We start from the raw sequence: 273849 nt of genomic DNA, 5'->3' as shown, positions 1-273849 counted from the left end.
AAATGCCTGCAGGTCCCCTACCCTCTTGATGGAGGCCAATGCAACCAGGAGCAAAGCAGTGGAGCATCAGTTCTGGGAACCAGGTCCGGTTGGGCCAATAGGGTGCAACTAGCAAGACCTGCTCCTTGTCCTCCCTGACTTTTTACAGTGTCTGTTCAAGTAGGCTCACTAGGGGATATGCATATTTGCGCAGGCCCCGAGGCCAGCTGTGTGCCAGTGCATCCGTGCCTAGTGTTCCCTTGGTCAGGGAGTAAAACAGCTGACAGTGAGAGGTTTCTGAAGAGGCAAACAGGTTTACCTGTATGGCTCCGAAGCGTCTCCAAATCAACAGGACTGCCTGGGGATGGAGTCTCCATTTTCCCGGAAGTGCAGCTCATGAGAGTTTGTCAGCTGCATGATTGAGCATACCCAAGATGTGAATGGCACGAAGTGACCTCAGATGCTTCTGACTCCAGAGGAGGAGATGGCGGGCGAGTTGAGACATGCAACGGGAGCATAGGGTTGCAGTGTTGTCCATATGTGTTTGCCCTGTAATGGCTTTTTAGGCGGCTCAGTGCAAAACATACTGCTAGCAACTCAAGGCAGTTGATGTGCCAGTGCAGTTGGGGACCCGTCCAAACCCCTGATACTGCATGCCTGTTCTACATAGCCCCCAGCCAGTGGCAGAGGCATCCGTGGATACAACAGTATGCCTGGACACCTGTTCTAGGGGCACTCCTGCCAGTAGAAACAAAGGGTTCTTCCCACCGTCTAAAGGTTGCCACATCCATTTTAGGACTCAGCCATGAAGCCAGTGCTGAAGCGGCCTCATATGAAGCAAACCGAGCAGTGTTACTGCCGCTCCAGCAGCCATATGCCCCAGAAGCCTCTGAAATAATTTCAGTGGGGCCGCTGTCCTGCCTTTGAACAAATTCAAGCAGTTCAACACTGACTAAGCTCATTCCTCTGTGAGGCATGCTGTCTGTTTGACCGAATCCAGCTCCATCCCGAGAAAAGTGATCCTCTGCAAAGGGGAGAGTTTGCTCTTTTCCCAGTTGACCCGAAGAGCCAACTGGCTGAGGTGACTGAGCACCAAATCCCTGTGTTTGCACAACTGATCTTGTGACTGTGCTAGTATCAGCCAGTCGTCAAGATAGTTGAGAATACGAACGCTGTGTTCTTTTATGGGAACAAGGGCCACCTCCATGACTTTCGTGAAGATGCGGGAAGATAAACCATAGAGACCAACAGGGGGAGAACGGAGGACTAATTAGCAAAACAAGAAAGCTTAGAACTCAAACAATGAACAGAAACACATATTCAGAACAAACTCAAAACAAGAACCACAAAACAGAACCAAACACAACTCAAATGTTACAACATGCTGTTGTGAATAATAATTCAAATAAGCATCTTTTCATAGGATAAGGACATGCACTCTCATAAGTAATTAAAAGACACCAGTGAGTCATCAATGTAGGTGCAAGAAAACATCACATCCTCTAACACTGACATGATGAAGATTTTAAACCCGAGGATGAAAATAGTTTCTCCAATGATTAAAATGAACAAATGCTAACATTATCTTCTAATGCCTCCTTAACATAACTCTGTTTAGTGTTTCCTTAAATTCACTGTATTCCAGCAAAAGGAGGAAACCAACTCTATATTGCACTGAACACATTTTAGCCACGAAGTTGATGTGGATATAGTAGTATTAGTGGTATTGTGGTTGCATGTTCTGGAAGAAGTACTGTAACTTGTGAGCTCAAGTTCTTTTGGACAAAACACTGAACACTATAGCCTTAGGGGAACAGTACTGTTAAGGCCAGTTCACACCATGGATAATGACTGTACTTTTGTTAATCTTAAGTTTTAAAATTCATTCTAATTCTATGAGAATATGGAAGCTCTTACCACACCATCAACAACAATGACGAACCCACCTAACTTTAAAGACCATGAGCATTTAAAGTGGCAGATGACAGTGCGTGCTTATAATACACAAAACGCCGTTATAGTCATTATAGTTATCTTTATTGTACTTGGTGTGAACGGGCCATAAGTCATGCAGGCATACATTTTTAGTAGTCTGGCTGAGGAAACAACAATAGGCAGGATAAAATGTTGACGAACATAGGAAAACAATGATACTTCCTGTCTGAGAGCTTGTGCGTAACAGCACAAGCTTCTCAGTTCTTTTCAAATCCACTTTTGAAAAGGAGGTGGACCTTACCAATAAATATGCAACAACACCATTGCTCTATAGTAAAAGATGCTACCAAGGAAATAGAGACCATGAAAAATAAAGCTGAATATCTTCTCACAAAGGAGAAAGGAGTTCTCAGTTATGTCGCATTAAGTATCCTTGTCTCAAATGTTTCTCATACAATTTCTTGGGAGAAATAAAAATAGACACAATACATCAATTGTTGACACACAGTGAGAGAATGGAGCTATAAAAGAAATGTGGATAACATCTCAGATCATTTGGCCTTGATGAATTTTGTTTGAGGTCATATTGAGCTCAGTGAACATCAGCCCTCCCTTACAAAAAAGAAGTTTATTCAAATGTGCTATTAGTATACTTCTTTTAAACTAAAAATAAGTATATAGTCTACTTTTTATGTACTTCTCAGATATATGTGTTATGTACTTTTAGAAATATACTTAAAATTGCACTTAAGTATACTCAACTTTTACTGACAGAAAGGTCTAAGTATATTTGGACTATGAATGTACTCAATCTTTTGATTGAGATATACTTATATATACTTAGTATAATTAAGTATTCTAAGTATACTTGGCTTGTATTTGTGTTTACTCTTTTGATTGAAGCCTATTAAATGCTTTTTTCACAGTTTGACATACAGTCTTATAAACTTACAATGTTTGAAAATATTGATTTATAAAGAAAACAGATATGAAAAAAGAATTCTGAGTATCTGAATTTTTGTGTAGGCTAATCCACTGGTAGTGTACACAGAAATTGACTTCAAATCTATTTTACTCTTCCCCCAAATTGACTGCATTTTCTGGCAATCCATGTTTTCAATGTTATACAGTAGAGTACACATCTTCTGAAAGAATATAGAATCTCAGAATCAAAACACAGTTGAAGAAGAAGCAGAAAGAAGTTATAGAAGATTGCTTGTGCGAATGTAAAACTTCGAAATCATCAAACATTAAACAGCATATAAATCAAAACTGCATAATGTTACCGAATAAAATATCATACCCATGAAGAGGAAATGACTGTGAAGCTTTGAAGGTGTTGATGGACTTGATCTACTCCGTCTGTGTTTTGATCATCATTCTGAATCCGATCCGGACTCTGCTTTTTGTTTAAAATGTTTTTTTTTTTTTGTTTTTTTTTTTTTAAATGAAACTTACCCACATTCAAGTGTTGATAAAAAGGATGCAAGAAGCTAGAATAAAATGTTTTTAAGATGGAAATAGTTAAAGTAAGTTAAAGGTATATTTCAAGTAGGCCTGTAATACCTATATAAGAACATAGTAATATACTTAAAGTGCCAAAATAATATATAAATAGTAAACTATAAGTATGATGTTATGTTCACTTAAAGAAATCTTACTAGTATACTTGCAGTATAAAACTACTAAACTAGTAGTTTACCGAGAGTATACTTCAAAGTGTATGTTCATAAACTAGAAAAAAGTACAACATTTATTAAAATAGTAAACTACTAGTATACTTATATGTTCACTTGTAGTACAGATGCAGTACAAATGAGAAACATAGTTGTGAACTAGTTGAACTCAAAGTTTACTACTCTTACACTTATAGTACACTTAAACATATACTTTTCAGATACTAAATTGGGCCAATTTAGTCCCAAGCAGTATTGAAATAGTACACTTACAAGTTAGGAGATTGATATTAGTATACTTACTACATAAAGTATACTTAAAAATATACTTGAACTTTACTTAAGTATACTACATAAAATGAACTTCTTTTTCATAAGGGCTATAAAACATCAATATGAGAATATAAAAAAACCTTTCTGTTCCTATAGAAAACGTTACGTAACCGGAAAATTCATGCAATTGCAGCACTAGTGGACGACAAACTGTCTGTTTAAACAGAGTAGAATTGACCCATCTCCCACACTGTTTAATGTCTGATAAGTCACTGATGCAGCCTTGAAACTAGAAGTATGATTTGCCTTTTTAACAACCCATCATCATTACAGCATGAATACATTCTTCAACAACAGCAGGTCAAGGAGTAATTCCAAGTCCACAAAGGGAGCCACAAACCCTTGTCGTAGAAAGCCTGCTAGTGTGCGGTCTTGTAAGCATAATCTGTGCTAATTGCACTGCAATTACAATTGAACATGAATTATGCATATTTTCATCATTTTGAAAGCCAGTGGTGATACATTATGCACCTGCCATTGCAATTAAGTCACCATTAACTGTTTTTCTGTATCAAACATTTTAATAACATCATTGCCTTGACTTGGCACAATCTTCTAAACTGTAAAATGGGTCTTACTGAGCCTGTGAGTTTCTGAAACTTCTTAAGTAAAGACAAATAAAGACAAAATGATGTGAAACAATTAAACAACAAAACAGATCAACACGGAAGGTACACAACTCTTTTTTACATTAATGTTGTCAAATAGCGACAAATTTAGGATCTAGTGAACATTCTATAAATGTGTTACTAATTAATCAAATTAGAGTCTAATTTGTAAAAAATGTTAATAAACAAGCTTTCATGTATCAAAATAAGAGTACTCCACAAATTCTATTATTTCATTTTTTCCCCCCACAAATTACAGTATGAGAGCAAGTGAAGAACCAAATATTGTGTGAGAGGTTTAAAAAAAGGAGTATAGAATATGAATGTGAAATGGAAACTGGGCTTCTACCAGACTGATGAGGAAAGAGGCCACTCGACACCACAGTTAATCTCTGATTCCCAGCATGCTTTGCTTGACTTGATGACTCAATTCTTTAAATAAAACCATTACATAATGCAAGTGAGGGAACAGTTTTAATCATAACCCCAAATTAGCTGTGAGGCTGAGATTTCACTCCCTAATTTTCATCCTTTGTGAGCATGAGCTTAAGCTGACCTGAGCGCTACCATCTGAGCTCTTCACTAAACTAAAACTCAAAGTAGCTTCATCAGCAGTTTAATTAGAAGTTGAGTGCCTAACTCATTTACACATCGACTACTAAAAATGAGAGTAAGCCAGCACTAGACATTAATCCACTATTCAGGAAGAGAGCTTTACTCATTTACTCTGTATAATCCCATTTACCATTCCGATGCTTTCAGACTTACATTCAAATACATGAAGAGTAGATATGTATGTCCTGATTTTGCCATGTTAGACGTGTTCCTGGGTCAACATACAGTGGGTACAGAAAGTATTCAGACCCCCTTAAATTTTTCACTATTTGTTATATTGCAGCCATTTGCTAAAATCATTTAAGTTCATTTTTTTTCCTCATTAATGTACACACAGCACCCCATATTGACAGAAAAACACAGAATTGTTGACATTTTTGCAGATTTATTAAATAAGAAAAAACAGTCTGAGGTCCTGAGCACTCTGGAGAAGGTTTTCGTCCAGGATATCCCTGTACTTGGCCGCATTCATCTTTCCCTCGATTGCAACCAGTCGTCCTGTCCCTGCAGCTGAAAAACACCCCCACAGCATGATGCTGCCACCACCATGCTTCACTGTTGGGACTGTATTGGACAGGTGATGAGCAGTGCCTGGTTTTCTCCACACATACCGCTTAGAATTAAGGCCAAAAAGTTCTATCTTGGTCTCATCAGACCAGAGAATCTTATTTCTCACCATCTTGGAGTCCTCCATGTGGGCTTTCATGTGTCTTGCACTGAGGAGAGGCTTCCATCGGGCCACTCTGCCATAAAGCCCCGACTGGTGGAGGGCTGCAGTGATGGTTGACTTTCTACAACTTTCTCCCATCTCCCGACTGCATCTCTGGAGCTCAGCCACAGTGATCTTTGGGTTCTTCTTTACCTCTCTCACCAAGGCTCTTCTCCCCGATAGCTCAGTTTGGCCGGACGACCAGCTCTAGGAAGGGTTCTGGTCGTCCCAAACGTCTTCCATTTAAGGATTATGGAGGCCACTGTGCTCTTAGGAACCTTAAGTGCAGCAGAAATTTTTTTGTAACCTTGGCCAGATCTGTGCCTTGCCACAATTCTGTCTCTGAGCTCTTCAGGCAGTTCCTTTGACCTCATGATTCTCATTTGCTCTGACATGCACTGTGAGCTGTAAGGTCTTATATAGACAGGTGTGTGGCTTTCCTAATCAAGTCCAATCAGTATAATCAAACACAGCTGGACTCAAATGAAGGTGTAGAACCATCTCGAGGATGATCAGAAGACATGGACAGCACCTGAGTTAAATATATGAGTGTCACAGCAAAGGGTCTGAATACTTAGGACCATGTGATATTTCAGTTTTTCTTTTTTAATAAATCTGCAAAAATGTCAACAATTCTGTGTTTTTCTGTCAATATGGGGTTCTGTGTGTACATTAATGAGGAAAAAAAATGAACTTAAATTTTTTTAGCAAATGGCTGCAATATAACAAAGAGTGAAAAATTTAAGGGGGTCTGAATACTTTCCGTACCCACTGTATTTTATTGATCCTGGAACAACATTCCTGTGCAAAAATTTAATCCCTAGCCCTAAACCTAACCCTACCCATAAATTATCCCTAAAATTAGAGGGAAAGCAAGGTTGTAAGCCTAAATTTGACATAAATTGTAAACCGTCCATCAAATCTGATTGGTTGATTGGAATGTTGTTGCAGGATGTTGTACATGTTGTACTTGGTGAAATCAGGTGAAAAATGTGCAATGGGATATCATCACAACAAAACCACTGACAACCACAAAAACCTCTATATTACATCCTTGATATGACATATTGACAGATGATTGACATATGACATTTATATCCTAGATTTTACAGATACAAGATATATTTTTTTATTTTATGAATAATAATCACAATTACAGGAGCAGTGTTTTCGGACTGCTACATTATGCAACTGACCTACCTGTAACTCTAAAGACCTTGATTAGCTTTTGCAGGTGTCTTTGAGTGGGGTTGAAGCTAGACTCTGCAGTGCATTGTCCCTCCAGGACCAGATTTGAGAAACTCTGACCTATAGTATCACAGCGTTGTCTGCTCTTGCGTTCCCAAGGTTATGTACATACCTGATGTCATTGCACCACAAAGGAAAAAAACCCATAACCATGCCAACTGGCCTGGATTGGCAGGAAACAGCAGGATTTCACAACAAGAACCGGTAGCGCTTTAGGATAATAGTCCATAATTAAAGAGGTAATTTACTGCTGGCAAGATTTGCTTTTAATATAATTGCACTGTCTTTCTGAAAGGATATTTAAAAAAAAAAAAAAAGAAAAATGAATGACTAGAGAAAACAAATAAAAAGGGCTGTGGCATTCCCTTTTGCCAAAAATATAGGACATAATAAACTGAGCTCAATCCATGTGTAAGAATACAAAAATGCAGTGGTGGACGAAGTACACAAATCAAGTACTTGAGTAAAAGTACAGATACGTATCATAAAATATTACTCAAGTGAAAGTATTTAGTGCTCCTTTTCAATTTTACTTGAGTGAAAGTACAAAATTATTTGATTTTTAATGTATTTAAGTAAAAAAGTGTTGATTGATGAATGTTTGTCAGTCAGTATGGATGGAAGATTAGTGGATGCAGATACATAATATGTAATGTGTGTTGACAAACAATATAAAAACAGACGAAACAGGGCTAAATACATAACATTTTAAAAAAAATTGCTGCAGCAGCAGGGAAGGTGAACGTGCATGTGTTATTTTAATTTGTGTTAGAGTTGCACAATTCTGGATAAAATGAGAATTAAGATTTTTATTTGTTTCTTTCAAAAAGAAATCATGATTCTCCCATGATTCTGAATAGACAACTAAACAAAATTGCGTATAATTATTTACTAGAGAACACAATATTAATTGCTGCAGTCTATTTAAAAATATTTAATTAATTAATTTAAAAAAAAAATGGGTTTGAATGAATAATTTAATGACTCACTCATAACTATTTCACTTGTTTCATTACTGGATGAATCAATGTTTTTGAACAAATCTTTTCAATGTATCATTTAATGTCAAATACATTTTAACAGTCACTTGTCGCCTCCTAGTGGCGTAACGATGTAATGATACAACCGTTATTTGAAGCGGCAAGTTAGTTTTAAAATGTGATTTGATCTGTTTGAATCGAGATCGCGATCTGTAGACACACTGATGTGGACTTGTCCGCATTAAAGCATTTCAGTGGGCTTAAACAGATCGCCCTTTACAGCAGATTTAGCTCAAAAACAACTGACCTAAATATGATTTTCAGTTACAATAATTTATCCTAAAATTCAACATTAGTAGGCTAACTTACTTTTCACCATCAGTCGCGCGCGCACTCAGAGGATCCACCAGTTGGCTAATTTTCAGTCAGACTTGTAAATTCATTCACTGGAGACTCGCTCTGAACGGATCATTGAATCAGTGATCTGTTGACTCGAGAACAACTGCAATACGATCGGTCCAATTCGCGAATGAATTGTTGATGTGATTTGTGAACCGATTTAACAGGATGATTGAAAAGAATCAGTTCGTGCACGAATCGGACACCGCTTTTGTGATTCTGAGCATGTGACGATTTCTTCATTTTAAAATAAGGAGTAACGATATGATTTATGTAGTGGAGTAAAAAGTACGATCTTATGCTTTGGAATGTAGTGAAGTAAAAGTAAAAGTTGCTCAAAATAAAAATACTCGAGTAAAGTACAGATACTTGAAAAATGTACTTAGGTACAGTAACGAAGTAAAAATACTTCGTTACTGTCCACCACTGCAAAAATGCAGAAGTCGAATCTGTAGTTTTAACAAAAGCCCTGGAGCTGCCAAAAGTAAAAACAAAACACATAATGCGGGCAGACTTTTGATGACAAATAAATGGGGAGATCTTGGTGCAGGTACACATTGTTCATTTACATATACTACTGACATTGCAACAAGCCAGTTAAAAATCACAGAAGTTTCCCTTTAAAATGCAACTAGGAAGTAATGCAGGACAACTGAGTAGTGCTACAGTTTTACTACATTTACAACTATTAACTAATATGGAAACAAGATTAACTAATCATTAAGAGGATATCAAATTTAGGACTGCTATAGTTCCTTAATAGGTAATCAGTAATTATTGAATGAAATTTGCCTCATTAAGAACTATTAACTAACTACAGTGTAAAGTAATGCGACTGACACAGAGCTTCAGTAAGAAGCCATGCTCAGTTTTATTAGGTACTGCAGTGCATATACAAAGTAGGAGGAGTCATAGCAGTGACTACAGAGGCCGGAGCACCACTTAAAGAAACATTGTCAAAATGACAATACATTACATCTCCCCTCCTAAGCATGAAACAAAAAACCATGCTAACATAATCACTTTGTATACATATCCAGATACTACAAATATTAAACATTGTTGTTTTTTCTTTAGCTCTGGAATTTGCATACAACTTGCATATCCAAATAATAATAAAGACATGTTAGCACATCTTTTATGCAACTTAGTCAATGACACAATCTATCACAACAATGAACTGTTGAACATCAACATGTCTAACTAGGAAGGAGAGGTTACTAGCACATCACTTTCACAAGGCGTCTTTACCATCCCTTTCCCTGACTACATGCAGAGCCTTTCAAGAGGCTTCACAACTCTGCCTCATCTGTTAGTGTACTGCCCAGTTGACAACGTCTGCTTAGCAGTCCCGAGTTCTGTAGGTGATGCTTGGGATGAACTAGGATGATCCACAGACATTTTGATTGCTTGGCACTCATTGGCTCTGATATCTCTGTCCATTGATCATCGTTAAGCCTGTGACGGGACTCGTTGGCAGCTGCTGTGCTCTTGCGAAGATGCTGAACGTTGTGACGGTACTGTCTACTTCCACAGTCAACAACAACAATGTGATCTCAAAACAACTCCGGGAGACCATTTGTGGCTGCCAGGATGAGTTTGCATCCTTATTTCATCTTGCAAGGTGTTTGTCTGGCGCCTTGCACCAATGTTTCTTAACAGTCTGGACTGCGTGCTCTGCCTCACCGTTGGAGTGTGGCGTGTGTGGGGATGATGTTTTATGAATGATTCCATAACTTTGACAGAAATCCTTAAACTCATCCGCTGCACATTGTGGACCACTGTCTGTTCGAAGGATGGTGGGGATGTGATGTCTGCTGAATTGAGCCTTGAGCTTTTCTATGACAGCACGACAATGTAAGTCTTTCAGCTTATCCACTTCAATTAATTTTGAGTAGTAATCCACTAGCAGAACATAGTGGTTTCCTACAAACTCAGACAGGTCAGAAGCCACTTCTTTGAATGGAAGATTGGGTGTTTCTGTTGGTTTGAATGGTTGTCTAGGCAACCGGTTCATGCATGTCTGCACACTTGCCGCAGTTCTTCACCATTTGCTCGATTTCAGAACTCATACCTGGCCAGTACAGGACCTCACGAGCTCTCTGCTTGCTCTTTACTATTCCTAAGTGAGACTGATGTATAAGCTTCAGCATGTTCTCGCATGGAAGGGGGTACAACTATATACAGGCCTTTATAGACAACACCATCGGCAACGACAAGTTGGCTTTGTGAGTCCCAAAGTGGCTGTACTGCATTAGGCACATCATGCCTGTGGTCTGGCCAGCCTTGTTGAAGACAGCTGAGCTCTTGCGGTCCTGGAGCTCTGAATATTTCTGCTCACTGACTGAAACAAAGTTGAGCATAGAGACACACTCAAAGCCTTCCATCTCTGGCTTGTTTTCGGGTAACTGAGCTCCGGACAGTGTGTCAGGCAGTTCCATGTCCTTTCCTCATCTGTACTTAACAGTCAGATCATACTACTGCAGGCGGAGGCGCATTCTTTGTATGCGCATGGGGGTAGAGAGCAATGACTCTCTGAAAATATCTTCCAGAGGTTTATGGTCATTGTACACTGTGACGTGATTTCTAAATATGTAATTGTGGAACTTGATACATGCATGAACTATTGAGAGCGTCTCTTTCTCAATTTGCGCATAGCGCGTTTCTGTATCTGTCAGTGACCTGGATGAGAAAGCAGCTGGATGACTGTCCTGTAGTAAGACAGCACAGAGGCCGTTGCTGCTGGCATCGCAGAAGATCTCGACAGGCTTGGACAGATAAAAAAATTGTAGCTCAGGGGACTTCGTGCATAGGTCCTTGAGTTTGTCAAAGGCTGTTGAGCTGGTTGTTTTCAGGTTCAGTTTTCAGGAGCTGTCTTAGAGGTGCATTAGCTTCACTGAGGTTTGGCAGGAATTTTGACAGGTAGGTGACGAAACCTAGGAAACGACGAACACCATCCTTATCTGTTGGTGTTGGCATGGACTTGACAGCCTCTATTTTCACTGGGTCTGCCTTCAGACCATCTGATGTTATCAGGTGTTCTACGTAGGGCACAGAAGATTGCTTGATGTGGCATTTGTCGAAGTTGATGCATCAAGCCGTATAACTAAGCCTAAAGCATCCGCTGTTGTACTACTGAGCACATTTTCTCAAGAAATGTCCACAATCTCAAATTTTGCTGATATCTCAGGATCCTTGTATTTAGTCAGAAGGTCAACTGCAGCTATAGGCTTCAGCTTGTGATTAGAGTAAGACTTCAGCACTCAATTAGAGCATTTAAGCTCACCATTGTGCAGAAGTGCTTGATAATTGCTTAAAGTCAATGTGTTATATTTTGCACCAGTATCAATTCTGAAAGGCACCTTCTGAGACAGAATTTCAATGTCTGGTGTCCACTTATCATCACTGTGCTAATCTGTTTGTGTGAGATTTATGCTCAGCATCTCCCCATCTTCTGTTTCTGATTGCAGCAGCACACTGACTGTGTTTACTGATCTTTTGTGGCATACTGCCACCCAGTGGTTTGGTTTGTGACAGTATGAGAAGACAGAGCCCTTTTCTGGACATTTTCCTTGATTCCACTTATGTTGTGGGTCTTTGCCACAACTTGAACAGTTTTTTTGGTCGGTTTGCATGCATTTCTTTCTGCACACATTTTGTCTGATTTTTCTGATAGGTTTTCTTGTTTGCAGTTTTGTATTTTGCATTCATCTTTACTGCTTGAACTTGAGATTCTTCTTCTCTGACTATTTTAATTTGCTTCTGTGACAGTTCAAACTGCTGGGCGATTTCAATTGCTTTTGGTAGCATTAAATCTTCCCCTTTGTCTAACAGTCTCTCTTTGACGTGCTGTTCTCTGACACCTGATCCACGTGCCCAGCCAGCCTGCATGGGAATGCAATGGAAATGTATTTGCATGCCGAGCCACTCCCCCGTACATACAGGTATATAAGATGGTGGCACGCATCCATTCATTCAGATTTTTGCTTCAGAGCCGAGTGGTTGTACACAGCAATCACTTTTTCCAATCACCTGCAGATAAAGAGCTTAAAAGAGTTGCAGAAAGGATCTCCCTTGGCTGGAAGATTCAAGACGCATTCAGTGGTGTTACTGAATGATACTCCGAGTGAGTATCAGATGTCAATAGCTGCATCGGAGAGCAGCTGTTGTCCTCTGGAGAGGAAGATGAGGATGAGCTTCCCCCTTCGGGTGTGGTCGCTCATGCCAAGTTGGATGCAGAGTTGACGGCCATGCTTGCCTGGGCCGTCGCGGGCATCAGACTCGAGTGTCCACCTTGTCCTGACCGCTCGCGGTTGGATGATTGGTCCATTGGGTGACCGCCCCAGTGCCTTTCTTCCCAGAAGTACATGAGGAGATTCAGAATTCATGGAAGGCACCTTTTACTGTCCGAAGCCGCTCCACAGCCTCCTCCACTCTCACTACGCTTGATGGATTGTCTGCCAGGGGGTACGTGGAGATTCCCCAATTGGAGCTTGCAATTGCAGTGCACTTGTGCCCACAAAGTGCCACCACCTGTTGGAACCTTCCGCGTCTCCCATCCGAGGCCTGTACGATGTCGGCAGCTCTGGTTGCTAAGGCTTACGGTGCCGCTGGACAGGCCACCTCCTGCAAGTACACCAGGCCAAAACACTGAAAGAACTGCACAAGGGTAGTTCTGAGCCAGGGTTGATGCAGGAACTGCACACAGCAACTGACCTCACCCTCCAAGCAACAAAAGTCACGACACGACCCATCAGCCAGACGATGTCCACATTGGTGGTCCAGGAGTGCCATCTCTGGCTAAACCTTGCTGAAATGCGGGATGCCGACAAAGTACGCTTTCTCAATGCCCCCATCTCGCAAAGTGGCTTCTTCGGTGACACTGAAGAGGCCCTGATACAGGTGACCCAGACATGAAGGGACCTGCTCTGCATCAGGAGGTGGTGAAGAGATTGATGCATACGAGACCGCTACAGTACTAGCTACACAGCCGAGGCCCGAGATGGGACCAGGTGACCAGGTGGTGAACTTACAAGTGCTGCTCCCGGAGGAGACAGACCCAGCCCTTGCATCGCTGTGGATAGAGGATGCCATCGCCATGGCGTACCAATTCCAAGGTGTGCCATGCCCCCTTGGAGTGAGGGCTCACTCAACTCAGAGTGTTGTCTCCTCCTTGGCGTTGGTGGACGGTACCTCTTTGGCAGATATCTGCAGAGCTGCGGACTGGACGACACCTAATACTAGCACCTTCTTTGCTCTCCAGGTGAGTTCCAAACTTTGTGTAACCTGGATTGAGTTATCTCTGAGTATCCTTCAGCAGTAAGACCTGGCAGAGGCGTCCGACACCAGGCCCAGTACTCAAGATGCATGCCTAGTTGGTCAGCCCTTGTACTGGTCTAGCTGCCTCATATGTTGTGATTCCCCCTTGGTAATCTCATGTGCATATTTTCCCATGGTACAGTTTCCCTATCTGTAATCCTGTGTCTTTCCTGGGCAGATTCTGCTCTGCCCCGTCTCTGCAACTGTAGTAGTTCCATCCCTGTCTAGGCAGGACCTACTGCAAGGATCTTTCCATATGTAGAACTGCCCCATGGGTCAGTCCATATGTGTATTTCCACATGCTCCTCCCTGTGGGTAGGATGTGGCCTCCGTAGTGTCCCTCTCCATTGGACTAGGTACACTTCCCCAGTGTTAACAACACTGGTCATGGCTGAAAAAAAACAACAAAACAAAACAATGGGAATAGAGAACCGAAGCACTCTTCCCATGAAGTAAACATACAAAAAGAACACCAGCTACAACCATCTCAGTGGTAAGCCCTGCCCCTTCCACCCCGTTGGCATGGAGGACTATCATTTTAGGCTTACATGGGGCATGCCTTATATTGCCAGAATCTGCGTCTCCAACACTCTTAACACAGTTCAGTGGTAGTGGCTCTTTCCATAGGGAGCCAATTTGTCAGTCAACTAAACGTCGTAGTGACTGACAGATAGGGAACATCTTGGTTACTGATGTAACCCTCGTTCCCTGATGGAGGAAACAGAGATGTTATGTCCCTCCTGCCACGGGGAGTGGCTTGGCAGGCAAATTCCACTCGCCAATTCCATTGGCCGTTTTTGTATAACTCAAAGGTGATGGGGCTCCCAAGTGAGACCCCATTTGTCAGTTGACATAATGACTCTGTTCCCTTCATCAGGGAATGAGGGTTACAGCAGTAACCAAGGCATTACTCTGCAGTGACTACTAGTGATCTTGACCATTATTTTAAAGTGAAAAACATGTTCAAGGGTTTTCACTTTTAAAATTGACATGGTAAAACATGAGAAATTAGGTGAAGCTTTTTATGGGTTTCACAAAGAATTATAGAATGGTTTGTATGTGTTTATATGCGAACAAAAGCTTATATTTAATCTGTCCATTGTATAAATTGACTGTGTTTCTTTCAGAACACGTGGATTAAACTGCTTGATTCATATTGATTACATTTACAATGTCTTCGTGAACTTTTTGAAGCACCCAAGTTTTGGTTGCATGGAATTTCAACGGAGGGACAGAAATCTCTCAGGTGTGATTAAAAATATTGTCATTTTTGTTTTGAATATGAGCAAAAGTCTTATGGGTTTGGAATGACATGAGGTTCAGTAAATGATTCAGTGATTTCATTTTTGGGTGAACCATCCCTTTAACAGTATAATAACTGAAGTGTTAATGTATTACCACTAATTTGTCCTGCATTATTTCCTCAAACAGAAACATTATTCCAAAAAAACATAAAGCAAACACTAGATGATGCCATAGAGGGAGGAACATTCCCACCTTACTTACCATGTTGACATGCAGTGGTCCAGATCCGGGTCTAAACAGCCTCCGTCTGTTGGATCCTGTGCTGCTGTTCCTCACACGGAGAATGGCTGACTTAGCCATTGTCTTAACTGCAGAACAGATTACTAGAATGAGTGCAAGTGCTCCTTAAAAAATGATATTAAAATTCATGCCACACATGAAACTGCTGTGAAAAATGTCATCACACAGACCTAAGAGAAAGGTGGTAGTCCTATGCAATTTTATGCTTTCATATTATTGATATTGCTATATATATATATATATATATATATATATATATATAGTCTCAAACATTTTGAAATGAATTCACTTGTAGAACACAAGCTATTAATCTATTTCTGCTTATGTCTGTATATGAGTTTTGACATGCACTGTACCTGGAGGAGTGAGCACATGTGTCAGGGCAATGGGCTCTAGTGCAGAGAGAGTGGTTGGCAGCGGCAGTGAGCAACACCGCTGAAGCAGAGCTTTAAGTGGAGGATCTGCAGGTGACTGGCCAGGAGGGCGTGAGAGGGTCTGAAAATCACTGAATTAAGTCAGGTAACCCTTAAACAGCAACATATTACATTCTTATGCATTAAAAGTGTCTCAGTTACCAACTGGCAAATACAATGTTTCATGTCAAGTAGTGGAGTGGGGTTAATCAAGAAAAGAACAGTATGTGAAAACATCTAACTGAGAATACAGTCAACATTAAATCAATAATAGAACTACTTTTAGCTATTGTTCACACGGGCAGAACAATAGCTAAAAGTTTTGGCCTATTCAACTCAAATCTGTTGAGTGTTTTGGTCTTTTTGAGTTTAGTCTGAACAGGAAAACATGAGATCCTTTTGTACTAGCCCTCTGGAGGTGGTTTGAAATCTGATTAAAATAAGATTGTTTTCCTAGTGCATCTTAGTTTGAACAGTAAGACTGGATTTGATGTGTTTTTCTCATTATTCATCATGCAAAGTGTTGTTAATACAGGTATTAAATGGATGTCTACATGGGAAAGGTTAGTGTGTAAAAGGCTACACAGTATGTAATATGTTTCCTTTAGCAAACAATTTGAGGTTTGCAAACCAACTATCCTCTCCAAAAATTCAGAGGGCGACATGTTCCCACCACTTAACGTTCTGTTGCTGTTCTATATCTCCTCTTAACTGTGGCGGCAGGATTAATGCCACCTTTTCCCTACCATCATAAACGGATTCTACCTTATTGCCTTATTGCCTTATTTAACTTACTTGTCCCACCCCTACACCTACTCCTACTCTTAAACATACTGAACCTGCTGATCAGTTTAGGTGTTTTTGAAGGTGCAGCCCATCCGATTAACGTGAGGACACTGCTTCTAGTTTAAATGATATGCCTATTAAATTCACATTGGGCAGTTTATTTCCACTTTTCAAATGTTTTCTTCATTTAAAACATACGCCTCTAAGTGCTGATATAAGAAGAATGAGAAAGGCTGATTTGAACTCGGGTTGGTTGGGTCAAAATCTAAACCAAATGTCCTTCCTCTCCACACCACTGTCCCAGTTACTGGCTTGATTTCTTTTGTAATTTTGTCTTATTCAACCAGACAATGGTGGGTGGAGTTAATGTAAATAGACAATCTGCTATGAATATAATAATATAATAATATGAATTAATAATTAAAATTTATAATAATAATTTTAATAAATACAGTCACAATTTTACTTTTCATTTGGGCAGCGTTTCCCAACCCTGTTCCTGGAGGCACACCAACCTCCCTTGTCTGACCCATGTATTTCTGGGCTGCGTTACACTCATTCATGCCCTTCCCTTGCTAACTTTCTCCGTCTCTTTGGCTCGGATGTACATCATTGCTTACGTTGCATAAGTGCTCACTATACTGGCGGAACCCACTATGAAACTGATTTATTATTTACATTTTTTTCTTTATGAATTTGTTTGATACACAATTCCATATGCTTATAGGTATATCAATTACAAAATATATAAATTACACAAATTTATATGCAACACTAATCCTTCTCCTTTTGCTTTCCTGTTTCTATCTCGGGAGGCCCATCCCAAGGTAACTGGAGATTGCGCCAGCTCCAGTTTGGATCCAGACACACTTCAGATGATGCCATTTTTTGATGGACATACATAACAGCCAAATATTATCCATAAATTGTAACCATTACAATCACAAGCTGTAATCATTGTCTTAGCATAATGTTAAGGATAGAATCATTTTGTCTGTTTAACTGAATACATCTTTAACTAATGACATCTTAGACTTTGAAACAGTCACCTCTGACTGATAACAGGATACTATCCGTTTGTAATATTGTTATATTTTCTATTATTCTATTGCACCAAGTTGAAGAACTGATGATGGCACTGGTAGATTTTTTTGTTGACAAATCAGCAGAAATAGGACATTTCAGGTCCAACCACATGTGAAAAACCACCATCATTTTCTCATTTCAGACTGAAAAACAATCTATCAAAATATACATGAACCATACTGCCCTTATGAGAAAATAAACATCCATTGTTAAAGTTGCATGCATGATGAACCTACTCAAGCTTGTTACTGTGACAACCAATGTTCATATGCTAGTAAGTGACTGCAGTCAATTTGCAGTTGAAATGCAGTTGGTCAATTTTAAGAAAAAAAGGATTTCCCCTACAGTGTGACCAAAGACAATGCAACACTCACTAGAACAAAGTAGACCTGTGATGACTTATTACAAGGCTGGCACTGCTGTATTTACACAGGACTAGATGAAAATTAAAGGTCTTTTACATTAGTCAGTTAGTAATGTAAAGTTACAGCTTGCAAAATAATAATAATAATAATAATCACTTTTTTTTTTTTTAAATACCTTTCTCTCTTTTGGACTACAAAGAGAAAGTAGGTGATTCTCCATGAGATTTTTTTACTTAGATTAGGATTACATTTTAACGCACATACTCTGTATCAAGGATGGGCAACTCTGGTCCTGGAGGGCCACTGTCCTGCAGAGTTTAGCTCCATCATTAATAAGACAGGCCTGAAAAATCTAATCAAAAGCTGTGTCTCATTTCGGCTGTGTCGGCTGTGTCGTCCAGAGGTTGCATTTGTCAGCCACATACGTCATTAAAGATGTCTTATTTCATTTCAGAAAAGTAACCATTATAAAATTGACCATTATTCCTAGTTAAGCATAAATTGTTGTAATTTGTTTATGACTTTGGAATGTAGTGGTCAGTTTACTGAAATGAAGCAGCTTTGATGTATGCGGCTGACAAATGCAACCTCTGGAGGACACAGCCTTCGAAATGCAATACAGCTTTAGTCTTCAGGATTTCTTGGTATACAGGCAGGTGTTTGATTAGGGATGGAACTAAATTCTGCAGGACAGAAGGCCCACCAGGACCAAAGTTGCCTATTTCTGCTCTAAATGAAACTGCTTCAATAGCCAGATCCATGCCATTGTTATGACAGCATTTGAAAATACATTTTTCATTGACAGCAAAATTAATTAGTTGTGCAAACAAGTTAGTAGAGCGTTGATAGCAATGTCAGCATGCTAGAACACAAAGTAATAAATGAATGCATGACAACATGATTGAGCAGATTAGGATATTCTTCTTATGAAATCAAAAAGAAACCTTCTATTTACTTCCTTAATAAACATTCATGGAAGTTTGTTTTCATAATATCTCATTAAAAAGTAATGATTTCTAAAACTTTTTAGCTGACAACACACATTCCTTCTTGTTTTGTCAACCCCTCCCTTCTATCTACCTGTCATAGAGACCTTTCACAATCCAATCAGTTATCAATGGACAAATTCCTGCAGTATATTTTCATGTTGAATATCCCTTTCACCTGAAAATATGTTACATTACAAAAATAATATTGGTTGTGAATGTCATTTATTTTATTCAAAAAAGTCACAGTTTAAGCCAGCTTACATTACCTTGAATATGTCCTCCGGGCAGTTTCTTATTTCTTTCCTATCTGTGCAAATAGCTTGGTTTTCATCAAGAGTTTTGCTAGATAAGTTATGTGGGATCACAGAGTTTTCTTTTGGTGTTTCTGGTTCTTCATATTTTGGGTGGCTCTCAATGGTGGCAAGAGAGATGTGAGTCGAGCTGAGCTGAGACTGGGATTCATCGGAGTTATTACACAGGGAATTGCTATCTCTTGGAGAGTCTGGGCATGTTCTCCAGGCCTTCAGAACCACAGGAGGAGAGCAATCCACTTTGTCACTGGCAGTTGAGACCACCTTGCACATGTCAGTAGATAACATAGATTTACCATGAACTGAGGTATCGGCTTTGTGCTCATTCCTGATTGGCATATTGTGGATGAGTTCTCCTGACTCATCTGTCTTTCTCAAATTAAGAGGCGACTGCTGTCCTTCAGGGGGGGAGAATGAGCGAGATGAGTTTCTCCATTTCATTGCTGTCTCAGCCACCGTGTTGAAAAATCGGAGAAGGCCTCGAAAATGGCTGCTTTTGCCATCAAGGCCTGTTTGTTCAGGTGCAGAGTTCAAATCTTTGACCAGCTCAAAGCTGACTGAGCCATAGTCAGAATCAATGGTTTTGTCCAGGGTATTCATTGACTCAAAACTACACTCTGCCAATGTCTGACTTCCTTTTCCTTTGAGGGAAATTCTTTTTAAGTAATTCAAAACATCACCCCCCTTTGACCATCGCCTTCTTTGAGGTATCTTGAGGCTTTGCTTTGCAAAGCAGGCTTCTTGTTCCATCACAGATGAATTGTTGCAGTTTGAGAAGTTGGGATGAGATTTCTTTGTATACATGACTCTTTCTGACAACTTACACCCATTTTGGTTGCTAGCGGTGTTCTTGGTCTCCTGGTGGACATTCTCTGGGGTTGCAGCTGGGTCTATGTCCTCAAATGAACAGTAGAAATCTGCAGTGTGTCCTGCAAATGAATGTCTCTTGACTTTATTCTTAAACACATGCTTGAACTCTGAAGAAGGAGAGTCCTTGCACATATAAACATTATCTACCTCATCTTTCAGGTCAATGTCGAAATTGGCATCAGAAATCTTACCAGCTTTCCCTCTAAAAACAGATGGGGACTTTAATTTCTTGAAGGACCTTACTTTGTTTGTGATTGACAGTTTGAGAAAGGATGCTTCACCTGGGAGGATCACTGAGTGAGGTCGCCTGTCAAGGTCAGAGGTGGCCTTGCGGCGGTTCAGGATCCTCCAGATGGCCGCGGTCCTGGAGCGCCGGTTAGGTTCCTGTTTTTCTCTTCTGAGGGTCTGACAGGGAATAATGGAGTCTGAGGAACTGGACTCTGGAATCCATGAGATGTCCGTTTTGGTGTCTTCATCAACTGAGACATTGAATACACTATTGACAAATCCGTTGGTAAGACTAGATTCTGACATGGGGCTAGTTGTGCTATCCATCCTCTCTCATTTTAAGACAAAATGTCAAGTGTCCAGTTTTGGAAGCATCATTTTTGTCATCCTTGAGAAAATCTGTGATAAAGCAAAAAATCACACAATATGGGAGATTTGTTTCTAATGTAAAGAAAACCAAGATTAATAATACAATGAAATGCAAATGACCAATTTAACATTCTACATACAAATAACATTCTATAATGTCCCCAGTAATGTAAAAACCCCAATTGCCTAATAAATAACCATTAAAGACAAACAAGAATACTTTTCCACTTGTTCCAAATCCATGTCCACAATGAACTTAAATGTAGCAGCCTGTCTACCATAAATCACCTTTACTTTCTCTCTCTCTTTATATACTCACTCTTTATACAAATATGTATAAATCAAATTCGAAATATATTTAAATATAAAAAAAGTTTTCACAGTATTACTGTTTTTTTCCTGTATTGAGCCTTAGTGAGCATAAAAATCTTCTTTCTAAAAAAATCCTACTGACTTCAAATTTTTAAATCGTATACCAATATACAAGAAATTACGTACAACATGAAGATTCCAAATTGTAATCCTGTAAGAATTTTCATAGTGCACAAATAAGACAATGTTATGAACCAACACATCAGGAAATTCATATTCTTTGATAAGAAAACGTATTTGGAAAAAACTTACCAAATTAGACTTCTCCGTTTGAATAAGAGTGTTTGTCTCATAGAGGAACAAAAAACATTCTGTGTAAATCCTTTAACATCAAAAATGGTTTTCCAAAATAATAATTTGAGCGACTGCTAATCCACAGCATTCTTCAGAAATGGTCTAGGGTTTTTCTCAGCCTGATGCCCCACAGAGACCGAACAGACGCCACATACACACACGCCCAGTTCCTCTCATTAAGTTTGAAGTCATGATCCAGTTATTTTTGCCACTCTTGCACTGCAACTACAAAGACCGCTCTAAATGGAACACACTATTTGGCTGGGTCAGTCCTTTTTACATTTGCAGTGAAATGTTAATTTGAATTAACTTTTAACGGAATTCATTGCCACAGTAGTATTGAATATGTTCGTCAATGCAGTGCCGAGCGTTGTAATGGTCATAGTAAATTCGACACAATACATAAAAACGTAGGGTCAAACTTTAAGGGCCTATTTTAAACACTTCCTTTTTGTCCTGTTTTGGTACTACTGTAATCACATGGTATTTTCCTGCTCTACACAGGAAAGAGTGGATCTGAGTGAAAAAAATTCTTTAAGTTTGACAAAGACAGGAAGCCTGGCTGACAGCATGTAAATATCTGCTCCGTACACTCTTTCCCTTCTGTCTGTGCTGCACCATTGTGAGGGAAAGACAATTGGGTTTTTCTTTCCCCTTGTGAGTCAGTACACTCCAGTTTGTCAACATGATACTGCCGCAATAGCCATTTCATCAGCTAAAACATGTTACTGCCTAAACTGTATACACATCGAACATACATGTCACACATTTAAAGGCTTTTTATTCGCATCATCTTTTCTTCAACTGTTTCTACTTAAAGAAGATAAAGGACATAACACATTCTCCAAACGCCTCACATTCAGCCTGCTTCCTGTGCATGAGCAGGCAGCTTTCCTGCTATCCATTTCTGTCACAAAGCACATCCTGGATTTGTCAACCCTCCTTTATTTTTTATTTATTTATTTTTTACTGTTATTATGATTATAATTATTATTATTTGGTTTTTAAATCCAAATGCAAGACTAAATTCTTTTGTGAATGAAAAATAAATAAAATAAAGGTAAATTCCCTTTTATACAAACAGAGGACAACAAAGCTGGACTAGAGCCAACAGTTTTTGACTCAAAACTAAAGAAAATTTTATCAGCTAACTGATGTTTGTTCCATATTATCTCCATTTCAAAATGTTCAGAAATCACCTCGTGTGATGTCATCACTTTTTATCTTGTAGAACAATTGGCCTTTTCCTTAGTTTCCTGTGACACAGTTCCAGATCAACATCATGATAGTGTAGGCTCAACAGCAACAAAAACAACACACACACACACACACACACACACACACACACACACACACACACACACAGGTTTGTTTTGCTATCAAAGTGAGGACATTCCATAGGCGTAATGGTTTTTATACTGTACAAACTGTACATTCTATCCCCCTACACTACCCCTACCCCTAAACCTACCCATCACAGAAAACATTCTGCATTTTTACATTTTAATAAAACATTGTTTAGTATGTTTTTAAAGCTATTTTAAATATGAGGACTCATGAAATGTCCTCATATTTCATGTTTACTAATACTAGTAATGCATTACATTACTTTTGCCTTACTTTTTTCTCACCTGGGCTGGGCTTGCTTGTTAATAACAACAAAAAAAGTTCTATTTTTGGCAAATGTTAAGGCTCTTTCACACCAAAAGTGAAATGAATAAGCCTCAGGCATCTACTTAGACCCGACCTCAAAAACTGTAGTTGTAGCTGAGGCCTGGAAGACTTTGGAGTGTGCTGTTGACATTTTGTGAAGAATCCACTGCACACTTTAAAATGATGAGGACTCGCACTGGAATTGATATAAAAAACTGAGTCCATAGTTTGTATCACTGTGCACTTCAAACACTGAAGAAGCCTCTGGAGATGAAATTCAGATATGGTAATAGATGTTTAATTTACAACATGCTCTGCAAGTTTTAGACCAATCACAACAGACTGGGCCATCTGACCAATCAGAGCGGAGCAGACCAATTACAACAGACTGGGCCATCTGACCAATCAGAGCAGAGTAGACCAATCACAACAGACTGGGCCATCTGACCAATCAGAGTGGAGTAGGCTCTTGGAAAGGAGGGGTTTAGAGAGACTGAATCTTCAAACAAACCATTTTCAGACTCTTTGAGAAAGGAGGTGTTTTTTTTTTTTTGTTGTTGTTGTTTTTTTTTTTTTTTTTTTTTTTTCATTGGATGCATGTAAACCTACTGGAGGTGACCTCCAAAACAACATTAGGAACCTTTACATTAGAATAATAGGGGCACTTTAAATCCGAAATAGAGTATCGCCCATATATCTAAATTGATAATACTACACATACTTCTCCAAATAGAGAAGAAATAAACCAACATAAATATATCATATTATCATCCACAAACTGATACACTATATAGCCAAATGTATGTGGACACCCTTTTCTGTAGAAATTCTACTATTTTAATTAAAGGCAAAATCATTGAAAACACACCATTCTATGTAAGCCCATTTCCGCCACATAAGAAAAAAAAAAAGAACATATTCTGATGTGTTCTTATGGAAATATGATCTCCAGAACACCAACACCCTCCAAATATGTTGTAACGTACGTGAGGCACCTATCTGTAGTGAAGCGGCGCGATAAGGTGTAAACACAAGCATTGACTAGAGTGGCCACGGATCAACTCCGGTAGCCGTGTCACAGCCGTAACACGCCGCAGACGTGTGCAGTGGAAACAAGGCTTTACACTGCACATGTCTGCGGCACGTCACAAGGTTTTGTTCCGCCCTCTAGGCGGTGACAACTCACACCAGAAGCATTTTAGGAGCGAAGCGACAGGATTCGCAAGACCACGTAATTTGCCTGTCCTACGTTGTTTTTCTCTTTTGTGTTCTAACATGGGTAAGTTAAATGTTTGTTTTGTCCAGTTTAATTAGGGGCCGAGCACTGAAGGTGCTAAGGCACCTATTGTGTCCTTTAGTTTTCTTCTTCTTATTATTATTATTCTGCTTCTTCCCAAATGGGAGTCAATGGCAGCCCTATCAACGGAACATGAGAAAATGATCAAATTTCGAGCTCTATGACCAAAAATTCACTTTTCTAAAGGTTATAACTTTTGAACCATTTGCTCTAGAAAAATCTAATTTAGTACATCTGATTTCTCTTTTCATGCTAATGACAATCAACATCTTACATTAAGACTCCGCCCATTACAGTAGTGGCCATTTTGAAAAATAAAGTATACAGTTTTTTTCTCTACTCCTCCTTAAAATTTTGTCCAATTTTGTCCAAACTTTGATCACATGATCTTTGGACCAAACCGCACAGAAAAGACTCAATAGATTCTTTTTATTCATCTTTGTTCAAAAGTTATGATGTCACGAAGTTAACGAGGTCGACCCAAAATTGGTTCAGAGGCTGTATCTCAGCCAAACTTTGAGTAATCGAAACAAAAATTGCTAAGCTTCACCAGGACCATGATCTGAGGGTCCATACCAAATTTGGAAATAGCGCCACCTACAGGTCATGAGATCTGAAAAATGGCTATTTTGGCCAATAACTTTTGAACAGTTTGTCAGAAAATCAAGATAGATTTCAATTCCTGTAATATCCCAATAAGTTTTGTACTAGTCTTTCTTCTTCTGATTAGAAATAAATCTATTTTTGTTCATTCTGTATTCATTTTCATCTAAGCTTCAGGTCTTTTTTTTTTTTTTTTTTGCCGTTCCTGCTCCACATTGCGCTACAACCCAGACATTTTTCTTATTATTTCTTATTTCTTATTCTGTTCATTTTGAGTTCATTCTCACCTCTACTTCTGAACCAGCTTTTTTCATGTAAATTCAATTTCTGCTGTTTTTGCGCTTCCTGCTCCGCACTGCGCTACAATCCAAACCTTTTTCTCATTATTTCTTATTTCATTTTTTTCTCATTATTTCTTATTTTCGATGCCTTCGGTGCTTGGCCCCCAATTGCTGCTTGTTGTGTTTTTGCTATCCCACATGAGTCTGCACGGAGTGTTTATTTTGAAATTGACCTGTGCGGCTTCGACGTGGCGTCCGTCAAAAATAGGTGAGGCGCCTATCTTTAGCAAAGCGGTGCGGCGAGCCGCTTCTGAGATGCTTCTGAAACGTGCTGCGGCGCTCCTAGATATTCTATAAAGACAAGGTAAGACAAGGTTGCCCCATCTCCCCATACCTTTTTCTAATAGCTACACAATTTTTAAATCTACATATTAAAGAGAGCCCGAAGGTAATTACCATAGATGGTACGGAATTACTTATTAGCCAAATGGCAGATGATACAGCATGGTTTCTAAGAGATGCCTCTCAGATCCCAATTGCTTTAACCTCCCTTCTTTTTCTTTTTCAAATGCTTCTGGCCTTGTGCTTAATATTAATAAATGTGAGCTACTCCTGATTAAAAAATGTGCTATATCCTCTTTCTGTAATGTTCCTGTTAAAGAGGGCGTCACATATTTAGGAATTAGAATAACAAAATATTCTAAATTAAGATGTCAGCTGAATTTTAACCCAATTGTTGAGAAGACACAGAAAAAAAATTAATCTTTGGTTATTAAGAGGTTTATCCTTTTTAAAGCAGAACTTGGCTTACTAAATCAGAAGGGATCTCCAGGTTGTCCTATGCTGCTCAGTCCTTATTTGTGGATAAGTCTACTTGCAAGTTGATTGATGTAATGTTACTTACATTTTTATGGAAGAACAAAACTCACTATATTAGAAAATCTGTTATAATAAATTCCTATAATAAACACTTCCTCCACAATCAATCTTCTATTTGGTTGTGTAATCCCACTATATGTCTTTTCTCAATTAGGAGTTATACCATTTCCACCGATGGTGTGAGGACCCTATTGTAATTGCTTGGTCTATTATTCTTCTCCAAAATGAATCTCATTTTTGAGGGCCTAAACATGTTCGAAAACTCATGAAACTTTGCAAACATGTCAGAAGTGGTGAAAATTTACGTCTGATATGAGTTTCAGAATTAGGTGTGGCAAAATAGCTCTATAGTACCACCTACAAAATGCTACATTTCACATACATGTATGAAATTCGGTAGACATGTAACTGCCCAATACCTACAAGAAAGTCCTTGGGAGAAAAATCTGAAAACCCAAAAGGAAGTGAGATATTTTGAATTTTCTCTTCAAAATTTTTGCAGTTTTTGCCATTTCCAAACATTGTAATTTAACATTGTACTCCTCCTAGAGATTTTATCAGATAAACATCATATTTGGTCAGTCTAATTTAAAGACCTTTGTGATGTTAAATTGCAAAGATCTTGAGTTTTTGTTAAACGGCGTGTCCGTTGTGGCCTGACAGCTGTTGTAAATCAGGCATACAATGTCCAACCTGCCCCAAACTTTATATGTTTGATAAGCGTCCTGGCCTGAAGACATCTACAAGCAAATATTAAGTTAGTCATAGCACCACCTGTTGGCAACATGAAATGGCATGCTTTATACTGTAATTCACTCCCCAAAACACATTTAAATATGCTATGAAGTACCATACATGCTAGAAACATGTTAAATCATGCAACACTTGGCTAAGTGCTAATGTAGGCGATTTATACCACGAAACAGGAAGTTGTAACTCAGGCATGTCCAATCTGCCCCAAACTTCACATGTTTGAGAGGAGTCCTGCCCAGAACATTGCTTCATGACAATATTCAGTTACAGTAATAGCGCCACTCACTGGCAACAGGAAGTGACGTGTTTAACACGGTAATGCACTACTAGCAACATACTAAAATATGCATTTGAGTACTAAACATGACACAAACATTCTAAACCTTTCTAAATAGAGTGCTAAAGCATGCTATTATCATCATTAAAAAAGGAAGTTGTTGTAACTCAAGCATGCAATGTCCAATCTGCCTCAAACTTCACATGTTTGATAAGTGCCCTGGCCTGAAGACATCTACACACCAAAATTTAGTTATAGTCATAGCATCACGAGCTGGTAGCAGGAAGTGTGGCAAATACAAATATGTATTCTATACTTATATAATATTATATACTTAAATGCATATTGCCCACCATGCTCTATGTTCCTAAAGCCACCGGGTGGCGGTGGCACGGGTACAAGGGCCCTTTCATCGCTGCTTGCAGCTTTAATCCTATTAGTATTTTTACTATAAAATTCTCCAATTATCATAGCAAAATATATATATATATATATATATATTTTTTTTTTGGAATAACTGTAAATAACTGTAACTGGAATAACTGAAATCCTTGTTTCTTGAAAACTGGTTCAGTAATGGAGTAATGGTTCAGTAATGTTAGTGAACCAGTTGTTTGACAACGATGGTAATTTATTTAACTACTCAGATTTTATTTCGAGATACCAATTTCCAGTATAGGAAAGTATTTAATCTAGTTTTCAAGACTGTCTTTTTAGAAATTTGTATACTCTTCAGAAACAACAATAGTGACTCAAGTGGATTAGGAACCAAACCCTGAAAGGGCAAAGGCCCTATTGTTTTCCTTAGGTTAAAAAAAAAAAAAAAAAAAAAAATTTGGGTCCCTTAACATGCTCAAAAACTTTTGAAACTTTGCACACACGTAGGAATCGTTGGCCATCAGGACCAGACACAAGTTGTCATTACTCTGTGGCACACCCTTTTATATGTTTGTATTTGAGGGGCTCTGTAGCACACCTCTTTTCACCTACAGTAACCAAACTTCATACAGTTATAGATCTCATCGGGCCGAACAACTTTCGCACTCTAAGTCATACTCCAGCCCAACAGGAAGTCGGCTATTTAGGGTTGTTTGAAAAACGCATGCTCTGAAATTCGATATACTCCTCCTGGGGAATTCATCCGATCACCACCAAACTCAGTCAGCATGAAGACAAGACATTGAGGATGCTAAATTGCGAACTGATTTTTGATATCTTGAACGGTTTGGCCGTGGTGTTGAAACAAATTTATGGCGAGAAAAGGGAAACAGGAAGTGTGTTATAACTTCTGCATACATTAACAATCGTGCAGGCACGAATCGCTGACCGAAAATGCCTGCAGGTCCCCAACCCTCTTGAAGGAGGCGAGCGCGGTCAGGAGCACTGTCTTCAAAGACAGATGTTTCAGCTCAGCTGACTCAAGGGGCTCGAAGGGAGCTCTCCGCAGGCCCGTGAGGGCGACAGAGAGATCCCAAGAGGGAATGAGGCGAGGCCTAAGGGGATTTAACCTCCTGGCACCTCTAAGGAACCTGATGACCAGGTTGTGCTTTCCTAGTGTTTTGCCACCGAGCACATCGTGATGTGCTGCGATGGCGGCCACATAGACCTTCAGGGTGGAGGGGGACAGCCTCCGCTCCAAACCCTCTTGAAGGAAGGAAAGCATGGCACTGACCGGGCATTTCCGGGGGTCTTCCCGGTGGGAAGAACACCACTCAACGAACAGACTCCACTTCATGGCGTAAGCGCGCCTCGTAGAGGGGGCTCTAGCCGAAGTGATGGTGTCAACTACCGCGGATGGTAGGCCACATAAGTCTGCCGCGTCCCGTCCAGCAACCACACGTGGAGGTTCCACAGGTCGGGACGTGGGTGCCATATGGTGCCCTGCCCCTGAGAAAGGAGGTCCTTCCTCAAGGGGATGCGCCAGGGATGGGCTGTTGCGAGGAGCATGAGTTCTGGGAACCAGGTCCGGTTGGGCCAGTACGGCGCAACTAGCAAGACCTGCTCCTCGTCCTCCCTGACCTTGCACAGTGTCTGTGCGAGAAGGCTCACTGGAGGAAACGCATATTTGCGTAGACCCCGGGGCCAGCTGTGTGCCAGTGCATCTGTGCCGAGGGTCCCCTCGGTCAGGGAATAAAACAACTGGCAGTGGGCGGATTCCTGAGAGGCAAACAGGTCCACCTGTGCCTCCCTGAATCGGCTCCAGATCAGCTGGACCGCCTGGGGGTGGAGTCTCCATTCCCCCGGGAGCATCCGCTGTCGTGAGAGCGCGTCGGCTGCACGATTGAGCTCGCCCGGGATGTAGGAGGCGCGCAGCGACCTGAGTCGGCGTTGACTCCACAGGAGGAGATGGTGGGCGAGTTGCGACATGCGACAGGAGCGTAGACCACCCTGATGGTTGATGTACGCTACCGTCGATGTATTGTCCGTCCAGACCAGCACATGCTTGCCCTGCAGCAGCGGTCAAAACCGGCGCAGAGCAAGGAATACTGCTAGCAACTCGAGGCAGTTGATGTGCCAGTGGCGTTGGGGTCCTGTCCAGGAGCCCGACGCCGACTGACCACTGCATATGGCACCCCAGCCGGTGGTGAAGGCATCTGATGTAACAACAAGATGCCTGGACACTTGTACTAGGGGCACCCCGGCCCGTAGAAAAGCAAGGTCCGACCACGGGCTGAACGTGCAGCGACAACTCTGTATGATGACCACAAAGAGTGAGCCATGGTGCCATGCCCACCTCGGGACTCGGTCGTGAAGCCAGTGCTGAAGCGGTCTCATATGAAGCAATCCGAGCGGCGTGACCGCAGCTGCGGATGCCATATGCCCCAGGAGCCTCTGAAATTGTTTCAGTGGGACCGCTGTTTTCCGCGAGAACGAATTCAGGCAGTTCAGCACCGACTGTGCACGCTTGTTGGTGAGACGTGCTGTCATGTTGACCGAGTCCAGCTCCACACCGAGAAAAGAGATGCTCTGCATGGGGCAAAGCTTGCTCTTTTCCCAGTTGACTTGAAGCCCCAACTGGCTGAGGTGACTTCCCTGAGCGGGGCAAGGGCCCCCTCTGCGACTTTGGTAAAGACGCGAGGAGACAGGGACAGCCCGAAGGGTAGGACCTTGTACTGATATGCCCAGCCCTCGAACGCAAACCGCAGGAATGGTCTGTGTCGAGGAAGGATCGAGACATGAAAGTACGCATCCTTCAGGTCGATTGCTGCAAACCAATCCTGGGCGCGAACGCACGTGAGGATGCGTTTCAGCATGAGCATCTTGAACGGGAGCTTGTGAAGGGCCCGGTTCAAGACACGCAGATCCAGGATTGGCCGTAACCCCCCGCCTTTCTTGGGTACTATGAAGTATGGGCTGTAAAACCCAGACTTCATCTCAGCTAGAGGGACAGGCTCTATTGTGTCCTTCGCCAAAAGAACCGCAATCTCCGCCCGCAGGACAGGGGCGTTTGGACCTGTCACCGAAGTGAACAGGACACCGCTGAACCTGGGGGACGCCTGGCGAACTGAATCGCGTAGCTGAGTCTGACTGTCCGAATGAGCCAACAGGACGGGTTGGGAAGGCGTAGCCATGCCCCCAAGCACCGTACGAGTGGAACCATCCGGGCAGCAGAAGTACCCATGGGGGGGCAGCATGGAGCACTGTGGCCCAACTCGGGAGGCAGTGCGTCCCGAAGTCGAGGCCGTGAGTGGGGTCCACTTACGTGGCTCCGAGTGGGCAGGGTGGCGTGGGGAGGCCGTGCGTCCCCGGGGCGCCAAGACCCTGCCCGTGGCGAAGGAAGGAGTGGCTGAGACTGAGGAAACGGAGCTTTGCTCACCCTCAGCACAGACCTTCTTATATGACCCAGAGGTGTTGGAAATCACTATTTTATTGAAACTGTGGGTACCGCTGACCCTGGGGCCAGCGGCGGAACAGAAAGAAAACAAAACACAAAGAAGCGGCGCGGTCACCATCTCCTGCAGAGCAGTCTCCATCACTTCTGGGTCTCCCGTCTCAGGGCCGCTTCTTAGCCCTCTTCTTTTTAGAAGACTTGGCGGCCTGGGCGGGTGGCGTGGCCTTCCTGCGGGAGGCTCGGGGAGGATGGGATGGCTCCGATCCCCCGGAAGCCTGAGCCGCAGGAGGACGCCCTCGGCGAGGAGCAGGCGGAGGCACGGCCCGTGGCGGATTGGTGGCAACATCACGCCGGGGCAGGATGCGTTTTATGGCCTCCGTCTGCTTTTGCACTGCCGAGAACTGCTGCGCAAAGTCCTCGACAGTGTCGCCGAAGAGGCCGGCCTGGGAGATGGGGGCGTCGAGAAAGCGGACTTTGTCGGCGTCCTTTATCTCGGCCAGGTCCAGCCAAAGATGCCATTCCTGGACCACCAGGGTGGACATCGTCTGACCCAGGGCCCGCGCCGTGACCTTCGTCGCCCGGAGGGCGAGGTTGGTCACCGTACGCAGTTCTTGCAAGAGCCCTGGCTCAGAACTACCCTTGTGCAGCTCCTTGAGAGCTTTCGCCTGATGGACCTGCAAGATGGCCATGGCGTGCAGGGCAGAGGCCGCCTGTCCAGTGGCAGACTAAGCCTTGGCAGCGAGAGTGGCCGTGGTCTTACTCGCCTTGGACGGGAGACGCGGACGGTTCCGCCAGGTGGCCGCGGACTGCGGGCACAAGTGCACCGCAATCGCACGTTCCACCTGCGGAATATCCACGTACCCCTTGGCGGCCCCACCGTCAAGGGTAGTGAGAGTGGAGGAGGCAGAAATACGGTTTCTGGCAGTGTGAGGTGCCATCCACGTCTTCTGGAGCTCTTCATGCACCTCCGGGAAGAATGGCACTGGGGCGGGACGTGGCTGGGAGCCACGGCCCGAACCCAGAAACCAATCATCCAACAGCGATCGCTCGGGACACGGTGGAGGATTCCACACGAGGCCGATGCCCGCGGCGGCCCAGGCAAGCATGGCAGTCAACTCAGAGTCCGCCTCCGACTGAGCAACCGTCCCTGAGAGTGGAAGCTCTGAGTCGTCGTCGTCCTCTGAGTCATCCAGCCCACTCCCCGATGCAGCAATCGACATCTGGTCCTCCTCCGGAGCACCGAAAGTGACGCGGGGGACCCCCGTGGAGGGCCCCGCGGCAGCAGCCGGCAACTCGACGGCACATGGCGTCGCAGAGGAGGGCGAGGTTCGTGGGGGCGGACCCCACGAAGAGGCTCCCACTGTAACCCTCAGATCTCCCAAAGTACTAACCAGACCGGCGGCCTTACCAGCCGCGGGTGCTTGGGTAGTAACAGAGGGGACTCGTGCCTCCGTGTTAAAGGAGAGTCGCGATCTCAAAACCAACATGGACATGCCCTCGCAATAAGGGCATGTACCATCCACGAGCGCTGACTCAGCGTGCTGTTTACCCAGACACGTGAGACAGTGATCGTGGCCGTCAGAGGAGGTCAGGAAACGACCGCATCCAGAAACACACGGACGAAAAGACATCTTGAAAAAGACGCTGATCGCCTGTGCTTGCTCTTTTAGTATACTCACCAGCCGAAGCACACAGGGATGAGTGCAGCACCATCCTGTGGGCAGCGCGCCGTCACACCCACCACTGAGCGTGCCTTCCCACCAGCTGGAGAGACTCGAGCAGCCACCGGAACAAAAACAACAAAAGCAATTAAAACTAAAATGAAGGAACTAGTCCTAAGCAATTAAAATTGCTGTTTTTGCACTCTTCAAGAAATTCACTCTCAGAGGAGAAAGGAAGATCCGAACCGATCGGCTCCGAAGCAAAAGTATGAATGCAGGTGAGTATGCCGGGTCTATTTATACCCGGATGCCGGGGGCGTGGTCCGGCATGTAAATCTCACTGGCCAATTCCCATTGGCTTGTTTTGTATCCCTTGGAGGTGATTGGGCTCCCAAGCAAGACCCCATTACGTCAGTATCGACGTAACGTCGAACGTGACTGACTGAATGGGAACTACTTCTAATTCACATAATAATATTATTTCATGGTTGTGTGAAAATATTTCAATTGTAGATTCTTGGCGTTTCTTTAACAGTGGTTGTAGAGGCTTTACTTGGTCCAACAAATCTGGATCAATTAAAGCTAGAATTGATCTTTTTCTTGTTTCTCATGCTGTTTTGAAAGATGTACATGCTGTTAATCATCGGTTTGCCCCGTTTACTGACCACATGTTAATTTCTTTGGATCTTGCACAATATAAAAAGTTAAATAAAACAACGGGTTATTGGAAATTTAACAGTTGTCTTTTGGATGACGCCAATTTTAATGATAGTGTAATTCAGCTGGCTAATTCTATGTTCAGTAATACTGAAGATGACCTTGGCCCTAGTTGGGAGTTCTTTAAATTTAAAGTTAGAGACCTCACTATTAATAGAAGTAAACAAATTAAAAGAGAAAAAAAAACATTAAAGAATTAGAACTCATTCATAGATTAGGTTTGTTAATGCAGAAAGAAAATCCCAGTAAAGAAGATGAGGTTGAATTGAGTGTATGTCAATTGCAAATTGAAAATATGTACACAGAGATTGTTAAAGGTGCTTTTATACGCTCTAGAGCGAAATAGAGCAAGAAGGGTGAAAAAAAAAATTGTATACTTCTCAGTTTTCTCAAGAAAATTGTGATGATTTTCTTTTGTGTATTCATGATAAGCTTTCATGTATTAATGATGATTTTAAGCAATTTTGTGATTCTGATATCTCTATAGTTGAAATTGAGGATGCACTGAATTCTATGAAGAGGGGAAAATCTCCAGGTACTGACGGCTTGTCTGTTGAATTTTATTTACATTTTTGGGACGTCTTAAAACAACCTTTACATAATTTGTTTAAAGACTGTATTAAAAAAGGTGAGATGACTCCCACAATGAAGCAGGGTCTTATTTCTCTAATCCCTAAAACTGATAAAGACCCACTTTTAATTGAGAACTGGAGACCAATATCACTGTTAAATGTTGATTATAAATTACTTGCTTTAATTTTGGCAGCTCGTTTAAAATCTGGCCTTAATTGTATAATTGGCGAAAATGGATTTATGAAAAATAGACATATTAGCTCTAACATAAGATTAGTTCTTGATCTCATTAATTATTAAGAGTATATTGATTCAGATGCTATTATAATGTTTTTGGTTTTTTATAAAGCGTTTGACACTTCAGAACACCAATTTTTTGTTTAAATCTCTTAGCGTTTTTGGTTTTGGATGTACTTTCATTAACATGGTGAAAATTCTTTATAATGACATTAACTCCTCAGTTTTGGTTGGCTTTCAAATACTAAAGGCTTTAATTGTGATAGCGGAGTGCGTAAAGTTGCCCTATTTCCCATTTCTTTTTTTTCTAGCTGTTGAATTGTTATCAACTGATATTTTACAAAATCCTTGTTTAAAAGGTATCTCTATATTTGGTAAAGAATTTAAAATATCTCAACTAGCTGATGATACTACTGTATTTCTTAAAGACCAAAGTCAAATTCCATTAAGTATCAATATTATTAAATCCTTCTCTGTAGCCTCAGGCTTATATTTAAATTTATCAAAGTGTGAACTATTTTGTCTTTATGACACTCAACAACCATTGATACACCATATACCTGTAAAAGACTGTATCATGTACCTGGGGATTTTCCTTACTAAAGATAGATTGCTCCGCCAACAACTTAATTTTTCACCTAAAATAACGAAAACTAGAACAATCTTTAATTGTTGGTTACAACGAGACTGTTACCGTTGCTGTAGTACCAAGTACGACGGAGACGGAGATGACGATAATAACAATACTTTACTGAAAACACAGGAGATTCCAAACAGGGCAAAGACAGCATTCACAAGTGTAGACATAAACGAGAACGGACAAGGAGTGAAGGAGAACACAGGGTATATATACATGTGACTAACAAAGGGAGCTAAACAAGGTGATGGGATAATTAACGATACACAGGTGGATAAAATGAACTAATCAGACAGACTGGGGAAAAACTAGGTCACAGGACACAGTACATGTAACATTATCGCCCCCCTCCGGGTAGGCGCGGCCTCGCGCCGTATAGAGTCCAACTGAGAAGGGGAGGGCGGGGGCTCTGGAGGAGGGCGAAGGGCAGATGAAAAAAGAAAAATTAAACTAGTCCATAAAAACAACTAATAGTCCAAGGGGGAGTGGAGGGTGGGAGGAGCCAAGGGGAAGCCTGAAGCAGGAGGAGCCAGGTGTTGGTCCAGAGACCAACCATGATGAGGCCCCAGGGTGGAGTCGAGGACGGGAAACGCCATAGTGGGGAGTTGAGAGGCGCCACCCTGGGGACGGCCGATGGAGATGCCACCAATGATGGAGATCCAGGTGGAGCTGGAATGCCGGAGAGCCCAACCGACACTGCTGGATCTGGAGACCGAGCTTGAGCCGGGACGACGAGCATCCGAGGTGGAATCCGGGAACCTGAAGACTGAGACGGAGACGGTGCGACTGAGGACGAAGGAGGAGACGAGGGGAAGGGGGAGCCAGGTGAAACCGCAGGTGCAGGCTGGACGACGTCTGACCAAGTCGGAGCCTGTGGGACAAGGGAGCCCGGTGGAGTCTTGAGGCTGAGGGTTTCCGGTGGAGCCGAGGGAGGGAGGAGCCACGGCGAAGGCGACGCGTCGACAGGCCGCGGTGAAGTGTTGGACTCGAAGGCTGGAGGCGGAGCCAGGAGATCCTCTGTCCACGGTGACGCTGGTGGCCTGAAGCTTCGAGTCGGGTCCATCCGCTTACGTGATGGAGCTGATGAGAGGCTGAAGGATACCAGAGGCAGAGATGAGTAGATGGTTTGAGGAGGCGGGAGAGGGAGGTTGGGAGGGAACACAGGGCTGGACGGAACCAGCGGGGAGACAGACAGTTCTGGGCTGGACGGGACCAGCGGGGACATGACGATAATAACAATACTTTACTGAAAACACAGGAGATTCCAAACAGGGCAAAGACAGCATTCACAAGTGTAGACATAAACGAGAACGGACAAGGAGTGAAGGAGAACACAGGGTATATATACATGTGACTAACAAAGGGAGCTAAACAAGGTGATGGGATAATTAACGATACACAGGTGGATAAAATGAACTAATCAGACAGACTGGGGAAAAACTAGGTCACAGGACACAGTACATGTAACAGAGACTTGTCAATCTATGCTTGGAAATTGTGTTATGTACACAAATTTTCTCCCCACAAAGAAATTCTGTGGAATGACTCGAATATTTTAATCCGAAACAAATCCTTTTTTATGGACAAGTGGTATGACAGAGGTATTGTTTTTGTTTTGGATTTATTTAAAAATGATGGCAGTATATTGGAATATGAAGAATTTATGTCTTTGTATAATTTCCCTTGCCTGATAGAACTTTCAATTCTGTCATCAAAGCTTTGTCTTCAAGTTATGTGTATTTATTTAAAACACACCTTTTCTTTAATGAGAGAAAAAACAATTATGCCTAAATTTTTATTAGATAGAGTGTCCCGTCTTGATAAAAAAAAAAATGTAACAGTAAACATATAAAGCTATTGTTACATTACTCAGTTTATACATCCCCTAGATGTAAATTTTTCTGGAACAATTTTTTTGACAGTATTCACTGGAAGAGAGCATGGTTACTCCCTGAAAAATATTGTATGTCCAATAAAATAAGAGAGGTACACTTTAAAATTTTAAATAATGTTTAATGTTTTTTTTTTTTCTTCTTCTTCTTCTTCTTTATGTTAATGTATTTAATGCAATGCTGTTACCTTTCTTGCAATAAGAAAAAAAAAAAAAAAAAAAAGATTTTATATTATAGCGAGATGGTCTGTATCTCTTACCATTGGAGAAAGTGTAACGGCTAACTTAATCACGTGCGGCACCTCTCAGCCTATTGTGTAATGGCAGTGACATCAGTGCCCGCCATTCAAAACTCCTTCCCTGCATACCGGCTATGCATACCGCCAGAGCTGGAGCGTTAGCATTAGCCGTTACGCTTTTTTGGCTAAAGGTTGCAGGCTTGCCTTCCAGTGGCTTTGGCCTATTTGCGGGCTCAGCTGAAGTGCGCATTGAGGGCGCATAGCAGCCGCAAAGGGGGTGCTCGTGAGCACCCTTCTGAAACCTAAAATGATGAATGGGACACCCTATGGCAGTGGTCTCAAACTCATTTCCTGGAGGGCTACAGCTCTGCACAGTTTAGCTCCAACCAGCTGCTTGGAAGTTTCTAGTAATCCTGAAGACCTTGATTAGCTGGATCAGGTGTGTTTGATTAGGTTTGGAGCAAAACTGTACAGAGCAGTGGCCCTCCAGGAATTGAGTTTGAGACTACTGCTGTACGGTCTCGTGGATTTAACGGACACGCGCACACAGCAGCCATTGTAAGTCCACAAGACCGAAAGTGCATAGAAGTGTGCCATTTGGGATTCAGCTCTTCTCACTGACATGTCACTGGCTGAATCCCAAATGGCACACTTCATAGCACTTTCGGTCTTGTGGACTTACAATGGCTGCCGCGTGTGCGTGTCCGTTAAGTCCACAAGACCATAGGGTGTCCCATTCATCATCGTAGCTTTCAGAAGAGTGCTCATGAGTGCCCCCTTTGCAGCCACTATGCGCCCTTGATGCGCACTTCAGTTGAGCCCGCAAGTTCCTTACAGTCATGTTTAATTGTCCTCCATAATGCTAAAATATGTAAATCCAACTACTCGCAAAGTGTGCTCAAAGTAATATATAGGCTGTTAGCAAGTCTCAACAGCTTCATTGTTCATATCCTCACCATATGTAAATTTCTTATTTCCCAGCTCCAAACTGTTCACTGTGAAGGTATTATAAATATTAACATCATGAATTTCTATAAATCTGCTTTGAAACAACGTGTATTGTGAAAAACGCTATACTAATAAAATGGACTTATAGCATGACAAGAGTTTATATGTCCAGTTGTAACAACCTGAATGCAAAACAAATGTAGTAAATGATTTTTATAGAACAAAATTAATGACAAAAAGTATCTGAAGTGATGTTTTGAGGCATGACATAATTTATTATGCCTATATTTTATGCCTTTATGCCTATATTTTTGAGGCAGAATCAACCTTCACATATTGAAGTATTAAACTACTCAGATGAACTACAATAAAGGACCATTCAACAGAATCGGTGCAAACTGCTGCATGTCCCACAACCAAAAAACACATTTAAAAAGCATTTAAGTATTCAAATTTTATAGTTTTACTAAGACCCTAAGATACTATTATCTATTGAATATATCTATTATCTATTGATCTATTTTGATCAGGAAATATTCCTGTGTCCCTCCATCTAGCCTCTCTTTCATAGTAGATGGGTACCATCATTTTGAGTTAAATATGTTCAACAGTCTGAATATCTGTGTGCAACTTTAAGGAACTTCACTACAAAACACCTATTTTATGCAATTCAGTAAACTTTTTTGGGTGTTATTCCATAAAATTTAGTTTTTATGTGTGTACAACTGTTCAGAACTGTGCTAACCATGTGCTGATTAGCATCTTTGAGCTAGGCTCTAAAGTATCTAAAATTGTCACTACCGAAACAGTCATGACCAAAACATTGTTTTGGTAGTGACAAAAGGGAACACATAATCATTTATTTGGGGGAAATAAAAAATTTAATACAGTTATGAAAATCATTAGTATTTTAATATGTTTTAGTAGTGTTTAGTATGTGAGTTAAAATTCTGTAATGTGATGTGGTGGCTATGAACACATTACTGTCACTACCGAAAATGTGCAGTCACGACCGAAACATGGGACGTTTTGTCAAAAATAAAGTGTACTGAATTATCAACTAATTTGTTATTATAGTGTTTGTTCAATGTATATTCAAACTAAAGAATCCTTAACTTTGAAATCAGTATGATAAACTTTATGCCTTTTACAAAGATCATACAAACTGACCAACAAATCTCATAAATTACAATTGAAATACTGTTAAAATTGTAATTGTTGATTTACCTGTGAAAACTTTTTAAAAAAAATAGCAAAAAATGTATTTACAAGGTAGATATAAACAAAATCTTAATATGTCAATGTAACCCTTCTTCTTAAATTATTTATTGTGTCTCGATAGTGAAAAAAATGGAGAAAGCAAAAATATTCCAAAACTTTCTGAAAATACAATATGAGAATTAACTGCACAATTACTAGAAATGTGTATTTTGGATATTATGCAATTTGCATATATACATACAAAATTTGTGGAAAAAGACACATTTTTTTTCAATATGTTTCCAACTCTGACTTTGAATCAGTTGATTGGCCCATATAGCAATATATCTGATTTAATAAATAGATTTCAGACCCACTTATTGGTTTTTTTTTTTTGGTTTTTTTTTGAGATCTTCTAAAGTTCAGTGTAGATCCGGGGTGTCAAACTCAGCTCCTGGAGGGCCACAGTCTTGCAGAGTTCAGAAGCGACTCTGCATCAACAAACCTGCCACCAGCCAAAATTAAGGAGTTTACTTGACTAGCTGGTTCAACCATGGAATAGTAACCATCTTGTCGAGGGTCACCACAAGACAGTAATCATTTCAACCAGTTTATCTTTCATATTAATTGACTCTACATTACATCAACAAAACAAGAACCTAACCTACTATAGGAACAAACAAATCTGAAAGTCTTTTCATTTGTTGCATTAACCACATATTCATAAATTATTTGTTAAAAATAATAAAGCCATTCCTGTATAAACCATTATCTGTAATATTTAGAATTCTTCATAAAGAAAATATTACAAATATTACATATCACAACAACATTTTACAAAAAAGGAAAATAATATTAGTCAAATTTTTATGTTGTGTATTCCACATAAGAAGGGAAAATGCAGGAAAATCAGGATACATGATTCAAATAGTCCTTCAGTATTTTGGGAATGTCCAGACAATCTATGGAGCACATTTTGTTTTCCGTGGGAAGAAACTTCCATAAAGCAAGTCGCGTCTGAGACATCAGTGTTTTTGGACAAACTGTGTATAGAGAGGATTTGATGTTACAGTCACATAGGAATGAATGACAGAATTAAAGCAGAGCACACACAAACAATCCTTGAGGCTGTATTGAACACCTCTCATAGATTCAGTGGTTTTCATACTAAGCTACTACAAGCTAAGGTCTACATCACTGGTTCTCAACTCCAGTCCTGGGGACCCACTGCTCTGCACATTTTGTACTGTATGTCTCTCTTACATGACACACTAGCTGCATCTGAAAATGTAGGCATGCTGACTTGTTGCCTCGCTGCCCTATCAGGCATTGACTTTGTAAGCAGTGTTTGCGTGCTGAGTTACTTCACGAAACTGATTTAGGACAGACGTCTGAGGCAGCGTAATAGCTTAATGATCTACAGAAAAATAGAGAGAGCTTTGCTGATAACTAAGTGAATATTTAATTACTAGAAATTACATTAGAAATAACATAAAAAGTGGAAAACATCGGACAAAATGTACATTTACATACAAAATGACCAACAACCGCAACTTTCAGATGCCATCTTTATTTATTTATTATTATTATTATTATTTTATTTATTTAATTATTTTTGCTTAACTGTCACAGAATGGAACACAGGGATGGGAGAGATGGGTGGATTACTGAAAAGCACAAATGCTGTATAAAGCATGTGGATATTTAATGAGGCAAGCACCGTTCAGTTTATTAATGGTTGTTTGTTTGTTGCTAAACAATTGGCCATCATATAATGCTATCATTATGTACTGTAACGCTTTGGCACCAAAAAATACCACAGCATTTTTTTTTTTTTTTTTGAGGTTAAAAATGTCCTATCTAATTAACAGTTATAAGCCTTATCTTTCAATTGAAAGTCTACTTATGCACCACAACTGTCAGTCAACAATACTGTTGTCCTGATAGACTACAAACCACCAAAGCAGATTCAGCTACACTATGCAACAATAAATTATCATTTATTTTTTGACATATTATTAAATTAATTCAATTACTTTGTTTAATTTGGAGTTGCAAAATATGTTTTTTTTTTTTTTCTTTTAGTAATATCTTACAATTTCACCCCAATTTCACACCCAGGCCATCAAAGATGTAGGTGTCTTTTTTCATCAGTAGAACAGTAAAGAAGATTTTTAGCTGAAACCATGGTCTTTGGTCAATCATAAAATACACTTCAACGGCTACCTTCAGTTTGACAGTAAAAAAAAAAAAAAAAAAAAAAGGAAAAAAAAAAAAGGGAAAAAAAAGGAAAAAAAAAAAAAACATATACAAGCAAAACAAAATTAATATCCGTGGCTCCTGATGATACTTTGAGGTCTTATGAAGTTAAATGATCAGTCTGTTCAAGAAACTGAACATTATTTACAACATTATTACCTGTAATCCACAGCCTTGGCAAACAGTCTTTAGCGCTTTCACGACAGTCTGGAGGATGAGCTTCCCATCACATTATGACGTATGCGCGGGAGCAAACTCAAACGTGAGCTGACGCGTTTACCCTATTAGTGTTTTACTTCTGCGAACGAAATTTGTGAAAAGGGTACATTTTTTATACGTGCATACTAGGGGTATAACAGTGCATGTATTCGTCCCAAATCGTCACGGTAAGGACGTCACTCAGTCACAGGCGATCCACGCTCCAATCCAGAAGGGGGCTTGCGCGGTTATGCAACACTGTTCGGTAAGCGCCACAAAAGAAAAAAAAATGCTGCCGAGGAAGAAGAGACAACTTCTTCAGCATCTTCTATGCAGCATCTTTTCCTCAGTGCAAAAGTTAATGTGTAATCTCTCAACCAGTGTTTCAACCACGGAAAGACATCAATAAAACAGCTTGAGAAGAATATCTCATGTAGCATTACATTTACCTCAGGCAAGACATTTACTTTCCATAGCATGTTAGTTCACTGGAGAAATGTAGAGGGGAGCAATTCACTAAATATATACACTATATTAGCTTATATATTCATTATATTTACTTTACCTGTTAGTAAAATATATTATTTGATGTTTTAATAAATGTGTTATTAAAACAAGCTATGACAGTAACTGTGTAAATGAATATATTTTAAAAAATAATTGAAGAAGAAAAATAATTTAAAAATAATTTAAAAATTAGATTTAGAAGTTAATGCAAAATCTTCCTTATGTGTTTACGTTTATTATTTTTTTATTATTTTTATTATTATTATTTTTTGTTAATTATACCAAAAAATAAATAGCAACTGAATATAATAGTTTGGGCTCTGTTGTTAAATGTAACCTGTAATATTATAGTAATGTGCCAGAAAGGTACACTGTATAGCAAGGCCATAACCATGTCTTGAACACTGGGGGGGACCTTTTTTTTTTTTTTTAATAAAGCATAAAGAAACAAAACAGTGAACGAAATTGCTGCTAATACAATGCTATATCAGATATGTACAATAATAATTGTAGAAAAAAAATAACATTACGATGTCCAGAAATCAATTTTAATAGTAGCCTACAATGAGAAGTCATGTTTAGTATGATAGTTTCATAATACAATATATTGTTAGATTCTTTAATTTAGTGAATAAATCTGCAACATATTTGATTTCCCTAGTGGTCTAGTGGTAGAATTGTTGTTAACAGTATCAAAGGTTGCTTGTTCTAATCCGCCTTCGCATAGTTTTTTTTTTCCTCATTAAAATCAAAGATGTCCATCAATGGTTGTATATCAAGAGCAGGGACACGTTTGTATGCATTTGTTTTGTGATTTTACCGGAAAAATAAAACCTTCAGAACGGCATTTTAAGCGATTGATTGACGCGCTCGTCTGTGCTGTGAAGACTGTGCACGAGCTAAAAGAGAACGTAAACCCCGCCTACTTTTTAATTTGATTGGCCATCTCAGTCATTTTGACACTGACGAGCGTTCTTAGACCGCTGAGGCAGACCAGACTAAAAATTTAACTTTTAAACCTTTTTGTGATCCTAACAACATGCAGAGTGCTGTAATGAAGGGCAGCAGAGCAGAGCAGAGCAGAGCAGAGGGGGGGGGGCTTGTCCCCCTCAATGTCTATGGTGGTTACGGCCCTGCTGTATAGACCTTATGTGCCAGAGAAACAAGCGCGCTGCTATCTTTATAATATTGTCTTTGAACTTACGTTTTTGCGGTAGCTCTGTATATTTCTATGGCATCGCTGTTGAAGAATAATTAGCAGGGGTGCATGTGTATGCGAAGACTACAAAATCGTATCAATTGACAAACTAAAATATAACAAGTTGAGAGAGCCCTCTGCTATGAACACTAAAATGGTGATCAAAATGATTCTATAGATGCTGGTAGTGTGCAAAGCTACATCTGATGACAATACAATCTTTCTGTATGCCTGTGCCTTCTCCTTTGTGTCAGTATCAAATATAAGAGTGATGCTGCCATTAAAGGAGAGAATATAAATACAAAATAAAGAGTTCGACATTAAGCCTTGTTTTGTACTTGTCCTTTGGACAACTAAATTGGTCATTTATTTTCAGAGTAAAAAAGTAGCTTGCCTGGGGGAAAAAAAATAGGATTTTTTTGTGTGTTGTAAATATAATTTATTCTGAAACAAGCAACATTCTCATCAGTGTTTTATCAGCAGTGATATAATTAAATCTGCATATTTATGTTATTTACCCTGGGGGTATTTTATTTATATTCATTACATAATAATAATAATAATAATAATAATAATAATTCCTTAATTTATAATAATAATAATTAACCTTTATAAAGGGCATTTCCCCCCTCCCCCAATCTAATTAAATTTATGTTTAATCTTTTATTTCAAATTCTTACATTTGATAAATTAAAATAGTAAGACACTATAGGGCTGTTACCAAATTAAATAATTTACACTGTAAAAGTACAACTGCATTCAATAATGTTATGAGATTCTTTAAATATTTTTTAATATACAAAGAAATGTTGGTGGGAAATGTATAGGCTACTTTTAAACATGAAATTAAACCGCCAAGTAACCGTCTTAATAAGTGAGCCACTGACTCATTTATTCAAACGATTAATTCAAAAGGCTGAATCAAGAATGAAGCAGTTGTTTATGATTGGGCCATTGAATCTTCACTCAACCAATTCGTTCAAAACGCTGAATCATTCAAAATGGATGAGCGTAGCTGCGCAGCGCATCGCTGGTTCTGCTTTGTTTGGAACTATTTTCGCTGCTACAATAGAACAAAAAACAGGCAATATTGCACCTTAAATGTAAGTGATTAATATTAACTACTTGTTTATTGAACTGCTGTAAGAAATTAGTGTCAATTTCAATCAAGGTGATATTCAGGAATTCAGCACTTTCGGTCGTGTGATGCTTAACTTTGTCATATGTCGTAAATAGCTAGGTATGAAAACCCCACATATTGAATTTTTATTGCAACATGATAACTGAGTTTCTTTGTGTGAGCAGAGCTCATTTGTTTTGAATTCTCCTCAAGAGGTTACGTGCACCTCAACAGCAAAATAGGCTATCACCGCCAATATACATTAGGCTACATATATTACTATCCACTATCATTCTCGCAAATCATTCTCGCGTTTTGGTTGTTATTGACATTTTAATCAAGCTACTTATCTGGTCAGGCAAGTAAAATTCTCTTTCACATCAAAAAATCTACTTGTCCCGCAGTCCCGGACAAGTGTATGTCAAGCCCTGGTAAGCCTAGGTGCCGGGGCTCAGCACCGGACGGCCCCGGCCCAATTTAACCCCTGGTTATAACCATTGTCAAGATGCATGTTATTATCTGCCACACTGCACGATGTCCCAGTCTGAAACAGTTATTGAATAAATATTAAATCATTATTAAAAATATTTCCACATGACTCTGCAAATATTTAGTAGATACCACACATATATTTGCATTTTGTAAAGAAATATTCACATTATGGTAGATTACCGTCATGTTTATTTTATATAATGATGAGCAAGGGGTCCCCCTAGTGGTTCGGAGGGGCCTACGCAGCTACATATCTTCTTTACTGTTCTACAGAAGAAAAAAAAAATCTCACCTACATTTTGGATGGCCTGAGGGTGAGTTAATTAACAGCAAATTTTCATTTTTGGGTGAACTATCCCTTTAAGAAGTTGAGATAAGTGATATCACAGATGAATGTACAGACTTACCTCTCTCTTTCAGCAGAAGCATTACTGCTTCATTTTGTCTGGCTGTTTTGTCAATGATTAAAGTGGGTAGATACACGTTTGCTCCAAAGTCTATGAGCAGCTTAATGTATTCTAGCCCACAGCCATATCTCAGACACATCTCCAGAACAGTTTTAGGCTGTTTGATCCTGGTCAGCATCTTTTCCTCAGTGCAGTTGTAGTCTGGGTTCGCTCCATGCTGCAGTAACAATTTGAAGCAATCCAGATGGCCATAAACAGCTGAAATGTAGAGTGGTCCTCGGCAGGTCGTGGCGTTTGAGGCCCAGTCCGGCATTTTGGGCTTGACATCTACGTCGGCTCCATGTCGCAGGAGCTCCCTCAGGATGTCTACGTCACCCTCTCGGGCTGCAGTGAGCACAGGGGAGCAGTTGTTATACAGGCTACCATTAGGGTTTGCACCAGCTTCTAATAAAGCAACAACACAGTCTAAGTGTTTGGCAGCGACGGCCGTGAAAAGTGGAGTCTGAGCTTTAACATCCAGGCTGTCCACCTCTGCCCCATGAGCCAGGAGGACCTCTAGACAGCGCAAGTGACCCTGAGCCGCAGCAGTGCGCAGTGGAGTAACTGGGATGCCCCAGCCACTGCGATGGTTGATGCATTTCCTGTACTTATCCTGAGACAGGAGATCAATAAGGAGTTTGTCGTCATCCTTAAAGACAGCTTGATTCAGTTCCTGGCAACAGTTGGTGTCTTCCTCCTCATCCTCTTTGGGTTGAAGAAGAGAAAAGATCTTAGAGATGTCCATCAGACTCATGCTGGTGGACTTATCCAAAAGCATTCTTCAGCAAACTGCTCAAGTCTCCATTCGATCAAACAGACAGCAAGAAAGAAAGAATTAAAATTACTCTCAAGCTCTACAACATAAAAAAAGCAAAGAACACTCACAATCTTCCTTTTGTTTCCAATTTCACAGCCACACTTAACAGCCTTGCTGATATTTAGAGCTAGAGATATTGCTTTCATAAACAAAGTTAATATTGAGTAACTTACTTTTTAGACACAGCATCACCAGTTACTTTGTCTATTTTTGATTACTCTGTCTATTTTTATTTAGTTCCAAACAAAACAGGATCAACCGTTGCATGTCTCTGAGCAGCAAAGTATCGGTGCTTCGTTACTGAGTCAGTGTTTTTGTGCAAATCGGGTGAGTGACAATCTCTCATTGCCACCGAATGCTTTTTGGTAAAACTGTCCTTGTGCTCGGTACAGAACTCAGTTTTAATGTGCTTAATTAGATACTGGGTAAACATTTACATTAGATATACTAACATATTTCATATATTTATGTATTATTTATATATTATATATGTTTAATTTACTCTGATAATTTTTAAATATTTGTAATGTATGCTTAATGTATGTTCAGTATTTTTATTTTTTTTTAAATGTATTATCTTAGCTACCTGACATATTAGCATGTCCCAAAGAAAAAAAAAAAAAAAAAGTTAATTTGACAATGAAAAAAAAAAATAAAAACAATAATATTTAGAAAACAGACACAGTTCATGATCAGAAAGGAATAACAATCTATTCACAATGAAAGAGGAGGAAGTAAATTTAAAACAAAGTCTCATTTAAAACAACTTTTTGCAGGAATGTGGACTATACACTAATGTTAATGTCTGCACAGATTTTGAAAATTACTGTAAATTACAGTGTTACATCTGTCCACTGTGATTCCACTGTTAACTAACTCTGGTGTCCACTATATATAGCCTCTGTTTGAGTGTAGTCACAGTACCAAATGCCACCCATGAGCAGAAATCTAAAAACGTAAACGTATACATTTATTCCAATATAAGTCCCTGCCGCTGTAAAACAAACTATTCAAATGCCATCATTAACAACAGATAATAATGCAGCAACAAAACAATCCACCAAGAGAAGTTTAGAGGTCCTTAAATGATACTTAATGCAGGTTATTTAGTGCTTCTGCTAATAAAATACAATTTCTTGTGTAATTGTAGCTTACCTGTACAGTGTGTAGTATCCACAGAGAGAAACACATGTAAGCTTTGTAGCACTGAGGGTCAGTGTGACATACAGATCTGAGCAGCCACAGGGGCTAAGTTTAGGCCACAAATGGATCAGACCAAACTTCCATTCTTGGAGGGCCAGAGGATGGAGTTATAATTAGAAAGGCGATAGACCTGTGACAGTCACAGACAACACAAGCTGTTAATGTAAGTTCGGAATGTCATTGGAATGTGATCTATAAATGTACAATAACCATTGAGAACATTTGCAAAACAACAGTATTGTGCTGAAACTATTAAGGCTGTAGAAGTTTGTGTTATAAAAGTCATCTGGTACTTTTGTCATGATAACTGTCACAGTGAGTTGCAGCTGTTGAGCTGTCAGGGGCTATAGATGATGTCAGCTGCTGATGTACCTAAGGCCCTGACAGACAAATGTTCTGAAGTTATTTTTGTTTTCTTACTGTTTTGTAGTTCCAATTTCTATTCTAACAGACTATAAAGAGATTTGATGGTGAGGGGTCGGGTGTCACTTGGATGCATCTTAAGTCCTAATTTGAAACCATTTTTCAAAATCCACCCTACTCACATGTTTTTTTTCAATAAATTACATTACATTTGTCCCAAATCAGTGTTAATTTAAAATGTTTATAATATAATAATGTTAATGTTAACATTGTTTAATAACAATTTTTATAATTTAATAGAACAAGCCCTGGATACTGTAGTCACTGTCGCGCTGTATCATGATGAGGCTATGTAAATACTGGATCAACAGTGGAACATTAATCTACTGTGGGTCTATACGTATATGAATATAGACAGGCAGTCAGTACAAAAAGTGTTGCACAAAGTGTTGAGAATGGACACATTAAAGAGTCAAGTTTTCATGAGACAAGTTATTTATATATTGATCTATTGATTTATCATAGATTTATTTATATTAAAGGATTTATTCATTTTATTTAAAGGTTAAATTGTTACATGTGTGTTTTTTTTTTTAATCATGTCCTGTCATATACATTCTACATTTGATTTTTTCCAAGATCTTTCGGCCTTTGAGTTCCAGTGTTTAACTATATCGATTATACATACTTGCATGTAAAATGCTACAAATAGCTAACTATCTTCAACTAACAACATGTCTGTGTGCTTGTGTTGAACCTCAACAAAAAAATACCTAATAAAAAATTGCATAAATAATTACTGTAATTTGGTTTCTATTAATTTCTTTTTGATTTCTTCCTGCAGTTAAATTTCCTACACAAGGGTTTAATCTGAAGAGAGATTCCAGGGCTGCCATTGGATTAGAGGTACAATGGACCATATTAACTAGGGGTAATCCTGGCAAATATTGCAAGTCCTTTCATATGACTCTGACGAGAACAGACCACTTCAAGAAGACAGCAGTCAGGAGCTCTAAAAATATTGTCAAATGTCTGTGAGTACTGATTATATATTTATTATTACAATAATACAGATCATTTTCCTATTTAAAAACCTTGACCTCATATAGTACACAACTATGAATTTGTTAAATTAGTAATTAGTAATTTATTGTACTATACTTTCATTTTCTTCAAATACTGTTTTGTTTAACACATATTAACACACACACACACACACACACATATATATATATATATATATATATATATATATATATATATACACACATATATATATATATATGCTGAATAGCATTGCTGAATGATATACGTATATTTGGCTGCATAAATGTTTTAGTTGAATTGAATGGAATGTGGTGGTTCAAAGCTTTTCTTTCCCCCACAACCTAGTATTTCTGCCCAGTGTCCACCATTTTGTTAAATTTGATGCTATTGTGAATTGTGTCAAATTATAATAAACCAAATAAGGCTACAATCCTAATCATAATATACTCCAGGTGTGGCTGTAACAAATTCTCCAAGATCTTAATGCACCTTCTCTGAATACTATAGTATCTTCAGTACACTTTCATCTCCATTTGTTTTAAAGTTATTATTTTTTTGGGTTATTGATACTAGAATACATGTATGGTATCAGATTTTTCACTACATGGTTATCATGGGCAAAAGAATTCACAATAACGATATATCGCGATATCTATAGAAATCTTGAAAAAAAAAAAAATGCTGTCAGTCAAATAGAAAAAAAAAAAAAAAAAAATATATATATATATATATATATATATATATAGTTTTATACTATTCCATACTGTGATAAAGGCTATGTCGATTGCATTATAAGTATACATTATCCTTATGAAAATACCCAAGATGGGTTGAAGAAAAAAGATAAACCATAATACTATTGCAATGGTGTGTTAATTATCTTCATATTTAATCATTCAATATGTCTCTATCTGCATTCAGCTTCAGTGATCGCTGAATATCTTTGTCCATATTAGGGATTTCCTGGAACTTATTAGTCTCACTTGTGGACTTTCTGCGTGAGGGCACCCTCCAGCATAGAGTACGAATGAAAAATTAATTACATGTGAGAGTTTAGTGCTCAATAATGCTCCATGCTTAATGCATTGTCCTATTTTAAAAAATGCTCTCTAAAGATATTTGAAGTAAACATATGATGTAGGTTTTTATCCAAAACAGCACATTTTGGGACTAAGAGCCCCGAGGCATGTAAATATAATAAAACACAGAAAGGCTTCAGCAGTTAACAGGTTAATGTAACATTTCCAGTTTCAGGAATAGCAAAATAATGGCAATTTACTCTCTGTACAGTGGCCAAATCTGCAAGATAACGGAGGCGGAGGTGGGTGAAGAGGTTGGTAGTTTTGCCCCCTTTTGCGCTCACTGTTGATCGGCAAGTCCTGCAGACTGGGGTGATTAACGAGTCATTTTCGCGTAATCCAAAAAACTTCTACACCGGCAAGCTAAACTTTTTTTGGAGTGTGGGTAGAGTGTCGTCTGTCATATCTGACGACATCCTTTATGCGGCAGTAGCAGCTGTGTGCTGTATCTGCTTGTGTTTTATGACAGGTGGCAACCAGCGTTAAGGTGCAATTACGACACGTACTGTACATTGTACATTGGGATGTTAACCAGATACTGTACTGGCGCTGGATAATTTACATGCCATATTATCATATGTGTACTATTCATTTAAAAAAAATACGGTTATCGCCAATTTAGGTATATTGCGACACCCCTAATTAACACTACAACATTTCATTTTTTAAAATATCACATTATACCGGTGTAGCGAATCAGTACAGGTATTTAATTAATTTATGGGTGAAATATATGAATATAATAAATCATAAAGCTTTATGATTAATTATAATACATATACCGACCCGAGAGGGAATTATACATATATTGTGAATTAATTACAACGAATTATAATCAATCACATATATGATTAGTTCTGGTTTGATAATAATTTAGAGAAACTATTAGTTTGTCCAGCAAACCGTTAGCTCCTCATAGCCGATTATAAAAGGAAGGTTTTTCTCTGGCCACGAGAAAGACTTCCTATTCTAGCATCAATGCGTAAAGCAAGGATACTGGATCGAAACGTTAAAGTGACCTGGGTTTGTTGCATGAGCAAAAAAACAATCGAGCATGAATATAATGTATTTAATATATGAAACTACGGATACAGAGACTATACTACTAGACATACACAAACAATACACATATATGGAAAACGAAAGTAAAGTCAAGAAAACAGAGGTGATCAAAGGAATGGCAACTTACTAACAGTTAAAACCTTTGAGAGCCAGCAAGGAAACTCAGCTTACACATCGAGCTTAAAACGCTTTGGAAAGAATGGTTCTATACTTGCATAGGTTCAGGTGCTGTGGTCGTTTCGTGTTTCTGCAGGAGTTTCGGTGCGTGCGGCTGAAGCGATTGGTCCTTTTCCGAGAAGGTGTTCTTCGGCGGGATTTTCAAACAAGGGTTTAACTTAAGAGTAAGATAACCGGAAAGGAAAGAAAAAGAGTCCGTCTCCTAGGCGATGAAGAGTGAAGACTTAGGGCGACGGATGAAGAGGGTTTGACAAAGAAACTTGTTGCCAAAAGATGGTCGTCCCGAAGAGAGGGGGCGCGTGATGGAAGCGCGGTCGCCGAGACGTCCGGGAGAGACGTGTGTTAAATGGCGAGAGACAATCGAGAGACAATGAGAGATGCGTGTCGTTGTGTTTTAAGGACAACAGGCCAGAACGCCTCCTGGGATACATCAGCCAATGATGAGGGTGCGATTCTGGCGGGCAAACTCTTTCTTTGTCTCCATTTATGACCTAATTTGCATGGTTTGCGAAGTGTCCGATCTGAGTACATTTTCTTCAAAGTACCATTAAAAATAGAAGAATGCATTTTACAGTCATGTGACATACATTTTCAATTAGAGCATAACGAAAGCTTTACAATGAGACCAAACTTGTCAGATGGCAAAGACATAAAAGGTGAGATACAGTTTATACTTGAGTTTTATCGTTTAGAAGAAAACTAATACAACTACAGTCATAGCTAAGCTTATATACTAGGGATAAATACATGCACCTTTAAATACAGCGACGGGTACATATTGGCACAGTCATATTTGGAGGATAAATGTACATTCACAATCTCCATGCGTGTTTGTGAGTGTCTGTATGTGTGTGTGTATTGGGGTTGTGGCCAGTGTCTGTGACCATATCACCTTTAGTCCCACCAGGGTGACTCTTTGAAGTCTCTGGAGCTGGTGAGACTATGTTCTGTTTTTCTTTACTGGGGTAACAAAGGTGCCAATGGGGCAATTGGTCCCGGACTTGCCGGAGCCGATTCGTGATTTACATGCACAGTTCAGGAAGCTAAAAGCATTCTGAAATGTCCAAAGTTGATTGACTAGCCAGATCTATCCAGACGCTACAATCCCCCTTTCGGCCAACGCAGTTCCTGTGCGGACTTCGTTGGACGGTAACAAGGTTCGATGGCACATGGATCCGGATGGTCAAGCAGCAGGTGGTTCCTACTGGTTCTCTGTCCATCTCGATGAGGCTGGGCATTTTCTTTGCCTTGAAACTTCCTCTCCTCTGTCTCCTTTTGAAGCCTTGAGGAAGGGCAGATAGGCACTTGTCCATGGACTCTTGCATCCCTTTGGTCCCTTCGGATAGGATGGAGGCCAGGCCCAGGGTGAGTGCGTACTTGATTGCTATGGAGAGGCAGAGGGCTGTGTCAGCAGCTGTCCAAGCCTGGGCTATAGGTGAGCTGGTCAGGACGGGCAGTCGGGAGAGTACTTGGAGGGCTGTATCAACGGGAGTAATGTCAATTAGCTGGGACCCCCTTTTCTCAATCATCAGTTCCAGTTCTGGATCTAAGGTGTGGTTGTGATTTCCGGAGGAGGATGAGATTTCCAGTTCTGACGGGTCCTCTTCGCTTGAGAGACGGTACACTGCCAGATTGTTGAGGTGAAGGATGGAACCCAGGGGTACCTGGATCCACATACTTTGATTGGGCAGGCTGACACGAGTGGCCGTGTCGTGCTGATTGTAGGTTAGGGTGTCGATGCGAGTGGGGGTGTGGACGAGCAGTCGAGCGCCCACAATCTTGGCTTGTGTTCCGATGACTGGGGTGTGAGGCTTGGCCTCGGCGGGGCAGCGTGTGTCGCTGATCACGGGCTGCAACCGGCAGATTCCTTCAGTGTGTTCTCTGAGGGAAGGCTTGTTAGAGCCGAAGCAGTGAATGTCTTTGGTCAAAATGCACCTGCTCAAATGGGGAGCCAGATACAGCTGTGGGTCGCTGTAGTGGTAGACTACCACATCTGAGGTATGTATCTTGGGATGGATGTTACCTTGCCACCACCTGACATTGACCTTGTCTTTGGGTCTGTAGATGTTATCTGGTTCACCGATGGGTGGATTGAGAAGGACGCCCACCTCATTCTGCTCTGGCTTGGCGCGCAGTAGGATGGCAGCACCCAGAGAGTCAGCGAGGTGGGCTGGAACAGTCTTGGTGGGTCTGCCAGTAGCAAAGTCCAGCATAGTTTGTACAGGGTACTGAGGAATCCTATTTACAGCCACGCTCTCCATAGAGAAGCTAACTTCTCGCAGCAGGTATGTTATCAGAGCTATACCCAGCGGACTTTGGGCAAAGTCATTTTGGGAGACTGTAAACAGTTGCTTCATTGAGTTCACCGTTTGGGTCAGCAGGAAACTGTGAGTACAGAGAACCACCACAATACCTTCCCAGGATTTGCTGATGGTTTGCAGGGTTTGACGCTGCTTTGCAAGTTGTTTTCTCAGCTGTGGGCAGAGCTCGTCGAGGTGCTGGTGAGTGGAGTAGGCTGTGATGATGCTGGGGTCTCCTGGTTGGTACAGGTGCACCGGCAGCATCACCTGCCGCGCCGTCATTAGTTCAGTGGGGGACACCCGAGTTGACTCCAGTGTGGTGTCCATGGTGGCTATGAACCCCAGAGGAAGTTTTACATTCCAGTCTTTCTGGTTGACTGACCATGAGAATGTGACTCCTCTGCGTTGCAGTGGGGTTCTGGGATTTGTGTTTGCAGTTTGGACTTGACAGCAAACCTGACATCCTCTGACATCCTCTGCCACATCTTGCTGCATGCTGGGCCAGTACGCCACTTGTTTTAATGTCTCATCAGTGGTTCTGGTGCCATGGTGTCTGGCATATGGTGTGTCGTGGGCGTATATCAGTTCACCCCCCTTTTGGCCTTGTGGCATTACAAGCTTTGGCGCCGTGAGGTCGTCAAGGACGTGTTTTAGGATGTTTAGTCCCACACGCAGCATGTGGTTGATCCCATGCAGCCGTTTGTGGCTAGGGGTCGCCGTGGGACCAGATGCCGTGATCGGGAGGTTGGAGGGGTTTGAGTGGTGGTTTAAAATAGTTCGTAAGGAAGTGTTGGTAATTTTGGTTGTCAGTGGCAGTGGCCGTAAGGTGGGAAATGTTGCAGGAACAGAACGCTGGCTGCAGGTTGCTGCTGCCACACTAAGGGTGGGTGACTGGGGTGGGGGTGACCGTAGATTGTTATGCAGCGTGCCAGTCTTGGCACGGGCAGTAGTTTGGTCGTTTTCACCTTTGCCACGCCCTGGTTGTTTTGAATGTCTGTTCACCTTTTCCCAGTAAACGATCATGTCATGTGTTTGGGTGATGTCATCACGTGTTTGGAACAGGTGTTGATGTTTCACCGACATGTTGTATTCAGTCCTGAAATTAGTTTGTTTCCAGCCTGGAAGATGGCATGTGAAACTAGGTCTGGCATTGCATGAGTCTGTGCAAATGAGGAGTTCTTTGATGTTATGGGCTGAGGCAACTTGAAGGGTTATGAGAGTAGCTGCTACTTCAACATATTGACGTGACTGGGGACCCCACCTGAAGTTCTGTGGTTGGCAGGGTTGGTTGTTTAACCATCGCACCCCTGCACCTGCCTGTAGGATGCCCTCATGGCTGTAGGAATGTCCATCGACGTAGGCCGTGGGCATACCTTGGCACGCATTCTCTTCGAAGTACTTGTGACAGGTTGGTTGTTGTTGTTGGGGTACTTCTACCTCAAATGTCAAAGCTGGTGTGTTGTTTAGGGTTTGACCACGTCTCATGTTGAGCCGAACAGCACCCCCTTTGGTGTAAGCTGGTACTACAGCTTCCTGTATGTTGAGCAGGATGCAGACCTCTGGGATGGTCTGGTCTGACAGGAAATTGGCAGTGTTGACGGGAACAACAGGGGACTGTAAAGTCATTGGAGCCCACACCAACTCATTAGCACTGTCCATATGAGCCTTAGGGTGCATCAGGGAGTCCGGAAAGACCAGGAAGTGATGGGTTAGACGCAGGTCATTCCATTTCAAGTTCAAAACGCAGATGTTTTTGGCAGTCGTCATGGTTGGCAGACGAAAGTCCAATGGGAAGTGTGTGTGCTTGTTGACACATGGGAGGTTCGGTGTTCCCTCAATAAGAGCACTTAACAGCGTGTGGCTGAAGGCTGAGTTGTCTGCCCACAGTGTGCGAATAATGTCTGTTGTAGTCACATCATTCAGCTGTGAGTCTGTGGTGACCTTGGAACAGAAGGAGTTAAAGTCTATGGTGAGTTTGCGTGTGCAGGGTAGCGAACTTGAACTTTGCCCTGAGACGGGGTTCCCGCGGCTAGCTGCAAGATTTCCCGTGACCTCTGTGACCTGACAGTCTGGCTCAGGTGACCTGGGTGACCGGAAGGGCAACGGTTCTCGTACTTGAGCCCAAATTTTCAGCTGTCTGAAGTCCAATAAGGGCTCAAAGCGATCTAGCAAGTCTTTGCCAATGAGCAAGGGAAACGTGTCCATTGGTGAAATGTATACGGGGTGTACCAAGCTCATTGGCCCAATGGTTAGATGAATGGGAGCTATTTGTTCAAGTTGGACCTCATTTTGGCTGTACGACTGCACATTTAGCTCACATCTTTGTGGTTTGAGAGTTCGATTTTGTCTCTTGGCTTTATCTCTGAGTATTTCAAAGAGGTTAGTTGACATCAAAGTGAGATCTGCTCCGGTGTCTACGAGCGCTTCAATTCTCACATCATTTTCCACAGTGATGGCTATGTACAGCTTTCGGGCCACCCCCTTTTCGATAAGGTTCCCCAGGAGTCTTGGTACCGGGGCTTGGGTGCTGACCGGTAAGCAAGTGGGGCTGGTGTCATGTGGTTCGTTAGGGAGGCAGACAACCAGAACAGCACTTTCTGGTAACTTGGAGTCTTGGTCATCGGTGTGATGATGTGAGTTGGTTGGCTCTGGATGTGCAGTTGTCAGCTGAGGTGGCTGGGTGGCGCGGTCACTTAGTGATGCGTTAACTGATTCTGTGGTTAGTGGCTGGTCAGCAGTGATTTGGGTGTGAGGTTCTGTCGGGGGTTTGTCAGGGCAGACGTTGGGGGTAGGTTTCCGTCCTAGTCATAAGGAGTCTGGCTTGTCTTTCTGGTCTTCCTTGCGGTGCTTTTCCTGAATCAGCTCTTTTAGGGCCTTCAGGATCTCTGCAGACTCAGACATAGCTGCACTGTTCTGCTCCTGTGAACGCTCGGACTTGGGCTTGTTCGGTGCATGTCGAGAGGCATTCTGTCTTTGGCGGTCGGGGCTTGAGGTTCTGGCCGATGAAGATCTGCCATTTCTGGGTCGCCGGCTGGCCTCCCATGTGGCACCGCCCTTTGGGTTGCTGGGTAACCGGGACTTGTCCCAGACTCTTTCAGAACGCCCAGTCTGGTGCTTGGGACGGACACCCTCGTAGTGAGGCTGCCCTCTGTTGGCCGGGAACTGTCTTGACTCTCTGTTAAACGGTCTGTCACTGTGGTGCGTGTGTGCGCCCTCTAGGGCCAGTTCTGGACAGTGATCAGAGACCGGGTAAATGGTTGGATTTTTAACAGTCTTTTCAGATGCAGCCTTTTGCTTAGAGTAAGCCTTGTGGGCTAAATCTCGCAGCTGTTGAGTAGACATACTCCGTGGGCAGGCCAAGACTCCCAGATGATGACTCACCGCAGGATGCAGATTTCGGAGAAACAAAGTCTTAAAGTTAAAATCTTCCTCCATTCCTGGCTCGTTACGTGCGCCGAAGTAGGCCCTTCGTAGTCTGTTGTAGTACGCTTGTGGGGTTTCCAGTCGGCCCTGTTTAAGGTCCATGGCTGCGAGGAGCCCTTGGTCCGATTCAGGGTCAGAAAACTCTTTGATCAGAGCCTGTCGCAGCTGCTGGTAGTCTGATTTGACAGCTTCTGGCTGCCGATCTAGAAAGCTGCGCACATCACGGCTAGACGTGATTCGGAGTAGGTACAACCTGTCCCAGGCATTCACGTTGGCCACATTTTGCAGCAGAAAGTCAATGTCCTGTAAATACGCGTGCACGTCAACGCCCCCTGCTGGGTTTGGGGTGAAAGTGGGGATATTCTTTGCTAGCTTGTCCAGATCTTTGGGAGCCATGCCGTGGCTAGTGGCACGGGTTTTCTGGAGAGGCTCCCACCCTTTTACTGTTGAAAAAGGTTCTTGGCCGCTCGCGGGTGGCATCTTGGGCAGTGGACTTTCAACCCCCTTTTGAACTAGGGATTGTTGACTGGGCCTACTGGCCAGGAGAAACTCTGTGAAGTGTGCTTCCCCTCCCAAGTCACCTTGCAGTTTATAAGAATGTTTCAGTTCTCTGTGAACAGTGTCCAATTCATCTCTTAAATAGTCTCTTTGCTGTTTCAAAGCAAGGATCTCACTTCGGGCCTGTTTAAGATGATTTTCGCAGGCCCGGGCCTTAGCGTCCCTTTCTTTCAGTTCGATCTCTGCTCTTGCTAGGAGAGTTTCACCTTGTTGGAGTTTTCCAGTTAGTTCCTCCCTGGATTCCTTTTCCAACTGCTCTTTACGCTCCGCCTCCAAGTGGAGCTCTGCAAGGGCTTTTTGGAGTCTCTCTACCTCCTCTTGCAGCTCGGGGTCGGATTCATCCGCTGTCCCACGCTGGTCCTGGGTCTCGAGGAGTAGCTGATCGAGGTGATGTTGAGTCTGGGCCTGATTTCTTCTGGCCTCCCCGGCCTGAAGCTTGAGCGCCGCTGCTTCCTGCTCCAGGAGAGTGTTGCTCCTTTCGCTAAGCCTCACTTGGGCAATGAGGTTGTGGGCAAGTCCGCCAATGAGCTTGGCCCATTCTTTGTGGTTGTAGCTCTGCGTCGGATCGTGGGCCATTAGTCGATTTAGGTCCCCGTCCAACTGCTCACGGCTCAGGTGCTGGAGGTCACCGGCGGCGTTGGGCAGGAATGCGTTGGTCATGACGCCCAACCAGGTCTCGAGATGATCCCAGTGGGTGTCAGGGCTGGATGCTCGCGACATAGTGGCTTTACTGTTGACGAGAGAAAGACAGCACAAAAGAACCAATGCAAGCTCGCGCAGGACTAGCGCGTTACGTAATACGTAATTAGCTAAACTTTGTGTGTGCTTCCAGTTAACTGGTGCAGACAGTTAGTGGAATATAGGCCAGACACTTATTGTCGATGGCCAGGAACGACCACGTGGGTTAATTTGTGTCGGCGAGTGCTGGATTTAAATAAAGATCTTGACAGGCGGAGGCTCTACGAGTCTACTAATGACTTTGGCTGCTCGGCCGTCTATCTATTATTCAGCTTCCGTGATGGCTCTCACAGGCTCTGCCTTTATGTGAAATAAAAGAGACAAACAGTAGAAAAACAGAACAGAACAGGATGGCTGCAATTTATGAGAAATAGAACAGTAAACAAATAGGAAAGAATGAAAATAGAATAGCAATAAAATACCACAAGAAGGGCTAGAGGGGAGAAGTGAAACTTCAGCTTATTACCACAGTAAGGGTTTATGACCGGGCCTGACGAGGGCGCTGTCGCGTCATAAAACCTAGAAGGATGGTATGGCTTAAGAGCAAAAGGGGTTTTGCCAACACTTCTGATTGGAGAATATCAAATATTCTGTGGCTTTCACTGAGCGAAGGGACTGTATGTCCTTAATCTCGGCCTGGGGTGATTTGTGATTGCTCAGACAAGAACTCAGTGGCGGGGGCAACCTCTCCTAGACGTTCCAACACTTGGCTGCCGTGTTCCTCGGCACCCTGTACCTTGCACTGCGATGCAACCTCTCAAACAGGGACTTTCAGCACAATTGCGTGTTTGGGCAAGGTGTTTGCGCCAACGGCCAGATTGGCGGCCAAAATTGTATTTTCCCCAACCCCAGAGTCTGACCCCGCAGGCAGTTACTCAAAGGGCGGTTCTGTCGTGCAGAACAGGGAAATTAAACAAAATTGCCTTTGTTGCCAACCTGGACTCGTTGCCTCCTTGCACCTGACACACCCAACCTGCTGATGTCCCTGCGTGTTGCCCGCGGTACGAGGTCAGAAGTGACCGAGGTTCACCCACAGCCAGTGAGAGATCCGCCAGGCTAGTTTACTCCGCTCACTGGAACTCACTGGAACAACCGTCAACTCACCACCGGTCGCTAGAGGGCCCTATTTGCAAATACACAAGTGGTCACGCAAACACAGCTTACTTGTAAATTTAAATCTTAATTTAAATCTTGTTTAAACTGAATTTAAATAATCAAGTGTGTAGGACGAAAGAATAGGGGTCTAGAATGACAGTCAGAAGGAATTAGCTGAAAGCAGAAAAGAAAAAAAATAAGGCAAAGTAAAAAGCAATTCAGAGGCACTTGATTCAAATTTGAATTAAACTCTGTTCAATTGAATTTAAATAAGTGCGTAGAATAACAGAATGGGAAAAAGAAAGGAGAAGGTCTTCCCTATTGGAGAATTCCCTAAAGGGAATTGCTTCTTGAGCAAAATGCCAACTGATTGACACTACTTAATTTTAAATCTCAATTAAATGTTGTTTAATTAAATTTAAAAATAAGTGTATAAAATAAGGGAAACTTGGATGTGAGAATGCTGTTACCAGCAAATCACAAACAGGACACAGACCTAAGAGTGGATAAAAATAAAAAGGTAAGTAATAACAAGAAAGGAATTTCCAAAGTAAAAACTCAAGAGAGAAAGAGAGTATAATGAAAGAAAATCAAGTAGAATAATAAAATAACATAGAGCAGAGAAAATCTGTGAACACAGGAAAAGCAGGAAAGGGGACAAATACTCAGAGACGGGAACTAACTTATGTGGGAGTGTCCACCAGGGGGAGCACTTTCAGAAAGTGAATTCTCTGGTTGGAAGGGAAACTTAATTTAAATTAAAAATTTAAACGTATTTAAATCAAATTTAAATCGGTAAACCACATTCCAAACACGATTGAAAAGCATAACCATCAACAAACATTTATAGCGGCAAGCTAGATTAAAGTAGCCAAAAGGAATTTGGAAACACTTCAGCTCAACGTATGGGGAGCAGAGTTAACCCAGAACGTCCACACGATGGCGTTAGTGAGTCCACACAACAATGAAGTAGGGAGGGGTGCCGCACACCTGAACAGATTGCCTTCTGGCGTCTGGTCAGAGGTACTGCATCCACCTACTTTAATTCGTGATATTTTAAATTAGCGCGTCTGTGGGGTTCTGATTCCCTTACGGCTGATTTAACTGCACTATCACGGTTACAAACTTTAGAATCTCGGCGGATTCTTTGGTGCCAGGTTACTGGACACTAATATACAACTTTTAACCACGGGTACACAACTTTGGAATCTCGGCGGATTCTTTGGTGCCAGGTTACTGGACACTAATATGCCCCTTTAATACGGGTACACAATTTTGGGGATTAGTGGACCCCTGTTTGTGCAAACTTAGTGCACACGAATATGTAACTTTTGCAGGATTTCTTCGCTGCTGTTACGAGTCACGCTGGATCAGGTCGTGGCTGGCTCCCAATTTTTTACACATCAATCGGATTTCAGATAAACTGTTTTCAGATTAGATTTGCAAGAGGTAACGTGATTGGTTAGCTATGCCAATGACGTTACCCAGGGAGCGAGACGCTATTTTGAATTATTGGACGACACAGTAATTCAAATTTAATAGCGCTACAATTATGAGGCCTTCAGAAAGAGTCTGTGAGAAACTCGTCACAGCTCCTTTTCAAAAAAACTACGCTGAATACGATTCAATTCGTTTATTCAAGCGGAAATTAATATTAACTGTATATTGCAAAAAGATTGTCGCCTTTTGCAGATACGAGTTTGAAATATTAATTGGACTGCAGTTTACTTTACGGTCAACAATTGACTACAGTGTTTTTAGGCACAAATAGCTTGTTAACGTTTTTTCAGAATGAGGGACGCGTTGTCGGCTCACTCAGTAAGGCGCGCATATACACATTAAATCACACAAAATTATTCTAGGTTGCTCATACACAAAACCAAGTTTAAAACGTTGCCCGCATTCTCCACCAAATAATCTGTAGCGAATCAGTACAGGTATTTAATTAATTTATGGGTGAAATATATGAATATAATAAATCATAAAGCTTTATGATTAATTATAATACATATACCGACCCGAGAGGGAATTATACATATATTGTGAATTAATTACAACGAATTATAATCAATCACATATATGATTAGTTCTGGTTTGATAATAATTTAGAGAAACTATTAGTTTGTCCAGCAAACCGTTAGCTCCTCATAGCCGATTATAAAAGGAAGGTTTTTCTCTGGCCACGAGAAAGACTTCCTATTCTAGCATCAATGCGTAAAGCAAGGATACTGGATCGAAACGTTAAAGTGACCTGGGTTTGTTGCATGAGCAAAAAAACAATCGAGCATGAATATAATGTATTTAATATATGAAACTACGGATACAGAGACTATACTACTAGACATACACAAACAATACACATATATGGAAAACGAAAGTAAAGTCAAGAAAACAGAGGTGATCAAAGGAATGGCAACTTACTAACAGTTAAAACCTTTGAGAGCCAGCAAGGAAACTCAGCTTACACATCGAGCTTAAAACGCTTTGGAAAGAATGGTTCTATACTTGCATAGGTTCAGGTGCTGTGGTCGTTTCGTGTTTCTGCAGGAGTTTCGGTGCGTGCGGCTGAAGCGATTGGTCCTTTTCCGAGAAGGTGTTCTTCGGCGGGATTTTCAAACAAGGGTTTAACTTAAGAGTAAGATAACCGGAAAGGAAAGAAAAAGAGTCCGTCTCCTAGGCGATGAAGAGTGAAGACTTAGGGCGACGGATGAAGAGGGTTTGACAAAGAAACTTGTTGCCAAAAGATGGTCGTCCCGAAGAGAGGGGGCGCGTGATGGAAGCGCGGTCGCCGAGACGTCCGGGAGAGACGTGTGTTAAATGGCGAGAGACAATCGAGAGACAATGAGAGATGCGTGTCGTTGTGTTTTAAGGACAACAGGCCAGAACGCCTCCTGGGATACATCAGCCAATGATGAGGGTGCGATTCTGGCGGGCAAACTCTTTCTTTGTCTCCATTTATGACCTAATTTGCATGGTTTGCGAAGTGTCCGATCTGAGTACATTTTCTTCAAAGTACCATTAAAAATAGAAGAATGCATTTTACAGTCATGTGACATACATTTTCAATTAGAGCATAACGAAAGCTTTACAATGAGACCAAACTTGTCAGATGGCAAAGACATAAAAGGTGAGATACAGTTTATACTTGAGTTTTATCGTTTAGAAGAAAACTAATACAACTACAGTCATAGCTAAGCTTATATACTAGGGATAAATACATGCACCTTTAAATACAGCGACGGGTACATATTGGCACAGTCATATTTGGAGGATAAATGTACATTCACAATCTCCATGCGTGTTTGTGAGTGTCTGTATGTGTGTGTGTATTGGGGTTGTGGCCAGTGTCTGTGACCATATCACCTTTAGTCCCACCAGGGTGACTCTTTGAAGTCTCTGGAGCTGGTGAGACTATGTTCTGTTTTTCTTTACTGGGGTAACAAAGGTGCCAATGGGGCAATTGGTCCCGGACTTGCCGGAGCCGATTCGTGATTTACATGCACAGTTCAGGAAGCTAAAAGCATTCTGAAATGTCCAAAGTTGATTGACTAGCCAGATCTATCCAGACGCTACACCGGTATATCGCAACACCCAGAGTTCAAATGAAGTTAACCTTATGACGGGTCCTTTTACAATGCTTTTAACAATGGCATATATTATTGTACATGTATTTGCTCTTTTCAGATAAACGTACGAGTCACTACAATGGATGCTGAGCTGGAGTTTGCCATTCAGCCCAGTACAACTGGTAAACAACTTTTTGACCAAGTATGTATTTCACATGGAATTTATACAAAATTCAATAAATGCAACATCAACATATAGACCATAAAGAGTGAACAATTAGTGACATCATTACATTTGTCCTTTTGAAGGTTGTGAAAACTATTGGACTCCGAGAGATCTGGTACTTTGGACTGCAGTATCAGGACAGCAAGGGCTTCTCTACATGGCTGAAACTCAATAAGCGGGTTAATCTTGATCATACTTGCATATTTGACCATTTTTTTGCCATAAGCTATCTGTCTTGTAAACAGGGCTCTGAACCGTTTCAAGAAACAAACTAAATTTTATCAAGAATATAAACAAAAAATATTATTTTCTATCTATCTATATTATTATCTTTTAACCAGTTAACAGTATTATTTTTTCCACTTTGTTCGACATCTATACCTGCATATGACGTTAGTGCATTCAATGTGAAATGCCCACTTTCATTTGAGGTGTATTTGCCGACCACCACGTGCTGACTAGGACAATCACATTGTGACATCAATCAAATGGGTTAACCCTAACCCTAACCCATAATTATGTACATCGTAGAATATATGTGACCCACTCTATCATTAGGCTCATTTAAATGTGAACAGAAGCTGCATTTTTTTGACCAAGGTACCGCAGGTGCTTTACACTAACTGTGCAAACTGCAAAAACATTTTTTTTTTTTTTATTGCTTGAGTGAAATACAAAAAATGCCTCATTAGACAAAAGTCTCCATCTTCAGATGAAAATGCTTATTAGTCTTAGTCACATTTTTGTCATTTTTGTCTTTCATAATTTTAGTCTAGTTTTAGCCGACGAAAAGTCATGCATTTTTGTCAGCTTTTCGTCATTACCTTTAGTCAAACTGCAGTTACCAACATTAATTTTGGTAGCTATTTTATATGTAGTCTTTAGACAAAAATAGTGCTGTGCTGTCCGCTAATTTATAAGGTAAGATCACACATTAAGGATAGATAAAAGTGGTATTATAATTCAAGAATCAAGTATCAAGTAAAAAACAACAAAATAAATTCTGGTTGTTAAGAAAAAACAGCTTTTATTTGAAAGTTCAAAATTCAAATAAAAGTGTAATGAACACAGAATACAGATGTTCAAAAGCAGTCAGTGCAATAGCTGCTGAACATATATTCCTGAGTCTGACATACCTTTGTCTGCCAGTGAATTCAAGAGGACAGTAATTACAACTGCATTGTTCTGTTAATTCCAGTACAAACATAATGTGATAAATCCATTAAAGGGGTGGTTCAATGCGATTTCACTTTTTTTTTTTTTTTTTTTACTTTAGTTAGTGTGTAATGTTGCTGCTTGAGCATAAACAGTGTCTGCAAAGTTACAGCGCTGAAAGTTTAATGCAAACGGAGATATTGTCTTTTAAAGTTATGGCAGTTTAATGCCTACAAAAACGACCGGTTTGGACTACAACGAGCTTCTTCCCGGGTTTGGTGACATCATAAACCCTGCAAAACACGCCCCCGGGAACACGCAACAAAGTGGGCGAGGCCATGTCGCGCAGCATAATGGAAGCGGAAGAGTTGTGTACACCGGACGCGAGCGATGCGTCGCGTCAAGAGATAATAGAACCCGTTATAATCTGTGATATTTTCTACACTGGATGCGGCGCTGAAGACAGCTTCCAGAATATACACGAGTTCAATGATGGATTTGCACAAAGGCTTTTACTGAAAGATGGAGCAGTTCCCACTTTAAAAGCAGAAGCTGCTGTTTATTGGCTTCAAACTGTAAGTACGTTTTATTGTTTGTACATGTCTTTTAAACATATAGTTCTGTTGCTATTTTTGGTTGCCTCAAGGACGTAAACAAAGACCAACGCGTTTTTGCTTCGCTAGCCAGTTCAAACTAAATTCAAATCCATACTTCTCCAACAAACGCCAACAAACTTCTATGTTCATAGACAAACAGTTGTTCATGCTATAAATTAAACGCTACCTTTACAAAAATGCTACTACTCAATCATGTATTCAGCTACAGTAAAGCTTTAATCAGGATAAAACTGTATATTGAAAGCTAACAAACAGCAGTGACAGCATATCTAAACACTTACAAATACAAAATGAAATACCATTCATAAACGTCCTTTAAAAGCCGCGATTGCAGAGGTTCTACCTGACCCTCTTCATCTGGGTCTGATTCGGGCTCAATTTGATACAGCAATATAGACGCCATTATTTACATTTCCACCTAAAGCGCGTAACAACGAATGGTAAGGGGCGTGGCGTTTCCGGACGGTTCAGCGAATCACGATACACTGGGCCAGCTAACCAATCTAAGTCCATTGCATATTTCGGAGGGAGTGGTATCATAGAAGCAGGAAGTCACACGAGCCGTTCATATGACAGTGGAAACAGGTGTAGAATACAGGTAAAATATATGAAAAATACAGCGTTTTCAAAAAAAACAAAGCATTAAGACATGTTAAACTGTGCCCCCAAAACACAATCAAGCCTAGATAAAAACCACTGAACCACCCCTTTAAGGGTGTATACATTTGGAAGCAAAATAACATTTGAAATCTTAAAAAAAAAAAAAAAAAAAAAAATACAGGCTTACTTTGTGTTTGGACTTATACAAAAGAAGGATTCGTTCCAGTAACTACATTTATGGACAATTTTAGTTTGTTAATCCTTCCTTTAAAAACATCACCCTGTTGTTTATGCAGCCTCCACCACGGTAAGTAAGCTAACTGTTTAGTCTTTTATCCAACTACTTTTCTTAACGTTAGATCAGTGTTACTGGATGTGTCAACATAGGTAAATTCGCTAGCAAGCCATGTTGGCTTAGCCAAGAAGCAATTGTTTTCTTACAAAATACGTTTTAGCCTTCTGTTAACTAAGTTAGCTAACTTGTGTTAGCTAACGTTAATTCAGTTAAATTTAATTCACATGTATTTGTATAGTGCTTTTCACAATAAATGGTTTCAAAGCAGCTTTACAGAACATGCATGACACTGATCTAACGTTAAGAAAAGTACAGTAGTTGGATAAAAGACTTCATTTTATGTTTATGCAGATAAAAGGCTGCATAAACAGCAGAGTGATGTGCCTTCAGATGTCTTTAAAATTTGTTGTATTCTTTCCGCATAATTTATAGCCACAGGGCTTCTCTCCATGTTCTGTGACATTGCTCAATGTTTTCCCTTCAGATAACATATATCAGTTCTTCGTTTCTTTCCAACAGGTGCTGAAGCCATTGTTGCATTGAGCTTGCTAGTTCAAGTTTTGGTAGCCTGGACTACCCGTACCTGTGAAGTCAAATGCGGCGAGATTAGATTATGCAGATGCCCTCAATGACAGGGATGCACATTTTTGAAAGACAGCGTAGGAAGAGATCATGTATTTTGAATGTCCGTTATTCCTCAAATAACATTCTAGAGCTGTTTGTTTCTTTGAATGCTCTGCAATCTACAGAATTTTCTTTGAGCCAGTTCTACAGGAGGAAAAGTCTTTCTGTGTGTTGGCAAGACAGCACTTCAGCGGTGGCCATTCTCCGGCTGTTTTTAACAAACAGCTGTTTTCACAGCTACAGGGAGTGAGTGCCTTCAATGAGCTGCTGATCATTCAGCTGTGAGTGAGCACACTGAACAGGCTGCACTTTTTCCCTGTCAGTGGCGCATCGGCCGGTTCCTCTATGTGCTTCAGCACTAAAAGAAAGCATTTTTCCCTAGAAGAGCTTGCACAGGTCTGAGCTTGCGTCTTTTGAAAGATGACATTCAACCCGTGGGTTTCTGGATGCAGTCGCTTCCTGTCCTCATTGACGGCCATGATCGCTATCTCATAAGCATTTTAAGACAGTATTCGTGAGTGGTTTATGTTTTCACATGAGAACATAACCATGTCGGTACACCGGTCGACTCTTCTTTTTCTGGAAAGCTTGAGTCCCCTCTGCTTTTGGCCAGCCGCCGCTTGTGTGTAAAAGCACAGCCGCAGATCTGCTCGACACTCTATGAGACAGAGGAGATCAGCGAGAGCTTATCCGCCGGGCAAAACTCGGACGGACCTCTCGCTTCTCTGCGTGTCGTGTGCCGTCAAGCTGCCGTACTGCAGCGTGGGTTGTCACATGCTTAACGCTCTTCGCAATGGTCTAGACTCTAGTGCCTCAAATGAGCTGGAGTCCCCCTGCCTATTTTCTGCTGCAGCGCCCTCTCTGGTGGCCACCAGGAGAGGTCTACTTCGGTGAAATAGCTTGGATGACCTGAGGAGTATGGAGGGCTTCTCCTTCGGGGAACCAACCCCCTAGGGCCCCTCCCCCTCTAGCGCATTGCAAGCTGTGCAACTCTAGGATGGATTGCTGGTCCTTCTCATGGGGAACCTAGCGTTTCATTCGGGGCTCCAGCTGAGGACCAGATGTCGATCGCTGCATCGGAGAGAAGGCTGTTATGCTCTGGAAATGAGGATGATGCTGAGGTTCCCATTGTTTTGGTGTGGGCTTTTGCTGACTCAGATTCAGAGTTGACAGCCATGCTTCCCCGGGTCATTCTCGGATGTGCATGGAAAACTTGGCAGTATGGAGCTATATTGGTGCCAAAATATGGAACGTCAGTGGGGCCAAAATCTGCATAAAAGTTTTCCCCCCTCTCACTACCCTCGCCGGTGGGGTGGCTGTGAAAAACATTTCACCTCCACCTGCATCTGAGGCCAAGACACTCTTAAAATCCATGAGGGTAGCTCTGAGCTGGGGTTGAGCTGCGCATGTTGACTAACCATGATCCAAGTCACGGCTCAGGGTCTCGGCCAGACGATGTCCACCTTGGTGGTCCAGAAGTGCCAGAAGTGTGAGAGCTCGTCAAAGTACGCTTTCTCGATGCTCCCATCTCACAAGGTAGCCTTTTCGCTGACACTGTCGAACACTGGGCCCATCACCGCCACCCATCTCAGCCGCTGTTAAGCGGTCAGTGAATCATTACTCTTGAGACGGGTGGCCTGGAGATGGGCGGGGCTGCTCTCCCCCGGAGGAGGGCTGGGTAGAGAATCTTGAAACTGTTCTGCCACTGGCCCCACAGCCAGCAGCACCCAAATTCTCAACTAAAGAGCAGTTCCTCTATCTCTGTGTCCCAAGAGGGCACGGAGAGCAGTGGGAGGTGAAAACCTCACCACTCTCATCCTCCTCTTCCGTCGCCAGCGGGCAGCAGTGGGCGGTTCGAGAGCATGAAAAAGTCTACTCACGCACCCTCTGCCCAACCGTGGAAACAGGTAGTTTTGCACCGCACACTCAGACCCCGCTATGGGCTGCCTCAGTAAGAGAGCCCCCTCGAGCCGGGTCCCTGTGTTTCACCTCGCTGCTCCACTGTCTGTTGGTCCCTTGGTCCCGCTTGCACGGTCTCTGAGAGCCTGGTTAGTGCTCCCCAGTCCATCTCTCTGGCTTTTTCGGACCATCAGACTCAGCTATGCGATTCAGTTCACCCGGCTTTCCCCCAAGTTCAGAGGCATCCTGTTCACTTCAGTGAAAGCTGCCGATGCCCATGTCTTGCAAATGGACATCGCAGTCCTACTGGCGAAGGACGTGATAGAGCTGGTCCCTCCAGCCGATATGAGGTCAGGGTTTTACAGCCCCTACTTCATTGTACCCAAGAAAGGCGGTGGGTTATGACCAATTTTGGACCTGCGAGTTTTGAACCGAGCCTTATACAAGCTACCATTCAAAATGTTGACGCAGAAACACATTTTCAAATCCTTCTCCAAGATTGGTTTGCAGTGACTGACCTAAAGGACGTGCACTTTCATGTCCCACTGAAATTATTTCAGAGGCTCCTGGGGCATATGGCAGCCGCAAAGGTAGTAACACCGCTTGGTTTGCTTCATATGAGACCGCTTCAGCACTGGCTTCATGGCTGAGTCCCGAGATGGGCGTGACAACGCGGCACTCACTGGGTGGAAATCACACCAACCTGTCGCCAAACCTGTCGGACCCCTTGTTTTTGCGGGCAGGAGTAACCCTGGAACAGGTGTCCAGGCATGCTGTGGTATTCACAGATGCCTCTGCCACAGGCTGGGGTGCCACGTACAACAGGCATGCAGTCTCAGGGGTTTGGACAGAACCCCACCTGCAGTGGCACATCAATTGCCTTGAGTTGCAGGCAGTACGTCTTGCACTGTGCCGCCTAAAAAAGCACCTACAGGGCAAAGACATGCTGGTCCGTATGGACAACACTGCCGTCGTTGCGTACATCAACCATCAGGGTGGTCTTTGCTCTTGTCGCATTTTGCAACTCACCCGCCATCTCCTCCTCTGGAGTCGGAAGCATCTGAGGTCGCTTCGTGCCATTCACATTCCTGGCACGCTCAACCGTGTGACCGACGAGCTATCATGAGCTGAGCTCTCAAAAGAATGGAGACTCCATCCCCAGGCAGTCCAGCTAATTTGGCATCGTTTTGGAGATGCACAGGTAGATCTGTATGCCACTCCAGAAACAACCCACTGCCAGTTGTTTTATTCTCTGACCGGTGGAACACTCGGGATGGATACACTGGCACACAGCTGGCCCCGGGGCCTACGCAAATATGCGTTTTCCTCAGTGAGCCTTCTCGCTCAGACACTGTGCAAGGTCAGGGAGGATGAGGAGCAGGTCTTGCTAGTTGTGCCCTATTGGCCCAAACGGACCTGGTTCCCAGAACTGATGCTCTTCGCGACAGCCCCTCCTTGCTCGATTCCTCTGAGGAAGGATCTGCTTTCTCAGAGACGGGGCGCCCTGTGGCACCCGCGCCTAGTCCTCTGGATACTCCATGTCTGGCCCCTGGATGGGACGTGGAGGGTCTAGGTGACTTACCCCAAGAGGTACTTAACACCATCACTTCAGCATGAGCACCGTCTACGAGACAAGCTTATGCTCTGAAGTGGAGCCTATTCGTCGAGTGGTGTTCTTCTGGAGGCTGTCTTCCTCCACCCTTCAAGTCTACGCTGCTGCAATTTCTGCTTATCACAACTCATAGGAGGCAAGTTGGTTGGGAAGCACGACCTGGTTGTCAGGTTCCTTAGGGGGCGAGATGGTTAAATCCTCCTCGACCTACCTCCATACCCTCTTGGGACCTCACTCCAGTGCTCAGAGCACTTCAGATTGTACCATTAAAGATTCTAACCATGATGACTTTGCTTCTGGTTACATTGGCCTCTATCAAGAGTGTAGGGGACCTGTAGGCTTTTTCGGTCGACAAATCGTGCCTAGAGTTCGGGCCTGGCACTGCCCATGTGGTACCATGTGGTACACCTGCCCACTCAAGCTGCGAGCTCACTCTACTAGAAATGTGGCATCCTCCTGGGCGCTGGCATGTGGCGCCTTGCTGACAGATATTTGTAGAGCTGTGGGCTGGGCGACACCTAACACGTTCGCTAGATTCTATAGCCTTCGTGTCGAGCCGGTCTCCTCCTGTGTTCTCACCTCAACCGGTCAGAGACACAGAGAGGCCCCGGCTTAGTGTAAGCTTGCTGCGCTAATACATGCACTTTATTCTCCAGAGAGTCCCTACAAGGCAGACCCTGTTGAGTCCTCCAATCACCCTTCGGTAGCCGGACGTGGCAGAGCGTCTGGCGCCAGGCCTATGTCTGATGTATTCTTGAGAAGTTCTAGGCTGGGTGCTCATATGTGTGACCCTGAGGGGATCCCATATGTGTAATGTCCACGGTAAGCTCCTGGACGGAAGCTCTGTGTCTTCCCCTTGGCAGAGCCCCTCTGCTTTCTCTGCCATGTTACATCGTCCCAATTCGGGTGAGAGCCACTCAGATGAAGTACGTTGTGTTACTCCACTGGACTTCTTGCAGGATGTGGCCTAAGCAGCGTTCCTTTCCTTCAAAAGGGTACGCTTTCCCAGTGTTATCAAAGTTCACTGAGTGGGCAGTGTTCTTTTCTTTGTGTAAGCTCTGTCCCATCTACGAGTGGGCCCAGCTGTCTTACGCAAGGCATTGGAAGGCAGCAGAACCTGTGGCGCTTGGGTAGGGATCCCAATTCGTCAGTCATCCGACGTGACGTTGAGTGACCGACTGAAAGGGAATGTCTCGGTTACGTATGTAACCCTCGTTCCCTGAAGGAGGGAACGGAGATGGGTCGTCAACTTTGGCTTGGCTCCTCAGCGAAAACCTGATATGCGCTTGCACCTGCTGCTCATTTATACCCGTGCTGCGAGGCAGAGCAGCTGAATACAATAATCGCATGCCAATGTGCATTGGCTTGTTTTAGTTACACTCAAAGTATATTGGTCTCTCTAGCGAGATCCCAATTCATCGGTCATCTGACGTGAAGTATCTTTTCATTCCTTCTGTCTCGTCTTGTTAACAAAGAAATGGCATAATTTCATCATAAATGATGATAAAAACTATTATCATTTAGTTTTGCTTGTCAATGTCTCGTCTTGGTCAGAGAAAAAAAAAATGGTTGTTAATGCTGTACATGTGTGGAGGGAGAGCCTGGTGTGACCATGACATTTACAGTGTTATCAAGTACATTCTCCAATTACTCTGAATCCACTTCACAAAAGGTGCACTCATTACAGTCCAAGTTAAATTTGTGTCTGAGAAACTCATTACAAGGCTAAATGTCATTAATAATTTTAAACTTAACCGCTTTAGCCTTCGGGACAAGAGGAAAAGAGAGATCTTGATCTGATTAGAGCCACGTTCTCTTTAGAGAAATAAAAAATGTATGTCTTTCTAAGTTGCAAAGGAAAAGCCTGTGCATTCAAAGAAAAAAAAAATATTATTAATATAACTGTCTTCCAAAATGTTAAGATTACAAATGATTAAATTAATTAGTCTTGGTATCACAGTTAAATAAGACAATGCATCTTTAACCAATTGAACAATACCCAGAGGAAAGGCTTGTAACAAAGAAAAAAATAATCTTTGAGTACAAGTGATGTTGTACTTTCCAGAAAAATCATCATGACAAATTCCCTTTTCCATCCATCATGTGGACAATAGACCAAACATTTTTATCCAACCAATCATGAAAAAAAAAAAAAAACAGATTTTCTATTAATGAGGATACACCTATTATTCCACAAAGAACAACTATGTGTCACATTATGTGTTAATGGAAGCTCACGAAGATGAGGATAAACAGGAAACAGGATCTTTAATGACGAAACTCTTTACAAACACTATAACAGACACATACATCGACAAAATCGGACAAAGACTGAGGGAGAACACAAGGTATAAATACACAGGGCAAACTAGATAACTAATGAGACGACAGGTGAACTAAATGACTAATCAGACAGATGGGAGAAAACTAGGTCATGGGAATGAACCAAAAACACAATGAATGAGGGAGACATAGACTAGAAATGTAACATTTCGCCCCCTTCCAGGAAATCGCGTCCTCGTGCTGTAGGAGAGTCCAGCTGGGTGGGGGTTCAGGAGGAGGGCATGGAGTAAAATAAAATAAAACAGAGTCTGGGGAACAAGAAACTGTCCGTGGTGGTGTGGAAGGTGGAAGGAGCCAGAGAGGAGCCAGGAGCAGGAGAAGCCAGGTGCTGTTCCAGAGACCAGCCAGGACGAGGCCCCAGGGTGAACTCGAAGGTGGGAGGAGCCTTGGTTGAGTTGACTTGGTGGAAGACGACACCCTGGGGATGACCAACAGAGATGCAGCCAAAGATGGAGCCGATGAGCCCACGCGTAGCCGATGCATCCGAAGTGGAAGCGCAGAGGGCAGAGGCTAAGCCAGTGGGACCAAGGATGGAGGCGGAGCTGGGGGGAAGGCGGAGCCAGACGGAGCCGAAGGCGCAGACAGGTCGATGGCTGACCAAGGTGGAGCCACAAGGATAAAGGAGCCCGAAGAAGCCGTATGACCGATGGATTCCAGTGGAGCCGAGGGAGGGAGGAGCCAAGGCAGATCCGAATTGTCTACAGGCTGTGGTGGAGCAGGGGGCACAGAGGCTGGAGACGGAGACGGGATCTTCTGTGCTGGACGGAGATGATAGCCTGAAGACATTAGGCAGCTCTACATGGCATGTAGGAGATGTAGAGGGGCTGAAGGACATCAGCGGAGATGGGGCTGAGGAACTGGCTGACTGAGGAGGTGGGAGAGGGAGGCTGGAAGGGAATTCTGGAGATTCTAGGGATGTTGGAGAATTAGAAGGCGCTGGAGATACCGGGGGACTAGGAAAAACCTCTCCACAAAAATCAATAAGGTCCTCTTCAAAAATGTCCTTTAGCTCCTCGTAATAGTTGCCAGAGAACAAACGAATCTCATCCATCACGATGATTGGAGTTGTGGGCGGGGCTTTCCTCCCAGCCCTCGAGCTCCACGAGCACTCCCCTCATCGACAAATAATGTTACTGGCTCGCACACCTGGTCAGACTTTTGCGAAGAAGCGGGCTCCGGGGTGATGTTACCATCCGACCATGTCCTCGGTCCTGGCTCATCCATCACTGCGGGCATGCCTCCTCGGTCTGCGGTGGGCTCATGAAACATCTCCGCTTGTTCACTCGCCGGTGGTGGTTGACTGGTCTCTGGCGGCACTGGAGTCCGAGCGGGGCTGGTGAGTTCTTTCTCGGGGGAGCAGATGGTGAACGCTTACACGTTGCTCACCAGCACCCACTCAACGAACTCGACGAAAGATCCCCGAGGACCCACACCAGGCAGGCGAGCTTTTGTGCGTTTGTTCAAACTGGCCAGGTAAAATGCGCACAGGGAACGATCGGGAAAGTCTGTAAGGCACACAGGTGTGGGCCTCAAGGCTTTTCTACATACATTGACGAGATCAGACAAAGACTGAGGGAGAATAGGGGCAAATTAGATAACTAATGAGATGACAGTTGAACTAAATGACTAATCAGACAGATGGGAGAAAACTAGGTCATGGGAATGAACCAAAAACACAATGAAGGAGGGAGACACCGACTAGACATGTAACACTATGTGGGGAATATTGTGCTTGTATAACATTTTCCAGTATACTAATATCTAACTATGAAAGGACGATAATTTGCATTTTTATTTTAATGGCTCAAAATCACACCTCAACAGGAAATTGATGCCTTTAATATATTAAAATATTTTAGAAGAAAAACTAAACCAAACAGAATGCTCATTCCTGAGGAAAGTCTGGAGCCACTTCAGTTTAAGAGTGTTCATTGAATTAATTTGTTCTTGGTTTAATATTAAAAGCAGAGAAATAGTTATTTCAGAATTCATTTATTTTAAATTAATAAATTTAATGTACCTTGCATTTGCACCTACATTACGCCTTAGCCTACTTCTTAGGCTCACCATCGGTTTTATTTAGTTGTCCAGCTATCAAAATTTGTGTGGCACAGTTGTCTGACACACTGCAGTACGGAGTGGATGCATTTACATTGTGGTTCAGAGTGTGGTGTTTCATTCTTAAATGAATCATTTGAGTGAAAGATTCAGTAACCTGTTATCATCGTTTTGAACAAAACAGTCGAATGGACGATTTAATGACTCATTCATTAGCACAATGACTTGCCATCTCCTACTGGTGGTCATAATCAAAGTATTGTTTTATTTTGTCATTTATTCATATTTCTATATTCAACATGTGAAGATTAATCTCAAAACATGCATTTGTAATTGCTGAGCAGCATTAAACTGTGTACAGTAAATACATCCAAAAGCCACTTTAGATGCAACTTCTGTGCCACCTCTGCAGTGCAAAGATGCATTTTGTTGATATTGATTTCATTTGAAGAATTGAATGTACCCTTCCCTGGATACATTATTATATTCTTATTATTATTCTTCTTCTTATTATTATTATTATTATTGTTTATTTTTTCAATATATGGTATTTCAAATTAAAATAAATAAATAAATAAATCTATACAAATATAAAAAAAATAAATAAAAATAAATATATAAATAAATAAATTGAGAATCTCTGAAAGTGAGAATCTAATCTCAGTGAGTCAGTGTTCCTATGTTTTTGGGCAATTGCTGCCTTTTATTTAATCAATACATCAACCACGTCATGAGACATTTAATTCAGTAATGACAACAGCAATCATACATAATAAAACATTGCTCGATAAGTGCTCTCTGTTATTCATTGCTTCATTGCTTCTGTTTTCCCAAGTTTTATTCCTGTGTTTGAATTTGTTTCCATGGTTCCTGATTATGTTCACCTGTTTCTTGTTTACTTCCTTGTTATCCTACATATATATATATATATATATATATATTGTATACCTGTGTTTGAGTTGTTCTTTGTTTGTAATTGTCTATGCATAGTGAAATGCTATCTGTTACATTTGATTATTCTCATTGTCATTGTCTTCATTTTCACAGATCCTCTTCTTTTTTTGGTTTAAACTAATTAATAGGACTGCTGCCTTCTGATCATCTGCTTCCTTGCTAAGACATTACAGCTTCACTACAACATAAAAGCTCCTGTCCAGTGTTTCATGCAGTTTTGCCACACAGGTTTTGATAGCTGAACAGCTAAATAAAACAGGCAGTGAGCCTAAGAAGTAGGCTAAAGGGGTAATGTGGACGCAAATGTGAAGGACATTAACGTTTCTGAAATATTTCTTTGGTACGTGTAGGTTGCTATCTTCTATGCCTGCAGTGAAGAAAACCCTGTCTGGGCCTTGCCCCAGTAGTTTTTGGCTGCATTTACACTGCAGGTCTTGATAGCCAATTCCAATTTTTTGACTATATCCGATTTTATTGACAACCCGCTTACATATTTTTTTAAAAGTGACCCATATCCGATATCTGCATTTACGCAACACTTGGTGAAACTAACAAAAAATAGCATTATGAAATCAAGAAATCAATTTCAATAGTACATTGAGTTAACTTATTGACATGGAATTCATAGAAACATTTTAATGCATCAGAGTAATTATATAGTACAAATTCTTCACGACAGTGATTATGTACACAGATCCGCTGGATGCGTGTCAGGTGGTAGAACTTTTGTTAAGCACGTCAGAGGATCTGGGTTCGAATCCACCCTCGTATAGGTTTTTTGCTCATTAAAACCAAATGCGTTCATCGGTGATTGTAAATAAAGGGCAGGGACATGTTTGTGTGCATTTTATTTTGTGGTTTCACTGGAACGAATTGAATTGGGAGACTCCACAACGGGGCTGAAGCGTGCGTCTGTGCATGAGTGACAGCGGCAACAAGCAATTTCGATAACACTTTATTTTAGAGTCTTTTAACTAGTTGTTTATTAGCATGCATATTACTAGAATATTGGCTGTTTATTAGTAATTATTAAGCACATATTAATACCTTATTCTGCATGACCATATTCTACATTCTTAATCCTACCCAATACCTAAACTTAACAACTAACTTAGTACCTATTAATAAGCAGTAAATTAGGAGTTTATTCAGGGGAAAAGTTGTAGTTAACAGTGAATACATGTTCCCTATACTAAAGTGTTACCGCAATTTGAAAAGCAACACATTTCAGCGCCAGATCACCTTTTATTTAACACAAATAAATGAAACGAGTGTCTGCTAGTCAACTAGATGTTTCATTTGTTATAGATTAGTTTTATATATATATATATATATATATATATATATATATATATATATATATATATATATTGTTATAGATATATCTGTACCACGAAATGTTTCAAAAAAGTCACTTTTTCAATGACGTATGATTTGCATTAACAGGAGAATATCCGATCTGTCCGCTTACACGGCAGGCGCAAATGCACGTATCCGATTCATATCAGATTTATTTTCACCTGAAACCGATTGGAGAATATTGGAATCCATGCGCTTTTTTCCTGCTTACACATTCATGGGTCATATTTGATCTGTGCCACATGGGAGGAATAAATCGGAATTGGGTCACTTGAACCATGCAGTGTAAATGCGGCCTTTGTGTCAATGCATTCCTTAATTCTGATTGGTTGGTGACAGAAAAATGATATATAGTTGTAATAAATCAGTTCAACTATAGCAGCGGATGACTGTTATTTTGTTGCATGGAACTGAGAAAGAACTAATGATGGCACAATGACATAAGCTGAGCTGAGGGAAATATAGGCCACTGCAGTTCAGCATGTGGGTTTCCTCCAGGTTCAATATAGGTGAATTATAGTAACAAATTTGCCCATAGGTGTGAGTGAGGGTGTGAATGTGTATATGTCTATGTGTATTAGACTTGTGATGGACGCTTCTCGCTCCCTCATTTTGGCCATGGGGGCCACTCTTCTCTCACTTGTATCAACCACAGAGGCCGCTCCATTCTCCCTCATATCGGCCACAGAGACTGCTCCTTGCTCCCTCTTCTCAGCCTGGAAGGCCATCACAGTCACAGAGGCCGAGACCCTCTCTTTTGTCAAGACCAATAGTAGCCCTATTCCCCCCTTCTCTGGTTGCATCTGCTCTACCATGGTCCCCTTCCGCTCCTCCTTGGTAGTCCCCAGCTCCCTCTGTTGCTGTGTTCCCCTACTCCACCTTGGCCTTTCAACACACTGGTCACACCCCATGTCCCTCATGCCCTGTGGCCTTCCCCTGGGGACTTTGGCATGTCAGGTGCCACCTTTAGGGTGGGGTTCTGATTGCACACACCTGTCATCAATTACCTACATATCCTGGACTGAATTTATGACTGAATGCTCCATCTTCTTTAAATAACTCCTACCTCTGACCTGTTAACACTTAGATCATGTGTTTTTATTTATTTATTTATTTATAATTTATTGATCGTAAACTTTGTTTCTGCTATAAATTTGTGGACAAACAAGTTATATTGTACCATTTATATACTACATCTTTTTGCAGCACAAATTAGAAAAGAAATCTGACTGGCTGAGTATGGAAAATTTGGACTTGGTCAGATTCCTTGTGTGTGTGCAGATTTGGCCAATACAACTCCTGATACTGATTTGCATGATAGCATACTGTTTTAATGATAGCATTAAAAGAACATGCATCTAACAAATACATTTGTGTTTATTTGTTAGGTGACTGCTCAAGATGTCAGAAAAGAAAATCCATTGCTGATTAAATTTCGAGCAAAGTTCTACCCTGAGGACGTGGCAGAAGAGCTGATTCAGGAAGCTACACAACGCCTGTTCTTTCTCCAGGTGAAAGAGGGCATCTTGAATGATGATATCTACTGTCCACCTGAGACGGCTGTTCTACTGGCCTCATATGCTGTGCAGATGAAATACAGTGACTACAATAAAGAATATCACATGCCTGGATATTTGTGCAGAGACAAATTGCTGCCACAAAGGTGTTTCTCTATTCTTTTAAGAGCTTAAATGGATAGTTCACCCAAAAATGAAAATTATCTCATGATTTACTCACCCTCAAGCCATCTAGGTGTATATGACTATCTTCTTTCAGAGAAACACAATCAGAGTTATATTATAAAATATCCTGGCTTTTCCAAGCTTTATAATGGTAGTGAATGTCACTCCAGATTTTGAAGTTCAAAAAAGTGCTTCCACCTTCACAGATATCCACATGGCTCTAGGGGGTTAATAAAGGCCTTCTGAAGTGAAGCAAACTAAAATAACTAGCTTCCGGCAGATGGCCTACACAAATCGACTTACACCAAAGAGTAATCTCTGACCTGACGAGTGACACATTGATGAACGTGGAAGCACAGAGGATAGAGCAAAACAAAACACCGGTCAGGAATCACAAGATTTTTTAAAGACAAATATTGGAGGATTTTGATATAAGAGGAGTTTGAGTTTGTTGCTCAGCTCTATTTGTTTGAACCGTGAGAGGCCTATACTACATCCTATGTCATAAATCGCTTCAGAAGTTACTGTTTCGGTGCAAGTCAACTTGCGAAGGCTGTCTGCTGAAAGTTAGTTATTTTAGTTTAGAAAGTTTTAAATATGGGTATTTTTTTTTTTTTTTTTTTTTTTACTACCATTATAAATCTTGAAAGAGCAAGGATATTTATGTTGGCTTCAGGAAGCCAACATACTGATCTACTGCTTAAGCTTATTATTATTATTATTATTATTATAAGAATACCATTTCTAAATGCATCTCCTTCTAGAGCTTTCAAGCTAGAACCTCTTTGCTAACTGATCGGACTTACAGTTTTCCTAAAAATGACGTTCAACACTTGGAAAAATCCCATAGACTTACGGTGACGGAATGTTCGAATGAGCCAAGACTATTAAAACTCCACCTGTCAAAATTCAATTAAGCTGCCATTCTATGCACTATTTCTAATCCTTCTAATCCACTGAGACTCATTTAAACTCATAAACTCACCTATGTATCTATCTATGTATCTATCTGTCTATGTATCTATCTATCTATCTAATATTTCTTTATCTAATATTTCTTTTTCTATCTATCTAATACTCTACCACATGGCAACACCCTAGCAACCTCCCAGAGTACTCTAGCAACTGCATAGCAACACCCTAGCAACCACCCAGAGTACCCTAGCAACTACATAGCAACACCCTAGCAACCACCCAGAATACCCTAGCAACCGCATAGCAACAACCTAGCAACCTCCTCAGAACACCCTAGCAACCATGTAGCAACGTCCTTGAATCCACACGGAACACCATAGCAAACAGCATGACCTTAAATGTAAAACTACTTCAAACTGAAAACCTTCAAATTTCAAGCTTTTAAAACTACTTCAAACTTTCTGGCTAGGCTTTCTCAAGCCAACATAAAGTTGTCTACAAACTTTTTATTCTAGTTTTTAATATAACTCTGATTGTGTTTGTCTGAAAGAAGATCATATACACCTAGGATGGCTTGAGGGTGACTTATGGGATATCATTTTTATTTTTGGGCGAACTATCCCTTTAAGACCAACTCTGTTCTATTTTTTTTAACACTAAGATCACTTTATAGTACATTATTATGTTTTGAAAGTTGCTCCTTTATGTACTAATACCTGCCTCTAGAGTTCTAGAACAACATAAACTGACTAAAGAGCAGTGGGAAGAACGAATTCAGGTGTGGCATCAGCAACACAAGGGCATGATCAGGTAGAATCCATATGCCCTATTTATAAAATTAAAAACAACTTCACAACTATGTCCTGAACCTAAAACTAGTTGTTTGAGTATGGTTAATGCGGTTTTATCTCTACAGAGAGGATGCAATGATAGTATACTTGAAGATTGCCCAGGATCTGGAGATGTATGGAGTGAACTATTTCAGCATCAAAAACAAAAAAGGATCAGAGTTGTGGTTGGGTGTTGATGCTTTGGGGCTCAACATATATGAACGTTCAGACAAGTATACTATCTATATTTTATGTTTAACCCTTGTTACAACTCTGTGTGATTTGTTGTAAATTCTTTGCAATGGACTGTGTCATGTTAATATTCCTGTTTTTCAACAGGCTGACACCTAAGATTGGATTTCCTTGGAGTGAGATACGGAATATTTCTTTCAATGACAAGAAATTTGTCATTAAGCCCATAGACAAAAAGTCACCGGTAACTTAAAATAATAAGCTTAACCCCAAATTTATTTCTCAATAATTTATTCACTCCTTTTTTGGGATGGATTTTAGTTGTCTTACACCTGTTGTATTACAGTTGTATTACTCCTGTCTGAAATGTTATGACATTTCCTTTGCTCCAACCACAGGACTTTGTGTTCTATGCACCTCGTCTGCGCATTAATAAGCGTATCCTGGCTCTGTGCATGGGAAACCATGATCTTTACATGAGACGGCGCAAACCAGACACCATTGAGGTGCAGCAGATGAAAGCACAGGCCAGAGAGGAGAAGAACAAGAGACAACAAGAGAGGTGAGAACATTTATAACAAACATATCTGACAGCACAGGCAGAACATATACAATGCTATTTTTATACCAAAGGCACAGTCACTTTATTTAGTGATGAAAGGAGATAATGTCTTTCATGCAAATTTACTAATTGTATATTTTTTATGAAAGGAAATCACTAACAGAGTAGCTCTGTTCCAAATCCCAGTGAGCTGTGTAGCTACAGTGGATATACAAATTCTAAACACCCCTTTTAAAGCTGTTTTTTTTTTTTTTTTTTTTTTTGTCATGTAAAAAAAAAAGAAAAAGTGAATCAAAGATAAATAATATCAGAAGTTTTGCATGTTTAATGTAAAAATTACAACATGTGTAATGCCAGTGAAAGCCAAAGTGACATATTTGAAAGTGAAAGAAAGTGAAAGTGGCATGTGAAGGCCAAGTATGGTAACCCATACTTGGAATTTGTTCTCTGCATTTTACCCATCCATGTTAGTGCACACACATTAGGAGTAGTGAACACACACACACTGCAAAGTGTGGGCAGCCATTTTGCTGTGGCGCCCAGGGAGCGATTGGGGGTTAGGTGCCTTGCTCAAGGGCACCTCAGTCATTGAGAATCAAACCTGCAACCTTCGGGTTACAAGTCCAACTTTCAAAACATTATGCCACGACTGCCCCTATTTTATTTCAGAGAAAAATCAATCAATCAATCAATAAATAACTGTAATAACTGTAATAACAATAGATAACAGTATTCCAAGTTACAGTGCACGTTAGTATTTTCACCAATACCCACATTTCCAAACATTACTTTTGCCATTAATTGTAATAATCCAGTGAGATTTTTGTATGCACAAGGAGTCTGACAACAGCCAGTACGCTCCACACAGGGATCTGATCTCACCATCATCAAGTGATTATATGAAGAAACAGAAAAAAAAAACTGAGCCAGAATAAATCCATAAGAACTGTGACAATGTCTCCAAGATGCTGGAAGAAACCTACCTGCAAAGCTTCCTGAAAAAACTATGTGCAAGTGTACCTAGGAAAAAAGTTGTTTTAAATACAAAGCGTGATCACACCAAATATTGATTTTGATTTAGTTAATAGAAGTTAATTGATAAATAAAATCTATTTATGACATTACTTTTTAAAGCATACTCACTTTACAGCATTTTTAGACAAGTGCCTAAAACTTTTCACAGTACTCTTTGCAGGTAGGTTTCTTCATGTGTCTTGGAGATGTCACAATTCTTCGGGATTTAGTCTGTCTCAGTTTTTTTTGTTCCTGTTTTTTTTATGTAATCACAGACAGACTCAATGATGGTGAGATCAGACCTTGTGTGTAGCATACTGGCTGTTGTCAGGCTCCTTGTGCATGCAAAAATATCACTGGATTATTACAATCAATGGCAAAGGAATGTTTGGAAAAGTAAACTGATATTTCCTACTGACACTACAGCAAAAGATATAAATAACTGGCTTAAAGAGTTATTTCACCCAAAAATAAAAAATACCCCCGTGATTTACTCACCCTCAAGCCATCCTAGGTGTATATGACTTTCTTCTTTCAGAGGAATACAATCGGAATTATATTAAATAATGTCCTGGCTCTTCCAAGCTTTATAATGACAGTAAATAGAGGATAATATTTTGAAGCCCAAAAAAGTGCAACCATCCATCATAAAAGATATCCACATGGTTAACCCATTATGTTCCACATGGTTAACCCTTTCAAGCGTGAGTTTAAAATATTCTAACTGACCCCCCAGAGTGAGTTTTTTTCAAGGCGACTGTTCATTTAGAACGTTTGCCCTTATTGTTTCCATGGCGACGCGTCATGCGTGTCACGTATGTTGAACGCAGCCACAATAACACTGAATGACAGATGGATCGCTATTATTTTGTTTTTCCTTTTTTATTTAAAATATTCATAAACTTGCTTACCATGTCATCAACTATCTGATATTACGATTCTCAAATATGTGTGAGTGTGTTTTGTCGTTTAAAAACCTTTATAAATGATCTTTATCTTGATCTATAACGCGAGATGGGCGCCGCCATCTTAGTTTGCCCCGCAGTCCTGTCAGTCAGATTTACAGAACGTGAATTCATCAGTTTCTCCCAAAATATATGCAAGTAAGTGGCTGGTGAACTGGAAGAATAATAGAGTAAACTTTATAGTTACTTAGGCCCTTTATGTGTGTCTGATATGAATAAATGTCGGCAAATTATATTTGAATGGATTGTTACTGGTTACTGGTACTTATGCATATTTAAATGTCTGAAACCTTAAAAGAAACATTATGTGGCTGAAAACACTGCATAGCTGTGATATATGACAAGAGCTGAGCGCGTCCGTCTCGCAGCCAAAGCGTGAAAGCACAGTTTGAATCTGGCAGTTATGTGATGTCGCTGAACGTTTTAAATCCCATATGTGGGACCGTACGCCCAGGGGCACAGAAATAAAAATCCCATATGTGGGACTGTACCGCTCAAAGGGTTAATAAAGACCTTTTAAATAAAGATGCGACTGTGTAAGAACAATATCCATATTTAAAACTTTAAAAACTAAAATGACTAGCTTCTGACAGACAGCCATACACATTGATTTATGGCAAAAGTGTGAACTCTGACCCAACGCATGACATAATGACAAACGCGAAAGCGCGGAGGAGAGAGCAAAACAAAACACTGGTCATGGATTAGAAGTCTAAAACGAGAATTTTTAAAGAGAAATGTAGGAGGATTTCGATATAAGAGAATAGGAGCTTGAGTTTGTTGCCCTGCCCTATTTGTTTGAACAGCGAGAGGCGTCAAAGCTTACGCTGCTCCTACATCGCGTCAGGGGTTTCTCTTTTGCCACAAGTCGACGTGCGTACGGCCGTCTGCCGGAAGCTAATTATTTTAGTTTTTAAGTTTTAAAAATGGATATTTTTCTTGCGCAAACGCATCGCTTCGCTTTAGAAGGCCTTTATTAACCCCCTGGAGCAGTGTGGATATCTTTTATGATGGATGGATATATTTTATGATTAGATATATGTTTTGTGTTTTGAATCAGTTTCATGATGAAAGGTGAAAGTTCTGTTCATTTTTAGCTTTCTAGCAGACACCAGAATGTTTTGTGCTAAAACTGACTGGTACTTGGAGCTATTCATGATTCCCTCCATCCTCACTAAATCTCCAGTTCGAGCTGAAGAAAAGCAGCCCCAAAGCATGATGCTGCCACGACCATGCTTCACAATGGGTATGGTATTCTTTTGCTGATGTGCTATGTTTTTGCGTCAAACATATCTATTACAATTTTGGCTAAAGTTCAATCTTGGAGTCATCAAACCATTTCCACATGGTTTTGGGAGACTGGATAAATGCTTTTGCAAAGTTTAGCCAGGATTGGATGCTTTTTAAAGTTAGAATAGGCTTGTGTCTCATAGCCGTATTCTTTGCTCTCAAACGCTGGGGGCGTGTCGGATGTCGGCGCTGAAACCACACCCACTCGCGAGATCTGCCATCTCGACTGACTTGTCTAATGAGTCAAACATACTGATGCATATAAACAAAATAATCACGTTAAAGGGTTGCAAAATTTAGTAGAGTTACTGATCATTGAATGGCCCCCACGCTCGCCTGACCTAAATCCAATAGAACATCTCTGTGACATTATGTTTCGATCCATCCGACGCCACCAGGTTGCACTTCAGACTGTCCAGGAGCTCAGTGATGCCCTGGTCCAGATCTGGGAGGAAATACCCCAGGACACCATCCGTCGTCTCATTAGGAGCATGCCCCGACGTTGTCAGGCATGCATACAAGCACGTGGGGGCCATACAAACCATTTTAAGTTGCTGCAATGAAATTTCAGCAAAATGGACTAACCTGCTGCATCATTTTTTCACTTTGATTTTCGGGGTGAGGTTGCGAGGTTAATTTTTTTGAGCAGTGTATTTTTATAACCATAAAGTATGAACAATGCAGTGCTAATGCACGTGTTTCAACTACTCCAATGGCGAGAGTGAACATCATTGGCAGGTGATGTCACAACCAGGAAAGCATAAAAGCACATTCGGAATGACCAGCGTTAGCTTCAATTAGCCAGAGCAAGTTGATCACAGGGATGAAGGAAGCATGGCAGGGCGACGCAGCATCTCTTTACCTTCTCAGGGAACTGTGGTTACAGTCGTAACCTGAGATGTTCCCTTTCGAGGGATTGTTGAGATTGTTGAGATGTTTCCTTTCGCATTGTGTCAGTGATGCTTTGGGAATGATAATGCCCAAACGCCATGCTTACAAATGCCTGTCTGTGTGAAAACTGGAGAACACTAAGACATCAGCACCTGAGAACCCGGATTTACGAATGTGAGCGGAGAGGATCAGCCCACCACATCACAAACATCTTGTAGGGATACAGCTGAAATCAAGGCCTTGGAGGACGCCATTCTCCTAGTAGAATGAGCTCTGACCGCCAAAGGTGATGGCTGGCCAGAGGCTTCATATGCAAGAGAAATAGCCTTGACTATCCACTTGCTTACTGTCTGCTTGGACGCAGGGAGACCTCACTTAGGTAACACGAAGCTGATCAGTTTTCCTCTACAGGTCAGCTTGGTGGACATATGTATCCAGCGCTCTCACTGGACATACAAGGTTTAGCTTTTTCTGGTCCTGATCTTCAAAAGGAGGAGGACAGAACGCCTGCAAAATGATAGGCCTTGGTATGTTGGTCGGCACCTTAGGGACATAGCACGGCTTTGGGTAAAGGAATGCTTTGACCATTCCTGGTGCAAACTCAAGGCATGTCAGGGATACCAAAAGGGCCTGAAGATCTCCTACTCTCTTTAGAGTAGATATGGCTAGAAAAAAATGCAGTCTTTAAGGTCTGAAACTTTTCTGGAACTGTTTCAAGGGGCTCAAAGGGAGCCACAGATAAACCTTCTAGCACAACAGCCAAATCGCAAGCTGGAACTCTGGTGCGAATTGCAGGCATCAGCCTCAAAGTACCATGAAGGAAACGAGTCACCAGTGGGTTCCTCCCCACTGAAACACCACCCAAAGGGACATTGTAAGCAGCTATGGCTGCCAGGTACACCTTTAGTGTGGACGGGGATAGCCCTGCAGAAAAATGATCTTGCAGAAATTCTAATATTGAGCTAACCGGACAGTTAACTGGATCCCACTGATGCATTCTGCACCAAGAAGCGAAGACTTTCCACTTCAGGGCGTAAAGTTTCCTTGTGAATGGCACTCTGGAGTGAAGTATGGTCTCTACAACCTCAGTTGAGAGACCTGTGTCTATGAGTTGGACCCTTTCAGAGGCCAAACCCACAGGTTCCAAATCTCTGGGTGAGGATGAAGAATCATGCCTCCTGCCTGAGACAGAAGGTCCCTACTGATCGGAGTCTCCAGGGGAGAGCTGTCGAGGAGGGATACTAGCTCCAAGAACCATATTCGGTGTTACTAGTAGCAGACTTACTCTGCATTGGTGGACCTTCTCCAAAACTCCTGGGAGCAGAGCAATTGAGGGAAAAGTGTACAGACGTAGCCATGGCCATGTCTGTACCATAGCATCCAGCCCCAGGGGGGCTGGGTGTGTAAGGGAGAACCAAAGTGGACAGTGTGTTGTGTCCTGAGACACAAACAGATCCACTTCTGCTTGGCTGTAAACCTCCCATATATGCTTCACCACCTGGGTGTGAAGCCTCCATTCCCCGGGCCTCAGCCCCTGTCTCAACATGAGGTCTGCTCCTATACGGGATGGGATATCCCTTGGGACCACAGGAGGATCTGGTGTGCCAGTTTGTATAGTGAACACGACCGCAGACCCCCCTGATGATTTATGTAAGAGACTAACGATGTGTTGTCTATACGAACAAGTACATGATGGCCTCTTAGGTCTGAAAGGAAGTGGTTCAGTGCCATGAAGACAGCCAACATCTCCAGGCAATTTATGTGCCCTGAAAGATGATGACTCATCCACAGACCTTGAGCTGAGAGGCCTTCCATTACCGCTGCCCATCCCGTGAGAGAAGCATCTGTCATGAGCGTGCCATGATGATATTAAACTCCTAACACAGGACCTTGGGACAGGAACCAAGGCTTTCTCTATATAACCAAGGCGCGGAGACACCTGTGCATAACCTTGATCATACGAAGTGGGTTTCCCCTCAGGGAAAACCCCTTGGTCCTGAGCCACCACTGCAAAGGTCTCATGTACAGCAGGCCAAAAGGTATCACATTGGACACAGCTACCATCAGACCCAACAGTCTCTGAAACTCTGAAACATTTTGTGAATGTGTGTGGTGATGAAGCTAGACTGAAGGGAAGAACCTGGTATTGGTATGCTTCGCCCCCGAAAGCAAACCTCAGGAACTTCCTGTGTTGTGGAAGGATGGAGACATGAAAGTATGCGTCCTTTAAGCTCGGAACACACCAAGGTGACGCCAACAAACTAGTGGCGACGAAAGCAGACTATGGGGTTGGCTCACGGCGGCAGTGTCTGGATCCAAAGTTGCCCTGACACACCAAACCGACGCTCGACACCAGACGGCCAAATAGCACATCCGTTCTGCTCCTGCATAAGAAGAAATGCCATTCCATACCAGCAGGTGGCAGTAGCTGAAGAGCCAATCAGAATGATCAGATGGCCGGACTGACCGACGAGCTCCAACGCCGATTCAACATGTCGAATCGGCCGAAAAAAAGCAGACGAGGACCAACGGTGCGGAACACACTGAGAAAACTTAGCCGGTCGACCAAACCATTGGCTTGGTGTGTTCTGGACTTTAGATCTATTGTGACATACCAGTCTTCGGGTCTGATTTGAGTCACGTTTTGCTTCAAAGTTAAAATTTGAACTTAAGCTTTTTGACTGAACGATTCAGTAGACGGAGACCTAGTATGGGACACAACCCCCCATTCTTTTTTGGAACAATGAAGTATCGGCTGTAGAAACTGGACTCCCTGTCGGGTGAAGGAACATATTCTATGGCCTCCTTTCCTAGGAGAGTTTTCACTTCCTGCTCCATTACCAGAGCCTGATCGGGATGAACCATTGTATGTAGAATGCCATTGTAAGGGGAACACAGGTCAAAGAGAATTATTAATTAATTTATAAGGAATTTTAAAAGAGTCACTTATTTTACGCCCGAGCAAATGAATCATCCAGCATTCATTTGGACGGGCCGTAACTATAAGCTCTGTAGCGGATATGAGTATCCAAACAATAGTGAAAAACTATTTATTAGCAAGATAACATAGATCGGCAGTTTAAGACATTAAATTCATAAGCACATAACACAAGACACTTCTCTTTAAAAATATAAATGAGACTTTATTGATTATTCTAACACATAAACTAAAATCTAACACAAACACATGCACACACACATTCACACGAGTTGCTGAAAGAAAGAAAGTAAGGAAAGAATGAGTTTTAAGGGAGTGAAATGATAAAAACTCAGCAATATATGCACTTCATAAGACCTGATATGAACGAACCATCAATCATTAATTTAACCATTCTATCGCTTCTTAGGCAGGGTTATTAGACTTTATATCAATGCACCAGTTCAGTGAGAATCTGGAGGTATACTTGCATTCGAAGTTTGTGTCTTTAAATGGGGATTCCCTTGTTAGCATCTTTGGCTTGGAGAAAGGTGTTTCCCAGGTTCTTTTGATTTGCTGCAGGTCTTTTCAAGTCCGGATTGATGTGGTGGGAAGCCAATCACATTCTGGTGTGCTGGCCAAGGAGTGGAGTCTCCCTCGTGGCTGAAGTTTGAAGTTTTGAGGCAGACAAAAACTATAGAGTCGTTGATTAAACTTTTTTTGGCAAAACTTAACTTAGAACACAAGACTCTCTCTTGTCTCATCTGATTCTTTGTTCATGTACTGAATTTTTAAACTGAGTTGTTTGTCCAACCTCTTTGAGGAGTTCTGACCAATTAGGTATCGTCTTTGTTTCAGAGATGACTTTTCTCCTCCATCATAAATTATGTTATCTGTGGACTCTTAAATTTTCTGCTCTCAGCAGAGAGTACAGAGAGCACAGTTTAGACATGATTTCTCTAAAAATAATATGATACATTTTACACAGATTTCATTCATGCCATCCTTTGAATTATGAACAGATTGATTTACACTAATATCAAACAAGGCACACTTTCAATCAACCATTCAATAGTTATAACAATTACATAAATTGTGAGTGTTTTAAGCATAACTGGTTACATGTATAATGTGTAGACATGATATAGAATTATGCAGTTGAACAATGTTTGATTACAAGCCCGTTTAGAATTGTTTTGGAACAATTTGATGAAGATTATATATGAAAACAGTCTCTGTGGGTTTTGCCTGTGGATTTTAACTCAGAGGCCACTCAGAAGAAGAAGGCCTGTTTTGTATCTACATGTCAGGGATCAAACAACCTCTGCCATTATCTTGGTGGGGCTCGAGCTGTGCCCTCTTCAAACCAATCTGTCTTTTACCAACTGCTTAAGGTTGACATCTTCTTCCTCAGCTAGGCTCAACTTTTACAAGCTTGCAAGGCCATAAAGTACTTAGCTGGGGGTTATGTAGACTGAATGGAGCCACAAATGACAGATTCTCTGATTTTGGGTCCTGCGTGTTGATTTGGGATCTGTAGTGTTGAGAAGTTTTGTATGGAATAATGTTTGAATGAATCATCTGGAAGATTCATTTGTGTTTGTTCATCCTCAATTCCTACATAATTGAATCGCGGTGGATGAAAGCCAAATTGGAGGATTCTGTAACCCTTTTTCTACAATCTGCAGGACCCATTGAGATATGTTTGGCAGAAGCTTCCACTCTGCCAGACAATCTACTAAGGGAACCAGCCTCTTGAGGCTGGCCTCTGGTGTAGTTAGAGCAGCCACCTCGGTGGAACTGGCTGACTCACGCCCAGCAGTCCCAGAGGGCTGGGAATGGTGAGGGAGGTAGCATATAAATGCTGCCTCCTGCTTTTTAGCCTCCTGAAACCTTTTGACGACCATTTTCATATCGTTGCCGAAGAGGCCAGGAGGTGAGAGCACCGCATCAAGGATGAAAGAACTGTCTTTGTCTTTAATGTTTGACAGATTGAGCCAGAGATGCCTCTCAGCGGCCACCAGTGCTGCCATAGACCGCCCAATGGCTCTAGCGGTCTCCTTGGTGGCCCTGAGAGACAAATCTGTAGCCCTCTGTGGTTCTCGAACAGCTTCGGGCCCTACCCCCTTGCCATTATCCAGGTTCCTCAGCAGGTCAGCCTGGTATGCCTGCATGATAGACATTGCTGACATGCGCCATCCTGACCTGCCGCCATGTACGCTTTACCCACTAGCGTAGAAGATGTTCTTAGTAGCTTAGTGGGCAGCATCAGGTCCTTCAGGGACGATGCTGAGCCAGGGGACAGATAGCTTGTGAGCGTCTGTTCCACCTCTGGCATTGCCCCATAACCATATTCTTTCAGCACTTTTATATTAGAATACACATGAACGTTAGGGCTGAATAATTGTGCAGAAAATGGCTTATTCCATGACCTTGATATTTCATTGTGGAGGTAAGGAAAAAATGGAAGGCCCCGTGGTGAAGGTGTAGATTTTGGAGAGAGAAAGCGCTCATCCAGCTTGCTTTTTGGACAAGCGCTCTGTTTCTCGGCTGGCCAGTCAATATTTAATTGAAACACAGCATGAGACATCACCTCCACCAGCTCCTCATACACTGGAGATACAAGTTGCGAATCTTCTATCTCACCAGCTTTGATGCTTAACACATCCACCTCCTCAGAGCTGGATAGTTGAAGCACCGGGTTCTCTTCCCGGGCGGAAGTAGCTGGCTTCCGATCCCAGGGAGAGAGTGCCAGATCCAGTGGGTGAAGGCAGAGAAAAGGCTGGGCCCATCTCTAACCCCTCCGTGAGATCCATTTGCGAACCCCACCATCTCAGCTTCCATGCTGCCTCGGCAGCAGCAGGGCCGGAACCACAGGGAATTCGAGCCTGATCACTCTCCTCAAAGAGTGACAGGTGGGAGCGGAGCATGAGAAGTGGCAGCCTCTCACAATGCTCGCAGTCAGCCCCCTCGAAGGCTGACAGAGCATGCTCCGCTCCCAAACACATAACTAGCTATACATGTGCCGATATTCGGTAATACGATATATCACGATAATGAATATGCACAATATTGTTATCATGGACACTTCCAAATACTGTGAATAATTATTTATTACAAATTATTTACAATTTTATTATACATTTTAAGAATACTTTCTCCATCAGCTGTATAAAATGCACAACACCGCTGTATGCTGCGTCAAAGGGACATGCGCACTCAGATGTCGGTGCAAATGGAGGAGACGTGCTGAATGAAAGCGCACGTTCACTCTCTGACAGCAGAGGGCGCTGATGGAACAGCAGAAATTCTGCGGTTACCCCAGAAACCCCATAAACAAAGCAGCTGCACTACTGAACAGTATCTAAAATGCTTCAAATAGCCATTTAGTTTTTTTGTATTCACAATGTTGTTCATTACAGCACCAAACTACAACATGGACTACAACATGCCCTATAATGATTGAAAATGTTCTGATTATTTGTTATTGTTCAATAACACTTAGTGACATAAGGCTTCATTAGTTAACATGTTAATTCATTATTACCAAACTGACAATGAAAAATACTTATAAAGCATTTCCTAGTTAATGTTCATTTCTTAGTTAATGTTTAATAACCTTACTAAAAAGTTGTAACTATTATTTAATGGACCTGAGCTAAAACTAACAATGATCAGTTGTATTTTTTAAACTAACATTAACAAAAAACAATACCTTCTGTAACAAAACATTCTTAATCTTAGTTAATGCATTAACTAATGTTAAATAATGAGACCTTATTATAAAGTGTTACCTGTTGTTCTTTATAATTCTTTTGCACTTTAATCTTTAATCTGTTTGATCACACAATCTCTTTGTGTGTGTGTGTGTGTGTGTGTGTGTGTGTGTGTATTGCATTATTGTATTGAAATGTTCAGAGTTCTTTTTGTCATAAGAAAAAGAGTTCTTAAACCTGTTATACTATGACAACACTTTTTTTGCATCTTTCAATATCGTGATAATACCGTTGTCACGAATGTGGCTCCCTCGGCCCTTACTCCGGACCGCCGGAGGGAGCCATCACCGGAATACTGATCAGTTCTCTTTCGGACTATGTTTCCCATGGGCCCTCATTCCTGGGACTGATTGCACACACACCTGCACCGCATCACACTCACACTATTTAAGACACACACACACACACACACTCATCGCGAAGTCTTGATTTGCCTTGGTGATCATTTCTGAGCGTTTTCCTGTGGACTGTTACCTGTTATCGATTGGACTGTTTATTCCCTGTGACCCTTTGCTGCCTGCCCTGATCTTTGCCTGTTTCCTGGACTGTGATTGTTTGCTGCCTGCCCTGATCCTTGCATGTACCCTGATTCTGTTTGTCTGCCGCCTGCCTTGACCATTGCCTGTCCCTGTTTACACCTCTGCCTTTGCCCTGTCTGCTCTGTAAGTCCTTTTAATAAAATAGCTGCAAATGGATCCACATTCTGTCGACCCATCATTACAGAAGACTTCGCCGAACAGCGATCCAGCAGCCCTCATGCAGATTTCATCTGAACTAACTGCCCAGGCCAACCAGCTAGCGGTGCATCAACATCAACTTAACCGCTTGACTTCCCTTACCGAAGAGCTGGTGAAAACGCTCCAAGGCCTCCGATTCAGCCCTGCCGAAGCCGCCACGCCGCCGCCCGTTGTTCCCGCCAATCCAAGCTTCGCGGCCTCCCCTGCAGTCAATCCTCGCCTAGTGCTCCCAGAAAAGTTCGACGGCACTCCCACCGGATGTAAGGGGTTCCTTCTCCAATGTTCCCTGTTCATTAACCAGCAACCGTCTCTGTATCCCACCAAATCCAGTCGGATATCGTTTGTGTGTTCCTTGCTCACTGGCAAAGCACTGGATTGGGCCACCGCGGTGTGGAGAGATGACAGCCCCGTGTTCCCCACCCTCCAGGATTTCTTGTGAAACTTTAAAGAAGTCTTTGAACATCCCGAAGGAGGCAAGAGCGCCGGCTATCAGTTACTGTCTCTCAGCCAAGGTAAACAAACAGCAGCTGAGTATGCGCTGAACTTTTGCACTCTCGCCGCTCAAACGAACTGGGTTAAGGACACGTTAAAACTGCTTTTCCGAAGGGGTCTAACGCTGGAACTACAAACTCGCATGCCGGGATGAGGGAAGCTCGCTCAACGCTTTCATTGAACTGGCCATTCACATTGACAATCTGCTACATACCCGACGACCCGTTCGGCTATCCGCCTCAGCCAGTCCCGCTCTGGAACCCATGCAACTCGGCTACACCCCACTACTTCCCGAAGAGAGAGAAAGGAGACAACAACTACACCTGTGTCTCTATTGCGGCCAGGCTGGCCATGTCAAGATTAACTGCCCCATATGACCTCAGTTTTCCAATCCCAAAGTGGTGAGTTCTCCACATCACTCTAACTATTTCTCTAACTGCTTCAAAATTCCCATTCAGATTACCGTTAATGGCCAACGTCTATCCACTCATGCCCTGCTGGATTCTGGAGCCGCTGGGAATTTCATGTCAGATACATTCATCAAAGATCATAACATCTCTCTAACAGACTGTAATTCCCTATTGACAGTGGAGGCGCTAGATGGGAAGCCCATCGGCGGAGGCAGAGTGGTCCATATCACCGATGAACTCGCCTTGCAAGTATGGGCCCTTCACCATGAACTGATCCGCTTCTATGTTATCCACTCACCCAACAACCCTGTGATCCTTGGTCTACCGTGGCTCAGAACCCATAACCCTCACGTTTCCTGGAAAGAAGGCCAGATTGTGCAATGGGACTCTAACTGTCATGAAAGTTGCTTGAAACAAATCACTCTCCTGCCAGTTCAAGCTGCTGCACTCCACGATTCTGACACTGAAAAACTTAATATACCCAATGAATATGCCGATCTGGCTGTGGCCTTCAGTAAGAACAAATCCACCGAGCTACCTCCTCATCGTCCCGGGGACCTGCTGCCTGGAACCACACCTCCCAAGGGCAGGATCTTTCCCCTGTCACAACCTGAGTCAGCAGCAATGAAAGCCTACATCGAGGAGGAACTAGCTAAAGGATTTATCCGCCCGTCCACATCACCAGCAGCCTCAGGATTCTTCTTTGTCAAGAAAAAGGATGGTGGATTAAGACCCTGTATCGATTACCTTGCCTCTAGTTCCCCCAGCCCTCGAACAACTCAGGCAGGCCGCATACTTTACCAAGTTGGACCTTCGCTGTGCGTACAATCTAATCCGCATTAGAGAAGGGGACGAATGGAAGACAGCCTTTTCCACAACCACTGGTCACTACGAGACCCTCGTCATGCCGTTCGGACTGGCCAACAGTCCCTCTGTCTTCCAGTCTTTCATTAACGACATATTCCGCGACATGCATGACATGTAGATACAAAACAGGCCTTCTTCTTCTGAGTGGCCTCTGAGTGACAGAGTTGAACGCTGGGTTATAGTCTACATAGATGACATCCTCATCGACTCCAACTCTTTCAAGGAACATGTTCAGCACGTACGGGCGGTGCTGCAGAGACTGATTCAACATAAACTATATGCAAAAGCCGAGAAATGTGAGTTCCACCAAACCTCCACCTCCTTTCTGGGTTACGTTATCAGCCGTGAGGGCGTGGCCATGGATGACAGTAAGGTGAGGGTGGTACTGGAATGGCCACAACCCCACACATTGAAAGAATTACAACGGTCCTTGGGGTTTGCCAACTTCTACAGGCGGTTCATCCGGAACTTCAGCGGCGTTGCAGCCCCATTAACGTATATGACCAAGCGGCAGTCCTCACGTCTCATCTGGTCCTCTGAGGCAGTACAGGCTTTCCAAGAGCTAAAAGAGCGCTTCACCACGGCACCCATCCTCCGTCATCCAGACCCCGAACTCCCTTTCATTGTAGAGGTGAACGCCTCCAGCACGGGCATAGGGGCCGTTCTTTCCCAGCGCCAAGGTAACCCAGAGAAAATGTACCCCTGTGCCTTCTATTCAAGGAAAATGTCGGCGGCAGAACGTAATTACGATGTGGGCAGTCGGGAATTACTAGCAATGAAGGCAGCTCTGGAGGAGTGGCGGCACTGGCTGGAGGGAGCTAAACATTCGTTCACCATTCTCACTGACCATAAGAACCTGGAATACCCGTCGGGGGTCCGAGAGGGGAGCCAGAGGGAGCCATTCTCTGTCACGAATGTGGCTCCCTCGGTCCTTCCTCCGGACTGCCGGAGGGAGCCATCACCGGAATACTGATCAGTTCTCTTTCGGACTACGTTTCCTATGGGCCCTCATTCCTGGGACTGATTGCACACACACCTGCACTGCATCACACTCACACTATTTAAGACACACACACACACTCATCGCAAAGTCTTGATTTGCCTTGGTGATCATTTCTGAGCGTTTTCCTTTGGACTGTTACCTGCTTTGCTGCCTGCCCTGATCTTTGCCTGTTTCCTGGACTGTGATTGTTTGCTGCCTGCCCTGATCCTTGCCTGTACCCTGATTCTGTTTGTCTGCCGCCTGCCTCGACCATTGCCTGTCCCTGTTTACGCCTCTGCCTTTGCCCTGTCTGCTCTGTAAGTCCTTTTAATAAAATAGCTGCAAATGGATCCACATTCTGTCGACCCATCATTACAACCGTACACCGTGATAAAAGCTTCAGCATGTCACGGTGCTCTGAGACTTGGGGTAAGATACAATAGCAGCTTTATTTAGGAATATCCAGAATCAAAATCATATGCCAGGCAAAGGGTCAAAATCCAAGAAACAGTCCACCAAAAACAAGAAAACAAATCCAGCAGAGTGCTCAGAAATATATTTTTTCTTTACATATTGTTCCCCTATACTTACACGTACTTACTTTATAGGTACACTATAATTATCGAAAGTTATGCTGTAAATTCGTTGTAATTACGCAGTACTTTCCGGGCTGTAATCTAAAGTGCTACCCTAAAATTTTGATCAATTCTTCTTTTGAGTGTTCTCCTTTTACCTATGAGTCTGTCTGTATGAGGTCTTGGACTTCTTTTTTTTTTTTTTCAGAGTGCTGTCATTTCAAATGGGATTTAAAATTTGATGTTGCTGCAAGAAAGCCACATATTGTTTCCATTTAGTGTCTTATTTTAAAGTATCTGCCATCCAACATTGCACATTTGAGTTCTGGTGCAGATTCCTCTTTAGATGTGGCAGCCTGGCAAGATTCTAATGCTTCATTCTTATCCATGGCTTGGACTTGAAACTAAAGGAGAAAAAAAAAAAAAAAAGATTACTAGCTGCAATGTAATACCCAAGTCAAATTCAAAAGAGCACTAACATAAGTAAACACACAAAATATGGATATGTAAGCATTAGCCAGCCATTCAATTCACTTTGATGTTATTAATTATTATTAGTCATATTGTAAAAGTTTTTTTTTTTTTTGGGTTACATTTTAAATTAATAGCCAACTTTAGACACTCTACTAACTGTAAGTAACTTTGCAACTACATATCAACTAACTCTCATTAATTAGCAACTGAACTATGCAAAAAATAAAAATAAACGTCCTCTCACTTTCAACTGCTTTTGTTTCCAACAAATTATTTATTGTGTAAATATTTGTATGAAAAAAAAAAAAAAAAAAAAAATTCAACAACTGCGACTTAAACTGAACAAACTTCACAGACATTTGATGAACAGAAATTGAATAATGCCTCCCTGAACAGAAGGATGCATTATTCCAAATATCAAAAGTAGCAGTCGGTTTCTGGTGTGGCCCGCAATTGCTTTACATTTGTTACATCTGTCAGCTGTGGGTGCCATTATGCACCAGCAGATGGCAGCCTTGTCCCTTACTTTCACCATCAACTCTGTTATTTCTGGACTCCATTTCCCAGAACTCTGTGCTCATCATTAGTTAATCAGTTACAGCTGTGTAATGTTTAATCATGTCCTTACCTCTGTCTGTTTATACACGGATTGGGCTTAGTATTAATATTAGGAAGTCTTGTCTCGTGTTATTCACAGCATTTCTGAGCAGGTTTTCTCGTTGTTTCTGTTTATCTCTACCCGTGTCTTGGATTTCTCGCTCCAGTCTTGCCCCTTGGGTTTTGATGTTTCTTTGGACTGATAACTTGTACTCTGACCCTTTGGCCTGGTTTTGGACTGTGGCTTTGGATTGTGTTTTCATTTAAGTGCACTTGGATCCTCACTTTCTGTGCTCAGTGCTGTGTTTTTGTAACAACGTACCACAGTTAATCTCATCCTCATGGACTGCAGCAGATTTGCCAGTTCTTGTTGTGAAATGTTACCCCACTTCCACCAACACACTTGCAAGCTCTCAAACATGTCTAGGGGGACATATGATTACACATGGTTTGGCACTGCAAGAACGATCAGCTGTCCTTTTTGTCTCCCTGTAGCATTGTCTTGGATGCCTAACATTATGGACTGTGCAGTTTATGGCTTTGGCCTGCAGTCCTCATGCCTCCTGCAGCAGGACTATGGTATGTTAACAGGGGGGAGACCGCCTTCTGCCAGACCGCCTTCCATATTCAACTTACGGAAAAATGGAACTGGAGTCGCGTCAGTTAAGCTTTTTCCGTAAGTTGAATAGGCATAGGCGTGGGAAGTGTTTTCACAGGACAGTAAATGCAATGCGAATTTTTGTTCAGTTACATTTATTTATTTTTATCATTTAATAATTTGTTTGTAAAAAACAGTTTTGGGCTATAAAAATTTTGTTGTTTTTTTTTTTTTTTTTTAAAGAACAACTAAGATATAATAAAAATGTTTCACGGGCTCAAGCATAGGCAGAGTTTCCAATAACGTGTTTTGCAGCGTTGAGAAGTGTAGCCAATCACAGACAAATCTGTTGATTTCTGAGAGTTTTTGTTCAGCGCTGAATGCTTTGCATGCTGGCAAATCCTGATTAAAAAAGTGTAGACATTATTATTAAAGAATCATTGTGCAGTCATTGAAGCGTTGTGAGATCGCAACAAACTTTCATCTTTTTAGTGATTATAAAGGAACGCTCGTTGCACGCATTCTGCCATGCCAAATCATGCACTGCCTATGCTTGCTTTTATGTTTCTGAATGTTGTTGATACTTTAATAACAAATATTATAATGTATCACTGTTTGTGCTGGGATGTGTAGGTTGTGGCTAGGGCTAGGCGACATGTAACTTAAAGGGTTAGTTCACCCAAAAATGAAAATTCTGTCATTTATTACTCACGCTCATGCCGTGTTCATGTGAGTACAGTGGTTCAATATTAATATTATAAAGCGACGAGAATATTTTTGGTGCGCCAAAAAAAACAAAATAACGAATTATTTAGTGATGGCCGATTTCAAAACACTGCTTCAGGAAGCTTCGGAGCATAATGAATCAGCATGTCGAATCCGCAGTTCGGAGCGCCAAAGTCACGTGATTTCAGCAGTTTGGCGGTTTGACATGCGATCCGAATCATGATTCGACACGCTGATTCATAACGCTCCGAATCTTCCTGAAGCAGTGTTTTGAAATCGGCCATCACTAAATAATTCGTTATTTTGTTTTTTTTGGCGCACCAAAAATATTCTCGTCACTTTATAATATTAATATTGAACCACTGTACTCACATGAACTGATTTAAATACTGATTTTTTAGTACATTAATGGATCTTGACAGAGGAAATGTCATTGCTGGCTATGCAGGCCTCACTGAGCCATCGGATTTAAACAAAAATATCTTAATTTGTGTTCCGAAGATCAACGAAGGTCTTAGGGGTGTAAAACGGCACGAGGGTGAGTAATTAATGACAGAATTTTCATTTTTGGGTGAACTAACCCTTTAAGTGGAACATGGAAATCTTGGATGTACTGAAAAAAAAAAAAAGTTTTATACTTTTTATTTGTTAAACGCTGAGGCTAATGTATTTCCCATGTGCAGTCAAATGTCCTGGTGTATGCAGTGATCTCAGCTATTTTTTTTTTCTTTTTTCTCAGTGATAGAGCGTTTTATATACTTAATAAATGCTTCTTTTTATTAATTATATAATAATTAATAAAATTAATAATTTTGCCGTATTCGGCTACAGAGATCAGTGCTGGAGAACAGGAGGGTGTCCAGGGTTCGCCAGAGACAAGGAACTCACATGAAAAAAAGTGCAAATTATCTCATCACAAAGGGGAAAGGTGCTGATTGCAAGCGATACACCCAGTCGGTTGCCCAAAAATTACCTGTTCCTACCCAATAGCACTTGGGACAAAATTGGGTCTACTCAGAGATCATAAAACCTCACTAAAGTATTAGAAATAGCCCAGCCCACTGCTCTACAGATGTCTCTCAAGGAAGCAATGTTCACTAGTGCTCAGGAGGATGCGAAACCCCTGGTGGAGTGTGCTCATACTTCAAGAGGGTAGGGCACGCCCTGGGCTTGGTATTCCAAATAATTGGCTTCCACAATACAGTGGGCGATCCTCTTTTTGGAGAAAGCCTTCCCCTTCTGCTGTCCCCCAAAACAGAAAAAGAGCTGCACAGAACATCTAAAGCTCTTAGTGCAGTCCAAATAGATGCATAGGGCATGCACTGGACATGGTAGGGATAAGGCTCGGTCTGCCTCGATACGAAGGAGCACTTGCAAGTTCACCACCTGATCCCTAAGGTGAGCGTGGTCAGGAGGGCTGTCTTCAGAGAGAGGAAAGAGAGCAAACTAGCAAAATGACACCACTTCAAAGCATACAGCCACCTTGTGCAAGGGGCTCTGGGTTGAGTGATAGTGTCTGTCACCGCTTGTGATAGTCCACTTATTCTGTCTAGGGGCCAGACATGGAGGTCCCAGAGGTCTGGGTGTGGGTGCCAAATTGTGCCCTGTCTCTGAGAAAGAAGGTCCTTGCTCAGAGGAATTCGCCAGGGAGGGCCTGTCACAAGAAGCATGAGCTCCAAGAACCAAGTACAATATGGGTGGGTCAGTAAGGCATGACCAGCAAGACTTGCTCTTTGTCCTCCCTGACCTTGCACAGTGTCTGTGCAATCAGGCTTACTGGGGGGAATGCATACTTGTGCAAACAAGTGTGTAAAGGAATGGGAGGCCCATGGGGATTCACCCTCGGAAACGCTTCCATTGAAATCTTCAGTGCTTGCCACCTCGGCCTTGTGCACATTAGCTGCAGAAAGACTGGTATGGGCAGCAACCAAAGAGATTTTCTGCCTTTAATAAAAGTATCATGTGCAATCCACAAACACTGCCTCAGCATGAGCACGGCCCAAACAATAGACACAGAGATTGTGGCTGTTCAAGGGAGATAGGTGTCAACCACATCCAGAAATACATTGGTGGAAAGGCATCTTTAAAAACACGCTGTCTGCCAGTGTCTGCCCTTTTAGAGAATTTTGCTTTTAACTGTGCGTTGCTGGAGAGAGACTGCTGAAATGCCATACAGATTTCCAGCAGCTTTTTTATCTCTTTAGAAGTGAATGAGTTGTCAGTGCTCATTTGACAGCTCTGAAGAACAAATCTGAATGAGTGGAGTAAGCCATCTTCTTTTATACCCATATGTCCAGGGGAGTGGCATGCAAGTTCTACTCACTAATTCTCATTGGCCTTTTCTGAAGTATCAGAGGTCTTTGGGGCTCCCAAGTGCGATCCCTCGTGTTACTACATCGATGTTGAGTGAGTGACAGATAGGGAACTGACATTCCAAGGATATATAGTAGAAAAATATCCAACGCAGAACAAAATGATATCACATGATGCTGGGCAAATGGATTTGGGATGAACCATTTTTTAGTTTTCAAGGGGGTGTTCGGTTATCAACACAATCCACTCACTTCAAAAAGCGGACACTGCAAAATGGAAATTTCAAGCAAACTATAAAACAGGGTGCACAAAATATTTGTGTGAGATTATATTATTTATTCTCTTAATTGATGAAATATGATATTTCTAAAGAAATGAAATGAAATGTACCTTAAATTATAGGGTACCCATCCAGCAAGGGATGTCCGGACAGAGATTGCACGAAGACTGTCTTAATTTCTGTGAATAACCAGGGGCACCGTAACACAGGAAAGTTTTCAAGGGCCCGGATTAGAGAGGGGGCCTAAATTTCTTGGGTGGCACCACCAAGCATGATTGTTCCCTTGGCCCCTGCAGCATTGGTCTAGTTTCATGCTGAACTTGACTCAACACACTCAAGCGCTGTTCGCTAATGCTCAGGAGGATGCAAAACCCCTGGTGGAGTGTGCTCGTGCTCCCAGGGGGTAGGGCTTGGTATGCCAAATAATTGGCTTCCACAATTCAGTGGGCGATCCTCTTTTTGGAAACAGCTTCCCCTTCTGTTGTCCCCCGAAACAAGAGCTGCTCAGAGATTCTAAAGCTCTCAGTGCAGTCCAAATAGATGCACAGGGCACACAGTGAACACAGTAGGGATAGACAACAAGGCAGTAGACAACAAGACAGCTCACTAGATTTTGGTACCGAGTGTAACATTCTTTTAGAGGTGACAATGTTTTTTATGCATTTTAATTTTAGAGCACTTCTGGAAAATGAGAAAAAAAGAAGAGAAAATGCAGAGAAAGAAACTGAGAAGATTGCAAGAGAGACGATGGAGCTTGTGGAAAGACTTCGACAAATTGAAGAGCAGACCAAAAAAGCTCAAGAGGGTTGGAACTACAAATGTCTACCTAGAACTACAAATGTCACATTATTAGTCTATGGGTTTAAACTTGAAGCTTGTAATATCCTTGGCATTAGTGCCATCAGATAGATTTGGAAAAAAAACTTTTTAAATACGCCACCTGTCTGCCATTAGTCACACAGTCCCACCACACACTAAAGGCACCCACACACTACAAGATGGAAATCGTCAGGTTTGTGGTCTCTCAGATTTTGAAAATCTGATAATATTTTAAAAAGCTTTTAGTGTGGGCAAGCCTTAAGGCTAACAGTTGCACTGCTGTAGGCAGGATGCTCAAACAAACAGAGACACCTTAAATATGTCTGTCATACTTTACATTTCAGGAAAGTTTATTTGTATGACATTTTAGTTCTGTTGTTCAGAGCTGGAAGAGCAGACCAAGCGAGCATTGGAGCTGGAACGGGAAAGGAAATTTGCTCAGGAAGAGGCTGAACGACTGGAGAAAGACCGCAGGATTGCAGAAGAGGTGAAATCTGCGTTACTGCAGCAATCTGAGAACCAGATGAAGAACCAAGAAAATCTGGTATGAAGGAAAAATTACTCAAAAAAATCTTCTAAAGATACATTAAGATCTTAAAGGGTTAGTTCACCCAAAAAATAAAAATCCTGACAATATTTGTCATTACAAATACATATGGATTATTTTATTCTTCAGAAACACAAACAAAGATATTTTGAAGAACAATGGTTTGGAATAGGGATATGACAGAAGCCAAATACCTTATTCCAGAGGTCTTTAACCCTGCTCCTGGGGACCCACTGTCCTGCAGAGTTTAGCGCCAACCCTAATCAAACACACCTGAACCAGCTAACCAAGCTCTTCTGGATTGCTTGAAAATCACATGCAGGTGTGCTGAAGCAGGTTGGCAATACATTTTGCAGGACAGTGGGTCCCCAGGAGCAGGGTTGAAGATCTCTGCCTCATTTGAAAAGGCACAGATAATGGCTTCAAAATGAATAACAAATTCTGCCGAATAACAGACAAAAAACACTCCTTGTGTTTGCTGGATAACAGGTGAGCCAGGGGTTTGCACAATATTATACATAAACATCTAAAACCACTATGCAATGATTATGTGTGAAGTGAATGAGTGTAAACTCTGAATGAAATGAGCACAAATCAAATAGCCACGTTGCCGTCTCCATGTGTCTCTGAGAAATCAAAGCTTGGCAAGAGTCAACCAAATTATTACATTATACACATTTTCTACCATTTGACATTGTCATTATTCCCGTGTTCCTTTTTCTAGGACTTTTATTTTAATATTATTTTGTCTTACCTTGTCTGTTTTTCTTTTCCTGTGTTTAGTTCCTGTTGTACTTTGTTTCCATAGCTACCATTGCTTATTACCGTGACAGATAATTACCTCCACCTGTTGATTGTTAGCCTGTGTGTTAGCCTGTATATGTATTCCCCCATGTTTCAGTCTGTGTTTGTCCTTCGTTGTCTTTACATGTCTTGTGTAAAATCTGTTGCGTTTCACTCTTTTGGATTATTGTCCCTTGTTCACCATTTGGAATATTGTCCTATTCCCTGCCTGTATTTTTATTTCATGCTTTGAGTATCGGCCCCTGCTTTCTTATTTGAATTATCTTTTTTGAGTTTATTTAATAAACAGCTTCACATAGATCTGTGACAGGTATGTCTATTTAAATTATTTAAACATTGTACGATATGATATACGAATGAATGCACAGAACAAAGCACAGCACGATCGCAAATGGAATACGTTATATTTCTCTGTCTCACTCTCAGAAATACAAGCATTTATGTGTTCTTTATAATTTGTTAAGATTTGCATTTGTATGCATAGTAATTGTAGTTGTTTCAGCAGTTTTCAACAACTAAATATTTTCTTTTAACTTTCATGTTCTCTAATTAGCTATATAGAATCTGACTCCTCTTATTTGAGGTTGTTTGCTCTGACAATTAGAAGATATTTAAATAAATTCTATAATTATAATAAAAAAAAAATATTTTATAGTTATTATTTATATAGCCTCACTTTCGGCTACTCATGGGTCATCCTTCTCCAAAAGAAGAATATCGAACAGTGAGTGTCCTCCTTCAATGCGAAGAGGTCCACTTCCACTCGCCTGAAGACACTTCAGATTATCTGAACTGTCTGGGGGTGAAGTCTGAGGTTGTGCTATGCCCACAGGAGGAGGAGTTTTGCCAGTCTGTTCAAAGGGCACAATCTCGGGCCTCCTTGGTGGTTTATGTATGTAACCACCATCATGTTGTCCAACCAGACCAAGACTTGGTGGTCTCTTAGGTCAAACAGAAAGGTCTTGAGTACCAGGTGCACCGTCATCATCTCCAGACAGTTTATGTGCTAGCAGAGCTTTGGATCTGACCAGGTGCCAAACACTGGCCTGTCATCACAGAGCATGCCCCATCCCGTGTTGGAGGCATCTGTTGTGACAACTTTCCTTTTGAAAGCCAGCCCAAAATCCACTCCCAATCGGTACAACTGCAGTGCCTTCCAGGGTGAAAGGAATTTAATACAGCTGTGGGTCAACCTGAGGTTCAAGCATCCCGATCGGCAAGCATGTTGCAGGACGTGGGCTTTCAACCAGTAATGAAGCAGCCGCATATGAAGCAGGCCTAGTGGAATGACTGTGGAGGCTGCTGCCATCAGGCGCAGCATCCTTTAAAATGCCTTGAAGGGACAAAGGCCCCAGGCTTTGAATGATTTCCTAAGTCGCTGAATTTTCAGCGAGCGCTCCAGTGACAGCCAGGCCCGAATCTGGGCAGAGTCAAAAACCGCATCCAGGTTGATTGTGAACCCCAGACACTCTGATTGGCTGAGGAGAAGAGACCTATACACACATAGCTCATCCCTCGACTGGGCCATAAGTCAATCATCGAGGTAGTACAGGACGTGCACCCCCTTCTATCTCAGGTGCCGCATCTACATGAATGTGCAGGGTGCTCATGACAGTCCAAATGGCAAGACGGTAAACTGGTAAGCAGCGATGAGAATGAGAAGCGATGTGATGATGGGCTGACTGGATATGAAAATATGCATCTTTCAGATCCACTCATAAAAACCAATACCCTGGGTGAATCTGCATCAGGGTTTCCACACCCCCAAATCGGGGGGTTCTGCAAGCAAACTTGAGAGAAACCTTGTTTGATCATGTTCAGGACCCAGTCTGACACCTCCTCCATGGCCTCCTCTAGGAGGCTGCCTCAGCTTTACTCCTGACTTGTCAGGAAGACTGCTTGGGGTGCTGCCCAGGGTCCAAAATTACCTGGGGGTGAGAGCCCTGACGCTTTGGGAAGGGGTAACGCTTAACTCTCCAGGAGCGACGCTGGACTTCTGGCTTTGCTTTGGGCTGGGCCTGAGCAAGTGCTGACGTGAGCTCACTCTGGTGAGGCAAGACTCAATCTGTCTTAACGAGCACTGCCACAGCATGAGCACGGCCCAGGCAAGCAATGCACTCAGAGTACTGAGGGGTGCCCAGGAAGTGCCACATTTTATAACAAACACCGCTGAAATTTGCTATTTTTTTAAATGCGAGATCACTTACCACCTAGCCAAAGGGGAGTGGTGTCATCTCAGCCGAGTACACTTCTTGTGATCTTGTGATTTTCACCAAGTCCATAGTGAAAATCAAAGCATCAAAGCAGCCAGTAGGCGGGTATTATGCAAATGTGTAACATGGTGACAGCTAAATCATGGAAATAATGACTACAAATGAGGCGTTTCAGGTGTGTTTTCTTTTTTTCTTTTTCTTTTTTTTTTTTTTTTTGTTTGTTTTGGAGAGATTAACTATGGCATAGACTTAAGCATAATAGGAACCCTTTAATATCTTATACAGTGTCACTGCGCAAATAATTTATTTTCTGGATTTTTGATCATAATCAATATTACTTGTTTCCAGGTAAAAATTTTGTAGTGCTTTTATGGTTCTTTATGCCCTTTTTTAAGGGCTCTGGTTACTGTTGATTTTCATTGTATGGAAGAGAATTTTTGACAAAAGAAATTCTTTTCTTCATTATATCTTTAAAGGCAACAGAACTGGCCGAACTGACATCCAAAATCTCTCTTCTGGAAGATGCCAAAAAGAAGAAAGAGGACGAAGCCAGGAAATGGCAGAGAAGGGTGAGAGTGTAAATGTACTGTTGTATCTGTTCCACACAGTTAGCCTCAGGCAAACACATTAACAGTCTCATAAGAGTTCACTGAGATTTCTCTGTATGAGTATCTTGGCAGGCGATTATGGTTGAGGTAGACCTGGAGAGGACAAAAGAGGAGTTGAAGAGTAAGCTAATTGGGGTCCACATCCAGGCTATGTCCCAGACGGAGAATGACCATGATGAGAATGATGAGAGCAGTGCTGAGGCCAGCGCTGAGCTCACATCCACTGGAACATATCAAGACCGTAGTGAAGAGCAGCGTATAACAGAAACTGAGAAGAATGAACGTCTGCAGAAGCGCCTACAGGTGAATATGAGAGACAGCCATTATGTTTATAAAAAAGAGATGTCATAACCATGGCCTAGTGCAGAGGTTCTAAACTGTTCCATGAGCTCCCCCCAGCCTCTAAGACCTAAAATGGGTGCGTCAGACCAAAGAGACATTCAAAATGTGCACTGTTGGGGGGGCTCCAGGAAGAGGGTTGAGAACCACTGTCCTAGTTGCTAGAGCAGGGGTTTTCAAAGTCAAAGACATTGGGCATCCCTTCTAACACAACATACACAAAGGCATACATTAAATTCATCACTAATGTGCCTTGGAAGTGCAACACAGAAAGCCGTCTGTGAGTACTGAATTCAGTTCTCTTTTGCGGTTTATTGTGCTTTTAGTAACTCATCATCAAGAACACCCCGCTCTTTCCTCTCATTCATCCATGTTTCTTTACTGCTCATGTTTGCACTGCACAGGTATATTTACATAAAGATATTATTATAAGTATATAAAAAACTCTCTATCAATTGACATCGTCATATCGCCCAGCCCTATTCTGCGCCCCCCCGACATGCTCTCTGCTCCACACTTTGAAAACCCCTGGGCTAGAATATGTTATACGGCACACTGACGCCCAGTGTTTATGCGGGTAACACAAATTCAAATCCTGCTTGTGCCATTTCACAGTACCATTCATCAAAAAACTGGCACTACTATGGAGTCTTTTCAAAGACGAGGGAATTTAGAAAGCTGTGATGATTTATTAAAAATGAACTAATAAAAAAGATACTCTGCACAGTTCCTCAGCAGTCTACCACCAATATGATCAAGGCCTGGACTCTTTCTAACCTTAATGTGACCAAAACAGTTACAAACATCAGCTATATTAATTTGAAATTTGACAAGTGTCTAAACTCACTGAATTCCCACAATAATCAGTTAATTCAGATGTAAAATCATGAGTGTCAAATTGTCTATAAAATGAATTAAAATCATCTGCTAATTCATAAGTTTCCCTCCTAAATTAATACTTTTGGTCTTCTGTTGAGTTTCAGTTATAGACCTAACTTCGTCCCAAGCTAGATGAAAATTTTCCATTTGTAAACATAGTTTCTACCTTTTCCTTGTACCACAATTTCAGTAATTTTACTTAAATTCTCACTAGTTTATGAACATCTCTATACTGAATACTATTTCCTTGTTTAAAGTAAATATTCCTTAAATTAATTGTATTTTTAACATGTGAATGTGTGGTTCAGAATAAACTGATGATATCAATAAACTTTGAGGCAAACAACAAAGTACTGCATTCATAAAAAAAAGTCCATTGCTTCAGCATAAATAGTATAGTAATGTGGATTAGATGTTTAAGGTTTACAAAAAATAAATAAATAGATAACCGTGAAAAAATAAACACTTCATACTTACCTGCACAAAATGCAAATCCCCAGTTACATGTTACATGAGAGGTTGTGTTACCATTTCTGTCATTTAACTAAATTAAAAAAACCTTTGATGTATCATTCAAAATGCTTTCTATCTGGGATTACTAGTGAAGAAAACAAGAGAACAAGTTTTAAATGTCTCTCTCTGGAAAGAGAAATGAGAAGTGAGAATCCAAGTGTAATCTAGTGAAATAATTTGATAAATCATTGAATATTGTTGATTTAATCTGCTGTGATAATTAGTAGAATAGGAGTTCAGTGTCTAATGTTTTCTTCACATTGCGAAAGCAGAATAATAAGAAAAATCCAAAAAATAACTTCTAGCTGAATCCGGATAATGAAAGTTCATTAAACAAGATACAAATAGAAATTCTGAAGAACAAATAATGATGATAGTCCAGCAACAATTATACTCTGCAGCTTTAATGCTTATGCTAACTGATTTGTTCCTAATGTCTTTGTAGGCTCTGAGCTCGGAGCTGGCAGATGCCCGTGATGAAAGCAAGAAGACTCCAAATGATCTGATCCATGCTGAGAATGTGAGGTTGGGGAGGGACAAATACAAAACCTTACGGCAAATACGACAAGGAAACACCAAGCAGCGCATTGATGAATTTGAGTCCATGTGAATTCCCAGTTGCACAGATTTTCTTTCTGTATCTGTGTATGGTAATCTGTTACATACCATTTTCAACTGCAGTGTTTGTGTCAGTGCCAGGTACACTGACGTGATCTTAGTCTTTTGAGGTGAATAAAAAAGTTTAACATGAAATTAAAACAATGATAAATGTTGTAAACCTCTTGATTGTTTGAATTTATAGTACACAATATGATATTAATGAGGAAAAAAATTATTTGTGTTTTTCCTGCTTAAAATTGGACATTTTAACAAAATCAATAAATATTTTCATAAATTTTTAATTTATTTATTTTTTACAAGTTTGTTGCCTCGAGGCAACATTGTACCACAATGGAAAAATTGAAACATTTGGCATAAAAAAAATGTATGTATTGAAAACATCAATTTCTTTAACTAGACACTTGAACAAACAAATTTATCCAGTTTTTAATGTATTAAAAGTTTCATATTTAATAAAAAGTAACATTTTATATCCAGCTGTTGCCCTTAGGCAATATTGTACCATAGTGGAACACAAGTATTACCAAACCATCATATTATTATGTCATTATATCAAGTTATCATATCCATCTTCATCCTCATCTCCATCTTCTCTCTCACCCTCACTCTCTCCCTGACAGACTGTCACTATGATTTCATCTTCCTCATCACAGTATGACCCCTCATCCTCACCCTCATCACCTCCAGTGCTACGTGTGTTTTATACCTTTTTGAAGTGCTATAGAAAATGTGCAGATCATAATATATGCAGATATAGTATGTGAATTACTATTCTTATAAGTGCATTGCAAAATCATGTGAAAATGGCAACATATTTAGATAATTCTAACTCTTTTCCTTACAAATATAATACATTTGTATTCAAACCTATTATGCCTGTATGGCCTTATGCGATTCCATTATGGTACAATGTTGCCTTGAGGCAACACACAGTTTTTTGTTATTTTCTCTAAAACATTTGATGATATATAATGTAAAGTTCTTGAAAATACTTCTTTACTTGCCAGTGAAGGTGACTCGTATTTTTGTGGGTGATTAAATGGATACAAATAAGTGAAAAAAGCACTTTTCATTGGAGAAAATATGGAGCCATGTGACGTGCACATGTGTTGAAACAGGACACAAAATGGACCCCTGTTGGTCATGTTTTGGTTGTTTTTGCACTTTTATTGATTAGTATTTGAGTTATTCTGTCCTGAGATACGTTTGATCAATCAATTGGTGCCTTATTTTATTAAAAACAAACTAAAATAGACCATGTTGCCTGGAGGCAACACCATACCATAGAGGGTTAACATGAAGTTAAAACAATGATAAATGTTGTAAACCTCCTGATAGTTTGAATTTATCAAATTAGACTGTATTGAGTTTCACATGATAATAAAATAAAATTCAACAAACAAAACCATTATGTACCCATACCCCTGATATACAGTCTCCAGTGTGCTCATACAGCAGCTTATAAGATAAATTGACAAGTTTCAACCACATCAGCCTGGTGTTCTGGTCAGGAAATTTCCTTAAAGGTTGATATATTCTCCTGTCACTGATGGTCACTGAATACTTTTAACTAAGGTCTGAGTTTGGTTTGCTGTTGGGATATCATTCTTTTCATGCTGCAATCATCAAACGTGCACACACACTATTCTTGAAGTCTGGATCAAACCCTTATTTGACAGAGGGGGGCTTGCACACTGGTGTAGCGTCTGGATAGATCCGGCTAGTCAATCAACTTTGGACATTTCAGAATGCTTTTAGCCTCCTGAACTGTGCATGTAAATCACGAATCGGCTCCGGCAAGTCCGGGACCAATTGCCCCATTGGCACCTTTGTTACCCCAGTAAAGAAAAACAGAACACATTCTCACCAGCTCCCGAGACTTCAAAGAGTCACCCTGGTGGGACTAAAGGACATATGGTCACAGACACTGGCCACAACCCCAATACACACACACATACAGACACTCACAAACACGCATGGAGATTGTGAATGTACATTTATCCTCCAAATATGACTGTGCCAATATGTACCCGTCGCTGTATTTAAAGGTGCATGTATTTATCCCTAGTATATAAGCTTAGCTATGACTGTAGTTGTATTAGTTTTCTTCTAAACGATAAAACTCAAGTATAAACTGTATCTCATCTTTTATGTCTTTGCCATCTGACAAGTTTGGTCTCATTGTAAAGCTTTCGTTATGCTCTAATTGAAAATGTATGTCACATGACTGTAAAATGCATTCTTCTATTTTTAATGGTACTTTGAAGAAAATGTACTCAGATCGGACACTTCGTAAACCATGCAAATTAGGTCATAAATGGAGACAAAGAAAGAGTTTGCCCGCCAAAATCGCACCCTCATCATTGGCTGATGTATCCCAGGAGGCGTTCTGGCCTGTTGTCCTTAAAACACAACGACACGCATCTCTCATTGTCTCTCGATTGTCTCTCGCCATTTAACACACGTCTCTCCCGGACGTCTCGGCGACCGCGCTTCCATCACGCGCCCCCTCTCTTCGGGACGACCATCTTTTGGCAACAAGTTTCTTTGTCAAACCCTCTTCATCCGTCGCCCTAAGTCTTCTCTCTTCATCGCCTAGGAGACGGACTCTTTTTCTTTATTTTCCGGTTATCTTACTCTTAAGTTAAACCCTTGTTTGAAAATCCCGCCGAAGAACACCTTCTCGGAAAAGGACCAATCGCTTCAGCCGCACGCACCGAAACTCCTGCAGAAACACGAAACGACCACAGCACCTGAACCTATGCAAGTATAGAACCATTCTTTCCAAAGCGTTTTAAGCTCGATGTGTAAGCTGAGTTTCCTTGCTGGCTCTCAAAGGTTTTAACTGTTAGTAAGTTGCCATTCCTTTGATCACCTCTGTTTTCTTGACTTTACTTTCGCTTTCTATATATGTGTATTGTTTGTGTATGTTTAGTAGTATAGTCTCTGTATCCGTAGTTTCATATATATTAAATACATTATATTCATGCTCGATTGTCCTTTTTGCTCATGCAACAAACCCAGGTCACTTTAACGTTTCGATCCAGTATCCTTGCTTTACGCATTGATGCTAGAATAGGAAGTCTTTCTCGTGGCCAGAGAAAAACCTTCCTTTTATAATCGGCTATGAGGAGCTAACGGTTTGCTGGACAAACTAATAGTTTCTCTAAATTATTATCAAACCAGAACTAATCATATATGTGATTGATTATAATTCGTTGTAATTAATTCACAATATATGTATAATTCCCTCTCGGGTCGGTATATGTATTATAATTAATCATAAAGCTTTATGATTTATTATATTCATATATTTCACCCATAAATTAATTAAATACCTGTACTGATTCGCTACACTGGGCATGTTAGTTTACAGCTTTAAACAGGGTAGAGTTGTTTGGTTTCATTAAACCAAAACAATCCTCTTTAGTTGGCTTCGTGGTACTTCTAGTGCATAGAGGGGGTCATGTGAACTTGGCCAGTGATGTGGGTGTAGTTTTTTTTTTTTTTTTAAAGCTTGTCCTAAAATCCTTGTGTAGTCCAAAATTTGGAGAGGACAAAAGAGAAGTTTAAGATTGGTGGATCCAAAATGGTCAATATTCATATTCATGCATTTTATTCATATTTCATGTTAATCATTTATGGCTTATGATTTATCAATATTACTTTTGATTTCATATATTCATGCACTCCTTTATGGTTATTCTTCTTTTATCTTTAAGAGTATGTATGCTTATATTCAATAGTTCTTCGAAGTGTTCCAATGTGACAGGTCATGTTGACATGCTTGCCAAGTACTGCAGAATTGATGTTCTGGTGCACATGATGTACCTTTTCCTGCAATAATATTTTGTATTCAAATGAAAGGGTATATTTGAAATGTGTTCTGTCGTTCTGACAAAGGTGTTAAATCCACTCTTTGGGTACTATTTTTTACTCTATCTGGTAATGTCAACAGTCACGGGACCATAAAATTACCCAATGACTGTTTTGATAGCAGGAAACCATAAAATGTCATAAATTCTTTAAATTCCCAAAACAACGAAAAGGTTCAAGCTGACCTCTCTTATCTATCCAAACAGACCTGGAAGGGTGTGATGTAAGTTTTCCTATGCTTATGGTATAAAACGGACTGGGTCTTTGATAGTTTAGGTTTTCTTTGCTTTTTCTTTGCTCTTTTTGCTTCTCGCATCTCTTCTGCATCTTCTGCTTCTGTTTCTTCTCTTCTACCCTCTCATTTCATTCTTCAAATGTCTTAATTTTGTTCCTTCTTTCTCTATATTCTGATCTTCATCTTCATCTGTTAGATACAATACTCTAGATTTTATTATTAACTATTAAGTACTTAATTAATTTGTTTGTCTCTATAATTTTTAATTAATAAATTTGTTATTCCTTATTCAAATTTGATCTCTGACATAATTATTGCTGGACTGCCTGGATCTCATTGCCTCAAGTTTTTGCATCAAGATTAAGCTGAGGTCCACATAAAGGCAATGTCCCAGAACAAGAACGACCATGATGAGAATGATGAGAGCAATGCTGTGCCGTGGTGAAGAGCAGCGCATAACAGAAACCAAGAAGAATGAATGCCTGCAGAAGTGCCTACAGGTAAGTCTAAGAGACAACCAACCATTTATTCATGAAAAAAAGAGATGTCATGGCCATGGCCTAGTGCAGAGGTTCAAAAATCATGGGTTCTCAACTGTAGCCCTTAGGTCCAACTTAAACTTGCTCATTTTGTGGGCTTGTTGAAGAAACAGCTGCCCATTTATTTTGTGATTGTAGTATAACCAATACATTTTGGGTTAATTTAAGTTCTTATAAATTTAACCCTACTAATCTGACACACAGTTTTATCCTTAAAGATATTATTTTTATTACGAGAACCCAAAACAATGATTTCTTGAATATGTTGTTGATTTCTTTATTTTATATGCAAAAATTTTCATCCACAAACAAAAGTGGCTTAAATCTCCTTTATGTTTCCCTCTTTTTCTTGTTGAACTTAACTCTTGGTTCATCCCTCAGGCTTATTGAAAAAAAAAAAAAAAAAGATTTTATTTATTCAAAGATATTTATTCTTGTCATTGTGCTTTTTTTCTGTGTATATTTTTTTTCTGTGTATCTCGTACTATGATGTACGCAAACCCATGATATTTATGTTTTTTTAATCATTATTATTGTTCATTGTTAAAGATACAACCATGGTATTTACCCTGATCTTGTATGCAATTATAAGTTCTGCAATAAAAAAATATACAAATGACAGGTGTACTAACACCTCATAGCATCAGTAACTCGACAACCCTACCTAGTATGGTTTTCCTCAGCATTTGCAATGCTCGAAGATCTCGCCTTTAGAGAATACTGTTGATCTTGTACTCTAAAAATGTAAGTATCGCTACTTAAAAATTAAGATTAACCCAGAATGAATTGGATTGCAATTCACATTGCTAGCCCACCCCAACACTTACGCACAATAATAATGATAAATGCTGACCAATACTTAATTATACTTTTTTTTTACTGAAAATTATGTTTTAGTAAAACAAGCAAGATGCAATTTTTTCATATGACATCATATGCATGAATACACACTAGACAAATGCAGCCAAGGTGAATACATCTCAATTTACAGTCAAGCAATGAATTAATGCATGAATTAATAAAATAATTATATTTTATTTACTGGCAACAATAAGAAACATGAACAAATGAGTAAAAGAATGAATAAAAGTAACCATCACAATAAATAAATACATATACAAGTCAACAACACATGAAACAAAGTTTTATTCAAACTTATTGTTCTAACGATTACATATTTACAGGCGGTGAACCCCACATCCTACTGCCATCTCAACACAGCTGTGCCCATTCTGCGGCTGACCACAGTGAACACCTTTGCCTGACTATGCCGTCCATCATGTCCCTCACTGCTGCTCTTCTCAATGGGGACACAGTTGATCCAGAGGATGAGGAAAACCGTGTCGTCAACCCCCCGGAACCCCACAACCGTGAAGCAAGAGTGGGAGAAGATGTGCTGGACAATCTGGCTGCCGCTGTGTCTGCTCCAAACATTCGTGTGCCTGCTCTCCATGAGCATGACTACCTGTAAAACATTTAAACAGGTTAAAACATTTTACAATTCATGTCAGCATTCTGTTTCGTTACATGCTCATTTTTGTTGTAGCTTTATTACTGTCGTGGTGTAGTGGGCTAAACCACTGAACTGGGAAGCAGAAGGTTGCTGGATCGATCTCCACAGCTGTCACCACCAGTGTGTCCTTGAGCAAAGCACTTTACTGCAGGTTGCTCCAGGGGGATCGTCCCTGTAATAAGTGCACTGTAAGTGGCTTTGGATAAAAGCATCTGCCAAATACGTAAATTTGATTTTTGTAAATCCTTTTTTGTAAGTGTCTCAGGCACAAACATTCAATAAAGCAGCTTATTTCTTAAAGTTTATTTCTTCAAAGTACTACTATAATATAAATTGATACATACATTTCACACAATTTCTATTTGGGGGCATAAAGGGTTAGTTCACCCAAACATATAAATTCAGTCATTATTTACTCGCCTTCACGCTGTTCAATCCCTGTGGGGAATATGTGATTTTGGTTAAGTTTGTCCTGCTGGTTTCTGTTAAAACAATATCAGTCAATGGAGCCTGACTTCCAGAAGCTTCATGACATTTTTTGATGATGTTTTTGAAGCTCCATTGTATGAACAGAAACCAGCAGAACAAACTTTACTAAAATCACATCCTCAATGTCTTTTGGTCTTTTTCTAGATGCTCTTGCTGGCTCTGGGCTCACTGAGGATGAAGAGATATCAGGGCCAGATGAGGCAATAAGGGCAGGTGGAGTGATGGAGGGTCTCATCCATGGGAACTGATCCCCTTCAGGGGCCAGACCCACAGTTTCAGCATCTCCGGCCAAGTGTGAAATATCGAGCCCCCAGCCTAGGAGGTCCCTCCTGATGGGAATCTCCTACAGGAAGCCATCCAGGAGGGCTACCAGGTCTGAAAACCTGCCAAACTCTCTCTAGAACTCCCAGGAGCAGAGCGATCGGGGGAAATGCATACAGCCAAAGCCAGAGCTGCATCATGGCATCCAGTCCCAAGAGAACTGGATGAGTGAGGGAGAACCAAAGGGGACAGTGCAAGTTCTATTGAGATGCAAATAGATCTACTTCCGTCTGACCGAATATTCTCCAAATAAGCTGCACCGTCTTGGGGTGCAACCTCCATTCCCCGGGCCTCAGCACCTGCCTCGACAGGACATCTGCTCCCACATTCAGGCACCCAGGGATGTACATTGCTCTCAGAGAGAGCAGTTTCCCCTTGGACCATAGGAGGATCAAGTGCGCCAGTCTGCATAGAGGGCACGACCTCAGATCTCCTTGATGAATTATGTACGAGACCACCAACGTATTGTCTGTCCGAACTAGGACATGATGGCCTCTGAGGTCTGGAAGAAAGCTTCAGGGATAGCAATATGCTAACATCTCTAGGCAATTGATGTGCCAAGAGAGATGGTGTTCACTCTACAGACCTTGGGTTGAGCGGCCTTCCATGACTGCACCCCACCCTGTGTGGGATGCATCTGTCGATATTATCTTGCAATGATAAGACACTCTTAGCACAGGGCCTTGGGACAGGAATCAAGGTTTCTTTCATATGTTCAAGAAACGAAGGCACCCGCATGTAACCTTGATCATACGGAACAGGTTGCCCCTTGGGGAAGACCCTCTGGTAGTGAGCCACTACTGTAAGGGTCTCATGTACAGGAGGCCAAAAGGTCTGACGTTGGATGCAGCTGCCATGAGCCCCAACAGTCTCTGAAACTGTTTTACAGTGATGAACTGGCCTAGCTTGATTCTGGACACCATAGCCAGAATCGACTGCATACGTGCAGGAGACAGTTGTGCCCGCATCGTGACCGAGTCCCATACGACTCCTAAATATCCCTTAAATAGTCGTCCTCTGGACAGGAGATAGCACGCTATTCTTTGCGCTGAGCCTCAATCCTAAGCGCTTCATGTGGTCGAGCACAACATCTTGATGTTGTGTCACCATATCTTGAGACTGAGCACCCTTATGCCCTGGAGTCTGAGGGCCACTTGGGGTGCATCCATGCATTTTGTAAAAGTGCATAGGGTGAGTGCTAGGCCAAATGGAAGAACCCAATATTGGTATGCTTCGCCCTGAGAGCCAACCTCAGGTACTTCCTGTATTCCTGAAGGATGGAGATATGAAAATAAGCATCCTTCAAATCAATTGTAACAAACCAGTCTTCGGACTTGATTTGACTCACAATAAGAAGTAACCTCAACATTTTGAACCTGTATCTCCTCAGAGAACGGTTAAGCTGACGGAGATCTATAAATGGGACGTAACCCTCCATCCTTTTTCGGAACTATAAAATACTGGCTGTAGAACCTGGTGTTTCTCTATAGGGAAGGAAAAATATCTATGGCCTCCTTCGGCAGAAGAGACTGAACTTCCTGCTCCATAACCTGCGCCTGCTCGAGGCCCACCACTGTATTTAGAATTCCATTGAATATTGGTGGACAAGACCCGAACTGAAGACCCTTCCTATCGGAGCTTTCCACACAAATTCTTGTCCAAGCTCTTGTTCTATCCAGACTGGACTATTGTAATGCTCTCTTGGCAGGCCTTCCAGCATGCACTTTCAAGCCTCTACAACTGATCCAGAATGCTGCAGCAAGACTGGTCTTTAACAAACCAAAGAGAGTGCATGTCACACCTCTCTTCATCAGTTTGCATTGGCTGCCAATTGCTGCTCGCATCCAATTCAAGGCTCTAATGTTTGCCTGCAGAACATCCACTGGCTCTGCACCACTATACCTAAACCCACTACTTCAGACTTATGCGCCCTCCAGAAGCTTGCGTTCTGCAAGTGAACGGCGTCTTGTGGTGCCATCCCAAACGGGCACAAAATCACTCTCACGGACCTTCTCCTGGTCTGTTCCTGGTTGGTGGAATCTACCACGCTCTATCCGAGCAGCTGAGTCTTTAGCCATTTTCAAAAAACTGCTAAAGACATATCTTTTTCGTCCACACTTGACCCAGTAATATAGCACTTTTTTTTATTTATATTTTACTTTTCTTTTTTCAATTTTCTATTCTTTCTCCATATATTTGTGTATATATTTAAAAAAAACAAAACAAACAAAAAAACAACCTTGCTACGAGCACTTTACTGATGAAACTGTGACTTGACTGTTGTACTTATGTTTATTTGATTGCTTCTACTATTCTCATTTGTAAGTCGCTTTGGAGAAAAGCGTCTGCTAAATGACTAAATGTAAATGTCTGTACCCCTTGCAAATTGTACACACCACCCACTGAGATATGTTGGGTAGCTCTGAAATGCTGCTCTGCTGCTTGTTTCTTGGACTCCTGAAATCTCTCGACGACCATCACAACAGCATCACCGAAGAGACCAGAAGGCGACAGTGGGGCATCAAGGAGGAAAGATTTATCCTTCTCCTTGATGCCTGAGAGGTATAACCAGAGGTGCCTCTCCTTCACCACTGGAGCTGCCATGGAGCGAGCCGTCTCCTTAGTGGCGTGGAGAGAGAGAGAGAGAGAGAGAGAGAGAGAGAGAGAGAGAGAGAGAGAGAGAGAGAGAGAGAGAGAGAGAGAGAGAGAGAGAGAGATTGGTGGCCCGACGTAGTTCTTTAATGTCATCGGGCCACACCCCTTCGCCCTCGTCTAAATCTCTCAGCAGGTCGCCTTGATACACTTGAAGGATGGCCATAGTGTGTAAACAAGTGCCAGCCTGACCTGCTGCCATATACGCCTTGCCCACCAGCGAAGACAGCAACAACAGGCTTGGTGGGCAATGTCGGGGCTTTTACGGATAACATAGCGTCAGGTGACAAATATCCTGCCAAAGTCTCTTCAACCTTGGGCATCATCCCATAGCCGTTCTCTTTGAGTCCCATAATTAATGAATAATTCTGAAGTGTGGAACTCGAAAGCCTGGATGAATATGGCTTTTTCCTCGGTGTGGAGATCCTGTAAGAACGGCAAGCCCTGACGTGGAGGCTGCGGTGTAGATTGCAGGAAGCGCTCATCTAATTTACTTTTCTTCTGCACTTCCTGTCTCTCGGCCAGCCAATCGATATTAAGTTTCACCACGACACAAGAGACAACCTCCACTAACTCCACGTACTGCGGTGAATGGGCTGGCGAGTTACCCAGATCACTCGCTTCGATGCTGATAACATCCAGCTCCTCAGAACTGGACGCGCTCAGCATCAGGTGTTCGCTTGGGATGGAAGAAGTCGCGGAGCGAGGCTGAACACTGGACCCAGAGGTTGAAGGCCGAGAAAGGTCTAAAGCCGTCTCAAACCCCTCCTCTAGATCCAACTGCGAACCCCACAAGTGAAATCGCCGAGCTGCCTCAGCAGCCAAGGGACCCACACCACAGGGAGGGCAGAGCTGGCCGCTCTGAGAAAAAAGCGCCAGCCGGGAGCGGAGCGTTCTCATAGGCAGACGCTCGCAGTGCTCACAGTCAGCTCCCTCGAGAGCTGACCAAGCATGCTGTGCTCCTAGCTAACACAGCTAACACAAAAGTCGTGTGTATCCTCATCCTGTCAGAGATCGGCCAGGCTCCATCACCACCCAGTTACAGAGATCACTGTCATCAGAGTACTAATCACCCGCACCTGATCGTCATCTCCCCATCACCACAGCAGCATATAAGCACATACTTCACCCTGGCACTTTGTCTGGTCTCGTTTTTGAGTAAGGACTCACTTACCTGCTCTACTTACCTTCATCGTCTGTCCTGATCCTCTGTGTCTCCAGCATCTCCCTGATCGTCTGTGTCTCCAGCATCTCCCTGATCGTCTGTGTCTCCAGCATCTTCATTCTCCGGACTCCTTCCATATTCCACTCTCATCACTGAAGTGTGTGCTCGGCTGCTCACGTCCACAACCTCCTCAAATCACCTGCAATACAAAGAACTGTCAGTATTTCCATCCATTTTTGCATTGCTGCTTTGACTGCTTTACTCACCTGCCTGTTTACTTTACCTGCTACATCCAATAAACTCTCATATTCATTTCTACCTCGTTGTGAGTCTGTGTTCTGTAACACATCCGTAATATAGCGAGGACAGAGAGGAACACACTTCTTAAACTACTGCTGCTGTTGGCTCGCCATTTCTAAATATATATAGATATATAGTGGCCAACGGGACAAACAAACACCAAATAGGATGCACACACAGAGAACGCTTGCTGAAAGCTGAAACAGCTGTGTTGCCGGCTCCCTTATATAGCTTCCGCTTTCCGCCAGCTCCAATCAGAAATGGACTAGTTGCACATGTGTATTTGCACAAGTGCAGCATTATTTAACATAAACATGAAATAAATACAAAAACAAAGACGTGACGTGACGTGACGACGTGACGTGAATTGGATCTTTAACAAACATAAGCTCACCACCAGCAGGGTACAGGTAACTAAGCTAGACAAAGGAACAATGAAACATGAGGGCTATATATACTAATGGACTAATGACCTAACAGGACACACCTGAGAACAATGAGACAAAGAACCAATGACAGAACAGAACTGATAAACCACATGACTAAATCAACCAATGATAACATAGGTGTGTTCGACATCGGCTGCATGCAACCGTTCGATGAGAGTAGCCACTTGCAGTTGGGGAGGAGCTGAAAACGGAGACGTGAAGTGACGCTCGCGTTTGCATACTTTATCACAGCTGTAAATAAATGTAAAATAAATGCCATATGTATAAAGCCGCTCCGAGTAAAATTTTAGTCTTAAGTGTGTCAAAATTCTAAGAATGACATAATTTTACTCTTATTCCTAAACTTAAGAATAAGTGTGATTCATAAAGGTTCCTAAGTGTTAAGACTAGGTCTCAGCTCCTAAATTATTTAAGAGTGGTGGAGAGGTAACAAGGTGGCAGCAGAGAGGAGGAGACGCACACTTTCCAATAAAGATATAAATGTATTAAAGTTATATGATGACGTGGAGTTGCTAAAACAATACAAACTCAATCAATTCTTTTTGTAACTGACAAAAATTAATAAATGGATAGTTGACAAATAGGCAGTAAAAAAATTGTAAAACACCATTTTTGAAGAAAAAATACATACAGTATCTCACAGAAGTGAGTACACCCCTCACATTTTTGTAAATATTTTATTATATCTTTTCATGTGACAACACTGAAGAAATGACACTTTGCTACATTGTAAAGTAATGAGTGTACAGCTTGAATAACAGTGTAAATTTGCTGTCCCCTCAAAATGACTCAACACACAGCCATTAATGTCTAAACCGCTGGCCACAAAAGTGAGTACACCCCTAAGTGAAAATGTCCAAATTGGGCCCAAAGTGTCAATATTTTGTGTGGCCACCATTATTTTCCAGCACTGCCTTAACCCTTTTGGGCATGGAGTTCACCAGAGCTTTACAGGTTGCCACTGGAGTCCTCTTCCATTCCTTCATGACGACATCACGGAGCTGGTGGATGTTAGAGACCTTGCGCTCCTCCACCTTCCATTTGAGGATGCCCCACAGATGCTCAATAGGGTTTAGGTCTGGAGACATGCTTGGCCAGTCCATCACCTTTACCCTCAGCTTCTTTAGCAAGGCAGTGGTCGTCTTGGAGGTGTGTCGGCCCAATTTCCGAAGGGAGGGGATCATGCTCTGTTGGCATTCATGGATCCCTCAATGAACTGTAGCTCCCCAGTGCCGGCAGCACTCATGCATCCCCAGACCATGACACTCCCACCACCATGCTTGACTGTAGGCAAGACACACTTGTCTTTGTACTCCTCACCTGGTTGCCGCCACACATGCTTGACACCATTAGAAACAAATAAGTTTATCTTGGTCTCATCAGACCACAGGACATGGTTCCTTAGTCTGTTTGTCTTCAGCAAACTGTTTACGGGCTTTCTTGTGCATCATCTTTAGAAGAGGCTTCCTTCTGTGACGACAGCCATGCAGACCAATTTGATGCAGTGTGCGGCGTATGGTCTGAGCACTGACAGGTTGACCCCCCACCCCTTCAACTTCTGCAGCAATGCTGGCAGCACTCATACATCTAATTCCCAAACACAACCTCTGGATATGACGCTGAGCACGTGCACTCAACTTGGCGAGGCCTGTTCTGAGTGGAACCTGTCTTGTTAAACCGCTGTATGATCTTGGCCACCGTGCTGCAGCTCAGTTTCAGGGTCTTGGCAATCTTCTTATAGCCTACACCATCTTTATGCAGAGCAACAATTCTTCTTTTTCAGATCCTCATTCACACCTGAGACCTTGTAACACTAACAAGTCACGTGACACCGGGGAGAGAAAATGGCTAATTGGGCCCAATTTGGACATTTTCACTTAGGGGTGTACTCACTTTTGTGGCCAGCAGTTTAGATATTAATGGCTGTGTGTTGAGTTATTCTGAGGGAACAGCAAATTTACATTGTTATACAAGCTGGGGAACGGGGGATCCACTGAATTGAGCAATACTCTAATGGAATTAGTGGGCTAAAGTCAGTCACACCTCGACTTTCTTCCAAATAACGCACATTTCATAATACTATAAATACAGGCCTATAGTTCCTGCACATTTTTGTTTTTCTGAATTGTGTGAAATGACTAATAAAAATAGGTAATACAAAACGATTATGTGGTCACCAAAGTGAAATGGTTTAGTCTTGACTTCTGGTCGTGAGAGACAGTGTTGCTGGATTCTCTTATGTGTGTTTTTCAAATGTTCTAATGAAGGATTTGTGCAATTGAGAAATATAATTTTCTCTTTCACTTATGTTGTTATAATAAAATATAACTGCTTGTGCAGAATTTTGTGGGGTTTTTTGTTCGCTCGAAGGGGGTCTCGCCCAGGGTGTAATTCAATGTAGAAAAGCCACTGGGCCCGCGGGCCACCTATTGCCGACCACTGCCATAAGACATTATTTCACACTAAAGGACAGAAATGGTAGTTATTGCATTAAAGAGAGTGAGGAGTATTACATTAAAGTATTTTTTATTTAACTTTGAATGTGTCAAAGAAAAAAGAAAATGTAATTTTGATACAAACAATATCAACATGTTTTTTTTTTATTTTTTTTTTTTAAATAAACTAAATGAAATGTGACTCCTTGACAGAGCAAATATTTTTGAAACTTTAACACCCCAAAATGTTTTTTTTTTTAATGTAATTCATTTGTTTGTTAAAGAAGAAATAACATTTCATTTTGTTACATCATCAACAATGTTTTTAAAAATCACATTATTTAAAGTATATGTCTGCTGTTTTTAAAGCATCATTTCAATTCTATTTACTTTGGTTTGTTCTCTAGGATCTCCTCCCTTCTGTATGGATCCCTGTTAATTTTCTCTCTATACTTCCGTGTCCTCTCCCTCCCACTCATTTCTCTCCCTCAATTCCTTCTGTCTCAAAAATAAAGTATCACATTTTATTACTTTTTTTTATGACACTTTATAACAGTACAAATGTTCTGTAAAACATCAGAAAATGTTTTTATTCAATGTAATTATTGCATTTAAGAACTCTGAAAATGATCCAAAAAAGAATAAAAGGGAGTTGAACAAATCTTATTTAATTATTTAAAATGCTTTTTAAAGAGACCTTGCCCTCTTGTATGACATCTTTGTCCTCACACTTTCTGTCACACTAAAGGATGTTTCAGCCTTTTGAGTCAGTTAATGACCTTGCTATTCCTTGCTAACCTGTCATTAGCAGTTAGCAAGACACATTTGCACATTTTCCATGATTATGTAGTTTAACATACATTTTTAATTTAAAAATATAATTTAGGGGTGTCACACCAAAGGACAACAAATGTGAATGGGTGGCCACATTTTGAAGACAAAAAAAAAAAAATGCATCCATCCATAAAAAAATTAATCCATACGACTCCAGTGGGTTAATAAAGGCCTTCTGAAGCAAATTGATGTGTTTGTGTAAGACAAATATCCTTATTTAAAACTTTATAAAGTAAAATAATGAGCTTCCGTCTCGACAGCCATGCGCATTCGTACGTCTAAAAAGCGTTAACTTCTGCAACGTAGTACACAATGCCATGATGTTGTGATAATTTTGCACAATGCAAAGAAATTTCTTAACATAAATTTAAATATTAATGTTTCAGTGTCTTAATTAAATAATTTTATTATAATTACTTTAAATGATTGGTGTCATGCTGCGGTAACTTCACCCTTGAAGGCTCACTATTAGCTGATTCAGAAGTTGAGGGCAGCTATTTTGGGTTGACATTATTTTAGTCCTTAATTTGCATCACTTTGTCAACTCAGTTAGCACCTAAGAGTCAGTCTTTTAGACCTTGCTGTAAGTTGCTTTCAGCTTTTTTATAAAAGTCTCCTACTCAAGTCCTACTTTTTACTAAGAATTTTTTGACACTTAAGTCAAAGCTTAAAGGAACACTCCACTTTTTGAGAAAATAGGCTCATTTTCCAACTCCCCTAGAGTTAAACAGTTGAGTTTTACCGTTTTCGAATCCATTCAGCCGATCTCCGGGTCTGGCGGTACCACTTTTAGCATAGCTTAGCATAGTTCATTGAATCTGATGAGACCAATAGCATCTTGCTCAAAAATAACCAAAGAGTTTCGATATTTTTCCTACTTAAAACTTGACTGTTCTGTAGTTACATCGTGTACTAAGACAGACGGAAAATGAAAAGTTGCAATTTTCTAGGCTGATATGGCTAGGAACTATACTCTTATTCTGGCGTAATAATAAAGGAACTTTGCTGCCGTACCATGGGTGCAGAAGGCGCAATGATATTACAGGGAGCGTGCCTTGCAACCATGGAGACATTTGTGAGAGGCGTTGCGTAATATCATTGCGTCTGCTGCAGCCATGGTACAGCAGCAATGTTCCTTTCAATGAACTATGCTAAGCTATGCTAAAAGTGGTACCGCCAGACCCGGAGAACGGCTGAATGGATTCGAAAACGGTAAAACTCAACTGTTTAACTCTAGGGGAGTTGGAAAATGAGCCTATTTTCAAAAAAAGTGGTGTTCCTTTAAGACTGCTCTTAAGAGCATTTCTTTTATACATATGGGCCCAGATTAAAGCTCTAGGAGGAGTTTGTTAAAGTACAATATCTGGAAATGGCAAAAACTGCACAAATTTTGCAAAGAAAATTCTAAATATCTGACTTGCTGTTGGTTTTCAGATTTTGTACCAGGAGACTTTTGTGTAGGCATTGGGCTGTTACGTGTCTACCGAATTGCATACCTGTACGTGAAACGTAGCGCGAGGGGCACTTAGTTGAAATTTTGTTGGTGGTGCTATCGAGCCATTTTGCCACACCTAATTTTGAAATCCATATCAGACGTAAATTTTCACAACTTCTGACACGTGTGCAAAGTTTCATTAATTTTGGCGCATGTTTAGGCCCTCAAAAATGCGATTCATTTCAGAGAAGAACAAGATCAACAACAAGAAATGGAGCAATTCAAATAGGGTCCTCACACCATCGGTGCTCGGGCCCTAAATGGTGATTTTTGACAGGTTTCTTGACAAAGTTTTGCTTCAAATATATTAAAATGAGAACACTAAATACTCTACTGTCTCTTGTTTTTTATTATTTAAAAAGCTAAGTGTTTAATTTTTACTTTTTGTTTTTAAATACTTAAGCACAATTAAATGTGGATTTGATTTTTTCAGTGTTTTTTTTACACCTCTGAAACAAAAGTAACATACGCTATATGTTATCTTATATGTTACATAAAAAAAACAAAAAAAACAACAATACTCATTGGTGATGAAGTGGATCTATAATTTTTGGATTCTTTTTATTACATGAACAAAAACTAGCCACAGCAAAGAACTACATCTGACATCAACACAAATAGCATGAGAAAAGGAGAAAATGTACACCTGAAAATAATAATAATAAAAAAGTGACGGCTGCATTTACAGGAGTGTTGTCCTTTCTGTCACCTGCTTTACAGCTCCTGCACATTTAGGCACTAATGTTTTTCTGCAAAAATAATTTTGGTCATATAAACGGTTTTAAGGACTTCATGATAGGTGTACATCATCTTGGTAAACAATTTCAATCTAAATCTATTTCTAACCACAGTGTTACTACTGGTTTTGGCTGCATTTCATAGGTAGACAATTACATAAAGGTAAAACAGAATGCTAGACTAGAAATTATCATACAGTTAAGCCAATACTTTACAAAACTGTAGGTCTGCACAGGAAAAAGTAACTCCACAAGTTTGAATAGCTATACCAATGATGAGATCTCTGTAACTTCTGCATTATAAGGTCAAGGTCAAATGTTTGCTAACACTTTTTACTATATTTTCAATTTAACCTAAAAAATAACATTTCTTTATACAATTTCAGTAAAGCCAACATGTCATACAAGTTGTTTATATTTTCTCTTGCTTCTGAAAAATGAATTACTTAGGCAAATCTCTTTAATAAATTTTGCTATAATAATCACTCATCTGAAGACAATAGTTCAGCAGTTTTCATGTCATACTGATGCCCCACAATATACACTTTTATACTTTTGGTCCTGACTTTATAGTTTTTGTTTCTGTTTTTCTGTAATTGTGTATACTGTGTGTATGGCTGGTGCAATCTTTCATGTATGCTCTAATACAGTACTACACATAAATTCTTGGAAAAATATATCCATTTTTGTCACAAAGATGTAAAAAAGAGTGGAAATGTATTTAAGTCTTAAGCACCACTGATGGTTCTGTTAAATACAAAGAAATATTACATAACATCATTTAATGTCCTCGCATGGATTCTTTTGAGGCTACATTTACATTATATAGGAAAGAAAACTGAAGAAAACTGCTTGTTACTCCCATGTAAAATCAACATTGTGTGCCATAGATACACAAAAGACACCAGCAAACTTTTTTTTTTTTTTTTTTGGTTGGTTGATTTGTTTTCTTTTTTGTACTTGTCAAAGTTTGGAAGTAACATTTGCATCTCACGCTCTTAAATTTGAGTTTTTTTTTTTTTTTCCCCCATCAATTCAGTTCATTCCAAATCATATTTTATATTTTGGTCAAACAAACAAACAAAAATTGTGAAGATCACTGCACTGCAAACATTAGAAAAGATGAAATGCAGACATTGGGCAGAGAAACTTTTTTCCTGAAAAATCTCTTATTTAGTCATAGTAATGCAGAGTAATGAGAAGGAATGGAGCACTTTTTTAAATTCTGAAGACATACAATCCTGGTGAAATATTGAATACATAGGAGTTTCCAATCTTACTCCTGGAGGGCCACCTTCCAGGAGAGTTTAGCTCTAGTCTAATTAAACACAACTGAAACTTTAATCAAGGACTTTAGGATCACTGGAAGCTTTCAAGCAGGTGTGTTGGAGCTAAACGCTGCAGGAAAGTGGCCCCCGGGAGCAGGACTGGACACCCCTGGAATACATCATTCATAATCTACTAATAAGTATATATGATAAATGAAAAAGCAGACATCCAGTAGATGTAATAAGAAATATCACAACATATAAAATACTTAATATAAAAAGAAATCAGAAAAAAAAAAAGAATGAAACACTGAACTTAGCAGGATCAATTAGTTTAATTGTTTCAGACAACAAAAGTACTTTACGATGTAATAAATCATTGACTGCATGCTGATTATTTCTCTTGCACTTTTTGTCATGCCAATAAAGCATTAAATTATTGAAAATAGTTTTCTATCAAACGCATTGGTCTTTTACAGTGTTTTTTGTTTGTTTCTGTGTTAAAACAAGACTTTTCAGCTACCTCTGATAAGAGAAGAGCAGTCAAGTTTTTTTTTCTTCTAATTTTTATAGTCACTATATATTGCCGTCTTTTCTGTCTTCCTGTTTTTAAACCATTTATCTTGTCATTGTCATATTCAATTAAATGCATGTGACATGTTTTAACCTTCATATTGCTAGTGCAATGGCTCCAATGTTTTTATGTATAATTCTCACTGATAGTCAATACCATCATCAGTTCTTAATTGAGACATTCCGTTGTCCAACACTTAGGTACTCAAACAGTTTTGTTCAGTTAAGTGTTGGGACCCAAGTTCAAGGGTAGATCGTTTGTAGTGGAAATTTTAGGTTGCATGACTCAAGGATTTCCCTGTGTGTCTTACTATGTTACGTACCTAAGCCTAAACTAGTCCAGTCTGCATGTGTATGTGTAGTGGGTAGGGGTGGTATATAAGTGGGGACTGGCCATTTGAAATGTAATAGTTACTGAAGTTGTGTTCTGTCATGTATGGTGCAGGCTGGTAGTAGCAGGTAACATTATTGGCATTAGGAATGATATTCTGCTCACCCAGGACTTTGAGAGCTAGAATGGTAATCATATTGAGAGTCTGACGGCGCTCATGCCCCATCAAGCACACAGTGCTCTCATTGACAACTCTCCGAAGTGTCATCAAGTAATCATATTTGCTTTTCTCTTCTCCAATAAAATGGTTGCGCAGATATGATTCAATCTTGCGCTGCTGCTCGTTCACATCAGGGAAGTCAATAAAAAAACGTGAACACATGTAGCGCTCAAGTGTCTTAATTTCAGTTTCACAGGCAGGTTTAAAGTCCCGGACAAGAAGATTACTGTATTTGAGCAGGCCTCCACCCCTGATCTCTTCAGGGTTGCGTGTTGCTATTAGCCGGTAACGTAGATGATCCATAGCCTGCTCAAAGTCACCATACATGCTCTCAGCCATCACTGTAATACAAGGCAGCTCTTTGGAAGGGAGTATGGGCTTGTTAATGTCTGAAGCTGATGGATCTGATATCTTGGACAGCACCGCTTCACTTACTGAGGACATAGACGTTTCTAATGTATGTGACATTGATACTGCTGAGGGTTTCAAAACCTGTGAAAGTACATTAGAGGATTCTAGAACTTCAAAGAATACTTTAGAGGGCTCTATGACATGCAGAGATATAACTGATGGTTCTAAAAGAGGTTCTGAGATTCTAGGAGTCTCTGTTACTGTTGAGGATATGGAAGGTTCTAGTGACTTTGAAAAATGTGGTGCTGATACAGTGAGGCTTTGAACCTCTGGTAAAGAGACAAGTGGTTCTAATACGCATGATAATAGTTCTGGAGGTTCTTTAGTCTGTGGACTTGCCACAAGAAGTTCCTGAGTCTGCAGAGTGGACGCGGGGTAGTTGTGAATTTGAGGTGATATAACATTTTCAGAGCACGAAGAATCGGTCTCTACCACTTGTGAATCAATAGTATGGTCTGCAGACAGTGGTTTCAATTTTTGAGAAGCAGAAATTGTTGCCTTAGTGACTGACTTAGTGTCTGAGGGTGGAGTAAGATATTTTGGTGATGTGGGGTCATCAACTTGGGCACAAGTCTCAGTGTCTTCCTTTTTGGGAGAGGCTGAGTTGAGGTGATAATTGTCATTTGCCTGAAGTAAAGGCTCAGAATTCACATTAATGAGAGGTACCATTGCCTGACACTGTGCTGTCTGAACGCTGGTAAAAGGCTGGTTTATCCTGTTTTGATCTTTGGGGAGATTACTGGGATTGGATGTAGGGATGACAATATTGACATGCGTAGCTTCACCAGTTTCTGGTTCTGAGCTTTGCACTCGACTTTGAAGGCTTTCCTCTGGTAACAGACTCATGTACAGTGTCTCTTCTGAATGCATACCACTCTCTGGAGCAGCAACAGTAAAAGCTCCAGTACAAGTGTCTAGTTCTTTTGACTCTTTAGAGTTTTTTTCTGAGGCACTGGATAATTCAAAGCTTTTTGTGGTAAGACCTGACAATTTAACCTGCATAGGTAATGAATCGTTTGGGTAAGCTTTAGGTGGATGCAAAACCTGACAAGTATTAACATCCAAATTATTTGACACAGATTTTTCTGGTGAACATGGCACAGGAGTTGTCTTTTTGGACATTTTACGAGGAGGTTTGGGTGAGGAATGCTTGAGAACAACCATTTGTGAATTTTGGCTGTTTTTCTTGGCAGGGGGTGGCAGAGGATACTCAGCATATGATTCTAGTGCTGCTTGTGTAAGAAATGTAATGGGAGCAGGTTGGAATGTGCATCGCTCACCAAAGGTCCCTTTTGTTGAAAGACAAGAGAAGTCAGTATGTACCATTTCTAGCCATGGTTTGGAATTAACTGCCTCTTTGTCTTCTAACATGTCAGAATCCATTTCACTAATATATGTTTTAACTGGGGGATTTGTTTGCTTAACAGACATGGTTTTTAGCACTACCAGTTCATTTCCCCCTCCTGAGTCAATACCTGTTTCATTTGAATTTTCCTCTAACAGCGTCTCCGTATGCAAAGACACATTTTCATGAGGTTCATTCTTTTCCTCCACATCCAACGTTACAGGGTGTTCTGATACTTGCTCCATAGGTACAGGCATAGTTGTAGTTTCAACCATTTCTGTTTCAACATCTTTGTCTATTTCAAGAGTTGGTTCTTGTTCTGAATATTTAGACTGTTCTTTCTGACTGATTTTACAATAACACTGAGAGTCATAGAAAGTCTGCATATCATCAGTTTTGCAGCATACGTCAGTGTCACTTTCCTGGTGATGTCCTGTGTCACAAGAGCTGAGGAATGGTTCATCCATTAGGGCTGACTGAATCCCTTTTGTTTGAGCTGAAGAAGAATCCTGGCCCTCTTGCCCTTCTACAACCTTCCTCCTTTCAGCATCCAAGTAAGATTGTAGCATGCTGTCCAAGATAATCTGAAAGGAGTCCACACTGAATTCAAACTGTCGTCGTAGAGAGCTGACAAACTTGAGCTCTACGTTCTTCCCGCTATTATTTGAGAGGGAGATAAGGCTCCAACGGTCATGCTCAGTGAACACCTTGACCATTTTTTGTACATATGCCTCTTTCATGGTGAGAGCTGTGATTTTATCTTTGTTGACTCCTTTAGGTAGAAAGTCCAGCAGACAGCCCAAAACCACCTCTTTGATAATCTGGAAGTCCTCTGGTTTGGGAAGCTCCACACCAAAGATGATATCCAAGTCTTTATAGCTGGTGCCATTCTCTTTGACCAGCACATGACTGGCTGTAGAGCCATTGAGACGGACATCTCTCACCTTGATTTTCTTCAAAATCAGTCTGTCTCTGACCACATGGATTATGTCTTTAGGCTTAATTTCAAGGGTTGGAAAATTGCCCCTGCCATGAATGGGAATGACCTCTGTAAGAACTTGGTCCAAAGTCTCCACCTGCTCTTGTGTCAGTTTGTGAAACCGGCGGTCATCTTCCATCTCTATCAGGTTCACTAGATCTGGTAGAAAAACAGATAGAGAGAAAATTTATTATAGATGCGCAGCATGTATAACATTCTAGTTATTTTTAATAAAGTGCAACATAGTGGCCAAACTTGCCAGTAGTTGTCGAATTAGATTTTTAAGCTAAATTAAAAAGTTTCCATGTACAAAACACCAACATATCATGCATGTTGGTGTACATGTAGTGTATAAATACACAATTTAATTAGCACAATATTAGCACTAAACATACTAAACTAGGTGTTACCACTGCTTTATATATTTCCTTGCAAACTTGACGATTGAATTGATGAGTAGTCTTGTGTGTATAAGACTTTGACCCATTTTGTAGTCTCAGCTTTACAAAAACACAGCTGTGAAGGATCTGAACAAGAAAGGATATGCAGCAAAACCAAATGAAATATCATCAATGTTTCCATTAGCTGGTAAATGCCGAGCTGTGACTGTTAAAAATTTGCAATGCCTGACCACTTAGCACTGGCCACTGACACGGCATCTCCCTCAGATTTCTGCAAAGAGGGAGTGTGGCTAAGCTACAAAACATTTGGCCCCTTATTCATGGAACCAGGGTTTCGTATGTACCTGAGACTTTCCCTTTCGTAGGTTCACTTGACGCTATGTCAGTAGCTGACACTGTGAGAACAGAGGTAACAGAGAAAATTACTCACTGCTCTTGACTAAATAACTTTTGTAGCTTTAATAATGATTATCTAAATTTAATTTAGGCTATAAATTATGCAGTGCAGACTGTTTGGTAACTTTATTGAATTTCTGTATTTTTCCTATCTGTTAGACAGGTAGGAAAGGCACAGGTAAATATGACATTTATTATGGTTCTAAGTTCACTTAAATTAAAAGTTGTCATATTTTTGAACCCTAATAAATGTAAAAAAATGATATAGCTTTCAGTTACACTGTAATGTTGAATGGCTATAATTCATGTTTAAAATTGGGGAAAAAATCAATTTCATCGAGACATCAGTAGCTGTAGGCTATTAGTATCAGTGATACTGGCCTTCATTCATAAAAAGATGCCATTAAACAAGTATTTAAAATATACTGTCTTCATGTTGTTTCTTTATGTTGTTTTAATTTGGAGATTAACTGAAATTATTACATTATAAAATATATTAAAAACGTAAGTGTTTTTAATTGCGATTAATCACGATTAATCACAGAAAAAAATGTGATTAATCGAGTTAATTTTTTTAATCGATTGACAGCACTAATATATATATATATATATATATATATATATATACAGGGCTTAAAGACTCTTCGCACTCACATCCACACGTTTACACACACACACACCCGCTGGCTTTTTGACATTGTATGCATTGTAAAAACTTACACTTGGGTGCTTGAATGAATAGTGAGTCTGTGCCATTTTTCCTCCTCCTTTATTTTAATTCTTTAAGTGTTTCTTTTTGTGTAAACTTCTTGGCATACTGTGGGGAGTGTTACACCAGTTCGAACATATAAGGCTGAAAAGTGCTACTGACAATTTCTTGACATTTTGTCTGCGTGAAATTCTCCAGTTTAGTTGCTGCCGGAGTATCCAAAGCACAAGCTGTAAAGGCTCTGCCCTCTTCTGGAAAGGGGGTGGGGAGCAGCATTTCATTTGCATTTAAAGGTACACACCCAACTAGGGGCAAATTGGACATACTATAATAAATGATCTGTGGGGCAGGGCTGCAGACAAGGACCTTCTCCTTGTCTGTTCCCTGCTGGTGGAATGACCTGCCATTTTCAAAAAAACTGCTAAAGACCTTTAAAGATCTTTTTTGTCAACACTTGATCCAGTAATATTAGCACTTACTTTTTTTATTTCTAATCTCTCTATATTTATTAAAAAAAAAAAAAAAAATCCTTGTTACGAGCACTTTGCTGGAGGACTTGACACGGCACTTGCATACTGTTGCACTCATGTTGATTTGACTGCTTCTATTGTTCTCATTTGTAAGTCGCTTTGTAGAAAAGTGTCTGCTAAATGTTTAAATATAAATGTAAATGTAAATTTTGAGGGGTAGTGGCCCAAACCAGAAAGGGGTATTATACTTATAATAATATTTTTATTTTACACAAAACTTATTTTACGAAAGACTGCAGAGGTACCTCTTAACATGCAGGCAGCCTATTACCATGAATCATTAGATAGGTCTAAGGATTTATTATAAAATATTATATTATTATGACAAAAAAATCTGACAATAATTTATTAATTTTTGTCAGGAGGTATGCAAAATCTAAAACAGAGTCCATGTCTTCAATATGAAATGTGAGCCCATTATGCATCCACTGTGGAAAATAAAACCTCTTGTACGCTTCTGTACCCTGGAGAAAAACATATGGATAATCATGTTTACTTCAAATTTCTATAAAGAGAAGTATTATTTTTCCTATTTTTACCCAAAATAGGATGAAGTGAGCATTATTGAGCACTATAAACACGTTTTGTCTGTTTCAATCATACTAGAAAAAATAATTAAAAATAAAAAACGCAACCTTGAGGCTTCATAAACGCACTAAGCCCATTCTAGATTTCGGTTTTGTTTTGATTAATTGTGCAGCCCTACGTAGATTATTATTTTTTATTTTTGCAATATTAGAAGACCAGGACCAAAACATTACCAATAGAAATACAAAAACAAACAAACAAATTACTAATTCCACAGATCAACTACTGTCTGTATTGTGGATTGTAATGCATCTATCTGTATTGTGGATTGTAATGCATCTACCACGTCCTTCTGGTACAGCCGATGAGGGCAGAGGGGCAGTGGCATGTAGAAGCGTGGAGAAGCGAATGATGGGAGAAGCCATGGAGGAGCGTACAGCCGACGAGAGCCCAGAGCAACACAGGAGACAGCCAGGAGGCTGATCAATGGTGGAACTGATGGAGGGAGGATCCATGGTGGAATCTTGAGCCTAACCCACAGAGGTGATGCCAGTAGATGTGGAGACCTAGGCAGAGTTTGATGGGCCGAGAGACCCGGCGACACAGATGGACCAGGAGACCAAAGGCAAAGACGTGGTGATGAGAGGCCGAGTTGGAGCCAGGGTTTCGGAGGACTGAGGTGACACCGGTGTGATTGAGGACAGAAGCGGAGCAGAGGGAATGTAGGGTGGAGGGATGAGGTGCAGCCGGAAGCCTAGAAGTCCGTGGGGGTGGTAGAGCGACGACTGATCAAGGTGGAGCCGGTGGGATTAGGGAGTCCGGTGGAGCCGAAAGGATGTTGAGGGGGCGAGGAGCCAGGGTGGAGCCAATTGGTCGATGGGCAGAGGTGGAGCTGAGGGCTTGGAGGGATGAGGTGGAGCCAGGGAATCCCATGCTACAACAGAGTTGGTGACTGGTAGCCCCAAGGCGGATCTGGGTTGCATGGTGGAGCCAATGGGGGAGCCAAAGGGCCGAAGGGCGCCAGTGGAAACAGGGACGAAGGAATGGCTGATTTCAGTGGAGTAGGCAGGAAAGGCAGGCTGGGTGTGAACATCAATAACACACTTGATGAACATCAATACAGGCTTTGTGCTGGGCAACGAAACAGGCTTGGTGCTGGGCTGGATCAGTGGCGACGAAGAACACTCTGTGTTGGACGGGACCAGTGGTGAAGAAGACAAAAGTGTATTAATAAGAATCTATTTTGAATCAGTTTTAAGAAGATATTATATGGAAATTTGGAAGATTTTGTTCATTTTAACAGCTTCTGAAGAGTTTTGAAGAGTTCAAATACGCTGTATCGTAACCACACGTTACCGCATTGACATCCCTATATCTATGAGATTGAACCTAAAGTCAACAGAAAGCTAAAGTCAAAATATTTTTCTAATAGACCTACCAATCTCTATGAAAAAAATAAAATAATAATGCTGCCATCTTTCTAAAGTCATTTTTGACTGTAAATTGGCTCCAAATCTCAGGTGAAAATGGTCATTTTGACCCCCCTCTACAAAATAGTGGATTACTCAGTAAATATACATCTGTGACATTTAATATTTTGGATTTCATCAATATTTATGTTTGTCTTTCAACAGAAAAAAATATGAACAAATTCAAAAATTTGAACTTGGGACCTCTGGTTGATTTGACATGTAATGGCCCAGCATTGTTTATTAACTAAAGTAAAACTTCAGACAATCCAATATGATATAACACAAACGAACAGCGTGCATAGCACAAATAATAGCAGACAGTCAGTTTTGTCAGTTTTATAACAGATCCTCAAAGTGGTAAAATCCTAATAACTCACAAATCCAGACCATCTCTGCTTGTTTGCAATGCAAGGGCAAATAAAGAACTGGTTCTTTGTATAAGTACAGCATTTTCTTTACCTATGTAAATAAAGCTTATGTATTAGAGGCTTATGTATTCACTTCCAATATATTCAGTCTGTTTAAAAATACAACCTAAAATATTCAACAGGCAATTTCTGGCCCATTTTATTTCGCTTTACAAATTTGCTTCCACAAATTTAGTGGTTCAAATTCAACAGAAAATTCAACATTGGACATCCGGGAACTGCAGGAATAGCAGTAGATTGCCGATGCAACGGCTACAGTAAGTCATAATTCATTCACAAAAATCCGACTTACTGTAGCCGTTGCTCTTCGTTAACAGCTGGTGAGGACGACTAACAACAGATGGAGATCATGCATCGGCAAACTACTGCTATTCCTGCAGTTTCCGGATGTCCAATGTTGAATTTTCTGTCGAATTTGAACTACTGAATTTGTGGAAGCTAATTTGTAAAGCAAAATAAAATGGACCGGAAATTGCCTGTTGGATATTTTAGGTTGTATTTTTAAACAGACTGAATATATTGGAAGTGAAATCTGAAAGGTGAATCTTCGAATTTTTATTAATGAAAATGTGGGTGAAATGTTTTGAATTGAAATATTCACAGCATAAATATACGACTATATTGAATTTCAGCCCACAAAAATGCAAGCCCTAAAAATACAATGCATTAAAATGCAAACACGGTTAATGCAATTCAACAGGCTTTTTTTATTTAAAACACTTTTGGCATTAATAATCTTCCATAAAATACACATGAAAATATCGTCACAATGTCCGTCTTGCCTCATTTATTCACATAAACACATTAACAACGTTAACGCACGCGATTATTTTTTTCAGTTTAACGCGTTAAAAATATTTAACACAATTAACGCAGCATCCATTTTTTTCTGTCATCCTTTGGCTAGCATTATATGATCATGCTCTTCTTCATACAAATGCTTTTAAACCATTCAAGCATGACAAGATAAAAGAGAACGAGCTGCCTGTGAATGTCCTGACAGACACAGGATGCACAGAAAGACGCGCACCAGTATGGTGCGCTAAGAGAGCGCGGCAGAATTGAGTTCTCTTTTGCGCTTGAACGCATAATAACACGCACAATTATGGCAAAATGTCTGTTTTGTCGAGTATCCTCATAAGAGCAGTTATATAAGTCTTAAATAAATGTAAAGAGTTGTGAGAAAATGAGACGCGTGTCAAATATGCGACGTGCAGCAGCAGCAGATCTTAAAAGTGACAGCAGCCACTAATGCTGTCTGTCATTAATGTTAATCAAAGCACAAAGGTAACATAGAAAATTACTTCACTGCTTATGACTAAAGAACTTTTGTAGCTTTATTTAATTTGTAATTTAGCTAGTGCAGACTGCACCCCTAATGATAACTTTATTCAATTTCTGTATATTCGTTGTATTCATTCGTTTGTGTTAAATAATAGGCGATCTATGGCTGGGATGTGTTGCTTTTGAAATCATGTTGAGTGCTCGTTGCCGCTGTTATCAGTAGCGCAACAGTGTTGGCTCTCGTGCACACTGCGCAGTCTTCACACGGACTAGCACTTCAATCTATCGGCCGGAGACTCTATTCGTTCCGGTGAAATCACAAAACAAAATGCATATAAACGTGTCCCTGCTCCTGATATACAATCACTGATAAAAATCTTTGGTTGTAATGAAAAAAATAAATAAATAAATTACACGAGGCTGGATTAGAACCCAAAACCTCTGGCACACTGAACAAAAATTCCACCACTGCTCCATCAAAACAATCAAATATTAAATGCGAATCCACGTATTTATTGACTAATGTAAATACTCTCGTGTACTCTAGAGTCAAATAATTAGATAGCCTAATGTTAAAAATATCTATATGACAGTAGGCCTATGTATGACGGTTCTTCCCTGTGGAATTGAAATCCGATATCAAAGTAGTATCGTGACAACATTAGTGTAGGGTGCCACAAATTTTTGAAAATTTTCAAAGGGTGCCGTGACTGAATAAAAGGTTGGGAAACAATGCTCTAGAGCCTGCTCCAGTATGTTCTCCAGAGCCCACTTCAGTCACGAATCAGCTCAAGCGCCCGTTCACACTCCAGAGTTCAGCCTAGAGTCTGTTCCTGTGAGAAAAAATCACCAGAAATTCACCAGTCCATCGTTGTGAGAGAAATTTCACCAGTCTGTTCCTGTGAGAGAAATTCACCAATCTGTTCCAGTGAGAGATATTCAACAGTCTGTTCCCGTGAGGGAAATTCCAGAGCCTATTCCAGTCCTAGAGTCAGCTACTGAGGATGCAGCACTGACCATTATGGCCACGGACATTTTGTGTGTGTGGGCTGCACACACGTTGGCTCCAGACCTTGACCAGAGTCCAGTGAAGGCTGCAGACCCTGACCAGAGTCCAGTGAAGACTCCAGCCCCTGACAGTGGTGTAATATACTACCTCAAAAAATACATTTAGTATTTTTTAAGAGAATCTGTACTTTACTTAAGTTTTTATATTTCTGTCAACTTTTACTTTTACTTCACTACATTTACTAAATAAAATGTATACTTTCACTCCGATACATTTCCTCAAAGCATATTCGTTACTTGCTACAAAATAAAGTCGGAAGAACACAGACTGCAAGCAAGCATGTGCAAACAAGTCCTCGCACAACCACGGTTGAGAAGGGTTCTCTGTCATTATACAATACAGAGGCCTCTAGAAGCTAAATAAAATCTATTACTGACACCTCGTGGAATTTGTTTTGATACGTGACACGAGGCTATGCACTGCACAGAGCGGAACATGTTTTCATATCATTATAAAGTCGAACATTATAATTTGTTTGGCTATCGAACATTATAATTAGTTTGTTGACTAGATGCTGCATTAATGGATAACAGCAGGTTGTTTGCCGTCGAGGCTGATAGGATGCTAACATTAGTAGACTTCCTCAAGCGGTTAAAACAATGTGACAAAAACACACGCAAGTCTGACCCAAATATTTAATGTCATAATTGTTACCATCTATTTGCATTACTTTATATCCATTTGCTCGCTTTTATGCATGAGCTATCCAGCGAAGTTGCATGAGACATGAGAAAACAAACTATATGTTCATGCAGCTGACAGAAACATAAATAAGAAATGCATTTGATTTTTGTTCTTTTTTTTATTGTCACTGTAAAACATATTTTGATTAGATAATCTAAGTGTTCTAAAATAGAAGCCAATAACGTGTGAAAGTATACATATAATATCCACAAGTTTCCTATGCCCCATGAGGCCTTGCATCAAAAGTGGGAATATCTTCCGGGTTCGAAGTAAACAAGCGGGACGTGACACTCATTCATTCAATAGTTGACAGTCATTCAAGATTTAGCGATGCAAAATTGTGAACGTTTGGCCTTTACTTAAAGACTTAAGATTCCAACATCAATATTTGAACAATGTTTTACAATAATAAATGTTACAGTAACAGTAATTTATTAATTTGTACCAGGAAGGCACATCAATCATGCTGAATCAAACTGATATTTATATTAACATAAAAAGAGAACACATACCTATTAAGTTGCAAAACAACTCCATTAAGGCTTTTAAATCCAAAGGCGTACACATTTAGAAATACATATGTAACGGAGTTTAAATAATGTTTAATGAAAAGCCAATGAAACTCGCCATTGGCTGTTGTGTCACTCACGTTGTGCACATATTGCGGGGCAGAGCTAAGTAATCAGCAGAGTAGCATATCTCGTCCTGCTGGTAAGTTGCATCAGTGATTGCTCCGTCGTAATAATCAAGTTTAGATTGTTTTCAAACCCAAGTCTGAACTTTAAACTACACAAAAGTTTACTTACTTTGTCTGTCAGCTCCTAGTTGTGTTAGTTGAGTCAAATATGTGTTATTTGTGATGATAAGATTAAGAGTGTGTTAATTGGCCTGCTTGTGAACTCTGAACTTCCGTTTATTTCATTTAAGACTTCTCATGCAACATCGATGCACTGTATGCTGATCAGCTTTTTGGTGCTGTTTGTCCCAGTCTTGTCTTGTCTCAGGCCCAGTAAAGCAACTTTGAGTGACCATCCACCTGATCTCAGCCTGAATTATTCCATCCAACACACACACAGTCACACATAGATAAAATATCATGTTTACATCATGTTCTGAGCATTTCTATTAATTTTTCTCCAAATTATGCAATGATTGCAATCCGAGGAGGTTTGCGTGATCTCTCCCGTCTCTCTATACTGTTATGCTTTCAGCCAGAGCGACAGAGGGAGCTCGTGAAAAGAAAACAGGAGTTATGAGTTATACGAGTTAACCGGAGTGTGTGACAGATATGCAGATGCATTAGTCTGATATCAACAAAGGCATAGGGAAGAGACAGATAAAACATTAAACCAAATAAATACACGATTATAATCATAAATGAGTTGTCTACGTCCCTCAAGCAGTCTCTGGTATTTTCCATAAACGTGTGTATTTATTATCGCAATGGTTAGCATAAGTAGCCTTTAGCATCACATATATGACAGTGGAAACGCAACTATTGAGCCGAGCCAGTAGTCTCACATCACATCAGGCTTTGGTGCACATAAGGCTTGGGTGCTAGCCTCAGTGACAGGTGAAGTACAGACAGCGGTTTGTTCATTGTTATTGCAAGGCCAGGACGCTCTTCTAGTCATGCAGCAGCACTTTTGTGGAAGGTCAGTAAAGTAAGGACAATTTAGGGCACAAAAATTGTTTATTGTATTGTGATATTATTAATTAACTAATAAATGTACTGAACTGAAATGTTGACCCTGAGTGCCGTAACGACATCTCTCATAAAAGGTTTGCAACTTTACAAAGCAAACAATGATCAGAAAAACACTTAGCCTCTTTGCTAATTAGCACACAAAATACAATTGGTATACTACTTCCGCCACCTCACTGGAAGTTGTACCCACATTCTTTTTTACAGTAGCACCCCTCGGAAATAGGTGGATACACGTGTCTAATTTTAATGCTATGGCTTTTGTGTAGATATTTAAAGATGACCATCTTCAAGCATGACTGTTTGGATTTATATGAAATGCTAACACTTTACAATAAGAGTCAATTTGTAACATTAATAAAAATATTGTTCATTGTTCATTTCAACATATATTAATACATTTTAACATTTTAAAGTTGTCTCCTACATTAAAGTTCGGCATACGTCCTCAGCCATAGTGGCTGAACCTGTCTTCCATAGCAAAGCCATGAAGGCCCATCCTCCCTGGTCCCCTGAGCAGCTGGAGCCTCCCTAGTCACCGGTACCGTCCTGGAGGCTTATTAGCCTGCCAGCAGCACCCTGGTTACCTACTAAGACTCCAGGACGCCCGCCCTCCCCGGTTGGACTGTTTACAGCTAGAGGACGCACCTTCCGGCAGGAGGGAGTACTATCACGGACACCAGCTCTGTCACCTGCAAACACTACATTTCCCATCATCCCTCATTCTGTTCACCTGTACTCACTTGACAATCACCACACCTGTCTAAGATTACCCTCATCAGCACCTCTCATTATCTCACCCTTCATAAGCAGTCACCCTCCACATCACAGTGTCTGGTCTTGTTGTTGTTACATCATGCTACAACTTGACTGTGTACCTACCTGTTCTACTTACCTGTCTGAGATTATCGTCAGTCTTCATCTTTCTTCTGTCAGTCTTCTTCGTCAAGCAATCACTCTGTAGACCAAGAAAGACTGTTCAGTTCAAGCTAATTTCTCTCAAACTATCACTAAGTGCACTGCCTTATCTGCTGCCATTGCTTGTCATGCTGAACCTGTAAATAAATGACTGTGTGTGTGGAAGTTACCTGTGTCGTCTCCATCTGTCTGCTAACAGAATCATCATGTAGTTATTTCATTCTACTAAATAATGAGCCAGCAGCTGATTGTGACATTTATAGCTTTAGAGTAAAAGGGTTTGTAGTTTTTGATGTCACTTTGAATTATAGAAGAGGCACATTGATAGATTCATTTAGTTTTCATTTATTTTTATCATACCCCAACCTCCATGAGTGGGGAGTACTGGCACTTTATTTTTTCCACTTCAAGCACTGCAGTTGATTCCATGATTCCGCCATGTTTATACTCTCGCTAGCGCAGCTAGTCATAAAATGTATCAGCTATTTAAACATTATAACTGTTCTGTTTTTAACTGTAATAATAAATTCCTGGCATCTGAGCCACTGTGGATTCATTTAATTTGTGAAGGAAATGGGCTCAAGAAATTTTGTTTGTGTGAATCATTGTACAACTGGACTGCTTTGCAAATGAGTGTCAGTAAAAAGCAAGGTTTGCACAAAAGTTGCTTCTCAAAGATGAATCAGTACCAACTCTTTGTGATCCAACTTCATATCCAGAACAAGTATCACACTTTATAATGTGTGTGTTTGCAAATCATCATTCTGAATGTGCAAATGTTACTAAAGTTACAATTGTCTCTTACTGTATTCACAGAGACCAGAGCTTGTTATTTTTTAACCCGAACATGCTCACCGACTGTACAATTCAGAAGCACACTTTCATTACTTAAAAAATAAAACTAATGACATAGCTCTGATCTCTGTGAATACAGTTGGAGACAAGGTACTTTAGCCGTACAGAATGCTAACAAGCACATTCACAAAGGCGATTTGCGTACATTCACAAAATATTATGTGCAGTACTTACATGTTCTGAATATGAACTTGGACAAACAGTTGGTATTGACAAAGTTACTTCCTGTAACACCTAATGTACTCGTTTCATCATAAGAAGAATGGCATCTAAGCTAATATTAGTCTCTCTCTTTATTCCGAGGTTTACCGTAGTCAGCTGGATCCGGGCCGTATCCAGATCTGAAAGAGGACCTGCACCTAAACACGAGCACAACACACCCCTGACGTGTCAGTGGAGATTGTGTCAACTAAACCATCCCCTGTGAAGACCTCATCGACACGACAGCCAGTGGCACAGACTCCCAAGGTTTTTGTTTTTTTTCCCTACATTTTTGTCACCTGATGGAGTTTGGGTTTCTTGCCGCTTTCGCCTCTGGCTTGCTTAGTTGGGGATACTTGATATTCAACAATGTTTTTGATCTGCCTGCATTGACACCCTTGTATGCGAACTGAACTGAGCTGGATGATGACATCACGGTTTTGCATCCTGGAGTCAAGACGGGTAATCAGGGTGATGAGGGCAGGTCATCTCCAGGACGGTACTGGTATTTCAGGGGACCAGGGCGGAGCTTGCAGTATGGGAAACCATGGCGTGCTGGTAGTTCGGGTTGCCATGGCGGTGCTGACAGTTTGGGTTGCCATGGCGCTGCAGGCAGTTCAGGATGCCATGGTGGTGCAGGCAGTTCGGGATGCCATGGCGACGTAGGCCGTTCAAGGGGCCATGGTGATGCGGCCTCCGTGGCCTTGGCCTGGACCCCACGCTCTACCACTAAGGTCGGGAATCGATAGCCCTCTCCCTCTGGAAAAGGCACTGGGCTGAGTTTAGGGGTTAGAGCCTGCACTGGACGATAGTCAGGGGCTGGAGCCGATGTGTGTGTGGCCCAGACACACACAAATGCTAACATCATGATAGGCACTGTAATGTCCTCTGGGCTAAGAGCGAACTCAGGGACTGGAGCGACTGTTCAGGGACTGTTCAGACAGAAGCCTGAAGAGTGGAGGCCTCAAAGAGGAATACTCTCAAGTAAGAAGTCTAGCAACGCTCTAACCCAAAGGCAGCAGCCAAAAAGGCTCAGCAAGAGCTAGCAATTTGGCACTACTACCTATTCTGGCTCTAAGGACAGAGGCCTCAAACTGACTCTCAAATTGAGAGAAAGCCTAACTACATCCTAATAGAGAAAGCTATCAAGGAGATTCCAGAGAGCCTAACAACCAGATTCTACTGGCCCGCAAAGCTCTGCAGAGCGAAGGCCTCAGTACAACTCTCATAAGGAGAGGAGGCCTAGCAACACTCCACACTAAGGGTAGTATGCTCAGAACAGCTAACCAAAGAGGCTTTACAAAGTCTAACAACATGGACCCGCTATTCAGGCAGAGATCTAGGGAGAGAAGGCCTAGGGAGAAGATCTAGGGAGAACAATGAGTCTATAATGAGAGGAGATCTAACAATGCTCCACTACTGTAAAGGCAGTAGCCAAGGAGGCTCACAGAAAGCCTAGCAACCTTGCAAAAAAAGTGACTCTCCATCTTAGCAAGGAGGCTTTTCATAGCCTAACAACTCAGACCCGCTATTCAGGTGGAGCTCTAGGGAGTGGAGGCTTCAGAAGAATGACACTCGATAACGAGGAGGCCTAACAACACCCCACTACTTTAAAGGCAGTAGCCAAAGAGGCTCACAGAGAACCTAGCAACCTAGCATACTGCCTAGCTGAGCCCTGAGGACAGAGGCCTCAGCAAAATAACTCTGTAAAACGAGAGAAGGCCTACCTACGTCCTACGCTCAGGACAGCTTACCAAGGAGGCTTACAGAAAGCCTAATGCCTCAGTGCTGCTATCCAGGCAGAGCTCTGCATCACACAGAATCTTGCTTACTGAACCCGCCACCCCAACCAGTCCTCTTTGGAGCCCTCCTCCTCCTGCCATTCAGTAGTGATGTAGTACATAAAGATCTAAATGGCAGGGTCGAAGCCTTCAATGAGGACGCCTCAACTATTCAGAAATAGTAAGGAGGCATCAATACATTTCCATGCTCACACAATCCTTCACATTTTCATAATAAAGGATAAGTGTTGGCAGAATATGCTTTTCCTTATGATCTCTCTGCCTCAGCGTGGAGATCAAAGTAAAAACAGAAGGCTCACAGGATTGGGGCAGTTATATTTGGCAAGACCATCCATCACTCATCTATTACTAAGCCCAGTGCCCCAGAACCCCTTTTGAGTCTCTTGCCTTCTCATTCATCTGTTAAACAAATAGCTTCTTCTGCTTACAGCAGGAGTGCTCTTTCTCTTTTTCTACTTTTACTTTCTTCACTGCCCCAGCAGTAATCTCACTTCAGCTATTTAGACATTTACAGGCCAATTCACACTGCACCAACAGATGCAGACCAACAAACACTTTGTCTGGTTTTGTTGAATCAGTGTATTATCCCTGTCGGCATCTGTTGCCACTGGTCAATGCTTGTTTTCGCCAATTGAATATGTTTAATCTGCATTTGTCAGGTCTTGTGATGCCTGAGAAGTGACATACTGTAATCTGGTGACTGTTGGCGTTGGTCAGTGTCTCTCAGTCAGCCTTATTGATTTCAAAAGGTTGTGCTGTCTTTACAGAACAAGAGTTTGCCTGTTGTTTGACTTCTGTGACAAAAATACATATTAGACAACCAGTTATAAATATGTCTTAGTGTACAACGGAGGCTTTAAGACCAAGCAGAAGCCTCTGCCAGCTGGTTGTTTAGGCAGTGTGCAGCAGGGTCATTTTAATTTCAGCAAATCAAAAAATGCAAAAACAATCCACCTGTGTGCAATGGCATGCATTAGCCCAACTGACACTGAGCTGGTGACAATATGCAATCTATCTGAAGGAAGACGTAAGAAAAAAGAGAAGTCTTCATTGACTTTTGCAAGTTAATGTTGTTAAATAATGTAAATAAAAACATTTTATGTTTAACCCTCGTGCACTGTTCAATTTCTGGGTACAGCCTTGATGGTGCGGGTCAAATTGACCCTATTTGGATTCAATACAATTCCCAAAAATAACACTATATATATAAAAAAAATAAATAAATAAATAAAATAAAATACAAAACATACGATCAGGATATTTTTCACACATACAAAGAATACATTTCTGAATTTATGACTTATAAAAATGTTTTTAAACACAATTTTTTTCATAACTGCCAAACTACATATGATTTGAAAGCTGTCAGACTCTAGTTTTCATATTTGGTGACTGATTTTCAAAAGAAATGATGGAGCAATAGAGAAATAGCTATAGATTCTCCATTTATGATGTAGTGCCAATCTATGTCTCTGGTTACACATGTAACCATGTTTCCCTGAGAAGGGAACAAGATGCTGTGTCAGAGTCTTCAATGCTGTGGGAACGCCTCTGCAAGATTGCATCGTGAAGCACATGTAAAATCAGTCCAATGGCGTGATGGAACGTCATAGGCGTGTGACATCATCAACCAGGAAACTATAAAGCATACCCAGACCAAACAGTGTTAGCTTTTAAAAGGCTAAAGCAAGACAATCACAGACATGCAGGTAGTATGGCAAAGTGACGCAGCGTCTCGTTCCCTTCTCAGGAAACCATGGTAACATGCGTAACCTGAGACATTCCCTTTCGAGGAAACTTGCGCTACGTTAGAGTCTTCAACGCTGTTGGAACGTTTATACCCACGCCGCTGTACTAACAAATGCCTGTCTGTGCACACGTGCACACTAATGCTTTCGAAGTAGCCATACTTCTGGTTGAGTGGGCTCAGACCACCAAAGGTAAAGGCTGGCCGGCTGCCTCATACGCAAGAGAAATAGCCTCGACTATCCAGTTGCTCATCCTCTGCTTGGGTGCTGGGCACCCTTTTCTAAGAGTTGGTTGGATTTACACCACAGGGCAGCTCTGTGGACATGGGTATCTAAGGCCCTCACAGGGCAAAGCAGATTCAACTTTTCCTGGTCTGAGGTACTAAAGGGAGGAGGAAAGAAGGCATGCAGTGTAATGGTTCTAGCCACATTAGAGGAAACTTTAGGAATATACCCTGGTATAGGGTGAAGAAAAGCTTTCACCATGCCTGGTGCAAAGTCTAAGCATTAAGGAGATACTGAAAGAACTTGAAGGTCTCCAACTCTCTTGAAAGACGTAATGGCAAGGAGAAAGAGGACTTTCAAAGTCAGAAACTTTTCTGATACTTCTTCGATAGGCTCAAAGGGAGCCACAAAAAGGCCTTCTAGAACAATGGCCAAATCCCATGATGGTACTCTTGATTGAACTGAAGACCTCAGCCTCAAAGTGCCATGAAGGAAAAAAAACTACTAAGTGGTCTCTCCCAACTGACATACCACCCAAAGGAGTGTGGTAAGCAGATACATCTGCCACATACACCTTTATTGTAGATGGAGGTAACCCTGCAGAGAATCGCTCCTGCAGAAACTCCAGCACTATACCAACAGGGCAGTTAACTGGGTCCTGCTGATGACCCCTGCACCATAAAGTGAAAAGTTTCCACTTCAAGTCAAGTCAAGTCAAGTCACCTTTATTTATATAGCGCTTTTTACAATGTAGATTGTGTCAAAGCAGCTTTACATTGATAACTGGTACATTATTTGGCTGCACAGCAGCTCTTAAAGAATAGTGTCAATGCAGGCAGATCAAAGCACTGTTGAATATCAAATGTCAAGTCAAATGTCAAGTGTCCCCAACTAAGCAAGCCAAAAGGCGACAGCGGCAAGGAACCCAAACTCCATCAGGTGACATCAGGTGGCAGACAAGTGGAAAATAGGTGTTTAAATGGAGAAAAAAACCTTGGGAGAAACCAGGCTTAGTCGGGGGGCCAGTTCTCCTCTGGCCAACAGTGCTTTGTTACGATTCAGGTAGCTATCATAAGTCCGACAGGATCGCAACATTCAAAGTATTTATTCCAGTTCCATCCAATTGAGGATCGTATTCATCACGGCGGTATGGACGGTTGTAAAAACACGGTTGCACTTCAAAGCATAGAGTCTCTTGGAGGGAGCTCTGGAGAGGAGTATTCTCTATACAACCTCAGTTGAGAGACCTGCATCTATGAGCTGGGCCCTCTCAGAGGCCAAGCCCACAGTTTCCACAGTTCTGGGCGGGGTTGAAGGACTGAGCCCCTCACCTGAGATAAGGTCCATCTATTACACGTGCTTCACAACGCAATCATGCAGAGGCGTTCCCACAGCGTCAAAGACTCTGACGCAGCGTGAGTTCCCTCAAAAAGAACGTATCTTTCCGTATGTTTTTTATGTGGGTTTTAGACGTTGAATTCAAATCAAATATTCACAGTACTGTCCAAACTACTTCTGAATAAGATGTCTACTTCATAAATATTTTGAATATTATGTAAATATATGGTTCAGATCACTCAAACCATTTATGAAAATCGAACAGTCCAGTGAAGTCGGTCACCAGAGAAGTCTGGATGTCATCTAATGGAAAAGTTTAGTACTGCACCCAAAAAATCTTACTAAAGTTCTTTTTTTGAGATATCAACCTAAGACATAACAAAATATTACCAAAAACAAATCTTATTATTTTGTGTCTATACAATTGCCTTGGAACATTAAAATATGCAGGTCAAACTGACCCATGAACATTACAAACATAACAGAAATTATCTGTGTAATATGTCAAAACACATCAGCATGTTTAAACTTTTCATGCATGTTAATGACCCTAAATGAGAAAAAGTAACAAAATGTCAAGAAAAAAAAAACATAGGTTAACCAGCATTTCAGTCAACTCAGAAATCAAAAAGGACCAAACTGACCCACAACAGTACACAAGGATTAAGTAACTTTTAGCGTTTCATGGATGTTCTGAGACTTTAGTGACATCCAGGGCTTAGCCTTCAAGAGCACAATAAATAAATTCCTATTATTAAATGCCTATGATAGTGCCATGATTAACTGTCTGTAAGTTCTACATTCTAAATGCTTAGAATCATCTATTTTACCATTATGCAGACAAGCATTCATGATGCAACACCTCCAAAAGTAATGTAGCTGCTTTACTATAACATGCATTCTCACTGCAACTGCAACTGCAACTGCAAATGCATTCTACATTCTAAATGCTTAGAATCATCTATTTTACCATTATGCAGACAAGCATTCATGATGCAACACCTCCAAAAGTAATGTAGCTGCTTTACTATAACATGCATTCTCACTGCAACTGCTTTACTAATGTAACTTGCACACTTTTTACCACCCATTTAACAAATGGGTATTTGTTAGATATTTGTGGTCTTGCAGGCTACCCTGGATTTTGGAGTTTGCGATTAACAATTTGGACTCTCACAGGCAAATTACTATATGTAGCTTTTACTAGACCAGTTATTGAACCACAGAACCAGTTCAAATTAACAAATCAAGCCTGCAGGTAGAGATGAAAGTAGGGCTGAGTGATTAATCGAAATAAAACCAAAATCACAATTTGGATTAGTGCAATTATGAAAAAGCAACACGCGTTAAATATCTTCCCAAAGATGTTTGCGAAGCTTTTATAAACCTATTATCCAGCAAAAGACAACATTTAATAACATGTTTTTACTACAAACACAATTCATAACGTCAGCTGAGTGTTTGAAATAACTTTCTTTTGTGAGCTGATGTGACTTCCTATCATAGAATAAGGCAGACAATACATTTAGCGGTTCAAGCACCGAAGGTGTCGGAACCCTATTGTATTTGTACTGATTTTCTTATTATTATTAGGGGTTCAAGCACGAAGCACTGAAACCCTATTGTAATTGTTATATTTTCCAAGGATCACCATTCTCCCCTAAAAGTGATCGACAGACCCTAAAAGTGAGTGGCAGACCAAACCGTAAGTCGTAGAGACTTGAAACTTTGAGGGCTGGTAGTACTCACACAATGTCAGCAAGGCTCGCCCCAATTGGCCTAACGGGGACATTACAGCAGTCAAAAGTACGAAATGATTCATGACTCCTGAACTGTTAGGCACAGGCTCAAGTGTCTTATATTGTTGTAATCATTGACTCAAGGCGGTCTATGAAATTTGAGCACCTTTTAGACCAGGTTAACAAAGGCTGATCAAAGCAAAACTCGGTGGGCATGTTTGAGTCATGACCCTAGACGTCTATGTGAAGTATGAAATAAAACAGCCACTGGGTGGCGCTATCACGTTTGACATACTATATATATATACATATATATATATATACATATATATCACACAACTTATCACACATATACACAATATTCATATCATATGTTGAAATTGCTCTTTAAATATTTGTGATTACTTAGGAATCCTACTTTTGCAAACTAGGTCCTAGGTATTTCGTTCAATCTCAAAACCAATGCAGTACAAGTTTTTAGACTTTTTAGGTCAATAATTATCAAAAACTGTTGAACTTTACCATTTGGATAGCCATAACAGTGTCATTTAGAAACTGGCCATGGCCAAATGTACCCAAAAGCTTATAAATCCTAAATGCTTTTGTTAGCCTAGACGCTAACAACATAAATAGCATAAAGGTCTTAAAATGCTTGAACCCGGTTAATTTGCTGCTTGCAGCTATGTTTATTATTATTATTGTGCCCTAAAAGTGTCTGGTCAGCCAAAACCGTAAGTCCTAGAAACACCAAATTTGGCAGGATGGTCCCAAATGCCCCCCACTCCTCAGGTACACACACACACACCCCGATTGGACCATAGGTGGCGCTATAATAAGCACTTTTACGTTTTTGCTCATATGTCCACAACTATACTGGTTACAATCAAAATTCTTGGAAACTTGGAAAATGTGACACTGATTTTATATAACAGTGCAACAAAAAAACAATATAAAAGTAATATTAAGTGATAAACATTTTAAATGGAGTATTGTCAGTGTTATTTGCTTAATTTTGCAACAAAATAATAGTTCCAACGAAAGCCACAGAAGAACTGCAACACGCAGCGGTGTTTCGTGAATGAATCTGCGGCTCTGAACAAATCGTAAGAATAAATAATTCAATGACCCATTCATAAATGCAGCCACTTGCTTCGTTACTGAATGAATGACTCGATGACTCACTCACTAAGAAGTGACTTACCGCCACCTACTGGTGGTTTTAGTTTAATATTTAAAAGTATCACTTAGTTTTTACCATCATTGCATATTTCTCTTTTGAATTTTTTTTTATTTAAAACATTATTTTAAAAAGGTATTTATGAAGGTAAAAAAAAAAAAAAAAATACACAGGAAAATCAATTTAAGGGGGCAACTATTGTCCTTTAATGGAATAGGTGTGACTGCAGTCTAAGTGGAAGAGAGGGGGTACACAGAAAGATAAATGCTTCAGGGGGTACTCCACTCTAAACGTTTGAGAACCACAGGTTTAGAAGATATAGTTTAATAAGTATATGGAGCCATAGGTACAAAATGAATGGGCTTCTATCTTCTAAACAGTTTGACTAATTAAAATTATTTTGATACCTTTTTGTCAGAAGTGTCTATGATACATGCAATGTTTCATGTGAATCAGTCAAGTGGTTTAGGAGGAGTTAGAAAAAGAATTTTTTGTCAACTCAAAATGGCAGACAGACTACAACAAGTTGTAATAATATTGTCCACTAGAGGGAACAACAGGATAAGACATCTATTTTTTCCATCAGTTTGAATGTATGAATCTAAATCTCACAGAACTTCATACACATGGAAAACAAGACATTCCGAGTAAACATGCAGTTTGATGAGTTTCATGAACTTTTGACGCTTGGGTGCTAACAGCAGTTGTTGTTTTTTTTTTTTGTTTGTTTTTTTTTTTTTTTTTTAAATATTAGCCATTTATATCAATGGGATTCAGAGATGAAGGCCATAATACTAATATTGTCCACCAGAGGGAGCCACAGAATAACAAAACCTTTTAGATCCATAGTTTAAAGTCTGCGTAAATGGTTCAATAGATTGATTTTTTTTTAACCAGCTTGCAGGACTAAATGTAGAACTTCAGGGCCTCAGACCAGCTCTTTGTCTGTTACGGAGGCCAGCAGAAAGGAAAGGCTGTCTCCAAGCAGAGGATAGATTCCTCCTTCAGGGAATGAGGGATACATATGTAACTAAGAGTTTGTTTTTTGTTTGTTTTTGTTTTCCCACAGTGGATGCATAATAGGTTCATATTCCATATTAAAGACATGGAATCAGTTTTTGATTTAGCATACCTCCTAACCAAAATTACTGTCACAGATGATTTTTATCATACTAATTTATCATAATAATAAGACCTTTCTAGTGATATATCATCATAGGCTGCCACGTGTTAACAGGTAACCCTGCAGTTTTTCATAAAATAAATTTTCTATAAATTAAAATTATTATTATCATTTTCTAATTATTATATTGTAATATTTATTAGGGATGTATCGGTATCGGAGCTGATACTGAGCTCGTGTACTCATACTCGTAAAATTGGGAAAATGGCATTGACAGAAATTGCCCACGGAAATGCACAAAATATATCTGTCTGTTTCTCTTTGCAAGACATGCAAAAACTTGCTTGAGCAATAAACACATTTACTTGGCCATTAACGTCTGCCCAGATATATTTGGTGTCCCATTTTTGCATGACAATATTAACTAGGATAATCAGCGCTTCCGTGTCGTCTCTCTCCCCTGGTGACCGTGTTATTATACAAATGACAAAAAACAGGTTCTCTTGTAATTTGATGTTATTTTGTTTGAAATTTTGTATTATTAATAAAGTAGTTGGAGGACAAGATGGGGTTGTTCTTTGTTCAAAACCAATATTGGAACACTCCTTATACAAGTGTAGTGTTGTTTCCCATAAATAAACAATAACACACTGTAATATTTCACTGTTGGTATTATTATTTGAATATATCCTTTGGTTTGGTAGTGAAGTGGAAATATGTTTGAGCTTTGACATCTTTATGACAAGAAGATAAAAATGATTCTTCATAATGTCTTTTCAAGTTACAGTTATTCATAAATATGAGCAAGCTGGCCCAAAATAATTAGTCTGTGTAATGTTTTAAAAAATGATCGCATGACAAAAAAGTACAGGTATCGGAATCGGTATTGGCGAGTACCAGAAAGAAAATATCGGTACTCATACTAGTCCTTAAAGTGGTATCGGTGCATCCTATATTTATTCTTTGTCACATTGTAGTTAAACACACAAGAGTCAAAGATAAGCAAATAACAGTCTTTTAATCACAAAGGAGAACATGCAGGAGAATAGGAGTCAAAACTACACACTTAACACAAACACCGGAACTAAGGACAAAGGAACTAAGGGTGTTTCTCAGTCAGCTCCCTAGCTCCCGAGCTCGTGAATCAGTATATCGTGTACACGAATTCGGGCACTGGTAAGGACAGTAAAGGATGCTGGTTCACTACACATTGGGACACTTATGAGTCTATTTCCGGTGACGTGACAATGTCCTCATTGTACAACATCACTACTGGTATTTATGAACAACAGCAGAGCTAATATTTTTTTGGCATTACTTGTAATGTTATTTAAAGTACATTATGATAAATTATTTGCTTGGTACATCTACGTGCAACATTTCAGCTGTAAATAAATTATAAATGTTAGCTAGATTATGTTCATTATCTGTCTAGCGATGCATGTTTATGCTGAAATATAATAAAATAATGGTTTGTATTTTTAAAAACATCTATCGTGCGTCGTTATGTGTAGTGAGTTGGCTCATGTGACTCAAGTTTCGCGCTTCAGAACTTCTGTTAAGGGAGCATAGTGAGCATCGATGCCTCCCTGGTTTTCATGGTGCATTGTGGGACTTTTTAGGGAGCAAACGTATTAGTGCCCTGGAAGGATTCTGCGATTTAGACTCCCTCATCAGTGCCCTGACTACTGAACTAGGGAGCTGATTGAGACACACCCTAACTCAAACTGAGGGCTTATATAAACAGAGCAAACAGAGCAAACAAAGGGAGTCAATTAATGAATAACAGGTGACTGGGATGAATCAATCAAAGGAACAAACAGACACACACAGGGAAACATGTAATTAAAACATAACCCTGACATTATTAAATACTCTATTTTTTTAATAATAAGTGTTATTTTTAATAATAAGTGTTATTACAATAATAATATTTCTTATTTTGTTTAATATTTTATTTAATAATAATCATAGTAATTATTATTATTCATATTAATATATAAGCACAACATTTTGGGCCAAATTGTGCAGCCCTACAAACAAGCACAACAAACCTGGTGGTCTTTATAATTTTTTTTTTTTTTTTTTTTTTTTGGTTAATTTGTTTTAAAAATCACTTTTTAAATTGCAAATCGCAATTTTAACCAGAAAATCAAAATCTGATATTTTCCCCAAATCGTGCAGCCTAGTTGAAAGTCAGCTTTTTGGTCCTGTCCACCTTAGAAAGAACTGAGCTGGTTCTAACTAACGAAGATTTCCAAGAATTGCCAAAAGTCTAACAAGTGCTGATACTTTGTGCAAGTCTGAGGTACATACTGGAAATACACTTGTTATGACTAGCATTATTATTAAAACATGCAAAAGACTTTTTGTTAAAAGATGTACTGTAATAGGTGCAAAAAAATAATGTTGTAAACTTGTCCAAGATACAGACTGCTAGTCAGTCATACAGTTTATGCTATTCGACATGCAGGATCATAGAATGAAACTGTGACAGCACTTAAGTTAACACCATTAACTTAAAGGCAGGGTAGGTGCTTTGTTCCAGAAACATTTTTTGTTATGCTGGTTGAAAGTCTCTTCACATCCTGATAGCAATCACTAAGTTAAGTGGTCTGAATGTATTTATGTGTGTATATATATATATATATATATATGTGTGTGTGTGTGTGTGTGTGTGTATGTGTGTGTGTGTGTATATATATATATATATATATATATATATATATATATATACACACACACACACACCTGTGGAAGGTGTAGGACTATAAAATGTTCATGTGTTTTGAAGGAGGAGTGGCTTTTGGAGATGCTCTGGAGGGTGAAATCTTATGCATTTAAAGCTAGCTCGCTATTGTTAGCCTCTCCGAAAATTGCCTACCCTAGATTTAAGCAAACAAAAAGAAATCAGCAATTTGCGTTCACACATAGGCTTTATTTGACTTTATATGAGTTGTTAGAAATATGTACGAGTGACGTCATTGTGTGATGATGTAAAAGAACTGCTTAATGTTTGCTGCTTAATTTTTTTTTTCTCTCTTTTTTTTTTTTTTTTTCTCATCGTTCATGTAAACGAACCATCCGAAAGAACTGGTTTGTGGAAATGAATATCATTCTTGGCATCACTATTCTAGGTTATAAAAATGCTACTACTAGAAATTCTCAAGGACCAGACATGCACAATGCTGTTGTAGTTCCTTTGTCATTGTTCTATGCTGCAGTCTTCAGGGTATGGAAAGTTCAACTTAACATGTTTAACCAGATAACCAATAAAAATGAAACAGACTGCACTAAAAAGTGCTTTTGTAGTCTATTAACACTAGGCAGCCAACTCATCTTGACTGAGGGGGCGGGATAGACTGGGTGAGGGGGCGTCGCCTAGTGACGCCTGTCCTATGACTATGGCGTCATTAAACACGTACGTCACGGCAAATCAATCTCACATGCAAGACTGACATATATAAACTGAAATCTCTTTGTCTCACTTTAACTGTCCCCATGATTATTCACTTCGGCAAAAGAGCTTTATTAAGATTTTTGGTGCCATCTGTCTGCTAGACACACACATGAATGTGGACATTGGCCGTGACGCTGCAGCACGATGATGTTTTCCTCCCCCGCCCCTCTCGTGCGCACTCTCCCGCAAATAAACCGCTGTGAGTCATCGAAGTACTTCTGCTCATCCATTCACAGATATACGCCAGCAGGTTCCAGAAAACCAGCCTGTTCTTTATGCATTTAAACGCGTATAGTGTGTTCCAAACATAATTATCGATTCACAATTTGCCTGTATTGTGTAGAACATATAATTCCCTTTGTTCACCAACTGCTTACAGACGAAGTATATTAAAAGTTCTGATCAGTCGAAAACAAAATCGATATGAGGAGCACATGCGCGTGGCATTCTCAAAAAAAAAAAAAAAAAAACCACAGGAAGACAACCGAATGCCTCTTAAACGTTAAAACAATCATGAATCGACAGGTCAGAGGACATTGCTATGTGTGCGCGTTTATGTTAATAAAAAATTATATGTGGTATCGACATAACAAAAAAAAAAAAAAAAAAAAAATGCTGTCGTCATCGCTAGGCTACCCAAAAAGTATTTACTTACAACTCACAGTTTCTTTCACTGGCATTCACTGATACCATTGTTGCGTTGCCAGTCCAACATCATAAGGTTTTTCAAACTTTGGCAGTGAACAGCTACTGTAGCGAACTAGCCATTCGCTATTCAAACTTGACAGTGTTGTCAAACCATTAAGTAAAACAATAGGCCTAATCATAATAATAATAATAGCCTAATAATAAAACAGTCGCTAATGCATCATTAAATTACAAATATTTAGCTATGTGCCGAGATTAGAAGTCATAGCCAAGTCGAATGAGTTCAAGTCCACATAAAGATGGGACTTTTCAACTCACCACTCGATGTGCAGAAACGTTAGAGTGGCGGCACGTCAATGTTGATTTCCAGGGTTAATCCGACAGTGATTTTGTCATCGGGTCAGTCGTTTATGGTTCATTAGGCTGAATTCCAAAGCTGGGGAGAGCTGCAGGAGCGCGGTCGCTGTTCAGGCAGATCGTGGTTCTGAAACTCTTAAATATCCCACACCTTCTGCTCTCTCAGAGCCCGGAGCTTAAAGCAGTTTCCATGGCGACCTGGCGTCAGAGTTTTGAGGTAGTCCACGTAGTGCGAGTCACAACAATGGCACATATCAAAAGCCCGCGGAACGAGAGTTAACAGGTGTCAAGAGCGCGCACATGTATGTGCATGTTGTGTTGTTAGACGATAATGACACTTGTGATGGGTTATCTATTCTAAACAGAATCCAGCTGTAAAGAAGAAGGTTACCATTATGTCATTAAAGGCATCTGAGAGAGATAGAGAGAGAGAGAGAGAAAAAAGAAAATCGCAGTTTACATTTGTTGATTGTTCTTCGTGTAAAAATGTGATTATATCATAAGCCTCGGTTACAATATGCTCATGTATAGATGATTACACTTACTTCTGTGTAAGACTGCATTTCTAACAGGTAAACAGGCTGTTCGGGAAATTCAGATGAATAAGACTTTATCTTTAATCTCTGACCATCTTGTTTTACAAATCATTGATACAGTTGAAATTTGTACACAATTTATAATTCCCATACTGACATTGGTTCTGCATTACAAATAACTTCCTTTTTGGAAATTCCCTCACTTTATTTTACTTGTCTAAAATCATTGTTTTAGCTAATGCTCTCTACCTTTTAAATTTAGTTTAATATTAATAATATTGTTAAATATATGTAATACGATTAATCTATTAAGTATAAACATTTTATTGTTCACAGAAATACTTGTAGAGTGAGGTGTTTTACTGGCAGTGAGCTGCACAGGCGCTGCAGTGCTATGTTATATCAGCCAGCTAGTGACTCATCCCTCTCTTGCTCTCATGATGTAGAGACGCAAAACCAACCATCAATCAACCCCTCCCTCCTGTACACGTCAAGGATAGATCTCTGCAGTGAAAGCCCGGACAGACTTGTCATGTCCAATACATTAGGCACTCCTCACCGAGACTCCAGTTTAGTTGCATTTCTAGACATCCCACCAGAGTATGGATTACAGCCTGATCAAACACGCTGTGTAATATTATACTGAAATAGAGACTATAGCTATGTTTATAAAAATAAATAAATAAAAAAAAAGTGCTAAGATTTCTCCTCTAAAGAGAGAATTTTTAAACAGCCTTGCCTATTCCATGCAGTAACAGTCCTATTCTTTAAAAGGCTTATGGCTAGGTTACGTTTTAGTTATCAGTGTTTCAAGCAAGCGCTGTCGGTAGATTATGGCAATTTGCGAATTTCCATAAATAAATCCGACGTCACTACGCCTGTACCTAAATGGACTCCAGCACAGTAGGCTATATTAAAAATGTCTTGTTGGCGCCTGGGCTTTCGCTGAGCTCCCGCCCCAATGCGTGTGATGTCACGGAGGACGCCGTCAGTGACGCGGATGATTGCTCTTTGCTGCTTTTCTGGATGTGAGCCGTTTGCTCTGTGAAACCAAAACATTTTTTTTTCTTGTTTTGGTAAGTAGATTAATTAATTGTAATTGAGGCGGCTCAACGGACACCTCAGTTGTACCTTTGCTATTTGACGGTGTAATTCGGTGTTGTTATAAGAATATGTGAGCGGCCAGAGTTTTGATTTCAATCTGCGTGAATAGGCATTAAAACATTAAAAACCTCCGTTAACCGTTAAAATGCAGTCTCTTTTGTGTAAGACTGTAAGTCATAAACCGTTAGCTTACACAAAGCTCTTGTTTAAGGGTTATTTAACAGTTTTAAAAAGGCCTAATTATTTATAGCCTATATCATTAGTCATGGTCTGCACAAGTAGCCTACGAGTCCTAAACAAAAGATTTGCTTTTGTTCTCTGCTAATTAACCTATAGTCAAATCGATTAATAGATTTCTCCATATGAAAAGAATAACATGTAATTATGAAAAATTCTATGAAAGTAACAACAAATTAAAGTCAAAATATTTTTTTCAAAAATTACAAATATTCCTATTCCAGTTCTCCCGTGGCCAAGCGATTGATTGTGTGAGGAACAGTATGAGGACGAGACCTGCAAAAACAATAAATAAAAATACGCGAAAAATAAATCCACAAAATGGTACATACATACATACATACATAACTAAATAAATAAATAAATAAATAAATGTGCAAATAAGTAGCCTACTAGCCACATAAATACAAGGGGGGAGGGGGGATTTTATTTGTCTTATCCTGTTATTTTATTGAGTAGAATGAGTGAATTAGGGTTAAATCATTTTGAAATACTATACTAAAAAAAAAAAAAAAAGAAAAAAAAAAAGAAAAGTGTCGCTTTTCTTTTATTTAGCAACATGCTAATGAGAGGGTGTCAATCAAACATCAGAAGGCGGTCTTTATGCCTCCATTGGCTGATCATTGTAAAAGCGCTATTGCTGATCAATAGCTGATCAATATTTGATCAATAGCTGGGTTTCCATCCAAACGTAAAGTGAATCTTTTCAAAGTTTGCAAAAAAAGAAAGAAAAACGAATGGGAATTAGGTCCATTTCCATCAAGTTGTTCGTACTGCAAATTTTAAAGAGTGAATTTAACTCCCTAAGAGATGTAGTTTGTAAAATGTAGTCTCCATTTCAGTTACCAAAAAATAAACTTCAGTTCTCAGAAATATACAAACAATCTTGTTGAACACTGGCAATTCATCAATAAAATCTGTACAAACAACAAGACCTGTGTGATACTCAATGTCATTATGTTTAACCCAAGTTGTGACACTTACTTTACTTGACATATCAATCTGAAAATGCTCTGAAATCACATCTCCATTTTCAACATCAGTCAGTTTCTTTAATTTGATAGGCCCAGACTCAATGCCATTAGAGGACAATGATTCCCAATGATAAGCCACAGCTATTTGGTGTTTCTTCGCAAGGGACTTACGTTCTTGAAAATTTTCAAGCTGGACTTTATGTTTGGCTTCATATCTCATACTCCAAACGTGTACTAAAGGACCAATTTGGCGTATACTCTCAGGATAGTGTATCATGAAATGACGCTTCGGGATTAAATTATTTTGGGGATACAGATTTTTAAATAACCGATGATGCTCTTCAATGAGATGTTTCAAAAATGCAGTCATTCCCTCTGTAATATCATTGTAACCTCATTGGTTAATCTGGTGTGCAATACTACACGCGGATCATTTTCAGTCAACGTCAACATATGATGTTTTATTAACAAAGTTCGTGAGGAGCAGGTTCAGATAATTAACCTAATTAGCACAGGTGGAGAGCATTCAGTTAATCAACTCAACCAATGACAAGAGGTATAAATTCAGCAGATTTACCTCTGTTCATCTGAGAGTTTATCAGCATCCCTCCTCCACCCCATCTTCTCACTTCCAGTTCTATCTACTTTTACCACACCGGGGGGAGTACTCTGGGTTCGGGCCAAAATTCCAAGCTCGGAGCCCTCTCCCCAGACAGCACGCCAAATACGCATAACTTTACGCTATTTAATTATATGGATATGTGAACTCGTAGATGTCACGTGGATAATGCCTTGTCTCTCATCATCTCTGAGCCATCCATTACAACGCTGCTACGGCTGTCCTCCTTGTGCAAGGACGCTTCTGCATCTCCTCCCAAAGTCTCATCCTCCACCGCACTCAATGACAGGACTAAAGGTGACCTCTGACAAGAGCTGGATGAATTCTCCATGTTCACTGGTAGGAAATTCATCAATATCAACAGGTTTCAATGAACAACTTTTTCCTGACCTGTGGCTGGATTACAGATCCTGTAAGTGTGAGTGTCTGGTTTACGATCCACAACAGTGTAAACTGTTGACTCCCATCTGTCAGCGACTTTCAACTTTCAACTTCTCAACAGCCTGGTCCTGCGCTTGTGTCCAGTCACTAGGTTTCAGCTTCCTATTCTGGTGACCATGATCCAGCTTTCTTAGATTTTCTGCTCTTGCTTTCTGACCTTTAAAGAAGATTAAAGAGAGGCTTGGCTATGGCAGAATAGTTTGGAATAAAGTGCTGGTAGTAATTCAACATTCCCAGGAACAATCTTATTTTCTTCTGAGAAGGAGTTGTTCCGTCAAGCTCCATCAAATCCAAACTGCTTATCTTAGAGATGCTTTCAACTTTGCTTGGATCCATGAATACACCTGTCTGATCAATCATATGCCCGAGGAACTTCACTGATTTCCTCATCAGTTGACATTATCAAGAGCAGTTTTCTCATCTGGTCCGAAGACAATCAGGTAGTCCAGATGACACAGGAGACTAAGAAAGTTTTTGTCCCAAATATGTTGGTCATCATATGCATGAAGCTGCCAGGACTGTTGCAGAGGCCTTGGGGTAAACGATTGTATTCGAAATGGCCCATTGGGGGACTTCCCAGGGGAACTTCCTGGGGAAACAACAGCAGATTTGGGCAGCTTCCCCCATACTAAGTACTCCCAGTCCGGCTCAAGATAGACAGCTGACTATCATCTTACTGTTCCTGTCTTCCCAGGTATCTCCTCTCCTCTCCAGCGGTTCAATCCAGCAAGCCTTGACAAGAAGCTTTCACACTCAGGGTCTGGTGAAGATGGACTAGACACAGCTTGCCAAAATTCACCATACAATTTGAAGTATCTGAGAATGTGTTTAATAACATTAGTCCCAAGTATTAGCTCATCATGTTGCCCAGGAACTACTAAGGTAGGTACTACCATCTTTATACCATACACTTCCATGGTATGAATGATGATTTGAATGATGATTTGGGTTTCACACGCAACCCTCCATAGCCTACAAGGATGACATCAGTTTTGAACTCACCACATTCATCCACTGCACCAGCTGATTTCAGTTTCATCTCAGCAGACTCATTTATAGTGCAGGTCGTCGAACCACTATCCAACATTGCACTCAATGTCACCATCTCTCCAATCTTTACTGGCATGTAAAAGAGGTTGTCAACAGGCACTTCTGACAAAACTGCACTGCTGTCTGGAGACACGTCTTGGGTTGGAAACATCATGAAACATCATGAATTATTTTATACATATATCTATATATAGAATGCCATAAATTAACTCAGGGTTCTGTCTGATGTTGAGCATACCATCACTGCGCAGGCTGACCTTGACAACATCCCTTGCCTTTCCAGCCAGTCTACTCATTATTTCTTCAGCTTGATCTTGAACAGGGCACATTTGCTTTCTTAAGCAAGCTTGTTTCCTCACCAGGAACCCCCCAACAGGAGTACCACCCAGGGTCTGAATTAACCCAATACCCCTACCGTTCTCAGCATGTAACTGTGGACGTCCAACCCCTTCACTGAAAATACCACACTCTGTGTTACCAAGTAACCATGTACCCCTTCCTCTAGGGAAACCCATTTAACCATAACATGATGTATCAAGGTCACCATCATACTTGTGTTTTTGTGTTCCATGTGTCCATGCGTTGTGTAAGTGATAAACTAATGCACAGTCCCAATAACAATGTGTATGTATATTCTGTCCTCATCCAAAGCATCGAAGACTTCACCCACTGACAAACTTGACCTTCTCACAGCATTGAAGACTAGATCAAGGAGGCATGACACCAGTGTAATGGATGTGGAAGAACATGCACACATATGGGAATCTTTCAACTTTGTTTTATCCGCAGCAGCGACACTTGAATCTTTTGATTAGAAAAAGAGTAGAACAAATCACATAGGCTGAAGACAATACTGCAGACATACACAAAAGACCGCAGCGACACTTGAATCTGCTGCTTACAGCTGAACTCATATTACAATATGGAAAAATATAATTAATAACAGGAAAACAACTTGCTAAATACCATCAGTTAACATTTATAACAAAATAAACGCGAAAGCAACATACCTTTTTGGATAGAAAAAGAGTAGAACAAATCACATAGACTGAAGACAATTCTGCAGACATACATGAAAGACTAGAAAAATTACAAGTACACTCAACTCATAATACAATTAATTGTCATACTTAAGACATTGACACAATTACCACAAGAAATAAACTCATTCACACTCGTGTGACCCACATGGAAATACAACACATTTTTTTAACAATTTCATCAACTGTGTTAATGTCACAGTTCCCTCTGTTCCTGGACTCCATTACCCATAATCCTTCGTGTTTCCACACCTGCACTCACTTCCTCGTCATCTCCCCATCATCACTCATCACCTGCACCTGAACTTCATCATCTGCATTCCCTTTATAATGGACTCACTCCCTGCACTCCTTGTCTGTTCTTATGTTAAACTAGTGTGTATATGTGTGTATCTCCTTCGTTGTCATTAAATACCCATTGTTGTGGATCTCCGTATATGCTTCATCTCTTCAACACCACTACACCGTAACAGTGGCTGATGATGATAATAATAATAGATTGTTTAGTACAGTATACACGTGAAACTGTGATATTTTTCAAGACGGTTTTCATACCGTTACAACCCAACTCCCACATATTGTGATGTCCTGTCACGACAAAAGCGTAACCAGTGAAACAGGACCACCAACTGCAAAATAACTGATCTGATATTTCTTCTATTTTGTTACAATGCAAGTCATAATGTTTTATTCACTTTGTTCTGCAGATGGAAAAAGTGAAACTGCATGTTGTATCAATTCTGAATAGGCAGTGATTTGTGATTTCTCTCATTTTAAAAATAATACTACCAAGCATTATTTTGTTTCTATTTACAGTCTAATGAAAGTTAAACAGGAAAAAGTTTAACCTGTTTCTGAATATTTCTTGATCTAAATAGCCTACATAATGAATAAAAATCACAAGCATGGCAGAAAATAATTTTATATACAAAATGTAATAATATATACAACATATTCTCACTCCAAAGTCTTAAAAAACTGAAGCATGCGCAAGCATTTTGCATGTCACTTTTAAGACCTCATATCCACCAAAGTGTTTTTTTTTTTTTCCTGAGGCCAGCATATTTTTTTTGTTTGTTTTTTTGCTTGCAATGGGAGTGACACTTAAATAAGGCAGCAGTGTATCAAGTGTCTATTCCATGTTGAGTGCTGTGCTCTTGTCATTTTTTTCTGGTCACAGAGAGCTGAAAAATGTTCAACTTTGGGTAATATGTCACTTTTTACCCAGCCATCCAATCACAGTAGAGGAAGTGTGGGATAAACAGCCCTGTTGCTGGTCGCTGAGTATCCATGACTGTACCAAATTACATCCCTGGACTACCACAATACTAATATGAAAAATAATGCTTAACAGAGCTTAACATTTTGTTCACCATGGGTCTGCCAGGTAAGCAGAAGCCATTAAAACCCAAGAGTCTCAGCTGGAAAAACATTGTACATCCATAGCGCCCCCAGCTGGGTGTTTGCAGAAGAGCTTATGGTATTTTTCAGCTAAAAAGTAAAAACATTTTGGTGAACATGACACGTGCCCTGAAGGAACCCCTAGATGTCGCTATTGACAAACTAGGAACTCCACAGTTTTCAGTTGTTTGCCTTACGCCTCTCCTAAATTATAATTTTGCTGGCTAAAATGTCTCCACACTTGTGTTTATTTGAAAAGTAAAATTGATTATGAATTTAATTCTTTGCATGCATTTGTATTTTTGAGCTCCTAACTCGACCCTAACTCTAAAACAAAACATGTTACAGGCAGATAAAAGTACAGTCACAGATATTTATTGCAAATAAAAACAAAAGCAGTATAAAAACTAATAGTGCGTTTCAAGTTGATCACTGAAAATCTTCCCACATTTATCTCATTCAAAAGATAAATCCCGAACTTTAGCATTTTGCATTCGGTCACTAGACACTTGAGAGACATGGCATTTCACAACAAAGCTGACAGCAGACATTTTTTTTTTTTTTTTTTTTTTGAGTGTTAGATAACGAATACAAATATGTATGAGGGTTTAATTTTCTTGATTTCATCTTTGAACAACACTCTCAAAGTTAATTCCCAGCAAACATTGGTCTGACGGCAACGATGTGTCCCTGGCCAAAAATAGTTGTAGTAGGATGGCATAAATCGGTAAAAATACTGTATGTAACACAGAACATTTCCTAAAAATGCATTCAGATACGTTTGTACATGTCTACAATTCTCTGGGGTTGCATGGGCGCATTAAGGTAACCAAAGGCCCCTGGGCTACAGCATTACGGTAGGCCCCCCTACCCCAGATAAAACATTTTTTTAGCTTCCTGCCAATTATTTATCTAGAAATTTATATTGTCGATAACATTTAACATTTACAACACTGTATGTATGCTGCGTAAAAATTTGGGTCAAATAAAGGTGAATATTCAAATTCTCTCTTTGCCAGTAGGTGGCGTATGTGAAACAGCAGAATTATAGCAGTTACATAAACAAAGCAACAATGCACTTACAAATACTACATCAGTGTTCCTCAACCGCTTTTTTTTGACACGGCACAGTTTTGATAAGCCATGATACAAAAGACGAAGCGCTATGCACATATTTAAAACTTGCTTCAACTAGATGGCAAATAGCAGACTAAGAATATTCTCCGCTCTTCAAATACAAAAAAAACGTTAGCCTTAATGGACATAGTGTTTCTTGAGTAAAAAAAAAATGCTGTACTTACGGAAACATCAGTTCTTTATTTAACCTTGCATGTAAACAAGCAGATCTCCAAACTTCTTCTTCTTCTTCTTCTTCTTCTTCTTCTGTGATTCTTAACGGCAGCTTGCATCCTTTATGTTGCACTACTGCCATCTTCTGGAGTTAACCAACTCCTGCACACAGCAATATGTCATATCCTCGTCCTTAGTCTATGTCATATCCTCGTCCTTAGGAACAGACATTCCCTTCCTTTTCTTTCACTACATTCCAGTATGTCCTTTAGTCCACATCCAGTTATTCCTATACTTTCCATATTTTTAATCATGTCCTGTCTCTCTTTTTCATATTTTCTGCAATTAACAATCACATATTCTACTGTTTCTGGGGTCAGACAATGTTCACAGAATCCAGTTGGATATTTCCCCATAATATGGAGTGTGCTATTTAATTTACTGTGTCCTATTCTTAATCTATTCATGGTGCTTTTCACAACACCCACTCTTTTTTTTTATTCGAATACAGATGTCTTCCCTTTTGATTCTTGATCCCATTGTTTCTGCCATTCTTTGAAAACTTTTTCCCAAACAATACTCCTTGAAATGATGTTTGTGTCTAAAATTTCTTTTTTCAAAGCTAATTTGTCAACTCTTTCATTTCCCATTATTCCTTTATGTGCAGGGATCCCAATTAATACAACCTCAGTACCTTTCTGCTTAATTCTTGAATAGATACTCATCATTTGATATACTAACTCATGATTTCTGGTCATACCTAATTTGAGAGTACACAAAGCAGAGACTGAATCATTACAAATAAGAACTTTGTCCAGTTTACTTTGTTCAACCCATTCTAACACTATCAGGATGGCATACAACTCAACAGTATGTACACTGAAATTATTTGAAGTCCGCTTACATATCTCAAATCCCTGGCTGGGAATTACTGCTACAGAACCTGTGTTTCCCGATTTTGGGTCTTTTGAACAATCTGTAAAAATATGCTTATAATTGTGGTACTTGCACTTCTCATAACTACTAAACTCATTCACCAAATCAGCAAGTTTATTGTTTGCTTTCATTTATAATAATTCCAAGTACCACAGGATTGTCTAGTTTCCATAAAGAGATGCTAGGCCACATTATGGTCAGGCAGAACTCTTTCTCATACACCCCCAAGTCTCTGGCTGCATCATCTCCTGCCCAACCAAAGCTTAATTTCCATGTTTTCTCTCTTTCCCAACTTGCCTGTAATATCCTTTTGTTGGGTGATTATCTCCATGTCCCCTCAAGTTAATCCAATAGTTAACTAGTAGTTGCTTCTGGCAGCGACTTAATGGCATTTCTCCTGCCTCAACCTGAAGCGAACACACTGGTGATGTTCTCATTGCTCCTAAACGTAGTGCCTGGGCCTGTATTGTGTCCAGCCTTGATATTACGGATTTTTAATACGCACTCCACATTTTTAATATGCACTCTCCATGTTAGTCATGTGTCAAACCATACTCCCAAAAAATGAAAACTTTCGACTTTTTCCACTTTATTTCCATATAGTTTTAAATTAATCCTTTCTCTGACATTTTTCCTTGAATTTTTTAATTTTTTTTTTCTACAGGAAATCTAAATCCCCATTTAATCCCAAACATTTCAACATTTTGTATTTTGTCTTGCAATTTCTTAGCTAAATATTCTATTTCCCCCCTTTTCCATAACGCCACATCATCTGCAAATAGTGATCTTCACATGTCAGTTGGTACTTTGGCAAATATATCATTTATCATCACAGAAAAAAATGTAGGACTTACAACACTCCCTTGTGGTGTTCCATTTTCTACCTTATGTTTGCTTGAAATTTCTGTGCCTACTTTAATTTGTATGGATATTCCTTTAAGAAAGTCCATAATCCAGTTAAAAAACTTTCCTTTTATCCCCATATTGTGAAGTTTAATCATTATCCCCTCTCTTCATAACACATCATTCGCTTTCTCTACATCTAAAAATACTGTGACCACCAACTCTTTATTTACTTGAACTTTCCTAACTTCATCTTCTAAACACAATACTGCATCCACTGTATCCTAAATCCACTTTGAAATTCTGCTGTCATACCATCTTTTCTCCAAATTGTACATATTCCTCTCATTAACCATTCTTTTCATCAATTTGCAAATATGTGAAGTCAAGGCTATGGGCCTGTAATTTAATGGATTACTAGCATCCTTACCAGGCTTCCTTATCAGGATAGTTACTGCTTCCTTCCCAACTCTCTGGGATTTCCCCTTTTTTCCATACTTTATTATATAACATTAATAACTTTCCTTTCCTTCTATACTTAAATGTTTCAACATAACATATCTTATTTCATCTTTCCCTGTGGCTGTTTTCCTAGTTTTAGCAAGTTCTCTTTCTCTTTCTGTGCTAATTTCTTGCAAATTCTATGCTTAAAGTGCTAATTCTCCCAAATTAAATTGGACATTTTGTTCATCCTCAGAAATGTCCTTCCTTCTCAAAGCCTCCAGATTTTTAGATTTAGTGCTCTCTGTGCCCTTTCTTCCTTTTTCTGACAATTTTTTGGAACTGTGTATATTAACAAATGCATTTACCATCAACTCAGCCTTTTCTTTATTAGTAACTGCTTCTTTTATTCCATTACTTAGTATAGGTTAGTTTCACTCTCTTATGTCCCCACTCATCTTTTTAACCATCCCCCATACTTCTCCTATTTGAGTGGAGCTCCCAATTGACCCACAGAACTCCTTCCAGTATGTCCGTTTTGCTTGCCTTATTGTTCTCCTTACATCTGACTGAGCTTGTTTGTACTGAATCATATGTTGACAATTATGGGTTCTTTTCATTAACTTAAAGGCTTTATATCTGTTTCTCACAGCTGTTCACCACAGCACTGTTTTCCTTTTTATTTTTCCTTTTCATTTTTCCTTTACTTTTAGGTATGGCTTCTATTGCTGCTGATAATATTCCTTGTTTTACTTTACAATCCAATGCTTCTAATTCTATACAATAATCAATCTGATTCAAATATTTATCACTATCTTCCTGAAACTTCTTCCATTCAGCCTTTTCAAATATCCAATTTCCTCCTCCAACTTATATATTCTGTGCCACCGAAATATTGACTCTACATAGAACTGGATATTGGTCACTCCCTATAGTTCCTTCTTTATATACACACCAATCACACACTGATGCCAAGTTGTTAGATACCAATGTAAGATCAAGTACTGACTCTTTTTCTGTATTAACATGAATTCTAGTTCATAATTTTAACATATTAAATTTCTTTCCTCCATTAGTTCTTCTAAAACTTGGCCATTATTATCAGTTTTATCACTTTAAAATCTCCACTCCACACAATATTATTACTGTCCTGTCCCTCTATTCATTCAAGTTTAACTCTAGCTTTTTGCACAGATTATAATAGTTTATTACTATTTTCCTCCCTTCTCCCTAAACTTCTAGCACTACATACTCCAGACCCCTACCCCTACCTGCTATTCTATAAGGTATTCCTTGTTTTACAAATGTGACAACCTCCACCTGCACCATCTTTCCTGTCTTGTTATATTACTATATACCCACTTAGGACAAAATCCAAATTAGGCTTTATCCAAGATTCTTGAACACATGATATCAGGTTTTTCTCTTCTACTAAACATAAATTGCTTAAAATCCTGTCCATTTGCAAGTAGACTTCTTGCATTCCATTGAAGGAATAACATGATTAAAATTATCATCCCACCCATGTTGACTCCTGACTTGCTTGCACACTAAGCTGATCCCTTACCTCCTCCCATTTCAATCCTGTTAAATGATATGTTGCTGCTTTGACTATAATCTGGATCCTTTCAGTTTTGGACCTGATTTCAGATGCATTTATTACCCCTGCTATGAAAGTTACTAGTTTCTTCGTGTAACGTATCTACTGCAGGCAAGTTGAAGCGAACCCATGTGCAGTTTATTTATTCCCAAAAACATGAACAAATACAAGATAAACAGAGACTTGACCGGGAGCTGAAAACGGAGACATGAAGTCAGACACTTTCTGCTTCACGTAGTGACGCTCACGTTGCGTTTACATACTTTATCACAGCTGAAGTGAAATAAATGCAACATTTGACTAATAGACATTTTCAGAGACATTTTCATTCAATACTTTGTGTACTGCTTACAAGATCTGTTTTTACAAGAATAAAGATCAACATAAGCATATATTATTTAAATATGTAGTGGGGTCTACGTTTTTTATCAGTTTTATTTTTATAAACATGACACAATATAACATCACGACTACATGAAAAGAGCTTTAACTGTTAAAAAGACAGATTTGTGAGCATTAGTGGAACTGAAGTTTTCAGAATAAACATGAAACACACATGATCGTTGTCATGCTGTGAATCTGGTCAATCGTGGAACAGCTGTGTGTGTGTGTGTGTGTGGATCCAATCTCCCAGAGAAGAATTATGAGGCTTGACTGACAGTTTGAGGAGCCAATGGATTTACGAGGTTTAATCACAACCTCTTTTAAATGCTTTTTATTGGTTAAAAAGAAAGAAAAAACCTACATACAGATGTAAAGGATGACCAATAGCTAATTTTATAAAACAAAAATGACGAAATATAGAGACACAAGGTTTTGGCCCGACAGCGATGATATATTCTTATTTGTAGCATTTATTTTTACATATTTTTTTGGAATTTGATATTTTTCCACGGCACACCTGACAATCTGTCACGGCAATGCCATCAAAACTTTTCTGGCCAAAATGCGAGTTTACAGGTACAGCTCCTGTAATTATACAAAATATTTATTATTCATCAGCAGTAAATCAAAAGAATCACTTGGCATAAATGTGGGCTATTTGGTGATTGCAAACTGCTCTAAAAGCACGAGCATGTAAAACACGCAACAACAGCACCGCGTCTTTTCTTTGAAACATGCAGTGCTGGCGTTTTTATTAATCAAATCATAAGTCACAAGTTTAATTATCACATTTAAGCAATATTGCTGTTTTTAAAACCTTCTGAAATTATTGAGGCTTTAAAGCAACACAGATGGAACAGTGACTGGATCCTTCAGATGACACGCAGATAATATCCACGCAAAACCCGCTGAACCTGCGTTTAGTGCAGCAACGTTAGAGCACAGCAACTTTACAGAAAACTATTGTCCAGTTCGGTTCCATTCACACAGCAGGGCTTTGCCCAAAAAATGCAGTTGAGAGTCCTGAAAATTTACGGGTGTGTGAGTTGGTTTAATTCTGTTGTCACTGCTGCAAACTCCTATATATACAAATAATTATTTAAAAAATATAATTTTCGTGCAGCCAATAGGCCCCTCCCCAGTGTAGGCCCCTGGGTTTCAGCCCATGGAAGCCCGTGCATTAATGCGCCCCGGTTGCATGCATAATTGTTACTTTGACTTTTAGCTATGTGTAGTTCAATATATAATAGGCTAATTAATTAATAAGATAACTTCAAAGACATCCGTCCAATATCATTTTGGAACTATTTTTCAACCATTGCACATAAGATAGTCTTCTTTTTTCAGCAATTGGTTTGAGGAAAAAAAAAAAGACTGTTTCCTAGTTATTTAATTCAGAACACCCTTGGCTCATCTGTGTGGGCAGGTGGGGCAGAGCCCCACCAAAATATTCATCCAAACCTAAACCTCTATATACAATGAATTAATAATAAATTATAAATGTGTTCAGCATTCTGCAACAAATATTTTTCAGATTTTCTAGACTATTTTAAGTTGTAAAGTGAGCAGGATATATTAAAATGTAGCACATGGATTCGGCAGGCATGTATTCATGATACTAAGTGGGGCAGCTGGTCTCGGAGCCCTCCCTAGCTCTACAGCACCCCACAAATTTCCACTCTAAATCTGTGGTTAAAAATGGAACTGCAGCATGCAGGGTTTTACCTTACGTAAACCTCACTCCAGACCAAGACGATAACATCCGCTTCAGATATGTGTCTGCATCAGGTCAGTAGCTAGTTAGCATGTCTGTTCTTCCTATGTGGAGAAGTGCATTAAATAATTAAAGTATAAACCCTTTAATTTATACATGCTCATGTGAATATCTTTTATATTCAGTAGTTCTGTTGTGTTTGTTTTATGTTTGTTCTGAGAAAAGACTTTTTTTCCTCACTGGAATTCCTACATAATTTGCAATATTCTAAAACAACATTCGGAAGCAACAAATACTATATTAAAGGGTTAGTTCACCCCAAAATGAAAGTTCTGTCATTAATTACTCACCCTCATGTCGTTCACACCCGTAAGACTTCGTTCATCTTCGGAACACGAATGAAGATCTTTTTGATGACAGAATGCTGTCAGATTTCCTTCCATAGATTACCTTTGTAACTTCCAATTTGTCGCTTCAAAAACTTCATAATGAGATCGGAAAACTAATCCATATGAATCGAGCGGTTTAGTCCAAATTTTCTGAAGAGAATCAATCGCTTGTTATGATGAACAGATTTAATTTAGGCTTTTACTTGCATGTAAACATTGATCAGCGAACATAAGCAGAAGCTCAACCTAACCTGAATAACGCACAAGAGCAAAATAAATGCTGTTTATTTCATATATTAACTGAACATCCAAACATCCAGTAATTCTTGTCCTTTATACTGTGCTAGAGGGGAGAGCAATGATACATGAGATCACACGTGTGCCAATTACCACGTGAGCTTCTTCTGTGTACTTCAGAGACTCAATGGGCCCTATCATACTCCCGGCGAAATGCAGCGCCAGGCACGACGCAGGTGTTTTTGCTAGTTTCAGCCCAACGCAGTTATAATTTTCACGTCCTGCACCACGTTTAAATAGCAATTGCGTTTGTGCACCCATGGGCATGCTGGTCTGGTGTATTGTTGGCGTGTTGCTTTTTTGAGGCAACTGAAATGGACTGCGCCATTGACCAACTGAAACCTGGTTTTAAAGTTAATGGCGCAATATTATTTTATTTTTTTTGTTATTTAAAGAGCGCGTTAGTAATATGCGCCTATAGTCAGGTGCACATCATTACACACGCAGCAGCACACAAATATGCCAAATACTAAAAATAAAAGGATTACAATGTAAAAGATTATTATTGCGTGCATAAAGATAAAAATGCTTTGGTAGAATCCGGCTTGTCCCATAGATGATCTGCTCCACGCATTAACCTTGCGCATGAGCAGATCCGTTTAGAGAAGCATTCAGTTTTTCTGTTTGCAAATTCCGCCATGTAAATAGCGAATATAAACTGGCTTTTAAAAGGAATGGGAGATGAGATTCTGATTGGTTTATTGCACATTACGTCCAAAACACACCCATTACTCAATAAGAGAATAGGGACAACCGTTGCCACTTTTAACCTGTTCTAAATAAAGGGAGAACAACAGTGTGCAGATCTTTTCTTTTTTTTTTTGTATAAAACGTGACCCTGGACCACAAAACCAGTCGTAAGTCGCATGGGTATATTTGTAGCAATAGCCAACAATAGCTACATTGTAGGCCTATGGGTCAAAATGATAGATTTTTCTTTCATGCCAAAAATCATTAGGATATTAAGTAAAGATCATGTTCCAAAAAGATATTTTGTAAATTTTCTACCGTAAATACAGTTGCAAGAAAAAGTATGTGAACCACTTGCAGAATCTGTGAAAATGTGCAAAATTTTAACAAAATAAGAGAGATCATACAAAATGCATGTTATTTTTTATTTAGTACTGTCCTGAGTAAGATATTTTACATAAAAGATGTTTACATATAATCCATAAGACAAAAAAATAGCTGAATTTATTAAAATGACCCAGTTCAAAAGTTTGTGAACCATTGATTCTTAATACTTTGTGGTTACCTGGATGATCTACGACTGTTTTTTTGTTTTGTGATGGTTGTTCATGAGTCCCTTGTTTATTCAGAGCAGTTAAACTGAGCTCTGTTCTTCAGAAAAAATATCCAGGTCCCAAAAATTCTTCAGTTTTCCACCATCTTTTGCATATTTGAACCCTTTACAACAGTGACTGAATGATTCTGAGATCCATCTTTTCACATGAAGGACAACTAAGGGACTCAAACACAGCTATTAAAAAAGGTTCAAACATTCACTGATGCTTCAGAAGGAAACACGATGCATTAAGAGTAGGGGGGTGAAAACTTTTGAACAGGATGAAGAGGTCTGAATTTTTCTTATTTCGCTTGAATATCTTTTTTTTTTCATTTAGTACTGCCCTTCGAAAGCAACAGAAGATACTTGCATGTTTCCCGGAAGACAAATTAAATACAATTTACCTTGATCTTCAAATTCCAAATGTTTTCACCCCCCATCTATTAACGCATCATGTTTTTTTCTGGAGCATCAGTGAATGTTTGAATGTTTTGAGAATCATAGTGACCAGATATTGGCACACATTGGACTGAATGGCTCATTATGCAGCTCATTAGGGGCAGGGTCTAAATCTCCTCAGGTGTGAATCACAGCATTATTCATGAAGATTCACGCCTCTTCGCATACGGCCTGTGTAAACAAAAAGTTATTAGAAATTTAAAATCAATACATTGTTTTATGCATCCGAGTAGGCAGGATAATTTCCACATAATTTTGAAGCAAAAACTATAGACTAAAATATACAGTTCCCAAAACTCTTGTGAATTTTTTTTTTTTTTTTTTTTTGAGGCTTCATTTCAGTGACTTCTTTTTTTTTTTTTTTTTTTTTTTTAAAAACATGCATATACGTAATTCTCTCAATAATACAAACATGTACATACTTGTTGCTCACATATTATTGTAGCCTAGTTTCTGCAGAATACAGTGTAATTAGACTTTTGTCATTAATATATTTATAAACAACTGAAAAAAGCACAAATGTCAGGGCATGTCAAAACTACACCAGGACCCCAAATCAGCCTCAGACTCCAGAGGGTTAAAAAGTGTTCTATCAAATAATACCTACCTTTAGACTCTCCTTGCTATAGTTTTGGAGTTATGAGTCTTTACTTCTGTGTTTGTCACTCAAAACAACTCTAAACATGCCTTCAGGCCTTTAAAGGTGATTTTCTCAATATTTTGATTTTTTTGCACCCTTAGATTCCAGATTTTCAAATAGTTGTATCTTGACCAAATATTGTCCTAACCTAACAAACCATACATCAATGGAAAGCTTAGTTAGTCAGCTTTTCGATGTATAAATCTCAATTTCAAAAACTTGACCCGTAAGACTGGTTTACAGCAAATTCACAACTATACTGTCTAGCGTCTTTACACATTCAACAATTCAACAGTTTACTCTACAGAAGTTCAACAAATGTGATTTTAACACAAGGAACCGTGGTTTTGGTTGCTCACATTTGAAAACACTAGCATCGATCTTCTCCACTTACATTCGATTATGACGTATCCTCTCCCGTGGCCAGAATCTGGGCGGGAGCAGTAGGCCATCCAGGGATTTTTTGCCTACTCTTTTATGAATACTGAGGTTTCGAACATACTGCTTTTTTCACATAGCCTACTGTTTTCTCCTACTATATAAGAGGTAACAGGCATATATTTGAATGCAACATTAGTATACGCACGTCCAAATCTCACGAGAATTAGTCTAAAGCCCTGGTAATTCTTGCCTACTCTTTTATGAATACTAAGGATTCGGACATACTATTTGTTCGCCTACTGCCTTTTGCCTACTATATAGTAGAGAAGTATGCGGTATGCGGTTTCAAATGCAGTTTCTCTCACTGTGAGTGTGCATGTGAGAGAACGCAACAGAGGGCGCACTCAGCTAAGCAACGGTGCATAAACCTCAATTATTATATCTGGGCTTAACTTTTTTTTTTTTTTTTGCCTCTAACTCAATTACAGGCAACCGTATTAATACAATTTACTATCCATTGATAATTAAATCCATTTTTTACTCGCCTCTCTTGAAATTTGGCCACATATGCTAGTGACTTACTCACATTGTAGAGGGTACAATATTACAATGGATGGGTAATATATGGGATTCTAGCCAGATTAGAATCTCCAATTATTACTATCATTTTTTTAATAGGATTTATCTTTTGACAAAAAAAAAAAAAAAAGTGTAACTATGCTCATGGAGCGAGAAGATTTTCAGCATTACCCACATATATTGTATGGTTTTATATGACATGGAATGGACGTTTGCAATACTTTTGTACTGGTTTTGGTCTTTATTTTTTGTTTTTATCAATAAATGGCTGTGACTGTACTTTTATTTGTCTGTAACATGTTTTACAGTATATTGTTGAGAAGTAGTTAGGTTTAAGGAAGTGGTCGAGTTAGGTGCTCAAAAATATCTATGAAGGTAAAAATAGATATGAAAAAAGTCTATTTTTACAGATGCAAAGATTTAAATGTTTAATCCATTTTACTTTAAGTAAACCGAAATATATTTTAGCCAGTAAAAATGTTATGATAAGAGACACATAAGGCAAGCAATTGAAAGCAGAGAGTTCCTAGTTTGTTGATAGCCCTAGTGATGCCTAGCTTGACCATGCTTTAGTTTTTGATGGCTGGGGAGTAAGAACGCGTTGGTCAACGAATGCATGGTCCAGAGTGCACAAATGATGTAGAAATATTTACGGCAAGTTTATGTTTTAGAAATTCCCATGTGTGCATTGCAAATGGCATTGGGGTCAAGTCAAGTCAAATTTATTGTGTTACGCTTTTCACACTACTCATAATTTTAAAGCAGCTTTACAGAAAGCCATACTGTTATGTCTATAATGCTTTAGTTCTTTACAAGAGAGCAAGTTTTTGAGCTGGGGGATATGACGATATATAACAATGATATGAGTGATCGTCTGATTTAGATCTAGCTAAATTTATTTATAGTGTTGTCTAGAACATATATCAGTGCTGCAGTGACACACGTCTTAGCGTTCAAAGATAATAAGAGATTTAAACGTTGGTCGGTTTTGTTCTAAGCCAGAGTAAACATTTCTCAAAAAGTATTCATCAGGCACATGCCAGAGCTTTCAGAAATGAAATTGTGTATATGAAACATTTATAGATGAGGCAAATTGAGATAAATTTCTTCTTCATCATAGAAACAGAAAATAATTGTCAGTGTGTGATCATGTTAAAGTACACGTTTTTAAACAGCAGTCACAAACACATGCTTAGGTATATACTGTAAACACTGCCTCGTAATTTACTGTTGTTCTTTTTGCTTTATTTTATTCTGAGCGAGCTTCCCCACACATGAACTAGATTACGAGACCAAGTCTTGGCTTGAAAATTTTGTGTGCTTGAAATGTCACATTTTTATGTTTTGTGCACTTGCATCAAAAGCCTGTGTAATACGAATGTAAAAAATGTAAAACCTCATCAGACATATGTATATGGTCCCTTTTGCCTCATGATGGTGCTATAGACTTAAGATCTTACAGAATTATGGAACAAAATTAGAAAAGGCAAAACAGTTTTTAAATCATTTTAATATGACACCCATGCTATTTTATGTTATTACATTCACCTTTTTTTTTTTTTTTTAGTGGAGCTGTTTTGCTCATTATTAAGCCTTGCTTGGATCAAAAAATTTTGAATGTTAAATTTGTCTAAAATTTTGTATTTTGCACTTTTGCTTTTCCAACCCTTTCCTTTTTCTGTGATATATCTGTTCTCACAAATCAAGCTATATTTTCTCTGATGAGCTCTAATGGTCAGATTTGATAGCAGTCCTTGTTCAACCATGCCTTACTACTCAACACGAAACAGATGGAAAGTCAAACATCCCATCTTGGACGAAAGCTGTCTTTTGCATGCCAAGCCTTCATTACAATTATGCTCTATCTGCAACCAATTTCAGTTAATGCCGCCTATGTGCATACAGATGTTGCCAGGACAGAGCCACAGAACCTCCTGCTCCCAGAAATCTTCTGTCCAATCAATTAATAATCAAAAGTCTCTGACTGGTGTATGGTGAGCAGACCCTTCAAACACATTGCTGTGATGATTTTATTAACTTGTTATGCCTGCAGTCAAGTTCTCATCCTCTGGGCCCAGTTGTTCAAAAGAATTATTTTATTTGAAGTGACATAAAACTGCACTATAAACAATACAAATGTCTCCTTCATTTTTCAGTCAGAACCATTGTCTAACAAATGAATAAAAACAAATATACATTCAATAAGGGATGCAGTTATTAGAAACTATGTTTGACTGATTCATCTCTTATGATTGTAATATTAGCTGCGTTTAAGCCATGTTGTAATTACCATAATGATTCTGAGCTGTAAAAAGCCTCAGGATAATCAGGATAATCTAAGGGATCAGGATAATCTACATTATCAGTTAAACAAATCAAGTGCAATATGAACAACACATATTGAAGGTTTGATCACTCGCGGTGCCATGCGATGGTACTGGACATCCTTTGGTGGAATCTAGTTTGAATCTGTTTCACTTACTACTCTAGTTTGTATCTGTATCAGTGATCCAATCTAATGTTGCTTAAAAAATGCACAAATGTGAGATCAATTACCTGATACTGCATAGCAAAACCAGATTAAACTTTTTGAACAAATGAGCCCATGGTTTAGCTTGATCATCTCTGTGGACTTCCCCATGACTTCCAAACAAAATGCAAGCATGCATATAACAACGAAATGCTGTCCACAAAGAATTTACTTTGGATTAATGTTTGCTTAGAATTGTGACAACATACAGGTATCTCTCTCTCTCTCTCTCTCTCTCTTGAATGAACTTTGTTTATATTCTGACTGTGCAGCTCTGCAAATAGTGCATATTTAAAGCTTGAGCCAGCATGGATAAACTGTGTGATTCTTAAAACAGGGGGCTAATGTTATACTTCCTTACTTAAGTGTTTTACTGTCTGATGATACAGCTGTCCTGTTGGCAGATGGTTTGAATCCTCATGTTCCTACTCCCCCTCGTTGAAGCATTCAATTTTCATCAGGACGACGGCTGTCAGACAGAGCAGGAAGCAGAGAACATTGGTTCTGGTTGATCTTGTGGGGCATGTGTGTCCAATCACTTCAGTAAAAAAACTTTCCCCAGCTTCCATTATTCACACACACAAACTGTCATCTGCCTATAAGCCAGTGTTTCCTCACATATGTGCTAATGCTTTTAATTTGTTTTTATTGCTTTTTGCAGCTGGCCCTATCACTTTCCCACTTCCAAAGCATCTGGAGTCAACACCATTATTCTGAACAAATCCCTGTGGCAAAGACCTGAGCACTCATTCTGCTCTCATGTCTCAACCTCACATGCTCAGAGAAAGAGAAACTTTCTTACATACTCATTTAAACTGAAAAGAGTTTATGCATACAAATTTGACTTAACTGTGGTTAACGAACTGGGAACACTTTATAAGTATAGTGCAATAAAGTACTTACAAATCATTTGCAAACTTTTAGTTTATAGTTAATTAGTAGTTTATAAACTGTAGTTAATACATTAATAGACTATATATAAAAACAAATAGTGAGTTCTTCATTCATTGTTACTGTAATTAACAAATTATTATTGTTTAATTAACTTATATGTAAAGAGAGTTAATGCTTTGATAACAACTTTACTAAACAGTAAATAGTCCTCACTTTAGATTAGGTCACGGAAAATGGGAAAAAGACATTAAGTTCTTTCTTTAAGTTCTTTATTCAGTGTTCCTTAAAATGTTTACAAATACATTAAGCAAGCACACACACACACACACACACACACACACACATTGATTTTCATGTTTTATAGGGACTTTCCATTAGAAATAATGTTTTATACTGTACAAACTGTATATTCTCCCCTAAACCTACCCCTAATCCTTGCTGATGTATTTTAACAACGTGATTGTATGTATTCGTATGTAATTCATATTGACAGCATTTATTTATTTAATTAATTATTTATTTTTATTATTTTTTTATTCATTTATTTAAAATGGTTATGTTTAGCTTTGGGAATAGGCTTAATGTATTTGTAAACATTTTAATGAACTCTTAATAATAATGCCATTAATGTCCAATAAAGTTAGGTTTTAAAGCACTTACAGTTAATCCCACTGAGTTTAATGGTTAATCAGTGAATCATTTGGTTAATCTATAGTTTCCTTTCGAAAGGGAACTCACACTGCATCCTGAGATGCTTTGGGGAAATGCCTTCGGTGACTGGTATCTGAAGCAACTGTCAAATCACGGCAATCCTATTGGCCGGGCGACAGCCTATGACATCATACTAGTGCAACCACACTCAGTTCTCAAGGAAGCTGTTTGTGTGCACTGCGAGCTTTTCCCATTGAGGACGCTCTGCTCTCGTTTGTCCATCTTCTCGAGGGAGGTGGGACAGGCATCTGTGCCCAGTGGCTCGGGTCCCTCTCGCGCTGTGGCGGAGAGGAGACTCTAGTCGTGGTGTTCACAGATGGAGCTTGCTGAAGAGTTCGAGAGAGGTGTGAATCTCACACAATTCAGCAGCTGACGACAGTGTTCTGCTGGACGAGGATGCAGTTTCTCTGGGATCCTCTGGTTCAGCAGACAGTGCTCTACTTGCACCGTGCCAGGAAGAGCAGGAAATGGCTGATGAGGGCGAAGAAGGTGAGATATCTGAGCCCTCAGGGGCATCATCTCTTAAAGCTCCGGCTCTGCCTACAAAGCCGCTGAAGAGCAGCAGCAGGTCAGACTGGCGCTTCAATGGCAGTGCTTTAAGCATACCAGGCTGATCTGCTGAAAGACTTGGACCAGGGCCAGGGTCTTTCCCCTGAGGTGGTATGAGTTGCGTCGCACCACAGATCTAGCTCTCTGGGCCACTAAGCAGACTAATACCGTGATCGATGGTGGTGATGGTGGCAACGAAGAGGCACCTGTGGGTGAACTTGGCGGACATTGGGGAGAAAGAAAAGGGGTTTCTCCTCGATGCCCCGGTCTCGCCATCTGAACTTTTCGGCACCTCCGTTGAGGTGGTGGTTGGAAAGTTCAGGGAGGCGAGGGCACACTCGGCTGCATTTAGATCATGCATACTGCGTCAGTCCAAGTCTGCGCCTAGACAGTCAGGGGGCCCTGGCCTGTCTTGGTTTGAGGGGATAGTGTCGCCTTCCAGGCTCCTCCTCCGAGTAGGTCTCGGAGAAGGCGGGACACAAGGTAAAAGAAGAAGGATCTGAGGGATGTGATCCAACACAGGAGGATGAGTTTGTTCCATCATTTGGAACCCTTCTGAGGGTTCGGCGCCGGGCTTGATAGTGAGTGCATCCTTTCAGGCTGTAAGAGTATGGCAGGCCTCTTTTACATTAAGGCCTCTGGTCTTTGAAGTCACAGGTTGAAGTTTGCAGGTCACTTCATCACTGGTGAGAGCTGTTATAGATGCAGTGACCTCAGCTTCATGTAGAAAGGTAAAGTAGGGGATAGTTATATGTTTTTTTTTTTTTTTTTTGTATATAGGGACATGTAACTGTCAGGGTTCTGTCACTTCTGTCTAGTGTATTAGTGTACTTGGTTTTGTGACAGAGCTCTGACACTCCTGTTTTTGTCCTGTTTATGTGTGAGCGTATGGGCTCGAGAGCTCTCGATCCGTGCGCTCTCTTGTCTGCGTGCCTTGTTTCATGTTGGGAGCATGGCGTTCGGATCCCGGCACTCATGTCTAGTTTAGTTTTTGTTTCGTGTCGGGATTTGAACACTCGCGCTCCCTGTTCTGTCTTTATTGTGAGCACACGGTTTGTGTGTACTTTCACTTGCCGTGCGCTCTTGTCTCGTGTTTTGTGAGCGCCTGGTTGGTTCCTTATTGGCCAGGTGCTCTTGTGTCGTCGTGTTCTGTGTAGCACGCTGTTTGTCTACATCTGCCACCTGTTTTCATGTCGCGTTTTGTGTGAACATGCAGTCTGAGAGTGTGCTCGCTGGCTGCGTGTTCATGTCTCGTTTTGTGCTTGTGTTTTTGTTATGTTTGGTGTGAGCTTGTCATGTTTCTTTGTGCCATGTGCTCTCATGTCTATTGTCTTGACCCTGCCCATCTTGTTAGCTCATTATTGGTTCATTTGCCCCACCTGTCCTCCCTCGTTACCTGCCTTGTTTGCTTTCCTCTTCATTCTCCTTGTGTTTGCAGTCTTGTGCTGGATCATTTGTTAAATGTCACCTCGTGTTTTCTTCACGGTCAAGTCAAGTCTGGTTTTCCCCCCTCGGGGTAATTTTTGTTTGTTTTTCTTTCATTTTATTATTAATAATGCCTATTTCTCCTGCGTTTGAGTCCTCGCTCATCCTTCCCTCACCAATACCTGACAGTAACTGGGGCCCTGGGGCTCCCATTATCAGGGAAGTTTATCTTAATGCCCTTTCTAGGTGCCTTCTCTCTTCTAGAGCTGTCTGTGAGGTCCTAGTCTCGCGTAGCCAGACCTTCAGACTGACAGCAGAAGGTCTGGACTCTATCGCAGCTTTCATTGGCCAAGGACCACCCAAGAGGACGTTTGACCTACATGTAACACAGTTCGTTTTGTTCCGCGTCATGTTTAGGGTCGTGAAAATGTAAAGTTGATGTCCCTGCAATAACAGACCGGTGTGCATCTATAAATTAATCATTCAAGAACGTTGTGCAAGTTTACTGCAACAATGGAGTCACGAACTTCAAAATTTTTGAAAATCCAGCGTTTAGTTGATCCTGGTAAGCGCTTGTAAACACAACAGCGTTCTTCTTTGACGAGGGGTTTTAGCGTCACGGCATTTGTTTCCAGGTGGACCGTTAAAGAACACGATGCATGCGTCTCCCGGACATCCTGTATAATTCAACCAACCAGATGATGACTTTGAAACTCCTGAAGTGTTTCCGGTTAAGTGTGCCATATGCATCAGACGTTCAGCCAACGGTCCGTGGGTGTGACGTCTGAGGCTGAGACTAGTGAGGTCCTAATGTACCATCAGAACAAATTTGCCTGTAGTGAGCAGGTCAGCCTCCTCTCTTTTAGAGAGTTGTCTTTCTAAGGCCACCGCTCAGCTGAGCTGTAGTTATTGATATTAATATATACTGAGTGAGTTGGCTTCTCTTGTTTAAAGTCCACGTAAAGCAATATTAAAATATGTGTTCTGATGCATATAAACAAAAGAATCACATTAGAGGGTAATAGTGCGAGTTTCAGGCCCTGTGGCCTCCTCAATCTGCCTAGACTCCTCTTGTTATTAGAGTAAAAAGAAATTTGCTGAGTTATGGTTCCCTAGTGGTGTCAGGCACAGACATATAGCCAAGCATTGCAGGCTATCTGAACTGAAAGCCTGGTTTTCCCTTGAGCATTGTTAGGTTTCCTCTCAGTTAGAGAGTCAAAAGCACTTGTGCTGAAGCCTCTGCTCTCTAGAGCTCTGGTTAAGTAATATTATCTGGCTTGTGGCCTTCGAGCAGGCTAAGTTTAGCTCAGACAGCAACCTGTCTTGGAGCAGAAGTCTTTTTTTGTTCAGGCCTCCACTCTTGAGCTTTGTTTTCGGATCAAGCTAATATTTTACTCCCCGTGTTCAGGGTCCCCTAGAGTGCTTCATTCCTGAACCTCTGAAGCCCCTTGTGTCCAACACCAATGATGCTCAGGTCAAGCCGACTAAGTACTCCCTCCTATTCTGGATGGTTTTTGAGTACGCTCCCTTAGAGCTCAAGCATTAGCCCCGAGCCCATGCCCGTGTTATTCTGGAGTAGTAGGCCCTATATAGAGGCCTCCTCGACAGTCTGGGGGTTGCATGAGATCTGTACTCCCCTTGTTTTAAGGATAAAAATTGATAAGCTGAGTACATCACTTATGTGATTGAGTATTCCAACCCCTGGTGGCTATCTCTGTTAGACTCGTTTTCAAGTTGTTGGCCCTCCTCTGACAGCCTTGATGGCAACCCTTCGGGTCGAGCTAGATTCCTAGCACTTCTGGCTAGTTTGAATGTTCTGGCTCCCTATAGTACACAGATTGACTTCATGTTGTAGGCTCCACAGTAGTCTCCTTGAATCTAGCCCCAGAGCTTGGTTGATACTCTACTCGGTCGAGCTTAGGTAGTACTCCCCTTGTGTTAGAGGGTCGTTCTGTAGAGTACCTCGCTCCCTGAGTTTGGTCAGAAGGTCTAGGACTCTCATGGGACCTCCCTGGTAGATCAGTTTTTAGAGCTGTAGGTACTCCCTCCTTGAGAGGATCATCCTATAGAGAACCTCGCTTCCTGAGTTTGTTCTGTAGGTCGAGAGATTCTTGTGAACTCTCTTGGCAGATCAGCTCCTGTTAGAACTGGAGGTACTTCTCTCATTAGGAACCCCATGTAGAGTACCCAGCCTCCAGAGTGTTCTGAAAGAAGTGCTTTGTAGGTCCAGGGTCGAGCAGAATAACTACTGCCTCATCTGCAGTTCCTCTCATTTGGCTACCTCTTCTGAGGTAAAATATGTTAAAGACTCTGTTTAGGAAACAGACAGGTTGTTGGCTAGACTAGATCACTAGTTAGACCAGGTCAGCCTCCCTGGTGGATCTAGGGGTTGACTCTATGTCCCCCTAAAAGTGACTGTCCAGGACTCCTTTTGGTCCACTGGCCAAAGGAACCCCTTCCCAGTGAAGACGCTGGTTCCAAGCCCTTGAGCGGCTTTTGATAAGTCCTTCTTTTACTTTATGAAGGTACTTCCTCATTGAGGCATGATAGCTCGGGTAGTGGCCGTAGGGAGTACTGTCACTGACAGCCTAGTGTGTGACCAGAAGGGGTGAGTGGTTTTTGGCATTTCTGTTGAAAATGCCATTATTTGTGTTTAGTCACAGCCATTTCTTGGCATGCACTCCCCTCAGCATGGCAGCATGGGTAGTTCGTTCCCCAAAGCGGAACGTCTTGGGTTACGACACTGCGTCTCTTTACCATGCCTCCGGGCTGCCTGCACAGTCCCTTCAGATGATAAGTGGATGACATGTTCTCTAGGCGCCCTTTATATACTTCCTGGTCGCACTAGTATGATGTCATAGGCTGTCACCGGGCCAGTAAGATTGCTGTGATTTCACAGTTGCTTCAGATACCAGTCCCTTGAAGGAGTTTCCCCAAAGCATCTCAGGACCCAGTGTCTCATTCCCTGTTCTCAGGGAACCACAGTCGTAACCCAAGAGGATTTCTATATATATATAGATTCTATAGATATAATTTCTATAGAACTTGTTTGCAATTTCTGATACAGATAACCAAATGTAATGAATTCTTTTTACATTATAAGCTATTTATCTTAGATAATAACCACACTGTTCAAAGTGTGTGAGTGTGTGTGGTCATGGTATTCCCTACATTATGGGGACCAAACTAGTATAGTAATTCAATTTTCAAAAATTCAAAAATTCTGACCTTGTGGGGACATATTTTGGTCCCCATGAGGAAACAAGCTTATAAATCAGGGATAGACATATTCAATAGTGACGAGGGCCAACATATTTTTCTCCTTCATACCAAAGGGCCAGATCACTAATCCACACTCACACATTTTACACCGTTTTACTCAATTTACTTTTTATTAAGGGAAATCAATGTATAATTAATGTAATTTGTTTTTAAAGATTTTATTAATTATAAAACTTGTGCAATTATGCTAATACAAATGGGAAACTTTGTTTTAAGTTGACAAGCATCTCAATTGCATTGTCTGTAAATATGCAACAAACAAATGTACAGATGTCCTATTTTTGATTACAAGCCTAGAGAACATTTTCAACTCCACCTCAGATAACATTTAAAAAGTGCTTATTCAAAAAAAATAGTTGTTCCGTATTACCATAATCCACAACCACATATTACCATGAATAAATATACTATTTTATATCTTTTATACTTCTCGTTAGCTGCTTTTCAACCATTGGCCAAACCATTCCATTCTGTGGTGATCCGAGCCGCTACAGATATGGTTTCGTTTTCTACTGTGGGGCTGGTAATGGAGCTCTTTAGAATGTAATACAGATGAGTCAGTCGTTACCTTGGTAGTGCAAGAGTTTTCACACGATATGTGATGTAAATAGTGACCATGTTACGGAGGATGATCAGTTATTTCTTTTAACTGTATGATTAATTTGTGTTCACGTTGCTCAAATAGCATGTTTAGCAAGCTACGGAGAAACTGGCAGCCAGACAACAGAAAGTGACAGATCCTGAGCTGGCGATCCTGAGAATGCGGTTGTGAGTCCTGAAAATTTATGGGTTTAAGTTCGGTTATAGAATGTGGTTGTCACTCCCATAAATAAATAACTGTACTGTGTGTGAATGTAACCGTATTAAAGACTCAAATACAGGACTGACAACCGTATTCTGTTGCTGTGTGAACGTGGCCAGAGAGATTTGCAATTTGTGAACATAAAGCAGGAGAGTACAAAGGAAAACAGGGAAACAGCCAATGACTAACATCAGATAGATCAGAGATACAGTACATCAAAAAAGAGAAACAAATGGCATCAAATTCAGCATTTTACATGACAGTATGTATGCCATGTGATACTGTAAACAGATCATCATGGTAGAGAGACTGACACATTACTGTAGCTCACCCTTCATCTGTAAAGGTCAACTATATTCAGTCATATGGCACAATGAGAACATTTACTGTATTGGCAGCAAACACTGCACAAAACCTCATGGCCATTTCATAACTTCATCACACCTTTTGATAACACACTGAATAGATACTATTACAAACATTATGGATGTTATGCCAATTATGTAATTTAATGTAAGTATATTTTCTAATATGGCAACTACTGTAATTATTTCAGCAACAAGGGTGATTTGAAACACGTATCTTGCATTGTTTGCTATTGAATTAACTGTTGTGTTTCGGTTATTAAACCAAATGTTCTCATTACATATCACAATGATCTTGTGTTTTGAAACAGTGATTATGTACAGTGATTATGTAGTTGTACATGAAAATATACAACTAGAATTCTAGTACAACTAGAATGAAAGCATGAAATCAGGTTTTGAAAGAATGACAAGCTGTTACAAGTGTGATCAGTTTGGATATTTGTATTAAGAGTTTTGAAAATGTACACCTTAATTGTAAAAATAGTACCAAAGCGAATAAAAAAAAAAAAAAAAAACTGTAAACCAAGTGTTCTCATTACACATCACAATGATCTTGTGTTTTGAAACAATGATTATGTAAAATGAAAATATGTACATCTAGAATGAATGTGATCAGTTTGGAGTTTTGTACTAAAAGTTTTGAAAATGTACACCTTACTTGTGAAAATAGTACCAAACCGAATAATTCTTAAAAAAAAAAAAAAAAAAAAAAAAAAAAAATTTTCCCGTGACCTAATCTAAAGTGAGAACTATTTACAGTTAATTTGTTAACAAAACAGTATCTAACTCTTTACATATGAGCTAATTAAACAATAACACTTTGTTAGTTACAGTAACAAAATGTTTGCATATTTTTTTTTTTTTTTTTTTTTTCTAGAGTATCATGATACATCAGGATTTTATGGCTCATAAAATATGGACAATGTTTTGAATCAGGTGTGTTAAATAAAGAAGACAAAAAATGTGCAAAACATATAATGCAATGCAATACAATGATGATTGAGAGATGAACAAATAAACATTCCTGATGAAATGAACATTAAATCTTGATGGATCATATTTGATACATTTTAACATGATTTTTCTAAAAACTGATGCATAAGTAAAGATGCTTCAGTCCAGTAGCCAAAGTGTTCTTGAAATCTTGATCTTGAAATATTACTAAAAATATAAGTTATTCTTACATTTACTTTATAAAAATAATTAAAGATTTCACAGCAAAAAGACACATGAGAGACAAAGAACCATGACCTGAAGGGGAATATTTTTACAATTATACTAAAAGGCCTTTTACTTGCTAAAAAAGTATAAACTATCACTCAGACAACAGAAGGTGTGCAATAGGTTTTTCAGCTAAGATGAAAAAAAGGACACTTCCATAATGTACTTAAAGTGCTCTATTTTCACGCACTCATTTTTTACTTAATATACTAAAAATTCTTCTTTAGTACTTCTTAAGATAATCTTAAGAACATCTAAGTGTACTCAACTGTGCTATTTTGAGACACCGTGAATATGAACTAAAACGTGATTTTTAACATACTATCTCTGTATCGTATAACTTGTAGTACACTGCGTATGAAAGATGGGTTCAAGTCTACTGTTAGTTAGTTCAAGTGCTAACTAAAAACATTTTTAATACAGAGATAATGTTAAAAGCACATTTTAGTTCATATTCATGGTGTCTCAAAAAAGCACAGTTGAGTACACTTAGATGTTCTTAAGATTATCTTGTAGAAATGCCATTCATTTTAAAGCAAATTTAAATGGAAATGGTATGAGAGGTGTATTTTGTTCAAGAGTACCTGAATAACGCATCATAATTATGAGCTGTGAGGTATGAATTAATTGATTAGGTGTGTGCTTGACTGAAATAATAACTCTTGACCTAAACTAATAGAGTGTGTCTGAGTCCTGAAAGATGCTAAGAAGTCTATAGTTTAGGAGCCAAATATATAAAAAAAGGATCTAACAGTACCTCCTTTTTGTGGATTTCGATATTCAAGGAACTAGGTGCATAACATTGATTGAAAAGTGTATTTAAAGCTTGTTCTTTCACAAGAAATTCCCACTGAAGCAGTCTCCTGGATATACCCTTTTCACCTCATGATTTTGCATCATTGATGATGCCTTTGTGTAATCTCCATGCAGATTCACCAACATTAAGGCTATGATACCATTTTATGTCAGAATAAATGCCCAGGCCATATTTCACAAAAAAAAAAAAAAAAAAAAAAAAAAAAGGTTTAAATGTGCTCACTTTTTGAACACTTTTCTAACATAATGTCACAATACAAAAAAAAAAAAAAAAAAAAAAAAAAAAAAAACATAATGGTCCAAAACAGTACAAGGTGAGATTGTTCAGCATAGCATGTGTCTGTCTAAGGACATGCAACAGCTACATCAGCCTAAGTATGTGTGTGTGTCAGCTTGTGGTGGGTGAGAGGGGTAAAAACACACATATGGAAAGTTCCTTGGCAGGTTGCAGTTAGTCACACTCTTGCGTCTCTAATTGAATTACCATTGACAGCGCACCACAGGCCAGGCTGTGGACTCTAAACACTCACCGAACAAGGTGGGAGGGGGCATGTGCCCTGAAATCAATTACCTGCACAAGGGGAAGGGGCATGCTGAACACATCCTGCTTGTCAGCTTTTAGACTGACAGCAACATCTGCAGCCACCTGACTGCACTGACCTCACAGAGGCACTTCAAAGTGGAGTAGACACAGAGCGGCTCTAAATCACCTGTTTGGCTCGGCCACCTGATCCTGAGACCTAAAGTGTTCCAGTGAGAGGGACGTGGATCAGATGGATCAAATGGATAAATGTCACATACAGGAAGTTGACAAGGCCAAAGACAAGCACAGGGGGTGGTTCAAGTGGACCAAATCACTGCCCCCTTTCCCTCCTGGGTTGAGGTTTCCATCAGGAGAGAATAATTTCTTTTGCATATACTTATTTTGCAGATGGCTTTTAGCCATAGTGGCTAAGCAATTTCAAAATGATAAACAGTACAACACTATCTACACTGTACAACACTACATTTACCTTCACTGTACTGTTCAATCCAGCATGGATAATGATGCTCTCAAAACGTTAGCACAAAAACATTATTTATACAGCATTCATGGAGCATATTTTTCTAAAAGGTTCTAGTTGGATGTTTGTCTAACGTCTTTTTAAATGCTACTAGTTTAAGAATGTTCAGAGAACATTCAAAAGTAACATTCTAATAATGTTTGCAGAATGACGAATTGGAATGTTCCCTTAAATTTAAAAACCAAGAAAAACATTTTAAAAAAAGAACATTCAGAGAAAATTTAGAAGTAACATATTCCTAACTTAATGGAACATTAACAAAACGTTCTTAAAATATTTTTTGTTAGTTAGATAGCTGCATATCTATTCAAGTGTAAACAGGTCATCTCTCCCACTTTACGAGTTATAGCACGAAATAAACATGAATTAACATCAGAGAAAGTATGTCGAAAGATGCAACTTATTGAAATGTATCGTGCCTAATTTGATTGTTTCAACTGCAGAAAGACATCCATAAAACAGCTTGTGAACATTTCATGTAATGCTGTTCACCTCAGGAAAGTCTATAAACTCGTTACTTCACTAGAGAAATTAACTCCAGAGAGAAGTTTTTTTTTTTTTTTAGAATATATGTATTATATATCATTACATTTTTACTTAACCTGTTTGTGTCTTAATTAATGTATGTTTGAATAAACATGAAAACGTTAAATGACAGCCACTGTTTAAATTATTATATTTCAACAACTAACTGGGGTAGAAACATACAGTATCATTAGAAAGTAGATATAAAAATTCCCTTATGTACAATTTAAATGTTTGCATACATCTCAAAGCTGATTATTATATCTTAAAGTAAATAGCAATTGAATCTAGTTTTGGCTGTTGTTAATTTTAACAATATTATAGTATTTATATATTCATTTATTTTTATCGTATTTATATTTGTGACCCTGGACCACAAAACCAGTCACAAGTAGCACAGGTATATTTGTAGCAATAGCTAACAATATTGTATGGGTGAAAATGATCGATTTTTCTTTTATGCCAAAAATCATTAGGATATTAAGTAAAGATCGTGTTCCATGGAGATATTTTGTAAATTTCCTACTGTAAATATATCAAAAATTTATTTTTGTGAGTGGATATTTATTACTAAGGACTTCATTTGGACAACTTTAAAGGTGATTTTCTCAATATTTTGATTTTGTTTTGCACCCTCAGATTCCAGATTTTCAAAAATCTGTTGTATCTCAGCCAAATATTGTCCTATCCTAACAAACCAATGGAAAACTTATTTATTCAGCTTTCAGATGATTTTTCAAAAAATTGACACTTATGACTGGTTTTGTGATCCAGGGTCACATTTATTAAAAGGGGGTAAATAGTTTTTGTTTCATTTTGGTACATTTGGTATAAGAGGGCAGATACAGAAAAATTGCACCTATTTACAGTAAATACAAGTAGCACTGTAAACCCTAATGCTCAAAATAATTGGCTTGAGTAGGGTAAACTTGAATTAAACAAATTAGTTCAATCAAATTAACTTTTATGAGTATTTAGAACTTTCTTTTCAGTTTTTCACAAAACTGACACATTTTAAGTAATCTGAATTGTTTCACTGTTTTGAGTTTTATGAACTTTTTTTTTTTTTTCTAATTTAGACAACTGGGCTTGCAGTTCTAGAGTATGGGTTTTGACAGGTTTGGAGTCAGGGACAGTAACAGTTTGAGGAGATCATGGGCATTTGGTGAACAGGGCTCTCACCATGAGCCAGTTTTAAATGAGCAACAGTAGAGAATTGGTGCCTCATGGGGAAACTGTAGCTGTAGGGTGACACAAAGGCTGATGCCATATTTTCATTTTTAGATTGATAGTGTCCAGAGGTCCATCCAGCCGAAATGTTATGGATAGGATGCACAGAAGTACTTGTGGTGGTGGAATCATGGAGCCAGTGACTCCTACAGATGTCTCCTTTCTTTTTATTAGTCATGAAGGGAAGGTCTAACATGGGTCGCAAGCCAGTGTAACTATTAAGTTTGCCCAGGCAAATGTTGCAATAGGCTCTGTATGTTTGAAAACTGTTTGAAGGGAAAATCTTGCAGCATTGAGGGCTTGAGAATGTGATAGGATGGACTGCTTGAGCAAAGGAGCTGGGCAGGAAGGATGTCATTGATGAGGTGATATCGAAGCTTGCTGAAGATCCATAACATCTGCCTGCAGTGAATAAAAAGAAATATTTATATATAAAAATGTATTTACTACCTGTTTAGCTATCAAAACTTTCCTCCATTACTAAAAAGAAATATTTAAACTGAAATAAAATAATTAAATATTTTGAATTATAAATTTTTACCTTGTAGCTCCATAGCAAAAGATTTGAAATCGAGGTTAAAGGGACTGTGCCATGAGTATGACTCCAGAATCCCACCCAACACACCCCTAAAATGCATTGTAGAAGACAGAGAGGGTGAGAAATTCATAAAATATCTGAAAGTCATAAAATACAGTTATTATACTTTCTATATTTTAGATGACTCTGCTAATGTAATAGCCTCAAGGTAGGCTCTTTCATAGTTTTGCAAATATATGTAATATCAATAGTTTATATAATATGTAATACCATGTAATATCAATATACAAATAACAACATCCATTACCCATTTCGTTCCCTGAAGCCCTTGGCAAAAGGATTCCTGTCAATCTTCAGTTTTGTTATCTTGAAAGGTACCAGAAAAAACACAATAAGTCACTTTAGCAAGAAAGGTGCATATATATATATATATAGTCAAACCAAAAATTATTCAGACATTTTTGACATTTTTTATATATTTTTAGTGAGTGAAGGACACTGTAGTTCATTTATGTAAGTGACGATAGCAAAATAAAGTAAACTGTGACATATTACACCCAAAAATTCTTCATACAGTGGACAACCAGTAAAATTGATAAAAAATTGCAACCAAAAATTATTCAGACACTTTGACCTGACCATGTTTTGCTTAAGTGCTATCTAACATAATTAAGATAAATTTTTCCTGACACAGTTTAACTCTGAGATCTTGTCATATTTTATTTCCATTTTTTTTTAAAGTATAGTGAATAAACTGTATTAATGAATGAAATGTTCAAGGTGTGTATATATATATATATATATATGTATATAAAGACCAATAATTTTACCAATTTTACACCACATAATGGCTCTATCCAAAAAAAAAAAAAAAAAAAAAGGAAAAAAAATAAACCTTCATAGTTTTGTATAGATTTATATAGTTATATCAGCCTTGGCTGATACAATTTTTTTTTTAAAGACAAGACCTTGATGAAAAGTCATGTCACTCTGTCAGGCAGTCTGTCTTGTGGTTTCTTGTTTTTAGAACATTTTTGTAAATGTCTTTCAGGAACAACTCCCAAATTCTGCTGTGTAATTTCAGGTCTACTGCCCTGCTGATTTACAGGTGCATCTGGGAAAAATTTGTTTTAACATAATATGCTGGAATCAGAATGAATTTCCATAGCATTACAGATTCCAGGGTTTATAGTATCTGTAGGATGGAATGTGTAAAAGAATGAAAAGGAAAACTTAGAACTTGTGTTAGTGTGTTTGTAGCAATTGGTATTATTCTAATTATAATATGGGTGAGGTTTTTACTAAATAAAGAAAAAAATAATACACATTATAATAAAATTACAAGAAGAGTGAGATAATAACTATACAACAGAGCAAAATAATAAAGAGTTTTAAAATACTTTTTTTTCCTTTTTCTTTTTTTGTATGTAAGCTACCAATAATTATTTGTACTCATCAGCACTCTACATGTGATGTGGGCATGCAGAAGCAAATGTCTGGGACACCGGGAGCTTGTAAAAGAAAAAGAAGAAGATAGCACAGAATAACTAAAAGAAGCAAATAGGACCATGGGTGGTTTGTTTCTACATGGAAAAAAAAAGATAAAATAAAATAGATTGTGAATAACAAATTGCTTTGATCCTGCAGAATGGTCAGCAAATGGAAGTGTTCAGGACTAATTTGCTTCAACTAACCTGTTCAAAATATTAGAGTGTTGTCAGAGTAGTTAAGAAATGGAACTGTGCAGGAGTTTGACAAGGGGGCACTTCTACAGAAAGAAGACAAATGAAGAGGTTCATCTAAGTTAATGTGCTTCCCATCAAATTCAACTGTCTATAGTAAACTATTTTCCAAAATCAGAGGGCCTTTACATCAGGATCCAATGACTGGAAGAATATATCAAGTCACTTCTCAGAACACGAAGGGTCAGTGAAACACATCAATGTGGTGCAAGCTCGTTCATTGTGTGGGTCTGTTTATGCTTAAAGAGACTCCAGTCTTGCAAAAGATGTTCTTATGTAACAAACATACGGGGAGGAGCTGAAAACGGATACGTGAAGTCGGACACTTTCTGCTTCCCGTAGTGACCCTCGCGCTGCGTTTGCATACATTATCACAGCTGAAATGTAATTTTTGACTAATACAAAGATGTTTCATAGGCATTTTCATTCAATACTTTATGTACTGCTTACAGCTTCTGTTTTTACAAGAATAAAGTTCAACATAAGCATATCTATTATTTAAATACCAATGTAGTGGGGTCTACGTTTTTTTATCAGTTTTATTTTGATAAACATGGCACAATATAACATCGTGACTACATGAAAAGAGCTTTAATTGTTATAAAATACAGATTTGTGACCATTAGTGGCACTAAAGTTTTCAGAATAAACATGAAACACACGTGATTGTTGTCATGCGGTGAATTCGGCCAATCGAGGAACAGCTGTGTCTTCATCAGAGCTTGTGCAGCCGCTCTTGAGAAACTCCGCTGGCTGACTCATCCGACTGCTCTCGAATCGCTCTCGGGGTACTTTGATGCCATACGTCACAGTCACATGCCGTCGGCGCTGTCTCAAGTCGGACAAAATTTCTTACCGGCATGCACTGCAGCGCTGCATGAAGTCAAAGAGTATAGAACCCAAGAGGCTTTTTGGGTAACAGCCACGAGGAGGCGCTTCGGTAGTGCGGCAGCCATTTTGGGGTGAAAATGCCAACTGGACAATAGAATCCATCACATCTTACAGACCCAAAATCGGCAAATCTCACAGCCAAATCAGAAACACAATAGAAAATTTCTCAAGTTCAGTAAATTTTATGACACCTACAGTAAATGTTGTATTGTCTTAACCTATATATGTTTTATGTGATCAGTTGTGGAATCCAACCATTACACATCTGAGGTAACGTAGTTAGCCTACTTTATTGAGTATTTCCATTTTATGCAACTTTACATATTTACTATTAATAGTAAATTAATAAATTAATAATTAATAAAGTTAAGATCATCATGTTTGTAGCATGATCCAGGGGATTAAAACGTATATAGGCAGATAGTGGAGTAATACAGTAATAGTAAATTACTCCACTAGGTCTGAAATACGTTTTAATCCCCTGGATCATGCTACAAACATGATGATCTTATAGAATGATGCATTGCTGTATCTGTTATCCCATAATTGCCACTTTTGGTCACAGTGGCTGTGTTTTTTTGTTTACATAGTCTTGCTTTAACGGATATTAATATAAGACAACACTGCAAAAACAGTTTCTGTCAAGCTGTTATATTCTGTTAAATATTTATTGTCCAACCTTCCCAATTTTTCTGATACATGTCCTTAATTTAATTTCATATGTTGGTATTAATTCAGTGTTTATAATGCTTATACTTGAACTTCAAAGAATTTTAACCCAAACTGACTGGGTTTCTAGAGAGCAAAGGTTTTGTGAAAAAAGTGAAAGACTTAAACACAAAGTCTGTAAAATAAACTGTTAAAAGGATTGTCATCATTCAGGTTGGATTTTAGCTTTAATGTACTTTTTTTTTTTTTTTTAACAAAGCAGCTGATATTGCTATAGAAACTAGTGGACTGCCTAAGCTAAGCTAAACTAAGCCAAGCCAAGCCAAGCCAAGCTATGCCAAGTCAAGTCTTAGTTTATTTTGTATTTTGGTCACGTTTTGGAGTTTAATAAAACTGCACCTGGGTTCTGCAACTTGACTTCAGTGGATTGTATTACAGCCTTAACACCTGTGAGGAGACGGCGCCAACTCCTGTGAGGACTTCAGATGACGCAACTCTGGATCAACATGCACCAATGCTAATCCTAATAATTTGTTAACATGTATTAATTACTTCAATGAGCTCATTGTTTCTGCCTTAATTAATACATGTTTAAATTATTAAATTGTTAGCTAATTGCATGATTTATGTATATATATATACATTTTAGGAATTGAACAACTTCAGATTTTTAAATGTTGTTAAAATTGTTGTTTTTTAAGCCGAGGATCTGTTCTTTCTTTTGTCTCTTTCTTTCTTTCTTTCTTTCTTTCTTTCTTTCTTTCTTTCTTTCTTTCTTTCTTTCTTTCTTTCTTTCTTTCTCATGTTCAGATATTCATACAACAAAATGTATGAAATGAGGGTCATAAACATGATAAAAAATGGCTGGTAACTTAAAAAAAAAACTCTGATGGGGAAAGAGTTAAAGTACAGTTATATTTCAGTACAAGGTATATTTCAAGTATAAAACTAGTAGTTTACTGAGAGTATACTTCAAAGTGTACTTTAATAAACTAAAAAAATGTGCTGTAAAAGTATTTAACTAGTGAATTTTCAGTAAGTTCACTTATAGGTATAGTTGCAGTACAAACAAAAAACTTAAGCTGTAAAATATTTGGCCTGGTTTCACAGACAGGGCTTAGGCTAAGCCAGGATTAGGCCTAGTTCAAGTAGGACATTTAAGTATCTTTTATAAACATCTCTTAGAAAAAACATAAAGTGCATCTTGAGACAAAACTGTGGCATTGACATATTTCAAGATATGTCAGTGCAAGTTGCTTTCAGTTAAAACAACTCAAACATGCATTTTAGTCTGGACTTGTCTTAAGCCTTGTCTGTGAAACTGGGGGTTTGTGTATTGAAAGTTTACTACTGTTATACTTGAAGTGTACTTAAAAGTATACTTTTATACACTAAAAAGTGGGCAAATTTAGTTCCAAGTAGTACTGAAATAGTACACTTACAAGTATACTACTAGTACATTGATATTCATATATTTACTACATATACTTGATATTATACTTAAGTATACTTAATAGACATGTGCCGATATTCGGTAATGTGATATATCACGATAATGAATATGCACGATATTGTTATCATGGGCACTTCAAAACAGTGGCGTGCACAGAGGGGCTTGAGCCCCTGCCCCTTTGATCGTGAAAGTGAAAGTGCCCTTTGCGGTCGCATCGCATTCCCATTACCCCCTAATTACTCCTGATGTACAGAAAAAACACCCCTGCTTGTAAAGTTTCCCTGTACTCATTTCAATAAAGAATACTATATCAACAGCTTTTAAATAGCAAATAGCTTTTCTGAAGCATTCAATGTATTATGGTGTCTTATTTATTATTACTTGGTATTAATTTCTTTTTTTTTTTTGTTATGCATTTTATACATATAAATTTTATCTTCTTTTATTATCGTTATAAAGTAGGTTTGATCTTTAGTCTTGTTATATTAATTATGTTTTCATGTGAAGTACTTGGTGCTTATTGAAATGCTCTTTGAGTTGCATTTCTTGTATGAAAGGTGCTAAAAATAAAGTTTATTATTATATTTTCATTATTTTAATTGTATTTTTACTTCCAGAACCTGACTGTTGCATTCCTGTTCCCTCCCTATCACTGTGTTTCCCATACAATGGGAACAATGGGAAAAAATCAATAGTTCTCCATGCCACATCAGTTGCATCATTGTAGAAATTAACTAGCTAAGTAGACTGTTTCCTGAAACCATGTTAACTTTGTCGCAGATCTATCGCTTGATACTGGTTTAACAATATAGAACTATATCATTACATAGAACTACACCATCAATCACGTCACGTAGGTAGAGTATGTTCTGCAAATTAATGTCAGATTTTTTACAACTCATGTATATGGACAACTGAAATCTGTTAATTCAACATTGTCATGGCAATCACAACTATTTTGGTGACTTGGTGGTGAATTTATATTTATACAATCTCATTCATACATTTTTGTTTGATCTGCTTACGCCTTACAAACAGTTAGGTTTCGGGGTGGGGTTAGAGCTGGACCTTCATGCTAATTTTTCTACTACAAATCATAAATTTATGTACTAATCAAATCATACTAATTCATATGAATTCGCCACTATTTCACCAAAACATAAAATAGTTATGTTTTCTTATGAGATTTGGTTGGTTTATTGCAAGAAAGTTGCTTAAAGGTTTAGTTCACCCAAAAATAAAAATTCTGTCATTAATTACTCACACTCATGTTGTTCCAAACCCGTAAGACTTTCATTCACTGGAGTCACAGTAGGGCTGGGCGGTATGACGATATATATTGTTACTATGGTATAAAATTTCTATCATTAGTGATTTTGCTATGTCGTGTATTTTGTGGTACGTAAATATATAGCACTATTGACACTTCAGAGTGATGAAATGCATGAATGAGAGTATAAAGAGCGGGACATGCTTGATGTTAAAGCACAATATATCCTGAAAAGGAACTCGGTGCAGTGCTTGTGCTGACTGGCACACTGCCAAAGTGCGTGCACTAATACTAGGTTAACTAATTTAAGTAAAAGGTCCTCAAAACAGTTACAGAAGACAAGTAAACAGTCAGCAATACAATAAGAACAAAATTAAATAAACATTATGTGTGTAACGATTTGTTTCACAATATATCGCAATACACAAATGCAACAATATGTATTGTGGTATATGCCTTGAAGTATCGCAATAATATCGTATTGTGAGTTCAGTATCGTGATATGTATAGAATCGTGACATGAGGGTATTGATACATCGTTACATCATTACACATCAGTTTTTCAGGAAGATGTACTAAGGCCTTGTCCATACTAATACGTTTTCGTTTGAAAACACACTAATACGTTTTCGTCTTTTTCTCCGTTTTTGCCTTCCGTCCACCCTGAGACGACGGTTTTGTCGAGGAAAACAGAGATTTTTGAAAAGGCTCTCCAAAGTTAATAAATTTGAAAACGCAGTTTTCACGTTGTAGTGTGGATGGGGAAAACTGAGGTATTTGAAAACTATGATGCATGTTTAGTCATGTGACGCATATTGTACCCATAGATATCTATAGTTATACCGACATTGTTGTGCCTGCTATTTACATTAACAGTATTGCTCAAGATAAATGCTCCTTTGTAGAATCTTCATATTACATCCCTGTAAAGATGAATTTACTAACATTTGGAGTCCTGCATGGCAAAATATGATTACAGTTGCGTTTCAAATAGGGATCGCGCATCATTCTGCACACGGGATGCGCATAGCGCTTTGTGCCGCTCTGTATGGGAGCCGTTCATATTATAATACTTTTGCGCAATGAAAGATTGTTAATAGCATTTTTTTTTTTTTTGTTCTGTCCTATCTATCATATGTTGCTGCCTCATTAAAAAAAAAACTCCGCTATAAATTTAAAAGAAATGTCTTTTAATTTTATAGTATAGCCTATATTTATATATAAATATATTTAGTTATATGACTCAAACATTCATGAAAAACAAGCCATGAGTCATGGATGAAGGAATCAGCTGGACTCCTGTTTATTCTGAATGTCTACCGAGCTAGTGAAGCTATTGGTTTATTTACAGTTGTTACACTATAGACTTTCGATATATGAGGTTGCGTTAGACTTTCGCCGTCATTTTGACGGACAGGATCGTAAAAATACCGTCATAATTATTACCATGCATCATTTTCATTTTTATATTTTAATGATAAGACATTTAATAGCTTCTGATTTCGTCCACAGTTTCATATTTATTCACAAACTTATAGGATAAACAAAATGGCTATGTATTTATTTATATTATGAAAAGAAAGTATTATGGAAAGAAAGGTAAAGACTGCGTCACTTTTCAGTTTTCATCTTGAACACTTTTTGAGGATCGTGAGTGAACGCGACCATCTCTTCCTCTTTACTACTTTACAGAAGGAAATAAAAATGAATGAAAATCAAAAAATGTGTTGAAAGTTGCAGTAGCTTACCGAAATCTGTATCACGTCAGTTCAATCAGTGTTGCAAACAATGTCACGTATATAGGCTACCTCAGAAATTCGTTGACCATAAACTTCAGTCAGCAGCAAGAAAAATAAAACAAACTATTTAAAACAAAACGAAATGGATTAGAAACTTAATTATGTAAGTATACGTATTATAATATATAATAAAATGGACAAACTGGGTGCGTGTAATCAAACGCATTGTTTTCATTTTATTCTGGAGACTGTCATGCCGACCGTCACAGCCCTAAGTGAGGCATACAGTTTATTAGGCAATTTAGCACTTTTTTTTATTATTACTTGAATATCGGATCGGTATCGGCCGATACTGAATTCCAGGTATCGGATCGGTATCAGAAGCAAAAAAAAGCCGGATCGGTGCATCCCTAGTTTCAAACCCGATTTTGAGCGTGACCTGGACACAACAGTGAGTGATACGATATTATGCTAATAAAATGATCGTGCCAGAAGAATAGCCTGAGAACTTTAATATATCTGCTCCGTCTGCATCATCTTGTGAGCTTTTAGTATGTTTTACACATGCGCAGTAAGGTGATTTAAGCGTTTTCAGCCATTTCAGTGTGGATGAGCAACTTTTGGAAAACGTTAGTGTCGCTGCACGATATATCGCTTTAGCATCGAAATAGTCACATCGCAGGATGTGGGATGTCTAGTATATGGATCATTAATCCGTATGGACCAGACACCACAGTTCAAAACGCATGTTGATTCTCTGATTAATTGCAAAGTTTGACCATCAGACAATGGAAGTTTATCATTTAAATGTGTTTAGGTCCTGTCAGTTAGAACATTCAAGAGATTTTAAACCATTTGAGTGTACGAAGATGTAAAAGAGAAATTAATTCTGAACGTGCAGCTGTTTTCTGTGCACACATACGCACACACACAGAGCCGCGCAGATGCACATGAACACTGACTGAATGCCGTTCTCTTCCGCATCTATTTGTGCCTGAACGGACACATACATGCAACAAAAAAAAAAAATTGTCAAAATGCATGTAAAAGATCAACTATCCTCGTAAACACAATTGATTTATGGTTTAGGAGAACGAAACAAGAGAAAGGATGTGTAACACTATTTTGGATCCGCGCCGCGCATTCGGTCTTAAAGTGACAGAATACAGAAAATCACTTTTGTAGTTTTAATACAGATTAATTATATTTAATTTATACAGTGAAGACTATGCAGTGTTATTTTACATTTGATTATTCAATTTCTGTACATGAACACTGTTCGACTTACCTAAAAAAATAAAAAGCACTATGTATTTAATTTGTATATTTGTGCTTCATTATTTTCTATGCATATTCACTCACCTACAAAATTACCCTAATCATCCTAGAATGATTAATTCTTTCCAAATAGAGCTATTCAAGTCATCTGGTGAATTTTTTTTCATACCGCAATATATATCGCAGAAAAACAAAATATCGCAATGTCAGTTTTTTCCAATATCGTGCAGCCCTACTGAGGAGCATTATTAAATGAAAACTCTGTTTTCAAATGTCTCCGGATTAATGTAGACATAGCCTAACAGTGGTATTCAGATAAGTAATAGCTTACAGCAGAAACTAAATAAGGTAGAGATGCACCAATTGAGCGGCCAGGGACCAGAATCAGATGATTTCCCGCATTATCGGCCTGGACCGGTGACTAGCCGGTCAGTCTCACGTCTTACCGATTACGAGCCGATCCGTTTTATTGCTAGCGGCACATGCAATAATGTCAGCTGCGTTCTCGCTCTCTTCTTTCTTACGGCGAAGTGACACACAGCCGCCTCCTCTTAGTCGTTCGTCTTAAATAGTGCTTTTATTGCACAGATAACACAAGTTGTGTAACAGTATTTTGGGTCTGTGCATAAACTCTTAAAGTGACAGCAGTCTAATATTCCTGCTGCTGTCTGTCATATTAATCAAAGAACAAAAAACTAAGAAAATCACTCTCTGCTCTATATAACTTTAATTTTAAGCATTAATCTGTATTTAATTTTTATAATGAAGACTATCCAGTGTTATTTTACACGATTACTTTCATTTCTGAAGTATTTCTTAACTGAATAATAACCTACTGTTAGACCCACCTAAAAAACTTGTTTATTTCATAGCTCTCTTTACACTATTGCATTTAATTATGCTCTTGTTTGCAATTTGTTTATTTGTTCTTATTTTATCACTGACTTTTTACTTTTTTTTTTTTTTGTTTTTTTTTGTTTTTTTAATGAAAATAAAACTGTGTGGAAGAAAAGTACATTTTTGTTTGTATATGCTGTCAATTATAGTTCTTAGAAAGAACATCAGAATCGGCAAAAACCAGCATCAGCAGGTCACACTTACAAAAAAAAAAAAAAAATGGAAATCGGAATTGGCCAAGAAAATTGCAATCGGTGCATCTCTAGAATAAAGTAATCAAATGTAAAATAACACTGCATAGTCTTCACTTATACATTAAATATAAATTAATCCTTATGAAAGCTACAAAGGTTTTTACACACTAAAGCAGCAATATTGGGCTGCTCTCACTTTAAGACCGAATACACGGATCCAATATACTGTTATAGGATACTTACCAAAAAGGTATTCTGACATTTTTGTGTGTAGGCTATTTGGCCGTTTATAGGCGAATCCAAAGCCCACAGTATACTTTGCTTATTTCTTTCACAGCTTAATGCCCTTTTAACGACTGTTTAATATCAGGCATGTCCTGCAATTTAGCAAGAGTAGACCGCATTTTACAACACTTGCTTATTTGGCTGATTTGAATGGAAGTTTGGGCTTTTAGGGAAGAACGAAAGTGCACTGATGCGAAGGAAAGGTCATCTGGACGGAATGCAGCAGCGGCACAACAAACGTTTTACCTAAATTATCTTGTTTTTTTATATAGGTTGGAAGCAAAAATCGAAATCGAAAATAAATTACGATTAATTGCACAGCCCTTCTGTCAATGGAGGAACAGAAAGCTCTCAGATTTCATTAAAAAGAGCTTCATTTGTGTTCCAAAGATGAATGGATGTCTGACAGGTTTGTAACGACATGAGGGTAAGTAATTAATAAGAGAATTTTCATATTTGGGTGAACCTAACCCTTTAAAGACAAGGCGATCATGTCACTATGAACGTTACTTACGTTTTACTGCCGTATACTGTAAATACGTGTTGGTCAGTCTCCACAACGTTTTTTTTTTTTTTTTTTTCTCTGTGGCACATAATTTCTTATCTGTTTTACAATATTCTACAACTTTTGTTTGTTTCAAGATTTAAATGGGGAAAAAAAAACCCCACAGATTTCAGTGTAGTTCCAGACTTTTGGATTCAACTCTGTCAAATTTTCCTATAAAAGCAGAACCATATGAAACATTTCCACATTCTGCTCTCAATTTATAATAATCCAAGATAAAACAGAACTGTTGAGATAAGTTACCTGTTGGTTTTGGTAGGCTGTGACAGTGGTGAACTGAGTCTCAGGGAAGGAGAAGGTGTACACACCCTCTGTTGGCAGTGATAGTAGAGTCTGTGACACGCATTCAAGAGGACTATGCAGAATAACGTGTATGCGTGGCTTGTACTTGTGCATAGACTTCAGGATTATCTGAATTTCAAATGACATTGGACACACTGAGTATTTATTTTTAAGTGTTATTGGTAATTGATTTATGTTGTAGTGTAGAGGTAGTCAAATGAAAGAAAGGGAACTCACATGGCCTTTGTCATCCATCTCATTGTTGGTGAGTTTGACACGATCAAAGCTAATCACCTGTCTCATCCAGTTCTCTCCGGAACACGGCGAGTCCGGGTGGACATACAGATGAGGGGAGATACATGAATGATCTGTGTTTCCAGCCACCATCCATTGAGAGCTGTGGTATATATACCTAAAACAGAAGATAATAACAATAACTTGAATTTCTTTAAGTATTACTCCTTCTTATCAGTACAGATTTAATCATTTGAAGCAAATGTATGCAATTTCATAATTCAGGATTCAACTTATCTGTATAATCTGCATCAATCTTTTACATTTCTCATCATCTTCATTTATGTTATTTTGACCTTTATGTTTTTTTAATTAATCAGCACAGACTGAAGGACAGACCACAGTATACCTGTATCTCTTTGAGTCCACAGGCATGATGTCCATGGCAATGGAGTATTGCTGGAAGGGATCCAGATTGTGCACCTTGACTCGGACAGAGGGGAACATTCTCCTGAGTAGATGACAGATACACAGTCAACACTGACACTGACATTACCACAGCTATTTGGCTAATTACAGATAAAAAATATTGTATAGTCTAATACAGTTTGCATTGTTATAGTACAGGTCAAAATAAAGGCCACACAAACTACACAACTTTTGTCCCGATTTTTTTCCAATTTGCATCTGTGAGAAAAAGTCTGTAGATTTTTTTGGTATGGAGTTGACAGATTTCACAGAAAATCATGCAGTGTATGAAGGGCACATATTTTTCAGCTTCAGACTATGAGTTCATTCAGTCGGAAGCCAACAAAAAAAATGGAATACACTACATGACTTTTAAAATCTGAATTGGTTTTAAAAAAACTAGGCTTACACTCTCCGATTTTGTGAATGGTTAAGCTACAGTGAAAAAAGGGGCATCATACACTAAACAGCTGAGGATTTCACACTACCAGACTGTCTGTCAACTCACTCTGAACACAACAAACTCGCACAGAAACACACACCTTTTTGCTTGGATATATTGTGTAACTTGAAAGTGTGGTGTGTGATCCTCAGGCATGTATAATGTCCAGGTTTTCCCTTGCAAGTCTACAATGCCATAGTGATTTAAAAACTGTTCAGATTTTAAAAGTTGTGTAGTGAGCATATTCCAGCCCTAACTAATATCAAAGATAAACATACCTGAAATCAACATTAAGTATAGTCTAATCTTATCACTTAGCCCTACACACTGTCAAGCTTGTTTATACATTTCTTGGACAGTGTTTTACTCCCCAAGTTTTTTTTATTATAAAATTTTCTGCAGTCATACAGTATAAAAAGTGTGACACTGTGTTTTACAGCACCAACATAACATTAAAAACAAGGTAAAACCCCCGTTTTGGTTCTACTTTTTCACAAGCTTATTTGCTGTAATATAGTCGCTGTAATGTATTGATTTGCTGCTAGGCTAAATTATCATTGATTTTAGAACAACTATAATAGGCCTGTATTGCCATCTACCTCCCAACTTTCGTGATGATCATCTCTGTGCCGATCTCATGAAATCTCTTCCACAGGTCAGATCCTTGAAGATCTACTCGAACTTCTCTCGCAGCTTCAGATTCTGTCCCTGCAGGCTTTCTTAGCTTCACGCTTTTTTTCTTCCTGTCGTTTCGCTGATCTTCACAAGTATTCAAAACATGATTACACAAATGGTAACGTTCAACACAAACAAGTAAAATAATTGTCAAACACTGCTAAAATGTTTCCCCCTCCCACAAAATATGCGACACTAACCCTGTGGGTCGATGACAGTTCCTGTCGGTGTATCTCTGTCATATTCCAAAACATACTGAAACTTCTCATTCTTCATATTTTCCACCTTCATCTTCTTGCAACTTTTCCCAGAGGCATACACAGAAATTGCGTGAGCTCGCGTGCTGATTCCCTGCATTCTGTAAAGAGATCAGATGAGTCTTTCGCCGTCAGTCTGTCAGCAGCATCGTCAAAGTTTGTATGGATAAATCGATAGATCTTTCTCTCCTCTTCACTCTCTTGCTCGCTGTTCTCTAAGCGCGTTCGTGTTTACACTTCACCTCTTTATTTCTCATCCTCTTGTCCTTTGCCTATGGGAACGGAGATGCTCTTGTTCTCAAACTTACAGGCACCAATAGGATCTCAGAGGAGGACTGAAGTAAAGAAACTCCCAAACAGTACTTTTTTCTTTTTCTTTTTTTGTTTTTTAGACGCTTGAACAGTCAGATAACATGTAAACGCTATGATTTCTGTCTTGACAAAATGTAATTCTTAACGCTGAAATGTGGTTTCAGGCTCGAGGGGTGCACGTATGCAAAGCCTACAAAATATTATCAGTTAACAAACTGCAAAATGTAACAAGTTGAGAGAGCCCTCTGCTATGAACACTATACATGCTTAACAAAATCATCTAGATGCAGTGTGCAAATAAGCTACATCTGATGATAATAAAATTCTTACTTTCTGTGTCAGTAACAAATATATTAATAAATAAAAATAGGCTAGGAGAGAATATAAATAGAAAATATATGGCTCGACATTAAATCTTGTCTTGTGCTTGTCCGAGTAAGAAGATGCTTGTCCGGAGATTTGTGTGTGTGTGTGTGTGTGTGTGTGTGTGTGTGTGTGTGCGTTTTTGTGACATATCAGGACACAAATTTGTATAATGACATGGGTATGACATAGGTATTACAATGAGAGGGTGACTTATGAGGACATTACCCCATGTTCCCATTTTTCAAAAGTCTTATAAAACATACAGAATGAGTTTTTTTTTTTTTTTTTTTTTGAGAAAGTAAAAATGTTTGTGATGTGTTTAGGGGTAGGGGTAGTGTAGGGCGATAGAAAATACAGTAGGCTATAAAAACCATCAGGCCTATGGAATGTCCCCACAAAAACAAACGTGCGTGTGTGTGTGTGTGGTGTAAATATAATTTATTCTGAAGCAATATTCTCATCAGTGTTCTATTAGCTTTTATATATTTAAATCTGCAAATTAATGATATTTACCTCAAGGGAATTTTTTCCTTTATAAAGGGAAATTTTCCTGAATCTTCCTAAATGAATGCTTCATCTTTTATTTAAAATTCTTACATTTGTTCAATAAATTAGAATCAGTAGCCTAAATTAATTTCAAATAAACCATTTACACTGAAAAAAGTAGGTGGCGGCAAATCCGTCTAATGAGTGAGTCATTGATTCATTCTATAAAACGATTCGTTCAAACAGCGGATTCATTCAAGAATGAGGAAGTTGTTTATGAATGGGCCATTGAATCCTTAAATGTCTCAATCAGCTCCCTTGCTCCCGAGCTCGTGAATAAGTATATCGTGTACACGAATTCGGGGACTGGTAAGGACAGTAAAGGACGCTGGTTCACTACACATTGGGACACTTATGACTCAATTTCCGGCGACGTGACAACGTCCTCATTGTACAACATCACTACTGGTATTTATGAACAAAAGCAGAGCCGATATCTGTCTGATATTACTTGTAATGTTATTTAAAGTACATTATGATAAATTCTTTGCTTGTTACATGAGTCATTCTACGAAACGGGTGCCATTTCCACTTTGCATTTTTTCAAAATTTTCATTAAGAACAAACTTTTTTTTAAACAAACCTCTTGAAAGATATGTTAATCCTCCAAAAAACATATTTTCCCACCTCAGGCACAAAATCTTTATTGATATTATCCTCTTTATTCAGGCAAGGAAGCCATTCTTGTCACGGACAATATGTATGCCATTGGAGTAGTAAAACAAGAAATAGATTTTTAAAATCTAATGTTTTCCTAATAGTAAAATGTCCCTTTTTTGGAAACCATCAATAGAAAGTCTGTAATTTAATATATATTTTTTATTCTTAGATTTTTAATCTTGAAATATGAATTTGACGTTTCAATGGCCTCATTGTTTGTACTGAAATTTTGTACAGTATTGTTTGTACTGAATTAATTCACTTAAAAAATACAAATAAAGTCACATTTATCTGATTAGTCCACACAACAAGAACATAATTCAACATTAATTTATGTAATATTTCATTTTCTTTCCATAAACTTTTAACAAAATGACCCTGTGACGGGGTGGTAAATGTGACGGGGTGGTAACTGATGTGACGGGGTGGTATGGACAAAGAGTTTCTCTATATGATCTGCTGGTTTTAAACTTTAAAAACTGGGGGAGGGGAGACATTCAAATTGAGAAAAAAGTGTGTGAGTGATATAGTGAGTGAGTGAGTGAGTGAGTGAATGAGTGAATTAATGAACCAAACAGTGTTGCCAAGTCTGCGGTTTTCCCGTGGAATTGGGCTACTTTTACACTGTTGCCGCAGGTTGTTTTTCATGTCCACGGGTTGAAGCGAGCCCAAATAACATGATATTTAGCCCTTGGAATACACATTTTACCAAGGGAACCCTGCCAAAAAAAAAAGTTTTACCCCCTAGAACGTGATTTTTATCGGGGGCCATTTTGGGATGAAATTTACCACCCCGTCACATACCACTCTGTCACAAAAACGTGACAGGGTGGTATGTGACGGGGTGGTAAATTTCATCCCAAAATGTCCGCAAACCACCCATGTGGTCAAGTTTCTCACCTAGCATACATGCATTCAATCTGAAATATAATTTTCTTTGTATTAATAGTGTAAAAATATTAATAAAAAAACATTTTCCCTATCTATTTTGCGTGACGGGGTGGTAGGTTTGAGCTTGACGGGCCCTGCCTAACATGAAAAAGCAACAAATAAACAGTGTAAAAAAATGTACATAGTTTCCTGCTTTTGTTCTTGGTGGCTATAAGGCTCAAATGATGTCACTTCGGCTTTGTGATGTCATTTAAAGGAACAGTGCTTTATTTATAGATAAAACAAATTAGTGTGACGGGGTGGTAAGTCAAACTGAGGGACACGCACAAATCATAAAATATTTATAAAAAAAAATAAGTTTTATTGTGAATAAATATATCTTATGTAAACAGAGGCACACATATAATCCTGAAAATAGTATATGTTTGAAAAAAAAAAAAAACTTATGTTGGTTAACATGGACATGTGAAATTGGCTATATAATAATGAAAAATGATTAAAAATAGTATGCTAATCTTCAAAAACAAAAACAAAAAAAAAGCATTTTATCATATATCATGTTAAAAAGAACACTTGAATTAATAACTTTAATCTTTGGAAACAGACTTTGGGACATTTTTTGTGCCTTATGCATCTGATCAAACGTTGCGGACCCAAATGGCACCTGTTTCGTAGAATGACTCACATATACGTGCAACATTTCAGCCGTAAATAAATTATAAATGTTAGCTAAATTATGTTCATTACCTGTCTAGCGATGTACGTTTATGCTGAAATATAATAATATAATGGTTTGTATTTTTAAAAACATCTATTGCGTGTCGTTAGGTGTAGTGAGTCGGCTCACGTGATTTAAGTTTTGCGCTTCAGAACTTCCGTTAAGGGAGCATAGTGAGCATCGATGCTCCCTGGTTTTCACGGTGCATTGTGGGACTTTTTAGGGAGCGAACGTTTCAGTGCCCTGGAAGGATTCGCGATTGAGACAGCCCTTAAAATGGCTGACTCCCTGATCAGTGCCCTGACTACTGAACTAGGGAGCTGATTGAGACACACCCCTTGACTCAACCGATTCTTTCAAAATGCTGAATCATTCAGTAATGCAACACAACTGAGCGTTAATTGCTGTGAGACATGATATGGTTCTGATGTGATCTTTGTTTGGAACTATATTTATTCTTCTGAAATAGAAGATTTCTTCTAAGTTTTAGGAGCAATACTGACTGTTTTAACAGTCAGTATTGCTCCTAAAACGTAAGTGACTTAATTTTAATCAACGTTACTTGTTTGATTAATGTTACAGTGTCACATTTTAAATCATGGTTTCAATAATGCAGAAAACAGCACTCTTCTGTGATGTTGCTTAACTGTATCATATGTTATAAATAAAAAACTCAACATTTTGACTTTTTACGGCAGTATAAGTTTCTTTGTGTGTGCTGCACTCCAGTGGCAGTTCTAGACCACGGTAACTGGGGGGACCAGGCAGGGGCCACTTGTGATTTTAGGGGGCACACTTTAACATTTATCTTAGTTCACCTAAAAATGAAAATTCTGTCATAATTTAAATATGACTTTCTTCTGTTGAACATGAATGAAGATATTTTAAGAAATGTCTCATTGTTTTTTTCATCCATACAATGGAAGTCAGTAGTCACCGAAACAGTTTGCTTACTAACATTCTTCAAAACATCTACTTTTATGTTCAGAGAAAAGAAACTTATAAAAGTTTGAAACAACATGAGGGTGAGTAAATGATTACAGAATTTTAGCCTTAAACATTTTCAGGATTATTTAAGTCATTTTACTGGGTAATATATCACTGCAGTCTCTAATTGATTCATTTATTTATTTGACAAGTAATTTTGTATTGCAAGCAACACTGGACAATCGTATAGATTAGTATTATTTCTCACTATACATGAACATGACTAAGATTAAATATTTTCTTTTACCTGTATCTTTTCTCGGGTATCCCTGTAGTATGCTGCAGATGTGAAACCAAAGTCAGGGTTAGGGTTAAAACTTGCACATCATCTTGTTCAAAAGTTTTCACCCCCGGCTCTTAATGCATCATGTTTCCTTCTGGACATCAGTGAATGTTTGCAGCTTTTTTAATAGTTGTGTTTGAGTCCCTCAGTTGTCCTCAATGTGAAAAGATGGATCTCAAAATCTTACAGTCATTGTTGGAAAGGGTTCAAATATGCAAAAGATGCTGGAAAATCAAAGAATTTGCAGGACATGGAGGATTTTTCTGAAGAACAGAGCTCAGTTTAACTGCTCAGGACAAACAAGGGACTCATGAACAACCATCACAAATAAACAAACAGTCGTGGATCATCCAGGTAACGACACACAGTATTAAGAATCAAGAGTATGTAAACTTTTGAACGGGGTCATTTTTATAAATTCAGCTATTTTTTTGTCTTGTGGACTTTATGTAAACATCTGTTTATTCAGGAGAGCACTAAATAAAAAATATCATGCAATTAAATGACATTTTTGCATATTCTGCAAGGGGTAAACTTTTGAGCTCAACGATTGCTAAAGTCAACATATTTTACTAATAGACTTACAAATCTCGGTGTAAAAATAAAATAATGATGCTGCCATCTTTACTAAGTCATTTTACACCCCTGTAATTTGGCTCCAAATCTAAAAATTGTTATTTTGACCCCCTCTACAAAATTGTGGATTACTCAGTAAATATAAATCCATGACATTTAATACTTTGGATTTCTTCTTCATTTATGTTTGTCTTTCTTCAGAAAAAAATATTAACAATATCAAAAATCTGAGCTGGGGAAGTTTCAGAAATTTGGTTGATTTGACACGGAGTCACCCTATTGGGTCTTGTCGAGGGAACCAGGGTGATTGAGCCAAAGAACCAGTTCAAAATGAACAAATCAAACCTATAGGAGAGCAAGAACTGTCTAAACTCGTTAAATCATCAAAATCAACAACATGTAGGCTAGACACCGACTAAGCTATTGAAAGAGATGCTTCCAGAGGTCATAGATCCTCTTCTTAATACTATTTATTCATCTTTATCACTAGGATATGTACCAAAAACTTTTAAGCTGGCTATTATTAAACCTCTTATTAAAAAACCACAACTTGATCCTAGCGAATTAGTCAATTACAGGCCATACTTGAATCTACCTATTCTGTCAAAAATACTAGAAAAGGCAGTATCGTCACAACTATGTTCCTTTTTAGAAAGAAATGGTACCTGCAAGGATTTCCAGTCAGGATTTAGACCGTACCATAGTAGACACTGCTCTCAGTAGAGTTACAAATGATTTACTCTTATCATCAGATCATGGTTGTATCTCTCTATTAGTGTTAGTGGATCTTAGTGCTGCATTTGACACTATTTGACCACTACATTTTTTTTTAATAAACTCGAAAATGATGTTGGCATTAGTGGAATTGCATTGGCATGGTTCAAATCATACTTATCTGACCGTTATCAGTTTGCAGCAGTAAACGAAGAGATGTCATACCGTTCCCAAGATCAGTTTGGAGTACAGCGAGGCTCAGTACTAGGACCATTGCTTTTCACTCTGTACGTACATGCTACCCTTGGAAGATATTATTAGGAAGCATGGTGTCAGTTTTCACTGTTACACTAATAATACTCAGCTCTATATTTCTTTGCGCCTTGACGAAACTACCAATTCACAAAATTAACGGAATGCATAGCTGATATAAACTATTGGATGACTAGTAATTTCTTACTACTAAATTCAGAAAAAAACAGATTCTAAATATTGGACCAGAAACCTCCACACATAACCTAGAATACTGCCTAACACTTGATGGCTGCTCTATGAAGTCATCAGTTAGGAACCTCAGTGTACTCTTTGATACATATCTTTCATTTGAAAGCCACATTTCTAGCATCATGTAAAACCACATTCTTCCATCTTAAAAATATATCAAAACTATGACATATGCTCTCAATGACAAATGCGGAACAGTTAGTGTTACGAGCTTACAGATGTTAAGTGGAATGAACGCAACATTTAGGTGAGATGCAGCTGTTGCAGTGTGAGGAAGAGCAGACCAGACAACAAGGGTTGCAAAATAACCCGATGTTTATTGACACGGGTGGGAAATTGGACGATACAAGAGAAACATGAACTCAAAAGTAAGAAAAAACGAGGGTGTTGCCAAACAAAAGAAATAATCAAAACAAAACCCCATTAACTAGCGCCCACGCCCCTAGACTAACTACCAAAAATAAAATGTAGAAACAAAACCGAAAACTTCGGCGTATACGACGCCTTAACTAAACTTACTACATAAATAACCAAAAATACAATGGAGGCGAACACCCACACACCAACTAACATAAATCACTAACTACCAGATCGAGCCGTCACTCACTACAGTTGTCAGAGAGGTTGAGATTAACACCGAGTAGGGCTGTACATAACAAAGGGATCATTATTTGCCAATCAAGACCGAATCAAGTGGTTAACAGATAATGACTTCACACCAGCATACGAATGCGCACATACAATGAACATGTGAAACTTGTATCACGCTCTAACTCCATCAGATTAACTATTACACGAGTGCATCAAACAACTCATAGAGTACCGTCTCAATAAACCACGGACTAAGTGAACAGTTCAAAAACACGTAGGTTGGCTGACTGCTTCTGGCTCGACAAAGGTGAGTGAGGTCCGAAGCCCAAACGCTCACTGCAGGTGGAACGCCGCCAAAGCCCTTTAAACGATCAGCAACCCGCAGATTGGCAGAACGCTGGTCATGACGTCAGAACGTCATGACATCACAACGATGATTGCTGGTTTTCCGGTCCAATAAGATCAACCTAAACAACTCGATGGATAGATAACAAAAGAGAGGGAGGAAACAAACAAAAAACAAAATACAAAACATACGTGGAACATAACAGTTAGTTTATGCAATTGTGACCTCAAGGCTAGATTACTGTAATGCTCAACTGAGTGGTTGCACTGCATGCTTAATAAACAAACTACAGCTGGTCCAAAACGCAGCAGCTACAGTTCTTACTAGAACTAGGAAGTATGACCATATTAGCCCAGTTCTGTCAACACTGCATTGACTCCCTATTAAACATTGTATACATTTTAGAATCTTGCTAATTACTTATAAAGCACTAAATGGTTTAGCTCCCCAGTACTTGAGCGAGCTTTTAACGCATTATACTCCTTCACGTCTATTGTGATCTCAGAATTCTGGTCAGTTGATAATACCTAGAATATCAAAATCAACTGTGGGCGGTAAATCCTTTTCCTATTTAGCACCTAAACTTTGGAACAGTCTTCCTAGCATTGTTCGGGAAGCAGAGACACTCTGTCAGTTTAAATCTAGACTAAAAACACATCTCTTTAACCTTGCAACACATAACACATTATCAATTTATATTTTCACATCTGTTAAAGGATTGTTAGGCTGCATCATAAGAAGAATGGCATCTACGCTAATATAAGTCTCTCTGTTTATCACGAGGTTTACTGTAGTCAGCCGGATCCGGGCAGTATCCAGAAGGAGAAGGAGGACCTGCACCTAAACATGAGCACAACACATCCCTGAAATGTCAGCTAGATTGTGTCAACTAGACCATCCCCTGTAAGGCCTTATCGACATGACAGCCAATGGCACAGTTCCCCAACAAAACCGTTTCCATACCGGCGTGATGAATCCGATCTTCAACCAGATGGATCTGGATTAAATATTTTGAATGTTCCGATCCCAATCTGACTTGACCTGTAATGCTGCCTGAATCATAATCATGCACTGTTCGTTGTTGGCCAGAGGAGAACTGGCCCCCCGACTGAGCCTGGTTTCTCCCTAGGTTTTTTCTCCATTTTTGTCACCTGATGGAGTTTGGGTTTCTTGCTGCTGTCATCTTTGGCTTGTTTAGTTGAGGACACTTGATATTCAACAAAGTTTTTGATCTGCCTGCATTGACACCATTGTATGCGAACTGAACTAAGCTGGACAATGACATCACTGTTTTCTCCAAAGCTGCTGTATAACTAAATGAACTAAATTATTAATTTATGATTTTTACAATGGAATGAATTAGTACCGGAAAGTTTGTATCATTTTACTGACTCAGATCTTTGAATCTCGTTCAGCAAAATAAACAAATCTTTTTTCAAGTCATTTTGTTCATTTCAGCAGAATATTATTAAAATGTTACATTTTAAATTCCCCAACACATACTACTGTCACAGAAATGCCAGGCTCCACCGTCACCCAATCATAGTGCACCCTGTCACCAGAATACTAACAACACACACCTGCACGTCATCAGCACACTCATCACCGGCAGTATAAAGGACTCTCTTTCACACACGCTTATTGTCTGGTCTTGATAGCATCTTACCTGTATGCTCACCTCAAGGACTCTGTTGGATTACTTATCTGTCTCCTGTCTGTCTCCTGTTCTCCTCCTGTGTGCTTCGTCTTCGTGTGTGAAGTCCAGCTCCGTTGTTGTGTCTGGAAACCAGCATTCTGCCATCCACCTGCACCTACAAAACAAAGGACAGTATTACCACTCTGTTTATCACTATTCACCTGAAGATTTACCATTCACTTACCTGCTAAAGTGTTGTTCTCTTGGTTGTGAAATAAAACACCTTACTTTATACATCCAGTGTCTCTGCCCTTCTGTGATTGTAACAGAAGACCGGACCAAAACCGACTCACTCCAGTATGAGCAACACAGACCCATTTCAGGAACTCGTCAACCCCATGCGCTGTACATTCAACGCCAATCCACCAGCGATCACTTCCGCACAAACCAGCACCTCTCCTTCATCGCCAGCTTACGCCAGTCCCATGGCCAAACCGGCGCCCTTCTCAGGATCGGCGGAGGACTACAATGGATTTCTGCTACAGTGCTCGCTGGTCCTGGAGATGCATCCGCACCTGTACCCGGATGACCGTACACAAGTGGCTTTCATCATCTCACAGTTAAGCGGCAAAGCGCTCCGATGGGCTGAAACGCTCTGGACACAGAAGAGTGCGGTAACCCAGTCACTCACCAGTTTCATCTCCCACTTCAAAGAGGTTTTTGGAAAACCTGCATGGGATTCATCAATTGGTGGGCAACTTTATCATTTAAAACAAGGATCTATGTCCGTGAATGAATATGCTCTACAGTTTAGAACGCTTGCAGCTGCCAGTGGGTGGAACGAACAATCTCTCCTCACCACATATCAAGGATTGAATCCACGCGTGCGGTTGCATCTCACTGCATACGAGGACACCATCGGGCTCGAACGTTTCATCCAGCTGTCTATACGCTTCACCACTTGTATGCAGTCATGTCTCGAAGAGCACCAGGGCCAGCTTGAGCTTCCAACATCCCTCCACCTACCTGAATCCGTCAGCCCTCCAGAACCAGCCAACGAACCCATGCAACTTGATAATAATCGGCTGACACCTACTGAGCGGCAGAGGCGGCTGACCCTGAGACATTGTTTGTATTGTGGAGCTTCTGGGCATTTACTCTCGGCATGCCCCATCCATCCTCCTAATCCCATGGTGAGTGCCATTCTGCCTCCTATGAATTCCATGAAGCCACTCACCATTGTTGTAAACCTTACTGCTGCTGATGTTTCTATTCCAGTCAGTGCCCTCCTCGACTCAGGGTCAGCTGGCAATTTCATCTCCGGCGCCCTCTGCCGCCAGCTCAAGACAGCTAACACGCCGTCCACCTACCAGATCCACTCAATAACTGGAAAACCCCACAGTCGAAAAGTCAATCATGCGGTTGGACCCATTCAACTTCAAGTTGGTATCCTACACGTGGAACAACTCCAGCTGCTGGTTCTGGAGGAGTCCACCGCTGACGTGATTCTAGGGCGCCCATGGTTGGAGCAGCACAATCTTGTAATTTCTTGGAAAACCGGCGAGATCCTGAAGTGGGGCGACAGCTGCTCTGTGCTACCTCCATCGAGAGCCCTGTCGAGAAGCGGTCTGTGGACATTACACTGTGCTACGCCCACTTCAGTGATGACGTCTTCTGCCCGAAAAGCTGCCTCCACATCGGCCATGGGACTGTGCCATCGATCTGTTTCCGGGTAAACCAGTGCCCCGAGGGAAGATCTACTCTCTGTCCTGGAACCCAGCTGCCACCAACGCCTTCGAGACCTTGAAGAAAGCCTTCACCACTGCTGCTCTCCTCGTTCACCCCGATCCAGATAAACCATTCGTTGTGAAAGTGGATGCCTCTACCACCGGAGTTGGAGCAGTACTGTCTCAGCAGCAGGGGAACCCAAGTAGACTCCATCCATGTGCCTTCTTCTCCCGCAAACTCAACCTGGTGGAGGTTAATTATGACATCGGCAACCGGGAACTCCTAGCCATCAAGTTGGCCCTGGAAGAGTGGAGGCATTGGTTGGAGGGTGTGCTCAACATCCATTCCTCATGTTGACTGATCATAAGAACCTAGAATATCTCCGTGATGCAAAAAGACTCAACCCAAGACAAGCGCGGTGGGCGCTTTTCTTCACTAGGTTCAACTTCAACATCTCATACCGTCCCGGTCAGAAAAATGTCAAGGCTGATGCTCTATCCCATCTGTACAGTCCCGAAGAAAACACTGAAGAACACGAGCCCATCCTACCTGAGAAACTCCTAGTAAGTCCCATAACCTGGACCGAAGAGACCTTACCCTCCTCCAATGCCTCTGCCAACACTCCGCCGGGTTGCCCACCAGGTTTGCTTTACATCAATCGGACACGGCGCACTCCCCTTATTCACTCCAGCCACACATCACTGGGCACTGGCCACCCTGGGGTCAATAAAACCCTCTCGCTGCTAAAAGAGCGCTTCTGGTGGCCGAACATGGCATCTGACGTCAGAAGGTACGTGCAGGGATGTAAGGAATGCGCCATCTCCAAAAGCCCTCGTCATCTTCCCTCCGGAAAACTCCATCCTCTGCCCGTTCCCAACAGACCCTGGTCACACCTAGGAATGGATTTTATCACTGACTTACCTGTTTCCAATGACTGTACCTGTGTACTTGTGGTTGTTGACAGATTCTCTAAATCTGTGCGTCTAATTCATTTAAAGGGACTACCCACTGCCATGGAGACTGCTGAGCTCATGTTCAACCATATCTTCACGTACTACGGAATCCTGGAGGACATCGTGTCAGATAGAGGGCCCCAATTCATCTCCAGAGTATGAAAGGCCTTCTTCTCTCTCCTAGGTGTGACCGTAAGCCTCTCGTCTGGATACCATCCTCAGACGAACGGGCAGACGGAGCGGAAGATCCAGGAGATTGGCTGCTTCCTCCGTACCTTCTGTCACGGCCACCAGGACTCTTGGAACCAGTTCCTGGGTTGGGCCAAGTACGCACAGATTTCCCTGCGGCAACCCACCACTGGTCTCACACCCTTCCAGTGCGTACTCGGTTACCAACCCCCACTGTTCCCCTGGTCAGGGGAACCATCGGACGTTCCTGCTGTCGACTACTGGTTCCAAGAGGGCGAGAGGGTCTGGGACTCTGCTCATCACCAACTCCAACAGGCACTGCGCAGACGCAGGATGAACGCAGACCTTCGTCGTTCCAACGCTCCTAACTACCAGCCAAGACAGAAGGTCTGGCTGTCCACCAGGGACATCAGGCTGTGTCTGCCGTGCAGGAAGTTAAGTCCCAGATTCATTGGCCACTTTACAATTGTGAAGCAGATCAATCCTGTCACTTAACAACTCCAGCTCCCCCCTGAGTACAGGATTCACCCTACCTTCCATGTTTCACTCCTCAAACCTCACCACCCCTCTATTTCTGTTTCCACAGAGCCTGGCGATGACGCGGAGCCCCTTCCTCGAAGACGGCGCTGCCTACCAAGTGCAAGACATCTTGGACTCCCGGCGTTGTGGTGGTCTTCTGGAGTATCTGGTGGACTGGGAAGGTTACATTCAGGAACATTCATGGGTCCCTAGAAATGACATAATCAACCCCAACTTGCTCGACACATGCTCGTTAGCATCTTACCTGTATGCTCACCTCGAGGACTCCATTGGATTACTTACCTGTCTCCAGTCTGTCTCCTGTTCTCCTCCTGTGTGCTTCGTCTTCGTGTGTGAAGTCCAGCTCCGTTGTTGTGTCTGGAAACCAGCATTCTGCCATCCACCTGCACCTACAAAACAAAGGACGGTATTACCACTCCGTTTATCCCTATTCACCTGAAGATTTATCATTAACTTACCTGCTAAAGTGTTCTCCTGGTTGTGAAATAAAACACCTTACTTTATACATCCTGTGTCTCTGCCCTTCTGTGACTGTAACAACTATGTTGATCACATTTGGAATAAAAAATAAACTATAGTCTTATGCAGACATGAAGGCCAAACTATGAGTGATCATACCTCCCGATCCGAGTCGTTCTTTCTTTGGTCACCATACACTTATCACGTCTGTTCCCCAGAAAGATAAGTTCACCTCTGGTGTCTTCGGGTTTGAGTTATTAGTTCCATTGTCAGTGTCTGATCTGGGCCGTGACAGTCCCACATACAATGCATGCAGTACCAGAAACAGAAATGATTAGTTCACCTCAAGTATTCCGGTTCGAGTCGTTCATTCATCCTGTCACAGCCCCATAGGCTGAATGCAGAAACAGAAATGATTAGATCCTCTCTCGAGTCTTTGGGTCTGAGCCCTTCATTCTATTGACTGTATGTTGTATTATATTTAGAAATTATCATAATTATCAAAAGATATGTTCTGACCAATCTTTTTATACAAATATTAGACCAATATGTCAAGTCTTAATTCTCAAAAAAAAAACTAACTCACTTGTTTGTAAGGAAGGTTGTGAATTAACTAATTTCTGTATCCAAGACGGCTGTCATGTCATGTGAAAAACGAATGGATTCAGACCTGAAGACTCGAGAGGTGAACTAATCATTTCTGTTTCTGCATTCAGCCTATGGGGCTGTGACAAAATGAACGAACGACTCGACCCCGAAGACTCAAGAGATGAACTAATTTCTTTTTCCGGTACAGACTGCATAGCCTTGCCTATGGGGCTGGGACTTGATGAATGAATGACTCGAGCCCGAAGACTCGAGACATTAACTAATAATTTCTGTTTCCTGTACAGAACCTATGGGATGTTGCATATGCGCAGTCAACACAAAATGAACGAATCACTCTCTGAGACAACCCGTTGTTCCCGAGTCATATTAAAGATTAGTTCAAAATGAAGCAAGGAAGTAATCTCATGAAAGAGAAATTGATCTTACTCCAAAAACACCCGTTAACCTCATAATTGCAAATAATTACATTAATTCACATGTATATTAAATACCAGTAAATAAAACTAAACATTTACAAACATTATAAACACTATAGCCTAGGCTATTTATCCCTCACTCCAAAACTTTAGGTTACTTACGTAACCCCGGTTCTCTGATAACATGAGTAAGGTATCTCACTAAGGGAAACCGATCCTGGAAGCACCAATTACACCACGTCTGTCAGTTGACAGACCAATCTCAACAGTGATGCGGGAGTCCTTCCTCCCTAAATATATACCAGTGCCTTTGCTCCCTACTTCATTCTCCATGCACTGCAAGGAGGGAAGTGTGGTGAGATACCTCACTCATGTTATCAGAGAACCGGGGTTACGTAAGTAACCTAAAGTTGTCTTTCAAATATTTGCTCGGTATCTCACTAAGGGATATAGATATAGATATTCTGTATCGCAGATATGCTCTCTGAAGCAGGCATGTCAACAAACTCAGTGATGTATGTTACATAAACACAACACCCAAAACTATTCTACGAATAGAACAGGAATATATGTAAACAAAAAACAAAAACCCTTCACAAACGAGTTTGTTTTATTTTGTTTTTTTACACACTTAGGACGGAATGAGCCAGCGATGGTTCAGTAACATTCAGTCTATAAAATCGGTCAAATGTGTGAGGGGATGCCCAACTTGCTGCTGCACAAATTTCCTGAACTGAAACGCCCTTAAATAGTGCCCATGAGGTGGCCATACTTCTGGTAGAATGAGCCCTCAGTCCTTCTGGTGGACAGAGACCCATGCTATTATAACCTACTATAATAGCTTCCACTACCCAGTGGGACAGGCGCTGACATGAAATAGGTTTACCCTTATGAGAATCAGCCCATGGAACAAATAACTGATTACTGTTCCTTTGTGCTTTCGTTCTGTCCACATAGTGACGCAATGCACAGACAGGGCTCAGGCAATGAAGCTTCTCATCCGTTGTTGAGGAAAAAGGCTGCGGATGGAAAGCCAGCAAATCCACCTGTTTACAGGTGAGAGCTGACTCGCTCACTTTAGGCACAAACGCTTTTGAGAGTTACTCTCGAGTAATCCATAGCAAACTGCATACAGGAGTTATGAACTGATAAAGCGTAAAGTTCACTAACCTGATTCACGGTCGAAAGAACCAATAATAAAGCAGCCTTTAGTGAAAGGAGCTTTAATTTAATACTCTCTATAGACTCAAAAGGGGACTGAGATAGTGCATTAAAGGATTAGTTCACTTTCAAATGAAAATTAGCCCAAGCTTTACTCACCCTCAAGCCATCCTAGGTGTATATGACTCTCTTCTTTCTGATGAAAACAGTCGGAGAAATATTAATAAATATCCTGACGCATCCGAGCTTTATAATGGCAGTGAATGGGGGTCACTAGTATGAGCTGAAGAAATTGCTTCCATCCACATCCATCCATTATAAATATGTTCTCCACACGGCTCCGGGGGGTTAATAAAGGCCTTCTGAAGCAAAACGATGTGTTTGTGTAAAAAAAATATCCATAACAAATATCGAGCTTCCGCCAGACCGCCTTCCATATTCAAGTTACCAAGAAAGTGTCAACTGGTGTCGCGTAAGTTACACTTTTTCCGTAAGTTGAATAGGGAAGGCATAGGACATAGCGTAAGCTTTGTGAACTGCAAGAGTTTTACACTTTCTTCGTAAGTCAGAGCTGCTTCCACATATTTGCTGAACACCATTGGGGCTAATGACAAACTGAATGGAATTGCCAAAACCCGTAGGCTGTGACCCCATAGGCAAACCTGAGGAATTTTCTGTGCTTAGATGCTTTTGTGAAAATATGCATCCTTCAGATCAACTGACGCAAGCCAGTCTTTGGGACGGACACATTGTGATAACGTTTTTAAAGTCAACATTTTGAACTTGTATTTTCTGAGGTGTTTGTTGAGGTTCCGTAAATCCAGAATGGGACGGAGACCCTCCACTCTTTTGGAAATGACAAAGTACCTGGAGTAAAAGCTGTGATGGCTGTCCTCGAACGACACAACCCGAATTGCTCCTTTGCTCAATAAAGAGGCTATTTCTTCCTCTAAAATCTGAGCTGACTACCCTTCTGCTGCTGACATTAACACACTGTTGAAAAGTGGTGGTTTTACAGCAAACTGCAGACGATAACCCCGTTATATCATTAATAAAACCCAAGGGTGTACTACGCATGGGTGCCAACTCTTTGCATGAACAGCAAGCGGTCGACTGCAGCTCCTGCTCACTGATGCCGCAGCGGTGCCATCCAGCGGCAGAGCTTTTTGTGTGTATTTTTGTGTTTATTTTTACCACTTCTGTGCCCTTGGCCCACTGCCTGGATGCACATGGAACATTTTTATTTGTTTCACACACTGTTGACTCTGCCAAACCTCCTCCTCTCTCTTGCATAACCCCGTGGGTGGAGAGGGGAGAAACAACATGGCATGCACGGGGTGAACTGGTGCCAACACTCCACCCTGAGAGCTGTTTTCCTCTGAACACTGAACTTGAATCAAACCCCGACGTTTCTTTCCTGGAGGGGGAGAACAAGATTTTTGTGTTATGGAGAGGGATGCTACAGAGACTCCATGAGTGCTGTAGCCCCTCTTTTGACTCAGGGTATGTTAGGTCGCTTGCCTCTTCTTGCCTCCTTGAGGGTTAGCTGGGTGATGTTTAGCTGCTGCAGCTACAAATGAGGCTTTACCTCTTGGCTGTGGCTGTCTCGGGTTCACCTCCGCCCGCACTGACTGGTGGGGTGGGGGGTGCGGGCGCTAGGGTTTCGGTACACTGACTGTCCTGCCCTAGAAGCAGAGGAAAACTCAAGGCATGCGAGCTGGGTGGGTTGAGCAGTGGCAATCATTATAAACAACAAACGTGAAGCCAAAATTAATTTCTTTAAAGCGAAACTGGAATGGCATTGGGCTTACCTCTCTCATTCATCAAGAATCCAAATATGTTATTTGCCATGTAACATTTTGTTGTTAAACTATTATTCATTATGTAAAAAAGGCTTCGTGGGCTACTTCAGTCGTGTTGCAATATCCACGTAAAACAGCATCCTTCACATGCGCAAAAATGTGTTTGGTTGGGTGCTGGGCATACTGATTTTACAGCAGACCATTTAAAGGGGTCATGAAATGGATTTTTATTATTATCAAAGACTACAGAATAACACAAGACGCGTCACTCGTATTATTATGAATGGGAGAAAGTGCAACGCGCAAAATGGCGGAATAAGTCCCGCCTTCTAAATAAGAGCCAATCACTGATTGGTAAAGTCATCGTGTCACTGCAGCGGCCGTTTGAAACTCCGGTTCCTATAGAAACAGTCAGACACGCGCTTCCTGTAGAGACGCGCGGTTAGGACTGTGCATGCGCATTAGCTTGATCTGGCCTGAAAAATGCCTTTTTTTGTCATAATTCGAGCGTTTAGAAACAAAATTTATGAGACAGTTGTTGTCAGATTTCATTGGTGATTTCAAATATGAAATTTAATCGAAAGCTTGGCAAACAGCTTTGGAGAATTTGATGTTTCCCCATTCAAAGAGATAGGAGCTGCACTTGAATGCCTGAGAGGCGTTTCAAGAATGGCCGCCGAGTGAAATGACTTGTCTTAAAGGAACTTTGTCATTATTTTATAACGTTCCCTGAGGTGCACTTATAATGTTAATATGATTTTTACATCAAATAATTGTCATAATTTAGAAATAAATGGCTATTTTCTACCCTGATTTGAACACTCTGGGGCATGTCTGCTGTAAGACTTCAGTGTAAACACCCGCTGCTGTGATTGGCTGACATCGGCTGATATCATTGCAATTGAAACAAGTATTACATGTGGAATCCTTTCAAATATTTTTACCACATTTTTACTATTACAGCTGTCCAGATTAAAAATCATGAAAACTGTTGATTATTGCAGTATATTTAGATCTATTCCTGTCACATGGAAGGTTGCAGTGATTAACATTAAGCAGATGACAGTCTGTTGATCACGTGAATGCAGTGATCTCGTCACTGCAATGCAATTTCTGCACTCTCACAATTTTTTTTTAACCATAACTAACAATGCAAACAGGATTTAAATACAGTAATAGATTCATTGTGTAGTAAGAGCATCACTATAACAGGAGTTTTTGCAAGTGTCCAGATAAACTCAAGCTGCGTGATCGACAGCTTCAGCCATTATGAAGAGTGTTCTTTGAAGTAAAAATACTAGGATTATTCATTATAAATTTAACTGTCATTTACCTGTTTAAAAATAAAAATTTACTTACAGTTTGCAGGGTCCTAAATTGCTGATTCCAGAACAGTTGATTCCTGATCTTTGAGCAAAAGTTTTTGGGCAAAGCCAGTATCGTACTGCAACTTGTTCTCAAAACAGTCACTCGTAAAATGTACGGTACAGACATGCAAGTCAGCGCTGACGTGACGTTCATTAAAAATAAACTGAATACATATTTCTGACATCGGGATCCTTCAGCAGCTTATGCAAAGATGATGCTTTTCCACAGCCAGGAACAGCACAACATCTGCATGGCATAGCATCTTGTTATTATCACAACCTTACCATAAACAACTAATGTTAGGCCTACTTTAGATCCGCTTGCTGCTCATTGACTAAACATCAGTGGGTGGGGACAACAATGCGATGATGTAAAAGTAGGCATTGTTGTCTTGCTCCAGAGGCAGTCGTATGCAAATAATTGTGTCCCTGTGACATGCCACTTCTGTTCCATACAAAGCTTTTTTACAGCTTGATTATATAAATACTTTTTTATTGATGAAGAGGACGTTTTAAGTTATGGAACTAGCAGGATACAAAGACCTCTTATATGCCTAAATTTTGATTTCTCATGTCATGACCCCTTTAAATTGAGCAGTGTAGCATTTATGTTTGGTCGAGGCCCGATTCGAGGCTTGTCGCAAAAGATTTTTTTTTGTCCAAAAAATCTTGTATTGTGTGGTGTCATTACGATTATTTAACTGCTCTCGATTGAGACGGAGCATCCCCGATCTCAAAATGTAAATATCAAACATGTTTGATATTTACGACTCTTGATCGGGCTGCCTCTGACATGATACCCATGATAGCCAATGAGAGTGAGCAAGTGTCACCTACCGGATGTTGCCTGCTTCTTTAGCTGTGGATTTCAGATTTGGTCGACAAACTGCATTATCTGAATGGCCTGAATTTGGATCTGCAAGGGAAGCTAAAGATAGTGCCTGACCTGGTGCAGAGTGTTTTCCCATTTATCAACAAACTCAAGCTGTTCAAAACACATCTACAAAAGAGAGAACTAACACATTTTCATCCTTGTTGAAGACAAGTGGACAAGCAGCAGAGGTTGTAAACGGGAGTACTGCACGGTATGCAACACTGCTTGAAAATGTCAAACAGAGTTTTGAGGACAAATTCTCCAGTCTACGCCAAAAAAGACCACAGATTACATTTCTCATCAACCCATTTACTGCTGAATCAGACTGTTTAAAAGCCCCTTTAGTGGAAGATGAAGCAGCATCTCAGCTTGAAATGACTGAACTTTCTGAGGATGACAGACTTAAAAGTGTTCTGAGGGAAGGAACCATGGAGTTTTGGAAGATTGTGCCGCACTCAAACTATTGTCAATGTTTGGGTCAACTTACATCTGTGAATCACTTTTTTCAACACTGATACAAATGAAATCAAAGCATTGCTCTGTCCTGACTGACACACATGTGAAATAGTTACTACGAGTTGTCACAACTGAATACAAGCCAGACTTAACAAAGATTGTGAAAACCAAGGAGTGCCAGGTGTTCCACTGAGTCAAGTAAAAGGTAGGCTGATACAAACATTCAAATCCATGAAAACTATTGTGTTATGTAATTAGTAATTGTAATAAGTAATAAATTGTAATAGTAATAAGTCACTGTGAGACACATCTGTTGTGTGGCTCTTTGCAGTGATGAGGTTTTTTTTTTTTTTTTTTTGGCTCATCATGCTGAACAGGTTCGCCAGCCCTGATCTAGTGTGTGCATTCAGAGAATTATAATGCTGAAAAATCGATGAAACTGTCATTATGTCACAATCCCTGCCTGTGTCTCCTCTGTTGTTTGTGCACTTCATGTTTCCCTGCTGCTGTTCCGCTTGTTTGTTACCATGGACACCACACCCCCTTGTTATCTCATTACCTCATTACCTTGTTAAGCTCATCAGCCTTGTTCACCCTGCCTATATAAGCCTGGTTCTCTCAATCATTCTCTATGAAGTAATGTATGTGTAACTCTGCAATTCTGAGCATTTCCCTGGTTTCTTGGATTATTTCCTGTCTTTTGGATTCCCCCTGTCAGCCTGTTTGTACCTGCCTTGTTGTTTGTTTGGACTGCCTTCCTGTATATCTTTGATCCTTTGCTTGTTTCTTGACCTCGAGTGTGGATTATCCTTCAATAAACTGCGTTTGGATCCTTGACCTTTGAGTAGTGATGGGCAAATGAAGCCTCATGGAGCACTGAGGCTTCGCAGCCCATTGCTTCACCAAAAGGTTCATTACCCGAAGATTCAGTCAGCATTGCTCACTAGTGACACCTAGATACTGTGCAAAGAAATGGCAGCCAAATCAATTAATCGCCTAGGACCTGAGCAGACATTTGTGCATTTCCTGGGTATAAAATAAAATATGTATCTTTCTCTGTCTGACTTTACTTGTGCAGAGACCGCTGTCTCACACACACACACACACACACACACACACACACATACATACATGCAGTTAATTAATTTTTCATAAATTGTTTGGATAGTGACAGTATGAACAACAAAATTGATGCTGTGTTGTGTGCAGTGATTATTGTGGAGGGAGTGTAATACTGCAAACTGCAACAGAGCAGTCTGGGGTGGGAAAAGTTAAGAATTATTACTGTTTTTTGGTGCAGTGAACTGTTTTAAGTGAAGTTTTGTGCTTATGGGACTGGGGATATGGAGCAAACTGCAACAGAACAGTTTGGGGTGGGTGAAGGAAGGATTATAATTGATTTTTATTGAGGAACAAAATTTTTTGAAGTGTGTTGGGGTTTAGACGATTCCTCTTCTTGGACAAAACCTCTCCAGCTTTGGAAAAGATCCTTTCGCAAGGAACAGAGGATGCGGAGGAACATAAGAATGAAAGTGCTAGCTGGTATAAGTGAGGATATAGATTAGGGCTGGGTATTGACACAATTTTCACGATTCGATTCGATTTCTATTCACGTGCTTGCGATTCAATTCGATATCGATTATTTTGGATGTAGGCTAGTATCTAGTATATCAGTTACAGTACATGGCAAATTTTTTAGAGGAAAAAAATCTCTCAACTAATGCTGTAAACTTACACATGGGAGTCAGTTGGTACTACTTTACCATAATAATGAAGGTTAAAATTAACTTTTTTATATACAAACACTTAAATTACACTCAATTATGTTTTTTATAATAAATAAAGTTTAGAATTACATAATCATATTCCTACTACAATTCGTTTTTTTTTTTTTTTTTTAATTGTGGCTGTCATAACTGATTTATTCAAAGATGCATTAAATATTGAAGAACATTATAATGAATATGTAATGGTGCATAGCTATATTTATCAGAATGCTGCTTTCTAGAGTTCACTTTTCTAGCTGACTAATGAGTTTATGGTCACTGAATATGTTTTTCTGAGGTAAATGTGATGTTACATGACATTGTTTACAAGCTGTTTTATTGACGTCTTTCCGAGGTTGAAACACTGATTGAGCTATTACACAAGACATGATACGGATTTCGGTAAGTTGTACTGTATATTTTAACATACCTTCAGATGTTTAGTCATTTTTATTTTGCGCTGTGACTGGTATTAAAGCGGAGGAGAGGATGTTCACATGCACTCCGTGCTGCTGCTTCTCTTTAACTGAGGTGCTAAAGCGATCTGTCACGTCACATTAAATAAACAGTATTTATTTTTTGAATCTCATAATAAGATGGACGTCATTTGAAATCTGAGACTTTGCTTCATATCAAAAGTAACAAAGCACAAAGATTATTACGATTTATTGGATGGGAGGCGCGCTACATGTTTTGTTCATTCATCAACTGAAAACAGACTAATCGATTCTTAATATTTAAGAATCAATATTGGTTTGTAAAAAATGAGAATCGATTAAAATTGAGAAATCAATATTGTTTACCCAGCCCTAACACAGATGCTTCTGTTGAGCCCAATATACTAGTGGATCCTCAGATCTTGTGAGATTCACTTCCGATAAACATCGGTCCACTTCAACAGTAGCATCTGCTGTTGCACTTGAGCTCCTTCTACTGTGATCGACCGTGCTATCCAGCAGATGCCAAAGGTCACCTAATAATAGAGGTACAAAGAGAAAAACTCCATTAACAATGGTTTACAGTACTAATCACTTATGTGAAAATTCACACAACAATGAAATATACTACTTACTGTTGTTTGTAGATTGATCTGCTTCTGAAGAGGCTGGCAGCTGAACTGGGGGTGTATTGGTGGAAGCAGAATGGACACCAGAACTTCTGATTACAGTAGCACATTCTGATTTTAATCTTGATACTGCTTCTTGTTGTTTCCCTTGGCTTAAGAATCCCAGTTTTTTTAATCTGGGATCCAATAATGTGGGTATAGTCATCACACTTAATGATTCAAAAAGTACTGCATTTTCCCTGACCCTCCGGACCAAGTTGTCACCTAGCTGCCTTGTTAAATTGGACTTGAGGCCTTCGAGCTTACTCGTTACCGTATGATTTAACATTTTCATCAAAGGAATCACTTTGGAGGCAGACACTCTTTTCTCCGCAGAAAGCTCTACTGGAGCCTGGTGGAAAGGGGCAAGAACATATAAGGAATCTTGGACTGCCTCCAAGGCAGTAGGAGGGGTGATGTCAGTCCTTAGACAGGCAAGGGCTGCCCCCACTAGCTCTCTCAGCTGATAGAGGCGTTCCAGCATGTTATAAGTGCTGTTCCAGGGAGTGTCCACTTCAATTATCAGCTTCAGAACTGGTCTCCCCATCTGCTCCTGTACTTGGGCCAGTCTTTCTTTTGCTGTAGTGATAGTTCGGAAATAGGTCACAAGTTTCCTACATTTGGATCTGATTTCATTGAAGCTACCCAGATAGCAGACCAACCTTGAATCAAAGTTGAATCAATGTTAATGCATTAACCAAATTATCATTGAATCAACGTTGATCAACATTGAATTTTACATTGATTTTTTATCAGGTTTGCACCCTGAAATAATGTTATTCCAATGATGAAAAATAGAACATGGTTGTAAAATCAATGTTTTTTCAACCTTAATTAAATCACCTATTTAACATTGAATTAACGTGGAAACAATATCAAATCAATCTTGCTTTATGTACAGCAAGATTCTAAGCCAGTTAAATGTCTATTTCTACTCATTTCAATCAATTAGAGACAATGTAAGGGCTGCAGTTAATATGGTTTTAATGAAAAAATCACAACTTCCTTCAGTTTACATACAAATGTATTCATTTATAACCACACACTGTTTGAACAGGAATTAACATCACATTCAGGAAAAACAAGTGGCTGTAAAAATGGCATTTCATGGTTACTAAAACAAATAAGCCTGGTTTCACAGACAGGGCTTAGGCTAAGCCAGGATCAGACCTTAGTTCAATTATTTCAGTAGCTTTTATAGACATGCCTTAGAAAAAACAATCATTACTGGTGTTTATCTTGAGACAAAACAATGGCAGTGACATATTTTAAGATATGTTTTCAGTTAAAACAGCTCAGACATACATTTTAGTCTGGGACTGGATTTAAGCCTTGTCTGTGAAAGGGGTTAAGTAGTAAAAAAAAAATAAAAAAAAAAAACATTATTGGCATTCATCTTGAGACAAAACAATAGCACAGTGCAAGTTACTTTCAGTTAAAACAGCTCAAACATGCATTTTAGTCATTGGAAAAAGAGCCTGGAAAACTGTGACAACATAAATGCAACCTGCATCTGTAAAATGGAAGTAAATACACATGGAAACAAAGACAGAAACACAGTACTACAGACTGAAACACTACCACAGGTATGTCCTTATTCATTAAATTGATACTCTGACGAACTCAGGGATTTCCACCACGAGCAACGCCCGCAAGCTGATCAGGAGCATAACGGAGCCAGTTTTGCAGAAACAGCAAATACAAACTTTGAGGCCTCCTTTTTTTCAGCCTTCAATTGTTGTAAGACATCTAAAGAAAACAAAAACAAACAGGAAGTTAAAACTGCACAATGTTCTTAAACATTTGATCGGTAGTAGTGTATGACTGACAGAAGGTGGGTCATAAATATTTGGAAATGTGACTCTTACAATGTACAACAAAATTAAGTGAAACCTGAAATATGATTTAAAAAAAGGTTTAAGTTAAAACACGCTGAATTCAATTTTATTACTATTTAATATAAACCATTATAGGTTGATGTACCCAGATCATACCCAGAAGTAGGGCACAAGCTGATGTGACAAGTGAGTTGATTCAAAACTTTATCTCCCTCGATCACAATGTCAATGTCAGAAGGTGTTTCATGAAGTTCTCCCCCTACTTCTGAATAATGAACACCACCACAAAGAGCTGCTCAAGGTCACCCTCACAATCATCTGTCTGGTTATCCTAAAGTTGTGTACATAAAACAAACATTGTGTACATAAAACATCATTGCCTTTTGCTAGAATGACTACAAAATAAACAAATGTATACTTTTTCTGAAAAAAATAACACATGGGAACACAGGCAAAACAAAATTATTACAAAACAGATATTTTCCAGTAAAAAAAACACAAACAACGTTAATGAACTATAAAACACACATTCAAACGCTGCATTATCTAATATATAAAGTAAAACAAATTTCCAAATTCAACCTCAAAAATCGATCGATTTTCTCGGACTGAAAGGTTTCAGTCCTCAAAAATCGATCGATTCGAGCAGAAAGTTCAAGACGCTCGTGCGTCGCGACGTCAAAAAAACGTCTGACGCGGGATCCTTAAAGTGCAGGTGAGATGTTTTAAGTAGTTGTGAATTTACTGTTTAAGTTGAAAGAGTGTAACGTTATTATAATAATAATGTCCAGCTAGTTCATCTCACTGACCTCCAACTGGCTGGAGTTTATCTACACACTTTAATTGGCAGGATTTTTTTTTTTTTTTTTTGTGGGACTAGAGGGAAGGGTCATGAGGAGCATGAATGCTAATGTGAATAAAGTGTTGAATGAGGGGACAGATGAATTGACATAGCTTAGTCTAAGTTCCACCAGTGATGAAGCTGACCAAAAATCAACATTGATTCAATGTTGTCTTTTTCAACACTGAAAAGCATTGAAATTTCAACGTTAATTCAATATTATTTAGCATTGAACTTTCAATCTCAACCAAAATTATGATTCTGATGGAATTTCAACATTGAATCAATGTCACCTTGCTATCTGGGTACTGATGTCATCAATGGACTTCCTCACAATGAGATTTAGTGCATGTACAATGCATATTGCATGCCTAACATTTAATGATCTTACACATGCAATCATATTGGCTGCCGCATCAGTTACCAGGCACTTCACTTTCTCCTTTATGCCCCACTCCTCCATGAGCTTGATGTGTCCAGTAGCCAAGTTCTCAGCGGTATGGCTCTTAGGGAAATGCTCTACACCTAGTAAAATAGTGGAGAGCTTGTCATTTTCATCTATAAAATGGCAAGTTACTGCTAGGTAGGCATCCATGTGTAGGGATGTCCTCATGTCAGACGTAAGGCTTACAACTTTCTGCAACTGCTCTCTGGCCTTCTCCTTAGCCTCCTTGTATTTATTATCAACCATGAACTTCAAAGCCTGTGTATAAAAATATATGCAGTTACTCTTAATTTTAATTACTTAAATAATTCTAAACCGCTTTATTAATCACATACCTTTTGAGTTGGGATAACATAAGTGGGATCCAACACATGCAGGAGCTCCCTAAATCCAGCATCTTCCACAATGGAAAAGGGTTGGGAGCAGTGGTGTAATGTAACAAAGTAATAATACTTCGTTACAGTACTTTAGTATTTTTTGGGAGAATCTGTCCTTTACTTGAGTTTTTATATTTATGTCAACTTTTACTTTTACTCCACTACATTTTCTAAATAAAATGTATACTTTTACTCCGATACATTTTCCCAAAGCATTTTCGTTACTTACTACAAAATAAAGTCGGAAGAACACAGACTGCTAGCAAGCATGTGCAAACAAGTGCTCGCACAATCGCGGTTGACTTCATTTTCCGGGTTGCGTCCATTGCTGGAGCGGCTGAGAAGAATGCGCTGTCATTATACAGTTACGAGAGCGGCCTCTAGAGGCGAAATAAAAACTATCACTTGATGCCTCATAGAGTTTTGACACGTGACGCTGGCACAGAGTGGGACACTTCAAAAACGGATTTAAAACATAGACAACAAAACGGTATGTTATACAGTGTACAATACAGTACATGTTTTCATATCATTAAAAAGTAATTAGTTTGTTGACTAGATGCTGCATTAGTGGAGAACAGTAGTATGTTTGCCATCGAGGCTGAGAGGATGCTAACATTAGTAGTACCTCAAGCGGTTAAAACAATGTGACAAAAACACCAACTGTTTAATGTCACGATTGTTACCATTACCATTAATTTGCATTAGTTTATATCCATTTGTTCTCTTTTATGCATTCGTTATCCAGCGAAGTTGATTATTTAAACTGTCTCCTCATCATGCAGTGACAGAAACATCAAATCAGAAATGTATTCGATTTCAGCTCTTTTTTTTTTATTGGCACTGTAACACATATTTTGATTAGATAACAATCAAGTTTTCTAAAATAGAGCTAAATAATGTGTGAAAGTATACATATAATAAACCTATGCTATGTCTTTGTGTGTAAAGATGGCTATTTTTAAGCATGACTGTTTTGATTTATATGAAATGGTAACACTTTACAATAAGAGTCTTGTAACATTAAATAAGGTTAATAAAAGTATTGTTCACTGTTAATTTCAACATTTACATTTTAATATTTTAAAGTTGTCTCTTACATTAGTTATAATGCACCATGAATTAACATGAATGATCAATGTATTAATATATCAGTATTTTTTATATTAAAACTTACAATAAACATTTTGCCATTTTTTAAATTCAAATAAAGAAAATGTAAGAAAGAGTTAAAACTGAACACAATCTTGCTGTTCAAACTGTTTATAGAACAATTTTTAATAATTTTTTTTTTTTTTTTTTTGCTCCTTTTGTATTTTACATTTACTTGTACTTTCAATACTTAAGTACGTTTAATATCAAAAAAATACTTTTCATACTTGAGTACAAAAAATATCACATACTTTAAAACTTTTACTCAAGTAATATTATAAACAGTGACTTTAACTTCTACATGAAAAACAACCCGCGGCAACAGTGTAAAAGTAGCCCAATTCCGCGGACTTGGCAACACTGATATCTATACTTTTACTCAAGTATGGCTTACGAGTATTTTATACACCACTGGTTGGGAGTCCTTGACGACCATGTTCACCAGGGCCTCATTCACCATTTCTTTTTTGGAATCTATAATAAAATACAAAGCTGGTGTATTGTAGGAGCCTAACACCTTATTTAAATAATGAAAAAAAATATATATATTATGTATTACCTTGAGTACTGTGTGGATTGTTAGTAGTTTTTGCATGTTCATACAGTGCTCGATAATGCCTCGATAGAGCATAGAGGAGGTGTTATTGCTGTATGTCAGCTCCTTCAGGCACAGCAAGCATTTCACCTTGAAACATGAAATACTAGACATGAAAGATTATACAACCATAGAGTGAGGATTATAATTATGTTAAGACAGTAATATATAACAATTACACATACCTTATTGTGAGCAACCATTTCAAAATGCTCCCAGACTGGAGGATTTCCTCTTTCTTGCTGGCACCATTAAGAGGTCACAAAAAAGCAAACAAATCCAAAAGGGCAAACCAAATCAACAAGCAGTCCAGTCCAAATCCAAAAATCCAAAGCAATCCAACTAATCTTATCTATGTAATATAATAATAATATAATATAACTAATATAAGTAATAATAACAATATACTAACACTAATATAACCTAATATAATGTAATAATATAGCCCTAATAATACAATAACGACAATGACACAACTCTGACTCTCCGACACTCTACTACTACTGCTGCTTCTACTACTCCTGAAAACACCCACAAGGTGGCGCGTTTCGAACCCCCTTTATCCGGAAGCGACACTCAAACCGAAACGATGACATATTCCACACAAACCAAGGCCACGTTTGTTATCGGTCACGTGATTTCTGCATTCCCAAATCGAGGCTTCATCTGGCACGCCCAATTATGCTCGACACAAGCTCCGAAACCTTGGTTCAAATGTCACATCACCACCTTCGAGTCTCGGAGCAGTACGTTACACATTATATCTGTGGTCTCCCACAGTTTTAAAATTGGTTCGTCTCGTGTGTCCTAGGCCTTCGCAAAATAATGGCACAATGACAGACACTGAAGGAATCGCTCGGTGAGCGTCCGATGAGTAGCTACTGTACAAAATCTGCTGAACGCAGGTGTGCTGTTGGTGTCGTGCACAGACAGACAGTGGCCTAATGATAACCCTTTTCGTGGTCTCCCCAATATTATGAAAAATACCATTGTATTTGAAGGATAGATTTTGAAGGAAATGCTAAGATATGCACGTTTATATTTTGTCAGTGACACGCTGAGTCACACAATAATTTACAATGCAAAAAATAAGGCCTAACTGTTTCCATTAAAAATATACAGTGTAAACATCCTGAAATAAATGTTTACCTTATAGGCAAAACTGCATAAATTTGATTTGTTTTAAACAATTAAAAATACTATTTGGCCAGTGGAAAAGAATGAGAATAACTCTTCTGAAAACTTTCTCTGAACAGTATTTTATACAGTTTTGGGTCATTTTTTTCTAAAACACGACAAGAATAATGAATGAATTTTAGCAATGTGATTTGATGGCACAAATGCATTTATAGTCATATTTTCCTAATGTCTTGTACCATTAAACATGGTATAACGTGGATGGGAATATGCATGGAAATGATATGCAGATTACTTTATGCATAGTAAAACTAGGCGTTGTAAGCTCCATATATGGTTATTTCGGGAAGGAGACGGTGGAGATGCATGTGCGCACAATCTTCTGCTGACCAGGTTTTATAATGGGAATTTTGCGGCTTTTATTTTAGAAAAGCTTCTGGCATACGCATGATTTTATAAATCTGAAAGCTTTTGTGCATACGCAAAATCTGGCTTTTCTGCGTACGTACACATTTAAGATGAAATCTATGGAAAGTTTTATACATAAGGCCCCAGGTGTGTGGTCTCACAGTCCGGTCGAATCATATAGGGCCAGATTTACTAAATAGGGCAAATTAGAGTGAGAGGACAATTCCAAAAAAAGCGCGCCAATGGGAGTGGAAAGCTCCGCATGTGATCTACTGATGACGCACACATTAAAGAGTTAGTTCACCCAAAAATGAAAATTCTGTCATTAATTACTCACTTTCATGTCGTTCCAAACCCCTAAGACCTTCGTTCATCTTCAAAACACAAATTAAGATATTTTTGATGAAATCCGAGAGGTATATGACTTTTCCATAGACAGCAATATAATCGCCGCTTTCAAGGTCCAGAAAGGTACTAAAGACATTGTTAAAACAGTCGACGTGACTGCAGTGGTTCAATCTTAATTTTATGAAGCGATGAGAATACTTTTTGTGTGCAAAAACAAAACAAAAATAACAACTTTATTCAACAATATCTTCTCTTCTGTGTCATTCTCATACGTTGTTTACGTCCAGTGCTTCCAAGTTCTACATCAGAACGACAACTCATTATTGGCCGGCTCCTGCGTCAGCATCACACGCATGAGTCGTGCTGCTCACGTGTACAGCTTTGGCCAATACTGAGCCGGCATTCAAACGTAAACACAGAAGCCTTCACTGTGCGTACTGCGGCAACTGCATAAGGATAATGACAGGGAAGGGAAGAGATTGTTGAATAAAGTTGTTATTTTTGTTTTGTTTTTGTGAAAAGTAATCTCATCACTTCATAAAATTAAAGGGTTAGTTCACCAAAAATGAAAATTATGTCATTAATTACTCACCCTCATGTCGTTCCACACCCTTAAGACCTTTGTTCATCTTCAGAACACAAATTAAGATATTTTTGATAAAATCCAATGGCTTAGTAAGGCCTGCATCGCCAGCAATAACATTCCCTTTTTCAATGCCCAGAAAGCTACTAAAAACATATTTAAAACAGTTCATGTGACTACAGTGGTTCAACCTTAATATTATAAAGTGACTAGAATACTTTTTGTGTGCCAAAAATTACAAAATAGCAACTTTATTCAACAATATCTAGTGATGGGTGATTTCAAAACACTGCTTCATGAAGCTTTGAAGCTTAACAAATCATTTGTTTTGAATCAGTGGTTCGGAGCGCATATCAGACTGCCAGAATCACGTGAACTATTGAAGATTCAAAACACTTATGACGTTATGAAGCCTCGTTTACTGAAATAATGGGATTTGCGCTCTCTGAACCACTGATTCTAAACAAATGATTCGTAAAGCTTCGAACTTCATGAAGCAGTGTTTTGAAATCGCCCATCACTAGATATTGTGGAAAAATATTTTGTTATTTTTAGTGCACAAAATGTATTCTTGTCACTTTATAATATTAAAGTTGAACCACTGTAGTCACATGAATGTTTTTAAATGTTTTTAGTAGCTTAATAGGCATTGAAAAAGGGAGTGTTATTGCTGGCGATGCAGGCCTCACTGAGCCATCGGATTTTAACAAAAATATCTTAATTTGTGTTCCAAAGATGAACGAAGGTCTTACGGGTGTAGAACGACATGAGGTTGAGTAATAAATGACATAATTTTCATTTTTGGGTGAACTAATCCTTTAAGGTTGAACCACTGCAGTCACGTCGACTGTTTTAACGATGTCTTTAGTACCTTTCTGGACCTTGAAAGTGGTAATTATATTGCTGTCTATGGACGAGTCATATACATCTCGGGTTTCATCAAAAATCTTCTTAATCTTAATTTGATCTTAATTTGTGTTCCGAAGGTGAATTATATAAAAAACAAAAATAACTGTCCATGCCTTTTCAGCGCTGTTTTTTCACTGCATGTCTTTAGTAAATCCTGACAGTAGTTTTTTAATGCCAAAAGAGGGTTTGCGCTGGCGCAAGGTGTTAGTAAATCTGGCCCATAGTGTGTGCGTTCGGACATTTGTGGTATTTTTAATGGGACACAGACACCCATCTATTCTAATTTAATTTAATTTTAATTTGACATTCTAATATTTTTGGTTAATGATTGACTAATGAGCTTCGGTTGTCGGTCAGGAAAATGATATAAATGAAGAAAATGCTCTCATTACAATTCTCCTCCAGATTTACTATGCTGCACGGAAGTTCACGCTAACTCAAAAACTTAAAAAAAAAAAAGAACGTACATGAGCTGAGACCTGACATGAGATTTGATCGTAGCCACTGCTCACGTCCATATTGATAAATGGCAAGTTTTGCTGGAAAAGGCCGTACGCCAGTTTTCTGTTGTACGTTCGTTTCATAAATAAGGCCCGTTGCCTGTAACATGATAGACTACCAGAATAAATGGGCAGGGACTACCAAATAGATAAGACAACTATGATTCTCAAGTTGTTATATAAAAGAGGGGATTGTAAATCCACCCCTTCAGAATTATAACAGTAAGTATACTCAGAGAAGTGAAGCACAGATGGCATTTAACCGTTTATTGAATGCAGCAGAGAAGCATAAGCAAACAGGTAAGTGAATATGACTTTTTGCAGGATGAACAGAAATTCTGAATGAATTAACCTCTTATCTTTGCAGGTTTCATGGGAGATTGTGACGGCTGAATCCGGGGATTGAAGAAACGCACACACCTCAGTTGCTGCCAGTAGGTGAAGTAGGTGAGTAAATGGTGACCGGGGAATGTAAAGAAGGAGATGGATAATGGATTGGAGATTCTCAGGAGTAGCAGAGGAAATTAATTAGGAACACTGGGATCAGGAAACGCTGGAGGTAAGTAACACATGTAAGGTCCTTTCAGGTAGAGAGTCTGTAGTCTGTAATGAGACCATACAATAGCTCTGTCCCAAATTCAGGGGCTGCGTTCTCCGGAGATCGCATTTAAAGGCTGCATAAGTCATTGAGTCGGTCTCATTTAAGAAATTAACCATGATAAAATTGACTTTCATTCATCCTGAGGTGTAAAATACTGTAATTTCTTTATTACTTTGAAATCTAACAAATGCCTTCAAATGTGAACTTCGGAGAACGCAGCCCCTGAATTGGGACACGGCTAATGAATGCAGCTGAGGTGTGTGCTCAAATACAGTAGCTGTGTCTCATTTCAAAGGCTGCATCCTCCGGATGTCGCATTTGAAGATTGCATATGTCATTGAGGCTGTATCATTTCAGAAAAGTAAGTAGGACTCATGAGGTGTATCCTTCGCTGCTGCAGATAGCCCACAATTCTTTGCGTCACTGTTAACCACCGTCATTTATTTGAAAAATTAAAAAAAAAAAAAAATAGCGGCTGCGGCAGATGTACATGTACAGTACAAGTGAAGATGTGGTGTTTAAATGTAAGTAGTTTCAAGCTTGTTTTTGTTTTAAACTTGTTCTTCTTAATATCCTCCTCCTTTGTCTCTGTAACAGATATATGTTGTACATACACCACAGCTCCTCAAACATTACCCAAAATAAAACAAGTGAATACATTTTCTTTTCAAATTACTTTCCAAATGTATAAATAATTTTCATTCAACTGTTGTGAGAGCGCAATGACGCGGCCGTGAACGTGTTGGCATAGCAACGTGATACTTCCTGTTTCCTTTCCTGCCTGTTTGTCCTACAAAGGACGTCTCGTTTAATTCTGGTTAAGGACACTCCGTATACCACATCCTTCACAGGATGTGTCCTCGGGAGGATTCAGCCTTCGACATTAAATGAAATGAGACACAGCTAGTGACCGATGGTGGTGCTGATAGGGAACAGGTGTTAGTAATTAGTACTCTGGGGATGCTTTGCTGAAGTGAAGGTTGGCTTAAAGTCCCCCTGTGGTGAAAATCAAGTTTTTAATGTTGTTCATGTGTCTATCTGGTGCTTTTAACATGCTTAAAGACAAACCATGGGCAAATTCCTAAGTCAACACCATTGCTGTGTATTTTCTCTTTAAAACTGCAGTAAACCAAAGACAGTCTCAAACCCGCGGTTTGAAATTGCTGGTGTTTCTGACGTCACAAACTACCTTGTAACCAATCACGTCAATGTGCTGGCGGGCTTTAGCATATCATTAACTGACCTCGTAAGGGAGTCTCAAAAGAAGGTTATTCTGGTATATTTTTCTGTTGATATGAAAAATCAGTTAAATTTAGCAATATGGCGGGTGTATGATGTATCTTACGATGTTATGATGAACTATATGCCTTTCTCCACTGACATTCTGAGCTGTTCAAAGCATTTCTAAGGATACTGATTAGAAGGCAGCTGTCTCACTCGTGAATGTGAACATGGTTTGCGTAACATTAGGAACACATTATTAGCTGTTTGATAACGTAGTCAAGCAAAACGCTAATCATATTAATTACCATTATGTGTCCAATGTTGCAAAAAGCGATACCATTGTGCAGCGTTTACCTCAGTAAGTTGACAGAGTGGATTTCGTCTAAGTTCGTGCGAGTGAGTGGAGGCGGGGCTAATTACCATATTCATAGATCCGTGTATATTAAATGAGGCAAGGGTGTAGAGTTACATTCAAGCTATTTTAAGGCATTAAGATTTTTTTTTTTTTTCACAGGAAAAAAAAAACTTTTAAATATGTAATTTTGGTGACCAAAGATGAGTTTTAAGGGATAAAATTATTGACTACAGGGGGACATTTTCTTTTTAAATTGGAACTACAGGAAACTCTTAAATATTTGAGTATTTTGCCTTTCCTTCAAATGAATATTTAAGTCGTTCAAAGCAAATCCTTCTAAAATGAAACACATTCACATTCAAGCATGCACTGCATTTAATTGTGTTCCTTTGTCATATTTCATCAGGTCTTTCAGTTAAAATGCTACAGTAGGTAAGATGAGAGATTACATCCAAGTAATCAGATTCAATCATCCGTTTACAGTTTAAAACATTTATTTTTGTATATTATGCATTGTACCATATATATATTTTGTTTTATCTGTATGCAGTATTCTGTGTACTATACATTAGTCTGCAATTATAAAGACAACTAACTGAAAATAGCAAAACCATTCTCATTTTTTTCCACTGACATTGATGTTTTACATCACTTTGGTACTATTTTCACAAGCAAGTGGTAATATTTTAAAACTTAATCACACCACAACAGATAATCAGATATGCAATTTGATTTGAGCATATTTATGTCAATTATGTTAGTACAAAATCACAAAGTATCCTTTACACTGCAGAAAATAAGTGGTTCATCTATATTACTTTTCATTCACACTAACTGTCTTTAATGTCTACAGTAATTCTATTAAACATTTTATTTGCATCTCTTCTCTTCTCGTTCAGTTTAATAATTTGTCCATCATTTAATCCAACTGATCTTAAAGGTTAATCGATCAATCAATCATTTGGTACATCGATAGTTTTTTTATAGATACAGCTTCAATAGATGTAGGTATGTGTAACCAACAGATTACAGTTATCAATTTTGCTTTTTAAAGTAAGCCATGTGAGGAACACTGCAGCTGAATTTTTATTGTACTTAAGTACAAAATTAAAAAAATTTAGTAATATTTTTTCTTTGATTCAAGGATATTGTGACTTGATTGTTTTTCATCAATACTGTAATATTCTCTAATATTCTCTCTGCTAGTTCTTTTACAATGATGTATTTATGTGTAGTACCATTATGAAATATCTATCACATATAATGCACAACAATATTAAATGATTGTACAAACAACTATCAGTATCTTGTGTGTGGGTGATATGAATTAGAGGTTTTCTTGATTGCGAGCACACTGTAACTGATTCAGTTGGCACAATTTCCCAAACCATTCATTCAGTTCTCAAAACAAAGACACATTTCTCCAGACGTTTAACACATTTTTTACATGCCCTGCATTTTTGCAGAACTGAGAGACAACTTGCTAAGGGAGGTAGAGAAAGTCCTTTGTCAGAATTTCAAGAAACTGCTATAGTACTGTATTCTGTCATGAAATTTGGCAGAAGGTGCAGAGGATGCTGAATTTATTTATTCATGTATTTTTTACTGTGCTGTAATTCACAGTATATGGTGTTGTGTTGCATACCGAGTTTATATTCAATTCTTTTGCATTTTAAATTTTCTTCTCCAGTGCTTGTCATATACTGTAAGATCACTTTACAGTAGTGTAATGAAATTTATTTTTTCCCAAAGCTCATTGCTGTATTTTACTGTATCTGCACTCTTTCATTTATGTTGTATAGTGTAATAGACACTGAGGTGTAAAATAATGACTTATTGTGTATTTGTTAGGTTTTGTGTGTCATTTGAGGCCAAAGTTTGATTCTATTATGTTTTTTGATTCTAATATATTTTTGTCTAAAATATTTGATTTTGACGTGACAGTTTGAGGTTTATATAAGTTGGTGTATAGGTCTGAGTTTGTGTTTATAGTCGTGAGAAAATGGTGAATTGTTTCATGAACTGTTAGCAATTGCGAAAAACAGTAATGTTCTTATGGTATTTTATGATGATAAACAAATGATTCTGCAAGTGTAAGGCCTCTTTAAAGAAATGAATGCGCAATGCAATGTTGTGAACATTAGACAGCCTGTTACAGCTGAAGACTGTTTTGAGTTTTATGTCTAGAGCTTTGAAATCTCACATCAAGATTCTGAAATTAGTGCCAAAGTGATGGTAAAAACTGAAATCAGACATGTATCAGATGGAGAGAGACAGATGGCAGATAACTGTTATATAAAATACAGGCATTGTACAATACAGCCATGTAATAATGTAAACAATGGCCTTACCATGGTAGAGACTGCCAAATTACTGTAGCTCTAAAAAGATTCACTATAGTATACATTCATATCAAATATCAAATGTTCTTATTACGTGTTACAATGATCTTAGTAAAGAAAATATGTACAACTGTAATGAAAGCATGAGATCAGGATTTGAAAGTATGACTAGCGGTGTTGCAGGTAAGAGGCCTGTTATATTTTATAATAGAAAGTACTCTATTAAGACATCAAGGATACTTGAGGCAAAACATGCAGTATGAAACATACACATAAATCAATTCGTAAAAAAAAAAGAAAGAAAGAAAGAAAGAAAATTTAAACCTACAAAAAAAAGGAAACTATCATTACAATATATCGATATTGATTGAATGGAACTTGAACCATATAAATAATCAAGAACATTCAAGTATAAATTTAGAGGTCTACTTAACTGTCAAATCTTAAAAAATCTTTGCTCGTATATTTGGAGGACTAGAACTTATCAACTTGAATAGCCAGATAACTTTTGAGGGTACAAATAATTCCATCTCATCACATAATTTAATGGGTGAAAAAAAAAGAAAGAAAGAAATGAACAGATAAGTAAAAGAAAGAAAGAAATTAACAGATAAGAAAAAGAAAAGAAAATCATCTGAAATCAGAAAGTGCAGGAGTTCAGCAGCTTTGCTGGAGTGGATTCTCTAGATTACATCTGGCTTTTCTTAGACAGAGCTTCTGCTTCCTGTGAAGAAACACATAGAAAGCCTTTGGGTTAGTTCAAATCAGCTGTGAGAACCTGTTCTGTACAGTGGAAGAAAGGGTAGAGCATGTCTATGAAGCAAAGGCCATCAGATGGGACACTGTGTTCCTGAGGCTAAACATTAGCACTCAAACTACATTCCTAAGAGCGGACACATACAGTACACATGAGGTGGGAATAAAGGACTCTTTATGTCTGTCACAACACATACCTTTGAACCTGGGGGCGCAGTCAAGCCAAGAAACGCATACACAGCATTGTCTTCACGGGCATAGAAAAATGCCTCATAGTTCTGGAGCACAGAAGCATCATTTAGGGAGCAGATGGCAAAAGAAAGCATTGCTCAGTTCTTAGAGCCTGTGCTTGAGTCAGTTTAAACCAGTCAAAACACAAGACTGCAGTTCATCTGATATTTGAAAATTACCCGTGCACAAATGTGCCCTGCTCAACACTGAAACATACTGAAATAGATTCATTTTGAAAGCTTCATCCTCTGCGTGAAAGGAATCTGTAAAATTCGGCTAAACTATTTTCTCTTAAAGGCATATTCTAGGTTAAATCTGTGACATGTTGTTAAAGGAATAGTTCAACCAAAAAATAAAATTCTGTCCAAATTTATTCAGCCTCATGTAGTTCCATACAAGTATGGCTTTCTTTTTACTGGGAGATACAAAAGAAGATATTATGAAGAGTGTTTCAGTTGTTTGTTGTTGCTATTTTATTAAATAGAGTAAGACCCAAAACTTTCATGGTTCAAAATAAGGGTAAGATATTTAATCAAATTCTTATAAAAAATATTATTAATTTTTAAATTGATAATGATATATCACGATATAGTTATTTTATTTTTGTTGTTGAAAATAAGAACAAAAAAGTAAATTATAAGCAATGGGCTAAACACAATAAATTAAATAAATAGAGCTATTCAGGTAGGTCTATAAAACAGTAGTATTCCGGTACAAAAATTGTACTACACAGAAACTTAATAATGAAATGTAAAAATTAAGCTGCATAATCTTCACTTTATGAATTAAATATACATTGATCATTATTAAAGCTACTAAAGTTATTCAGTCAAGAGCAGTGAGTGATTTTCTCTTCTTCTATTGTTTCATTAAAGGGCACCTATTATGCTTTTTTACTTTAGTGTCTAATATAACTGCTTATGCATGTAAATGATACTCAAAAGTCACAAAGCACAAAGTCCATGCCAAAGTTAATCCCTCCAACAGAAACAGTTGCCTGAATTGCTTCGTTTGTAGTCCTGCCATTATTTTCATGATTTAGCTAGGTTTTCATGTTTAAGGGGTGTTACATTTCCAACACACACTCTAAGCAGTTGACCAGTCACAACATACTGGGCCAGCTGACCAATCAGAGCAGACTGGATTTTTCGGAAAGTTGGGCTTTAACGATACAGGAACTAAAACAGGGTGTTTCAGGTAGAGGGTGAAAAGAGGTGATGTAGCAATGTACATTATGAGAAAAAACGTCTTGGTTAAGTATGTAACCCTCTTTTCCTGAGGAAGAGAATGGAGACATACATTAGCACTGAACTGACGAATTGGGATATTGCATGGGAGCCTGATCACCTTTGAGTTTCTACTAAACAAGCCAATGCACAGTGGCGTGCGAGATTTGCATCTCGCACACCGCCCTGCGGCGTGGGTATAAATACGGAAGCGGATGCAATCGCACTTTGTTTTTCGCTGAGGAGACGAGCACGTAGGCCTGCGCTCAGCGGTGGCACAGGAACTGTGCTGACGGGACGTGCATCTCCGTTCCCTCCTTCAGGGAACAAGGGTTACATACGTAGCCGAGACGTTCCCTTTCAGTCAGTCACGTTCGACGTTCGTTAGAACTGAACCACTGAATTGGGATCCATAATAAAATGCCACAGTTGCTGGCCCTTCCAGCGCCCCGCATAAGCCTCTGAATCCTGCTGCACCTTGGGGCGGAGGAGGGGACCTGACTAATGCGGAGAATTCTAGCACTGACGTTCCGCATGACCCGCACAGTGAGACTATTGGATAACACTGGGAAAGCGTGCCCTTCCAGAGGAAAGGAACGCTGCGGGGACCACGTCCTGCCCAAAGGGAGGTAACATGAGGAGGACACACATACGGACTGGCCAATCAAGGGCAGTGCAACGTACGAAATGTCCCTGGGGTGGCTCCAGCCAACATGGGGTGAGACAACACCTGGCAGGGATGGCAGAGCGGCCTCTGCCAAGGGAAAGACACGGGCTCACCATGGGGAGTTACTGTGGAAGAATACACATATGGGACCGCCATGGCACAGCAAGCCGACACTAGAACAGGGGCTCTGGCATTTACTGGGCACTAGGGGCGAGTACGCAGGAGGCTACCGGTTCCACACGAAGGCTATAGAATCTAGTGAATGTGTTAGGTATTGCCCAGCCCGCAGCTCTACATATATCTGTCAGCAAAGCACCATGCGCCAGCGCCCAGGAAGAAGCAACACCCCTAGTGGAGTGAGCTGTCAACCTGAGCAGGCAAGGCACGCCTTGGGTCTGATATGCCAAGGCAATGGAATCCACTATCCAGTGAGCCATCCTCTGCTTGGAGACAGCCTTTCCCTTCTGCTGGCCTCCGTAACAGACGAAGAGCTGATCTGAGGTCCTGAAGTTCTGTGTTCTGTCCACGTAAGTTTGCAAAGTGCGAACTGGACAGAGCAGAGCCAGGGCTGGGTCTGCCTCCTCCGAGGACGGCGCTTGCAGGTTTGCCACCTGATCTCGAAAGGGAGTGGTAGGATCTTTGGGCACATATCCAGGGCCGGGGTCTCAAGATAATATAAGAATCACCTGGGCCGAATTCTAGACACGATTCGTTGACCGAAAAAGCGTGCAGGTCCCCTACCCTCTTGATAGAAGCCAATGCGACCAGGAGAACCATCTTAAGTGACAGTGTTTTTAACTCAGCTGACTGCAAGGGCTCAAAGGGCGGTCTCCACAGTGCCATAAGCACCACGGACAAGTCCCAAGAGGTATAGAGTGCGGATGAGGAGGATTCAATCTCCTCATGCCCCCCTCCCAGGAACCTGACGATCAGGTTGTGCTTCCCCAAAGACTTACGTTCAACTCCATTGTGATGTGCAGCAATAGCGGCGACATACACTTTTAGGATGGAGGGAGACAGCCTTCGCTCCAGCCCGTCTTGCAGGAAGGAAAGCACTGTCCTGACCGAGCAAATTCGGGGGTTCTCCTGGAGAGAAGAACACCATTCAATGAACAGGTTCCACTTCAATGCATAGAGGTGCCTCATAGAGGGACCTCTAGCAGAAGTGATGGTGTTTACGACCAACTGGGGTAGACCACCTAGAACCTTCGTGTCCTGTCCAGGGACCAGACATGGCGTTTCCAGAGGTCCGGACGTGGGTGCCAGAGGGTGTCCCGTCTCTGAGAAAGCAGGTCATTTCCTCAGAGGAATGGACCAAGGAGGGGCTGTCGCGAGGAGTATGAGTTCTGGGAACCAGGTCCTCCCTCCCTTCTTGTCCTCCCTGACTTTGCACAGGGCAAGTAGGCTCACTGTGGGAACACATACTTGCGAAGGCCCCGGATGACTGAAGCTCACCTTCCGATGCCACGATTGACATCTGGTCATCAGCAGGGGCCCCAAAGGAAATGGCTGGTCGCCCAGCAGGGGGACCAGCGCGATCCTCTGGAAGCACCACGGGCTGCGATGTATTAGAGGGGTGCGGGGCCCACGGAGATTGACTCGGCGGGGAAGCCCTAACCGTAATCCTCAGGTCACCCAGCCTATTCTCCAAGGTAGTGCCTTTCTGACCAGCAGAAAAGACAGTAAATCGGGCATGATGAGGGGGCTTGTCCTTGAGGACCAAGGTGAGCAAGTCTCGATCGTAACATCGCGATAGTCATGTTCCCACAATGAGAACATGAACTATCCACAAGCACTAGTTCAACATGCTGAATGGCCATCAGTTGGCGCTAGGGAACGACTGCACCCAGAAACGCACAGGCGGAATGACATCTTGAAAAAGACGCAGTGTCCTGCCCGTTGCTCTTTTAGGAGAAATAGAAAAAGCTCTTAATATAGTGCTGAAGCACACAGGTAACAGCCGCGACGCAAATGCAAGAAATAGTGCAGCCTACAGTTGCGTGCTCACTCAAATCACAACCCTTCTCACACTGAAGGCAAAAAAAGGGCAGTTGAGAGCTCATGAGCTCGCGGCCACCGCTGTAGCGTGCCATGACACCAACACTTCAAAGGCTTCTTTCTCTTTAAGAGGCTCTTTGTAGTAGGCACAGCAGGAGATCTTTGCAGGAACAAAACAACTGATTGGCTCCGAAGAGAAAGACAGAGTGTGATTGCAATCGCTTCCGTATTTATACCCGCGCCGCAGGGGCGGTGCTCGAGATGCAAATCTTGCACGCCAATATGCATTGGCTCGTTTAGTAGACACTCAAAGGGCTCTCATGCGATATCCCAATTTTTCGGTTCAGTTCTGATGTACGTCGAACATGACCGACTGAAAGGGAACTTTAAATTATGTAGATTCTAGCAGACCCACCAAAAATTATGAACATAATATATGCACTTTAACATTAAGGACATATAAAGCAATGGTTATGTATTAGGTTGCTGTAATTTTAGGACAGGCTAAAGGCTGCATCCTTATTTGGAGGTAATGTGAACTCCAGATGACGCAGGATTCAAAGAAAGACAAAATGTCACCACATACATCATTGAGGCTGTCTCATTTCAGAAAAGCAACCATTAAATTCCAAAGTAAGAAAGAAATTACAGTAGTTACTTCTTACAAGGAATTACAGTCAATTTTATAATGTTTTTTAACTTATAATTTAATTAATAATTAATTTATAATTTTCTCCTAACTGTTTACATTCAGACAATATCAAATATGAGACATGAACCTCATGTAAATTTTTCACCGCTAGAGATAGCCTATGCAAAACAAAGACCTAGCTTGATATCGCCGAGTTTAAGCGCGGAATCTTAGGGAAATGTCGTCTTCACCTCACAGCCAGTGGAAAAGATATGGGACGGGACTCGAGCAGAAACCATGTTCATGGATGAGGTTATTAACGTTACTGTAGTATGAAGCAGCGCAGGGCCAAATGATGTTGGAGTTGAACGAGGCCGCTGAGAGACGAACACGACACACACCTCGCGAGCAGCAGAACATTTATTATGCTGCAGTCGCCGGCACCACTTCTTCCGGGCAACCGTATGAGGTTTATCATATTAGAGACATTTGACTGTGTTGAAAATAATGTTATGACGTTACTCTCTGCGTTCACTCGGCAGCTGCTGTGAGACAGTTGTTGCACACTGCAGTAAGCTAGATCGATTTTAGAATATTATATTCATAAATGCTGGATGGCTTGTGTTGATAAATGGCATGCAATTAATTTTAAAATGTATGATGGAGAAAATGCTGTATTTCTTAGCTACTTGACAAAATAGCTTTTTTCTCTGAGGCATGGTAAAAGCATTGTACTCTCGGAAAATCAAGAAAACTAGATTTAAGCAATAAGACTAAACGTGTTGAGCTATATAACAATAATTAGTTTTCTCTCTGTAACCAAACAGTTGTTCCCTTGTCTAATAAAATATGTAATATATTAAAGCATCTTAAGTGTATCCATGGTTTCTGCAAAATGAAACCGGAAACCGAGGGTAACGCGGATATGACACCATTGACAGGTGACTCCCGTACATGTCCCATATCTTTGGTTAAAATTGTGATTTTTCTCACGATTTACAATTAGTTGGAAACATTTGGGATATTGTAAGTACTCAACTGAACAAAATATATAACACTGGCCTAGTGTTTTTCGGATATTTTACTGCAAAAATCTTACATATTGTAGCTTTAACCCGCGATGGAAAAATCAACCCACGGCAATAGTTTAAAAGTAGCCTAATTCTGAGGGAAAACGACAGACTTGACAACTCTGGCTCCGTGGGCAACTGATATATTGTATCAGGGGAGAGGGCATGGCTTCTGGCAATGTTCTGCCCATGAGGAGAGGTCAAGTTTGAATCTTGTGTTTACAAACAGTAACTGAAAACCCTTCATAGTGTATCTTTAAAAGGATTTTGCTTGTTTTTACAAGGGATAAGTTGAAAATATTTTCTGTGGTTATTGACAGCGTGTCACAGATACTGTCCAAACAGTTTAGGTTATATTTAACCCAGAATATTCCATAATGTTTGACTAGTGTTGAGAACTACTGTATTAACCTAACATGTGATATTTCTTAAGTGTACACACCCCACAATATTTCTCTTCATTGAAGATCTGAGGTGGTAAAGGATTCCCTGTGGCTGGTCGGAAATCCTCTGGAACATTTTCCCGCATCCATTTTCTGTTGTCTTCATCAGCTGCAATGTCACATTCCTCAAACTCAATCTTATTGGCTGCCAAGAAGCCCATGACATCCTGTTGCTGTTTCTTGATCTGAGAGAAATAGAAGATTAAATCACAGATTAAAATTGACGGGCACCAATTCTGATGCCCTCAATAACAAAGGGCATTTCATGTGTGAAATGTATTTTTTGATAATTACTGACCTATGGACTCTTAAGAATTTTCCTGCACTAGTTTTGTTTTTATTTGGAAAAAAGTCCAAGACCTAAAGTCATATTTCATGTTTTTGATTGTTGTGGCCAACCCCTATCAAAACCGTGTACTCAGACTAAGCCCTTACATATGTATACCAAATTTTGTGAAAATACGCCTTTGTGTTCAAAGTTTTAGCCATTTAAAGGTATGAAATAAACATTTACCATATTTATTTTCTAAATGCATGTTATAGATCTTATAGATGAATCTGTAATGAGTGGCTGTATAAAGTGCACAATGATGAGGAGACTCTAACAGAAGCACTATATTAAGAAACAAAACAGACATGCAGAAGATCACAGGAATAATCACAGTTAAACACAACCAGAAACCAAAACACAATGAAACTAAACAGAACTAAACATAACCCTGACATTACATCCAGTGTTGCCAATTGCTTTCAGCTGAAAGTATCTAAAACCGGTCGCTAAATGTCATACTGGCCACTGAGTCCACTGATCTATATTAATATAAATATAGATCAGTGGGCGAATCACGGAATCTAGATAAGGTTTGTCCAAGAAGTGTACCCTCGTCTTTGGTGGTTGTGACCCTACCTCTCGCTGTTACAATATAGTCCAACAGAGGAGTGAGTGTGGGGGCTCAGGAGGAGAATGAGGATTTGGAGACTAGGAGGAGCCGGCAGATAGAGACACCACAGCAGAAATGACAGAGGGAGAAGCCAGGGAGGTGATGAAGGGAGAAGGAGCCAGGTGGGAACCCAAAGCACAGCCAGGATGGAGGCCTGTGGTGGAAATGGTGGTGAGAGGAGCCAGGGTGGAGTCAGCAGTCAGACCACCAGGAATGGAGCCAGTAGACTGGACAACACTGTAGGTACTGGAGGCCAAAGCAAAATCTCAGCAACAAGCAGATGGAGCCAGGGTGCCAGAGGACTGATGCGAAGCCAGTGTGACTGAGGACCAAGGCGGAGCCCGACAGAGCCAAAGGGGTGGAATGACAAGGCGTAGCCGAAGGCCCAGAAGTCCGTGGTGTAGGCAGAGGGACAAGTGACCAATGCAAAGTAAAACAAAGGACAGAGGGAGTCCTGTGGAGCCATAAGAACAACGGTCCCAGGTGAAGCCGAGGGGGCGAGGACTCAAGGTGGGCCAGACTGGACGATGGGCAGAGGTGGCACTTTGGGCTCAGCGGCCCAAGGCAAAGCCAGGGGATCCACTTGCCAGGGTGGACCATAGGACTCAAAGCGTATCCATGCCACAGGGTGGACCATCATTGAAGAAGAAAACTTGGAGCTAGGTGGGACCAGGGGGGACACATGAGACCAGCAGAGATGCAGGAGACTTGGAGCTAGGCGAGACCAGCGGAGACTCAGGAGACTTGGTGCTGGGCAGGACCAGTGGAGACTCAGAAGACTTGGAGCTGGGCAGGACCAGCAGAGACACAGGAGACTTGGAGCTGGGCGGGACCAACGGCGATTGAGACTTAGACTTAGGGGAATATCCCTTTCCAAATCCTTATCATATTTTGCAGATGCCAGGTGCAGCTCACCCTCAGCGGTGGGAGTGTATGTAGGTCTTTCCTCCATGCCCTCGTACTCCATGAGCACACCCACTAGGACAGACGATGTTGCTGGCTCTCGCACCTGGTCTGACTGCTAGGCTCGGGCTTCAGGGTGATGATGTGCTCAGGCGTCGGCTCTGGCGTAAGCATCGTGGCATGCTCAGGTTCTCTATGTGTGGTGGGCTCAGGCTTTTTGTCTGTGAATGATGTAGGAGATGGCTGGCTGGGCTCTGGGTCCGGAGTGGGGCTGGTGAACGTCCTCCTCAGCGGGGCAGATGGTGAACACCGATCTGTTGTTCACTACCACCCACTCCACAAATGTCCCTCAAGGACCATCGTTGGGTAGGTTTACCTTACACTACTCATTCAAGCTGGTCAAATAGAACACACACAGGGAGTGATCAAGGAAAGTGGTAAGGCATGCCAGATCTAAGGCCCCATTTACATTGCATGGTTTAGTTGACCCAATTTCGATTTTTTCCTCCCATGCGGCACAGATCGGATATGAGCCATAACCTTATAAGCAGGAAAATATCTCATGGATTCCGATATTCACCAATCGGTTTCAGGCCTCATTCATATGTGGAAATAAATCAGATATGAAACGGATACATGCATTTGCGTCTTCCGTGTAAGCGGACAGATCAGATATTTCCTGTAAATGCGACTCCTGTGTCATTGAAAAGTGAGTTTTTTAAAAACGTTTCACGGTACAGAAATACATATAACAAATGAAACATCTCTAGTTGACTAGTAGAGTATTAATTTCATTCGTGTTAAATAAAAGGCGATCTGACATTGAAATGTGTTGCTTTTGAAATCATACTGAGTGCTCATTTACGCTGTTGTCAGTGACGGCGGCTCATGCACAGACGCGTACTTCAGCCCTGTTGTGGAGACTCAACCCATTCGTTCCGTTGAAACCACAAAATAAAATGCACACAAACATGTCCCTGCCCTTGAAATACAATCACTTATGACAGAGATGGGCACAAATACATCAAAAAGTATTTAGTTACAAATTACAAATACTTACTCATCAAGTGTATTTAAATAAAATACAAAATACTGCTGTAATAAAATGTATTAAAATACAAGTAATTTGCAATTTGAAAATACAAAAATACAAACTAAATTTACAAGTTTCTTTCAGTTGCTATGTATAGCCAAAGCATTCAAAAAGCACTAACAACTATTTAACTGTAGCATTAAATTAAGAAATTATACAGAAATGTAATAATTATGTAAAAACAATGCACAGTCCTCACTGTAACAATTAAATATAGATTGATGATCCTTATAAAGATACTAAAGTTATTCAGTCAGAAGCAGTGAGTGATTTTGTCTTTTTCTTTTGTTGCTTGATTAACATTTATGACAGACAGTAGCAGGTTTATTAGGCTGCTGTCACTTTAAGAACGAACGCACAGACCAAATATACTTATGGTTACATTAATTTAAGACACAACCGACTGTGTTTTCACCTGCAATTAATCAGAATGTTATTTTTTTATTACATGACCTACCCATCTGTGGATTATCTGCAACGTCCACGGATATAACTCTGCCATTTGCAATAATCCTCTGTCCTATAATGACATTCAGTGAATAATATCTGATAGTATATTTTACTAGATACTTTACTTTAAAGCAGTTTGACTGAGCACAAAAGCAGTTTCTTTAACTGCTTCTGACCTTGCTATGCAAAGTAAGACAGACGTCAATCACGAGCTCAGCAACCAAAACAGCAGCTGCCTTTTACGGTGCATTCACACAGGCCGTCGGCGTTAACGCTTTTCATTTACTTTGAATGGGTGATGTCATGCATTGCCTGAACTGAATTGTGGCTCGCGTTGCTCGCGGCAGAAGTTGAAAATTTCTCAACTTTTCAAGTGCCAACACAAGCGTCAGCCAATCAGATCGCCTTATGCAGTTACCCTAGCGCAGACGCTAGCCAATTGTATTCATGCAACACCGGAAAGTAATGTGATTAGCTGCTGTCACTATGACGGTCGCGTCAGCACCAAGCTTCAGACACGCCCTCCATCAAGCGTTGACACCAATGCCCCATGTGAATGCACCGTTACAGTTCCTCCTGAACCAAAACAACGAGCTTATGTTGCATTCACACCATAACTACAGTAATTAAGAGATGGCAATCTGTGACGTTATACTCGGAGTGGTTTGTGACTCGAATTTATGCGTTTCAATGGCAACACTGTCAACTCCGAAATGAATCTGCAGCAGTCAAATGCTACAGGTCAGTGCTCTTTAAGTTGTTTATGTTCATTATTATTGTAATGTTATGTGCTTTGAGCCATGAGGTAGTTTAACGCAGTCTCTCGTGATGCTTTTTCTTCCTGCTGTGCACGTTCATGTGTTTTGGAGGAGGCGTGGCTTTGGAGACACTCTGAAGGGAGGGTGGATTCTTATGCTTTCAAAGCTAGCTCGCTATTGCTAGCCCCTCCAAAAATGACCTACCCTACCTTTAAGCCTGGTGATGAAAGTGATTGTATGCGAGAATAAAATAATAAATTTGAATGTATTTTAAGTATTTTAAATACAAAATACTTTCTCTCAAAGAATTTAATTACAAATTACATTTGATTTTTTCTTTAAGGAAAATACAAATTACAAAATACTCAAAAGTAATTAAATACGTATTTTAAATACATTTAATTAAATTACTGCCCATCTCTGACTGATGAACGCATTTGGTCTAGCAAATGCTTGGGGGCTTGAGCCCCTGCCCCTTTGATCGCGAAAGTGATAGTGCCCCTTGCGGTCGCATCGCGGTGCCCCCGGGTTCCCATTTCTTTTCTGCCCCCCGGAACTCGATTTCTACCACAGGAGAACAATCGACAAACCATAGAAACCTCCAACAGAATAGTACTACAAGCGGTAACTAAATACATTTTTTTAATGCAGAGATAGTATTTTAAAAGCACATTTTAGTTCATATTTCATGGTGTCTCAAAATAGCACAGTTGAGTACACTTAGATGTTCTTAAGATTATCTTTAAAAAGTACTAAAGAAGAATTTTTAGTATATTAAGTACAAAATTAGTGCATTTTAAGTACATTATAAAAATTTACTTTTTTTTTCACCTGGAGTAATTAACAGAACTAAGAACAGGTGTGGAACTAATGAGTAACTATGGAAACTAACAATCACTGGGAGCACAGAACTAACATATCGTTCAGTGTTTCATTTTTATTTATTTATTTATTTTATTTGACCTCATAATTAATAATCAAAATGTCATAACTGGATCTTTAGGTGAAAATGACAAGACTTCTGTCTGGAGACATATGCAGGACTTCTCCAATTATTTAGTGCACTTAAACCCCATCCTTGCAAACTTGCATTCATCTACATCCAATTGTGAGTGAGTGTGTGTGATCAAAATGATCACTGTGTGTAATGAGAAAGAAAAGTGGACAGTTTAACTGCTCAGGACGAACAAGGAACTCATAAACAACTTTCACAAAATACAAAAACAGTTGTGGATTATCCAGGTATAGCAACAGACAATGTTTCCATTGCAATATGATTTGCTTATTGCACTTCTTACGCTCCACAAATCAGCCTGAATGTCAACCATTGTTTCCCAACCCTGTTCCTGGAAACACACCAACAGTACACATTTTGGATGTTTCCCTTATCTGACCCATCCATATCAGGTCTTGGAATCTCTATTGATGAGAGGATTCAAACACAGTATCATCGCTGTCTTTCATGTCTTAATTAAAATAAACTTGAAACATTTAAAATGACTTGAAATGATGATCTGAGAGTAAGGCACTCTGCTTCCAATGGTGATATTAAAGATGCATCATAACATTGTGGTATACCATGGTTACTGCATTTGTGGCTATTTGTGGCCAAAAAAAAAAAAAAAATTAAAAACCTTAAAAATAGCTAAACAGATCAGAAATTGAAAGAAAACAAAAAAACAAACAAAAAAAAAACTATTATTGTAGTTGTTATTTTTGAAGAAATGTAAAAACCAATTAAACAAATTTGATGAGATTTATCCTTGGTTTTAATAAATAGTATGGTAATATAAACATAAGAAATATAGTATTGGTTGCTTACTGATAGTCTAAGATAAATATAACACAAACTGTGTCAACATCAAAAGAAATTGGAATATTAATTTGCAATGGACTAAAAAAACAATAAACAAACAAACGGAAAGAGTGAGACATTTGCCTCCTCATTTCAGAAACACGCAGACACAGAGAGAGAGAGAGAGATCCCACTGGTGGCTGGAGCATGGACTAGTCAAGACCATGAGATGTGTCATTCCGATGTTACATAACTTAGAGCATCTAGAGCACAAGTTTTCGCTAACTCACCAAATTAGGAAGTGCTACAGCAAAATCACCTGCTGTAGGAATAGCTCCCTCTAGCGTTGTCATTTCACACAGTGTGATGTGTGAATAGCCTACTGTCAACTTTTCTACAGTTAAGATGCAAATAAAACATACTCAGTGAAACTGGTAGGGACCATTCCGAGTGTGTTCTTATGCAGTCTCTTTAGTTATATGCACCTCATTTTTTGAGAAATCGAGCAGAAGTGATTATTACCAGCACACTAATGAGGAAGTGGTTAAATGTCAACTTCAACACTATATTTAGACTTTGTGGTGTTTTTCTCTGTTAAATTTGCTTGAGAACAAAAGACTAGTGTCTAACAGTATTTAATGCTGATGTTTCAGTAGTCAAGAAAAGTAGTTCAATATATAGGGCCTATCTATATTGATTTTGTAGTCAATAAATGTTTTCAATCTGACTATAATAATAATAATACTTCATAAATAATACAATAATTTCCGTGGCAACCATTTCCGCCGAAATTTAGTATTTGTGTCACAATCGTTATTGTTACTACAGTAAAACTATTTGATATGCGTCAGCAACGACATCATAAAAAAGAAGGGGAAAAAAAAGACAAAGATTGTGGACTTTTCTTACACTGTTTGATCCCACATTCATTTATTATGACTTCACTGTGGTGGTAATAATTGTTGTATTTTGGCTTATCTGTTGTGGTAAATTTTTGTAATGTCTGGTTACAATCGCATGTTCTCAAAACTCTTACGGTGTCATAAGTTCTTACCGATGTTGATCCGGAGGATGATGCGATGTAAACTTTAATCACCATAATCACAAATTCCTTAAATCTTACAGGGGTGCAGAAAACAATCGCCGAGGGAGAGGTTACTGAACAGCGATTTTAAAATCCACATTCACTCCGTCTGTCTCGGTGAGAAACTGTTCATTCCGGTCAAGAGTCTGCACATTATTGCCTTTCTCTCTTTCTTTTACTCCTCCTCGTTCTCCGCCTCTACAGCAAAACATGGCTTGCAAAACTCTTTCTCCTTTATCAGTAATAGTCGATCTAAGAACTAGAAAATGTGTTTTCCATAGAGAACAAATGAAAACAGAACTGGTGCGAAATGTTCAGCTTTCTCAAAACGACTTGTAGGAAATGTGAGAAAGTTATATTATAACAGTCATGGATGATCGTCAACTCTGCTCATGCTATATGTGAATCGTGTTATGAACACATTTATTCGCAGAGTTCTGTTATATTGGTGTTTAGTAGAAAATGCACATTCTTCTGAATTCATGTACGTGCTGCAAAATCTGTATAGGTGACACGTATTCTGTGTAGTAGTTTTCACCGAATAAAAGTTGCATGTTGCTTGCTTCGCAGTTTTAACATTCATTCTATTTTGTCACCGTGCGACAGAACAAACTATAACGCCCTGTTAACTAAACTGTCCAATCGCGAACGAATGGAGCGCAGGTTTTTTTTTTTTTTTTTTTTTTTTTTTTGGCTCAGCCTACAGCAAATCTATCATCTGCAGGCTTGAGAAACAAACCCTAACCCGACACAATTCCAGGGCGCCATTTTGAACTATACCTAAATGGCAAAGCTGCTACGAAATAGAAAAAGTATAAAGGGTTGCCTATTGTTTTTCCTCGTTAAAAAGTAAACAAATGAAGATGCACCCTTTAACTCTTATAGGAATGAAAATTCTCAGTGGACCTTTCTTATGGCACTGTCGACATTTGTCAGAGATACCGGCTCGGATCTTTGTCACGTTTGGCTCTTAGCGCTGATTGGTGTAACTACACATCAATCACGCCTAAGCTCCCCCCTTATCCCATTCAGTCACTTGCTGTAATGTTCCGCTGTGTTTACTATTGTATTTAGTGTAACGTTACTGAGCTGAGCACGTATATGCTGAGTTCTCCTCTAAAGCATCTGTTTTCCTTGTGTTTTACGGAATCTATTTAGGAATCCAACATGCCTAAAAGAAAGGTACGTATCCTTTGGCTCGCGCGCGCACACACACACACACACACACATCAACATCAAGGAGGCGTTGTTCGGTATTGATATATCCATATTCATATGGTTTATTTATTCTTTGTTTTGCTAACTATATCTGCGTACTTTTAAAATATTTAACACTGAAATCCGCGCCGCAGATATCTTCATTTTGCACAGTATGTGCGATTTCGTGCTCAAGTTTGTTTTGCTGGTTTCCTATGGTGTCAGCCATGCTGTGCAAGAATAAACTCTAACAAAACCCATCACGAAACATCTACTTATACTAAAAAATGACTTGTGCAATACTAAAGATTGAGAACACATTGATATGGACAATAACACAGTGTGATTATTTTATAGTCTTTGTTCTTGTGAGCAGATGGCTGTAATGGCGCTCAAGTACCGAAAGATGGCGCTGTCGTCAGCTCCTCCTCTCACAGCTCACATATAGGGGTTGGTTGTGCTATTAATAAGGGATGGTTGAGCTGAACTAAACTCAACTGAGTTTACTTATATAGGCCACTGGATATGCTTATTATTGGTCTTACATTTGGATGTTTGCAAATGTAAAATAATAATAATAATAAAAGTAATGCAAGTTTATTATTATTATTGGTATTATATTCATTTAATTTTAAATAAAGTTTTTGTTGAGCTCATGTTTTTTTTTCCATCCACAGAGAGCAGATGGGGATGCAAAGGATGAGGTGAAATATTTGGTTTATATGATTGTTCATTGAAATATTTTCCTTTATTAATAGTTGTGTCTTCTGTGCATATTTAATTTATCTTTTTTTCTCTTTTCAGCCTCAAAGGAGATCTGCACGGTTATCGACAGTACGTATGTTGCCATTATTAGATTTTTTTAATCTTATTTTTTTGGTGATATGTATACGTTTAAAAAATGCATACTAAAAAGACCGGTTAAAGGTGCACTATTGAGTTTTGACCTCTCTGTGGTCATTTGCTGACATACCAGTGGTTGTCTGTGATCATCAGAGCAGATTTGTCATTCTCCACCAATGGTAATAAACTAAAAGACACACAAGGCATAGATCTGAACAATATGTAGTCGGAGCAAACAAGTAGCATAACTGCCACCATAGTAGCCAGACCTTCTTTTCTCTGTTTTGTGGATGAATTATGTAAATATAAAATTTCCTGCCAAATCTAACAAAAATATATAAATCATTAATCAAAATATGACTCTAGATTTAAAAAAGAATAAAATAAAAATCTTACTGTAGAGAATCGTGTTAAGGCAAGGACACATTTTGAACACTTTTGTTTTTATACTCACTCAATAATGGAATTTGGTTTCATAGTACATTTTAACATTTTGTGACAGTTATACATTTTATTTATGATTCTCATCATGTTTTAAACTTTATTTTATTATATCAGTTGAACAATGCCTCAAATATGGTGAATGTGTCTTGTATTTTATACATGAGCACTTCTCAGCTGTATTTTTCATTCATAGAGACCAGCTCCTGCAAAGGCTGAACCCAAATCAAAAAGGACAGCTAAGGTAAATAGTAAGATACCTAACAAACCAACAATAAACTGTAACATTAGAACAATGTTTCAGTGTTACAGCATTCAAAGTACTGTTAATGTGAGTTTATACACTTGCAAATGTTCTGTGGAAAAATTCTTTTTTATGAATTCAGTTAACACAATGTGCTGCCAACCATTCACTTCCTCTGTAGAAAGACAAAGCAGTCAATGTCAAAAAGGAGGACAAAAAGACCAAGATGAAGGCCAAGGAGTCCTCAGAGTCTGCAGCCAATGAGGAGAACCACTCAGAAAATGGAGATGCAAAGGTCAATGCGGTGTTATAATGGCACATATGCCACATATCACATATTCAACACAAACATTGTATAGTCACAGCTTTTTTCTTTTTTTTTAAATAAGCCCATTTTACTTTAATTTTGTAATGAAATGGAATGCTGTTACTCTAGGATATTTTATGGCTATCCTGTGACATGCATAATTCATTATTCTAATTATTCTTCATTTATTTTTCTCAACCTATCCTCAGGTCGCAAAGACTCACAAAGAAACAAAGGAAGCAAAGTCTGAGTAACACTATTGCCTCCCATCAACACTGTCGTTGCAACTCCTCATCACTCCTAATATTGTGTCATTGTCCAACCTCCAAGGCACATTGTTAACAAAGAAATATTTTTATCAATGGTTTTATAAGTATCAGTACAAATTTTTAGCACAAACTGAAGCTAAATACTGAGCACCTACTGAGATTTGCAGTGATTGTTTCTGCGAGAATGCCACACTAAAATATTTTTAAATGCCATTTATTGTTATTGATAACTTATTTGGTCTAGAAAAATCTTACCTGAATCTAGGGTTTTGAGTGTTTTCTTAAATTGTTTCCACATGCTCTTCACTCTTCTTCCTCACATATTTTTAAGGTTTTCCAAGTTATTATACATGGCTGGGGGAAACTGACTTTTTAACCTCATGTATTTTTTTCTTGCTGTTTATCCATTTGCCCTAGATTTTGATGTATTATACATAAGAAAAAAAAAAAAAAACATCACAACCTTCAAGCAGAGACTTTACAGAGCTGATGTATTTCACTCTATCCTGCAAAACAACAACAAAAACAAACTGAAAATTAAAATGGCAGCTTATTAAATATCATGTTTTCATGCAAATTGTAATTTTTTTTACTCTGTGATTCTGACATTTACTGAAGTCTGCAGGTTGTTACGTACTCTCTGATGTTGAAGTGTCTGCTAATAAAAATGATGGAATTTTCCTCACTTTTGCCTCTTACTTTTTCTTCAAAAATGATGAACAGTAGAGCAATACATTTGACACTCAATTGAAATGCATGACATAAAACACTCAAAGGAGCTGGAAGCTTCATTGATCATAATAGTGTCACTAACTTTTCAACAGCACTTTGTCCTTCATAGAGACAGAATTTAATGCTTATATATATTTCATTCTCTTAACCATATAATAAAGAGGCATTTATTGGTGATGTATGCACAGTGTAAATCCTAAATCATGCATTTTGTTGACCTTGGAGTCAGGGCTGGAGTTGTTATTGTGTTCAGTCAAGTACAGTACATTGTTGATTGGCAAATCCCCACTAGAGGGAGTTGTTGTATTATGTGGGGGAATAAACATGTATGCAAGGAGGAGAAAGTTTTGTATAGCATGCTTGAGAAAAAAGCCATCCATATCACCTGGATGTGATCTCCTGATTTATGTTGAATACACAAAAAACTGGCAATGAGTATTGCAGTTCATCTTCCTTATACACACAATGTCCTTGTGAACTGTATTCTGTTTGAATACAATTCTGGTATTGTAATTGTATTATTTCAATAATAAATGCACAAAATGCATTGACATAAACCTCATGTTTAATATGATAGTTTCATCCTTATATCTACTATAATACGATATATTGTTAGTCCCGAGGATATTTCAGTTAATCAATAAATATGTGGATCCGCATTGTGTATAGGTTGTCCTAATGGACTAATGGTAGAATTTTTGTCAAGCTTGCCAGAGGTTCTGGGTTCTAATCCGCCCTCGATGTTTATCGGCGAATGTATATCAAGAGCAGGGACACATTTATGTACATTTTGTTTTGTGATTTCACTGGAACGAAGAGAGTCTCCACAATGGCGTTAAGCGATAGATTGAAGCGTTCTTCCGTGTGAAGACTGCGCAGTGTACACGAGCGCCAAGAGAACATTAGGGATATTCCACCCTAAAATAAATGATGTTTTATTAACAAAGTTTGAGAGGAACACATTCAAATGATCTAACTAATCATCACATCACTCTAACCAGCAGTCAGCAATCAACATGTCTACCCAATCAGCATGAGTAGAGACCCATATACATATATGTATATATATATATATATATATATATATATATATATATATATATATATATATATGTATGTATGTATGTATGTATATATATATATATATGTTTCTCAACATGTTTTCAGAATCCCTCCACCACCCAGTCTCCTCACACTCACCTGGTTACTTTCCTAACCAGAAATACGGGGAGAGTACTCTGGGTTCGGGCCAAATACCGAGCTCGGAGCCCCCTCGACAGCACTCCAAATACGCATACTATTTATCTGATTATTTGTGTGAACTTGTGAATCTCATTTACTCACCCTCATGCCATCCGAGATGTATATGACTTTCTTTCTTTAGATAAACACCGAGATTTTTAGAAAAATAATCCATATCTGTGATTTCATGTAATGTAAGCCTATGGGACCCGCCAAAGTTGACGCTTCAAAAACCACACAAAGTGAACATGACAGAAGTCTATAGGATCCCAGTTAATGAATCAATGTCTTTTGCAGTAAAATGATACGTGTGTCTTGGGGCCTCTCTGACCACGCCCCCTAGAATCATCTTAACATTCCCCCTCTTTAAAGTTTGGTATTTGAAAAGAAATAATTTGTAATATTTTCTAAACATTTACCCATCATTCCTGTTCATGTGTCAACTGCCCTCCCTTTTAATTTCATGTGAGGTTTTTAGAACATTTTATACTGCAACATTACCTAAATGTAAAGGCTGATTTATACTTCTGCATCAAGTGTACATCATAGCTACAGCGTAGGCTGTGTGTAGCACGCGTAATCTACGGCGTAGCCTGACGTGCACCTCAGCAAAAATGTAACAACGCGTCAGTTCTACGCAGACCGCAAGTGCTGTGTTTGATCTGCTAGAACCCCTCTCTCAGGTCAAAAAAACTGTCACGGAGCAAGCGGAGAAGAGCGAGCGTTTTCGACTTCCATAGGAAGTCGAAAACGCTGTTTCAGGGGACATGCGCTGTCAAATTGCAACAAAAGTTGCCTATTTGCCGCCATCACTGCTGAAGCTTTCTGTCAACGTACATGACAAATCTGTTTCTTCTTCGGCTTTTGCATTGATACTCAACGTGACCACGGACACTGCCTACCAGCGGCATGTTGCACGTCGATGAGGACAACAACACAGAAGTATAAATGAAAACTGGCCTACGGCGCAGAAGCTCTGGCATAGGTCTGACGTGGAAGTATAAATCAGCCTTAACCACAATGTAACATGGCAAAAAGTTTGCTGGAAGTGATCCTGGTGCACTTTTCAATCATGAGGTGCTTGCGTGTAAATGACCAGTGCCAAGCTTTGTTCTGAAACACATATTACATCAGACCAGGGGTGACCAGGGTTGATGAGGAACAGTAGCAAAAGGAGTTTGCTTGCTAGAAGGTGGTGAGGATACTTGGAGATGGCGCAGTCATTACAGCCTTGGACAAACCGAAAGTGGAACCATTCCATCCAGTGATGCTAGCGCCAGCTTGATCGCAAGGATCTCCTGCTTACTGATGTGCAAGAGAGAGGACGACTCCAGTGCCTGAGGCAGAGGCATCAAAACATTGCAGCTCTTTCATTTGTACCCCTTATGTTATATCTAAAAACCTGGATTGATGGAAGGTGGAACTCACACTCCTTTAGTTTGAGGAACAGATAATGTTACGGATGCTCTTTCAGCAGAAGTGCCATATGTTAACAATGTTTGTTCTTGTTCTGGGAATAGATGAGGATGTTGTCAGAGTAAATGATGACAAAATGATATTCATAATGGCTAGTCGGGGTCACAAAAAAAAGTCCAGCTTTGTGAACACTGTCACTCTTTAATGTAGCTCCAAAACTACAGTAACCAGAGGAGCTGGTATCAGTAGAGAACACGGAGAACTGAGAAACGAGGAACTGCAACCAAACACATACTGTAGCTGTGTCTCATTTCATTTAATTTCAAAGGCTGCATCATCCAGAGGACGCATCCTGCGAAGGATGAGGTATTCAGAGTGTCCTTAACCAGAATTAAATGAGACGTCCTTCATAGGACACACGGGTAAGGAAGGAAACAGGAAGTATCACGTTGCTATGCTAACGCGTTCACGGCAGCATCAATGCGCTCTCAGCAAATGAATGAAAATTATTTATAAATTTGTAAAGTAATTTGAAAAGAAAATGTATTTACTTGTTTTATTTTGGTTAATGCTTGAGGAGCTGGCATATGTACAACAGATATCTGTTACAGAGACAAAGGAGGAGGATATTAAGAAGAACAAAGTTTAAAACAAAAACAAGCTTGAAACTACTTACATTTAAACACATCTTCGCTTGTATGTACATCTGCCGACGCCGCCATTTTTTTTTTTTTTTTCAAATAAATGACGGTTGTTAACAGTGACGCAAAGAATTGTGGGCTATCTGCAGCAGCGAAGGATATACCTCATGTATCCTCTGAATTCATGTGAAAGAAGGACGCATCCGAAGGTCGCATTCGGAGTGTCCTACTTAATTTTCTGAAATGATACAGCCTCAATGACGTATGCAACCTTCGAATGCGACCTCCGGAGGACGCAGCCTTCGAAATGAGACACAGCTAATGAGTGACTAGGAACAAAGGCACAAGACACACCTGGGAAAAATCAAGACTAATGAATGGGGAAAACTTAAAAAAAAAAAAAAAAAACAAAGATGGCACCATGAACAGGAAATAGGAACAGAACAACATAAGAGTCCAGGCTACATGTAACGGAAAGACCGTTTTGATGCATTTTCACAAAACATATTATTGTAGCTTTTGCCTTTCTTGATGGAAGGTGTTAGGGACATTTTTTTACCATTTTTTTATGGTATTTTTTGTTTGCTTCCAAAATGAGGAAAAATTATATTACATTGCCACATTAAGATCACCTGGATAAAATGAAATTCAGACCAAACACTAAATTAAGCTGATGTAAATTAGCGTTAAAAATTAAAAAGTGTAAAACTGACCCGGAGTTCCACAGAGGGCTTAAAGTGGCAGCAGTTTCCTGAAAAGAAAATACTTAAGCCCAACCCTTTCAAATGAATATTATCTTAACCAATGTCCAAGGTCCACTGTGATAAGAACACCTTACCTGACGTAAAAACCATCTTATATTACCATCTAGAAGCATCTGATTACTATTGATGTCCACAGAGTAATGCCAAGACACAGGAGTGTTTACCTGATGCAATGAAAGCAATGCTTAGAGCAATGCATGGACATGGCCATTCATGTATCTGGTTGACAGTATTGGTTTTCCAGTACTGTTTCCAACAAAGTGCTTCCTTGATTTACTGGACTGCCTATGTGGACGTTAGATACTTTGACAGAGAATCTAATGAAACTATAAGCAGTGTATGTGAGTGTGGTGCGTTTGGACAAAACTCACCCTTGGAACCAGCTTCTGGACTAATAGTGCTTCCTAATACGGATCCTCTGGCATGCTCAAGAAACACTACTTTCACCTCAAGTCACCAGCCATGGATTGCCCTGATAAAAAATGGAAACTGTACCTATTCATGGAAGATAAAGGCTGCCCAGCGACATGGAGCCTCTGCTGTGGTTATTTACAATATAGATGGAGCAGGAAATTACACTAGCCTTATGCCCTATACAGGTATGACAGTTTCTCTACTTGTTCTCAACCTGTTCCAACTCCCAAGGTGTCAAAGCATGGTCAAGCGCCTTGTATGCGACTATTAAGGCGCGAAAAGTACTTCTAGGTTTCACTGTCAATGAACTTGGAACTTCATTGCTTTTAAATGCTTGCCTTATCTTTATAAATAAATGTGTCTCTTATCTTTTTAATTTTGCTGGGTTAAAACGATTTTTATATATATCTTTATATTTTCATGAACATTTTTGAGCACCTAACACCACCACTACCCTAATCCTAACCACTTTTCAACAATATGAAACACATGCAGATAAAAGGCAGATAAAAGTACAGTTATTGCAAAAAGTTGCTTAAAAGTGCTTAAATATTGTAATGTAAATGAAAATCATACCACAAACCAAAAGGTAAAATGGGGTAAGATGTTCCCTGGGGCAAGGGTTAATTGATCTAAATTAGACTATCTGTGACATTAAATTATTGTTTATTATTTGTGGACACATTAATGTTTTGTCGAGTTGCATGTTCTCCCCGTGTCTGTGTGGGTTTCCTCTGGCTCCGTCTACATTGTACATGAAAATTGTGTTTCAAAACGCTCTCTGTCCACACTAGCATTTTCTGTCAAAAGTTTCCTGTCCACACTGAAACGTCTGAAAATGCTTAAATCATCTTACTGCGCTTGCGTAAAACTTAATAAAAGCTTACTGAGATGATAGAGAGAACAGAGATAGTATAGTTCTCACACTATTCTTTCATTAGTAAAATTTCTTACAATATTGGCGTGTCCAGGTTACACTTAAAGTCGCTATCCCATGTCTGGAATATCTAAAGGCACGTTTACATGGCAACAATGTAGGCTACTAAAAAATCGAAAAGTTTTTCCTTTGCGTTTTTCACGTACATATGACAACGTTGTCAAAATGATCCCCATATGGATCTGCGAAAACAGCTGAAAAAGCTGTATTCTGCTGCCAGGCCAGTACTTGGCGATGTCACTTTGTAAAAAAAACAAAACAAAAAAAAAAAAACGACACATCACGTAACGTGTTAGTAGAAGCTCACGAAGACGAGGATGAATATGAAACAGGATCTTTTAATAACTAAACTCAGGAAACTTTTTACAAACACTATAACTTAGACACATACATTGACGAGAATGGACAAAGACTAAGCCAGAATTGAGGATATAAATACACTGACTAAACAAAGGAACTAATGAGGGAGTAAATGAACACAGGTGGAAACTAATTACATAATTAACAGAATGACAGAGAGAAACTAGGTCAAACTAATGGCAAGTTTACACTACAGGATTTTAAGCCCGATTTAAGCCCGATTTGCCAGTTAACGAGCCCGCCGACAGGTCGGGCTGTGATCGGGGAAAAATCAGCGAGTGATCGGCACTCGCCAATCTTTATGTGTGAACTACTCAATGACGCATCAAAGAGGCTTGCTGACGCGTCGCCAACACCTCTCAGATGCCAGACAAATATCTAGCATGCTAAATATCTGGAGCTGTCGGCCGACTCGATCTCCTGTGGTGTCACGTGTCGCGACGCAACAGCCAATGCAATATACACTGGAAGCAGCAATAACAATCCATTCAAATATAATTTGCCGACTTTTATTCATATCAGATACACATTGTGTAAGAAACTATAAAGCTCACTCACTCTATTGTTCTCCCAGTTCACCGGCCACATGTATTTCGGGACAAATGGATGAATTCACGTTATATATATTAAGATCAGGGTCATTATCTAGGTTTGAAAAAACACTCACTTGCACATATTTGAGAATCGGAATATCAGATAGTTGATGACATGGTGAGAAAAGCAATACATCTGTCATACAGTGTGGCCCGCTGGCCGCAGTGTGTCACTTGACAATCATGACGCGTCGTCATGGAAACAATAAAGGGAAACGTTCTAAAATAATGGTTGTCTTAACTCTGGGTGGTCAGCCAGAATGTTTTAAACTTTTAATATAATGTTATTTTAATTTTAATTAAATTTAATTCAAAATTTAATCTAATTTCTTCCCAATGTCCATTTTCAAATAATTTCGTTGGGTGACAGAGCTGTTGTCAGCTCGTGTAGTGTGTAACCTCCTTGTTGCAGATCATTTACGTAGTGTCATGTAGTGTAAACACCACAACGACTTAAAGACTCCACATCAAGTCACGTAGTCTGAACAGCACAGCGATCTGCTGACATTTAAAGTCCTGTAGTATAAACTTGGCATAAGAAACACAACACAGCAGACATGTGACAACACATGTGCATGACATCAGTTTTCATAAATTTGCATTTCTATAGTTTACAGAGACAATAATGGTATCATTAACATGCATCATTGACTTCAAACACAATCTAAAGATGTAGGTGTGAATGTGAGTGTGCATGTGTGTGTGAGTGATGGACTGGCATGTGGCCCAAAATGCTGTGATAGACTCCAGCATCTCCACAGCCGCATCTCCACAGAGGATAAGCGATTTCGAGAATGAATGGATATTCTCAAGTGTTTTATATACATATTGTGCTATGACAGCTCAATTACCAAATATGTCTATTTATTTCACTTAATAACACAGCATCATCACCCTGTACATGCTAAACTTTTATCTATGTTTAAAAGTAAATGTGCTTTGTTCTTAAGCGGGGCATCTTCCCTCATCTTCCCCAATGTCATAATGACAAAATGATAGTGTGAATTCAGGTTGATTGGGACACTTTTTCCAAGTCATCTCAACGGCAAAGTGTCCTAATCACCTTGAATTCACCCTACCACAATATACAATTTCCTTTATCGCCTTAAAAGTGCATTTAGTAGTTTGATGCTAATTTAAAAGGTTATACACTTTAAGAAACAAGTTGTGTTTTTGTGAAGAGTCATCTAAATTATGTACAGGTAAGGGAACTAATTATTGTGTAGACTGCTCTCTAAAGCTCACTAGTATCAGTGTAATTAACATACTGTAAAACTCAGATGCGATCAAACTGATCCACGTTGATTGATGATGTTGTTAGTTGCAGCGTCTAACAATATTGTGGTATCTGTACTTAAAGTCACCATGAAATCAAAATGGACAATTGTTTTTTTTGTTGTTTTTTTGTTTTTTATGGAATATTGCAGTATTTATTATCAATGATTCATCTGTGCATATCTTTTTGTTTTTTAAATTCATGTTCCTCATAATCTTTAATCAAAATAACTTCCCCTTGCAGCGATATCTCTCATCTGGTGATTTGTTTACTGGATCGAGGGCAGGACAACCTGTCACTCACATGAGATCCACCAATAGCAAACCACAACCATCCAATCAATTCTCCATGGACAAAATCAAGTCCCGCCCTTCCTTTGTTTTTGTTCCAGAAGCCGTTTCACTCTAAAATACGTCACAATAGGGAAGAAAAGACTATTGCAACCTCTGTTTCATGGTGACTTTAAAGTACATGAAGAACAACAATGCTAATGCTAGCTAAAAACAACTGAATGCCCATTTAATAATGACAAACAAAACAAGGTGTTTTAACATGCTTTAGTTTTTGATGCCTTCTGAAGAGAATGGGTTTTAAATGAAGTTTTGTTTTTATAATCATTGCATGACTAAAACCTGTTAAGGATCACCTTAACAGGTTTTAGTCATGCAATGATTATAAAAACAAAACTCTTCATTTAAAACCCGTTCTCTTCATAACCTGACCATATACAGTCAAGTGAACCCTTTGGAGAGGGGGGATTGGGTGGAATAGACAGAGCTCAGATCTTGATAATTTTGATATGCTGTACATGACCTGAATCAGATCACTCCCACACAACTTGTCAAAAATGAATTAACTGAAAGGATTGTGTATGTAGATATATTTCAAAATATAACCTAACTGTTGCTCAGGTCCTAACATAAGTTAAGAAAGTGTTTGAAATTGTCACTGACTTAACTGTTTATTTTCAGAACACATATGGCACTGTAAAATTTTATGTTGAGTTGAATTTTATCAGATGATTCATTTTCAGTATTGGTCTGACATTCATGAGTTCATAAATTCCAGTTCCTTCCCTGAACTGTAAAACCCCAGTGTTCTCTGAAGTGTTGTGAAAACCCTGATTTCCAGACTTTTTACGTTCAACTTGACATTTATTTGACTGCAAGATATTTGGATAACAAGTGGTCCTATGAATAGTGGAAGACTGCCAGAGATGGTTAAACATAGTGGAAAAGGTTCATTAACTTGCGTATGATACGAGAATCTCGTAAAGATTCAGTCACACCTGACCTTGACGAATGACATATCGGAGTCCATATAAGCTTCTGTTTACGCCATGCTGTCTCTGCAGTCATTCTTGTCAGTTTGAGTGACCAGAGACTCTGGTGGTCTTCCACTGTTAATAGAACCATGTTTACATCAGTAACCATGGTTAAATTTCATAGTTCCAGACTGCCTGAGGTGGTTAAACATAGTTGAAGATGTATACCACCAAGTCACAAGGACTGAAAAAGAGGTGTTTTACAACAGATTTTAAACTATGATACTTTTTGCATGCTTGGCACTTTTTATAGTCATGCAAATAATCAACATGACATTGCTGCAATCCAATCCAATTTGTCAAAGCGATGGATAACTATATTCCCTCTAATCCAGTAATATTTTTGTATGCTATGCTGTTGATCTTAATAACTAATCAGTCATGGTTAATGTTTTTTTTTTTTTTTTCTACAGGTGCTGATGACATAGTTGCCATCACGCTTGGCAATATTCTAGGCACAGAAATCACTAATCTGACCAAGAATGGCTCAGATGTCTATATGGCGATTACTGTAGCCAATAAGTATGGCCTTTGGTACAACACTACATGGGCATACGCACTGTCTTTCACCTTCATTGGAATAACAGCCATCACTATGTTCTACTTTGTTTTCCTGCTCATCAAACGAATGTACATAAAACGACAACTTCGTATGCAACAGGTAAAGTATTCAGTCACTCAAAAGTTGGTCAAGTTCACTGTAGGAGTCAAATCTACTCAAATATTTAGTATGTTCAATATAAAATACTCAGATATATTCCAGACATTCTGTAATATTTTAAGGGATTATTTTAATGCTAATTCGGTTCTGTCATTCATTTCTATGCAGAGGGAGATGAAAAAAGTGGCTGAAAAAGCAATAGCAAAGTTGCAAGTGCGGACTCTGCGGACAGGTGACCCGGTATTGTACCATTGCTAAATCATAAAATAAATAACTGTGTTCAGTAAAATAAATTCAGAAAGCATTTAAACTGCAGTGAGTAAAAGCATCATGCCTTTGTGTCTGTAGGAGGTTGACTCAGAGGACATTACCTGTGTGGTGTGCACTGACTCATTCACACATAATGAACAGGTCACAGTTCTACCCTGCAGGTGCAGTATGAAATCCACATATGATTTTAGTTTAACATTACAGATGTTTCCTAACTTCATAGTAGTGTCAGTATAGCGTGTTCACTTCACTTTTAACATAGCTGGTTTTTTTTGTTTTTTTTCTGTAAATATGAAAGAAATTGAAAATATGAGCTACATTCTGTTTTTACAGACATTTATACCATAAGAAATGCATTGAGCCTTGGCTCCTGGAACACCCCACCTGTCCCATGTGTAAATTTAATATCCTCAAATTCAAGGTCAGTTTGCCAACACATACTGAGCCATCTTAATTCAGACATAGATGATGTTTTTTTGTTTTTTTTGTTTTACTAACATGAGATTCTTTGTTGCTGTATGTGTTTAGATTGATGAGGAGAGTGATGAGCAGCCCTCATCATCACCATCGAACAATCCATTCTGTTTAGCTGCAGTAATGACAGTCACATCAGCAGACCAACACAACACATTAGGCTCAAGCACTCAAACAGCAGAAAGTGAGTTAAGGCTACCACAAAAACATTTGCTGTCCTTTAAATTGTGTTCGTCCATGTAGGTGTAGGTGTTAGAAATTAACAACAAAACATTGCATTTTCATTGCATTGCTGATGATCACATACTCCTAAAAGTTAACAAAAGGTTTTTTTTTTTTTTTTTTTCTTCCATATATGCACTTTAAAATGATACTTATTTTTATAGCAAATATTTAGTTTCATTATATTGTAGTACATTTTTGTTGGTTTCCTATTGACTTTTTTCCTCTATGATTGATGTCACAACTGGTTAAAATGCAAACAAGGAATTAATGTATAATAATTCATGATACATTTGTCTAGAGTGAGGCCATTTTAAAACTAACCATTAATTAAATATAAATATAATTTTGAGTGATTATTAAAGTGATTGTCAATTCATATATTTAAATACATTTTTATGATTTATAGATTTCATACATAAATTACAATACATAATACAGATTGAGAGCCGATGACGCTAAGCAGAGTTGCAGGTTCTGGAGGCCTAGGCAACACCGCGGTGACGAGCGGTGGAGGCGGAGCCAGAGCACCCAAGGACTGGGGCAATGATGTTGTGACCGAGGACAGAGGCGTACCTGGCGGGAAGAAGGAAGGGGTGGAGTGTCGACGCATACCAGATGGCCCAAAAGTCCATGGCGAAGGCAGTGTGACGATTAGGGTTGGGAATCGTGAGAAATTTTCCGGTTCCGATTCCGATTCCGGTTCTGCCTAACGATTCCGGTTCCGGTTCCATTAAAATAATTAAACCACTAATAAAAAAATAGTAGTAAGGGAAAAATGCACAATACTCGACTCAAACAGTCCTTTGTTTATTATTCTTGTAAAATGACTGTTAATCTCAACAAATTCGCTAACACTTTACAATAAGGTTCATTAGTTAACAGAAGTTAACTACATTAACATGAACTAATAATGAACTGCATTTCTACAGCATTTATTATTCTTTGTTAATGTTAATTTCAACATTTACTAATACATTATTAAAATCAAGAGTTGTATTTGTTAACATTAGTTAATGCACTGTGAAGTAACATGAACAAACTATGAACGGCTGTATTTTTATTAACTAACATTAACAAAGATTAACAAATACAGTAACAAATGTATTGCTCATGGTTAGTTCATAAATTAACCTTATTGTAACGTGTTACCTCAAATTAGATAAGATGCTTGAACACACATGTAAGATTCAGACAGGTGAAACAATATTTTTGTGAGTTGGATTCATAAAGACTTGTTTCTGAAAGAATGATTCAGTGATAGACACATTTTTAACAGTAAATTTGTTGCCACCTAGTGGCGTAACAATGCAATCGATACAGTCGTTATTTGAAGTCCAGTTACTTTCAGAAGGTAATTTTTTATACATAAACATCAGCGTTTCTATCTGAATAATAAGCCATAATATATATAATATAATTGGAATAGGCCTATTTGTCACACAGAAATAATGATACTGTGCATTTGAAAAGATTGTTTGTGAAGCTGTTTATATCTACACATGACAACTCTCTTTAGATCAACGGCAGCGCGAACGCAGATTTGAATGTCGCAATTTTATTTTGTTCAAATGTTTAATATACATGGGCGAATCGTTGTCATTTAGGAATTAGATCATGTGGCTGATGAAATCGAGAACGTGATCTTTTAAAGATTAATCGTGCAGCTTTGGGCACCTCTCTCTCTCTCTGCATTGTAATCTGACGTATATGAGTAGCGCGAGGGCTTTTCAGTGCATTCATTGCTATAATATTCATGATGTGAGATGTCTCTATTAAAGGATACGCTCCCCGCACTTCGCCCACCCATCACACCAGAACCGTTTTCGGAACCGAAACTTAGAAATCTTGCACGGTTCCGGTTCTTTTCAAAAAACACTACCGGTTCCGGATGAGAACCGGTTCTCGGTTCCCAACCCTAGTGACAATAGACCAAGGAGGAGCCGGTGGGATGAGGGAACCTGGGAGAGCCACTAGGCTGAGGGTCTCTGGTGGAGCTTAATGTGGGAGGAGCCAGGGCAGAGCCGACAGGTTGACAGGCCGAGATGGAGCCAAGAGGGACAGGTGCTGTTAGTGGTTGCATGACCTGCAGGTCGACATCCTGGCAGGGCATGCCCAGAGACGGCACAGGGCTGCAGACATCTAGTAGTGAGGGGGCTGGAGGACTGGCTGGGCTTTGTGGTGACTAAAAGAAGAGACTTGCTAAAGCTACAGGCACAAATGACACAGTCTATGCAGGTTAATGAAAATAAAAGCTCTCAGTCCAAAAATAGTTGTTCTTCCGCACAAACTGACAGAATATTGTCCAAACAATTCTCATAGTCTACAACAGATTCAGGTACCATGTGGGATAGGGTGGGAACCAATAAGTCTCCATTAAAGTCCATCAGCCAGTCCTCAGATTTCGTTCCCTCGGCCGCTGATGTCACAGGCTCACCCCCTGGTCAGATTCACACTGAGACTCCACTTCTGGGCAGGCTCTGGCTCATTCGTCGCGACGGGTGGTGTTGCTCAATCTGCGGGGGGCTCTCGTGACTTCTCCATAGTCACTTGGGTCAAAATTTGTTCTGGGTCTGGCTGGGTTCCGAATCGAGACACAACGCTCTCCAGAAACCGAATGACGGTCTCCCTCCAGTCTAGTCCAGTGGTGGTGGTGGAACATTGCCCCAATCCGGAACAGGGTTTTTAGGGTCTCGTCGTCCAGAAGGCAGTTGCTGGCCAAAAAACTAAAATTCTTTCTAAAAGAAAATAATTCAGGGCTCTCCTGAGCCATGATGATAAACTTAGCCCTATCGTCCATTTGGGCTAGTCCGATCATCTGCCATGGTTGCAGGGATACAGGTGAAGGCAGATTAATAAAGTTCAACACAACAAAGTTTAATAATAAATCCAAACAGGCAGGCAGACAGACAATTGCAAAACACACTTAGCATAATGGTGATCGGGGCAGAAAATGAATGTGAGGGACCAACATATATAGCAAACACAAATGAGGATGATTAAAGGAACACAGCTGATACATATGAACTAATAATGAGGAGGGGGAAAACAGAACAAGGAACGCATGATGAGAATGTTTGTGAAGAGACAGCGATGTCATCCACCATTCATTTTAGAAGAAAAATGACAGGCTCAGAATGGGGGACTGAAAGATGTTGTCTGCAGCTGAGAATGTAACACTCGAACACCACTGACTTAACCTTCACCTCCCTAAACTTCTGGACCAAGGTCTCCACGGCAGTGCCAAAAAATCTGGAAGGCGAAACCGGGGGGTCAAGGAGAAATGATTTCTACTTCTCCTTTAGCTCTGACAGGTTAAGCCATAAATGCCTCTCCGTTGCGAAAAGCAGCAAGCAAGCAGCCGGTGGCACAAGGTCGGTCTTGGCACAAGGTCGGTCTTACACATCCAGTAATTCCCTGTATGGGGGTGACAATGAGAAGGCGGGCTCATATAATACATCTGCCTCAACTCCAGTCACATCTAATTCCTCAGAACTAGAGCGGCTAAGCAGCACACTCTCTGCCAAACCGGAAGAAGACGGCAAGCTGGCTTCCGGATTCAGCGTGAGAGCCTCGGAACTGGCAACAGAGGATCTGGCTCGTCAGCCAGATCTATCTGCGAGCCTCACGATCATAAACACCACACTGCCTCTGCAGCAGCGGATCCCGAATCACAGGGTGCAGACATCTGGCTCCCTTACCCCGTAAATAGAGCCAGTCGGGAATGAGGCTTCTTGACTGTAAAGTTATCACAGTGAGCACAGCCAGCCCCTTTGAGGGCTGCCCGTGCATGCTCTGCTCCTAGACATATCACACAAATCATGCGTGTCGTTTGGTGTGATATATCTCTCACACGGATATATCTCACACACATTTTTTAAACCTGCATTCATTCATTTTCTTTCCTTTCTTTTTCTTTGAAATACACACAGACTTATGCACACGCACACACAAACAAACGGCTTCCTGAAGACAAAGAAGCTGATGATGTGTTCTCTAGGCGCCTCTTATATAGCCAGCTGGCGCACATGTGACTCATAAAGTTTTACCAATCCAGTATCGACATCTTATCTACTCAGCTGGAGGCTCAACTATTGAGTACTGATGTGTGGAACCAAGGACTGTGCATGAACCCAAACAGTAACCAAATATAGTAAAAACCAATAAAATAAGAAAAATTTAAATATAATTCCAGAAAAACATAAAATTCTGCAGTAATCCTAAAACATAGATTTGTAAAGGTTATCAGAATAATGAATAAAATAAACACAATATATAAGCATAACCTCAATCAACATAAATACAGCAGTAACCTGATAAGCCTTTGCCATTATCAATATTATGCTGGATTAATCTGTATATGGTGTATACTGATGACTCATAGTTATTGATTTTTCTTTACAGCAGCTCTTGGACACACATCAGACTGTGTGTACTGTGAACCGGATATCCAGACACAATACATTTATGAGAACCAAGCATTTGAAGAAGAACCAGAGATAATGGAGCAACAGGACATCAACAGCCAAGATTAATATCTTGAATATCACAAACAGCCAAAAAAGTGTGTGAAATGTGTCAAACAGAATTGCATACAAAAGAGAAGAAACCTAATATATAAATATAACTATATATATATAAATGATTAATTACTGTGACAGCTTGCATAACTGTCATGAGCTCAGTAAAACTTGTACTGTAAGTGAATCTGTTTTAATGCCATAACAAGAGCTAGCTGGTTTTAAACTGATATAAGTTAAATCAGTTTATATTAATTTTCCAATAACTGCAGCTAAAAAAGTCCCAGTCAGGTCTTGATTACATTACAGTTCCATGTCACTTTTAAAGACGCTTGCAGTGCATCACTGCAACAGAACCACAAACACACAAATACACACACACAAACTCTAAGTAAATTTGACAATAGGAAAAAGTGATAAACAAATTTATCTTGCTCTTTTTCTCCCACACACATACAGATATATGGACATTCACAAAAACACATTAGCGCTTCCCCATGACCATGGAAGGCCAAATTATCTTTTGATCTCAGTAATGTTAACTAGTAAGAATTTCAGAGAGATCTCTGTCATTTAATTTTTACTAGCAAAAACCAGTGTTGGTTGTAATGCATTACAAGTAATGAGAGTAACGTAATCAGAATACTTTTTCCAACTAAACAAGTAAAGTAACGTATTGCTTTAAAATTTACAACAAAATTACTTTTTCAATTAAGTACCATAAGTTACTTGGTTTTTCCATTTATTGGCTGACATCTCTCCTTGTCCCCATGTTGAAAGAAATCATGAGTAAGTGAAGAGGTGTTGTGTGCGCTGTGTAAACATGATTGTGAGCATGCATTTACTCATCTCACTTGCACAAAAACAGATTCAGTATTTATCAACATGAATGAAAATTATTATTCATATACTGTACATTAATTAAATCATTATTTTCCTGTTAATCACTGTTTGCTGCTTTAACCCTCTATGGAACTAATTATGAAATCACAGTTAGAAAAAATGAATCACTTTATATTTTACATACATTTAAGGCTAATATATATATATATATATATAAATATATATTTTTAACTTTGACCTTTTTTAAGGGTTTCATTTTAAAAATTAAAAAGCTTTATTAACATTCCATTTCATCTTGTGCTACTTTCATTTGGAACTCGCATGTGAAAATGTCAAAAACATTTCAGATGCAACTTCGCTGCGTGGAAAATAGCGAAACCATGTCTTAGTGTTTCAAAAAACATTAAAACAATCTTTAACATTGTTTCTTTTTTGGAAGTCCAAATCACTGATTGTAGCACAAGTGCAAATCAACAAGACTCTTCTTTTTCAGTGAACCCCACACTTGCCACATGCAGCTCGATTTTTGACCTGTTTAGTCATCATTTTTGGAGCATTTGCTTGTCAGTGTGGTGAGGCCAACAGGCAGTGGCATCTTTCCTGACCTCTGGTTGCAATATGGATCACATCTTCCAAACTGGCATAGGGCAATTTACCAAAAATGCCTGACTTCCACAGCAATATATGACTTATATTCTTCATCTCTGGTATCACCCTCACTGCTTCTATCCTCTTTGATCCTCAACTTCCTTTCTTACTACAACCTCATTTTCTGATT

At 39.7% G+C, this 273849-nt stretch overlaps 8 protein-coding genes and 2 long non-coding RNA genes across 14 annotated transcripts; 4 read left to right on the top strand and 6 right to left on the bottom strand.

Annotated features, from left to right (window-relative positions):
* Window positions 1–9191: 9191 nt before the first annotated feature.
* LOC127494443 (uncharacterized) lies at window positions 9192–21858 on the bottom strand. Its single transcript, XM_051860364.1, has 5 exons — window positions 21388–21858; window positions 19252–20793; window positions 15703–15841; window positions 15308–15414; window positions 9192–14192 (listed from the first exon to the last, which is right to left on the bottom strand). The coding sequence occupies exons 2-5, from the start codon at window positions 20719–20721 to the stop codon at window positions 14187–14189; spliced, it is 1722 nt and encodes a 573-aa protein (XP_051716324.1). The 5' UTR covers window positions 20722–20793; window positions 21388–21858; the 3' UTR covers window positions 9192–14186.
* A 17449-nt stretch (window positions 21859–39307) lies between these two features.
* asb12b (ankyrin repeat and SOCS box-containing 12b) lies at window positions 39308–47403 on the bottom strand. The gene is made up of 4 exons (XM_051860387.1): window positions 47300–47403; window positions 45289–46126; window positions 40026–40150; window positions 39308–39612 (listed from the first exon to the last, which is right to left on the bottom strand). The coding sequence occupies exons 2-4, from the start codon at window positions 46103–46105 to the stop codon at window positions 39604–39606; spliced, it is 951 nt and encodes a 316-aa protein (XP_051716347.1). The 5' UTR covers window positions 46106–46126; window positions 47300–47403; the 3' UTR covers window positions 39308–39603.
* On the top strand, window positions 46162–108206 carry msnb (moesin b). Of its 2 annotated transcripts, XM_051860362.1 has the most exons (14): window positions 46162–46471; window positions 48555–48744; window positions 62874–62957; window positions 63065–63160; window positions 77886–78160; window positions 79821–79904; window positions 80011–80157; window positions 80264–80360; window positions 80515–80678; window positions 101257–101387; window positions 101785–101945; window positions 105442–105534; window positions 105646–105876; window positions 107750–108206. In XM_051860362.1, exons 2-14 carry the CDS (start codon window positions 48739–48741, stop codon window positions 107912–107914), a joined length of 1734 nt encoding a protein of 577 aa, XP_051716322.1. In that variant the 5' UTR covers window positions 46162–46471; window positions 48555–48738; the 3' UTR covers window positions 107915–108206. The 2 variants fall into 2 exon arrangements, with proteins under 2 accessions (XP_051716322.1, XP_051716323.1); XM_051860363.1 differs by lacking the exons at window positions 46162–46471; window positions 48555–48744; window positions 62874–62957; ... (4 more) ...; window positions 80264–80360; window positions 80515–80678 and adding an exon at window positions 96677–97244.
* Window positions 108207–124756: 16550 nt separating this feature from the next.
* Window positions 124757–163663, bottom strand: LOC127494437 (uncharacterized). Of its 2 annotated transcripts, none has more exons than XM_051860350.1 (2): window positions 163593–163663; window positions 124757–130251 (listed from the first exon to the last, which is right to left on the bottom strand). In XM_051860350.1, exon 2 carries the CDS (start codon window positions 130229–130231, stop codon window positions 127136–127138), a length of 3096 nt encoding a protein of 1031 aa, XP_051716310.1. In that variant the 5' UTR covers window positions 130232–130251; window positions 163593–163663; the 3' UTR covers window positions 124757–127135. The 2 variants fall into 2 exon arrangements, with proteins under 2 accessions (XP_051716310.1, XP_051716309.1); XM_051860349.1 differs by lacking the exon at window positions 163593–163663 and adding an exon at window positions 154851–155246.
* A 24811-nt stretch (window positions 163664–188474) lies between these two features.
* tbx22 (T-box transcription factor 22) lies at window positions 188475–203494 on the bottom strand. Its single transcript, XM_051860372.1, has 8 exons — window positions 202769–203494; window positions 202493–202652; window positions 201393–201494; window positions 200987–201161; window positions 200711–200878; window positions 189792–189850; window positions 189488–189573; window positions 188475–189348 (listed from the first exon to the last, which is right to left on the bottom strand). The coding sequence occupies exons 1-8, from the start codon at window positions 202923–202925 to the stop codon at window positions 188843–188845; spliced, it is 1413 nt and encodes a 470-aa protein (XP_051716332.1). The 5' UTR covers window positions 202926–203494; the 3' UTR covers window positions 188475–188842.
* A 22853-nt stretch (window positions 203495–226347) lies between these two features.
* Window positions 226348–229230, bottom strand: LOC127494474 (uncharacterized). The gene is made up of 5 exons (XR_007924887.1): window positions 228840–229230; window positions 228691–228762; window positions 228451–228584; window positions 227375–227549; window positions 226348–227129 (listed from the first exon to the last, which is right to left on the bottom strand). It is a non-coding gene; the product is annotated as an uncharacterized LOC127494474 (long non-coding RNA).
* A 31-nt stretch (window positions 229231–229261) lies between these two features.
* Window positions 229262–239562, top strand: LOC127494476 (uncharacterized). Its single transcript, XR_007924889.1, has 2 exons — window positions 229262–229371; window positions 234881–239562. It is a non-coding gene; the product is annotated as an uncharacterized LOC127494476 (long non-coding RNA).
* Window positions 237051–253287, bottom strand: sh3bgrl (SH3 domain binding glutamate-rich protein like). The gene is made up of 4 exons (XM_051860395.1): window positions 253052–253287; window positions 246057–246242; window positions 239989–240069; window positions 237051–239759 (listed from the first exon to the last, which is right to left on the bottom strand). The coding sequence occupies exons 1-4, from the start codon at window positions 253094–253096 to the stop codon at window positions 239724–239726; spliced, it is 348 nt and encodes a 115-aa protein (XP_051716355.1). The 5' UTR covers window positions 253097–253287; the 3' UTR covers window positions 237051–239723.
* Window positions 253288–253838: 551 nt separating this feature from the next.
* hmgn6 (high mobility group nucleosome binding domain 6) lies at window positions 253839–257067 on the top strand. The gene is made up of 6 exons (XM_051860397.1): window positions 253839–254263; window positions 254956–254982; window positions 255083–255112; window positions 255759–255806; window positions 255988–256101; window positions 256323–257067. The coding sequence occupies exons 1-6, from the start codon at window positions 254249–254251 to the stop codon at window positions 256365–256367; spliced, it is 279 nt and encodes a 92-aa protein (XP_051716357.1). The 5' UTR covers window positions 253839–254248; the 3' UTR covers window positions 256368–257067.
* A 4210-nt stretch (window positions 257068–261277) lies between these two features.
* LOC127494826 (E3 ubiquitin-protein ligase RNF128) lies at window positions 261278–273354 on the top strand. 3 transcript variants are annotated; one of them, XM_051860994.1, is made up of 7 exons: window positions 261278–261776; window positions 266495–266742; window positions 266911–266982; window positions 267091–267173; window positions 267346–267433; window positions 267541–267670; window positions 268150–273354. In XM_051860994.1, exons 1-7 carry the CDS (start codon window positions 261350–261352, stop codon window positions 268152–268154), a joined length of 1053 nt encoding a protein of 350 aa, XP_051716954.1. In that variant the 5' UTR covers window positions 261278–261349; the 3' UTR covers window positions 268155–273354. The 3 variants fall into 3 exon arrangements, with proteins under 3 accessions (XP_051716954.1, XP_051716953.1, XP_051716952.1); XM_051860993.1 differs by having other exon boundaries at window positions 261279–261776; window positions 272116–273354; XM_051860992.1 differs by having other exon boundaries at window positions 261280–261776; window positions 272113–273354.
* Window positions 273355–273849: the final 495 nt, after the last annotated feature.

The sequence above is a fragment of the Ctenopharyngodon idella genome, chromosome 14 (assembly GCF_019924925.1).
Source record: "Ctenopharyngodon idella isolate HZGC_01 chromosome 14, HZGC01, whole genome shotgun sequence".
Taxonomy (NCBI): Eukaryota; Metazoa; Chordata; class Actinopteri; order Cypriniformes; family Xenocyprididae; genus Ctenopharyngodon; species Ctenopharyngodon idella.
This window is presented reverse-complemented; position numbering and strand designations above follow the sequence as displayed.

Bases quoted from the DNA above. Each gene is read 5' to 3' on its own strand.
- hmgn6 (XM_051860397.1), top strand. The intron at 254,983-255,082 runs GTGAAATATTTG...TTCTCTTTTCAG, and splicing joins ATGGGGATGCAAAGGATGAG to CCTCAAAGGAGATCTGCACG. The intron at 255,807-255,987 runs GTAAATAGTAAG...CTTCCTCTGTAG, and splicing joins AATCAAAAAGGACAGCTAAG to AAAGACAAAGCAGTCAATGT.
- LOC127494437 (XM_051860350.1), bottom strand. From the start codon at position 130,231: ATGGAAGATGACCGCCGGTTTCACAAACTGACACAAGAGCAGGTGGAG.
- LOC127494443 (XM_051860364.1), bottom strand. From the start codon at position 20,721: ATGGATAGCACAACTAGCCCCATGTCAGAATCTAGTCTTACCAACGGA. The intron at 15,842-19,251 runs GTAATGTAAGCT...AGTGATTTTCAG, and splicing joins GCCCGGAGGACATATTCAAG to ACCCTCTCACGCCCTCCTGG. The intron at 15,415-15,702 runs GTACAGTGCATG...TCTGTTCTGCAG, and splicing joins ACATGTGCTCACTCCTCCAG to TTAAGACAATGGCTAAGTCA.
- tbx22 (XM_051860372.1), bottom strand. From the start codon at position 202,925: ATGCAGGGAATCAGCACGCGAGCTCACGCAATTTCTGTGTATGCCTCT. The intron at 202,653-202,768 runs GTTAGTGTCGCA...ATACTTGTGAAG, and splicing joins AACTGTCATCGACCCACAGG to ATCAGCGAAACGACAGGAAG. The intron at 189,349-189,487 runs GTAAAAATTTAT...TATTCACTGCAG, and splicing joins TTTTGCTATGGAGCTACAAG to GCAGATGTTATGGATCTTCA.
- LOC127494826 (XM_051860992.1), top strand. From the start codon at position 261,350: ATGAAAGCAATGCTTAGAGCAATGCATGGACATGGCCATTCATGTATC. The intron at 266,743-266,910 runs GTAAAGTATTCA...ATTTCTATGCAG, and splicing joins GACAACTTCGTATGCAACAG to AGGGAGATGAAAAAAGTGGC. The intron at 267,434-267,540 runs GTCAGTTTGCCA...GTATGTGTTTAG, and splicing joins TTAATATCCTCAAATTCAAG to ATTGATGAGGAGAGTGATGA.
- asb12b (XM_051860387.1), bottom strand. From the start codon at position 46,105: ATGCTTTTGGATAAGTCCACCAGCATGAGTCTGATGGACATCTCTAAG. The intron at 40,151-45,288 runs GTAAGTCTGTAC...CTCTATACACAG, and splicing joins GCTTCTGCTGAAAGAGAGAG to TTTGTCCAAAAACACTGATG.
- msnb (XM_051860362.1), top strand. The intron at 62,958-63,064 runs GTATGTATTTCA...GTCCTTTTGAAG, and splicing joins GTAAACAACTTTTTGACCAA to GTTGTGAAAACTATTGGACT. The intron at 105,535-105,645 runs GTGAGAGTGTAA...GTATCTTGGCAG, and splicing joins CCAGGAAATGGCAGAGAAGG to GCGATTATGGTTGAGGTAGA.
- sh3bgrl (XM_051860395.1), bottom strand. From the start codon at position 253,096: ATGGTGATTAAAGTTTACATCGCATCATCCTCCGGATCAACATCG. The intron at 246,243-253,051 runs GTAAGAACTTAT...TATTTCTCTCAG, and splicing joins CATCCTCCGGATCAACATCG to ATCAAGAAACAGCAACAGGA. The intron at 239,760-239,988 runs GTATGTGTTGTG...GTTTCTTCACAG, and splicing joins CTGCGCCCCCAGGTTCAAAG to GAAGCAGAAGCTCTGTCTAA.